Source organism: Centropristis striata, chromosome 8 (genome assembly GCF_030273125.1).
Source record: "Centropristis striata isolate RG_2023a ecotype Rhode Island chromosome 8, C.striata_1.0, whole genome shotgun sequence".
Classification (NCBI taxonomy): domain Eukaryota; kingdom Metazoa; phylum Chordata; class Actinopteri; order Perciformes; family Serranidae; genus Centropristis; species Centropristis striata.
The window spans coordinates 37,572,996-37,843,985 of record NC_081524.1 but is presented as its reverse complement, the minus strand read 5'-3'; the positions used below and the strand labels follow the sequence as shown (position 1 = coordinate 37,843,985).

General features: G+C 38.2%; 16 protein-coding genes across 34 annotated transcripts; 3 read left to right on the top strand and 13 right to left on the bottom strand.

Annotated features, from left to right (window-relative positions):
* Window positions 1-16,007: 16,007 nt before the first annotated feature.
* oprd1b (opioid receptor, delta 1b) lies at window positions 16,008-23,725 on the bottom strand. The gene is made up of 3 exons (XM_059338400.1): window positions 23,417-23,725; window positions 18,553-18,908; window positions 16,008-17,086 (listed from the first exon to the last, which is right to left on the bottom strand). The coding sequence occupies exons 1-3, from the start codon at window positions 23,656-23,658 to the stop codon at window positions 16,557-16,559; spliced, it is 1,128 nt and encodes a 375-aa protein (XP_059194383.1). The 5' UTR covers window positions 23,659-23,725; the 3' UTR covers window positions 16,008-16,556.
* Window positions 23,726-55,845: 32,120 nt separating this feature from the next.
* tcea3 (transcription elongation factor A (SII), 3) lies at window positions 55,846-70,292 on the bottom strand. 5 transcript variants are annotated; one of them, XM_059338380.1, is made up of 17 exons: window positions 70,069-70,292; window positions 69,247-69,309; window positions 68,479-68,584; window positions 68,281-68,371; window positions 64,708-65,235; window positions 62,889-62,954; window positions 62,231-62,290; window positions 61,951-62,022; window positions 61,763-61,831; window positions 61,602-61,664; window positions 61,443-61,517; window positions 60,223-60,383; window positions 60,048-60,103; window positions 58,694-58,849; window positions 58,463-58,609; window positions 56,352-56,423; window positions 55,846-56,264 (listed from the first exon to the last, which is right to left on the bottom strand). In XM_059338380.1, the coding sequence occupies exons 1-17, from the start codon at window positions 70,135-70,137 to the stop codon at window positions 56,256-56,258; spliced, it is 1,863 nt and encodes a 620-aa protein (XP_059194363.1). In that variant the 5' UTR covers window positions 70,138-70,292; the 3' UTR covers window positions 55,846-56,255. The 5 variants fall into 5 exon arrangements, with proteins under 5 accessions (XP_059194363.1, XP_059194364.1, XP_059194365.1 ...); XM_059338381.1 differs by lacking the exon at window positions 70,069-70,292 and adding an exon at window positions 69,683-70,048; XM_059338382.1 differs by lacking the exons at window positions 62,231-62,290; window positions 62,889-62,954.
* A 21,856-nt stretch (window positions 70,293-92,148) lies between these two features.
* Window positions 92,149-97,131, bottom strand: tent5ba (terminal nucleotidyltransferase 5ba). Its single transcript, XM_059338399.1, has 2 exons — window positions 96,594-97,131; window positions 92,149-93,467 (listed from the first exon to the last, which is right to left on the bottom strand). The coding sequence occupies exons 1-2, from the start codon at window positions 96,747-96,749 to the stop codon at window positions 92,439-92,441; spliced, it is 1,185 nt and encodes a 394-aa protein (XP_059194382.1). The 5' UTR covers window positions 96,750-97,131; the 3' UTR covers window positions 92,149-92,438.
* A 20,237-nt stretch (window positions 97,132-117,368) lies between these two features.
* zdhhc18a (zinc finger DHHC-type palmitoyltransferase 18a) lies at window positions 117,369-129,546 on the bottom strand. Its single transcript, XM_059338390.1, has 9 exons — window positions 128,930-129,546; window positions 127,912-128,072; window positions 127,490-127,639; window positions 125,897-126,034; window positions 125,741-125,792; window positions 123,997-124,099; window positions 123,780-123,892; window positions 122,987-123,092; window positions 117,369-119,555 (listed from the first exon to the last, which is right to left on the bottom strand). The coding sequence occupies exons 1-9, from the start codon at window positions 129,163-129,165 to the stop codon at window positions 119,214-119,216; spliced, it is 1,401 nt and encodes a 466-aa protein (XP_059194373.1). The 5' UTR covers window positions 129,166-129,546; the 3' UTR covers window positions 117,369-119,213.
* Window positions 129,547-133,402: 3,856 nt separating this feature from the next.
* Window positions 133,403-136,410, bottom strand: pigv (phosphatidylinositol glycan anchor biosynthesis, class V). The gene is made up of 3 exons (XM_059338387.1): window positions 136,038-136,410; window positions 134,642-135,808; window positions 133,403-134,292 (listed from the first exon to the last, which is right to left on the bottom strand). The coding sequence occupies exons 1-3, from the start codon at window positions 136,104-136,106 to the stop codon at window positions 134,005-134,007; spliced, it is 1,524 nt and encodes a 507-aa protein (XP_059194370.1). The 5' UTR covers window positions 136,107-136,410; the 3' UTR covers window positions 133,403-134,004.
* Window positions 136,411-137,641: 1,231 nt separating this feature from the next.
* On the bottom strand, window positions 137,642-159,467 carry arid1aa (AT-rich interaction domain 1Aa). 4 transcript variants are annotated; one of them, XM_059338365.1, is made up of 20 exons: window positions 158,197-159,467; window positions 154,167-154,385; window positions 151,550-152,164; window positions 151,329-151,424; window positions 150,311-150,551; window positions 148,444-148,533; window positions 148,191-148,361; window positions 147,267-147,600; window positions 146,606-146,751; window positions 146,366-146,451; window positions 146,005-146,214; window positions 145,712-145,916; window positions 145,425-145,578; window positions 144,850-145,019; window positions 144,539-144,728; window positions 143,390-143,515; window positions 142,834-142,930; window positions 141,460-142,312; window positions 140,893-141,023; window positions 137,642-140,800 (listed from the first exon to the last, which is right to left on the bottom strand). In XM_059338365.1, the coding sequence occupies exons 1-20, from the start codon at window positions 159,121-159,123 to the stop codon at window positions 138,932-138,934; spliced, it is 6,930 nt and encodes a 2,309-aa protein (XP_059194348.1). In that variant the 5' UTR covers window positions 159,124-159,467; the 3' UTR covers window positions 137,642-138,931. The 4 variants fall into 4 exon arrangements, with proteins under 4 accessions (XP_059194348.1, XP_059194349.1, XP_059194350.1 ...); XM_059338366.1 differs by having other exon boundaries at window positions 144,850-145,016; XM_059338367.1 differs by having other exon boundaries at window positions 144,850-145,013.
* Window positions 159,468-162,102: 2,635 nt separating this feature from the next.
* gpn2 (GPN-loop GTPase 2) lies at window positions 162,103-169,316 on the bottom strand. Of its 2 annotated transcripts, XM_059338401.1 has the most exons (6): window positions 169,210-169,316; window positions 168,418-168,948; window positions 166,961-167,117; window positions 165,617-165,777; window positions 162,782-162,912; window positions 162,103-162,580 (listed from the first exon to the last, which is right to left on the bottom strand). In XM_059338401.1, exons 2-6 carry the CDS (start codon window positions 168,835-168,837, stop codon window positions 162,508-162,510), a joined length of 942 nt encoding a protein of 313 aa, XP_059194384.1. In that variant the 5' UTR covers window positions 168,838-168,948; window positions 169,210-169,316; the 3' UTR covers window positions 162,103-162,507. The 2 variants fall into 2 exon arrangements, with proteins under 2 accessions (XP_059194384.1, XP_059194385.1); XM_059338402.1 differs by lacking the exon at window positions 169,210-169,316 and having other exon boundaries at window positions 168,418-169,128.
* A 399-nt stretch (window positions 169,317-169,715) lies between these two features.
* gpatch3 (G patch domain containing 3) lies at window positions 169,716-175,515 on the bottom strand. Its single transcript, XM_059338388.1, has 7 exons — window positions 175,114-175,515; window positions 173,029-173,471; window positions 171,835-172,009; window positions 171,074-171,133; window positions 170,842-170,963; window positions 170,153-170,280; window positions 169,716-170,033 (listed from the first exon to the last, which is right to left on the bottom strand). The coding sequence occupies exons 1-7, from the start codon at window positions 175,505-175,507 to the stop codon at window positions 169,850-169,852; spliced, it is 1,506 nt and encodes a 501-aa protein (XP_059194371.1). The 5' UTR covers window positions 175,508-175,515; the 3' UTR covers window positions 169,716-169,849.
* Window positions 175,516-183,703: 8,188 nt separating this feature from the next.
* On the top strand, window positions 183,704-185,483 carry nr0b2a (nuclear receptor subfamily 0, group B, member 2a). Its single transcript, XM_059338404.1, has 2 exons — window positions 183,704-184,317; window positions 184,434-185,483. The coding sequence occupies exons 1-2, from the start codon at window positions 183,783-183,785 to the stop codon at window positions 184,673-184,675; spliced, it is 777 nt and encodes a 258-aa protein (XP_059194387.1). The 5' UTR covers window positions 183,704-183,782; the 3' UTR covers window positions 184,676-185,483.
* A 3,019-nt stretch (window positions 185,484-188,502) lies between these two features.
* Window positions 188,503-195,217, bottom strand: kdf1a (keratinocyte differentiation factor 1a). 2 transcript variants are annotated; one of them, XM_059338398.1, is made up of 4 exons: window positions 194,904-195,217; window positions 193,511-194,574; window positions 193,043-193,117; window positions 188,503-189,210 (listed from the first exon to the last, which is right to left on the bottom strand). In XM_059338398.1, exons 2-4 carry the CDS (start codon window positions 194,553-194,555, stop codon window positions 189,203-189,205), a joined length of 1,128 nt encoding a protein of 375 aa, XP_059194381.1. In that variant the 5' UTR covers window positions 194,556-194,574; window positions 194,904-195,217; the 3' UTR covers window positions 188,503-189,202. The 2 variants fall into 2 exon arrangements, with proteins under 2 accessions (XP_059194381.1, XP_059194380.1); XM_059338397.1 differs by having other exon boundaries at window positions 188,503-189,181.
* Window positions 195,218-197,454: 2,237 nt separating this feature from the next.
* LOC131975671 (trophoblast glycoprotein-like) lies at window positions 197,455-201,971 on the bottom strand. Its single transcript, XM_059338395.1, has 2 exons — window positions 200,794-201,971; window positions 197,455-200,618 (listed from the first exon to the last, which is right to left on the bottom strand). The coding sequence occupies exons 1-2, from the start codon at window positions 201,054-201,056 to the stop codon at window positions 199,649-199,651; spliced, it is 1,233 nt and encodes a 410-aa protein (XP_059194378.1). The 5' UTR covers window positions 201,057-201,971; the 3' UTR covers window positions 197,455-199,648.
* A 1,753-nt stretch (window positions 201,972-203,724) lies between these two features.
* On the bottom strand, window positions 203,725-210,176 carry LOC131975681 (transmembrane protein 222-like). Its single transcript, XM_059338407.1, has 6 exons — window positions 209,988-210,176; window positions 209,672-209,756; window positions 208,834-208,865; window positions 208,633-208,729; window positions 208,414-208,544; window positions 203,725-204,248 (listed from the first exon to the last, which is right to left on the bottom strand). The coding sequence occupies exons 1-6, from the start codon at window positions 210,122-210,124 to the stop codon at window positions 204,164-204,166; spliced, it is 567 nt and encodes a 188-aa protein (XP_059194390.1). The 5' UTR covers window positions 210,125-210,176; the 3' UTR covers window positions 203,725-204,163.
* A 3,383-nt stretch (window positions 210,177-213,559) lies between these two features.
* On the bottom strand, window positions 213,560-225,911 carry wdtc1 (WD and tetratricopeptide repeats 1). 6 transcript variants are annotated; one of them, XM_059338376.1, is made up of 16 exons: window positions 225,868-225,911; window positions 224,585-224,718; window positions 224,181-224,264; window positions 224,010-224,056; window positions 223,300-223,411; window positions 222,575-222,762; window positions 221,416-221,598; window positions 221,171-221,289; window positions 220,952-221,067; window positions 220,776-220,851; window positions 219,854-219,950; window positions 219,575-219,745; window positions 219,048-219,283; window positions 218,084-218,252; window positions 216,925-217,117; window positions 213,560-215,150 (listed from the first exon to the last, which is right to left on the bottom strand). In XM_059338376.1, the coding sequence occupies exons 2-16, from the start codon at window positions 224,630-224,632 to the stop codon at window positions 214,953-214,955; spliced, it is 2,037 nt and encodes a 678-aa protein (XP_059194359.1). In that variant the 5' UTR covers window positions 224,633-224,718; window positions 225,868-225,911; the 3' UTR covers window positions 213,560-214,952. The 6 variants fall into 6 exon arrangements, with proteins under 6 accessions (XP_059194359.1, XP_059194358.1, XP_059194357.1 ...); XM_059338375.1 differs by having other exon boundaries at window positions 225,766-225,887; XM_059338374.1 differs by lacking the exon at window positions 225,868-225,911 and adding an exon at window positions 225,678-225,794.
* A 3,078-nt stretch (window positions 225,912-228,989) lies between these two features.
* cep85 (centrosomal protein 85) lies at window positions 228,990-245,205 on the top strand. Of its 3 annotated transcripts, none has more exons than XM_059338371.1 (14): window positions 228,990-229,333; window positions 230,293-230,353; window positions 230,457-230,588; window positions 233,948-234,738; window positions 236,356-236,486; window positions 237,198-237,315; window positions 237,447-237,632; window positions 239,540-239,692; window positions 239,780-239,934; window positions 240,033-240,150; window positions 241,702-241,752; window positions 241,849-241,956; window positions 242,081-242,324; window positions 243,278-245,205. In XM_059338371.1, exons 2-14 carry the CDS (start codon window positions 230,314-230,316, stop codon window positions 243,439-243,441), a joined length of 2,391 nt encoding a protein of 796 aa, XP_059194354.1. In that variant the 5' UTR covers window positions 228,990-229,333; window positions 230,293-230,313; the 3' UTR covers window positions 243,442-245,205. The 3 variants fall into 3 exon arrangements, with proteins under 3 accessions (XP_059194354.1, XP_059194353.1, XP_059194356.1); XM_059338370.1 differs by lacking the exon at window positions 228,990-229,333 and adding an exon at window positions 229,485-229,546 and having other exon boundaries at window positions 230,294-230,353; XM_059338373.1 differs by lacking the exons at window positions 228,990-229,333; window positions 230,293-230,353; window positions 230,457-230,588 and adding an exon at window positions 232,988-233,256.
* A 598-nt stretch (window positions 245,206-245,803) lies between these two features.
* ubxn11 (UBX domain protein 11) lies at window positions 245,804-254,139 on the bottom strand. Its single transcript, XM_059338389.1, has 14 exons — window positions 253,858-254,139; window positions 253,728-253,768; window positions 252,723-252,833; window positions 252,405-252,505; window positions 251,549-251,600; window positions 250,836-250,915; window positions 250,659-250,764; window positions 250,355-250,572; window positions 249,771-249,848; window positions 248,674-248,797; window positions 248,483-248,586; window positions 248,279-248,352; window positions 246,314-246,463; window positions 245,804-246,225 (listed from the first exon to the last, which is right to left on the bottom strand). The coding sequence occupies exons 1-14, from the start codon at window positions 253,926-253,928 to the stop codon at window positions 246,072-246,074; spliced, it is 1,464 nt and encodes a 487-aa protein (XP_059194372.1). The 5' UTR covers window positions 253,929-254,139; the 3' UTR covers window positions 245,804-246,071.
* fez2a (fasciculation and elongation protein zeta 2a) lies at window positions 253,791-267,458 on the top strand. Of its 3 annotated transcripts, none has more exons than XM_059338392.1 (9): window positions 253,791-253,918; window positions 254,829-255,342; window positions 258,013-258,121; window positions 258,289-258,405; window positions 260,221-260,353; window positions 261,088-261,353; window positions 262,179-262,259; window positions 262,431-262,506; window positions 263,388-264,442. In XM_059338392.1, exons 2-9 carry the CDS (start codon window positions 255,011-255,013, stop codon window positions 263,543-263,545), a joined length of 1,272 nt encoding a protein of 423 aa, XP_059194375.1. In that variant the 5' UTR covers window positions 253,791-253,918; window positions 254,829-255,010; the 3' UTR covers window positions 263,546-264,442. The 3 variants fall into 3 exon arrangements, with proteins under 3 accessions (XP_059194375.1, XP_059194376.1, XP_059194374.1); XM_059338393.1 differs by lacking the exon at window positions 253,791-253,918 and adding an exon at window positions 266,976-267,458 and having other exon boundaries at window positions 254,707-255,342; window positions 263,388-263,453; XM_059338391.1 differs by lacking the exon at window positions 253,791-253,918 and having other exon boundaries at window positions 254,707-255,342.
* The last annotated feature ends 3,532 nt before the right edge of the window (window positions 267,459-270,990 follow it).

Genomic DNA, 270,990 nt, shown 5'->3' with positions numbered 1-270,990 from the left:
TGCATAACTTAGTTGTAACAATGGGTATTTGCTATTATTTACTGTTGCCTCTCTATCATCTCCAACATGTGGCCATTCTCCTCTGACCTCAGGCATCAACAAGGCATTTTGGCCCAGCAAACTGCTGCTCACTGGATATTTTCCCTTTTTCAGTAGATCAGCACTTTGTGAAATGCTCAAACAACGCTTTGAACTTTAGCAGGTTTGTTTTGAACATGTTTTCTACATGCCTTAATGCAGTGAGTTGCTGCCATGTGATTGGCTCATTGGATATTTGCGTTAACAAGCAGTTGAAGCAGTGCTTCTACTAAAGTGGCCAGTGGGTGTATATCTTGATGAAGCAAAAAATTCTGTGAAAAATCAATCAAGAAAACAAAACATACATATATACAATAAATAAGATGGGAACATCATGTGTAAAGTGAATCTGACAAATGAATTAACATCAAATTGATGCAAAAATCATTCTTAAATCCAATAATGCCAGGAAGTAGTAAATATGGTTATATCACCCAACCCATAATTTTATTTATTTATTTTATTTTATTTGCACAGTTAGAATTACATAAAATGACAAAGATAACATATAATGTAAAGTGCAGGGGGAGGCAGAAAACCCAGATGGGCTTATTTAAAGCCTCCACCTAAAATTTCATAGTTATTAGAAAGTAATAAACTGATAATAGAAAAAACAAATGTATAACATCAACAAGTTATAGTGACGATAACAAAAACAATTAAAAACAAAAATGAACATGTTAAAAAAGTGTATTTGTGTGTGAATTATAATTTTAAAACAGCAGTTAAATGAGCTTTTAGACATCTTTTGAAGCATTTTACAGAGATGGAGTCCTTTGCCAGATGGGAAAAGGTATTCCACAATTTGGTCCTCCTAAATTGAACAATAAATTTGTCAAGTTAATTGTACTTGTGTATACCATCACTGCAGGAATGGAAAAACTGATGGCCTGATGGTAATGTCTTGGAAATAAAACACTTTTAATTGAGTTCTGCTGCACCCTGACAGTAGTGGTGATTATTCACATCAGGACATCAGGTCTGCAGACACTATTTTATAAGCGCTGTGTGTGTGTGTTGGGAGCTAAGAGAAAGATGCCTTTCTAGCATATTGACACAGCTGCCCAGCAGTTGCACTCGTGTTGCTTTATGTCTACTATGTATGCAGACAACGCATTCCATACACATGGAGTCATGAATGTAAATCAGAACACTTAAGGATGCAAATGATGGTACAAGTACATACATCAAAGCTACACGCTTTTGTGTTTTATCAGGGGTGAAACGCACGCGGTCCTTGCTCGTCTCATCTTTCTTTCATCTGACCAAAAAGGACCGATGATGAAGTATAAGGGCTGTGAAAAGCCCTCGTGGCAGAAAGCTTCTCAAAAAGCTTTGAAATGCTAAAGTATCTTTCACAAGCAGTTAATTGATCAGAGTGAACCTCTTCCCTTGTTTGTCGTGCGTTGCTGTTTGTCAGGAATACATTTGAAGGTTCTCCGCTCATCAGTAACGGCTGAACACTGACTGAGTCTTTTAAAAGCAAGCGGGATGATTGTTCTTAACTGCTGCTTCAGTGCTTTTTTTTTTTTTTTCATTATTTTTGTTTAGTGGAAAACACCTGAAATGGTTCAGGCAATTAACCCTTTGATGCACAACATATGGACAACACTTCTAATGCACAACATGGGTCAGAAATGACTCATTCATCCAAATTTGATTTAAAATTAGATGACCTAATACTATAATAATAGTAATTTGTTTCAAATAGTTACTTTCCACACTCATATATTTAACATGTTTATGTATCATTTTGTCACACATACAGTGTATCTGGAAGGTATTCACAGCACGTCACTTTTTCCACATTTTTTTATGTTTCAGCCTTATTCCAAAATTGATTAAATTCATTTTTCCTTAAAATTATACACACAATACCCCCATAATGAAATTTTTGACCCATGTTGTGCATTAGAAGCGTAGTGATACAAAAAGGGTTTTTATTCAAAAAGTAAGAAATGGAAAAACAAAAAATTAGGATGTATGATGATCAAAAACAAGTTCATTGAGGAAAACCTGGAATACTGAATGATGAAATTAATTTATTGCAAAAATATAGAAAATTAAAACCTCAGTCGGGTCACTTTAGACCCATGTTGTGCATCAAAGGGTTAAAAGATGCAATTTCCTTCACCACAATTTTGCATATAATTTGCACTCTGCACATTCCTCACTTAATTTGCACTAAGTTGTATATTGTATATTGTTAAATGTCTTTTTCTTAGATTGTTATTTTTTATTTTTATCTTAAATTTTGCGTGAAATTTGTGAGGTCGGCTGTAACAAAGAAATTTCCCAACTCTGGGATTAATAAAGTCAATCTAATCTAATCTAACCACACCTGACATGAAGGTACACAACATGCTAAATTGATAAGAATTATCTTTTTCTACTATGATAAATATAACCTGTTGTGGCAATAACATTTTTGTCCTGAAATGATGTTTTTTTTCCCCAGTAAGATACAGTGTCAACACCAAGTAGAGCAAAATATTCATATTATTATGCACATTATTTGTTGCAAATGTTGACACTGATGAAGTGACCTTTAAACATGTAGCCATTATTTTCTGTCACCCGCTGCTGTTCTGCATTATAAGCTGTGATTAGTTCATTTAATTGAGTTAATCATGTCATTACCTTGAAATAACATGATGTTTTCCTGGGATAATGAGATAAAGCAGCGTTTTTTTTTTTTTATTATTCACTCAAATGAAGAATGAAGTATGAAAGCAGAAAACAAATGCAGAAATAGGGCTTCTGTAGATCTACACACACTGAATTCTTAAAAAAAAAAAGGCAAGCCATATATAAAAAGTGCAGCTTTAAAGGAACACGCCACCGTTTTTTCATATTAAAACATGTTATTCGGTCAAGTAAGACGAGTTGATACAGACCTCTTGCGTCTCAATGCGTGCACTCAATCGCCCTGGCGCGCGGCACCACTTGGCTAGCACTTAGCTTAGCCCAGTTCATTCATTAGGATCCAAACAGATGGACAGTTAGAAGCGACCAAACTCCTCCACGTTTTCCCTATTTAAATACAGCTACACGAGTAGTTAAACGACCAAGTATGGCGACAAAAAAAAGAAAAATCTTCTCCCCTCAGGAGTGATGATATTACTGCGCCGAGTCGAAGTGCTCCCAAGTGCTATTCCGCCATACATTATAGTTCTCCTTTTTATCCGCTTAGAAAAGCGCCACGTTTTATTTTGTGTCGCCATACTTGGTCGTTTAACTACTCGTGTAGCTGTATTTAAATAGGGAAAACGTGGAGGAGTTTGGTCACTTCTAACTGTCCATCTGTTTGGATCCTAATGAATGAACTGGGCTAAGCTAAGTGCTAGCCAAGTGGCGCCGCGCGCCAGGGCGATTGAGTGCACGCATTGAGACGCAAGAGGTCTGTATCAACTCGTCTTACTTGACCGAATAACATGTTTTAATATGAAAAAACGGTGGAGTGTTCCTTTAAGCTGTGATGTTACAAAAGGCTTTTAAAAGCTTCCGTCTTTGACACCTGTTAACAGCTTTCCACATGCAGCAGCATTGAAAGTGTGATAATGCCCCTGAAACCCATAAACCTTCTCTTGCTCCCCCAGCACAAAGAGGAACATTCAAACAGGAATTCAGCAATGACATCCTGTGATTAATTCCTTTCGCTCACAGAAAGTAGAACAGGATTCTTCATAATACACGGGCTGTAATCTTCCTCTCGTTAAACTAATCACAGAGGAGACCGAGGAGTCTCAGGCACCTGCATCGCCACACATTCACCCTAATAATGAAAGGAGCCACATTAGTCACAGCGCTCCACTCTGAGCGGTACGAGAGGCTTTCATAAGCTCTCGTTTGGTAACGGTGTGTGTGTGTGTGTGTGCTTCACACAGCACATCTGTACCATTCTGCATGATGCATTCATGATCAGCCGCATCATGTTATTAAAATTACAATCTCACATTTTGCATCACTTAGCTCTGCCTTGATTGGGATGTGGCGGCCCTTCAGTCACCCTGCTGCTTTCTTAATTAACTTGTCATTTCAAATGTATTGAGTGCTGTTTCTCAAGTAGTCTTAATTAACAAACCCAAAGTTTTCTGATTATTTGAATGATTTGGAGAGATGGTTCTTCTCAGGGTTGTTTTCATCAAGTGGTCCATCATAGGGGGGGTTACTGAATGTGGCGCAGCGGGGACCTGTGGTCCAAATCAGAGCCTGAAGTTCCTTCTCTTTCTCAAACACACACACACACACTCACACACACACACACACACAGACACATTGGATAAAACTCCTTTAAATGCATGTGTGTTCATGGGGAGTTAAGATGTAGAAAGATAAAGTAGGGTTGATAGAAAGCAAACTCAACATGCTGCCCACAACACACTTAACCCTTAATAGGGCACTCATTGAAATACTTGCAAATTTGGCCCGCAGTATAATTATATTTGGCCCAGAAAGGCGATACCAAATTATTATACAGCGCAAATAATACTACAAATTCCAGAATGCTCTGCTGGTGTTTTGGCTTGAACACAGTAGATCAGTGTGGAGCAAACTGAGCAACAATTAAAGTTGTCTTTATGCACTTTTTCTTGCTAGTCCAAGGCTTGAATGGCTGCACATTCATTGAAGGATATTATTATTTGTCATTTTGTTTATTATTGTTATTTTATTCTCACATTTATTTTTAGCCTGTGGAAAAAGATTACTGTTAAATTTAAATTAAAAGAAGGCCGCATATAAAATAAAGGGACATACGATTTTTATTTAAATTTTATTTAAGAAATGAATGCGTTTGATGTGTTTGTTTGTTTTATTTGATATTCGATTTTGAATGTTTGCAATATTTAGTTATATCAAGCTTTGCTTGTTCCATTTCGTTTGAACTTGTTTAGGTCAATTTTTTCAATAAATATCAATGTTGGCCCGCGACTTTGTCCAAGTTTTAAATTTTGGCCCACTGTGTATTTGAGTTTGACACCCCTGCCCTAGAGAATATTGGAGGATATTTCATACGGCCAGAATGTGGACTGTGGAATGTGTAGAAAAACATACGGACCTGGGGGAGGGGGGTAATATTTTGAGAAATAAATTCACAAGATCAAAGTGGCAAATCTACAAGAGAAAAATGTGCAGATTTATGAGATTTAAAGTGGTGAATCTGCGAGAAAAAAGAGTTGAGTTAATCTACACATGTATAAAATGATATAAAATCTCAAACTTTCTCAGATGCTCACAATTTAGGGTCTTGTCCTTCTCAAGTTGTGTTTTTGCCTTGTAAATTTGCTACATTTATGAAATATTCATCTGTTGCCATGGCAGGGTAGATGTTGTGACTTCTAACACTTTACATTAAGAAAACATTGATTTCTGTGAGCGTGTGCACAGGAAACCAAATGGGGTATTATTAGTAAATGAGTAGCTCTCTTGTTGTTAAGCGGCTGGTACTCCATCGCCTGCAGGCCACATTTGTAATTACTGGAGATTGCTTTGACAGATTGGAGCCGTCGTCCAGTGGCTGAGGGCTTCTTAGAGCTTCACAGCGGAGGACAAACAGCTGTGCAGAGGATTGTAAAACAGGCCGATCTCTTAATGTGACGCTTGGTTATATCTGCGTTACATTGACCAGGTGACAACAAGTATCAGATTCCATCAATAATGATCACTATAATGGGATGTGACTCATTCTATTGTCATTCATTTAATGTCTGTGCTTAACCCTTTATCAGGCAAAGAACTATAACCTCCCCAGTTGATTACTTACATTAACTATTACATGATTTATGTGTTTAATAAATCCCTGGGTCCAAAAAAGTTGGGATGCTGTGTTTATATTTACTATTTATAAGTTTTCCCAGTTTGAGCATTCAATGTTTTATGTTTGTACTATATTTAATTGAATGTAGGGTGCAACAGATTTGCAAATCATTGCATTTTGTTTTTATGACATTTTTTGCAACATTTTTTGGAATCAGCGTTGAATGCAAATGAGGCATTATGTAATGCTGACTTTTGATAAATCTGGGAGAAATCTACAGACGCAAATAGACAAATGCAGTAAAATAAACACCTAAATGTGTATTCTCAATGCTTTTTCCACTAGTCTAAAGGGGGACGTGTTATGGAAACAAAATAGCCCAAAATCTCAAGTTGGCAAGTGCATGAAAACACAATGTTTCTGCCTGTCGTGTCTCGCCTTAACCCTTTATCAGGCAAAGAACTATGTTTGGTAACTTCAGGTAATATTTTGAGAAAAAAGTTGCAAATTTACTAGATTAAAGTGGCAAATCTACAAGAAAAAAAGTCACAGATTTATGAGATTTAAAGTGGCAAATCTGCGTGAGAAAAAAAGCAGATTTACGAGAAAAAAATTGGGAAAAAAGCAACTTCATTCTCCCAGATTCACCACTTTAAATCTCATAAATCTATGCTTTTTTTTTCATAGATTTACCACTTTAATCTCGTAAACTTTTTTCTCAAAATCTTACTTTCGTATGTTTTTTTTTTTAACACATTCTAGTAGTATGTAATATCCTCCAATATTCGCTAGGGTTAAAATTTGGAATTTGCAAGTATTTCAATGAGTGTCCTATTAAGGGTTAAAGTGGTGAATATTTTTTGACGGATTCAAATTTTTGGAAATATGTTTCTCTAATCAGTTCATATTTTTTACATTTGGTGAGGAAGTGTAGCTCTGTCTCAGATCATCTCTCTCTCTCTCTCTCTCTCTCTCTCTCTCTCTCTCTCTCTCTCTCTCTCAAACGTTCAATTTTAGCAACTTGAATTAATCGAGCACAGACCCCAGGCGGTGCCAGGTGTCACAGCAGACTGATGATCAGCAGTACTGCTAGGTCTGGCAAGCAACAAGTTGCTAATCCAGCAGGGAGTCTAGGCGGTCTGGGTTTAACACTAGACCCCTGGCTGCTGGTGCTGTCTGAATTTACTTTGCTAATCCAGCAAACAAAAGTCCATGTCCTCACCCAGTCTCATTCTGTGAGAAACACTGCACATGCATTTATTCGCTAAATGTGTTTCCTTTGCACCTTGTTGCATTTTACACCATTTAAAAAAAAAAACGTGTAATATCTAAGGTGCAGTGAAGAGAGATGGTGCTGTGAGCCTTTGCTCTTCCTTGTCCTCAGTTTAAATTGCTATGGAAGCATTTTGCCAAGCAGCCTGTAAAAATGATGTCAATGAGGTGTTTTTTTCTGGTAACGAATTAATTCAAACATATCACTGAAGAGTAAAATCAGCCTTTTGTTTTGCTGTGTTTTTTACACCCCTGTCTTACCTGTGGAAATGAGTCTCTGTCCATGGTGCTGAAATATGTAGATTGTATGGAAAATAGCCAAAAATTTGCTGGAGTAAAAAAGCTAACGTTAAGGAACAAACTACAGTCACATGATATCATTACCAGTATGCTGAAGAGCAGCTATTCTCAACCTTGGGGTTGGGACCCCAATTGGGGTCGCGAGATGATTTCTGGGGGTCACCAAATCATTTTGGAAGTCAGCTCTGTCTCCACTGTGTTCACAAGTGTTCATGTGTTAATGTGTTTTAGTCTTTTTGGTCACTCAATGTCTTTTTTTGGTCATTTTGTGTCTTTTTTTTAAAATCATTTTGTGTCTTTTTTTGGCCATTTTGTTTCCTATTTTTTGTAATTTTGTGTCTTTTCTGGTCATTTTGTTTCCTTTTTTTGGTCATTTTGTTTCTTTTTTGGGTGATCTGAACTGTGCGTGTGCGATCGTGTTCAGTGAGCGGGGGTCGTGGACAACATGCATATAAAATTGGGGGTCGGGACTCAAAAAGGTTGAGAACTACTGCTGAAGAGGACTATAATGTCTATGACAACTTAGTTGTCTAGTCTCATTTAGCCACGTTTTAGCAACCACCATTCAAAAGTGAGGTGTTTATGACATATCTTATGTAATAAAAGAAAATATGGCAGATTCTTAAGCTCGTGTGAACCACAGAACTTATTTCAGACGTCTTTTAAAATCCCATTCACTTTAATAGAAGGGTACTAGATGCATGCAAGAGCTCTATAGGCTTAATATAATGAAAGGTGTTTTCTCTAAGTCACACATGAGTTTGAGAGAGAGCTATATGTCTGCCCAAATCATTTGATCCAGTCCCTCTGACTCTCAGCTGGCAGATGGCACCCAGTTTGAATCCCTGTCTCTGCTCCTCAGCGGGGAATACCAGAGTAGTTGTGAAAGACCCAGTGAAACTGCTTCAAAGCTTTTTGCACTTCTGGCATTTCGTAAACACCTCAGGCAACCAGGAGGTCTGATTATCTGTGTTGCAGCAGGCGTCTGTCACATAAAGCAGCAGGGCCAAATTGCCAAATCCATTACCAGAATCTCTGCATAATCATCAGCTCAACAGCTAATCCCTTCTGGGTGTTTCCTTCTTTCAGTTTTGCCTTATATGGTTTTGACTCACGACTGACAGGGTGCAAACTATCATGCTGTGCCGTGTGAAAGGTCTCACTTACATGATGTAAGTGTCCGGCTAAATGTCTGTGAAGTTAAAAGACTTTCATAGCTGCAATATTGTGTCATAATGGAGCTTGAGTCATGCTTTTCATCCAAGCGACCAGACAGGATAATTGCGATCCATCAGGTCAAGCAATAAATCCGAGGAGCGAGACATTTACTTCTTTCAATTACTGTAGATCTCAGCACAGAGTCTCCTGCACAGACGATAAGCAGCTACAAGTACCATCCAGATGAAACGGAAAACAAACTGCTGGATGCTGTGAGCTGTTGATGCTAACAAGAGAATTGTAGAATGAACAAACAGAGCTGCTCTGACAGATTTTCCTTCTGTTCCTGTTCCACCTGTTCATTTATTGGAGTGCAACCATTAGTTAAGGTCACTAGATGAGAGCATTTAATTATCTGCATGCACTGTAAAAAAAATCTGTTTAATTTACGGTAAAATACCGGCAGCTGTAGTTGCCAGAACTTCACCGTAAAAAATACAGTGAGCGTATGTAAATGTAAATATCAGCAAAAACTGTAATTTTTTACTGATTAATCCCATTACTTTTAGGGTAATTGTGTCATCATGGCATTTCTCCATAAATTGTACATGAAAATGTTATATTTACTGCAAAACTATGTGTTTTCTACAGTTTATGACAGTAGAATTCAAAGTTTTATGCTATTCTTTGATTTACGGTAATTAAAAGTGTCTACTACGGTGATATACAATGTTTAATTTTACAACCTGATGCAATTTGACAGTGTTTTACTGTCATTTCTACAAATGTTTTTTACTGTGTGTCACAGATCTACAGTATCTCTGTACATGTTTGATAGCAAACTTGTTGCATCTGCTTTCAAATAGCTTCTGTAGAGGCAAAGATCACAGTTACACTTGAATTTTCAAGCATAACAGTAAGTGCTGTCGATCTGCACTTTAAAAAATTATCTGTTTAATTTACAGTAAAATACTGGCAGCTTTGGTTGCCAGAAGTTCACCGTAAAAATACACTTAGTGGGTTTTTTCTCCGCTAAATTTAAATGTAAATATCAGCAAAAACTGTAATTTAGAGTGAATATTCACGTTTGTTTTTTTAGGGTAATTGTGTCATTCATTCACACATCATGGTATTTCTCCATTAACTTTACATGAAAATGTTATATTTTTACAGCAAAACTGTGTGTTTCCTACAGTTTATGACAGTAAAAGTAAGTTTTGTGCTATTCTTTGATTTACGGCAGGGGTCTCTAACTCAAATTACAAAAAAAAAGACACAAAATTACCAAAAAAAGACACAGAATTACCAAAAAAGACACATAATTATTAAAAAAAGACACAAAATGATTTAAAAAGACACACAATTATTGAAAAAGGACACACAATTATTTTAAAAAGACACAAAATTACCAATAAATGACACAAAATTACCAAAAAAAGTAATTAATGGGACCTTCCATACACAACACGGTAAAGTGACATTGATATAAAACTCACATCAAAGAGTTTGAGACCCCTGATTTACGGTAATTAAAAGTATCTATAATGGTGATATACAATTTTTAATTTTACGCCCTATTTCTGATGTAATTTGACATTGTTTTACTGTAATTTCGACAAACATTTTTTACAGTGTGCTTTGTTGAATAAAACATGTTAAAAAAGGTTATTGTGTAGTCAAGCAAGAAGAGCCAGCTCATAGCGTTTGATTCAATAATTCATTTTGTTGCTGTTTCATTTGTCTTTTATACAGTGAACATATAGGCTGCCATTTATATTTCATAGGGAACATACTGTATGCTCTGTAGGACAAATCTTCAGCGTTTCTGTCTGTCTGCTCTCCTGCTGTGAGCTCTGTGATGTCTTGTAAAGGAGCTTCTGAGATATCGAGGCTCTACGTCCCTCATTCCAATCATTTGAGTGATTTCTTCACAATATCCACAAGAGTCTGAAAGACAAATCAGAGCGACTGATGTTTTCTAATCAGTTTCTATTCTCCGAGACATCATCAGTCTTTCAGCAGAGAATGATTTCAGCCCTTTAATGTGTGCAAGAAATGAAAATAAAAGACCAGTTGAACATAGAATCAATGGACCATGATGCAAAAATAGCACAGAATTTGATGTTTTCAACACACCGTCTACTGGTGTGTGTCATTTAGGTGTTAGGTGTATCTTAGTAATGTTATTGGTCTAGACGGATTTCAGAATAAAGGCCTTCTATAAGAAGTGAGGAGCATTTATGGGTACAAGTCGGGAACTGGCCTACCTTACATATTTCAAGGGTGCTGAGTTCCCAAGTGAAATTTTTAATTTTTGACCTTCTAATTTGTATATCAAATGGCCACCAAATTGCCCGTCTTGCACAGTCATTGGACCATTTTTTTTTTGTAAGTAGACAATCAAGATGAGGAAATTAAGTTTCTGGATCTATAGTCTAGGGTCAGAGCAAGGATATAGTGGAGGCTCAGTGTCTTTTTTATGTATATATATATATATATATGCAAAATACCAACTGGAACATTTAAAAGTGATTGATTGAATATTTATGTCGGTCTTAAAAAATGACACAAATAATGCTTAATTTCACCTTAAAAGTTGGTATTTTGCATATATATAAATATACATAAAAAAGACACTGAGCCTCCACTATATCCTTGCTCTGACTCTAGACTATAGATCTAGAAACTTAATTTCCTCATCTTTGATTGCCTACTCACCAAAAAACTTGGGGAAAATGGTCCAACAACTGAGCAAGATGGGCAATTTGGTGGCCATTTTGATATGCAAATGAGAAGGTCAAAAACTCAAAATTTCGCTTGGGAACCATTTTTTTGGGGGATTCAGCACCCTTGAAATAAGTAAAGTAGGCCAGTTCCTGACTTGTACCCATAAATGCTCCTCACTTTCACTTTTTGGACAATTCTGTCTAGACTATATCGCTCGACCGTGACTATTTGCGCTCAACTTGCACTCCAGTACAGTCAAGAGTTCACAATCCATATTCAGTGAGAATCTCAATTATTTTACAAAGATAGTATAGTGGTTTAATTTTTTCCTCCAAGGTGAGTTTACAAAAACTGTGGGGAAAAAACAGTCGTATGAATATGTGTCATTCAGGACTTTGGGCCTGTGTCACTTTAACCCTTAATAGGACACTCATTGAAATACTTGCAAATTCCAAATTTCAACCCTAGAGAATATTGGAGGATATTACATACTGCCAGAATATGTAAAAAAAAAAAAAAAAAAAAACATACGGAGGAGGGTAATATTTTGAGAAAAAAGTTGCTTTTTTCGCTTTTTTCTTGTAAATCTGCAACTTTTTTCATGCAGATTTGTCACTTAAAATCTCTTAAATCTACATCTTTTTTCTTGTAGATTTGCCACTTTAATCTAGTAAATTTGCAACTTTTTTCTCGAAATATTATTTTATTTATTACTCATTTATTACTCATTTTAGATATCCGCTGAAGTTACCAAATTTAGTTCTTCGCCTGATAAAGGGTTAACAGAATTTAAAAGAACAAAGCTGGTGATATTCCTAATTGTCTGCAAAAAGTGTGAAAAGACATAAAACAACAATGAATGTATCTAAATAGCCAGAGATATCTTTTTCATCTGTCCCATAGAACTGCTGAATAAAGGAGACTTAGATTTTAGTGAGAATTTGCAGACAGATGCTTTGTTTTTGTTGTTGTTGGGTTTTTTTTTTTCAATTTTTGAGTAATTGATGTACAAATGTTCAATTTGGGAATTAACTATTCCTTTTAAACACATAAATGAGCCACTCTAATGCACTGGGTGACATGTTTTTTAATTAGAAACATAGATACTATAGTTAACTGCTCCTTTAAATTCTCATTAGTCCCTATGGAAAACACTGCCTACTCCTGTTCGAGCACGGTTTCCTTAAAAAACTATAGCTGTCTTTAAAAAATAACGATGCCATTTTGTTTGTTTTTAAATTAAAATATATTCACACATATTTATTTTTAAAGATTGGCATCTTCTGGAGGAATCAGTGGTCATGCTGTAGAAGTCATTAAGTATTTAAGTCAGACTATTTTTGGTCTTTTCAAATAATTTAAAAATATATAATATCACCAGCCTTATTCTTAAACTAATATATTGTAAAGATAACTAATTATCTTAATCATCTGGAGGCCAGAAACCACCAGTATCATCCCTGACTTATTTCAAACTGTGCTTTCGTTTACACACACTCTTTGGATGTGTGGTACTGGACCCTTCTGACCACCAGGGGTCAAAGGTCAAAGGTCACCCGGGACACTAATCCATCGTTGATTGTACAAACAAATCACACGCCCGACTCCCATGAGGCCTCACTGGCATTTACAAAGAGTATAAATGTCAACAACATCGGTAATAACAACCACAGTAAACAAAACATTGAATTAAAACTGAGGGATATTCACAACAATATTTCAAAATAAAAGCACTTACAAGCTACAACTTATGCTATTCCATATGACAGTTGTATAAATGTTTTCCTAAAGCAGTTATTATTACAACTATTCAATAAGGTACTTCAAATATTATATCTGCTGAAACAAAAAATGTGAAAACATTGAAAGATCAAGCACTTTTGTCAAGAAAATAATTCACTTTTAGCAAGAAGAACATAACGCTGAATAAGGCATTATGGTACAGATTTTCAACCAGCTGAACATATTGTCGACCACACTGCAGAAAACATTTACAAATGGCTTTCTAACAGTGATGGTGATAAAACAAAGTTAAGAACAATAATAGTTATTTCTGAAGATTTCAAATGCTTCACTTAACATTTAGAGCACTTTGTGTAAATACATAGTATTATAATAACATTTGATTTTACTAATTGGTTACAAATTAAGCTTAATGGTACAACAGCTTGACAGCACTTTGAAACAAAAGAAATCACATTATCACTTAATATGCTGTTACAGAATAATATCTTTACATTTCATAAATAGATGCCTTTATAAATAAAACTGCTTTGCTGCAATGGTAGGATTTATTTGACTTCTGTGCAAAAAATATCTTCTTCTCCCTGCTTTAATCTACTCTAGCCTGTGCCCAAAGATCATCAGTGGAAACGTGTCCATTAGCTGTAATATGTGTAGGAGGCTTCTTGTTTCTTGCTAATGCATTCGATCCGATTCAGACTTGCCGCCATGCCAGTTTGAGGTCATTCAGTCACAACTATGAGTCCAAATAGCAGTTCTCCTTCAGCTCCTCAGTTTACTGTCAGCTGAATCTTTTTTGGTTGTGCAAAAAAAAAAAAAAGAAAGAAGAAAAAAGCAGAGCAGCCTAAGTGCTGGAGGAGTGGAAACAATGAGTCAACACTGAAGTTCATGGTGAAAATACGCTGGAAGCATCAGTCGTCTCTAATCACGAAGGCCAAATTTTAGGTTATTAAAGGTGTCTTTCATCATGTATCAGATGTGAAAAATGTCATTTTGTGTGTGGCGTTGTAATTATTTCTCTGCTAACCTTCACAACAACTAGCACGAAATTGGATACATCCTCTAATTTAAATATTACAGAGCCAAGTCCCAGCTAAACATTCACATTATTGGATTCTCATTAGCTCGAATGAGTCTCAGTGACAATACGATTACCAGTCTGGATATACAGTGCATTCATTGCACTGGCTCTGTCCTCATATGGATGTGAAACTAAACACTCTGAGTCCTGAATTACAGTCAATTCCTCTTTAAAGCCACTATAAAAGCAAATTTCCCCCCAAAAAATGAGTTATGATGTGTCAAGCAAAAGGAGTAACTCATCAATATCATCTGATTTTTGCAGCTAAAGAGCCAGATTTTCCCCTCAGGAGTTGGTGGAGACCAAAATAGTTAAAAGACGAGTGGATATTTACCTTATATTTAAACATACATTTAAAAATGATGTAAAATGAATGATAATGTTGCTCTATAACTGCTGATTGTGTAAATAGGAAAGTTTTTGGGAACGCTTTATATTAAGGTCCTTGTAATAACCATTAATTAGCAAGTAATAAGGCCCTTGTAAGTCCTTACAAGATGCTTATTAACATTATTGTGTGTTTATAAGCTTATATAAGTGTTAATAACGGCATTACAAACACCCATGACCCACCCATTATGTCTTTGCCATGCCTTTATTAATCTTATTTTGTTTGCTTATTGATATTAAAATATACTTTATTGCTCATCTATTATAAGTTAACTATAAGTTAACTATGCTTTTTGCAACTACCGGATCTAAAGCGAGAACAATGCCTTATTACTTGTTAATTAATGGTTATTAAGGACCTTATTATAAAGCGTTACCAAGGTTTTTTTTATAATAATTTAAAAGGTGATTATTTGTTTACAGTCATTTCCGGCCATAATATGAGGTTGTATTCAAAGCTGTCACTTCAATGAATTATCTTTTCTATCTGTTAGCCCCGTTGCGGCTCTTCTGTGTGGAGTCTGCATGTTCTGCAGGGTCAGCAGGGTCCTCCAGTTTCCTCCCACGGTCCAAAGACATGCAGCTTAGGTTTAATTGGTGACTCTAAATTGCCTGTAGGTGTCAATGAGAGCTTTAATTGTTGTCTGTGTCTATGTGCATGTGCTGTGATAGTCCAGGGCGTGCCCCGCCTCTCGTTCATATAAGCAGTGAAGATAAATGTAGTGTGACCCACAGACATCAGCAGACTGTATCTTCCTTGTTCACTCTCTGCCAGTCCTTTACTGAACTCATCATGACTTTCCAATGCTGCAGGGGATTTTCTGATTCACTCTGGTCTTCATCAAGTGAAAAACATGATCTATTGGGTTGATGTCTCATGGCTGACGAGGCCAATCACACTCCAGCTGTACAAAGACTCCTTTTAGTGGCGTCTTCTGTGTTTTAGGATCTACATCCGGCCTGACAATCTGATCACTGTGTGACTCTGCATGTGCACTAACCTATCCTAACCCATGTGAGTTCTACATTGTATTAAGGTGTATTAAGGCCAGAACAAACAGACTCAAGAACAGCTTCTTTCCCAAGGCCATAATCACCCTTAACTGCAGTATGAACTGATCTTCCCTCTAGTGCAATACCTCCAAACAAGTGCAATATCTCACATGTATATGGACCATATTTATTTTTCACTGCTGCAATTCAAAGTGTGCACCTTATGTCTGTTTGTATATTATTTGTATATTATTATTATTATTTCTGAGACATTGTCTCTCGCACTGACTTGGTGGTGTTTATTAATCTCATTGTACCCAGGTACAGTGACAATAAAAGTGATTCTGATTCTGTTCACCTAATATGGATGTGGGAACCAACAAACACTCTTGACGCTTAGAGTGAGCACTTTAGCCTCCTCTTGTTTAACTGTGCAGAGCCAAAACAATGAAAAACACATCACTGTTGAAACACTTTCTAACTGCAATGTGTGTGCTTTATATTGAGTTTGGTCATATGGATGCACTATGCATGTGCTTTATAGAGACTACCAAGGGTGCACATTTGTATCCACTGATCCAGGCACACGCAGGTTTGACAATCTGTGATAACTGTGTCTCACAAACCTATTGGGACTTAGGAGTTTCATCATATAAGACCAATAACTTACATAAATGACAGGTCATTAACCTACATCATGGGCAGTCTGTGGCCTAGAGCTTAGGAATCGGGCTTGCAACTGGAGAGTCGCTGTTTCGAATCCCGGTACTGACAGGTCTAGGACTGAAGTGCCCTTGAGCAAGGCACCTAACCCCCCTGCACAGCTTCCCAGGCGCAGTAATGTGTTGCCCACTGCTCCTTGCATGGTGTGTTCACTTGTGTGAAAAAGGATGGGTTAAATGCAGAGGTTGAATTTCCCCATTGTGGGATTAATAAAGTAATCTTCTTCTTCTTCTTCTTCTATCTTGGGACTCAGACTCCTGTGGTGGAGAACTGTGTGACCTCAGTCTGGAGGTCCTCCTGAACTGTTCTTCCCTCCCATTGGTCCATGCCTAGTCATGCTGGTGGTTGCTGTATGGTTGCAGGAGCACAAACAGACACGGGCTCCCTCGTGCTGTTTCGGGCTCTGGAGAAGCTGTTCTGGTCGAGGCGGGAGCGATACGGCAGGCAGAAATCCCTGAAGCACCTTTTGAAGTTTTCATCCAAGAAGGCGTAGAGCAAGGGGTTGAGGCTGCTGTTGGTGTAGCCCAGAGCAATGCACAGGTGCCAGCAGGCTATCACCAGGAGGTTCTTGCGGTCCACTACCACCATGGTTTTGACAATAATGAAGATGTGGATGGGAGTCCAGCAAATGATGAAGGCCGCCACGACCACCAGGACCATACGGGTGATCCGCCGCATGTTCCTGTCCTTCTCCTTGGAGCCGGAGAGCAGCCGGACACTCTTGAGCCGCAGGATCATCAGACCGTAGCAGACGGTGATGACCAGGACGGGAACCACGAAGGCAAAGATGAACACGCAGATTTTCATCACTGTGTCCCAGTACCAGTCAGGGTGGGGGAACCTGAGCTCACAGGAAGTGATTCCTGAGGAGTGAAAACAATTATACGTTTAATAGAAGGCCATGTGGAGACACTAATTCAAGTTAATAACAGCTCAAACGTTCTATTTTACGGTTTAATTACTCCCTGAACTCAACACTTGCCCCCAAAGCTGATAAAAAGCTGCTAAATTAAGTTTTCACACAGTAATGGTTATTTTAGGCATTTTATTCGGTAACACTTTACAATAACCATCATTTATAGATGGTAAATAGACCATTTATAAATGGTAAACAGATAGTCTACACTGTAAAAAAAGTTTGTAGAAATTACAGTAAAACACTGTCAAATTGCATCAGAAATAGGGCGTAAAACTAAAAATTGTGTATCACCGTAGTAGACACTTTTAATTACTGTAATTCAAAGAATAGCACAAAACTTTAAATTCTACTGTCATAAACTGTAGAAAAACACAGTTTTGCTGTAAAAATATAAACATTTCATGTAAAATAAATGGAGAAATACCACGATGACACAATTATCCTAAAAGTAATGGGATTATTCAGTATAAATTACAGTTTTTGCTGATATTTACATTTACATACGCTCACTGTATTTTTTACGGTGATGTTCTGGCAACCACAGCTGCCGGTATTTTACCGTAAATTTAACAGATTTTTTTTTTTTTACAGTGTATTAATGTTTAATCATCATTTATAAACCATATATAGGCCATTTAGAACGGTGAATAGAAAATGTAATAATGTTGAACTATAATTTATAAATGCCAAATAGATTACTTTACCATAAACAAACATAATTATTAGTTTATGAATAGCTTTACACACATTATAACATTTTTAACACCATATTAAGTATGTAAATGATTTCAAAATTATTCTTATACCTTTAAGAAATTGCTTCATAACTAACTTCATAAATGACAAATAGATGGTATATTAATGTAAGTTTATAGTTACTTTACCATTAAGAAACCAATAAATCATAATTAATAGTTTATCAATAGTTTTAGTTACACTCATTTTAATATTTTTAACACCATATTAAGTATGTAAATGATTTCAAAATTATTCTTATACCTTTAAGAAATCGCTTGAAACCATTTAAAGATTAAATATGTAAACAGATAGTTTATTAATGTTTAATCAGCATTTATAAACTGTATATAGACCATTTAGAATGTTAAATACATAATTTATTAATGTTTAACTAACTTCATAAATGACAAATAGATGGTATATTAATGTAAGTTTATAGTTACTTTACCATTAAGAAACCAATAAATCATAATTAATAGTTTATCAATAGTTTTAGTTACACTCATTTTAATATTTTTAACACCATATTAAGTATGTTAATGATTCATATACCTTTAAGAAATTGGTTGAAAACATTTAAAGATTAAATATGTATAGAATTTTGTAAATGGTTAATAATTACCTTAAATATAAATAAATACCTTTTATTCTTAAATAATAAAAATCTGATACCTTTATCCGTCACCTTGGTAACGGCCATGATCATAACAGGGACTCCGACAGCAGAGGAGAGGAACCAGATGCAGACGTTGATGAGTTTGGCTTTGGCGGGCGTGCGGAAGTCCAGGGCTCTCACGGGGTGGCAGACGGCGATGTAGCGGTCCACGCTCATCATGGTGAGCGTGAAGATGCTGGTGAACATGTTGTAATAGTCGATGGCGATGACCACTTTACACAACACCTCCCCGAAGGGCCACGTGCTCATCAGGTACTTGGCGCTCTGGAAGGGGAGCGTGCTGGTGGCGAGGGCGTCGGCCAGAGCCAGGTTGAAGATGTAGATGTTGGTGGCGGTCTTCATCTTGGTGTACCTGGTTGGTTGGAAGAAAATCAAGGGGCACTTTTTTTAACCTGGTCTCACAGAAATCCGTGAAATAGCCACGGATTTCGCTTAACTCAAAATCCGTGGAATAGCCACGGAATCGCTCAAATTTCCGTGAAACTGACACGGATTTCGCTACAATGCAAGTTAATGACAGTCATATCCCGTGGCTATTGGTTTGTTCCAAGTCACGTGACTTTCAAGGTCCCGGCGGTCAGAACAAAAAACATGGCGGACAGTTCTCTCATTTTTAGTGAAAAATCAATATTTTGACTTAATTTCTGCATAAAAATGGATTTTGATCACATTTCTAGCGAGAAATATATGTTTTATTTTCTAAATATTCACTCAGTGAATGTACATAATCACTTTGTATGTTGGAATAGCCACGGGATATGACTGTCATTAACTTGCATTGTAGCGAAATCCGTGTCAGTTTCACGGAAATTTGAGCGTTTTCGTGGCTATTCCACGGATTTATGCCCAACTAGCCAGTTGGTAAATGGCTAATTGTTTTTAAGTGCTTAAATGGTCTGGCACCGTCTTATTTATCAGAGCTTTTAAAACCCCACAGTACTTCCAGAGCACTTAGGTCGTCTAACCCAGCTTTTCTCAACCTTGAGGTCGGGACCCCAATTGGGGTCACGAGATGATTTCTGGGGGTCGCCAAATCATTTTGGAAGTCAGCTCTGTCTCCACTGTGTTAAAGTGTTCATGTGTTAATGTGTTTTAGTCTTTTTGGTCATTTCATGTCTTTTTTTGGTCATTTCGGGGTTTTTTTTTGGTCATTTTGTGTCTTTTCTTGGTCATTTTGTGTCTTTTTTTGTCATTTTGTTTCCTTTTTTGGTCATTTTGTGTCTTTTGTTTGTCATTTTGTGTCTTTTTTTGTAATTTTGTTTCATTTTTTGGTCATTTTGTGTCTTTTGTTTGTTTTTTAGTCATTTTGTCTTATTTTGTGTCTTTTTTGGACATCTTGTGTCTTTTTTTGTCATTTTGTGTCTTTTTTTTAGTCATTTTGTCTTTTTTTGGTCATTTTGTTTCGTTTCTGTGTCATTTTGTGTCTTTTTGGTCATTTTGTTTCCTTTTTTTGGTCATTTTGTGTCTTTTCAGTCATTTTGTGTCTTTTTGTGGTAATTTTGTTTGTTTTTTGGGTGATCTGAACTGTGCGCGTGAGATTCTGTTCAGTGAGCGGGGGTCGCGGACAACATGCATGTTAAATTGGGGGTCGCGACTCAAAGAGGTTGAGAACTACTGCTCTAACCAGCTGCTCCTGGTCGTACCGCGGTCCAGACTCTGGACTCGTGGGGACAGAGCCTTCTCTGTGGTGGCCCCAAAGCTGTGGAACATCCGACCTCTCCAGGTCAGAGCTGCAGTCTGTTGAGCACTTTAAAACATTATTAAAAACCTATTTATTCTCCTTGGCGTTCAGTCCCAGCTAGGCAAGAATCCTTGGCTTTCTTTTTTACTTTTTTACCCTTTTATTTGTCTTTTTTATCTCTAACTCTGTTTTGGATTGAGCTTTAATTACTATTTTATTTTATTGTTTTACTGTTTTCAGTATTTTATTGTTTTCATTGTTTTTATTTATACCTATTTGTGTATGATTTATTCTATTTTAATAACTGTACAGCACTTTGGTCAACTGAGGTAGTTTTTAAATGAGCTCTATAAATAAACTTTGACTTGACTTGACTTGACTAATAACTTCATATGTTTTTATCCCACTGTAACCAGCAGCAGTACCCCAGAGGGTAGAGGGATCATGGTGAGCTAATTCTTGTCTAATGGTCTTGTCCAGTCTGATAAACTGTAAATTCATCAACACAGTCATTGACATGCAACACTTTCAGTAGTAAATTTGTTTTTTTGGTCCTGGCAATAGCCCTACTTCCCTAATATTAGGGCAAAAATTGCATGGTTAGTTAAAAAAAAGGAAAATAAACCCAATTAATTGCCAGAACAAAGGTAGTTATGTAGCTGATGTAACTGCCAGATGGCCTGATGTGTGGGAGCCTAAATATGTTGGTGACATAAAGCGTGACAGGTGGAAGTCACTTTAAAAGGCATTGTTTACTTTTGGTTTTGCCCAGGGGAAATGGACACCAGTCTCCTGGGTGAAGTCTTTGTTTGTTGACACATGCACCAGCTCCTCCTGCCCCCCCTTAATGCAGCTATTCTCAACCTTGGGGTCGGGACCCCAATTGGGGTCGCGAGATGATTTCTGGGGGTCGCCAAATCATTTGTTTTAGTCTTTTTGGTCACTTAATGTCTTTTTTTGTTCATTTTGTGTCTTTTTAGGTCATTTTGTGTCTTTTTTAAAATCATTTTGTGGTCAATTTGTGTCTTTTTTGGTAATTTGGTTTCCTTTTTTTGGTCATTTTGTGTCTTTTTTGATCATTCTGTGGTCAATTTGTGTCTTTTTTGGTAATTTGGTTTCCTTTTTTTGGTCATTTTGTGTCTTTTTTGATCATTTTGTGGTCAATTTGTGTCTTTTTTGGTCATTTTGTTTACTTTTTTTGGTCATTTTGTGTAGTCGTTTTTGGTCACTTAATGTCTTTTTTGGTCATTTGGTGTCTTTTTTGGTCATTTTGTGTCTTTTTTTGGTCATTTTGTGTCTTTTCTGGTGATTTTGTGTCTTTTTTTGGGTCATTTTGTGTCTTTTTAGGTCATTTTGTGTCTTTTTTGATCATTTTGTTTACTTTTTTTGGTCAGTTTGTTTCTTTTTTGGGTGATCTGAACTGTGCGTGTGAGATTGTGTTCAGTGAGCGGGGGTGACGGACAACATGCATGTTAAATTGGGGGTCGCGACTCAAAAAGGTTGAGAACTACTGCCTTAATGGACCTTGTCATTCTTTATAGTGCTATTACACTCCGTAGCATCACTTTAGCTTTGGCGTCCTTCACTGCAGACTACAAACATAATCATGAGTCATATTAAGCTGCTGCACAAACAACCCATAGGGAAATGTTTTGGGGGAGGAGTTTGAATTTAGAATATTTTTGATAGCCTTAAATAAAGATGCAGAGTGTCTTTGATCCATGATTTCCATTAAACGCTTCAAGGCTAGAAACCTTTTTCTTGTTTGATCTCATCCATTTCCTCTTTCAAACCAGTTCTCCCCCTCGAATTGCATCAAACTAATAAAGCAGCTTTGTTGATGCATGATGTTTTTATGGCACTACACTAAATGCATAACTGCCAAAGTGTCTGTAAGCATCCATTAAACAGCACTTCTACAGAATGTAATGCGTCGATTCCTGCTAAAAAGAATCCTCCAGAACTCCTCCCTGATTTCAGATTCAAGTATTTTATATTGTTTTACCAGTGACCAGTCCTGTCTGAAGGCCAGCTGAGCAGTTTTTTTCACTGTTAAAAGATGGATTCCTCCTCATGAGTCCATGATATGACAGCGGTTTTAATTAAATTGCAGCAACAAGCTCTACAAGGAGGGGGGAAGACAAAAGGATGTGTTGCCTTTTATCTTAACCCCCCACGTAAAGCGATTGATTACACTGGCCTCACTCTGAATGTAATTGCCTCACCAGGGAGTGAGTGGGCACACTGTCTTTTTTATTCTCTTGCGTTTGATTATTCTGAAATTGCAGAAGTACAGAAAATCATATTTCAGTTGACAATGGAGGTCCAACCACCACATCATTGCTTTCTCATTTAAACTGCATTAGTCCAACAACAAATCAACATGACATGATTCCTCAGTCTTCAATGCATCAATTCACACAGTCCTCATTGCTTCTGGTGTGCAGGTGAGGGTTCAACATGCTGCTTATTGTCCCATGCAAATTAATCATCTCAGTTTGCAACATAATTCCTGACAGGAGTAATTGGTGCAATGAAGTAATTTCAACGTTAAACTGTTGATCACAAATCCCTCCCTCTCCCCCCTCTCTTGTGTAGGAGGCTGTGTGTGTGTGTGTGTGTGTGTGTGTGTGTGTGTGTGTGTGTGTGTACGGGTGTGTTCAAGTGGGGTTCTCAGACACACTAAAACTGTGGGCATTTACAAAGAAGGATCATCATAAATGTAATATAGCAGGTTTTTAGACTTATTACATTGGTCATTTAAATTCACCCCTGATTTAAAATGCATATATTTATAATTTCCATAATGTCTTATGCAGTTATGCTTTTGTGTGTCTCCCATTTCACTGATTAGACAGCAGCAAACTATAGTTGGAAATATTCAGTTATTCACAAATAACTTATTTTTTTCTCTTCATTTTCAAGGTTTTGCTTTTGTTTGGATTTTTTTTTTTGCTCTTACTAAATGCAAAAACTGATACCTCCTTTTTTATTTATTTTCATGGAATTATTATTTATTGAGAAGCCAGGGATTATGAGCTCAACTTGGTGCGATGTCTTTCTTTCTGTCTTTCTTTCTTTCTTTCGTTCTTTCTTTCTTTCTTTCTTCTCCTTTTATTTTGGATAAGGTATCAAAAAAAAATCATAAATCATGATTTTCTCATATTGCTATTTCTTACCTGACCACCCCGTACATTACAAGCACGTTCCCCAGCAGTCCCACCACACAGATGAGAGAGTAGAGCGCCGTGATACAAACAGCGATGATGAGGCTGGTAGTGTCCCTGGCTGCAGCCCTGCTGCTCGCGCTGCTGTTTGAAGGCACGCGCAGCGGATCTTCAGTAAACGTAACATTGAAAGGAGTAAAAGAGACCGAGTCGTTAAAATCACCAAAAGCGTAAAAGGAGGGAGGAAGAGACATTTCTAAAAACAGTTCAGATGAGATCTTAGCGCGTGGAGAAAAAAAGATTTCCAAAGCAGGTGCACAGGAGCGCACGAGGACTGGACGGCAAATTAGTAATGAGGCGCCCAAAGCAGGGCAGCTCTCTCTCTCTCTCTCTCTCTCTCTCTCTCTCTCTCTCTCTCTCTCTCTCTCTCTCTCTCTCTCTCTCTCCGTCTGCGCGCTCCCTTTTGGCACACTGGCGCACAAAAGCAAGATATGTTTTCCTTCCGCTGCCCAAAGGGCTGCCATTTGTCAAAGTGCTTTAATTAGCTCCAGCGTATAATAATAATGCCTCATTACATCCAGTTTTTATGCGCCTTATTGGCTCTTATCCAAAATAACAGTCTGTCGTTCAACCTGCCACCCAGCAGCTCATCTAACCATGTCAGTCAAAGTGGATCTGAACATCTCTCATTGTTTCTGCTCAATTAGACACGTGTCTTTATTGAGCCATCCTTCTTATAGCTGCCTGCAGACAACACCGAGGTACTCCTTCTCCCACTCTCCACGGCCTGTGGCCTCCTTTATGGGAGCTCCATTAGAGCGGACTCTCAGCACCTCCATGAAATTGCCTTACTAAACCACAGGAGTGATGCAATTACCTGTCAGTATCAAGGTTGATTAAATATTTAAGATGGTTTTTGATTTCAGCCTATAGCAGCGAGTCAAGAATGTGAATTTTGAGTGAATCCTACAAATTGTTGTGTTAGTCTTCACGCAGTGGCGGTTCTACACAGGGGCCCACAGGGGCCACTGCCACTGTGAAGAAGCCCTTGGCCCCTGCTGTGGCCCCTGTGTCAAATTAATAATAAAATGATCAATTTGAAACGATGAATGATGGAACAATTCTTACCTATTTTTTGTTCAATTGTGCACAAAAGGAACCAAAAATGTGTACATTATGTAGTTAAATAAAAGCAATAAAAGCTTGTGTATATTTTAAAAAAGATCATTCTGACTGTACTGCACTTTCAAAACCAAAAAAGTAATTGTGCACAAAGATGAAAAATATCATTGCCGTACAAAAATAACTGTTATTGTCGGTAAGTCTCATTGTTTCAATCAATGTATTTGTATCTTCCAAATATACTTAAATGAGATTTTTAAATAAGCTAAAATAAAGGTTTTGAATGCTTAAATATCATCTTTGCAGTTTTTAGATGTGCCCCTCTGATAAAACACTGGCCCCTCCTTGGCCCCCACAGTAAAACTGGTCTAGAACCGCCACTGTCTTTACGGTCCCTGTCTGCGTAATTGCGTTGGTATCAATTACATGTGTATGAGCAAACAGACTGGTGCAGGCACACAAACATGCAGGGCCATTCATTTGAGAACTCTGTGTTTGCCATGGGTCAATAGTTCACAAATGCTGCTCATGTTTAGCTAAATAAAAAATAAAGAGCATCTTTCTCTTTCCTGAACGAAAGTTTCTCTGTCACTTTGTAAAAACAGAAGCTTGTAATCAATGTTTATATGCAGTAGGGGCCATAGCTTGACCTGTTCTGACACCATCTTACATAAAACTTTAATTACACAAATGTTTGACTTTTAATGCCGAGCAGGTGTGTCTTTTTAAACCTTCATCAAAGCGCTCGTTTATCCGTAGCTGCCTTTTGTTTGCAGCCCATTACTGAGAACATCAGAAACCATCAAGAACATGCAGCTGCGTGCGACCGTGTGTGTCTGCCTAATATCGGTTCATGCGAGCATTTCTCAGGGGTAATTGTTTGTTTGAACGCAGACGGATCACAATCCTCCCGTGGCTGTGGCTGTGTGGAAGTCTTTATATACTCTGCAAAGTGACCTTTACAAAATCCGCCTTGGAGCACCCACCATCAGGGGGACAGGCAGAAGAATCGGGCCAGCCCGCTGAACAAAAGCTCTGGAGCCTCCCACTTTGCTGCTTCTTCTAAAGATAGATCATCCGTGTCTTCCTAAGATGAAGAGCAGTAATTAAAATGATCTGGCTCATTGTGGGAGTTCAATAAGCTCATTTGTCTTCCATTTATGAGGGATGATTGTTTGCAGCTTCAGTGTAGACTTTTGTACGCAATGTATTTCATGGAGCTGGTGCTCACTGTGTAATGTATTCATGTATACATGTGATCATTTGGATGGGGAGGAGTGTTGGTTTCACTTTAAAAAATCTTCAAAAGTCTGATTTCCTTCTGATTTCTCCAGATTGAATCAGACAAAGACAGAAAAAAAAGCAAAAGAGTGACAAAAACATCAGCTTTCATGTGAATGTTGTTATAAAAGAGCTTTTCTGATCTGATGTAAATGCTGCTTGAGGGCGAGTGCCTCTTACTGAGTGAGTGTGAGATAAGAGGAGGGGAGGGAGGCTGTGGGGGTGGAGAGGTCACAGGGGTTATCAAACAGACACCTCCCCTCACATGTGTTTCATTGAATCCAGCCCAGGACTCCCTAAGGCCGCGATCAGACTGCCAGCCAAAATCCGATTTTTAGCCCATCCAGATTGGAACTGGATGGCTCTTTTGAAGTCTGAACAGTCACAAATCACATGAAATCCGATTTTTGCAAACCGGATCGAAACCACTTTGGGAGGTAGTTTCAGATCACATTTGGACAGATGCGTCTCAGTCTGAACCTCCAAACACTCAGATCAGTTTTGACTGTCCGTGACGTCACTCTATGCGGCACGCGTAGCGCCGGCAGCGCGGAGACGAGGTGTCCACCGGCAGCCGCGCCCGACTCATGCGGCCCGACGGGGGCGTCCTTCCGCCCGGTTTCTCCCCTGGTGCGTCTGAGATGTTCTGCACCTCTACTGGACAGTGATAAGGCCAATATACTGAGGTGACCTGCCTCCATCATGTTTGTTGTTTTAGTTCTTGTCGCCGTCGCAATTATATGACGTCTGACGCCGTTACGACATCAGACGCTCTGACGCCGTTACTATAGCAACCTGTCAGATCAGTCAATAATGTGGCCCAGTCTGAACAGAGCAATATCCGATTTGGTGCAATAGCCACGGATTTGCTTAACTCAAAATCCGTTTAATAGCCACAGAATCACTCAAATTTCCGTGAAACTGACACGGATTTCGCTACAATGCAAGTTAATGACAGTCATATCCCGTGGCTATTCCATGGATATTTGTTCCTATTGGTTTGTTCCAAGTCACGTGACTTTCAAGGTTCCGGCGGTCAGAATAAAAAACATGGCGGACAATTCTCTCATTTTTAGTGAAAAAATCAATATTTTGACTTAGTTTCTGCATAAAAATGGATTTTGATCACATTTCTAGCGAGAAATATATGTTTTATTTCCTAAATATTCACTCAGTGAATGTACATAATCACTTTGTATGTTGGAATAGCCACGGGATATGACTGTCATTAACTTGCATTGTAGCCAAATCCGTGTCAGTTTCACGGAAATTTGAGTGATTCCGTGGCTATTCCACGGATTCCTGTGAGACCATGTTGGTTAGACGGCAGTTCAGGAAGTAAATTCACTAAAGTTTAATTTCAGTTAGAGCTGCGTGGGCGACAGCACCTGCTCGTGCTGCAGGAGCCGTGGTAACATGCAGGGTTAGATTAGAGGGGCCCCTAATGAAGAGGGCTAAAAATACTGTCATGTATGAGTGCAGGGTGGGTGCTCAATTAAATAGCAGCTGAGCATATATGATAAACCATATCTTTCTCCGTACACAGTTTTGAGTTGAATGGTAAAAGACAGAGAAATGGGTCTGGACGTACAGTGTGACACCATACAAATGCTTCTGCTTCTGCTGCTTTTGTGGTGTTTATGTTCTCCCCTGAGGGACAATCACTCTTGATTCATTTGCACAGGCACTATGATTACTCGCATAACTCATCAGCCCAATGGAAACCTTGGGAAGCATTACGCTGCCTCCCCAAACCCATCACATTCATGGCAGGGAAAACAGAGTGCAGATCATTTAAAGTGGGTTTCATGTTGGGTTTATGCATTAGGACGGAGTCATGATGACGCACGTTTTATTTATAAATGACTGATTCCGTCTTGTTGAATCATTTTAATACACTTATTATCTTTTATTGATTTAGTTGTGTTATACTTTTACTTATTATACGTTTTAGATTTTATATAAGATGATGTTATACACACACACACACACACACATATATATATAACAATCAATCAATCAGACTTTATTTGTATAGCACTTTTCATACAAGACAGATGCAACACAAAGCGCTTTACATAAAAAAGAAAGGAGAAAAAAATGATAATAAAAAGATAACGAAACATAGAAACAAACACCCTCCACCCATCCCCAATAATAAATAAAGTAAAAAATTAAAAAATTAAAAGATATATAATAATAATATTAATAATAATAATAATAATAATAATAATAATAATCATAATCGTAATCATAATCATAATAATAAATAAAAAGTAAAAGTCAATAATGACCATTATATATATATATATATATATATATATATATATATATATAATTTTAAAAAGCTAGAATAAAAAGCTAGATAAAAAAGATAAAACAATAAATAAATAATTAAGAACTACAGCATGATAAAATATATATATAGAAATAGACTATTAATAGTAGCAAATAAATAAATAAATAAATAAATAAAAGAGAAGATGTAATAACACTAAGATGCATGGGCAGAAAAATCTCTAAAAATGGTAAAAGCCAAGTTAAAAAGATAAGTCTTCAGTTTGCTCTTTAAAATATGAATACCTATATATATATATATATATATAATATTATATAGGTATATATGAGAGGATGTTTATATCTCGTGCAGAAGCAGAAGTGTGTCTGCTATGAGCTGGTATACTTCTTAACTTCTAAAAGGTCAAAGAAAAAAAGGAATACAAACTGTATTATATCTTGACATTTTATTTCTCCACGTTGCTGATAATATTCGTTGCATGTAGTATTAAATGGGAGAGGAGCTACAAGAAAATACACATACTGAGGCTTTGGTAACGCTTTCAAGTTACCTGTTTGTTCTGCAGCTGTCAGAGCTGAAGCACAGACGAGCAGTCTGAGCTTCAGCTGCCTGTCACATCACATCGCTATCTCACAATCACACACAGAGCCACATATAGAGCACCAGCCTGACCTGTTAACCCTATATGTGAGAAGTGGTGTTATCTTATTCATCTTGGATAGGCAGGGGCTATTATTACTTCCTAGAAACACCCTAAAATCTGAGCAATTTATATGTGAACATGTCATTTTGCCATAAATTCACAGCAGCAATGAGACATTTTTGATCGATAGCTGCTTGAGAGCGATCTTTTTCTGTTATTGATTTGAACACAGTGCAGAAAAAGAGCAAATAAGTGTCACTGTGACACCAAGAGGCCATACAATTATCTGACCACCTGAACACATCTTTCATCCTCCAGGGACAGGATACATCTGTATTATTTACAGGTTGCATTCTTCATGAACGAACAAGAAGAATGTCTTTGTGTGATCAATATTTCCTGTCGGTTTGACTGAACAAGCAGCAAAATAAAGCAGAGGAAAAGAGAAAGAGTCTGTAGGAGCAGCCTCTCTGCCCTTGTGTAGCCAGCAACCTGATTCATTTGGACTCTGTGATAAAGTAAAAATGATGTTTAATCTAATGACTCTGAAAGTCTTTGTGGCAGTGTGTGTCAACATAGCTCAGCTGTTAATCACTGTGGTGACACAAGAGCCCAAGAACTGCTGGTGCTGCACTGCAAAAAAAGAAAAGTTGGGTGAACTCAAAATTTCAAGGCAACAAACTTTGGTAAAATTTTAAGTTGGGCAATTAAACTAAATATTTTAAGTTTTGTTTTTGAGTTTGCTCAACTCTGAATTCAGATTTTTGTCAACTCAACTGTAAATTGTACTAACTTATAATTTTACATTGTAATAACTTTTAATTCTTACTTCTGCTAACTTCTGCAATGTGCTGAATTGGAACGATTGTAACGCCGCTATGAAATGTCAGCTAATGTTGCGACCAAAATTTTGAGTTAGCATTGATACGCTAATGGCTACTCTTGTAGCTGTAACAAGCAGCGCCGCTAGCATCAGTTAGCCGCTAGCGTCAGTTAGCCGCTAGCGTCAGCTAATGACCGAATTTCAACGCTTTCCCGCATTTCACAACAAAGAAATAAGAGTTATCAGAACTATTGTCCCTTGTTGTGAACCCCAACTTAAAGATATAAGTAACAACAACTCACAAACTTGTTTTTGAGCAGACAACTGGCTTCCTTTGTTGTGCTAACTTACATTAATGCCTTAAATGTCAGTAATTTATATTTCCAAGTTTTACCAACTTAAATCACTGTTTTAGGCCAAAAAATACAAGTTGGCTTTTTTGCAGTGTGTGGTATTACAGAATGAAGTTGAGGTCCAGAGCAAAATAAGGCTCTGCAAATCTGTTTCACGCCCAAAATATTTACTCTCTCATCGTAGTAAAACACATCAAAACAGAATCATTTGAAGCATCTTCAAGCTAAAAAAAAAAAGAGGCATGCAGCATGTTTACATCATGGGCATTAATATTAGACACACGATGGTTGCGATAATGAGATGTTTACAGCTAGGTTTTTAGGATTTAGAGCAAAATTATTTTCCAGAGGGTGAGTTAAAAAAACAAGCATCAAGAGAATTGTTAATCTTGTTGTTTATATGCAAACATATATACACACGTATTATTCTTGTGTACAAAAAACAAATTTCTTGACACTTATTTTGATTCTGATACAGCAGGAATTTGATTCCAGTTGCTGATCCAAAGTCACATATGTGGCACAAATCATGGTTTGGGTTAAATATTAAAAAAACACTTGTTTTTTGTATTTAGCTAGAGGTTTTTTATTTTTCCCTAACAAATTGCTACCAGTAAATGTTATCTATGAGGCAAGTGTGTTGTGTTATTCCAAATTAGTTGCATGTTTTTCTCAAATAAAATGTATTCACTCACTGCAATGATCTCCATACAGTCCCTTGCATACTTCTCCTTCTCCTCTTTTGTAATTCTATGGGAAGAGAGTGTAACATTTTAAATTGGCAACTAGGAAAATAGAGTACTTAGGCTTTTATGAGTCTGTAAACCTCTTTTTGTCAGCACAACTGGGCAATCATTTGGAGGAAATTGGAAGATTGTTATATTTTTTTAATGCAGCAGCATCCTCAGAGAGGATGGGCTTCTTGTGTTCTCTTTCTTTATGATTGCACATAACAGTTAATGGAATAAATCAAAAATTATACATTTGAAATATTAAATTTATTTGGAGTTGGTTGAATGGTTTATAAGTAATTAATTAGTCACGCTAATAGTTTATCACTTCAAACAATACTCCTCTGATTGCAAAATTACTGATGCTTGCCAAATCCATTTAGTGTTTTTTTCTCAACATCATTAGCGGATCATTCCTCATGTTAACTGTGAAGACTTTTCTCTGATTGCACTGCTAATATTTTCAAGCATTCCACCTCCTCAAGCATGATAGCTGTGATTGACAGATATTTACTCTTTAGCTGCTAAATAGAAACCCTGCAACCCTCTCTCAACATGTTTTCATCTGTTTTTGTTTTTTCCTCTTTCACAGCGGCATTCGGCAATAACGAGCAGAGGTTTAGCTGACAATTAGTTATGCAACAGTGATTTGTCTGGGTCCGGGGCTTGATTTGTTTTCTGATTTCCGCCCGTTGGAGGCAGCCAGCACAGTTCAGATACGAGCAGACAGAGACAGCGTGCACTAATTGAAAATGTTTGTAGCTGCACCACACATTGTGTCAGTCACTGAATAAACACAGAGCTCTGTAGGAAAACAGAGTGCCTTTGGATGCAATTCTGAGGAAGGACTAATGCGCCTGATTCATTGTTTCTTTTCAAGTAGGAATGATGTCATGTAATAATGGCTGAATTATGGCATTAAGACAAGGAATACAAGGGTTAGAGACAGTTTACAGCCCTCAGTGAGTGGCATCTACTTTTTTTGAACAACATTTCTAGAGCTTCTGCTGCGGCAGTTCTTCTTTTGAAAGAGCAGTTAGTCATCGTCGTCATCCACTGGGAGTTCTGAGCGTCTGTCCTTGACCCAAACAAAGCCAATTCATGTCTCATCATACTGTATGCTTTCCATTTCTAGCAAGGGTGCCAGTTATAAATTAGAACGCTGCTGTAAGAGGAGTTGCTGTGCAGAGTGGTGAAGCCAATATTCATTTTCTAAATGCTTGTTGTATTGATTTAAATTATGTTTGGGGGGGTGAAAATGTGGTGTAAATTTACCACCCCTCTGAGTGAGAGGAGTGGATTAAAAACCAAGTCGAAGTTCATTTTAGTTTTCTTTATTATCAATCAATCAGAACACTGCCGAAATACAGCGGAGACAGAACTTTGACAATTTGAGGCTGCTGAAAAAAGGTGTCGCGAATCCAATGAAGCCCTCAGTTCGTCTGACTCTCTGTCTGTAAGTAAGATCATTTAATTCAAATGTTACAGCCCATGCATGTGCACGTTTTTTCGGACATGAGCACGCTGCTAAGCCGACTTTTTAACCTTAAAAGGATACAACTTATACCTGTTTATATTCAAGTTCCAATGCCTTTACTTTCTGACAATTCCCAGATATTAATGGTCATTAAACTGGTTGGAACCAGTTTCTACCTGAAGACTCTGGCTGCTCTAAACAAAGGTTCATACTGAGGCCTTTTAACACAGCAGAACTTTTAGTATTAGAGTAATTAAAATTATTGTTGTCTTTTTGTGCAAGAGGTTGAAACTCAGACTGACTGAAGCACGAGCACGACTTTTCCTTTTATGACTGTTCTGGTTTGAACTGGTTGTCTAATTGGTCGGTTGTCTAGACCCTAAATCAATTTGCTAAGTCCCGCCCCCCCATATATAACTGTTAGGCCTGGCTTCCCCCTCCTCATGTCAGTATTGTCACTGATGTCAGTGAGATATATATCCCAAAGGAAATAATAGCACATTTCTGTAATAATAACACATAATAATAGATGTGAAATATCAGAAGTAAATAGACAGAAAGGACTTGATTGAGGAGTTAAGGAAATAGATAGATAGATAGATAGATAGATAGATAGATAGATAGATAGATAGATAGATAGATAGATAGATAGATAGATAGATAGATAGATAGATAGATAGATAGATAGATAGATAGATAGATAGAACTTTATTGTCTGTCACGAGTGACAGAAATTCGTTTTTGACAGGTTCATATAAAAAACACTAAGAAACAAACATTAAAAACAAAAATGTGCACAATCATGCTAAAAAAGAGGAGGAGGGGCTGTTAAAAGCAGCAGAGTGTTCATTTTTTATTGTTCAGGGTGGTTATTGCAGAGGGGATGAAGGATTTTTTGTAGATGTTTTGTGCAGATAAATACAGAAAGACAGAGAAAATAGGAATAATTCTCTTATAAGAGCTTTCCTCTGCATGTTTTTCCTGAATTAAAGGATTGTACAGCACGGTTGTCCTCAACACGCCAGCCTCACACACACACACACACACACACACACACACACGTGACAGTTTCATCTGATGCAGCAACTGCCCTATTATTGTTTCTGTCACTGCACAATATTCTTCAGGGTCACCGGATACCTACACTAATTCACAGTGAAGGTGTAATATATGTGGGTGGGTGTCAGAAAGGTGTGAAATGAGACGGAAGAGAGTACAACGCAGAGAGGATAGAAGCTGCTGATTCTCAAACACATGCATGCACACACACAGAGACACACACTCATAAAAATGTACAAACGCTGTTATTACCTAAACAGACAGTTTTAAAAAAATGCTACTCGAGGGGGAAAGGCTTATGTAACAGTGACAAGAGGCACAGATCACATCGAATTATACACATGACTGTTGAGTGGCAGATGATCATCAGCGCTCCCTGTGAAACCTGTTAAAGAGGGAAAATGGATTTGACTTTCATTACAGAAAATTTTAAAAAAACCTGCTGCAAGTGCACCAACTTTTCAAACCTTTTTATTTCTAAAGTGTGGAGAAATCCATTAAGATACAAGCTGAGTTCAAGGTCTACAGGTCTGCAGAGAATTCTGTACATGTAGGTTACTGAGAGTCCACAGCAACAAATCAGTGTGATAACACAATCCACGAGCTACTGCACTTAGAGGAGAGTGAAATATGGGGATAAAGGCAGCAAAGGAAAAATACATTGTCAATAAAATCGACTGGGCCAACTGACTAACGAAAAGATGAACTGAATGACTTACAGGATGAGAAAAACCTGAGAGAAGAAAAAGAACAAAAAGGTGCAAAAAAGATATGAAAAACAGCACTTTTTGAGTGCAGATGTTTAAAGAAGATTGAGAGACAAGCATTAACAGTGGCTGGGAAACAGAGAATAAAAGGTGTGAGTTAGAGGACCTCAATGATTAGTGACAAAAAAAAAATAAGTTGGTAAAATGTGGTTGTCAAGGAAACAGCCTCCTAATCTCCATACAAGTCCTCCCTGAAAGAGCAGAGAGGACCACTCCTGTAATTCTGCCTCCTGCCATCCTGTAGGAGGTGAGCTGCCCTCACTGTGACACCTGCTGGACAGTGACACACACTGACATGTTCACATTACAGCAAAGGACCCCGCATGAGGATTATAACTGCAGCTTAGCCCAAACCCACCTGAGCCTTCTCAACCAAATGATGAAATAAAATAAAAAGTAGCCCAGAAGGACACTTTGCTTTTAAAACAAGGTAATTAAATGGGAACAGGGAGCGAGGCTGCTTTTGGGGGATGACGTCAGTCTGCTGATAGAAGTGTGAGTGTGAATGGATAGACTTACAGGAAGAGGGCCAAAACAAACAGATATCTAAAAGCATTTGTTCCCTCAGCTGTTGGCTTCCTAAACCAGTAGTTCCCAACCTTTTTGAGTCGCGACCCCCAATTTAACATGCATGTTGTCCGCGACCCCCGCTCACTGAACGGAATCTCACACGCACAGTTCAGATCTCCCAAAAAGACACAAAATGACCAAAAAAAAGGAAACAAAATGACCCAAAAAGACACAAATTGACCACAAAATGATCAAAAAAGCCACAAAATGACCAAAAAAAGACACAAAATGACCAAAAAAAGAAAACAAAATGACCCAAAAAGACACAAATTGACCACAAAATGATCAAAAAAGCCACAAAATGAACAAAAAAGACACAAAATGACAAGAAAAGACACAAAATGACCAAAAAAAGACACAAAATGACCCAAAAAGACACAAATTGACCACAAAATGATCAAAAAAGCCACAAAATGACCAAAAAAGACACAAAATTACTAGAAAAGACAAAATGACCAAAAAAAAGACACAAAATGACCCAAAAAAGAAACAAAATGACCAAAAAAGACACAAATTGACCACAAAATGATCAAAAAAGCCACAAAATGACCAAAAAAGACACAAAATTACTAGAAAAGACAAAATGACCAAAAAAAAGACACAAAATGACCCAAAAAAGAAACAAAATGACCAAAAAAGACACAAATTGACCACAAAATGATAAAAAAAAAGACACAAAAAAGAAACAAAATGACCAAAAAAAGGAAACAAAATGACCCAAAAAGACACAAATTGACCACAAAATGATCAAAAAAAGACACAAAATGACCAAAAAAAGACATTAAGTGACCAAAAAGACTAAAACACATTAACACATGAACACTTCAACACAGTGGAGACAGAGCTGACTTCCAAAATGATTTGGCGACCCCCAGAAATCATCTCGTGACCCCAATTGGGGTCCCGACCCCAAGGTTGAGAATAGCTGTCCTAAACAAACTAGGGTAGTAGCTTTGTCTTTCTTAAGCAATGTAAATGATTATATTCCATGATGTCTCCCATGTGCTTTTATGCTTTAATGTTTTTATGTTCTGTGTTTTGTATTTATTATGATTATTTGTTTGTTGTGTGACATTTTTAACTACTGAATGAAGAACAAATTGCCCCTCGGGGACAATAAAGATTTATAAAGAAAGAATAGACTGTTAACCTTAAATTCTAGTTGAGTTAAAAAGCTATTTAATTCCCTTCAGTGATTATTGTTTGCAGGCTTTACTGCAGGTTTCACGTAAAATAAAAAAAGATTACAATAAGATGTATTTTTCACATTCCCTGCAATTTTAAATAATTACCTGCTCTGTGAAATGAGTGACATTTCAGCTATGTATAATAGCAAATGACATGCTGCTTTGTTCCCACCTGCAAATTAACAAGACAGTTTGGCTGAAGGGAAGTAGAAGCTTTTGCAACTAGAGGAGCCTAATTGGGCATGTTTTCATCAAGTGTTTAACTAATGGTGTAGTCTTTATGAATGGTAAGTCACTCATTTACCAATGCTATAATGTATAATACAATATGATGAAAACTTTTGGAACCATAAATAAATCAAATCAAAATCAAAATGACTTTAATTCATTCAGTTAGTCTGGTAACTCTGTTAGAATGAGACAGTCTGATGGCTGTAGAAGTGAAGGCTCATAGGTTTTACTTTATAATATGTCATCAGCAAAAAAAAAAGTGAATAATCTTAAATTGTACGATTTCATAAACAATTAAAAAAATTTTCCAAATACAGTTCTGTTGAAAGTTAATATATTTTGATCACATATCCTCCAGAACAGAAACTTGGTGGTCGAATAGAGCATTGGAGGGCCTTATGATGCGTTAAAGAGCTAGCTAAAAAAGCTAAAGCAACCTGGAAACGTAAACATTATTAGTCACATATTATTACTGATATATCATGCTTTAGTTACCAATATTAACCATAAAAAGATAGTTAAGAAGATATTGCTCTCATGTTTGTACAGTAGACATGAAGCAACAGCAGCTGGTTAGCTTCATAGCTGCACAAAATCTGGAAACAGGAAGAAGCAGCTAGCATGACTCTGTCTGCCTACCAGCACATCAACAGTGCACTCATATACATAATATATTTATTAACTTAAGAGTTAACCCTTTATCAGGCGAAGAACTATATTTGGTAACTTCAGTGGATATCAAAATGGGGTTGAGAAAAAAGTTGCACATTTACTAGATTAAAGTGGCAAATCTGTGCAAAAAAGTCGCAGATTTACGAGAGATTTAAAGTGGCAAATCTGCAGGAAAAGTCGCAGATTTACGAGATTTAAAATGGCAAATCTACAAGAAAAAAGGTTGCAGATTTAACAGATTTAAAGTGGTGAATCTGCGAGAAAAAAGCACTTCTTTCTCTTAAATCTGCAACTTTTTTTCTTGTAGATCTGCCACTTTAATCTTGTAAATTTGCAACTTTTTTCTCTAAATGTTTTTATTTTTTATTTTGGATATCCGCTGAAGTTACCAAATACGGTTCTTCGCCTGATAAAGGGTTAAAAGACGGTTATGTGAGAGGCAGTTTTACATGTTGCCATTAAACTGTTTCAGCTGTTTCAAGCTTTTGTACTAGGCTAAACTTATGTCTAAACTTTTACAGCAAATGAGCATATTTTCCAAACCATCAAGCTATTACTTGGCTGCCTTATTAGAAATTGTTACCAATAAGCGCTGGATTGAAAGACAGTGTTATTTTACTGTTTCAGTCTTGAGGGAAATGGTTTGACTAACATAAACTGACTTTAGTAAAATCACTATACACTGTAAAAAATAATCTGTTTAATTTACGGAAAATTACCGGCAGCTGTGGTTACTAGAACTTCACCGTAAAAAATACAGTGAGTGGATTTTCTATTCTCAATTTAAATGTAAATATCAGATACATATCAAATAATTAATTGTAATTGTGTCATTCATTCCCACATCATGGTATTTCTCCATAAATTTTGCATGAAAATGTTATATTTTTACAGCGAAACTGTGTGTTTCTTCAAGTTTATGACAGAAAAAAGTAAAAGTTCTGTGCTATTCCTTGATTTACGGTAATTAAAAGTGTCTAATACAGTGATATACAATTTTTAATTTTACGCCCTATTTCTGATGTATTTGACAGAATTTTACTGTTATTTCTACAAACATTTTTTACAGTGTATTGATTATGAAGTGACTACAGTGTCTGTTTTATAGTCTAATTTGTAAGTAAAACAGAAGATGGTGGAGCATCGATAATGACAAGGGGCTGAGCTGACAGGGTGTCACTTCCTCTCCTCTGTGTATGTGCTAACACAAGTCCCAGGTGTAACAAAGAGAAGATAGATCGGAACAGGAGTCACCACTCGCCCTGACAGAAACCGAGCTAATGAGCTGAATTGGAGTCAGTGACCTTAACCAGTCAGGAGGGCTCTTGAAGGTGAGGTCGAGAAAGCAGTGGAGAAGAAAAAGATAAAGTAGGAGACGGAGCGGGTGGAATTAATGCTGCGTTCGATTGCACTCGGAACTCGGAAAGATCCAAGTTGGAAATTCCGACTTCTGAGGTAAATGCGTTTCATTGGTCAACCTCGGAAAACATGGCCGGCCACAGCAAATTTTTGCTGTGTTTGTTTGGATGTTTATTGTGTGTGATTGTGTTATTGATGTGATTACACCTTATAGTCAGGCGGCTTAGCTAAATAAAGGGGACACGCTGGACAAAAGCACCAAATTTTTTCCACATGCTCTCTATCACCATAGGTTTCAATTTTTGGTAGGAGCCATTTCATCAAGATGGCCGATCCGAGATGGCACCCATATAAAGTCTATGAGAACCAATACATCTTCCAAGCCACACAGAAGGTCAATCTTGGTGTCAAAATCTACATTTTCTGGGTCCAGGAATCATTTAAAGCTGTTGAGAATATCACTAGATGATTATTTGATCAAATAGAAATGTTAATTTTCACCCAGACTGGTAGGCAACTTGCTTCAAGTGCTGCAGCAAGGAATCCTGAGCTGAAAATGTTTGGAATCTAATAATTATGTAAATACATGGCCAAAATTAACATATCTATTTGATCATCTAGTGATATTCTCAATAGCTTAAAATTATTCTTTGACCCAGAAAATGTATATTTTGACACAAAGATTGTCCTTCTAAGTGGCTTAGAAGATATACTGGTTCTCATAGATTTTATATGGCTGCCATCTCCGATCTGTAATCTTGATGAAGTGGCTCCTACCAAAAATTGAAACCTATAGTGATAGAGAGCATGTGGAAAAAATGTGGTGCTTTTGTCCGACGTGTCCCCTTTCTTCCCAAATCTGGTCCTAAGCCGCCTGACTATTATAGACTAATGTAGTTTAAATATGGGAAAAACTATAATATTTTTTTTACTTTTAATGTGCTTTTTCATCCCTACTACTCTCACACAAACTCTTTAATTGGGACAGAATGGGAGTGCAAACACCACTACAAAGTAATCCTACACTTTTAGTAACACAAATTATAAATTAAACGACACATAACAGACTAAATGTTGAAGATAAAATGACTGTTTACCTCTCATGATGTGTGGCGCCATTTTGCTGTGACGTCTTCCACATATTTCCGACCTACTCGGGCTGCTTGGATCCTTCCCCAATTTCCGAGTCAGAATCCCGAGTTCAAGGGCCGTTTTATTGCACTTTTCCGACTCGGAGATCGGATCTTTCCGAGTTCCGAGTGCAATCGAACGCAGCATTAAAGCCTGTGTATTACAAATGAAATATATTTCTTGTTGGGAGTAAATGCCATTCAGACTTCACTGTTCGTGCAGAACCTTCAGCTCCTCTGTGTTTAGGATTGTCACTGCATGATTGCATTCAAGCTTTTGACATTTTCGACAGTCTAAAGGCCAAGGTGCCATTCAACCATGGCGCCGTGACAACGTCTCCTTTATAAGACTGACCGGGCGATAACTTGACGCTGTATCACTTGTCTCTGTGCCCATGCACTCACTCAGGTAGAGAACTGACAGGTGCTGCTGCACAGGTTTAGCTGAAGCCCCATTTTATTTTTTTTATTTAACCTTTATTTAACCAGGGAATATCCTATTGAGATTAAGAACCTCTTTTTCAAGGGAGCCCTGGCCAAGAGGCAGCAAACACAGAATACAGTTACATGTTTACATAACATACAGACCTTAAACACGTCATGAGAAACAACGCTGCAAAAAAAGCCAACTTGTGTTTTTTGGCCTAAAACAGTGATTTAAGTTGGTAAAACTTTAGGGAAATAATGTAAATTAGCAGAACAAAGGAAGCCAGTTGTCTGCTCAAAAACAAGTTTGTGAGTTGTTGTTACTTATATCTTTAAGTTGGGGTTCAAAACAAGGGACAATAGTTCTGCTAACTCTTATTCATTTGTTGTGAAATACGGGAAATCGGTGAAATTCGGGCATTAGCGAAAGCTAACGACTAACTGATGCTAGCGGCTAACTGATGCTAGCGGCTAACTGACGCTAGTGGCGCTGCTTGTTACAGCTACAAGAGTAGCCATTAGCGTATCAATGCTAACTCAAAATTGTGGTCGCAACATTAGCTGACATTTCATAGCGGCGTTACAATCATGCTAATTCAGCACATTGCAGAAGTAAGGATTAAAAGTTATTACAATGTAAAATTATAAGTTAGGACAACTTACAATTGAGTTGACAAACTCAAAAACAAAACTTAAAATATTTAGTTTAATTGTCCAACTTAAAATGTTATCGAAGTTTGTTGCCTTGAAATTTTGAATTCACCCTACTTTTCTTTTTTTGCAGTGAAGTGCATGTTATGGAATTGGCCTCAATAACTCTTAGTTTGGATTTAAAAGTGCTCAAAGAAATAAATTCAGTTAATTTCCATTCTTTCTGCATATTCCAGCATAAGGTGCAGAGTAAACAAATGCCCTTTTACCCAACTCCGTACGAGCAGAAGGGACAGAAAGCAACAATTGATCTTGTGAACGAAGAGAATAAGATCCTGCATTTCTCACAGTAATTAAGCTGCAAATGTACGAAGGCAGCAGTCCCAATATTGCCTTATAAATGAAAGTATACCAATGACATTTTGTCTCATTTTGTCTTAAGCGCTTGGCACCAAACCAACAGTAGCCCACATCAATAATTAAACCGCTTTTTAAGGTCACTTTGTGAACAATAGTTCTGGTTCAAGAGTCATTCTGTCTCTCAATTAGTGGGCCTGTTAGTTTAAGACTGAAACACTTGAAGCAGGAGGGGTTATTAGATTTAATGATGTCTGATGCAGGAAGCGATTCCCAGGATGGAGTGACATATAGCTGAGTTAAACTCTGAGGGGATTATGAGATCGACTTTCTGCAAATCTAGGATTGACAGACCCCACCCCCACCCCCCAGACGCTAAACACAAGATGAAATTTTGATGATGAGTGTAGAGAAACTGGGTTGTTGCAGCATCAAGCAGTCACAAGATAGAAAGAAGAGAAACAGAACATTCATATTTTATCCCAACAATGTCAACAGCATAATGCGGAAAGGAAATTAATCATTTCTGCACTGTAGAACAAGAGCAGTAACTGTCCGTTGTCATCGGTAAATACATGTACATTATGTCCCTATTATTAAGTTCAGAGAAGGCCACCATTGTAGCAACACAATGATAGAAGTTGTTGAATGAGCCACTCTGAAGCCCGATTTAAAAGCCAGCAATAGAGCGGCTAATTGCAATCTAAGCTTCCTGTTTTCCTTCGAACACTAATGTTAGAGGCGAAGCGTTCAATGGAAGAAGGCCGGCTGCAAACCAAAGCCCTCATTAGATCCTCTTTGACAGACAGAGTGTTGTTAGCCACAAATCACACTGCAGTGAGATAAGTCTGCCAAGAAAACAGAGGTGAGGATGAACACTGCAGCTGTCTCTTGTCATCCTAACTATGTTTTCTCTCCACTGTGCCAGACAATAAGAGAGGACAGTGAGAGACAGGGTCTTCACAGGTGCCACTAGGAATGGACCTGGAAATGGAACGCAGCTTTGTTGGCTCAATACAGGCAAGACGATCATCTGATCGCTACACTGTAAAAAATGTCTGTAGATTTTACGGTGAAAAACTGCTAAACCGTGACAGTAAAAGACCGTAAAATGATAAATGGGTTAATTCAGTTTTAGTAACAATGAAACTTCGTAAATGTACACTACTGGTCAAAAGTTTTAGAACACACCAACTTTTCCAGAATTTAATTGGAAATTATGCAGTTTAATGTCTCAGTGTACTCTGAAATTAATGCACATTTGCAACATTTAAAATTCTTTATTGAGCATGATAGTGTTTTGAAAGTAAAAAAAAGATTCAAAATCACATTTTATGTTGGACTAAAGGACAAAAAAAAGACACAAAATGACCAAAAAAAGACACCAACAGACACGAAATGACTTAAAAAAGACACAAAATGACCAAAAAAAGACACAAAATGACAAGAAAGACACCAACAGACACGAAATGACTTAAAAAAGACACAAAATGACCAAAAAAAGATACAAAAAGACACAAAATGACTTAAAAAAGACACAAAATTACCAAAAAAGACACAAAAAGACACAAAATGACTTAAAAAAAGACACAAAATTACCAAAAAAGACACAAAATGACTACAAAAGACATGAAAAGAATTCAAAAATGGACAAAATAGCCCAAGACTCCATAGAGTTAAGTTGTTAACCCATTTCTTGTTCCCTGAAAAGGGCCTACTTGTATAATTCTGAAATGTACATTATTTTTCAGTTTTGGTTCAGCTTACCTTTTTTTATTTACCTCTGGCAGTTCACCACTTACCTTTGTACCCTTTCAAGCTGTTCATTTGACTTGAACTGCTTGAATTTCAATAAAAAACTGGAAAATTGGGGTGTTCTAAAACTTTTGACCGTTTTTTTTTTTTACATAAAAAAAGTACTGTAAAATACACTGGCACCATGTTTGTCGTGCAAAACATATACTGTAATATATATACAAGCCGTCATTTTTGCATTTATTTTTTGTAAAAAATACTTTTTTTCACTGTTAAATGTACTAAACACCATATCTCCAACAGAAATATACTGTAATATTTAATGGTAAAATCTGGCATTTATAAAGTATTTCTTGTCAGTTATATGGCAGAGCAGCATTTCTTTTGATGGAAAGCTTAAATATGGACTAAAATGGCAATCTTAAACGGGAAATCAACAGTGCTAATACAATTTTACCGTAATATTACAAAAAGTTGCACCGTATTAATTACGGTAAAGTTCTGGCAACCACAGCTGCCGTTTTTTTACCGTAAAAACAACAGGTTTGTTTTAACAGTGTACTGCTTCTGCAAAGAGGTTTTTTTTTTTAACTCTGTTGGCCTCCACTTTAAACCGGTGACGATGTCTTCACGTCATTAGAAACCAGATTACATTTAGAAATCTTTTTGCCTTCAGGGGCCGATGAAAAACAGGACAAGCAAGGACTTCCCAAGGTTTCTGATAAACGTGACTTGTGTAGACTGAGAAAGACATTTGTTGATTGATGTCCCGAGCTTCTGAAGAAACCCATTACTATGCCAGACACATACACCTACAGGCATATTTAATTGATCTTATTATGGATCTTATTTTCACCGGTGACAGCATCTCCAACGGCCTTCAAGTCGTCAATGCCGCTAGCATGACAAATTCAAAGGTTGTTGCAGCTAATTTGTACGAGAGCAGGATAAAAGCAGTAAAAACACAAAGGAACAGAACGTTGTAACTTATGAATAACCTGTCCTGAGGTATAGCAGCAAGTTTTGTGGAGATGTTCCTGAAACAAAGCAGCACCGCTACCTACTTTCACAAACTTTTTAATAATGGAAACTTCAGCTTTTCAATGACATTGCATCTTTGCTTCTGCTCCAGTGAAGACAGTAGCTTTGAACGCTGCTGTCTCAGTTTTCAACCTCTCAAGGCGAGAAGGCTCATTGAATAATTTCCAGTAGATGATGAGAGGGGAGCAACATTTCCATGAGAAAGGCTTCAGCCTCATTACACATGATAATGGTGTTGATAAGGACGATGAAATGGACATGACATTTTGGGCTTCATTCAGGAGCATTTGCATCTTTTGCATAAAGGTTGTTTTTATTTGTTGGACTGATTTTGGTTTTGAATCAAACAGCTGAACCAAACAGTGTTCCTTTCATATTTAATAGTTAGTTCACAGAGCCACTAGCTTGGTTATGGACTTTTATTTCCTTGGCTTTCTTACCCTTTTATTTGTCTTTTGTATCTCTAACTCTGTTTTAGATTGAGTTTTTATTACTATTTTATTCTATTTTATTCTATTGTTTTTACTGTTTTTAGTATTTTATTCTTTTTATTGTTTTTATTTATACCCAGTTGTGTATGATTTATTCTATTTTGATAACTGTACAGCACTTTGGTCAACTGAGGTTGTTTTTAAATGTGCTCTATAAATAAACTTTGACTTGACTTGACTTGACTTATTTTTATTTTTCAACTTCATGTTCTTTAACTCTTCATGTCAAGTTTTTCTTGTTATAAATCTGGCATAAACAATATGTTTTTTAGAAGACTATTTCATTGTTGAAAGTTGCATTAGGGCTTAGAACATTCTGATATGAGTACATGATGAGCATTCATGCAATTGTGTCTCATAGATTGTTGCAGCAATTTTTGGGTTAAGACTATTTGTTATGCATATTTGGTGCTAAATGAAATCATTTTTTCCTCCTTCAAAATACCACATTCAGACACCGAGATTTCGAGAGACACCATAGAAAACTCCATGCCATGATTTGGAATAAATAACTTGACATTTTGGATATTTCTGAAAGAATTGCATTTTTCTGCAATAACATGGTGAGCACTGCTAAGAAAGTCCTTTATTGTCAACATACTGGGGTAAGTCATACATTATAGTTTGCGGTTGTAACATTTCAGGGGTCTGTGATTATCCGAGAGTTCACAGCAGGTAATTTTATGCTTCAAAAAATGCTCTCGCTTCAATGAAATGGCTACTATGGGGACTAACTTCATAACACATGAAAAACATTCGGCTCTTTAAATCCAGAAAAGTCTCAGCTTCCCACTGATGCCCAACTTATGTAGTTCAAAGACTGTTTAGGGACCCCGCAATGCAGAAATATTACAATAACCCATTCTAAGAATAGATGTTTTATGCCCAAAACTGTATAAGATTACCATAAAGTGGGCAATCTGTAAAGTGGAGACTCGTGGACTACAGCAGTAGTTCTCAACCTTTTTGAGTCGCGACCCCCAATTTAATATGCATGTTGTCCACGACCCCCGCTCACTGAACAGAATCTCACACGCACAGTTCAGATCACCCAAAAAAGAAACAAAATGACCAAAAAAAGGAAACAAAATGACCAAAAAATACACAAAATGACCAGAAAAGACACAAAATGACCAAAAAAGACGCAAAATTACCAAAAAAAGACACAAAATGACCCAAAAAAGAAACAAAATTACCAAAAAGACAGAAAATGACAAAAAAAGACAGAAAATGACAAATAAAGGAAACAAAATGACCAAAAAAAACACAAATTGACCACAAAATTATCAAAAAAATACACAAAATGACTAAAAAACACACAAATTGACCACAAAGTTATCAAAAAAAGACACAAAATAACTAAAAAAGACACAAAATGATCAAAAAAAGACACAATAAAGACACAAAATGACAAAATAACACACAAAATGACCAAAAAAAGACATTAAGTGACCAAAAAGACTAAAACACTTTAAAACAGTGGAGACAGAGCTGACTTCCAAAATGATTTGGCGACCCCCAAAAATCATCTCCCGACCCCAAGGTTGAGAACAGCTGGACTACAGAACCCATTTTCCTCCTGATATCTTAAGGTCAGACGTCAAGGGACAATGTGATTTTTCCCTTTCCAAACTTTTGCCTAATTGTTTCATGTTATTTAGACCTCTGGCCAAAAAGCTAGTGGTTAGCTATGGTTGGTACCAATGGCTTCATTAGGTCTTCTAGTAGCAAATGATACCAGGAATAAAAGCTAATACCACATAAATTCATTAAACCACTAATCTACAGACTGTGTTGTCCAGCATAAAACAGCCTGAAACAATCATCAGATGCTATTGATTTCTTGGTGAGTTTTATGTTTTAAAGCCGTCTGGAGGATGCTTCACTTCTTAATGTGTTGTTTTGTGATAGTGTCTGAGTGTTTCTCAGTTTTAAGTCTTCACATATTTCTGTTTAAGCTCTGCAGTTTGCACATTTCTATCTGGCACGACTACAGACAGTGTGCCTGAAGGCTTGGATCTTTTTGATAAGGTGGAAATGAGTTTTTCCCACATCCTACCTGCACAGTAAAGCAATCAGATAGATAACTAATGTGTCTTGTAAGCTGCAACGATATCTGATTTTAACATGAGTGTCTCTGTGGGCTCAGTGTTTAAAACTACCAATATAAAGCAGAATATTCGCTGCCTTGATGCCATGATGGCATTGACAATTATTTAGCAGGACTTAGAACTGAAATTTTATTGGAGCCTATTATGTAAGGCTGCCTTAAAATAAAAGCCAACTCAGGTGACGACCAGAAAAAACCTTGAAAAACCAAACGGAGTCCTGCTGCTTGTCCTCAAAAGCTCCCCAGCAGACCACTGTGCTCCTGTCTGGTCCAGGTCACTTCACCCAGCATTACGCAACCATGCATATTATATCTGGTACTGTTTGCAAGCCACTCCCCTGGCTCCCTTTTCTGACAAACACGACTTGCTCCAACATCTGACAAGCTGCAGGTCTTTAAAGCTTGTTTCAAAACAGATTTCCCTGCTGGTTGGTCCAAAATGTTCAAAAATGACTGTGAGTGTGAGGATATATCAAACAGGTGTCCTGTGACGTTCAAAAGTAAATTCTCAACAGATCAGCCACATTTCCTGTTTTATAACTACTAAAGATTTCCTTCTACAGGATTATTTACCCTCTGCGCGCAGCAGATCAAAAGGATATTGCATGGCTTTGCCTTCCTTAAATGAATAAATTCAAAGCAAAGAAACAGGTGTATATCCAGGACGGGCATACTCCTTCACAGTCTGACAGCTCTTGACATCAAGTGCATTTCATCCCATCACTCTTGAGTAAAAGCTGTGAAACGGCACGCGTCTTTGAGAGTGAAACAGAAGACTGAGGAAGAGGCATTCGTCTCCGCAGGAGTCCAGAGTTATAGATCATCCATTCCCTCTCTTCCTCGCTGCAATTTCTTCGCATTTTAAAAAGTCTCAACTGTGACGCTTTCATCAGACCCAGCAGCGGTAAAGGTGAACATTTAACATTTCACGCCCACTCACAAGGTTACTGAGGGATCTCAAAACATTAAGCATGAAAATTATTGAAACCCTCCAATTCTAACGCCTCAAAGAAAATACTGATTGAGACTGATGAAATATATTCCTCTTTATTTCAAAGATAAGAGCACTTTGTTTTTAAAAGAGCAAAGCGGAGATTGCAAGTGAGGAAATGCCATTTATTTTTAACATTAAAGAGGTCTGGCCTGCTTTGTGAATAAGCCATTTTAACAGAAATATAAGCCGATGCAGTGATGGAGCTCTTTAAAGTTACATTTTGGAGCTTTTCGGAGGAAGAGACAGGTTGAAAAACAGCAGGTTGCTGGGGTGCAGGGATGGCACAAATTCAAAGGGTGAAGACAGTTTAGATGCTTTAGAGGCAGCAGATGTTCCAAATTGAAAAGTTTCGTGGGGAGATGAAATTTCCTTGTAGCAGGTTGGCATGACACTGCTTTTAAGATAGGCCCTGCAGTGCAGTCCATCCAAACACTAAGGGAATTTTTTAAGTGGCACAATAACGTCCAGTGTCAATGCACAGATGCAATTAGATGCAAATTCACAGCGGGCAATGTGAATGATGGGGATATGCAAAATTTGCAAAGAAAAAAAATATTGCTATTATCTGTGGTCACCAAAAGCTCGACCATAGTACCTCATATTTGTACAGAGACGTAAAAGGAAATTGCCTGACACCTGCTAGCGGAATCCCAGGACTGACAGGTCAAGAGATGAGATCCCCTTGAGCAAGGCACCTGTACTATGGCTAACACCAGACTAATCACAAATGAGATTAGTCTGGAAACCAGCCGTTCATTTCTCCGTAGAGGAGGTGTGGTTTACGATCCTCCGGAGCCGTTTATTGGGCGCTTAGAATGTCTATCATAGCGTCTGTAGGTAGCTCTTAGCCAATCAGATCAGTTATACCAGATGACGTAGTAGAGCAACAGAAATGGATGTTTGTTGTGTGTGTGTCTGTGAGAGAGTGTTGCTTGCTGCATTGCTTCTCCATTTCTCGCTTTCTGCAAGATTATTTATTTTCACGCTTTATTCCCCCTCATGTCATTCAGCCACACACATCCACTGATTTTATGGGCAATAAACAAGCTGCTGGGGGTCTCTGGGGGCTCCGCTGTCCCCCGGCTCGTAGCCAGATCACCGGCGTTACGGTAGCGGGGCTAATAGCGGGGCTAGTAGCGGGGCTAGCAGCGTCGCTAGTAGCGGGGCTAGCAGCGGCGCTAGTAGCGGGGTTAGCAGCGGCGCTAGTAGCGGGGCTAGTAGCGGCGCTAATTGGTAGATTAGACTTTTCCCAATCCTGTCGGAAGCAAGGCTAAAACATCCTTTTTCATGGTGAAACAGGAGTGTAAAGTCAAACGTTCTTCTTTTAAAAACAACTGTCGCTCTAAACTATTTAAAACACCATCTACAGCTAAAGAGAGTTTCGCGTCTGCTGCAGCCATGTTGGATCTGTAAGAAAACTACAAAACTACAAGCTTCCGTCTACCAAGTAGTACGCGTCATCATCTCTCTGTCTCTCCCCCGTTCTGTGATTGGATCCTAAAACAGGGCTATGAAACGGCCCTGGTTTCCAGACTGCCTGGAGGTTTGACTGCTCACTGTTTGGGTGTGTGTGTGTGAGCAAAAAAAATAAATAAATCATACTTTTAATAATTCATTGGTTTTACTTTACTATGAACCAAGTTAGCACAGCCATGTGGGTTTTTTTTTTATCTCCACCATCCCCCAATCCCCTTTTCCATCAACAACTCCATTTGTCTGCATATGAGGAAATTCCAGTAGAAGAAGAAGAAGATTACTTTATTAATCCCACAATGGGGAAATTCAACCTCTGCATTTAACCCATCCTTTTTTTTTACACACAAGTGAACACACCATGCAAGGAGCAGTGGGCAGCACATTACTGCGTAGTAGACTAAACAAGTAGATTGCACGGTGTGGATCGGCCTATATAGGTGCATTGTACTTGACAGCTTTAGTTACTTGTTAGATGTTGTTGTTGTTGTTGTTGTTGTTAGATTTAACATGAAAAACATGATAAATTTAAAGTGATTAGACATTTGTTTTTAAATTATACCTCATAACAGTATATTAAGTAGTTAAAATGAGCCCTGTCTTTACAAAATGAAAATACTGCTTACATAAATGCACCCGTTAAATAGGAGGAAAATGCTGCACCATTGAGTTTCGACCAGATTAAGATTTCCTTTATTAGTCCCACAACAGGGAAGTTTCAAGAGTTACAGCAGCAAAGTGGATAGCAGAAAAACAATAAATAGTAAACAGCATTATAAACTAGAAATATAAGCAAATAAACAATAAAAAAAAATATAATAAAGTATTAACAATTAAAAATAGAAACAAGTAGAAATATAAAAAGTATTAACAATTAAAACAAAAATAAAATAAAATAAAACTTTAGGAACATTACATACAAACACAACATACAAAATACAAACGTATGGGTTTAATCAACTTGATCTAAGGAGGAATCTGCTAAATGATCTTCTATAGAATGTATTTGTCAAATCATATTTTTAATGCTTTACAATGCTGAATTGTACATGCTTTTAATCTCCAGACTTATTATGTTATGTCGGGGACACTGCACGCCTTCCAAGTCTCATTTATTTCCATTCATAGAGTCTGCATGCAGCAGCAATGGGAGGCTGAGAGGTTACTGACTTACCATAACACTGCGGAGCAACATTATAGACAAAGAAGACTTTTAAAAGTCAACAATGCAATCACATTTCAAGATTACACACAGTATTAGCTTTGTTAGCCACATAATTACAAGAGGAATGAATAATTCAAAGAGTAAAACTGTGAATTTTAAGCTTTTTAAAACAGGGTAGACCATATAATAGCAGCTTTTAACCTGCCATTAACACACTGCTGAGTGCTGTGGTAATGTCATGTAAAAACTCCAGCAATGCCTGTTTTCATCTGACAAAAAATGTAATTATGTTCTGCTGTGTAGTGAAATGAATTCAACCTGACTGACATTCACTTTAACTCCTGAGGTCTGGTTGTTTTGAAGCAGACAGAGTTATGTGATTGGACGGCCTGAATGTGGCTGTCAGTGATGGATTGGTACACGTGTTCTCAAGAGAGAAAATGTAACATCTATACTGAGTGTACATCACAGTGTGCCTTTGATTTATTTGACATGTCATGTTATGCCACACATGTACTGTACAGATTTATAGGTCTGTCAGAGAAAAAGACACCAACATGTCAATGTCCCAGTCCTGATGACAATATAACACATCTTTTGGAAATCCAACACATAAACTTGAAGTATGGTGTCAAAATGAAATACAGTGGAGTTTCTGGAGCATCCGAACATTTCAGTAAAAGATCTTATCATGATTTTACTTTATAATAAAATAAAAATGATCACAGTATATTTTCGCTTCATTTATGATTGAGTCAAACTTCATCTTCAACTCAAAATGCCAAAATCTAATGGAAATGAACGGCTTTGGCAAAGAAACAAAATCAATAGACCGTCTGCAGTGTGGGGACTATTTTAATGCAGGCTTCACAGATATGCAGACTTGTTTGTTTTTCCTATAACTGGTTGGATAAATTAAAGGTCGATGTCTTCAAAATGTCATTTCTCATTCTGGTGCCCCCGTCAGATTGGTTCGCCCCCGAGCCAACATCGTTGGCATAAAGTAGACACGTGTGTTGTGTATCACCACTGCTGAAAAAGCTAGAAAGGCTATATAAAAATAAGGCTAGAAATCAAAATAATAAAAAAAGAAACATGAGCAAAACAAGTGGCAACCTACAGGTCTGAAAAGTGAATCCAAGTGGGTAAAACCTGCACACTTCTTAATGGCCAGCGGGGGGCGACTGCACTAGTTGCAAAAAGAAAGTTGTGTATAAATCTATGAGAAAATTACCCTACTGCTCATACCCCAATTTATTTAGCTCAGTAAACATTTTCTAAAAAGTTTATGGCCACTAGTAATCCAGGGTTTGTTTTGTGGAAACAGCGTACAGTCCTTGTAGGTATGACCGTGTCTCTACAGACGTTGATGTAATTAGTAAAGCAATCAACCTGTCTGTCAATGTCCAAACTGTTCTCCTCTGTTTCCAGCAACGCATTCCGGACCGTACACTCAAAGCAGTCCTTTAGAGCAGTGACTCTCAACCTTTTTGAGTGGCGACCCCCAATTTAACATGCATGTTGTCTGCGACCCCCCCTCACTGAACAGAATTTCACACGCACAGTTCAGATCAAAAAAAGACACAAAATGACCCAAAAAATACATAAAATTAAGCGAAAAAGGACTCAAATTGACCAAAAAATGACCACAAAAATACACCAATTGACCAAAAAAGACACAAAATGATTTTAAAAAAAAGACACAAAATGACCAAAAAAAGACACAAAATTACACTTTAACACAGTGGAGACAGAGCTGACTTCCAAAATGATTTGGCGACCCCCAGAAATCATCTCGCGACCCCAATTAGGGTCTGGACCCCGAGGTTGAGAATAGCTGCTTTAGAGCCTCAGTAGCCTCTGGTGTCCATTTCCTGACTGTGAGTTTAGTTGTCGGCTGCCTCCACACACAGGGTTTGTAACAAGTCTCCAGGGCCCAGTATTTCAAAAGTGATCAGATAGTTTTATCCTGGTCGGATTGGATTAAATCTACATCTGATCTGAAAACTGGGTATTTCAAGACGGATCCAGATAATCCTGATCCTGAAGATCAGGATTCCGCTTCGGTAATCGAATCCTTCCTTGAATCCAGATAAAAGGCTGGATTTGGGTATTTCAAAACTTAAGGCAGATATCTGGACCAACTTGATACCAAAATTCCAGGATCACTCTGATCCCACCAGGTGGATTTCACTTAGATTGACAAAGTCTCAGCTCCACTTCTCCTAGATATTTTTTACTCAAGATGTACATTGCACTTAATCAAGTATTAGTGTTTTACTTTTAATAATTAAAGTAGCCTAATTGAAAGAAATTTCAAGCATAGTAAAATTTTCGACCCCACTTTCTGAAACTGAAGTCTGCTGTGTTGCCGATGATGTAACGCTAATAAACTCCGAACAGGTTGGTGTTAGTTTAAAGCGTTAAGGTATGATGTACGCCCGATTAGTTCCTTTATAAATTAAACCATAGACTAAAATTCATCAACAAAGCAGCTATTGCAGCTTAACACACAAGTCAATGAAGCCGAGTTAGCTACCGTTAGCACGGCCGCGTCTCAATTAGAGATCGCTGCGGCCTGGTTTTAATCAGGTGACATTCAAGAAGTTGGCTTGCATGATATGTTGGTTGCCGTTTGTATGGTCTTAAAACCGCTACACATTAGACAACGGTAAACATACACTTTGGACGTGAAAGTCGTGCTCCCTGCTCCTTTCGTCAGGTAGTCCCATCTGTTTCCATCCGGAGGCGGAGACATGACAAGATCTGGAAATCCATATCCGCCCAGATCGGCGTCACAGTCTGCCCTGCCAATGTTTTGAAATACTCAGATAAAGTCAGCAGGATCACCTTGATCCATGACTGAGAAAAGGAGGATTTCGTTATCCGGATTATCCTGATCCTGATCCTACACGTTTTGAAATACTGGGCCAAGAAAAACTAAGTTGTGATCTGATCTTCCAATTGGGGGCAAGGCAGTAGCTCTATACGCTTCTTGGACATTAGCATACAGCAGATCAAGGGTTTTATTTTCTCTGGTGGGACAAACTGTGTAAATCCAGTCAGGTGAGAGGAAAGGGAAAGATGATTGAAGTCTCCTGATATTATCAAGAATGCTTCTGGGTGTTTAGTCTGTATCCTAGCAACGAGGTCATGTAGAACTTCACATGGAACTTCAGCATTATTGTATTGTAAGTATTGTTATGATATGACTGAACTCCCTTGGTACATAATATGGTCTCATACTAACTGCCAATAATTCATTGCCTGGACAGCACATCTTCTCTTTGACAGTAACATGTGCAGGACTGCACCATCTCTGGTTGACAAATAAAGCCCCCACCTTTCTTCTTGCCACTAGCTTTAGCATCTCTGTCTGATCTTATGAGAGTGAAGCCAGGTAGATCCACATTGGAGTCTGAATTGTTTTGATTGAACCACATTTCAGTAAAACACAAGAGACTACACTCACAGTATACTTTCTGAGTCTTCACCAGTAAGAAAAAAGAGAAGAGAAAAAAGCAACTTTTTTCTCCCAGATTTGCCACTTTAATCTCGTAAACTTTTTTCTCAAAATATTATTTTCATATGTTTATTTTTTACACATTCTGGCAGTGTAATATCCTCCAATATTCTCTAGGGTTGAAATTTGGAAATTGCAAGTATTTCAATGAGTGCCCTATTAAGGGTTAAAGTGGTGAATCTGGGAGAAAAAAGTAGCTTTTTTCACACTTTTTTCTTGTAAATCTGCGACTTTTTTCGCGCAGATTTGCCACTTTAAATCTCTTAAATCTGCGACTTTTTTTCTAGTAAATTTGCAACTTTTTTCTCGAAATATTACCTGAAGTTACCAAATATTACCTGAAGTTACCAAATATTACCTGAAGTTACCAAATATAGTTTCCTGATAAAGGGTTAATAAGGATAGCCACTCCTCTTGCATTTGTGCTAAAGTTTGAAAGACATGAGATGCCCATGAAGGATATAATACTTTAGCGGCAGTTTTTTTAATATGTGTTTCTTGGAGGAAACATATATCAGCTTTGAGTGTACGTATATGCATACATCTTTTTAATAGGCTATTCATCCTCCTTACATTCCAGCTGATTAGAGTAACTCCACCATCACTGTGCTTACTAGGCCCTCTTAACACAATAATCTACAATGTAAAATAACTTATTACATGACCATGGCAAAGAGGATTGTGCAATAAACTTAAAAGAAAAAAGATGTGCTGAAACAAAGAGAACCCTAAACTGAACATGTGAACGCAAACCTACCAGCGGTGTTTCTGCTGTTCATTTTGAAATAAGGATGCACCATGCTAACCAAGCTAACTAGCCAGCTATTGTAGCATTAGCTCATAACTTTGCATCCATCTCCCTGACTCCACCCTCTCTTCCAAATATGGTCATTTCTGGTTCTAAAAAAAGATGTTCTAAAAGATGGCTGACTCAAGGATCTCAAGGATAAAACATTGTATTTGTATGTCCTTAAAAACTATTTTTAATTTGCAATTATTTAAGAGCATAGTAATTAAAGGACAGCTTTTATCTTCTCACAAACTGTTGGGGACACAGAGCAGAGCAGCTGCTACTAAGTGAAAAATATGGCGAATTATGTTGCAGAATCCATTTAGAGATTTATATATACTTGCTTGTGTGATCATTTTCAAGTTGATATCCCAGGTAAACGAGTGAATTTAGCTTCATGGGTTTTATTTTTTATACTTGTGTTTATGTGAAGCTGTTCAGTTGAATTGCAGGTTCGTGATTTCAGGAGTAAAGAGAGATGATGATTATAACACCAATGCACCGGTGTGGAATAACACAGTCAGCGCTGATGCTTTTTGAGCGCTGCGTGCTCGACAGAGGCATATAATGGTGGAAATGATGCAGAAGGAGTAAATTAATGTGGTTTCAACTCACAGGAAACCAGATGGTGGATACTCAGCCACAGGGCGGCCAGGAAGCTTTCTTTTCTACAGACCATATTTCTCACATTACCACCACAGTTTATATTTATTTACTGAATGTACTGGAGAAGTCCAATTTCTTCAGAAACACAGAAGTGATGAGTTCATTCATCATTTGCACTCTGCTTCAGGAGCAAATTTCACACAAGTCTATCAAATTCAGTAAGGTTTAGGAAAATGGTTTATCTTGTTGAATGGCTTTAATATTGTCACGTTTGTCTTCAGCAGTACTTCCCGCAGGCTTTACCAGCCAGCTGGACCAGCACTAACAAGCAAGAGATAATTCATATGGTACTCAACCTGAAGGGAGAAAAATTCAATTGGAAGTGGTGCTGCCTGTGTTTGGAGCTATGATGAATTATTGCCATCTACTGTATGTTTTCAGTGCTGCAACAGAACATTTTTTACATTTTTGATGCACCAGTTTCATAAGAAAAAGAAAAAACATCTTTCTTGCTCCGACAATTTTTATAAAACTTGGAATCCCATTCTTTCCCTAATTGAGTCTATTTCATCGTTAGATGATTAACATAGATGGTTCTAATTAAGATAAATTGATATAGCTTTTAAATGGCCAGTAATTGTTTTTAGCATACTGATTTGGTGGTCAAACTCTAGGCACAACATATACAAATTGTTATAGCTATTTTTTGTTTGTTTTTTCCAAGCATTCTGTATATCTCCTCTAAATGTCCCTTTTTATTTTATTTATTTATTTAGTATTATTATTATTTGTTTGGTTTTATGTGTATGTATATGTATATGTATGCATGTATGTATATATGTATATTTTTATTTTTCGTTTTTTATTATTGTTTATTTGGCTACTGTTCACCCCTCCTGTTTTTCTTTGAGGGGGAGAGAGTTGTATTTTCTCATTATCATTACTATTTATTGTTTTTTGCTTATTTTATGTGAATGTAACTCTCTGGTTCGGGGGGTGGGGGATTGTTCTAAAAGGGGGAAAAATGGGTGAATTGTACCTTTTCTGATTGAATATGTATTATGTCCTGACAACCCAATAAAGATATATATGAAAAAAAATCTTTCTTTTAATGAATATTTTTTTTAAAGTGCAACAAATGACAACTTTTTTCATAATTAATAACGTGTCAATTTTATGTTTGTCCTCCTTGAAATATTTTATACTTTTAAATGCTCAATTTGTATTTCTTTCTTCAGTTCATTCAGTCCCTATGAGATTGACATTATTTTTGAAAACTAGACACTGAAAATGTAAATAACTGTAATAAACCTCCGTTATGATACCCAAATAAAACAAAATAATGTACACAGTGACTGAGTAAGACTCATTGTCAGTTTTTTTTTTATTAAATGTGAGTTTGAAAAGCCAGAATACTGATTATTTATGCAGTTTTAATTGGATTATTAGTTATATACAAAGTGAAAAGCTGTAGTATGATGTATCATATTGACTGGTCTTTCCATCAGGACAGCACCATGATCAGTATCAACGTGTTTACAGTCATCAAACTAACATTTCATGCTCAGTCTTTAATTCCACATAAAGCAAACCCTGATTATTAGCACATGCTTACAAATCGCAAAAAAATTCAAGTAAAAATCGTAAAAACACGTATCTGTTTAAATCACTAGCTGCAATAATTTATAAACTCCCTCCCCTCCCATTATAGAAAATGATGCAGTTCAATATGCTCAGAATCAAATGTAGTTTCATCTGGAAGGCATCAGCAGAACTGAAATTTAGAAGAAGAAAAAAATGATTTTTTTATAATGATGAGCACAAAACATGTATTACTGAAACAAAGATCAGGAAAACTTACCTTCCAGCGGTTACCACACTCATTACACAGAACAAATGTGGTCATTGGCTCATCAGCACTGCGTGTCTGCACCTAAAACACACACGTAGGAGGTTTTGTTAGCTATAAACAATACATACATTACAGTACGAAGGAGGATGTGGAGATCTCAATTAATCTGAAACATAATCACTTACTCCTAATTGCTTAATGTAGGAGTATTACTCCACTCGTAATGGAATAAAGCCTGAACATTACAGACAGCCATTTCTCTGATGGATTATACCACATAATTCATAAAAACAGCTTTTTTTGTTTGTTTGTTTTGCTTTTGCCCACAAACAAGCAATAATTACTGTATCCATTGACTTCTCACTAATAACTCACAACACATTAATACAAAATATCACCATGGAAAAACCTCTCCTATTATAACCCACTCTCCCTGTGAATAAAGCCAGAGAATCACACTGATTTACAACAGAAATCCAGAATACACACTCATTTATTTCATACAGTGAAAGGTGTGAACTACAGGGGAGTAATGGGGGAGCGTGGCTCCTTTGATGAAAACATGATTTGTGAAATTTTGGGGGGCCTCTTACATATTGAAAGTGCGCTATTTTTACCATGCACTTCCATTTGTCTGTATCTTCATCACAATGGATCATGCAAAAAATTAAGTAATTATTGTTGTATGACTCATGCAAGAGGGTGAGTCATCCCTAATTCACTTTAATGGAGATACAGCATGCATAATATTTTTGAGGAATGGATCCTTGTAGGCAGCCTGTTGTTCTCCGTTTTTGATTTAATGCTCATGCTGTTTTTTCTATTTGACCTATTTGCGTCTTATTTGTGATGATACACTATTGTTAATCAGTCTGCAGAGGATCCTGTGTCCTGCTTTCTCTGTCTGCATTGTATCATTGTATATTACCCAAGTGCCTTTTTTTAGATGCCCACATAGTAAATAACACATGATAAAGTGTCCTCTATCTTAAAATCAAGCAGGCACAATTTACCAGACAGGCTGGAAAACCTTCTGCACATTGGTGCCCGACAACATGCAATAGAATAGAATAGAATAGAATAGAATATATCTTTATTGTCTGTTCAACAGAGCAGAAATTTGTCTTTCGACACGGCTATAAAAATTCATGCAAAACACACAACAATTACATGAAGTGAGATAAAACAACACTTCAGTAAAAACACAACATCAATAAAAAGAATGATGTGGGGTACAGTGTTACCGGCCACTATTTAGTATAGCGACTGCAGATGGTAGAAATGACTTTTTATAAATGTTTTTATGGGCCAGTGGGGTTCTGTATCTTCTGCCTGATGGCAGCAGAGAGGAGGAGTGATGCAACTGGTGCCCTATTTTTATTTTTTTGGCCCCAGGCCCTCAAACAGTCTGCCAGTGTACTGTAATGTTTGGTTTTGATATATATATTTGAGGTGCTGACATAAAGCAAGCAGGCCTACATGAGCTGTGAATGTTTTGTTTTTTTAAAAAGGGAGATCCCACTAAAGCCAAAAAAAAGTCCCTGTAGGTTTGTGTTCCCTTGTGTATTCATGTCTGCATATTCATGCACTGCAAAAAAAGAAAAGTTGGGTGAACTCAAAATTTCAAGGCAACAAACTTCGATAAAATTTTAAGTCGGACAATTGAACTAAATATTTTAAGTTTTGTTTTTGAGTTTGCTCAAGTCTGAATTTCTCTGGCACGATTGTAAAGCCGCTATAAATGTTAGCTAATGTTGTGACCACAATTTTGAGTTAGCATTGATACGCTAATGGCTACTCTTGTAGCTGTAACAAGCAGCGCCGCTAGCATCAGTTAGCCGCTAGCATCAGTTAGCCACTAGCTTTCGCTAATGACCAAATTTCACAACAAAGAAATAAGAGTTAGCAGAACTATTGTCCCTTGTTGTGAACCCCAACTTAAAGATATAAGTAACAACAACTCACCAACTTGTTTTTGAGCAGACAACTGGCTTCCTTTGTTGTACATAATAGCCCTAAATATCAATAATTTATATATTTCCAAGTTTTACCAAATTAAATCACTGTTTTAGGCCAAAAAATACAAGTTGGCTTTTTTGCAGTGTGGACAGTGTGTTTACCTGGTTGTAGGTGCAGTTCCTCTTCTTGCACTTGCCGCACTGCAGCAGGTCAGTGCTGGTGCCGCCAGTTTTGGCCATTTGATGCTCCCTGATGGCCTCCTGGGTGAGAACGTTCCTCAGCTGCTTCAGCTCGTCGCTGGCCATCTCCTAAAGACAGAGACATGACAAAATGGAACAAAGGGGACATAAAAAGAAACCTGAGCATCAGTGTGCAGCTGCAGTGATTTGTACCTCAGCAGACATGCTGGCGATGCGGCCCAGGTCGATGCTTCCTGCGAGGACGTTTCTGCGAAGCCCAGGGTTCTTCGGGTCCTTCAGGTTGCTGATGCGGCTCCGGACTCTGTTTTTATATTTCATATCTGTGGCCTTTATCTCCTGGTAGATATGTGGAACCGTACAGTCAAGGTAGAGATGCTCACAGTAATAATGCCAAATGGGATCTTTTGCAGAAGGATCATCACTGAGTGAACTACATATTATCATAAATTGCTAAAAAAGGGCGTCCCGGTGGCTCACACCGGTAGAGCGCTAACCATGTATGCCGTGTGCTGCGGCGGAGCCGGGTTCGAATCTGGCCTGAGCTCCCTTTGCCGCATGTCTTCCCCTCTATCACCCCCTTTCTATCTCTCACTATCAATAAAGCAACAAAATGCCAAAAAAATAATCTTTAAAAAATAAAAAAATAAATTGCTAAAAAAAAAATTAATACTTTATTGCAAGGCTTCTTACTTTCACAAACATAATCAGTCATTTTGTTTTCTTAACAATATTGTACCTTGCATTTTTTCCCCCTTTTTTTTCAAGGTATATATTCACAAAGTAAATAACAAAACATAGGGTAAACAGACAAACATATATACAAGGCAAACTGGTATTCCCCAAATGAGGATCTCCAAGAAAAGGAATAAACAACAAACTAACGACACACACACAAAAGAAATACTAAGATATACTAAAATAGACTAATGAGAAAATAAGGGGTGGTGCATGTATGCATGTTCATGAATCTGTGTGAGTGTGTATGCATGTGAGTGTTAGTGTTGGGGAGGGGACCATTTAGTTCATCTCCTTAATAAAATATTTCCACTGTTTTTACCAGCCTTTCTTTACAGTATAACTTATTCCAAATATGTATTTGTTCCCTATTTCTAAAAGTTAGTCTTTCCATTTCCTCTAAACTTTGTTCTGCTCTTAATTTTGGTGTATTTGATTGTTTCCATGCTGTTTAAATAAATACCTAACCAATGTTGTACCTACAAAGGCTCTTTAAACTCAAAAATGTTCTTTAGTATTTCCTTAACTCCTTCCCAGTATGTTGTTAATACTGGACATGTGAAAAGCATATGCATATAACTAGCCCCCTGTTCTCCGCATCTTCGGCAACATCCCTTGTCTAATCCGGGGAAGCATTTCTTGAGATTCTTAGGTGTAAAAAAAAAATCTCATGCACACTTTCCATGAAAGCTCCCTCCAATATTTTGATTGTGAGATTCTGAAGTTTTCACCTCATGCTCTTCTCCACTCTTATGTTGTTATGTTGATTTTTAAATCTTCTTCCCACTAAATTGCTAAATTGAAGGATATGATGTTCGATCTCTGCAGCCATGATGTCACAGTTAGTTCCAAAATCCTTGTAGTCATCTGTGGAGAGCAGAAAAACAAATTAACTATAATGACATTTATGTTGCTTATGTAACATAGTGCACCCAACCAGTCTGTTGTTATTGTATTTTACTTTCACAGCATATTAAGAGACTCACTGTCTGTGCGCAGGGCAGCTGCCAGCATCTCAATGCATTTGTCTCTGACGGTCTCTCCGGTAGCGAGGTGAGGGGGCAGCGGACCCCCGGGAGAGCTGAAGCCGGGTGACATGGGGCTGGTCGGGGTGGTGGGAGTTTTAGGGGCATCGGTTTTGCCCTTCCTGCAGAAAAGGACACATCAAAGCACAACAGAGCAGAGTGTGTGAAGTGTCACATCTGGTGTGTTTGGCCTGATGTGAATGGAAACTGAGCTCTGGCCCTGGGGTTGGAACCAGTATTTTTTGCTTAATTTTTGCATTAATTTGAATTTGTTAGACCTCATTAAGAAAACTAACACTGAAGCCCTATCCACATGTCAACTTCATTCCATTTATCATGTATTTGTGTCCAATTGGGGCAAATGGAACACACTGATGTATTATTACCTTATGAAGATTTTTAAGCAAAGGATTACTGATTTACACATCAAGTTAGTTCATTAAGGCCTCGGGGCAATCGCACCGAGCACTGGTCCCATACAGCAATAGCTGTAGGGACCAGAAAAACTGCCCAAAATTTTGCATTGAAATGAATGGGACGGCTGAGAAAAAATGAGCGAAAAAGAACAATAATTGGAGATTTTTAAACGTCTACTTCTCCGGCATAATTTCACCTAGAGACTCCATTTAAACTTTAAACAGTAGACACAAGTCTTGTGTATCGGTGTATTAATCCACGTTTCGATAGGTCATATAGTTTTTTATCAATCCCTGTGCAATGACCATGATCATTTTTGGAGAAATTCTGAGATTATAATGGGTGTGTATTGCACGGAATGTTCGTGTCACAGTGTGTGACATCATCGCCAGAGTGTAGAGGGAGAGAAGAAACTGTCAAAAAATAAATTTGAAAACTGCGCTCCAGGCCGCAAATTCCACTCTACAGAAATAATTTATACATAGAAACGTAGGAAAATATGTCTTCTCACTCACAATCCTCTGGTAAAGCTGTCAGAGTTAATTTTCTAGTTTAGATTTGTGCTTTTGGTGAGTTTTTCATCCTAAAACATCTGGTTGCTGCTGGAAGCAAGGCTAATTAATGAGCACCATGAGACTAAAGCAAAAAGTTGATGATTGATCCTCTGTACTTCAGCTAGATTGGACATAAAAATAATCTTGAGTATCATCAGCATACATTGTAAACCTGAACCAACAATGACTTGAATATTATTCATAAGTTACCTTTCCATGCTGTCGGTAGAGGGCTTCCTCTGTGGAGGTCCAGGCTGAGAAGTCTTGGAGCCATGAGACTCTCTTCTATAATATAAAGTCAACCGCATCAGCTTCATGCTTCTATTGAAACAAACCTGTGACACTTTAATAAATAAAATAAATATTTACCTTTCATCTGTTAGCTTCTTTGCTGGTGGTGAGCTGCTTTTCTTTGAATCAATGGATTCCCGTCTTTAATGAGTAACAAGACACTTTCAGTGAATCTGCTTTTATTGTTTATTTCATATTCAATTTCCAAGAATATGTGACATTTAAAGTAGCAGCCCTACCTGTCAGGCTTGGAGTCAGTTGATTGACGTTTCACAGGCTGGGCAGGCTTCGAGTCGCAGGAGTCCTTCCTGAAAGAAAAGAAAAAGAGCTGTGACCCTGACCCCAATAAAATGCACACTTGGGATTGTTTCGGACATAAAGCATGAAGCAATGTACAGTAGAATATAATTTTCCTGCTCCTGCACACCTGTGCTTTTCCTTTTTGACATCCAAACTGGGCTTTTTGGGAGGTGGGGGTTTTGAGTCAGATGAATCTTTCCTGACAAAAGGAAATATTTGTTTGATTCTAATACAAATCCACTGGCAGACATTCAAAGTACAAACAGCAAGCTCCTCATGCATGAAAACTGATTGAAGAAGCTCAGGTCAAAAGAAAATTTCCTGTGGGTCGTGTTAGATAGGACTTATATAACGTATGGTTATGTATCACAGCTTCACAAGCATTTTCACTCTCATGACTGGCCAACCTTTCTCTCTTGGCTTCATCTGAGTGTTTTTTATGCACTTTGCTTTCTGATGACTCTTTCCTGCAAAAAGAAAACAGTTTCAAAATATCGGGTTCTGGTCACTTTTTACAGTGAGTTACTTTACACCAGCTTTAAACAATGACGTGATTGATTTCCTTACAAATCAGGATATTTAAGCAATGAGAGGAGAATGAAGCATAATGCTTTATCTGACAAAGTTTATGCTTTTAAATCCTGTGTTAAATAATGTTCAATAAAAATTTAGATTCAAATCTTATCTGGATCTCACACAGTCCCAAACACTGTTATTCGGTATGCCAATTATGGCCACGTAAAAAGAAAAAACCTCTCATTTCCTTGAATTGACAGTTATACTTGTTTGAACTATTTCCACTTAAAATCTGCTCTTTAATGTTATAAACAGCTTATAATCACATGAATTCAGTTTGAGCTTAAAATCTGGTGTGGCGCCACATTGTGTGATCAGCAGAACTTCAAACTTTTATAAAGAAAAAAGGTTATCGTTAACAGCTCTACACACTTGTATGTATTATATTATGTCACAATGAAAACCAGAGACTACAGTCTGAGGTTACTGATCCTCCAGAGACAACAGCAAAGTCATTGTTCAAGGCAGAATAACTCCCAGAGCCCAGACCTGTCTTTCTTCACATGATCTGACGTCTTCTTCTGTGGTGCAGGTTTAGAGTCTGATGACTCCTTCCTGCGGTGGCAAACGACACAAGGATTCAATGCAGATCATTTTATTTTGAAAAAATCCTCTCAAGACACTCCAAGACAGTGACTACAGTAGTGTGCAGTAATGATCCAGACCTCTCCTTTTTCCCATCCAGTGAGGGACGCTTCAGTGGAGGAGGTGGGGGGTGGAGGTGAAGAGGAAGAGGAGGAAGAGGAGCGTTGGGGTCGGGAGGCTCTTTTCTAAATGAAAGAACACCTTTGAGCTGATCTGATGAGAGTGGATATTTTCAGCTAATATGAATTTAATGTGGTGCAGAGGGCATGCAGACCCTGACCTGAGTGGAGGAGGATGAAGGTGAAAAGGAAGAGGAGCAATTGGAGCATTTGGGTCCGGTGGAAATTTCCTGATGTGAAAATCAACATTTGTTTTCCACAGTTACCATTAAATTCTCACACTAAACTCACTCAAACATGCACAGAAGCACGCCTGACCTCTCTTTCTTTACTTCCAGTGATGGTCGCCTAGCCGGCGGAGAGGCGGGCTGAGGAGCGTGAGGACGAGGATGTCGGGAGGAAGAGTCTTTACCGTCCTTCCTGAACAAACGTCACAACAGTACAGATAAGAGCGCTGCAACTCAAGAGTCCCTGACGCTGTTAAATCCTTGTTTTAAAGACACACCTGACTGACTCATCACAGCATGCACCATGCACAGCAGGCTTCCTGTTAGGCCATGGGTCTGTTGTTTTAAGAGTGGGAACAAATGTCAGTGCATATGAGTGACTCAGAATAGTTAAGTCATGCAGTAACACTTGAACGCGTCATGCTCTTCAGCTCAGGAGACATTACAGTCCTGACCTGTCTTTTTTCAGGTCAACAGAGGGGCGTTTGATGGGCAGAGGAGGCCGAGGAGGCCGAGCAGGTCGAGGAGGAGACGGGAAGCGGGTTGGATACAGCACGCTGCTGTCTAACACTCCTCTCCTGAAATAAACAATTCAATCTGAGGCCCCGTTCACACGAGGACGGTCTGAACAGAAGACGCAAAAGTGGCGTCGCGTCTTCACTTTTTATTCCGCGTTTAGACGAGCGTTTTCGGGAGGAAATCTGCTGCATACGGTCACGCAAAAGTGTGTGAAATTGGATTGTATGCAGCCAGGCGGCATCACTTAAAGCCATAAGAGCATCTTTGGGCATGCAGAAGTTTTCACGCCACAAATTTTCATCAGCTACTCCTTCCACAAAGTTCTCCACCATCACTAGATCTCCCAGGTCTCGTTCACAGCCGCCTGGCTCGCCTTTGAATTGAATTGCTGCATCCAAAATGTGATGGAGGTAATTACAGATCCTTCTCTGTTCACTAATACTATCTGTACATATCCTGTACATTTGGTGGAAAGACTCCTGTAAGTTTATTAGAGCTGCCAGAGCAGCTTGAAGGTCCGACGCATGGAAATAATCCCACGTTTGTTTATTTCCTGTACTGGAGCATGTATGTGACGTAAACACATACGTGACGTGAGCAGATCAGATCAGAGTTTTGTGTCTTGTCAGTGTAGACGACACGCTACGGCGGAGCGTATTTAACTTTTCCACTTTGGAAGGTGGTTTCAAATTTTTGCGTCTTTAAGCCCCAAAACGCCGTCACCGTCTAAACGAAAGGCACTTCCGATAAAATATTTTTCACCCGCGAGCGTCCTCGTGTGAACGGGGCCTCAAGCTCTGATGTTTCTTTGATGTTTCTGATGTGTAATAATCAGTTTCTGAGCCACCTCTGCCTCACCTTTCAAATATTGGTTTGTGAACATCAGCAGGTTTCTCTCTCTGGGGTTCAGGTTTCTCTCGATGCGGCGAGTACATCGGCCTCTCGTGTCTGCTTTCTTCTCTGTGTTTGTCCTTCTTCATGTCATCATAGCTGTGCTTCTTTAGCTCCTCTGGCTGTTTTTCCTTTTCAACTTCGTCAGTGTGTCTCATCTTCTTTGGTTCCCATGGCGCTCTTTCCTTCCGTGGTTCTGGCTTGTGTTTGTCACTCTGCAGGTCTTCTTCATGCTTCTGTTTCTTGTTATCAATTTCCACTTGGACGTCCTCTGCATGTGTTTGTTTTTTCAGTTCTTGTGAATGCTTGTCTTTTCTGATTTCTTGGGGATGTTTCTCATTTTGGGGCTCTTCCAGGTGCTTTTCATCCATGGGGTCGTCTGCGTGGATCTTTTTGTTTTTGTGTTCGTCATAATGTTTTTCTTTTTTGTTTCTATCGGGGTGTTTTTTGTCAGGATCTGAGTCGTGTTTGGGGTTGACATCCAGTCTCCTGTGACTAACAGAAACAAAGGAAGTATGATCTTTACCTCAGTTCAAGAGCCTGAAAACATTTACCAGTTTCACTTACAGCAGGTTTGTTGTAATGCAATTTAGGCTCCATTCAGCCCATTTGATAAACTGGTCGGCTCTTGGTCTCATAAAATGTATCTTCCATTATCTTTAATGGATATGGAAAAAAACCAGCAAACAGCAGGCAACTGGGGCTGAAATACTGGGTTATTGACCAGGAACATGTAATTCTGGACCTCCACTCACCCCCCTCCCCTACAGTAATACATCCAGTCTGAATGGGGCATTAACAAAGGAATTCATTGCTTCGGATAAAAACTTTATGTGAAAAGAAATTGAAGGTCATTATGCCTTTCATAGCCTTTTTATAACTCTCTCTGCTCTGTGTCTCAGAGGGGGGCTGCACTTGCAAAAACAAGACTACCTTGAAAAATAACCAAATTAAAACCTCAGTAACAGAATCGTCCATCATTACGTCTGAGCAGACTTTAAAGGAACACTATGCAGAAACTGTTTGTCAACACAAACACACATAGAGTACCACGCGTCATTCTCTGAAGACCACGTCCACCGGGGGGGAAACAATCCATCTCCCTCCATTAACTTTGTATTGAAAGAAGGAGCCTCCTTGACAATGTCGTCCACTAGCCAAAAAATGAAAACGGTCAAGAGCTGCTGTGTGGTGAAATGCATTACCAACGAGTTAAAGAACCCAGAACTACATTTTTTTTAAACTGACGAACCAGAAAACTGAAGTTTTAAGAGGACACAATGGATATTATAATGGATATTAGCAAACATTAGATAGTTAGCTAAGAGCAAACTTGTAGCAAGTTAGAGTGCGAAAATAATCATTTTATTTGTTTAAATTAGGGCCAGGACTTTAACGCGTTAATTAAGATTAATTAATTACAAAAATTACAAAAATTAATGCATTAAAAAAATTGACGCATTTTAATCGCACGTATTTTTGCACAGCGGAACGTTTCTCACTGGATGAGTTTCAGGAGGACCGATTATACTGGAGCACCAACTAGCATTGATGAGTTCAGACAACAACAAACCACAGTGAACATGAAGGAAGAAGCTGATGAGACCTTTGGTTGGCCCCGTGGATGATGGGACATTTAGTTACTAAAAACCAACGGATGGAAGCGTCCATAAGAGCATGGTTGTGTTGCTAGGCAACAAGGAATTTGCATATCACACATAGCACGTCGAGCCTCAAGTATCACCTCAATGCTAAACATATAGCAGCTAGCGGCTAAATATGCTATTGCTACACTTGAAAAATTGCACTGGTCTGTTGGACTTAAACAAAAATAAACAATATTTTTGTTGCTTAAGCTTATGTATTCAGTCATTATTCAATGGTATACTAAAAACCCATGTGAAAAAAACTACTTCTTACTGTTTATATGCGATTAAAATGTGATTAATTAATTACAAAGCCTCTAATTAATTAGATTTTTTTTTTTATCGAGTCCCGGCCCTAGTTTAAATCTAATAGTTCTAGCTAGAAACGGACATTTTGTTAGTGTTTCAGCCCATGGTTGTCTAAAAGTTACCATTAAAGTGTCAGTTTGCACAGTTTTCCCTGTTGTACCTGCTGATGTCCCACATCTGTATACGTCTGTGTCATCTTCCGTCCTCTGAAGAGTTTTTTTCAGGTTGGAAGTTTATTAAAACTTAGTTCTGGGTTCTTTAACACAGCAGTTTTGAACATTTTTCTGTCTTTTCCTAGCAGACAAATTGACATGGAGGCTCCAAGGAGGATGGTTTGTTTTCCCTCCTGATGGGGGCGGGGCTTAAATGTGCTCCGTCTCTACTCAAACTTGGCCCTTCCTGTTCAAATTTGCTTGTGTTTTAGAACGAGCTTAGTGCACTTAGCGTTTCACCTCATTATATTTGTGCTAGAAAATACTTTTATTTACAAAAGAGGGGGCCTGCAGAACCACTGTCCTAACCTGAGCAGACTAATACCAATGAAAGCACATGCACACTACACACTCATAACTCACTTTGCTGTCAAAACACACAAACTCATTGAAAATCTTACATAAAACAGCACTTGTGGATTCTTTTAAATTCTAATCATAAAACAGTGTCCTTGTGCTGAATTTGAATGACGTAAATTCACCTACAGCTGTTATCGGGTAGAAAACTGTTGTGATTTAAAAGCTTCCTTGGCAAAGAAACAAACAAATTATTCACATACTAATTTCCTCCTGGATAGGCGGCTGCAGTGCAACACCTGACACTTCCCTTCAGCTTTTAATTTCTTGAGTGGTTTTGCAGAGAGCTGCTGGGTTCGATATTTATATACACATGCAGTAGTTGAAAAAACTGGTATATTACACAAACATGTAGAAATACTGTATGTTTATGTTCATTTTTAGCTTAACCCATAAGAACCCAGAGCCAGTTATCCTTAAAGGAAAGTTATGGGGGATATACCACCATTTCTGATGTGTTTTCAAAAACACTATCCCTAAATGTCAAAGATCTGTGATGTGACATAAACATTACATTGGGCGCTTATAGTATTTATGTTTATAATATTTATGTTTATAATATTTAGTATTTTAAAATTTAAAAAAACTAGACACAAATGTGCCTTTTTCTCTGCATCTCCACAACATCTATCAAAATTGTGACATTATTAGTTCTGTTTAACAACAAATTATTTTTTCGATTTGTTTTTAAGTAGCATAATAATAATAAATCGATAATAAATAAATACAAATAGCCATGTGTCTTTTTGCTTATCAAAATTGTGACTTTAATTTGTTCAGGAAATATGGTCAAAACAAGTTAAATGCAATACAGGACACCCTATTAATGGATTAGAATTGTTAAATGGGTTTAAACTTAGCCTAGTAACAAAAAATAGAAGATTTAATGTGTTTGTTACACGGGTGTCACCATGGGTTCTTATGGGTTAAACTAAAACCGGACTCTGTTTGCTTCATTTCGTCTCTGCTTTTGTGTTACATGTCATGTTTCTGTGCAGCAGCTGTGCAGTACTGACCTGCTCTGAGTCTCAGAGGGGGGGCTGTTTGGAGACACTGCTGGTTTGCTGGAGTCCAAACCGTTCTTCATTTCTGAAGCTTTCTCAGAGTCTGTGTGAGTGTTTGAAGGAGGGGATCATATCAGCAACTCATGCAACTCATTGATGTAATTATTGCACAAACAACTATTAGAACTGCTCAGTTAATCAAGCAAATACCCAGAAGTCTTTTCCAGTCTTTAATGAGGACTTTTGCCAAGGCAATGACTTCCTCGTCTGTGCAGTGCTTCCTGATACCGTTCACAGACATGCCGATCCTCGTTTCCTAAAAACAAACATACATAAATGCGCATTGTGAGCTTAAATAATCATGCTGTGTTCTTGTAATGTTGCTTTAAGACTGAGATTTAATTAAGGGAACATATTCAGATTCAGATTTGACTTTATTAATCCCACAGTGGGGAAATTTCTTTGTTACAGCTGCAAAGTTACACACAATTTTTAAGATAAAGATAAAAAATAAACAATCTAAGAAAAGACATTTAACAAAATACAAAATATGCAATAATAATAATAATATACTATATACAATTTAGTGCAAATTAAGTGGAGAAATGTGCAGAGTGCAGATTATATGCAAAAATGTTCAGGTTGTGTTGGTGTTGTACAGTCTTATGGCAGCTGAAATTGTGCTTATTTTCAAGTTTATACTTGTATTTTGGGTTTCTATGACCACAAGTTTACATGCTTTTTGTTGATGTTTACATTTTTCTCTTTGAATTTACCTGTATTCACCCTCTGTCTGAAATTCTCCACATAAGTTTCTGAATACAGTATTTATATAGCACTTAATCTTACTTTATAATTAAAAAAATGACTTGGAAATCTCACTTTTTACAATATGGGACCTTCATTTGGTTAAAAAGCAATGAGATAGTAAAATGGTACTTCAACATAACATATAATGGACAATATACTGGAGCATACTTGGAGAAGTTTGAGTGTCATATTGAAACTTTTCAGTTCCCTCAGCAGGTCCATGGCGCCCTCCTGCACACATAAAAACAGTCAACAGTCATTTAGAGTTTTAACCTACAAATCTGGAATGGGTTCATTTACAATGTAAGAAGCAGATCGGATCGAATGCCGATGTGAACATTTTAAAAAGAAACCACAAACCGATAAGGAAGCAGAAACACTTTCACTTCTGTATTTTTGTGAAAGTGTTCATCAGCATTTTAGACATATACACACATTTCTAGAATATATCAGGATATGCGTTACATGTTAATAGCTTTAATAAATGGTTTAACAGTGGTTGCATGACTTCTACATTGTCGTTTACAGTCAATAACTGTGCAAGAGCGCCATTATACAACGTCCTGCTGGCAGCGCGTCACAACACACCCACAGAGACACGCACAGGCGCGCGCGACCTTGTCCACAGGCAGCGTTGTTTACTTTCTGTTGCGTGACTCACTGTACAGCACGAAAACCAGCAAAAACAATGCAAAAAAAAGTTGCGTTAAGTTAAGGAAACTAATCCCACACAGCGCTGCACACTCTGAGAGCTGACCGTCCCGCGAGCCAAATGTGTGCAAACCCGCCAACACCTGTCGATCATTTGTTACAGTGCACGCGGGCTCGTGTTACAAATGTGCACACTCTACAAACACACCGAGTCATTAGAAATCAAAGTTAGCGTAAATCAGCAAGAAATCACAATGAGAAGAGACATTCGCGGGCCTTCTGCACAGCACGAGGTGGCAGGACAGCGCGCCACCTGCGGGTGTCAAAATATGGTCTCACCGTGTTATTTCGAGACACCATCTTGTCCAGTTTTTTTGCAATCCGAATGAGATCTTCCTCTCGCGTCATCGCTGCATTTACTCGACTGAAGGCGAGGCAATAGGGTTGATTAGATACTTATTTTTTTAAAACCGTGAAATTAGGTCAGGGGGGAGAAAAAAAAGTTTGGGTCCTCTGCAGATCTGACTTTACGCACGGCGCACGCTCCATTCAGTCCAGAGGCGTGTCCTGCTGCAGGATCCCAGCTGACCTGCTGCACGACATATGACAACAACTAAATATAGACAGTGAAGTGGACACATGGCACAACACAAATATCTCATTTTTCAAGTTGTTAAAAGGTCTCTCGAATAGTCACTCTTTTAATACTTCCTCTTTTTATACTGTTAAAGCTGCATCCGTGATCTGAGATCTTACATGCTCTGTATTCTTATCTGTAGTCTGTAGTCTTATCTGTGCTTTGGTTGCTCCATCACCTGTTATTTGCACAGCAGTGCCAGCTGTTGCCATGCCTAAGTTCAGCCTGACACTGGATCACACTTTACTACTTGCTTGTTACTTTACCCACAACTCCAGCACTAGGCAACAAACATGTATTATGCATGTTAAAGCCACTGGAGTTTGTACTCTCCAGATATGTAGTGAGCATCCAGAATTGCTACTTTCATTAATAAAAGAATAAAAGTTTTCCTGTTGAAACTTGTTGAAATTTGTTTATACGTGTTTGCCACCAGAGGGTACTGTTATTCAAGTCTACAAGTCTCAACATAGCAGCAAAATTGATGAGATCCTTTTGTAAGAATTTCCTGTTGAACTAAAAACACTGACCTTCTTTACTGCATGAAAATATGATACATTTTGCAACACAGCTTTTCTGGACTCATAATAAGATTATATCAGCTTTTTTCTGTGTTCTTTTTCTTGTTTGCAGAAACATAAACATTAATTGGCCACTTCATTAGGTACAGTGTGATGCAATCTAGCACAACAGCTCTGCATGAATTCTACTTTTCCAAAGCTTGTTTTCTTTGTTTCTGTTGGCACTGTCAGAAAGGAAATAATTATATTATTATTAATTTATGTTTATTATTGAGGCCATAGTGCTGCTGGCGCTGTTGTTCTTGAGTGCATTATTTTTCACAGGTGTTTCTAATATTCTGACCTTCTCTTGTATGTAAATGGGGTATAATGTAGTCCAGTTGAACACAATTGCAAACATCAACCTCATTAATTAAAAAAGTAGTTAGATTTAGTTCTTGTAAAGGAAAGATTTATGACAAGGCATGTGCACATCTCATAGAAAATAAAAATAAAACAATTAAGATCAAATAGCATAAGATCGGTATGAAATAAGATAATCAAAGTTAAAATGCAGTGTAAGAAATTAATAATAAAAGGCAGCAGCTAAAAGAAAAGTGTTTATGAGTTGCAGCAGACCTGCAGTTTTCTGTGAGTCTGATCCACATATATGGCATTATATTTTTCTAGTGTCATATATATCTTCATTCTGTTAGAGATACCATTGAATCCAATAATTGTTTACTATATGCAGTGCATTTCTATTGATTTATTCTTAATGCATAAAAAGAGGCTTAACCCTTTATCAGGCAAAGAACTATATTTGGTAACTTCAGGTAATATTTTTAAAGAAAATAGTTGCAAATTTACTAGATTAAAGTGGCAAATCTGTGCAAAAAAAATTGCAGATTTACGAGAAAAAGGTGGGAAAAAAGCAACTTATTTTTTTTCTTACCTTTACCAACTTTTTAAATATTACCTGAAGTTACTAAATATAGTTCTTTGCCTGATAAAGGGTTAAAGGGGCTGAGTGGTAGTGGGAGTAGAGAGGGGTTTGAGTGTTAAGTAAAATAAACATGCTTTTTAAGACATTTCTAAAATAAATAAATAAATAAAGATTGTGCAAGTGTACCTAGTGGCCAGTGAGTGAATTGCAACAGTATGACTGTTGACACTGTGAGGGGGGTTTTTTAAAAACTGCAGAGACACCCAGCATTTGAAGTGACACTAAATCATCCTAATATTAGACTGGAATGATATTATTTAAAATGACTTGACCCTGTAATTGCACGAGTCTGTGCTGCTCACAGTCTTCCTTTGAGTCTTGTGGTGTACACAGTGAGTTAGCTGAGGTCAGTTAAACAAACATTCACAGAATTAAATTACTTGAGATTACTCGAGCAAGTGCTTTCTACAAGGTCCTTTGTATCCTTGTAAAAATGTGTTTATATATCATCTCTGACAACTTCTTGGAAGCAATCACTTACAGCCTGTTTTCATAGCAAATCTCTTCCAGGGGAAACACGCTCCCAGCACCGAGAGGCATGAAGGCCTACTCCCACAGTCTACTGGGAACGGAGGCCCGCTACACTTCAGATCTTAGAGACGTCCCTGCTGCTGGATGTCTCCACAGTTGTGGGAAGCGAGGACAAGCAAGTCGTGACAGTTTGTTTTTGAAGTAAGATCAAATATCAGCGGGATGAAGGTTTTTTGCGGTTTTAATTGGTTTGGATTTCTCTGTCTAGAAACGTACTCAGAGTTTATACGGACAGTTTATGTAGACAGCAATGCTCCCTAACATAATTGTATATCATTACAGAACAGTATTGGCTGGAAAATTTAAACGTCTGCCCTAAAGGTAAAGTGTGTAACAGTGGGCTCAAATTTAAAACCCCAAAATATGCACGTCCCATTAATCTGAGAGCAAACGGTGACGCTCGTTTGTAGTGCAGGGATTTGAAGATAGCTGTGTTAATGACGGCAGGTGAAAGTACAGTCTGAAAGCTTGTCTTGAGCAAAGAGTATTATCTCTTTACAACGCTCTTACACAACAGGCTGAATGTGTGACCCCGTCCGCCTGCCTCCGCCTGGAGACGGCAGAGTGTCTGGCAGGTGGATGTTGGTGCTGGGCCAACTGCAGAAGTGGGACAGCTTCCCGTGAGGTAAGAGAGGATGAAGGTCAAGAGGAAGAACCAGTGATCAAGATCAACATCCTCTAAACTCTGGATACTAAACCCTTTTGGCTTGGGGCTGGAACCAAGAAGCAGAGGGTGAAGAAAAAGAGCTGCTCCCCCTCCTGCAACCTCCGACCTCTTTCCCAGACAAAATAAATTGTCTTAACTCTTCAATCTTAAGAAAAGTACTTTTTCTACCTTGTTCCCAAACCATCAAATTCAGCTGATACACAAAATATTATAAAACTTTAAACCTGCAAAAGAGCAGGAGAAATAAGCTGCAATTTCACTTTTCTCTTTTAGCTCTGTTTAGGAGCGACATGACCCCAAAATAAACAGATTTTAAACGGAACAAAAGAATGCCAGAATAACTACAAAATGATATCTGATTTTGAATTGAAGTTTTTCAAAGAATTCAGGCTTTGTCAGACCTGTGCACAAGATGATAAGCAAACAAGTTTTAAAATGTTCTTTTTCTGAATGGAGTTGGGATTGATCAGAGCTTCTACCTTATCAAGGGAAAGGTACATATAGAAAACCACAAAGATGAACCTGGTCTCACAGAAATCCGTGAAATAGCCACGGATTTCGCTTAACTCAAAATCCGTGGAATAGCCACGGAATCGCTCAAATTTCCATGAAACTGACACGGATTTCGCTACAATGCAAGTTAAAGACAGTCATATCCCATGGCCATCCCTTGGATATTTGTTCCTATTGGTTTGTTCCAAGTCACGTGACTTTCAAGGTTCCGGCGGTCAGAACAAAAAACATGGCGGACAGTTCTCTCATTTTTAGTGAAAAAAATAATATTTTGACTTTGTTTCTGCATAAAAATGGATTTTGATCACATTTCTAGCGAGAAATATATGTTTTATTTTCTAAATATTCACTCAGTGAATGTACATAATCACTTTGTGGTGAAGATCTCGGCAGAAAAATATGACTGTCATTAACTTGCATTGTAGCGAAATCCGTGTCAGTTTCACGGAAATTTGAGCGATTCCGTGGCTATTCCATGGATTTTGAGTTAAGCGAAATCCGTGGCTATTTCACGGATTTCTGTGAGACCATGTTGATAAAGATTGTTTGGTATAGGAAAAGGTCCCAGGTGTTTTGTGCAACCGGCGGATCTCCCTTCTCCTTGAAAGACTGTTGGCTCTGCGTGGTTACATAACTGCATCTGTGTGCATTCCCATACGCTGCACTGAAGTACCCTGAGCCTCTGCTGCTGGGTTTGAGAGTCTATCATTAGCCTCTGGGGTCTGACCACATCAAGTCATATCTTGTCTTTGCTTGTGAGTGTGTCGGAAAGTTAAAGGCCTACTGTGTCGGTCGAGCAGACAGACAGACAGACAGACAGACAGACAGACAGACAGAGGGAACATCCACCAGTCTTCTTTCCTCTCTGCACCTTGCCCAGCGCTGGTGTCTCTGCCAGTCACAGACCAGAGACGCCAGGCCTGGGCAATTATGGCAATTTTTGGATGACATCAGACCAGAAAATGAATGATTTCATTTAGCTGTCAATTTTTTTCTGGATCTGGTGCAGGACGCAGAACCTGTAATAGAGCATGTCAAAACAGAGTGGGAGAACTGTTTAGACATTCACATCTGCAGTTTGCTGGAAGGTAATCCCAGCCTGGTGGGGTTGGTTCGTCTGCTAATAATGACCACTGTTTGGTGCTGGCACTCACAAAAAGTAGGCTGAATCTCCCGGAGAGGTTGGACCACCCAAAGACTTTAAGGACATCCTTGTGTCTTCAGCTGTCTCCAAGTCTTTATTTACTGCCACACACACACACACCGATCCTACCATATCCAAAACTGTTTTGGTGGTGCCACTATTTTAGGCTACCTTTGACCAAAATAACCGGTGGTGCCACCGTTAGACACAATCCAACCAAAATAACTAAATGACTAACCAAACTGAATCTGAATTACGCCCTGAGAAAGAGATGTTTAACCTCATTCCTGACTAAAAAAAGCACATTTACTGTAAGTCACCTGAACGGCAGATTATGAAGAAAATGATTCACCTCATTGCTGTGCAATGAATAGCACAAAGATGCATTTAAAAGCAGGAAAAAGCTGGAAGGGGATATGTAAAATATGTACTATAACTTATCCACAACCGTCAATTACACATTGGCACACTGGACAGACACTGAGTCATTTGTATAGTGTGTCTGCAAAAAGATCCTGTGGTTCTTCCCAAGGCTGCGATTTGATCTCTGAGCTCTCTTCGTTTGTGCTTGAGCTTGGGCTTTATGCTGACAAACAAGTGCATAACCCCTTTGGCTTGAGACTGAAAGGGAGAGAAAATCCTTCAAAATAAAGAACCAAATGAGTCTGTTGTAAAAGGGAGAGCAGCTTGAAAGAACATTGCAAATTTCAAGCCAGAGAAATGATCAAAACTGTAAATAAGAATCAATGATTGCACCCATTGTGATATAATCTCGCTGTGTACAAACATGCACAAAGCCTTTATCAAGCTGCGCTTATTGATAACGAACAGCTCCTACACCAACAACACGGATAGTGTTAGTGTGTAAATCCCCTCTTACTCTCATTTCCGTTTCAACTGCCCCAGTAATCTAATTAGAGCTCCGCAGATCAAAACCTGCAGCATCTACCTTTCCTCTCTGTATTAGCAGCTTTTGTTTGGCTTTCTGTTGGAACTGGCATCTGCAGAGGATAGATGTTTAGAAACAGGAACTACAGTTATTTAAGAGAAGCAGGAATTGGAGTTGCCCAGTTGCAGACATTGTGCAAAAACATCTAAATCCACAGATGTTACACATTTGGAAATAAACTTAGTTTGTTAGAAATGTGTGATCCTGAATACCAGAGAGCTCTGAAATTTGAGTCACCATCCATATGCTTCTTTGCAATTTAAAGACAACAACATAGCCAGAAACTGTAAAATGCACAAAAACCAAATGGAAAATTTGACCTCAGGGTAACAAGAGTGAAAATATTTATAGAAACTCTTCCTGGCATACACAGACGCACTTTACAGGTTTTAAACATCCATAAAGCAACATTGTTACATATGATCTATGAAAGGATATAGCTTACTAACTGATCTGTGTTACTAGACAATAAAAAAGTTATTCCACTGCTGTCAGGACCGCAACACTTCCTCTGAAATGTCATGTTATCTACAGTGGGAGTCAGTTAACACAGCTGTGATGTCTCATCTCTTGTTCATCAACTCTATCTGTGCCTAACAATAACAATTCATGTGGCTTTAATGACTTATTAAGTTCAGTTTACTGATCACGAGGATCAACACTCAAAGCAGATGTCTTCTGATGCTCTGGGGGAGCTTTGTCATGTTTGAGTCAGTAGTCCATGTGATGTTATCAGGGTCAGCTGTAAAAGGCGTTCACACTGCAAAAAAGCCAACTTATATTTTTTGCCTAAAAAAGTGATTTAAGTTAGTAAAACTTGGAAATATAAATTATTGACATTTAGGGCAATAATGTAAGTTAGCACAACAAAGGAAGCCAGTTCTCTGCTCAAAAACAAGTTTGTGAGTTGTTGTTGTTACTTATATCTTTAAGTTGGGGTTCACAACAAGGGACAATAGTTCTGCTAACTCTTATTTCTTTGTTGTGAAATTCGGTCATTAGCGAAAGCTGGCGGCTAACTGATGCTAGCGGCTAACTGATGCTAGAGGCTAACTGATGCTAGCTGCTAACTGATGCTAGCCGCGCTGCTTGTTACAGCTACAAGAGTAGCCATTAGCGTATCAATGCTAACTCAAAATTGTGGTCGCAACATTAGCTAACATTTCATATCGGTGTTACAATCGTGTCAATTCAGCACATTGCAGAAGATAGCAGAAGTAAGGATTAAAAATACAATGTAAAATTGTAAGTTAGTACAACTTAAAGTTGAGTTGACAAAAATCTGAATTCAGAGTTGAAAACAAAACTTAAAATATTTAGTTTAATTGTCCAACTTAAAATTTTATCGAAGTTTGTTGCCTTGAAATTTTGAGGTTACCCAACTTTTCTTTTTTTGCAGTGCACCAGGTAAGGAGTATCTATCAAAAAGGATGATGAAGGATTACCTCAATTCAATGATGAATAAAAAAGCTTCCTGCCTTTATAGCTATGGGCTTTGGCCAAGATAAGAAATATCATGGTATATTGTCTCCACTTTGTCCATTTAATGCACATTTAATGCACATTTAATGCACATTTCTTCCCCTGACTGGATCCATGTGGGAGGAACTGAAAACAGTTAAATCAGGCACAACACAAAAATAAACATCCAAAAGAAAGAAAATCAGCTTATGGGAACAAAAAAAACAAAAAAAAAGAAGCATGAGGGGCTATCCAAACATCTTTCTGCAGTGTTCGTTTCAAGTTTGTGGAGGATTTATTACTACCACATGAGACTGCAACAGTCCAAAGGAAACGGGGAATTCTGTCCAAGGGCTGCAGAGGAAAAAAAAAACCTCCTGATGGATTTGGAGGTCACCCCAAGGTCAACACACACAGACTTGTTAATGCGTGGGTGATGTCATGACCAAGAGCTTTCAAATGATGATGTCAGGATATGTACTGTGCATGTGTGTGTGTGTGAGTTAGGGAGAGTAAATGCATGCTGTGGGTGTGTTTCGCGTGTCTCGTAGGGGAGGTGGGAAAAGGATGATGTGTGTATTTGTTTCTGGTTCAGTTCACTGACAGCACACAGATACTCTCTGTCTATGTGGGGTCCAGGAAGTGAAAAGGTCTCAGAGCAGAGGAGGTGTCTCAGCTGAGGACTGGACGCCTTAATTCATCTGCTCCGACTTCCTGCCACACTGCAAAAAAAAGAAAAGTTGGGTGAACTCAAAATTTCAAGGCACCAAACTTCGATAAAATTTTAAGTTGGACAATTAAACTAAATATTTTAAGTTTTGTTTTTGAGTTTGCTCACCTCTGAATTCAGATTTTTGTCAACTCAACTGTAAGTTGTACTAATTTATACTTTCACATTGTAATAACTTTTAATCCGTACTTCTGCTAACTTCTGCAATGTGCTGAATTGGCACGATTGTAACGCCGCTATGAAATGTCAGCTAATGTTGGGACCACAATTTTGAGTTAGCATTGATACGCTAATGGCTACTCTTGTAGCTGTAACAAGCAGCGCTGCTAGCATCAGTAAGCCGCTAGCTTTCGCTAATGACCGAATTTCACCGCTTTCCTGCATTTCACAACAAAGAAATAAGAGTTAGCAGAACTATTGTCCCTTTTTGTGAACCCCAACTTAAAGATATAAGTAACAACAACTCACCAACTGGCTTCCTTTGTTGTGCTAACTTACATCATTGCCCTAAATGTCAATAATTTATAGTACCAAGTTTTACCACCATAAATCACTGTTTTAGGCCAAAAAACACAGGCTTTTTTGCAGTGCAGCAGATCACATGACAACAATGTAAGGCTGTATGTAGCCAATGTTCTGCTGTAAATTCTATTTATCTAATTTAATTTTATCTTTGACTGCTGATTAGTAGCTTGCAGTCTGTAAGAGAGGATACAAAACCTGAATTATAAAAATAAAAAAAACCAGACCTCCAAGATGTCTGTCCTCAGCAGGGGATAGACTAGCAGAAAGGAAGATTATGAAGATGAGGAAAGGCCATGTTATCCAATCAAACCATTAATCTATCTGTGCTCACAGAGCTGGGGAAATCAGGTTATTGTGTTACATCACTTGGGTGAGTGCCAAAGGTTACAGTTGGCTAGACAGAGTTTAATTTACTTTAATAATCCTTTGTGTAAATGTAGAAGAAGTACTTTAGAGTAAAAGTACTCTCTTTAGCCACAATAAGTAGTCTAAGGGGGAGCCAGCTTCCCTGTTATATTACGCATGGACCCCTACTTGACCCCCGAACCAGATCTCAGCTGACATAACTGTCATTTTCCAGCTAGAGTGAAGATATCAGTGGCGGTTTTACACAGGGGCCTCCAGGGGCCACTGCCCCTGTGAAGAAGACCTTGGCCCCTGCTGTGGCCCCTGTGTCAAATTAATAATAAAATGATCAATTTATAACAATGAACAATGGAGCAATTCTAACCTTTTTGTTGTTCAAACAAAATCTCATTGTACACAAAAGGAACCCAGAATGTGAAAATTGCATAATAGTAATACTCCAAAACTCTATGGAGTCTTATAGGGCTATTTGGTCCATTTTTTAATCGTTTTCATGACTTTGTAAGTCATTTTGTGTCTTTTTTGGTCATTTGTGTCTTTTTTGTGTATTTTTTTGTATTTTTTTTTGTCTGTTGTTGTGTCTTTTTTAGTTATTTTGTGTCTTCTTTTTTTGGTCATTTTGTGTCTTTTTTGTCATTTTTATGTCTTCTGTGTTTTTCTTTTTGGTTATTCTGTCTTCTCATTTTGTGTCTTTTTTGATCATTTTGTGTCTTTTTTTGTCATTAGTGTCATTTATGTGTCTTTTTTGGTCATTTTGTGTCTTTTTTTAGTCATTTTGTATCTTTTTTTGTCATTTTTGTGTCTTCTGTGGGGGTTTTTTTTGTGATTCTGTCTTCTCATTTTGTGTCTTTTTTGGTCATTTTGTGTCTTTTTCAAGACATTCAAAGATTTTGAATGCTTAAATATCATCTTTGCCATTTTTTCATGTGCTAATATGCCCCTCTGATTAAACACTGGCCCCTCCTTGGCCCCCACAGTAAAATTGGTCTAGAACCGCCACTGGAAGATATTGATATTATATGAAACTAGACAACCTAATGCACCCATTGGTACCAACCATGTCATGCTAGTTCGCCGGAAAAAATAAGGCTTCACAGTTAAGTATATTTGGTGACGACAAAACAGGCTTGGCCATTTTCACAGGGCTCCCGTGACCTTTGACCTCAACATATCTGAATGAAAAAGGGGTTTCGGTGAGTATTGACAAGTCTCCCCTTTAAATGCATATCCACTTTGTGTGAATCCCATGCAGTATTTTGAAAAAAAAAAACATTTTGTTTTTCTAATGCAGTGTAAATGTGAATATTTGTATTAAATAGGCCACTGGAGGCATATTAAGAAAATAAATGGGGACCTAGGATGGAGCCTTGGGCAACACCACAGGAGACAGTAGCAGGTAGATGCTATTAAAGAGATCACATGTCTCTTTGGAACAGCTGTAACAACTTCATGCTTAGTTTGTTTTTGTTTTTAAATTAAAATCAGGTCATCTATTAGTGAAAATACTGCAGAAGAAGAGCTGAGTGTAAACAGGCTGACTAGGCTGGAGCACACTGAAACCTCAAGTCCTCTGTGTTTTCACTGTAAAATGTCCAAATCTGATTATTTTATCCTCGGGGAAAGTAGAGGCTCATATCCGACACACGTGGACCGAGCTGGCCGCTCCAAATCCACACGTTCTGCTGCTACGCTTCCGAGCGGACAGGACAAAACCAGTGGCTGGAAAATATAAAAATATAGAGCCCAAAGCATACAAGCGACAGACCAAAGTCAACACATGATGCTGAGATTTGAAATATGTAATTGTGTATTAATAAGAAAATACCGTCTCAGCTGGGAATTTAAAATAATAGTTTATCATAGGTTACTCGGCCTATCACATTAAGGAAAATACTCCTTTTTATTACTTTTCCTGGGGTCATCCTGCCTTCGCCACGTCTATTAACAATAAACTTCAACCTTTTGGTAGACAGACAAAATAATATCATGAGAAAAGGAAACGTCTCAGTTTTATATCTAACCATAAAGACTGACTGACAGTACAAGAATTAAAATTATCAACAGATCTACAGCTGGAACACCCCATGGTTATTATGTGATCATAATTCACTCCCTCTGACTGTTTAACAAGCGTGGTTTAATGCTTGGAAATGCATTTGAGTAATTAATAGGAAAATCCATTGTGTTCTTGCTCGGAACCAGAAAGGTTTTTTATCTTGAGAGTTATTATTGTGTGCCATCTGAGATATATTTCCCAAGGTTAAACATTTGGTTTAGTTCAATTATCTTATTATTTCATTTTAAATTCAATTCAAGTGAATTATGTGATTCTTGAAATGCACCTGGAATCAATTCTTCGCTTGACGTTCACTGCCAGTTATGAAATTTATGGCCTGTAGTGAACATGGATGGATTTTTATACACTATTTAAAGATACGCTGCGAAATTCCCACACAAAAGATAGTCTGTCAGCAGTGTTTTCAATAAAATTTTAAAATCTGTTGGCATGGAGGGAATTTTGTTACAGCGCGCTGACATTTTGTTTACAGTTCAGATCTGAAATAGAGGGGAAACATGGAAGGGAAAGGTTTCGTTAAGGCTGCCATGATCTTTTGACAGTTCCCTGATAGCTGATGTTGGGGACATGGTTTGGCGCACAGCGCGTATGTTTCAGAAGTGAAATGTACACTGGCAAAACGAATCCCTGATTTATGTGTTTTGATGAGGCTTCATTTTCCATCTGATCTCTGCTGCAGACAGAGAAGAATTGCAGTTTGACAGAAGTTGTTGGTTTTCAGTGGGGAAATTGCCATCCTCAAAAGTTCTCCAATGACCTTGGAGCAACATCAAGACGTGGAGCGTTTAATGATTTAGCTCAGATTAATATCAACACAAAGCCATGGAGTTATTATATCCAGATTGAGCTGATGTGCTCAGCGAGTTGGTAGCCAATAACCCCAGTCACTCGCAGCGGGAGGAGGATTGTGGGGGGTTGAGCAGCCAGCCGACGGCGGCGGTGGCGGCTGGGTGAGGAGCAGCTCACAGACATGTGGAAAGCTTGAAACAGTGACTTTTACTGAGTAAACAAACCGACTGTACTGACTAATTCCTAAAAGAAGTCTAGTACTGGTTGCTAATGAAGATGATCTAGTTTAGACGTGCGCCCAGTGCGCTCCGAACATATAAAAAACAGAAAGTGCAATAATGTTTACAAAATATCTCGCTGATTTATTTTTCCCGTCATACAGCGGCAATGACTTTAACTCAAAATATACACATGTAACGAAAACAACAAACTGAATTATTCCTTATATCAAAGACCAAAATACTAATACATACTAGGCACAAACTGGCCATAAACTGGGCATAAACTGGGCACAAACTGGGCACAAACTGGGCATAAACTGGGCATAAACTGGGCACAAACTGGGCACAAACTGGGCACAAACTGGGCATAAACTGGGCACAAACTGGGCACAAACTGGGCATAAATTGGGCATAAACTGGGCACAAACTGGGCACAAACTGGGCACAAACTGGGCATAAACTGGCCATAAACTGGGCATAAACTGGGCACAAACTGGGCACAAACTGGCCATAAACTGGCCATAAACTGGGCACAAACTGGGCATAAACTGGGCACAAACTGGGCACACGTCTAAACTAGATCATCTTTATTAGCAACCAGTACTAGACTTCTTTTAGGAATTAGTCAGTACAATTAGGTCGAAAACTGTTTGCTTCCCAAATCAGCAACACCGGTGTCTGGGTTTCTCCAGGTTAAATGGCCCAACCCAGCTGACCCGAGGTCAGCTGAGCCACACAGCAAGCACAGCTCCCCCCAGTGGCATGGAGCCAAATTGAAATAAACATGACATGAAATACAAAAATGAATATGGCTCATACACCGACATCAGATCGGACACAAGTCCTCACGCATGAGTCACCTCCATCACCCGTCTCTTGAAAACCCCACGTGGAGATCTTCAACAATCCTCACTTCAGAAGTGTTGATGAAGAGCACAACCAAGCCCCTCTCTCTCTCAACATTACACTTCCTGTCCTGCTGCAGGAATGCAGACAGTGCTAAGGGCCTCGGTGGTGATGGGATCCACATGACGTCCAACTGGTGAGAAAGGATCAAGAGGAGGACTTCACATGGCAACCATAACTCTGGAAAGCTGCTCACTGCAGTCATTGTTTTTCAAGTCACATATCTTAAGTCTTTGCAATCAAGTCCCAAAGACTTATGTGGTTGACACTTCACCTGGAATTGCCTTCTGTTGCACTATTGTTTTGTTTGTTTTATCTTTAGATATATATATAATGAGGCTGTGATCTGTTGTATGTATGTGTGTTGGAATGTATTGTTTTTTTATGTATTTTATACACCTAGACTGCAAACAAATTCCCCAAGTTGGGACAAATAAACTATACTTGAAGTCCCAGATTTCAACAGAAGAAACCCAAGTCCTGAAAGTTTAGTTTCAAGTCCTAAAAAACCTAAAAAAAAAATAAAAAAAAACTTTTCCACATTTTTTTTATGTTTCAGCCTTATTCCAAAATTTTTCCTTAAAATTATACACACAATACCCCATAATGAAATTTTTGACCCATGTTGTGCATTAGAAGCATAGTGATACAAAAAGGGTTTTTATTCAAAAACAAGTTTATTTAGGAAAACCTGGAATACTGAATGATGAAATTCATTTATTGCAAAGATATAGAAAATAAAAACTCAGTCGGGTCACTTTAGACCCATGTTGTGCATCAAAGGGTTAAAAGGTGAATGAAAATTTGTATTAAATTGTTCTCTGTGCTTCAACTGGATTGGGAACAACTGCTCACGGACCTTCTAGTGTGATTGTTTTTGTCAGAAAAAAACAACTTTAAATCTCCACTGGATGACTGCATGGTCCTTACAGGATCATATGGCATGGTTGAAATGTGGAGTTTAAACATATTTGTCTGTGTGGGTGTATGATGGTAAAATCACAGGCAATAGTTTGATCTTTGTTACAGAGTGGAGGGTGTTGAGCTGTTTTGTTCTCATAAAATCTATTTTATTGTGCAAAGAGGCGGATGTTATTTTTTGCCTTCGAATCTTTTTCATCCCAGCAGACAGAACTTTTTTTCATTTATAGAAGCAGACGTGTGCAGAATTTATGAACATGTTTTGGTGGATAAATTTTAGGAGTGAGAAAAGGCCATCTGGTACTTCAATAATAACAATTAAATGCACTTGCAAACACTGAAGATTATAAGATCGCAGACAGTAAGTTGACAGTTGCACCTCAGACATTACAGTGTTTGGACGGGGACAGAGTGGAGGGCCGGGCCGGGCCGGGCACTGCCCCCCTCAGTGGGTAAACTCTACACACTGCAGCCATTCAGTTGGCGAGGCTCACTGGATAAAGTTAGGATTGTTTGTCAGCGGGCTGTAATGCCAGGAATGCTCAGTGCTGGCTCCCCCTGTGTGTGTGTGTGTGTGTGTGTGTGTGTGTGTGTGTGTGTGTGTGAGTGTCTCTCACACTTTATTTTGCCTCTCCAGCAGCAGTTTGGATATGCGGTAACACCCCCACGCTCCCTGAACTCTGAAGTAAAATAACAGATACAATTTCTCTCCTGCAGGCTATTTTGGTACCCCGACACACACACACACACACACACACACACACGAACGCACACCAACATATCTCAAAATCATTATGACTATTAACAGGTAACTAGACAGACAATAAAAGCCATTGGCAACAACTGGCATAAAGCAATATGTCAGCCAAACCCTGAAAAGACAAAAATAAATAAAAAGAAAGGTACTCATGTCCCACACACACACACACACACAAACACCCGTCCACCACCTCAAATTACCCCCCACCTTCACCTCCCCAGTAGAGACCGTCCTGTCTATACTCTGCACTGGCATTTTCTAGCATGTTCCATCCGGCCATCATGACTCACTTTGACATCATGACATCACTCTCTAAATGAGCAGACACATGGATGTGAACACACACACACACACACACACACACACACTGATCTGGTGATTCACAGCTTGAGTCGCAGCAGTGTCCAGCTGCATCTGCGTCTCTCCAAGTCTGCTGTTTAATAGAAATGAATGATGTTTCATCTTAAAATCTTTATGCAACCAATTTATTTCACATTCACATTCCAGCTAGTCAAGCATAAAGTTAAGAAGTTGCTATTAATGGATTTATGTGTGGTTAATATGTAAAGCTTGGTCAGTAATCGTTAATTATTCTAAAGCAAATGAAACAGGCTTGTGTGGGTTGCCAGGTGAACATAAATTTAAAGCAACAGGTCCACATTTTGAGAAATTTGCTTATTAGTTTTTTGTTTTTTTGTTGTATAAGTATAAGCTACATTGTATTACTCCAGATGGTGGTAGAGCAAATTCTCAATAGTTAACTTACTTTTTCATAGTTTCAAATATAATAATGAATCATATTTTAGAAACGGATCATACATTTTCTATGTAGAGTTTTCAAGCCTTTGTACAGCCATGGTCCATCCACACAGGTGCTTTCACTTACAATATATTGCCTAATCGACTTTATATTTACGACCTGATATTACTTAATAGTCCTCTTCTCAGAACAAATCGTGTTGTACGTGTCGGGCAGGTCAACTTGCCCTGTTTCTTTTTGTTATTATTTAATATCATCAATCTTCACCTCCACCCAAATTCCGCCTGATTAGAGTTCTAATCAGCCAGAGTGATTGTAAACAAAGTAACTCAGGCTGTCAAATCTTGTTGTGAAGTGTAAAGTGCAATGAATTGTATTGCAGTAGAAGAACAAAGATACATAAAAGGTACCTCAAAATAATACTAAATGTACTTTAAATCCCACCCCTGGTTCATGCATATACACAGTATACAGGCTATATAGGGTTTTTTTTTTTTTAACCAACCCAGGGCTTCAATGCACTGAATGACCTCTTACTCAATGGAAGAAAGCTTTGGAGTATCAAGGCCAAAAACCATTTATTACTTTGTTGCTGTCCAGATTTTCATGTCTTCATTACTATCCAGGGAAAACCTTGCGTTTCCAGGTTTGCATGTTTTATGTCTTTTTTAGGCCACTTTTTATATTTTATATTTTCAGGTTTCTGTGAAATAAAAAAAAACCTGTCTCACCATTTATGTTCCAAATTCATTTAAACAAAAAAAGCCTGAAAGTTACATTTTAGAGATATGGTTTTCACCTGGCATTCTTATTTATAGCACTGTTATTCATGACTGCGGACGTTGGTTTCCTCTTTATAATACAGCAGGAGATAGCTTTGCCACAGTTGTTTGGGCTCCTTTCCCTCATGAAGAACTTGCGGACATGTCTCAGTGCTGTACCCCGGCAACACAGCAACACACAGACCAGGACACACACTCGTCTCCTCCAGCTGAAGCTGCAATGTCAGCTTGCTCCAATCATTTAGTTCAGCCTAGACATGTGTTTCCCCTTTGCACCCTCAGGATGATGTCACATCCACAGAGTCATGTGCTCCCCAAAGACAGCTTAATTTAAAACATCTCTGTTTCCTAACTTAGGTCAGTGAGTGATCCAGATTGAGTCTTAAAAGTTTGTCTCACATCAGGGGAGACAATATACTGTAGAGAGAAAGTATGCACCAAACAGAGGTGCAAAGAAAGAAGCTCCCCGTGGATAATGGGTAAGTGGGACATTATAATCGCTCCCTTGGGTGAATAAACCCTTTTTCAAGAGAGGTAATAGCACAGATACCGGGCCAGGGTGAGTTTGATTTGTGTTGTGGCATGAAATTGTGAAATCTCTGTCATTACTGCGTCTCTGTCCTGTCATCACCCTCCTTTCACACAGACGTGTGCACAGAACCTCAGCCCACACACACACTCTCCAAATTAGAGCCCAAATTAAATGTCTGAGAAATCTTACACTATCATCCCTGGGATAAAATTCCTACCTGTCTTCTAGACATGGTAGTTGATAGAAAATCATTTTAATCAACTGTATCAGTTCAAGTACTACTAGTAGTTCTTATGTATAAAGTAATTTGCCTTCCTGCATCTTTACCTAACTTTTTTAATAGTTACTTTGAATTTAATTCTCATTATCATGCACATATTACAAGAAGAAAGAATGATTTACATATTCCTTTCTGTAGGACCTCTGTTGCCAAATTCTCATTTGTTTATCAAGGTGCAGTGCTGTGGAATGACATAAAACATCTAACAGAATCATGTTCCTCTTTAAATACTTTTAAGACCAAGCTCAAAAAATCCCTATAGATGTTCTACACCTTTGTATTTGTTTTGTTTAAATTTTGTTTGTATTTTTTTTTTTTTTAATAAAGTATAGTTACTTATAGGTTTAAGAGGGAGGGTCGCATATAAACCCTTTGGGCTTTTTGATCTTTCCTGCATTTTCTTTTACTGTTTCTTGTACTGTTATTTCCTAACGATTGTATGTTTTTTAAGTGCAAACAACAATAAATACATTTTTTTTAAATAGTTGTTTTTCTGTTGCAATTGAGTGCAAAATTTCTTTAATTATACTCATATTTTTTTATTTTAAGTAAAGTGTTGCAGCTTGCAGTAATAGGGAAGCTGTCTTGCATGTCTGATATACCAAACCTAAGAATTAAAACTGCCTAAAGTATTGTTTCAGCTCAACTCATGTGCAAACATTTGAAGAGAGCTAAGAGAACATACACTGTAAAAAAAAAATCTGTTTAATTTACGGTAAAATACCGGCAGCTGTGGTTGCCAGAACATCACCGTAAAAAACACAGTGAGCGTATGTAAATGTAAGTATCAGCAAAAGCTGTAATTTATACTGGATAATCCCATTACTTTTTGGATAATTGTTTTATCATGGTATTTCTCCATAAATTTGACATGAAAATTTTATATTTTTACAGTAAAACTGTGTGTTTTTACAGTTTATGACAGTAGAATTGAAAGTTTTATGCTATTCTTTGATTTACAGTAATTAAAACTATCTACTACGGTGATGTACAATGTTTAATTTTACGACCTATTTCTAATGCAATTTGACAGTGTTTTACTGTCATTTCTACAAACATTTTTTACAGTGTACCTGAGATGCTAAATGCTCACGGCTGCTAGAAAAACAGACAAAAGGAACAACTAATAGACGACAACCACAACACCAGGATGTTAGATTCAAAACGTAGGCCAGAAACCAGAAAGAAATCATTCCCAGTATGTTTGCTCCTCAACTGTACAATTCAGTTCAAAACATTTCAGTGTTCTCCAAATATGTTTATCCTTTGTTGAAGCAACATGCTGTTATTCCATGTAGTGGAAGAAAGCATGCATAATCATATTCAGGGATGAAGACAATGAATAACAGGTAATAGACAATCATCACTGTAAGTTTCCATAAACTATAAGTCTATGAGGAGGCAGGTAAATAGGAAAATCCCATTAGGAAACATACTGTCCTTTAGATAATTTGCAACAAATGGAGCAGCATATAGAGGACGTGACTCACCAACTAGCCTCAAAGAGTTATAAATATAGAAGAAGACGGCATCATCTCCACGAGGGCAACTGCTCTGTTGCAATTATAAGAGATTTAATGGTATTAACATTTTGGTACATAGCTTCATGCCTTAACCCTTTATCAGACAAAGAACTAAATTTGGTAACTTCAGGTAATATTTCGAGAAAAAAGTTGCAAATTTACTAGATAAAAGTGGCAAATCTACAAGAAAAAAAGTAGCAGATTTACGAGAAAAAAAGTGGGAAAAAGCAACTTTTCTCTCCCAGATTCACCACTTTAAGTGTCATAAATCTACGCATTTTTTTCTCGGAGATTTGCCACTTTAACCCTTAATAGGACACTTATTGAAATACTTGCAAATTCCAAATTTCAACCCTAGAGAATATTGGAGGATATTACATATTGTCAGAATGTGTAAAAAAAAAAAACATATGAAAATAATATTTTGAGAAAAAAGTTTACGAGATTAAAGTGGCAAATCTACGAGAAAAAAATGCATAGATTTATGAGATTTAAAGTGGTGAATCTGGGAGAAAAAAGTTCTTCTTGTAAATCTGCAACTTTTTTTCTTGTAGATTTGCCACTTTAATCTAGTAAATTCGCAACTTTTTTCTCGAAATATTACCTGAAGTTACCAAATATAGTTCTTTGCCTGATAAAGGGTTAACTGTAACCCTAAGCTCCAACCATATTTTAATCAGATACTGAAAAAATGTATCTGCACATTGAAAATATTTCTTTCTCTATCATATTGTGCATTTTTTATATGGCTATGTCTGTCTATTTCTATTTTAGGTCTGTGGTGCCATGATGTCATCTGTATAGTGACCTGATTGGTCCATTTCTGTCATCCAAAACACAGACTCTCCTATTGTCCAATACAGTGTGTAATAATAAAAACCTGATGAAGGTCTCTGTACCAAAATGTTGCTCCCATTTAATCACGTATGTGTATAGTAGATTAAAAAAAGTTGCTTCAACCTGTAGCAGGAAACAAGCTGTCCAAGTGGTCTGCCAAGGTGCTCCAGAAGCTTCAGGTTCCCTGTGTGTCAGGTGGTCTTGGTCATTTAATTAAAGGGGTGCTCCACTGGTTTAGTATTGCACTTTCATGAAGTTGGGGAGTCACAAGAGTCTTATTAAGAGAGCAGTGATGAATCTCACTCCTGCCCTCAGTTTGTAACACAGGCTTTTTGTTAAGAATCTCTCGTCTCAAAGGCCAAGCCGAGATAAATAGAACGGCACTCGGAGAGCGCAGACCTCCACCAAGACCAATGGAGCATTCATATGCTCCTTGGATGGGCACGTTTCCCAAGTTGGGAGGTTGTTCTTTCGTGTCTCAGTGTGTAACTAACATGGATGCTACAAAGAAGATTGTAAATATTTCTTTCTTTTATTGTTATTAGTTTTTCTTTTCTTTTAAAATGAATAATAGAACTATAATAATTTATTGTAATTATTGCTTTCCTTATCTTGTTATCTTTTTTTCTGATGCTTGCTTTGCAGTGGCGGTTCTACACAGGGGCCTCCAGGGGCCACTGCCCCTGTGAAGAAGCCCTTGGCCCCTGCTGTGGCCCCTGTGTAAAATTAATGATAAAATGATTTATAACGATGAACGACGGAACAATTCTTACCTATTTTTTGTTCAAACAATATCTCATTGTACACAAAAGGAACCCAGAATGTGAACATTGTATAATAGTTTAATTGTGCAATAAAAGCTAAATATAAAGATAATTCTCACTGTACTGCACTTTCAAAATAAAAAAAGTGATTGTGCAAAAAAAAAGACAAATGTCATTGTCGTACAAAAATAACTGTTAATGTTGGTGAGTCTCATTGCTTCAATCAATGTAGTTCTTCCAAATATGAGACTTTTAGCTAAAATAAAGGTTTTGAATGCTTAAATATCATTTTTGTACGATTTTTAATGTGCCCCTCTGATTAAACACTGGCCCCTCCTTGGCCCCCACAGTAAAATTGGTCTAGAACCGCCACTGTTGCTTTGGCAATATATACATTGTTACGTCACGCCAATAAAGCCAATTGAATTGAAAGCCAATTGAATTGAATTGAATTGAAGAAGATGAGTTGTACTTTATTGTTCAGAGCATTCAAACAAGACGTAGGTGCCCCATGATTCAGATCTATTCTAAAATTGAGTGGGTTCTTCCTTTGCCCGTGCTACAACTTTCCACCAAGTTGCATTAAAATCGGGCAAGTAGTTTTTCTTTAATTCTGTAGGCAAACCAAACTGAAAGCATAATCTAACCTTGGTAGAGGTAATAAATTATCTCAGACTTTGGAAGGCTGCTTAAGAGCCACGCAAGACATTACTTACAAAAGTAAGTTTCACTTTTAGTAAGCCCAGTAGCAGCTAGCTACCTGATCTTTGTGTGTACAATTGGTGGATTGTCCCTTTAATCACAAATCTAATTGCAATTTGCACCAATGCAACACAACCAAAACTAAGGATGTTATTAGCTGAAGTTGTAGAAGAATTTAATGTCAAGATGTAGTTTTTTATTGTTGTTTTATATTGTGCTCACATCATGCATATTGCTAATGAAGCTGTTTTTAATCATATTATCATAAACTAACAAAACATAAGAACTATTCTAGAATATAGACATATAGACGTTGCATCGAGGGCAGTAGATGGGCGGTCGGGATAATCTAGCCATGTGTGCAAGATATCAAAACACAAAGGTATGGATGTAATATTAGAAATATTGACAGTACTCCATTACTTTATACTGGCTCCAGTGCTGACTGTTCCCAGTAACTCTGTATTTAATAGATTTATACAGAAGATAAGGTGCTGTAGATATAGGCTTCAATAACACCACCTTTCTAATGCAGTCTTTCAACACCAGACTTTAAAGATCTAGCTCAATGTGCAGAAGGAATGAAGGGGTGTGACTCACATATGGCAAAATAAACTATTTTTGTTCTCATTTTGCACTGTGGAAGTAAATGTTGGCCTGAATGTGAGTACCAAGTGTGTGAAGATCCGAGGTCTGCAAATCTTTGAGCTTTTTCATTTCGACCATATCGGTCTTCAAACAAACTTTACCATTTTAGCTACGCCTGTAAAGATTTTTTATTTTTGACTCAGACAAAATGACATGGATATGGAATCAGTCAAGCAAACAGGGCTGGGTTTCCAGTGGTAGCATGGGTGGGAGAACAGGCCAGTCTTTGTTGAAAAGCTTTAGTATCAGAGAGGAGAGAGAAGCCATTGTGCTTTAGAAAAGCCTCCTTATGGTTCATGTCCTCAGATTGTAATGGATCCTCAGCCCCAGTTTAACAAATGCAGCTCACTCCAGCCGAGCTTATCAAGTATAGGATAAACTACCTCCGATCCATCCCACGCATCCAGAGCAGGACTGGACAAAAGCGTGAGTCAAAGCGGTTCCTAGCTTCAATGAAAAGCTGCTGTTTATGAAGGCCATGTGAGAATATACAAGTTGACTGTGTGAATGGTGAAGCAGCTCAGATAATGACCAGTTTAAACTAACTACAGCCCTTAGAACCAAAGATTAAAATGTCAACAATCATTATAGGCCAAGGTTAAAATAAAATAACCACGACAATACAAAAAAGAAATGTAGTCTTTCCTTTTTTTTAATTTCACAAAAATGAATGCTTCTGTTCCTGAAAAGAGAGACAGAGTAATCTAGAAAACACTGAATGCTCACTTTACAGATGTTTTTTTTTTTTTTGATAGAACATTTCATGGTTCATTTTAGGCACTTGGAATCATAACAACATTCCCTTTCTGAACAACAAATACATCTTTGGTCCAGTATGTAATTTTAAAAAATAAAGCCAGAGTATGAAAATAACACCAGCTTCAATGGTTGCTTCCTCAAAAATGTATTTTTGACATATATAAAGCTTCATAAAGACTTTAATACTTAAACAAAATATTGTCGCTACATCTCAGAAATGACCAGCAATCTTACAGATGTTTTGCAAGAGAATACAAGTGAGAAAAATTAATGTGTCGGCTCAATCAGATGTACAGCAGTACAGGATTGTTTTAGTCACATTTGGCAAAAATAACGAGTTGCTTTTTTTTTGTATTTTCAGTCCACTTCCACTAAAGAGCGGTGGAGACGTGTCCACTTCTGCTCTCCTTACAGCCAGTTCAGCTACAGGGCAGCCACGTCTGATATGAGTTACTGCACGGAGAAATCTGCGGCGGCTGCACATGTGCAATATAGTAATTACTGAAGTTGATGTCCTGCACGTATGGAGCCGGCTGGTAGTAACACGTGACATTTGTTACAGTGGGGATGGCGTTCTGCTCAGCTAGCACCTTCAGAGCCAGCATGGAGATGAGGCTGAGCGTCTGGCGCCGCTCGTGGCCCATCAGACACACGGTGCTCTCGTTCACCACTTGGTGCAGAGTCATCAGGCACTCGTACCGTTTGTGCTCCATCCCGGCGAAGTGGTTTTGCAGGTAGGCCTCCAGTTTCCTCTGCTGTTCGCATATGTCAGAGAAGTCAATGAAGAAGCGCGAGCACATGTAGCGCTGCATGTGCTTCATGTCCGATTCCGACGAGGGCGTGAACCCTCGCACCAGCAGGTGGCAGTACTTCAACAAGCCGCCGCCTCTGATTTCCTCCGGGCTGCGTGTAGCTATGGTCCTCTGACACAGGTGGTCCATGGCCTCCTTGAAGTCCCCGTACACGCTCTCCCCGACCACAGTGGGGTGAAAGCTCTCAGACATGGGCGTCTCCGAGCAGCGGTCAAATAAGAGCAGAGAGTCGAGGCAGATCTGGAAGGAGTCCACGCTGAATTCAAACTGCCGCCGTAAAGAGTCCACAAATTTTAGCTCCACATTCTTGCCCGTGTTGTTGGACAGCGAGATGAGGCTCCAGCGGTCCGTGTCATTACAGACTTTGACCAGTTTCTGTACGTAGGCCTCTTTGAGGGTCAGTGCCGTGATGCGTTCCTTGGAGACCCCGGCTGGCAAGAAGTCAAACAGGCAGTCCAGCACGACGTCCTTCACCAGACGGAAGGCCTGATCATCTTTCAGCGACACGCCAAAGATCAAGTCTAGGTCCTTATAGCCCAGTCCAGTGTCCTGGTGGAGCACATGGCTGGCAGCTGAGCCGTTCAGCCTCACGTCTTTCACACACACACCCCTCTCCTCCAGCCTCGCCCGCACCACCTGGACAGGGACAAGACAGAAACACAGCATGCTGTTAATAATTTATACAGCTTCTCTTTTAAGAAAATGAGAGTCGAACAATGGGGGGAAAAGCTCCTGCAGCTGCAGATATTGTGAACGAAATGCATCTAAAAAGACCCTTGAAATATGTCCAAATATGCTCCACATGAGCCTAGTGGAAATCAATAGCTTGTGAAGGCAAAATCAATACTACTGTTCACAAAGGTCCATTTCATCACCATCAGCCTCAGTCTGAATGAAACCTGAAGAGTCTAAACAAAAAGCAGCTGGTGAGTCTTTGCTCCAGGTTCATCTCCCACTGGGTCAGATTGTCTTATCTTATCACAAACACAGCGATAAGATTTACAATCCTGAATGGCAACCGAGGCAGAGTGAACTCCAGCGTGCAGGACCAGCAGTGTCCACCAAAAGAAAAAGTAAAAAAAAAGCAAAGCTCAACGCTTTAGGCTCAACGTCACAAACTAAGGTCATTAAGGGTCAGCAGCTTTTCCCTTCCTCTGTCCCAGTGACCTGGAAGATGTTTAAACTGTCTCGCCCCAGTGCGGCCACATTGGAAGAGGATGATCAACAGCTGGACAGGGAGTGCCAACATCGCTGCTAGTGAGCACAAGAGGGAAATACGTCTAAAATAAGACATCAAACGAAGATTCAGCTCAACTGCCTGGAGGGAAATGACAATCTGTTTGTGCAATAAAAACGTATTGTTCTCACAACATTTGGAAGCGATCAAAGTGGAAACCTAGATCTGTATGATATGACATCAACTAGCTGCAGCCTCCTTGTTGCATCTGGCAAGCTATTAGAGAAGTTTGTCATATTTATACAGTGTATGCACATCTGATGCATGTAGCAGACTGTAACAAAAACAAACTAAAGGGGCACTTGTAGAGGATAGACTTCCACCAAGGCCTTTTGCAATGTTAATGAAAGTGATTTCAACCCAAATTCTAATGGGGTCTTCCTTGGTCCGTGCTAAAACTTTCCCCCAAGTTTCATAAAAATTGAGCTGGCAGATTTTCCAGAAAACTGTTGACAAACAAACAAAGCAAACCAACAATATCTCCTCCTTTGTGGAGAGAATAAATGCCTGACAGACTGGACATCCAAGCTTGGACTACAGAAGCAGTTTCAGTGAGAAACTAATAATTACAAACTGTTAAACCTGCAGCACAATTGACTTGTTCCACACTTGCACACAATCCTAAATCTCCCTACTGGCACTGACCTGTCAGATTAGTGTCTGTTAACTCTCTCCCATGGTGATCAGATAACAAGCCGGCTCTATTTATACACACTGGGTCAGGCTACGGACAAACAAACATTTGAAGGCAAGTCAACCACTCAGCACAGGAGCGTGTGAAGGAACAAAATCATAATTGTGTAACCTGGCAGTAATAGAGTTGTAACCATTCGGCCATAAAGTGGTGCCAGGTGGGTTCAAATTCCAATCAGACGCAATAATATTGTGTGTGCTCCTGTGGTCTGCCTGATATGTCAGAGCCAAAATCAGAGTCAGGCCTGCACTTGACACCTTTCTTCCCTCTGGCCTCTATCTACAGGTACTAATACATACTGGACTACATTTAAGTGGTTAAGCCCCACCTGTCTTGTCTGTGGAAGCACAGCTCTGCTAGCTTTACAGATCTGCATCCGTCTCTTCTTCTTAAGAGAAAATACATTTCTAAAAAGGTTAGAAATTGCAAGGAGTATGGTGTACAGGGTGTCTCATAAGCTGTGGTTTAGTTAAGAGTTGTTATCTAGAGTTACAGCCCTGGAACTCCCTGGACTCTAGAGCTTCATGATGCTGCAGTGGATGTAAGCAGCCTTTTTATCACTCCAAACCTGCACAAGTACAAAGGTCCAAACTCCCAGTCATGCCTCCTGTGATGCATAATGTCATCAAATTGAGGCTTTGTTTTAGGTTAGCGCGGCAGTTGAAGTTTGATCAATGTGCAGCCAACCACTAAAGGCGTCTTTATGGCAGATGGCAGATTTAAGCTGAATAAAATTACATAGGGTTTCCACAAATCCAAGGGAAACAGAGTCCCCACATTTGAGGCTCAAACCTGCATTTAAACCTCCTGCACACTCAATGAAGCATTCATCTTTCCACAACCACAAGCATGAAGCTCTGGGCTTCACAGGCGTGTTGAGCTCATCTTGAATATGTCAATGTGTAAATGAAATGGAGAAAGAGAAAAAAAAACAGATTCTACAACACATTACCGGACTTGCTGTTTAGGGAATCTGCTATATGTTCATTGTGAAATTCTATCATGGCATTTAACTTGCACTTTAATACATTGCCAACTATCTAGAGACACCGCAGGAGAAGTGAAATGTGATCCAGCCACAATGTAGAAGTGGCTGGAAATGTGGAGGTACACTGGCACGTGTCTGTTTTATACATTTTCAGGCAAACCAAAGAAGTTGTAACAGACTTGTATTCCTCACTGCGTTTCTCCCAGTTTGGTTTTTGACAAATCAGGATGATTTTTCCCCTGTTGTATGTAATAAAATGCATAACTGTTTAATTTTAACACATACAGAGTCCAAGAGTCGTTGTTTACCTGCAGATACTTGTGTTACAATAATCACTGTAGGAACACAAAGCAGCCCTGGGAGAAATTAGAAGGAGTCAAAAAATGACTTTGCCCAAAAACGGGAAGCAGACCAGGCAAAATGATGATGTAATGGGTCATGGAAATACAATTGAGTGAGGAAGGAGACAAAAAAACCTTCATATGTTATATGCTGGGGTTGTCAGTAGATTTCATATTGGGGGTCTGAGACCACGAGGGGCCCTAGAGAGGTTTCCAAAGTAGTTACAGACAACAAAGTACAAAATTAAATTAGTTATCAGTGATAATATATCAGAGTGACTATTTGCTCCACAAGTTTCCCTACCGAACCAACTGAAGAATAGTCAGTAATATTTAATTTTATATGTATGCATAGCTATAAATGGATTATTCTGACTTAGAATAAAATAAAAATAAATAGGCTGAATAAATAAAAGTGGAGCCCCATGGTTAAAGTTCAATCTGCAGTTAATAAACACGTTGGAATAGAAAAGTGAGGATGTAAATATGTATAGGTTAGTACCTGGACAATCTGCCGTGGCTGCACGGACAGAGTGGGGAAGTTTCCTCGGCCGTGGATGGGGACAGCCTCCCCCAGGATCGAGTCCAAGCGCTGCACCTGATCCCAAGACAACACACAGAACCGCCGACTCTGATCCGACGCATCACCGCAAGACATGGCGATGGTAATTGAAAAAAAAAAAAAAAAAAAAAAAAGACTGAAACAAATCAACAGAATGTGAATCCCTGTCAGCTGAGCTCTTCCGTCTTCAACACAAGTGAGATAGTCCCGTGGATGTGAGGAGGTCCGGTTAGTGACGCTATAAGGTGGAGAGTAGAAAAAGTTAGTGGAGTCAGAAGTGGTGGAGGTGCTGCTGGGACCTGCCGTGTCTCCCGGTGTGTGCTGCTACAATCCGGTCAGTCTGCAAAGAAGCGATTCATCAGAGGGTTTAAAGCCTCCTCATTAGCATGCGGCCTGTGATTGGCTGCTGTGTTTGGTCATTGATTATGGACGCCCTGTCTGCAGAGAACACCCTTCATGTGACGCACTTGACAGCCTCCTCCCCTGCGCTCTGCTCATGGTGCACCCTGCATGCTGACAGGGTTTTCCCTCAAACCAGCCCTTGCATCCAGGGATGTTTTTGATTCAAAGCTGCACAATACTACATTTTAAAAGGCGCGTTTGTTTATCTACATGCAATTTGGTCATATATGTGTCAGATCATTGAAAATGATGGATCAGTTTGCAGCTGTGCAAACACAACTTAAACTTTCCCTCCTACAGTATGATGCATTTCTTTATTTGCCCAGGGACTGTTTAAAGAGCATGCAGGATGTTTTTCCAGTAACACCCTGGTTTACAATCACACACTCCATGATCATACACCCCTATAGAAACACCATAAGGCGGAGTTAAGGCTCTCGCTTTACAGTAACAAGCCAAGTTTGTTAACCTCCAGCTCAGTGTTTCACAACCTTCTTGGTTTGTGACACCTTAAAAACAAACAGCTGTGACCAGTGTTTGTTTTTTTATTCTGTTTAACTAGAATACTTTACCTGTACAGAATCAATTAACAAGTAATTCCTGAGTATGCTTTTTCCTACGTGTCCTATCTTATTTGTTGAGTCAACTAACTTTTCTTTCCATTTTTTATTTTATTCTCTGCCCTTTATACAACGCCATAATAAACATCAGAGCATAATATGGGGCCTTTCCCTTAACAGCCCCTATCTATACTGCCTTTGTGAAGGACTTAGTCAAACAAATTGTAAACCCCATGCCTTTTTATGCTGATTATTAATCATTGTCACAGACTTAACATAAACTACATTTACACACTGAACAGTCTGAAGGGCACAGGGAAACGCAATACAAACAAATGGGTTCTTGTTTCTTCATCAGCTTGATTATCAATATCATTAAATAATATCAATAATAACAATATCACTAAATAAATCTTTAAATGTGCAATCTGTAAGTCATGGCCAGAATGTTAAACAATGAAGTAACACTATTACCACAATGTGAAGAAGTGTCATTTTTGACATAATGTCCAAGTTATGTTTTGTGTTGCAGAGATATCCACTGAAATTAGCTCTTTTAGCCCATCTCTGTCTTGTAATACCACTGTTAGGCTACTTTTTTCTCCATTATAATTAGATTTACCTACTACATTATTCATGTGGTATAAAAAAATGATGTTGGAACATCAATATTTATTTCTTAATTACTTGCAACAGGGGAAAAGTAGGTAAATTATATTTAGCTAACGTTATTTCGCCACCTATTAGCAAAACTGAAGTCCCTCCAGTTTGGTTTCTACCTTTATTTTGAAGTTCTTGCAAATGTTACACCGCTATTTTGGATGGTATAGTATTTAAATATGGTAACAGACATGTTAAAAAGGTTGGGGTTTTTTTTGTCTTACCTTAATTTAGACAAACTATGTTGAATGAATGTTGGCATTGTTGGAAAAACACCTGTATCATGTTCACTATAAAACAGGCCTAGTGAAAAATAAATCACTTATTGCAATGCATGTGATTTTATAGCTTCGCTGTTATGTTTTTGATTTAAAAGAACTCACGTGCAGCCTCTTACAGCAGCCGACTTATCTGATACATAAAACAGACTCCATAAAACTTTCTGGAAAATCATCGTCTATTCCACTGAGATCCAGAAGCTGATTGTCATATTTGAACTATGATAGCAGGCTATTAAACCTTTAAAATGTTGATTGCTGATCACACATTTTTATAGTTCCTTATCGTTTTTATTAGATGGCCGTGTTTAAAGTGGACTGGCCTTACCTTTGAGTTGTTTGTTTATTCGGCCAATGGAAAATTAAAAGCAACAACCTCACGAACAATCATTCATTCAATTCGCTTATGATTGTGTGGGGCTTTGTGAAAAGGCTCCGATAACCTGTGATGCCCTTTTAGCTTTCCATTTGCGGTTTCAGATACCTCTATGCCACCGCTTTCCATTGTGCCTCCTTATCTCCGATGCTGAGTAGTTTTTTATTTGTTTTCGTGCAGATACAGAGACATTTCTCCGGTTTGAACGGAACATATGTCAGCTTTTTATGCCTAACACTGAATGTAATGCTCCATCTGATGCATAAATAATAGTTTTAGTGAGTTTGGGTCAAGTTAAATAATGCACTCATGTTACATTGCTTCATTTAGCTGCTAGTCAGTGTCTTTTCTGCATCAATAATTACAAGAATGGACTGTGGTCAACTGTCCTTATATCTCATCCTGTCCAGCATGCTGTTTATTATGTGTTAAATGCACTAAAAAGCCCTCTAATGAAGGACCTGACACAATGGCAGACATTACTCACAATAGCAGACATGACTCTTTCAGAGGTGAGAAGAAGATTATCCAAGGATGTAATTTGCCAGTGAACAATACAAGTGAAAACATTAGTAATTTCCTTTTTCAAAATGATCTAAATATGTCATCATTCATAAAACCCCTAACAACACATGCATGTCTACACCACATGTTAGTGCACCTGTAAAATGTTTACAAGAGAGTAAAGTTCATTTCATGATTGATCTGTGCAGGGGTTTTAGTGATGCAGCCATAAAAACACAGACACACACTCTTACAGGCATCATCTCCCCTGAACATATGCGTGTGTGTGTGTGTGTGTGTGTGTGTGTATTTAGTTCACACTGTTGCCCACAACACACAGCTGGAGGTTGACAGTGTCTCACAAGCCCTGCGAGAGGTCGGGGTTGTGGGTGTACACTGTAAAAACAAACCTGTTGTTTTTACGGTAAAAAAACGGCAGCTGTGGTTGCCAGAACTTTACCGTAATAAATACAGTGCAACTTTTTGGAATATTACGGTAAAATTGTATTACCACTGTTGATTTCCCGTTTAAGATGCCATTTTAGTCCATATTTTAGCGTAAAAATACAAAGTTTTTCCATCAAAAGAAACGCTGCTCTGCCATATAATTGACAAGAAATACTTTATAAATGCCAGATTTTACCATTAAATATCACAGTATATTTCTGTTGGAGATATGGTGTTTAGTACATTTAACAGTGAAAAAAGGTATTTTTTACAAAAAATCAATGCAAAAATGACGGCTTGTATATATATTACAGTATATTTTTGCACGACAAACATAGTGCCAGTGTATTTTACAGTGGAGTACTGTATTTAAAAAAAAAATGTAATACTAAATACTGTTTTGGCTGATATATACATTTACGATGTTTCATTGTTACTGAAACTGAATTAACCCATTTATCATTTTACGGTCTTTTACTGTCATGGTTTAGCAGTTTTTCACCCTAAAATCTACAGACATTTTTTACAGTGTACCGTGGATGTCGTCTTCACGGAAGATCACTTCAAATCCTGTGATGTCAACATAATCCTGTTTCCCTGGCAACAGCATCCATGGTTGTCGGGCAGCTGGACAGAGGCGTCTCCAGCTGAGGGTCCTGCCAGGTGCCGGTGTGAGACATCTGCGTCATCCAACTATAAATAACTCCTCCATGTGGCAGCTGTGCATCCTGTGAGCAGAACCAGCATTCACCTGAATGTGAAACACTTGGGAGCAAGAGAACAATGACGGGAGAGAAATGTCAGGCCACATGACATTCTCAGGTTCCCTCACAGCTTGATGTCAGAGAGAGTCAGTCCGACGTGAAATTAATTCATTCATGCAGTGGAACAAAAACAGTTAACAAGAACAAACAGTGGTGGAAGAAGTATTCAGATCCTTGACTTAACCTCCTGTGACCCTGTGTCCTCATATGTGGACATTTCATTTTAGGTTTTCTGGACCTTATGCTTAATTATAACAAGTTGTCCTCAGTAGTACACACTCTTGAAAAAGCACAATACATCAATCAGTGTAAAAATCAGATCTTGGTTAAGTCAATCAGCAGCTTATCCCCAGACGAAAGTGGATCAGGTACAAAATCTGATCTCATTTTATGGTTAAAACTTGTTTGTTTGTGCTTAATAATGTTTGTAGTATGTGGCAGCCCTATTTAGCATCTATGGACACATTGCCAGCTTCTATGGTGGACAGGTTGTAGTTTTTGCATTCTCTTTGTTGTCAGAGCTTACTCTTGTCTTCCTTGCCTCTCGACCGTTTTTTATTTTATTCTATTATTTTTATTATTTTTGTTGTTATTATTTTATTTTATTTTATTTATTTATTTATAAATTAATTTTATATCATTAATATTTTAATATTTTAATTTTATTTATTTTATTTTATTTATTTATTTATTTATTTATTTATTTTTAAATTAATTTTATATCATTAATATTTTCATTTTTTTAATTTTATTTATCTATTTATTTTTTCTCTCTCGCTTTTCAGTTTGTGGGTGGGTTGGGGAAGGGGTTTGGAGTTGTGTGTTTGTGTTTTCATGTATATCTTGTTGAATTGAAAACTGAAAAATAAAATATTCTGAAAAAAAAAAATAATAATGTTTGTAGTTTGACTAGTTTTAGCAATAGCAACAAGCTACGACACTGCTAATCAGGAAGTACTCATTTGAGAACGAATAGACTTTAACCATCGTTCTTCCAAAGAGAGTGTGTAAACGTAAGGAAATAAAACGTTTTATAGACTGGTGAATTAATTGTGTTATACAGTAAAATTAACCCATTATTTTTTTTCAAAAACTACTTCCTTTTCAAAGACAATGCTTAGTTTTTGTGCTTATCAGGTCTTACAAATCTAAAATATCTAGGAGAAACTAACTATACCAAACAAAAGCTCGGGTCTCAGGAGGTTAAGTAAAAGTACTAATACCACACTGCAAATCTACTCCACTTCATGTAGAAGTCACAAAGCGAAAAAAAAAAATATCAGCATCAAAACTTACTTAAAAGTATCAAAAGTAAAAAGTACTTGCACAATGGCCCTACTCAGATTTTTTAAATATTTTGTAAATATATTATTCGATTATTTGCATTGATGCATTCATAAAAGAAGGATTTTAATTTTCTCAAGGTAGTGCTCATTTTAACTACTAAATACACTGTTATCAGGTTTAATTAAAAATGTCTACTCATTTTAAGTTGATTGTGTTTTTCATGTAAAATCTCGACCTGAAAAGTAACTAAAGCTGCCACTTAAAAAGTAAAAAGTACAATATTTAACAACCCTAGTCGATAGATCTTCCAAAATGGGTTTTACTGCTTTGTGTTTAAGTCCTTCTCCACCTTTTTATTTATTCACGTCAGTGCTACTGGATCCTCTGTTTATCCCCGAGTCGACATCCTGCTGGAGCCATGACAACTCAGACTGTGAGTCTAGTAGGTGCGGTGAGATAGGCCGTATTTAAACACACCTTCAACAAATGATGCATTAGACAGGCGTACGTTCCAGTTCTTTCCATGCTCAAACATTAGGCAACAATCAAGTAGTCTTAACCCATAAGAACCCAGACCCAGTTATCCTTAAAGGAAAGTTAAAGGGGATATACCACCATTTCTGATGTGTTTTCAAAAACACTATCCCTAAATGTCAAAGATCTGTGATGTGACATAAAAATTACATTGGGCGCTTATAGTATTTACACTACTGGTCAAAAGTTTTAGAACACACCCACTTTTCCAGAATTTATTTGAAAATGATGCAGTTTAATGTCTCAGTGTACTCTGAAATGAATGCACATTTGCAACATTTAAAATTCTTTATTGAGCATGATAGTGTTTTGAAAGTAAAAAAAAGATTAAAAATCACATTTTATGTTAGACTAAAGGACTAAAAAAAGACACAAAATGACCAAAAAAAGACACAAAATGACAAAAAAAGACACAAAATGACTTACAAAGACATGAAAAGAATTAAAAAATGGACAAAATAGCCCAAGACTCCATAGAGTTAAGTTGTTAACCCATTTCTTGTTCCCTGAAAAATGGCCTATTTTGAAATGTAAATTATTTTCCAGTTTTGGTTAACCTTACCTTTTTTTATTTACCTCTGGCAGTTCACCACTTACCTTCGTACCCTTTCAAGCTGTTCATTGGACTTGAACTGCTTGAATTTCAATAAAAAACTGGAAAAATTGGGGTGTTCTAAAACTTTTGACTGGTAGTGTATGTTTATAATATTTATGTTTATAATATTTCGTATTTTAAAATTTTAAAAAACTAGACACAAATTTGCCTTTTTCTCTGCATCTCCACAACATCTATCAATATTGTGACATTATTAGTTCTGTTTAACAACAAATTATTTTTTAGATTTGTTTTTAAGTAGCATAATAATAATAAATCGATAATAAATAAATACAAATAGCCATGTGTCTTTTTGCTTATCAAAATTGTGACTTTAATTTGTTCAGGAAATATGGTCAAGAAACAAGTTAAATGCAATACAGGACACCCTGTTAACAGATTAGAATTGTTAAATGGGTTTAAACTTAGCCTAGTAACAAAAAATAGAAGATTTAACGTGTTTCTTACATCATGGGTTCTTATTGGTTAAGTACATAATATTAAAGTCTTTCCATGAAAGTGTGTTGAATACTTTTTCCTCTGTTTTTGTGCTCAAACTATATATTTTCTTGTTGTCAAATATCTCTATCTGTCATTGCCTCACGGGGAGCGACAGGAAGAGGAACAATGCAGGGGAATAGTGTTTGCAGGGACGTAATTGGACGTCACAGCGTGTTGTAAAAGCTTGGCTGAAAATCGATGTCGCCAAACAACGAGCGGCGAAGTGTCACAATGATCAATTGTGAGAAGACAGATAGTGATAACAGGATGAGTTGTGAAGCTCTTTTCTTACTGGTCTGTCAGGAGCCACTACAATCTAAGTGAATTATTTCCCCACAAGAAGACTTCCCTCATCTGTCTCTGAGGACATGTTATACTAGAAGACCAAGTGTTTGCTATTATTAGAGTGTGCACCATGTGTGACAGTATTGCCATAGCTAAAATAGTGATGCAGCTGCTGCTATTACATTGCATGGTTGACATTACACTGCAGGTTTCATTTCTAAAACTTGGATTCTGGTGAATAAATAAAAGTCTCATTCTATCAGAGTTACATTGCCATGGCAGCTGATAACCTGTCTTTATACAACCAGGTTGAGTTGACCAGTTAGGCTGGACCCTGCAGGCCTATACCTGCGATAAGAGAGTTTCAGTTTACTTTTCCGGATTGCTCCAGATGACAAATCTATGGGACAGTGGAGAGTGGTTGCGCAAGCAGCTGCGCTTCTGACGTCAGACTCCCTCCGCATGCTTGCTTGATTGATTACCTGAGTACTGCTGGAGAAAAAAACACACACACACACCAAAACACACTAAAACTTCAAGTGGCATATATCAGCTACATGTCACCTGTCTTCACCTGCAAACTGAAGTGGAAAAAACACAGTTGTGAAAAAAGCAATCATGCTCTTGATGTTGATTTGTTATAATCTTTTTTTTAGACTGAAATCAACCAATAACACATGTTGCCTTATTGTTGCCTGAACCTGATTTTAGATGAGTGATTTGTCATTATACAGTGTTCATTTTATGTAACTTTATACTTCTACCCCACTACATTTTAAAGGCAACTCTAGTTACTTTTCAGGTCAAGATTTAATATCAAAAAACTTTTTATTTATTTAAAAAAATTAAAATGATTTCGTATTTCTATAAATGCAACCACATAAAGTATATTAGGTAGTGAAAATAACCCCTACGTTGACAACAGTAAAATGCTGCCTACATGAATGCATCAATAATAATAATACAATAATATATTTAGAATATAATTATCAATCTGAGTGGGGCCATTCCACACAAGTACAAGTACTTTTACTTTTGATACTTTAAGTACATTTTGATGACTTTTGTACTTTTACTTAATTAAGTTGTGAATGCAGGACTAATTGTGGCTTATCAACACCTACAGCTGCCATCACTAAAAGATAAGCCTGTTGTGTTGTTTTGATGTTATGATAAAATGTTATGTTGTATGTTGTATGTGATGTTGTATTTTTTCTTAATTGTATCGTAAGTGTTTGTATATGTATTTTGTATATTGTAAGTGTTTTTTTTGTTTGGTTGGTTTTTTTTGGTTTGTTTGTTTGTTTGGTTTTTTGTTTGTTTGTTTGTTTTTTGTTTCATAATTCTCTGCTTTTTTACATCATGGCCAGGGGACTACAAATGAAAACTAGCCTTCTGGCTCACTCTGGCTTTTTAAATCATGTACAATCATGTGTTTTATGAAATTGCACTGTCCCCTTTTAAATAAACTAAAAATAATAAAGGACTTGTGAAGGAAATTTGGTACTTCCTGTCATGGTGGTACAAAAGGTAGGCGGTGACCTACTTGATACTCAAGACACAAGGCCTTGTGGGGAACTGTGAACTTAACTCTGATAACACCATGAGAGAGGAGAACGTGTTGATAAGTTGTGTCTGTCCTGATGCGTTGTATAGGGCAGGAACATAGGGCCACATTGAGACTTGTTGAAGAATCAATGCTGAGAAATACAACAGATATAAGTCGAGCGGTGTACGGGGCTTAGTTGTACTGTGAAAGAGCCATTCGGGATTGTGTGGTGTATGGAACATGAATGTGCTAATAAAACTTGCTGAACAGAGTATTGGGTGCTTTGTGTTTGGCCAGCTCACCCAACAACTTAGTGCAATCCACAAAATTGCCACAACAGACTTGTAGTGGAGTAATTTCATAATACTTTTACTTAAGTATGGGATCTGAATACTTTTCCCACAACTGGCTAAACCAAGCAGCAACCTCCAGGGCTAAAAAATGGTAAAATGGTAAATTGACCTGTACTTATATAGCGCTTTTCTAGTCGCTTTACGACCACTCAACTGGTGGCAGAGGCTACCCTAAACGGTGCCACCTGCCACCATTGGGAATTCATTCACACACTGATGAACACAACATCGGGAGCAATTTGGGGTTCAGTATCTTGCTGCGACGGTCAGGGATCGAACTACCAATGCTTCAGTTGGGGGGCAACCCACTCTACCAACTGAGCCACAGCCGCCCCCCCCAAAAAAAAAAGTGACGAAAACTGCAATTCCTCAAATAGCCACTTGAGGCTGGCTCCAAATGCGAGTCAGTCCGCATAGACTCCTGCACTTATTGTAAGTCGCTTTGGACAAAAGCGTCTGCTAAATGACATGTAATGTAATGTAATGTAATTTAAATGCCCTCTATCTCTAAAGCTAACTTCCCCTCTTATCACAACTGTACAGGGGTCAATTTATATATATATATATATATATATATATATATATATATATATATATATATATATTTATTTATGCATAATTTAAAATGTAATATTTTCATTTAATGCTGCAATAAATAGCAGTTATGAGTTGAATATTTATGTTTTGTGTTGGGACTGGACCTGACAAGACTTGACCAAGACAAAATGACTTGGGACTTCGGACCAAATGAATTGAGTCTCATGGCTGAATGGTAGAAACCAAAAGCTAAAAGTAATGACTAAACAATTATAACTGCTTACATAAGCAGCTGAGATGTTACCTAAATGTACTGACTAAACCGTTCAAATAATTAGCCAATAGACTAGTAATGGACAAACAGTTAGCTAAAAGTAATGGATAAATGGCTGAAGCAAGCAGTGAAAGCACAATTACTGATCAACCACTGTATGAATAAAAAAATAACACTTTAATATGATGAACAGTGTTATAAATTTGGAAGATAGGCTCCATTATGAATTGATGATACATGAGGTCATCTGGGAGTACCTCAGATCACAAAGATTAGGAACCACTGGTTTAGGAAATGATCCAATCTTGATCCAATGAGTCATTTTCGTAATGGTTTAATAATGAGTTCTGTTTTCTTATCTTTTTACTGATTCATTGACACTGAGAACTCCTGCATTAGTTTCTTCAGGCTCTTAGGGTCCATAGTTGTGCCATAGCAGTGGCAGTATCTTTGGATAAGAGAGGTCGGTGCATAGTTGAAATGCTCTGAAGCTCAACGGTCAAATATAGTGTCAGACTATGTATTACGTAAGGCTCGGCTCACTTTACTCTCTGAATGGGTGGAAAGGGGGAAAAAAGGTTTGAGGCTGGAATGTCAGATACATTATAGAAAGAGAAGGAATGTAAGTCAAACAGTGGCTGAGTGTTTAGACTCATAGATCTATAAAAGGTAGACAACAAGGAAAGATAAGAAATTCCTGTAGAGGGTGCAAAAAAAAAAACATTTATTCCCCCAATAAACTGGGAGAGTCATGCAAACATTTCCCCCTGCATCGAAACTGAATATAGTTTCTCATTTATTTTGCTCAAACTCTCAGCTAAGCACCAAGGTTATAATAGTTTTGGATTTTTCATTAGTTTTAGTTTTAATTTCGTTGTGAATTTTTGTTTTCAAATTCAGTTAGTTTTTAGAGTGGGTTTTCTAGTTTTAGTTTAGTTTTTATTTTTTGAAAATGCTTAGTTTTAGTTTAGTTTTTATTAGTTTTAGTTTTTTTGTAATGGGCTATATGTTGGGTGCCAGATTCAAAGAGGTCATAATACATTTTGCCTTTGTTTCCTTTGGTTTATCCATCTCAGCCCCAATAAGGTTATTAACTCTTACAGTTCTGGGTGTTTTGAATTTTGTTTCGAGTGTCGACATCCCAGTCTCAGTAAACATATTTACCATGTTTTGCATGTTCAAATAGAAACACTGAATTATGAATGAAAAAACGAAAACTAAGGACATTTTCACTATAGTTTTAGTTAGTTTTAGTTAGTTTTGTAACCACGCGATACAGTTTCAGCTAGTTATCGTTTTTTTAAAAACTCTAGCTTTTATTTTTATTTCAGTTAACTAAAATCTTTTTTCAATTCTAGTTTTCGTTAACTATAATAACCTTGCTAAGCACATGGATATATAACATGTGACTTACTCCTGCTTATAGAGGAGCACATGTAGAAGAGAGGAAGGTATGGCCGGGGTAATAAAACACTCTCACCTCCTTCTGTATGTCTGGGACGTTCCTAACTTGGATAAGCTCCCTTAACTGGAGCTTAAATCATGTTGTGCAATGGCCCACACCCACTCCAATAGGACGTTTAGGGTCTCTGTTGCATATTATAATGTCAAATACTACAGAAAAAGAAAATAAATCCGAGTTTGCTTCACTTCCCAGCTTTGGTGTCGGTAGATGAATGGTTCCCTGTCGGTTCTCCCTGCTATTATTCTTCTCTGATCAAATGCTACCAACTACACTACAGGGACGCAGAAACAAGCTGACAGCTGCCGACAATGTGCAGATACCGCTGAGTCAACAAAATGTAACCATAAAAGCTTATAAAATAAACATGTTCTGTAATTTTCTCAACACATGTGCCCGGTGTGGACACTGCATATTAAAAGAGACCAAAGAAGAGAACTGGCTCTTTCCCCTCTCTGGAGCATTTACCAGAAGTGAGAGGGAACCCCTATTTAGCAGCAGCAAGCTCTGATTTCATTCCCAGAAATCCAGCTTCTCGCCCCCCCATCCAGTAGCTGAGAGAATAACTCAGCTTGAGGGGCGATAAAGAGTGTAACACGTCGGGGAGTGATTGTGTTGATTGAAAGGACACCTTCGGGGGTTACGCACAGCGGAGATATGGAGCAGCTCGCTCAGAGACGGTGTCTGTTAAGGTCATGATCATACCAGCGCAGCTTGACTCCTGTAACTAATACTGCTCTGAAAACATCCCAGTCAGTCAGTCAGTCAGGATACAACCTCTGTCCAGATGAGCCACCAATAAAAACTGTTAGCAGCACGGTTCTCAGATCATGCTCCAGATTTCTAAAATCCTCCTCCTGGAAGGATTAAGGGATCAGTCAAAAGTCAAAAATCATGCAGCAGGTCAGCGAGAGCCAGCTGGATGTTCCATGAGCTACACAAAATTTGATGATATCAAAAGAACATAGTATACTTATTAGATTAATACAGATTTGCGGGCATTTCCAAATCCATGACAGGTGTTTGTGAATGTCGATAACAAAACAAGCTGTTGAACAAAAACAAACCTGGCTTGTTTTCCATGGTTTTGAAAGATTCACGCAAGGTTTTCTGTTGCAGGGTTGAGATTTATGTAGTGCTGTAACTGAAAGCAGGCACAAGGCCGGCATGTTGCACACATGGCTCAAAGCTGCTGAAATACATACTGTAGAGCTGTTGGCAGCAGCACACTGCAAAAAAAAAAGAAAAGCTGGGTGAACTTAAAATTTCAAGACAACAAACTTCGATAACATTTTAAGTTGGACAATTAAACTAAATATTTTAAGTTCTGTTTTTGAGTTTGCTCAACTCTGAATTCAGATTTTTGTCAACTCAACTGCAAGTTGTACCAACTTATAATTTTACATTGTAATAACTTTTAATCCTTACTTCTGCTAACTTCTGCAATGTGCTGAATTGGCACGATTGTAACGCCGCTATGAAATGTCAGCTAATGTTGCGACCACAATTTTGAGTTAGCATTGATATGCTAATGGCTACTCTTGTAGCTGTAACAAGCAGCGCCGCTAGCATCAGTTAGCCGCTAGCATCAGTGAGCCGCTAGCATCAGTTAGCCGCTAGCATCAGTTAGCCGCTAGCTTTCGCTAATGACCGAATTTCACCGCTGTCCCGCATTTCACAACAAAGAAATAAGAGTTAGCAGAACTATTGTCCCTTGTTTTGAACCCCAACTTAAAGATATAAGTAACAACAACTCACCAACTTGTTTTTGAGCAAACAACTGGCTTCCTTTGTTGTGCTAACTTACATTATTGCTCTAAATGTCAGTAATTTATATTTCCAAGTTTTACCAACTTAAATCACTGTTTTAGGCCAAAAAATACAAGTTGGCTTTTTTGCAATGCAGGGGCCCAAGAGGCCACTTACACCACACAGTCTCAAACGTTTTGGTGTAAAAACCTTGTGTTTTACAATAGAACACGTCACTCTCTGTGCCTTTACCTTTCTCCCCTTTACATAACTTCCTTTTGAGTAACATACGTAACCATGATAAGCATACAGAGCATTTAACCCGTTCTGTGCTGAGGCCTCTGCTTTAAGTCAAACATGCTGGGAATATGTCTGGTCATGCCCTTTCAGTGACTCAGCATCCACTTTATCTATCAGTCCGTCACCTTGCACCACCTGTTTTTCCCTCTCACTTTTATTGCCTTTGCTTTATAAACCTGGGCTGTGACCAAGTACACGAAGTTCAGGGGCCTTTATAGGTTATTGCACAACCATCATCTGAATGTGTATGTATTTTTTTATTTATGCTGCCAAAAGTAAGTTTGTAAAGCACTTTGAGTTGCATTTTTATGTATGAAAAGCGCTATATAAATAAAGTTTGAGTTTGATTTGAAAATAAAAATTAAATAAACTCAGTGACAGCCATTTTATTTACACGATGAAGAAAAAATGTAGATAGAAATATTAAAATTAAAATAATAAATAAAAACTACTTCAAAAATATTTTTTTTTAAATATAAAATTAAAGAAGTAAAGAAAAAGTAAATAAATATGGAAAGGTACATTTAAAAAACAAATACAAACAGAAATTCATTTTTGTCTAATTTTATTAATTATTATTTTTTATTAATTACATTTATTTTTAATATTATTATTTGCTGCATTTAATGGTATATTACTATGCCATTGTATTATCAATATATATAGGAATCACTATTGAAATCTAGTCTTTTTTTGGCAACTTCTGTCCTCCATATTTATTTCTACAGAATGGCTTTAAAGATAGTTAAAGATCCATAAACTAATATGAGACATAATGATATTAAAGCTAGAGCTGGAAGAGATAATCATATAATTTACTTCAGTAAATGTAGCCAAGCTCAATTTTAAATTTTATATTTGGGTGGTTTAATTTACTCTATATCAGTACACTGTATCGAATGTGCTTAATGTAGGTTTTTAAAATCATCATCTGCAAAGAAACTACTATACAAACTAGGAAACTAAATTTCCATCAAAAGGTATTTAAAGTTTTATTCTCACTTTCTACTCACTGTTGTATTATCTGTTTTTTTCCTGTACAATCCTAAGAAGCCCTTATGTAAATTTACTAAATAGCATGCATTTCCATTATCAAAAGGATTTAACTTTGCTAAATTGTATTCCTATGCCGTCAGAAATGCAGAGGTTGAATTTCCCTTTGTGGGATTAATAAAGTAATCTTCTTCTTCTTCTATGATACTGTCATGACGTGAGTGTGAGTGATAATTGTTCACTGATGTTGACCTGGTTTATGTTACATAGAAATGTGCATATTGATGCATTTCTCTGTCAGAAAAACACATTTTCCTTTCATGTCCTACAGGGGAAACAACAGATCATTAAAGCATTTATTTTCAAAGAAGCTATGAGTTATCTGCTGGCAGTTGAGCCTTAATATTCTTTATTTTAAAACATCCGCCAGCAACCAAAGAATTTTTCAGCAGACTGATTGAAGCCTTATCAAATGCTGCGCATGATAATGTCTGCTGTGATAAGGTCTGACCCAGTGGAGCTCTGCTACTAATCCAGCTCCATGGCACATATTCATGTTTCCATGGGGAGATCTTTCCACCTCACCACACAGCCGCTGTTTTTCCACTGCAAGAACAGGGAATATCTTTTTACTTATCCACTTATCTAATCTGCACGCTGAAAAAAGACCTCAAACAAAACGTTGCAGATATGGTATCTTTAAAAAGTGGAAATTGTTTTTATGATTATTTGGGAGATATGAGGTCATAATCAAGATCAAGACTTTTATGTATAATGTTAGAATAATTTGAATATTATACGTTGTTGAAAATGAAATGTTACTGTCTTCCTCTCTTTTTTCTCTTTGTGATTTTTCTACAACAGTCATCACAGGTCACTATGCATGCGTAATTCACTAAACCTTAAATGTTAAACTGAGAACTCGGACGTCTCCAGCTCTTCCTTTCCCCATCAAAGACTGCGCAGAATAATTGGTGAGGTATTTTCCTATTGGTGTCAGATTATTCAATTTTCAAGGTTTACTCGTGCAATTTTTCTAACAATAACAGCAATAATAGTTGCACACAATGATCCAACTGACTGTCACAACCTAATATAACCTGTGTGCACTGTAACCGTGCACTGACTCCTCTCTAATCTTTCAATATTGGATCAGTCAACAAACCTAATACACAAACAAACCAATGAATTAGTTTGAAACACTGAGCGGATCTATTATGAGCTTTATGTGCTAAAAGGCTTTCGGAGCTTTTTAGGTGTTCATACATACGCTGCTGTAAGTCTCCTGTGTTACACCCAGAGACATCCCTGGAAAAGCAGTACACAAACATATCATTAAGTACCGGCCAAACTCCACACATTGGTGTTGCCAAGGACATTCAATGAGGAAATAATATCAATAACTAATCTTGAAACATTCACAAAAAACGTGTGTGTTGAAGTGTTGGCTTAAAGCAAACCAGAGCTGTACCCATTCTTAAAGTCTTATAGTCTAAGTAGTTATTTTGGATTGGGTTGTAATGTTTTTCTCTTTATCCTTTGTATTATTATTGTATATATTTGTTTGAGTAGTTACCTTGGATTGGTATGTAAGATGTTTTTTTCTTTTCTCTTTCTTCCTTTTCTCTCTTCTTTCTTTCTTTTCTCCTTATTGTTGTATAGATTTATGATGATTTTAAACTCTAAGCTATATTTAACCAGGGTTTATTATTTATTTATTTATTCTCAGGGTAAATGTTGTAATTGTTCATAATTTTATTCTATTTTGTAGATGGGGTAATTGTATATTGGATTTTTATAGTATTGTGATTCTGTATGTAGTTGTAAAAGCCCAACTAGCGACAGGAGTTGAAAATTAGCTGAAGCTATATCTCTGTATGCAGCACATCAGATGCATGTCCTGTATCTATGCTAACTGCATTGTCAAATTAAATAAAATTAATTAAATCTTTATTGCATGAGGATGCATGAGTTGCAAACAGTGGAGTGCTTGGCTTGTTAGGAGGTCAAATATTTTATTTTCGTTTATGCAAGAACAGCAGGCTGTTTGGTTGTGTTACAATTCAAAATCCAGGATTGAGAAATTTTAACCACCATGTGCTGGTTGCTCATAGGACTCACTTGTTTCATGTTTCACTGGCAGTGGCAACAAACTGTGCCTGCTGGCAGCTGCAGCCTGCTGGCAGCCTGTTGGTTCTGCTCAGGACAGGGTTAATTATATCCAGCTTCACTGCACAGCACAGAGACGCACTTTTAGCTCTCGAAATCACAGCAGCAAGTGATGTTGACAGCAGCCCTGACTGTGAGTCACCTGCTTTGTTCACAGAGGTGCTTCACTTCTGCTCCGGTCAGTCGGAGCGGCGAGCGATGAGGAAAAGACTTGTGAGAGTGTGACACACGGCTGCACACATGACAGCAGGGCCAAACATGGCTCGCTGAAGAGGAACCAGCAAAATGAATCACAGAGGGGATGATTGCCGTCGGTGAATTTGTAGTGGATTATTTCTTGGAAGAGCTGGAATTTATTAGTTTTAAGTGAAAGAGCCAGCTTTCCCGGCTTTTCAGTTATTACTCTGTGTGGCTCATGAGTTTCAAGAACAGAGAAGGAATCAGCAGAGCCGGCCCCAAGCCTTCATGGGGCCCTAAGCAAAATTCAATTTTGGGCCCCCTTTATTTTATTCTGAATAAATCACCATGCTCTGCAGTGTGCAAACAACAAATCTCAAACTATAACTAGTAGCCGGATGCAAAAACATATTGCTAGCACTGCGCGTACTAGCAAACAATGTGACATTTTAATTAATATTTGCTATAAACCGTTAGCAAAAACTTTATTTTGAAGCTCAAAGAAAAAGCAGAAATATATAGGTTAGTTCGCTTATGCCTTGGGCCGGCTCTGGGAATCAGACAAGCAAAAGTGTCACATTAGATAATTCAAGTTTCAGTTTCAAGTCTTGATACTAACCACTTACCTACTGAAAGGAGTGGAAGCTTAGCTCTCATTCAAACAATCCACTTATGTTAAAGACAATCCACTTATGGTAAAGACCTTTTTGATTAAAATGCATCCTCTTATTCATGGCTGGATTACTGACTGGGCTCAGGCACAGGGGCCCCACTGGCCTTCACCTACAAAATGTTACTCAAAGTGACTGGTACCAACCAGAAAGAAATGCAAAATGACCACTAAGAGACACAAGATCACTAACAAAATGAGTACAAGGAGAGAAAGAATGATCCCCAAAGACACAAAATGACTAGAGAGACAAAAAAAGACAACAACAAAAAATGACAACTGAGACACAAAAGGACTAAAATAGACACTAAATGACTGCGACAGACATAAAAGGAAGACAAAAAGATGCAAACAACCACAAAGAGACAATGGACAAGAAAAAAAACACAAATTATAACAAAGACACAAATTACTTTTAAGAAAAAGACTAAATAACTACAAAGAGCTGTAAAGACCACACAGAGACACAAAGCCACTACAAATGTCTGTAAAACAACGAGGAAGAGAAACAAATGATTTTTAAAAAAAATGGCACAAAACTTTGGTAGTTTTGTGCCATTTTGACACAAGAACAAAGACACAAAATGACTGCAGAGATACATAAAAAGAACACAGAGAGACAATTGACAAGAAAAAAAAACACAAATTATAACAAAGACACAAATTACTTTTAAGAAAAAGACTAAATAACTCCAAAGACCACACAGAGACACAAAGCCACTACAAATATCTGCAAAACAACCAGGAAGAGACACAAATTATAACAAAATGGTACAAAACTTTGGTAGTTTTGTGCCATTTTGACACAAGTACAAAGACACAAAATACAAAGAACACAGAGAGACGATTGACAAGAAAAATAAAACATGAAATTACCAAAAGAAGACACAAAACCACTGCAAAGAGATGTTAAACAACAACCCACATTTTCCCATAATGTGCATTATGCTCTTATTCTGAAATCCAGCAGTCCAGCAGGCCTCTCACCCTTGCTGGCTGGGTGGCCATGTCTGTCTCTGTGCCACACCAGTTGGGGTTAAAGAGCATGACACACTCCAGGGAGCGAATAATCACCTGCAGCCAGCGAAGGATTCAAGTAATCCAAATGTCAAAACTGCTGACAAATAAAGCCACGACACACTGATGAGCTGGTACCTTGGCTGGTGTTAACTTAAATTCGACTTCAGCTTGTTCTTCTTCTGCAAACAGTTTTTAGTTTTAGTGTTGTAGGCCATGGAGGGCTGTGGTCAAAATGCAACACAGCTGCTGAGGCAGAAAAGTCTGTCCATCTGTTTCATGTTAGCTTAAGATATACAGGTTGCTATACAGTCTTTTGAAGTCAAATGATGTAATGGTAACATACAAATCTTAAGAAATCCATTAAGGATATCATATTGCATGATAAATAAGTTGTTCTGTAACCATGACATCCTTTGTCTTCTACGTTTTTCTAAAAACACTATTGTTATAAAGTAAAAAACTCACTGGGAAGTATACTGAAATTGCCTCCAAACCAAATAAAGTTATTTTTCTTGCATTTCTGAGATAACACATTGTACATTGAAAGGTAGATAACAGCGTACAGGAGACACCAGCTGCCACATGCAGACAACACCAGGAAAAAAGAGATTCTGAAGGACCTTAAAGCAACATTCTCACTTTTCGGCACACAGAAGTGACAGCTGAGTGCAGGCAGGCTGCAGCCTCAGCTGCCACGGTCCATCCGCTGTGATCACCGGCCTTCAGGCTATTTTTCTCCAGTTTTCAATTCCAATAATTACAGGCAGAGCGGCTTCTTAAAAAGTATAACCCTGGGCACAGAATAAACATCTTGTCGCCAGCAATGCCAAGGAAACAATTCACCACACGATGATGATATTCTGTTTTGTGTGGCTGTTTAAAAAAAGAAAATCTCAAAACCACAGATGAAAAGACTTAATCTTATTAGTTGGGATCTCTTGGGCAGATCTCTTTTTGCAGACTTTAAATTCTGCCTTTTGGTGAATAATACACTGTCAATACCAGATTTGGCACGCCATCACTGGACTGTCTCACAAACAAATTCACATATTCTCCTCTCCTCCAGGTCAGTCAGCTGTTGTCCACACTGCAGACCACTTTCATTGCTGGATGTTTGCCTGTCTGAACACATGTGGTCAACATGCATCTCTTCATTGTTTCCATGAGCGTGCTGTCACAACGGGTGAACCCAAATATCGATGATTTACTCACTCTAATGAAGCTATTCTCAACCTTGGGGTCGGGACCCCAGTTGGGGTCGAGATGATTTCTGGGGGTCGCCAAATCATTTTGGAAGTCAGCTCTGTCTCCACTGTGTTAAAGTGTGCATGTGTTTTAGTCTTTTTGGTAATTTTGTGTCTTTTTTGGTAATTTTATGTCTTTTTTTGGTAATTTTGTTTCCTTTTTTTGGTCATTTTGTGTCTTTTTTTTGTCATTTTGTGTCTTTTTATAGTCATTTTGTGTCTTTTTTTTTATTATTTTGTAGTCAATTTGTGTCTATTTTTTAATCATTTTGTAGTCAATTTGTGTCTTTTTTGGTAATTTTATGTCTTTTTTTGGTAATTTTGTTTCCTTTCTTTGGTCAATTTGTGTCTTTTTTTGTCATTTTGTATCTTTTTTTAGTCATTTTATGTCTTTTTATAGTCATTTTGTGTCTTTTTTTTATTATTTTGTAGTCAATTTGTGTCTTTTTTGGTAATTTTGTGTCTTTTTTTATCATTTTGTGGTCAATTTGTGCCTTTTTGGTCATTTTGTGTCTTTTTTGGTAATTTTGTGTCTTTTTTTGGTCATTTTATGTATTTTTTAAATAATTTTGTGGTCAATTTGTGCCTTTTTTAATCATCTTTTGGTAATTTTGTGTCTTTTTTTGGTCATTTTGTTTCTTTTTTTGGTCATTTTGTGTCTTTTTTGGTCATTTGTGTCTTTTATTGGTCATTTTGTGTCTTTTTTGGTCAATTTGTGTCTTTTTTTGGTCATTTTGTTTCTATTGGGTGATCTGAACTGTGCGTGTGAGATTGTGTTCAGTGAGCGGGGGTCGCGGACAACATGCATGTTAAATTGGGGGTCGCGACTCAAAAAGGTTGAGAACTACTGCTCTAATGTACCACATTGTAGTTTTAAATTGGTTTGTTTAAACCTATTTTAGCTTAATTAAAGTAAACACAGGGCTCTGCTATGCAATTACTGAGGCGTTGCATGGTTGCCTCTGTATACTTTGTATTGTGGAAATAAATACAAAAAAAAAAAAAAAGAAAAAAAAACGCCCAAATCAACAAAAGTGATCATTTTTATTGACCAAATGTTACAGCTCCACTGTTACATCCTACAAAATACAAACAAGTTTGTTCATACAAGCACTGCTTGTAATTGTCTACACAACCTATGGGTCTTGATGCAGACACTGATAAATGAATGACCCACTGACTATGGCAACACGGATCTTCACAAACTCACAACCTATGTACAGCTTCAACGCTCAGTTACAAAAAAATAAATAAAACATCAAAAGGCCTTTTTTTTCTAATGGTTACTAAGTTGACTGGGCTGCAATTCATATCCTATGCTGCCCTCTAGAGGCACAACCTCACTCTGATATTTACTGTTACTGTACTTCACCATCACAGATACGTTTTAATGCCGTAAGAGGAGGAAAAGGTCACAAACTTAGCCATGAAGTCATCAACATTCCTCAAACATTACTCTGCTTGACCCAGTCCATACGGTGAGTCTGTGCTGTTACACTGAAAACAGGCAACATACAGTACAGGCCAAAAGTTTGGACACACACCTTCTCATTCAATGCGTTTTCTTTATTTTCATGACTATTTACATTGTAGATTATCACTGAAGGCATCAAAACTATGAATGAACACATATGGAATTATGTACTTAACAAAAAAGTGTGAAATAACTGAAAACATGTCTTGTATTTTAGATTCCTCAAAGTAACCACCCTTTGCTTACTAGAATATAAGACGTTTTCAGTTATTTCACACTTTTTTGTTAAGTACATAATTCCACATGTGTTCATTAATAGTTTTGATGAATCTACAATGTAAATAGTCATGAAAATAAAGGAAACGCATTGAATGAGAAGGTGTGTCCAAAGTTTTGGCCTGTACTGTACAGTCGAAGTGCCCCGAGGCAAAGAAAAACAGATGCTGGCTCGTACTGAAAGCATCCCAGTAGATCACATTATTAGAAACAGTTTTCCAGAGACAAATACTGCAACCCGAGCCCTGGTGGGCAGCAGCAAATTTGATTTGGATTTAAATTAAATACATTGTTTTGACATCCAACAAATGTACGGACAGTATAAAAATGTGGAGGAACCATTTCATAAATAGTATCCAGTCATACATGAAAAACATCTAAACAATTTAATTCAGTTTTGCTTGATTTAAATATTTCAATGATAGCCACCTCACAAAAGGAAATTTACCATTTAGCCTATCGGATATATAACACATGCAAGAATTATTACAAAGTACAGCAAAGACCTTGATATGCAAACATTAAGATGTAAATAAAAACTGCACCGTGAGCTCCCTCTTGAAACTCTGATTGCTCATTCGTCTGAATACTGCGACTCCACCTGATGACTCTGTGATGATGTCATTCTAGATAACAGGAAATGATGGGACATGACATAAGGCCAACTTTTGAGTTGATAATCCTGAAACAGCTCACTAAATCTAAACTTTTGTTCCTGTACTTCTTGCATCCACACTCATACTAGTATTCCCATATTTAAAGCTGACCTGTTTGCATAATATATTAGCAAGAACTGAAACACTGCGGCTGTGACGTATGGCTTGAGGTTCTGTGGAAGGTGTGGAGGCATGTTCTGGGTAATAAAAAGGTGTTAAAAAAATATCTTTATATTGTGCTTCCAAGTATTACTAAGATTTACCTTCATCCTGAAGGACACATATCATTTCAGAACATAGACTACCTCCAGGTAATGCTTCATCAGCTCATCAGAATGACACCAAACTGCAACAAACAACACGATCACCACTGTGAAAAGGTTCCTTCGTCGCCAAAAATATTGTTAAACAGTAGATTTCAGTGTATATGGCTCCCATTGTTCTCTTGTGGTTACTTGGTGGAGTCAGGGTAGCGGGATGAAGCCCATGTCTGGTGCATCACCAAGAATCAAGGTGTTGCGGCTCAGCGACGGGGAGGGAGAAGCCAGGCGGAAGGCCGGGTTGATGGAGTGCAGAGAGTCTCTTCTTTTGCTGCTTCGGCTGAACGGAGGACAAGGAACGACCACGGGCTGGCGGGCGCGCTGCGGGGAGCAGCCGGCGGAGGGTGAAGGCTCCGTGGAAGGTGCTGGCGTGCTGGAGGTGTCCAGGCCCAGAGGGGAGGTCTTTGGGGCGCCAGGGGGGCACAGGTCATGGAGGTCAAAGGAGTGGACCACCCTCTCCAGCACGTCCTTGGTGCTCTGAGTGCACTGTGGGGGAGGAAAAAGATAGACGTCACAAAAATGATCCTCATCATTAGTTTGCGTTATGAGAGGCGGAGCAAAAACGGCAAAAACAGCACAAACAAGTATAAAAGATTCTGCAGTGTTATTTAAAATGATTAATTTAGAAGTCGTCAAGCACAGTGGAAGCGGTTATAGCACTGATGGAAGCGAGATTCAAATGGAGGAAGCATGGAAGAAGTGAGAAGTGAAGAAGTGAGTTAAGATGCAATGCAACACAAGTAATGATTGAACTATGTTTGGAGAAGCTGCTTCTTCCTTCTGGCTCTGATAAAAGGAGAAAGGGAGTTTATGCAGACGAGTATTTGCTTGCTTGCGCCACAATGCATGCACAGTAACAACCCAGACACGAGAAAAAAAACCTCTCTCTGCAGAGAGGACAAGAGGAAGTTCCTTTAGCCTCAAACACAAGCTCCATCCCATACTGAGTGAGCAAGCGAATGTTAATGAGAGGAGAATGAATGGTAGTGAAGCATGCACATTCACCAGTGAGGCAGTGCACCCATCTACACCAATCACAAGATCTGCCTCAACTGCGTTTATGCAAAAAAATATCTAAGAAAACTGGTAAGATGACAGTGATTTCGAACCTAAACACAAACTATGTTATGGAGAAAGAGAGAGTGAATGGCAGGTGAAGAGATACTGTGATTGGTTTAATGTTCAACCCTACTCTTACCATCAACCGTCTACATGCAGCAGTGCCCTTCAGGCTGTGCAGGACAAAGCAAAATCCTGACAGTTCTCCTCCTAGCAGGATGGAATGGATACAGTACAACACTGAGTGTCAGAGCTTTCATCTCGCAATGAAGTTACAGGTATATGAAACAAATGTTCATCATATATAAACCCATATGTTCCCCAACTTATACCAAGTGACACACAAAGAATAACCTCAGGAAATGTTCAAACATCTTAAAGGAACACTCCACCGTTTTTTCATATTAAAACATGTTATTCGGTCAAGTAAGACGAGTTGATACAGACCTCTTGCGTCTCAATGCGTGCACTCAATCGCCCTGGCGCGCGGCGCCACTTGGCTAGCACTTAGCTTAGCCCAGTTCATTCATTAGGCAGTAATATCATCACTCCTGACAAATCTTCTCCCCTCAGGAGTGATGATATTACTGCGCCGAGTCGAAGTGCTCCCAAGTGCTATTCCGCCATACATTATAGTTATCCTTTTTATCCGCTTAGAAAAGCGCCACGTTTTATTTTGTGTCGCCATACTTGGTCGTTTAACTACTCGTGTAGCTGTATTTAAATAGGGAAAACGTGGAGGAGTTTGGTCGCTTCTAACTGTCCATCTGTTTGGATCCTAATGAATGAACTGGGCTAAGCTAAGTGCTAGCCAAGTGGCGCCGCGCGCCAGGGCGATTGAGTGCACGCATTGAGACGCAAGAGGTCTGTATCAACTCGTCTTACTTGACCGAATAACATGTTTTAATATGAAAAAACGGTGGAGTGTTCCTTTAAAACTGCGTGAGTCAAAGTAAATTCAAAAAGACAAAAATCTTAAAATACAAAAACAATGTTTATTTAACACAAAATAAAAAGATGTACGTAAATATAGAGGAAGTTAGTAAGGATTTAAGAAAATAAAGCTAATAATATAAAAGACATTTGATAGGCTGACCATATTGAATGATAAATGTTTTCAAGACATGACGAAATGATCTGTGGTAAAGTGCTGTTAAATCAAATACAAAAAATCCAATGAGCCAAAAACATTTGCATGTTCAACGAAAAAGCAGTAATTAAGTCCTTTTTTTTGTGCATACACCATCACCAAAACATACAGGCCAACCCAGTGGTACAGTAACAAGGAGGTAGATACAGCAAAATGTTGAACTGAAAGTGTAAGCAAACACAAATACAAGTCACATATCGAAAAGGTGCAACAACGAATCCATTTACTGACGCACAAAGTCACTATAATATATCTGCAGCAGTCTGTACGGAAACCCTGAGAGGAAGTGAGAAAAATTATTCTGGTGATCAACTTTCTGATCTAAATCATTTCCTCTCCTGCTCATGATTTAAGAACAGATGGAAAAAAACAGATTTGCAAGGACAATTAGTTATAAAAACAATTTATCAGGATTATTTATATAAACGTTTATTTTTGTAATACTCTATTTGACCACAAGAGGCTGAAGTGCATCATTACCCCATGTTCTATATTGTTGCATAACATAGTAACACATTATGGGCCATTGTCAGCCCAGCAACCTGTGATTGCCGACATATTCAAGCAGGCGTGTGTGAAAAAAAAAGGACAAAAAATTGTCCCAGATCACAACAGTACTGCCTCTCAGGGCTTCTGACAGTCTGTCAGGGTGACTCAGCAACCCAACAAAAGGTTAAATTTCTGGCTGTAAAAGCCCACTTTCTTGCATTTTTAACTGCTCAATGATGCCAAACAGTTACAGCTGGTTTCCGAGACACAATGTTCTTAAGATCAAACAAATGACACAGCAGAATGAGCTCAGTATGCTGCATGGAGATTTCTCGGTAACACTTTACTTGAAGGTATCGTCATAATAGTGATATGATACTGTCATAACTGTGACATGACACAGTCATGAACGTGTCATAAACATTATGTCAATGTCATAAACGTTTATGACTGCTGTCATTAAGTGTCATTCGGTTTTTGTCATGACAAGTTGACATTCTTTGGGTTGTCTTGATTATGACAACTTCACATTAATCAATGTGACATTACCAGAAAATGTCTTAGTCATGGCAACTTGACATAAACACAAAAATAGATGCATATTTTGTTTATGTCAAGTTGCCATGAGAAATTTTCTGGTAATGTCACTTTGAGTAATTTCAAGTTGTCATAATAAGGACATCCCAAACAAATTTAATGTCAAGTTGTCATGACAAAAACCCAATGACACTTAATGACAGCAGTCATAAACGTTTATGACACTGACATAATGTTTGTGACACCTTCATGACTGTGTCATGTCACAGTTATGACAGTATCATGTCACTATTATGACGATACCTTCAAGTAAAGTGTTACTGATTTCTCTTTACTAGCTAGCTTAATCATTCCTACTGCGGATATTTGGCTTTCTATTGTGCATCAGTTCTGAGCCCTCGTGATGTTCTTTCAGTCTAGTGAGACTATCAAATAGGCCATTCACAATTAAAAACCCCATGCTCTGCTGTCTGTTTTCATAAGCAATACGTGTAAAATGAACAACTTTCACATTGAAGATTCAAAGTACTTCATGTGGGCAGCTCTACTTGAGGGACTGGAGCTGGAAGTCTGCAGGATGACGGAGTGGACACACAGAGTGGAGAAGGCACACAGGGCAGTCTAACTACAACACAGGAGCTATTATATGGGACAGGAGGGACCACAAGCTGGTTCATCCTACCATGTGTGCATCATTCTTGGCCGTGAAGGGAGGCAGATCTGTCTCAGAGGCCGAAGCAGCAGGGATCGCCTCGTCAAGAGGCAGGAAACCTCTTCTGTCGATCAGACTGGAGGACAGAGGACGCCGTCAGGACACTTTGACATGAACTGTGCATGTCTTTGTTACTGCTGCTATCAACATCATGAAGATTTTCACCTTCACTACTGGTCAAAAGTTTTAGAACACACCAACTTTTCCAGAATTTAATTGAAAATGATGCAGTTTAATGTCTCAGTGTACTCTGAAATTAATGCACATTTGCAACATTTAAAATTCTTGATTGAGCATGATAGTGTTTTGAAAGTAAAAAAAAAAAATCACATTTTATGTTGGACTAAAGGACTAAAAAAAAGTCACAAAATGACCAAAAAAAAGACACAAAATGACAAAAAAAGTCACCAAAAACACACAAAATGACAAAAAAAAAGACATGAAAAGAATTAAAAAATGGACAAAATAGCCCAAGACTCCATAGAGTTAAGTTTTTAACCCATTTCTTGTTCCCTGAAAAAAGGCATACTTGTAGAATTCTGAAATGTACATTATTTTTCAGTTTTGGTTAAGCTTACCTTTTTTTATTTACCTCTGGCAGTTCACCACTTACCTTTGTACCCTTTCAAGCTGTTCATTTGACTTGAACTGCTTGAATTTCAATAAAAAACTGGAAAAATTGGGGTGTTCTAAAACTTTTGACCGGTAGTGTATGTGTGAGTTACAAAGCCCCAGGTTAAGGACTGGGGACATCTTCACTTACCTTGGGGGCATGGGGCCACATAACGTCACACAGCAGTTGGTTATAATACTGTTATAACTGTACGGGTTCTCAGATTCCTCTGTACACCTTTTACTTGACCAGGAGCCCTTTATCTGCACGGGGAACACATAAAGTCAGCCGTCAGTCAGTCTGTGGATTAAGTCTATTTAATGATCTGATGAACTGAAGTGTATTCTGTAGGAGCACGAGCACTTACATCTTCATTTGTTGTGAGGTTGGAGGCTACTAAATATGTATGGAAGCCTGAGAGGCCCAGAATAGACCAGATGGAGAAGAAACAAATCACCAACTCCACCACAGTGCACAAGGAAGAGTTAAGGCATGATAACGTCACTATTACCAATGAACCAATCAACATCATACAACATCTAGGACAGATACTTCAGCTATGTTATTGTTATGGTATTGACATCAACCTGCCAAAAGGACTAAAGATGGAAATTAGCTGTTGGCTATAATCTTGCATATTTACATGTATATGTTCATTAATATGTATTGTCCCTGTTTTAAATAAATAAACTCAAAGCTATCTTTGGTGTCAACGACATGACTTATTAAAATAAACAGTTATTTAATTACAACCCTGATTTACAAAAGAGGGGTTTTGGAAAACAGGATATGGTGTTTACATGCTAAAACACGTAAACAGAGAGAGAGAGAGAGAGACAGACAGACAGACAGACAGACAGACAGACAGACAGACAGACAGACAGACAGACAGACAGACAGACAGACAGTGACATTGCTTACAACATTGGTTGTTTTGTTTTTATATTTTTATGTTTTGTTTTTATTTTTTATTTTCTTCTCTTTTTTTGCTGGGACAGTTAGATTGTATAAATTATATGTTGATTGTAATTCAATGATTGTAAATATTGCTTTCTTTTATTGTTATTAGTTTTTCTTTTCATTTAAAATGAATAACAGAATTATAATAATTTATTGTAAATATTGCTTTCCTTATCTTGTTATCTTTTTTTCTGATGCCTGCTTTGGCAATATACACATTGTTACGTCATGCCAATAAAGCCAATTGAATTGAATTGAATTGAATTGACATTGGATGAGCTCAGAGCAGACAAGAAGTTAGCAGTTGTCAAGTAGCATTATTATCAGTAAATGTATATTATATATTATATATATATTATATTGGCATTATTATCAGTAAATGTAGTGTTTAATATTTTCTTTGCTCTAGAATGCAGTAATCAGTAATATGATTATTATCTTATTATGTATACAGTGATATGAATAACCTAACTTCTTTGTGCTCATGTAAACACTATATCCTGAATATGATCATAACCGAGATAAGTCACATAAATCGGTTACTCATATGCATATAAAGACTCATTGTTGCAACTTTAAATATTGTATCTTTCTTATCTAACTTCCAGGCAGTTTGTTTTGAGATATTAAATCCATCACAGTGGATACATTGTTGCAAGTTATATATATTTCCGGCTAAAATGGCCATTGTGGCCTTTAAATCCTAATAGCCACAGAAGAGCCACAGAAGCTAAAAAAAACATCTTATCACATCATCTGCTCTGTTAGATAACTAGTAAGGAAATAAACTATGTATACTTTCTGAATTCAGAAAGACACACTCACACAGACAGCAACAAGATAGCATCATAATAATAATAATAACCAATCAGATCACTCTGTAGTCATACAGTTTATATTTATCAGGCCACTAACATCATCTCACGAGAACATGAGGCAGCAAACCTTATCTGCCTGAAAGCAGCTCTTAGCTGGATGCTAACTCTCTGATCCTATTAAGCATGGGCTTAGGCTGAGGAGCAGCGGGAAATGCCTTGTCAACAGTGTGACTCGTGGAATTTCCTGACACAATAGAACAACACATTTACAAAGATCTCATCTATCTAATCAACAGCATAATTATGTGAAAATGTGGTATATATAAAGGATATCTGGCAGGGCTCTCTTGAATGGCTTGAACAAGGCTTTTACCTTGTTGAGAACCTGGAGAGAATAAAGCACAACAGTAATCTTAAAGTGGTTCTTGATAACATGACAGGAACGTTAGAAAACGACTGAGTATTTTAATGCATTGTGGAAATACTTACGCAGGGTAATGTGGGTGACGACACAGCCAAATATGAATGATGTCAGAAAAGACAAAGAGATGATGAAGCTGTAGAAAAAGCGGTAATTGCGTTTGCCCACACAGTTCCCCACCCACGGGCAGTGGTGGTCAAATCGTTCTGAGGGGGGAAAACAGAATAAATAGAGATTGGTAGCATGTTTATAGTAGCTGTAAAGTTTAATAGTAGTAAGGCTTCATACCTAACACATTCTGCATTTAATTATTATAAAACACAATCACTCCTTAAACAAGACCGATACCTATTACAACTTTTATTGGCTAGTAGCAAAAAGGCAATAACCAGGAAATGGCTAAGCAAGGAGTGTCCAACAATTTCAGACTGGATAGGAATAGTTGAGCAAATCTATAATATGGAAATGTTAACATTTTCCCTGAGATGCAGTACTGAAAAAGGGGACCAATACTGGAAGAAATGGAGGGACTACATATATGAGAGGTGATTACATATTCTGTGTGGCAAAATCTTTTTATTTTATATTATTGTATTATTGTCCTCTGGGTCAGGAGTGTTTCTCCCCGAGTATAATTATGTATATATAAATTCCATTTCCGCTTGTTATGGGGTTCTTTTTTATTTTATTTTTTGTACTGGTGACCTAGAACAAAACCTGCCATTGTATTTTGCTGTATTTATGGATGACCCTGTCTGATGTACCTGTTCTGTGTGTATAATTATATGTTTGTGCTTTTTTTCACTGAAAAATCAATAAACAGAAAGTTAAAAAAAAAAAACACAATCACTCCTATCCTGGAATTGATGTGCCTTTTTTTTTCATAACTCATAAATGTATTATTTTTCTGTTCCAGTTATTTGTAACATAAGCCCACTATTCCATGTGTGTGGTGATCCATTGCCAGGTGCAGTTTCATAAAAAGAAAATAGTTCCCACATGAAACTGCTCACAAAAAGGGATGTGGATTACCTTGTAACCAGGTCATGATTTCTGGAAAGAGCTGTTGAGTTGTTAAAATGGTTTGATTTTTGTATGTGCCATCTAGTTCTATTATATTAGAAAGAAGTCAGACATATCTACGGCCGATATCTCCAACACCTAAAAACTCACACCAAAACGGTGACAGATTGACAGATAGCACTATGGGTGATTTCCGGTAGAACTGTCCCTTTAAAAGCAAATATAAAGAGTAAGTATATGAGTATAGCAACCACTAACAATACATATGGACTTGAAAAATGTGAACCTATTCTTTAAATGGATAGACCTTTCAGGCTGGCAAAAGGGGCTCCATGAAGTTCCAGGCTGCTCTGCCTTCCCAAATGATGATCTATTGCTTTTGAGGCATTATTATCTTTATGTCCAAGGGAATAATATCGTTTTATATTTGTATCTCTCTGATTTTGTTACATTACAGCATCACACATTCAAGACACAGAAAAGTGGATTGACGTAGGAAAGTGCGCTGCTTGAAACAAACTAATGGAAATCTGTCAGCCAGGTTTGTATGGTATGTTCCTCTTGGCAGTGATATTAAGTTGTTAAGTTTAATTAGTGCAGTTAAAAAAAAAAGTGGTAACTTCCTACCACATCCTTACCCACACAGTTGTCACACAGGCTGCAGTGGGAGGTCCGAGGAGGGCGGAACATTTTACAAGTGAAGCAGTATTTGAGCTTTACCACCTGCTGGTTGATGAGGATCTCCTTAGTTCGCGGAGGGGGGCGATACGTGGAAGATCCTGAGGTATCTTAAAATAGAGAAGTACAAGGGGAGACACTCTCTGAGACTTTCACATTTGAAGTTGACCCTATAAACACTCACAAGACATAATAAGGAATACATAAACACAAATACAGCTACGTCTGGCTCTTGTGCTCTTCAACCATGATGGAGAGTAAGCTGCTTAGGTCTTGGTAGGGAGTTCAACAACAAACACGTCCCTCTGAGATTCCCCATATGGCAAAGCTCTTTTACCCCATCTGTCCCGCAGCGGGTATGCAATACCAGGGTGTGCCTTACCTATCTGCTTCTCTATGTCTGCTGCTTCATCTGGGGTGGCCCTGGGTAAAATGCCTGGGTCTGTAAAGCTGGTTCTCAGCAGGGAGATGACCACGAACACAAAAAGCACCCCACCAATCACAGGTATAAAGACGGTCAGATGCTTCACCAGGAATGGGCAACTGTAATAGAAATAGATGAGTTTGTGCCAGTATACCCAGATCGAAAACACCCTTTAATCCCCAAGTGTACTGTCACGAAACACTGTATGATGCAAGAAATGAAGCATACATTTGCAACTTCCACATGCACATTAGAAACCGTCATACTGTTGAAATAATCGCCCAAGTCATTTTTTTGTCAAATTAGTTTTTTTGCCTAAATCATCTCCTCATGACGTCGGCCACCTATGGTAAAATCACCTACATCCTCAGTTGATCAAATCATGTGATTTTACCCCTTTAAGATAATGGCCTATGTCAAGTGTGTGACTTAAGGGGATTTATTATGCCTAAGTCAAAATAAAATGTGACTAAGGCATTTTTTTGAACATGCCTTTGTGACTTCAGCAAGATATGGTAACACTTTATTTTGAAAGTGTCTACATAAGAGTGACATGAGCGTGTCATAAACATAACATGGGATGTGTCATGAACATTAATGACACTTTGAAGTAACATTAATGCTCATGATACTTGTCATGTCATGTTTCTGACAGGCTTGAGTGACTCTCATGTAGACACCTTCAAAATAAAGTGTTACCATATCTTGCTTAAGGCATGTTCAAAAAATTGCATTTATTTCTCTTAAGTTACACAATTTACAGTGTTATTACTATGCCAATAACCATCTTTTGTTACATCCTTTGAGTAAAATTATCAATAAATGTCAAATGTTACACTTTTGGTGAAGTTTTTTGTGTTTCCTGCCATACCTATGAGTTAGGCGATTATTTTAACAAGGTGACGAAATGACATTTCCTGTTGCGTTCAGGGCTCACTGAAAATAAACATACAAAAGGACACTTCTAGTTACTCACTCGAATGCAAAGAAAAGGCCACACGTGACAACAATAAGGCCCAGTGTCAGAGGAAGGACACCGCTTTGTCTAGCCAGGATGATCCGACCATCGCAGAAAAACCTGTTCTTCCCTGGAAACACTTCCCATTTCCTCCTCGACCGCTGCACTCTCCTCTCGGTGTGGCTCTGTGTGGACGAAGGCGACACCGACAGCGCCCGCGGGTCGATCTGCTGGTACTCGCAGTTCTTCATCATGTAAACAGTACCGACACGGTCCGGAGGTAGCTGAAGGCACACAGAAAGCTCTCCTTTCTCACCGCGTTTTCTCGAGAGAATGAACCCTCAAGATTTAGTCATTGTACGTAGAAACTCTGCCTGTTCGGTTAGCGTTCCACCTGAAAGCTAACGCTAGCTAGCTAGCTAGCAAACCAATAAAGGCATTCTTCTCCGTAGCAGAGTTTCACGAGCTGAATCAACTTCCGGGTTGACTCAGGGTTAACTACCATCTTTGGTTGTTAATGTAAAGCCATTCGTGAATATCAGTACTCATTTGGTTATAATAAGTCGCCTTTATCAAAAACTACAACAGCATCAAACGGGCTTCAGCTCAAGCTTTGCGGCAGTTCACGTTTCCTTTTTTTTTCCTCTTACCGTCAGCCAATGTACGTCACGAGGTGGATGTTGACGTAAGCACGCAGGACTTACGCTGACTTGTAACAGCATAACACGTGAGGTGTGCACGATAATGATTGGTACTGTAGATCAGTGGCTGCAGGGTGATTATCTGTGTGGATTGACACATTATTTATACAGTCTATGACAGGCACAGCCAGCTCTAGGCGCTTTATCACATGGATTAACTCAAGCCCGTATAGAAAACATAAGCTAATTCATTGCAAACCAGTAAAACAACATAATATCCAATGGCGGTTCTAGACCAGTTTTACTGTGGGGGCCAAGCAGGGGCCAGTGTTTAATCAGCGGGGCACATTAAAAAACAGCAAAGATTATATTTAAGCATTCAAACCCTTTATTTTAGCTTATTTAAAAATCTCATTTAAGTATATTTGGAAGATACAAATACATAGATTGAAACAATGAGACTTAGCAACAATAATAACTATTTTTGTGCGACAATGACATTTCTCATTTATGTGCACAATTACTTTTTTTATTTTGAAAGTGCAGTATAGTGAGAATGATCTTTTTTATACATATATATACACAAGCTTTTATTGCACAATTAAACTATTATGCAATGTACACATGCTGGGTTCCTTTTGTGTACAATGAGATATTGTTTGAACAAAAAATAGATACAATTTTTTCCGTCGTTCATCGTTATAAATTGATCATTTTATTATTAATTTGACACAGGGGCCACAGCAGGGGCCACAGCAGGGGCCAAGGGCTTCTTCACAGGGGCAGTGGCCCCTGGAGGCCCCTGTGAAGAACCGCCACTGATAATATCGTCACCCTGTTAAAACTATTTTTAATTTTTTTTTTCAAGTTTTGCAGGAAACACAAAAAACTTCACCAAAAGTGTAACATATGAAATGTATTGATCATTTCACTCAAAAAGGATGTAACAAAAGGATGGCTATTGGCATAATAATAACACTGTATGTAAATTATGTAACTTCAGAGAAATAAATGACTTAGGCAAAATATTTGAACATGCCTTTGTGACTTAAGCGAGATATGGTAACACTTTATTTTGAAGGTGTCTACATAAGAGTCACTCAAGCCTGTCAGAAACATGACATGACAAGTATCATGAGCATTAATGTCACTTCAAAGTGTCATTAATGTTCATGACGCATCCCATGTCATGTTTATGACACGCTCATGTCACTCTTATGTAAACACCTTCAAAATAAAGTGTTACCATATCTTGCTCACAAAGGCATGTTCAAAAAATTGCCTAAGTCACATTTTATTTTGACTTAGGCATAATAAATCCACTTAGGTCACACACTTGACATAGGCCATTATCTTAAAGGGGTAAAATCACATGATCTGATCAACTGAGGATGTAGGTGATTTTACCATAGGTGGCCGGCGTCATGAGGAGATGATTTAGGCAAAAAAACACAATTTTGACAAAAAATGACTTAGACTATCATTTTAACAATGTGATGATATGTAACCTCTGGGCTGTAATTACAATTTGGTAGGGGCCAAAAAATAGAAAGAGCACCAGCTGCATGTGGTAGGGCACTAGTGCGTAGACAGTCTACAGAAGTCATCATTGTCATGAGGTCTATTCAGGATCGCCTATGGGATTTTTGCATTGGATTTTGGATCATTGCAGAAAACAAGCTCTGTGGCAAACACATGTTTCTGATGCTTATGCATTTTGTTCAGCAGGATAATCTTCACACATGAACACCACTTTTTTCACGTATGAAGTGTTGTATAGCTGACAGAAGTATAAAGCTGATAAAGCAAACTACTCCACTGTTGCATGACTTGAACGTCACTACTGTTATGCTTCTCCGACAAAAATTTGCTAATGTACACTACTGGTCAAAAGTTTTAGAACACACCAACTTTTCCTGAATTGAATTAAAAATGATGCAGTTTAATGTCTCAGTGTACTCTGAAATTAATGCACATTTGCAACATTTAAAATTCTTTATTGAGCATGATAGTGTTTTGAAAGTACAAAAAAAGATTCAAAATCACATTTTATGTTGGACTAAAGGACTAAAAAAGACACAAAAAGACAAAGAAAAGACACAAGAAGACAAAAAAAGACACCAAAAGACACAAATTACAAAAAAAAAGACACAAAATGACTTACAAAGACATGAAAATAATTCAAAAATTGACAAAATAGCCCAAGACTCCATAGAGTTAAGTTGTTAACCCACTTCTTGTTCCCTGAAAAAAGGCCTACTTGTATAATTCTGAAATGTACATTATTTTTTAGTTTTGGTTAACCTTACCTTTTTTTATTTACCTCTGGCAGTTCACCACTTACCTTTGTACCCTTTCAAGCTGTTCATTTGACTTGAACTGCTTGAATTTCAATAAAAAACTGGAAAAATTGGGGTGTTCTAAAACTTTTGACCGGTAGTGTATTTTATGTCATACAACAAAACACGAAGATCTCTTAAGCTTGTGTTAACCACAGACCCTATTTCAAGCATCCTAACTACAAACCCATTTAAAATCCTCATTGAGTTTGAGAAGACAGACCCCAGCGTGCTAAAACACTAACTTACTTCTGGGTTTAAGAACTCATTCCTGTGGTGTCCTATATATCACTGCATTTCTCAATTTTAAGGCCACCTTACAGTGCATTTTGTTTGCTTCACTAGAAGGGCTCCCTAGAGAAGTGATTCTCAAAGTGGGGTGGGCTTAGTTAAGATCTTATCAACAAACCTGTACCTTAAAAACATCTACAAATATGTTTAACCCTTTGATGCACAACATGGGTCAAAAATGACCCGCATTCTTTTCCCATTTTATTTATTGCTTGCTGTGTTTTTCTGTGCTCTATCTTTTGATATCAACTTATTTTATGATTGAATATTGTAAATATTTTTTACATATCTTGTTTTTGATAACAACAGATCATTATTTTCATTTTGCTTCTCATAATTTATGGAGAAAAAAAGTTTATGTATTATTACACAGCTAACTACTTGGCTAAGTAGCTTGCTAAGCTAACTACTTAGCCAAGAAGTTAGCTAAGTAGTTAGCTTAGCAAGCTACTTAGCTAAATACTTAGCCAAGAAGTTAGCTTAACAAGCTACTGAGCTAAAAAATGGATATGGCTCATTTTTCACCCATGTTGTGTATTAGAAGACTAGTGACAGAAAAAGGGATTTAATTCAAAAATGTATAAAGGAAAACATAAAAATTAGGATGTATGATGATCAAAAACAAACTAATTGAGGAAAACCTGGAATACTGAATGATTAATTATTGCAAAGATATAGAACATAAAAACTGTCGGGTCACTTTAGATCCATGTTGTGCATCAAAGGGTTAATATATGTCTGATAGCCTACATTTCTCACCTTTTTCGTAACATATAATTAAGACTTTAGAAACTGATGAACTTGATGATTATTATTACTGAATAATACATTTGATTATGACATTTACTAGTAAAATTAAGAGGAGACCCTTGCCCTTGTTACCATGTTGAGTACTTTTTCAAAAATTGTTGTGCAAGAAACTTATGAGTGGATAAGGGTTAGATTTGTTCCATCTGTTTAATTTTTGTTTGTCATAGGAAAGAATATGAAATGTTCTGGGTTTTGAGGATTGGATTAAGTAGTACACTTAATTGTTTCAAGACTAACAGCAACCTCTAGTGGTTTTAAAAACATGTCTACAAGCATCAGGTGATACTTAAGACTTGGACGCGTGTGTAGAGTAAAATAAAGGAAACCATGATGGAAGAGAAACATTGTTTTCATACATACACATAGGTTGTTAAGATTTATCACATTTAGTTCAATAATAAACTCAAGGGTGAACTTGCCAATGCAACTTTGGCAGCCAATGTTTAATGTTCCAACAAAACACAATAGCAGTTTTACATTAATGCCTCAAGAAAAAGGAATGATCTTAATTGAGGATCGTTTTACAGCAACAAAACCTTGTTTTTTTTCATTCACATCCCAAAATCCCAAAACATGCAGTGCAATATTAAATTAAAGAGTAAATAAAAATGTTTTGCTTCAGCAAAACTTTAGCAAGAAAAGTTTTTTTTCCCCAAGTACAACCCTAATCTTCCCAATATTTACAACTAAACAGCATTCAATAAAGTTTCAAAAGTATTGTACATTTGAGTTTGTTCTCAAACTGTTCCAAACACATTTAATGGAGATGTTCAAATCAAATTAGTTGGCTATTGCATAAAAAATGTACTATGTAAGTTATATGGAGGACTGGGCAAAAAATAATTATAAATTATTTAATCTATTATTTAACAATTACTGAAGTAATAGCAAAAATGCAATATGGATGATGTACTGCAAAAACAGCTGTGTGTCCTTGATGATTTAAAATAAACATATATTGCCCAGTCCTTCGTAGAAATACTGCCTTTAAAGCTCAGTAAATAGTCTTAAGTCATGTCCATGGCAAGGAGTTACAGTGTAGAGCCAGGCCCAGCACCCAGTAAGACAGGAAGTATCCCAGAATGCTCTGCGTGGTAGGAGAACAGGTTTTAAAGTGTGGCAGCAGTGCAATGATGGGGTTTTGAGGTGTGTGCTTGCATCCATTTCTGGAATGGCTCTGTAGCTGTACATTGGGGTTTGAGGTCTTCCTGCGATGGAGAAGTGGTTCATTGAGGAGGAGCAGGTGAGCACTTATCCAGAAGGGCACAGGAGACGAGGAGGCCATGAATCTGGTTAGAACCTAGAAATGTAAATTCAAAAAATGGGAATGAGTAAACGTCAACAGTTGTTCATCACACCCAGACCCATTAAAATGTCCCACAAAAAGGTGATTATAGGTGTCAGTGTGGTGGTATGTGGTTGTGTTTGTTTGATGTTGTTGTTTTTTGTTTGTTTGTTTGTTTGTTTTTGAGTTTTTTTCAACTCATTTACTGTAAAAAAAAGGAAAGAAAATAACTTAGGGAGTGAATTCCTGGCCTTGATGGCTCCCTGATTGAATGAAGGTATTCCTCCCTGTCTGTAATATTTGTTTGATAAATTTCAATAAAAAGTTCATTACAAAAAAAAAGGTGATTATATCATTTACTTACCTGCACATGCATACACAATGTTCCAAACACCAGAAGGACTGTTGAATGGACAACGTAAACAAACACTCTGGGGTTGAACATCCCCGGTATCGGTTTGTCAAGTCCTTTATTTGCACCCGTCTCCCAAAGTCCAAGTCTCAGGCACAGTTCTGGATTAGCTTGAAAATATGCATAAGCTGCCATTATGCCGAGGGTGGCCATCGGTAGAGCCAGAATGAAGTTTGGCATCTGCTTCAGCTCAAAGTAGCGAAGGAAGCCCACATCCCAGTAAACATCCTGGATGTGAGAATAAAGCAGGGGGAGAGGTCTCATGCACCAGAGGGGCGGTGGACCATTTTCATCTGGAACACGGTAGCCCCGTAGTTCAGCCAGCGACAGGAGAGCAGGAGGGATCCGCTCCAAGGAGACAGATGGTGTGCAAAACGTCCTATACCCATAGTACTGGAACGCACAGAAGGGGAGGGCAATAATTGCAGTTCCCAAGAGGGAGGTGAGCAGGAGACGGATGACAGCCCAGATGTATCGGAAGACTTTGCTGTGGCCTTTTGTTGTTGTGCGATATACACGAATCTGGGAAATAGCGTGCAGTGATGGAAGATACAGCAGAAATCCTATGTTAACAAGTCCGTTAGATCGCGCTGCAGTGGCTATGCTGAGAGCCAGGCAGGCCCTGAAGGTGAATCCTTTCTCCAGGAGGAACAGACCACCGAATGTGAGTGCAGCAAACAGGCTCTCTGAGTATCCAGCAGTCATGAAAACATTGGCAGGTGTGATGCAGTAGAGCAGGCTGGAGAGCAGAGCGAGACGCCTGTCCTGGAGAACCAGCCTGCTGAGAGCATACAAGGCGACCACACTCAACAGGAAGAGGGCAGTGTTCCCCAGAGCCACAGCCACCAGCAGACGCCCCCGCACGCTCAGCCAGCTGCTCAGGGGCCACAGCAGCGTCTCCGCCAGCCCTCGGAGGACCACGGGGAAGAGCGGGAAGAAAGCAAAGTTGTGCTCAAAGAGGTATCCTCTCTCAGCTATGAAAAGGAAGTGCTCGGCATCCCAGTGAGAGAGGCCACCCAATAGCCACTCCACTGCAGAGTCCAAGTACAGAGGCTCCTCTGTCCGTGGGGGCTTGAACGCATCAGCATCATGGTCAGGGATGATAGCATTGAAGACAGCCTGAGGAGAAATATTTAACTCTATTAAAACAAATACTGCATGGACAGTTTTGCTGTACAGTAAAATAAAACACACAGGTGTATAGTATTCCCCTGAGAACCAGCAAATAAGCTAAAACACAGAAACACAACTGCCAAGGTGACTTAAACATCAGGGGAAATGGGACATAATAGCAGATGAGAAAGCTAGACTAGCATATTTACAGATTCATAACATGATTTAAGCTTACCTGCAAAAACAGCGACAGCCCCCTGGTAACTGTGGCAAACTCCAGAACTGCTCTGACATCCATAGTCATTGATGTGACGGAGAAAATCTGTAAAAGCCGGTTCTGACAGGCCTGAGCATTGTCCCTGCTACGACACAGACACTGCTGGGTTCCTCATATTGTCTATAAAACATAGCGAGCTCGGGGGAAAACCCTCTCGATGAATGAGATACGGTAAGTTTCGCGTCATCATTTGTTTGACAAATATAAGAGAGGGCAGACACTCGTTTTATTAGACAGCTAGCCTTCGTCAAACAGCGTTTGTTTTCGCTCAGGTGCAATCTTTGTCCTCACATCCTCATCCTGCAGCAATTTCGAATGGCCCTTTTCACTTCCGGTGCGTCTCAACTTATTTCAAAATAAAAAAGTCCAGAGGAAGAGAAACGGAAACCCCCAGCGTAGTTTTCGCTACATCTACAGAAAAATAATTGTATTATTATTGTTAGTGTCGCAAAATATGATCTATATTACTATATACTTTTCTGTTATTGATTTAAGTTGTATAACATTGGATGAGCGTCGATATGATACATTGTAGCGTCGTGTCTCATGTCTTTTGGTCACCTGACAGACGAAAATATATTTTTTTTCTGTCCAGCAGGCGGCGCTCCACACTGTCTTACTGCCTGGTTCTTTCAAGTGGCCTAAGTATGTTATTCCCCATTCAAAACATGAGAACATTGTGTTTCCCTGTCTTTTTGGTCTCACAATTTGGCTTGGTTTTAATGTGAATACTTCCACATGTATTTTTTGGTGCTCATTAATGTGTGCTTATTTTGTCATTATTTCTCTCATGTATGATGTATATTCAAACAGACATGGTGTGGTACGCCTTGTCCGTTTGGCCCCTGATGGAGGTATAAACTGAGTGAAGCATACTGCTGTTTAGATGAATACACTTTTATACTATTCTTGTTTTGTGTCTTGTTTATCTCGTGTAGCACAGGGACGACAACTGCATTTTGTTGTGCAAACCTGTGTCGTACACAATGTCAATTGATTATGTAAATGACAGAAAAAGAATCACCAACCATTTGGATAATTAACTGTTAAGTCACTTTTCAGGCAAAAATGGCAGAATGCTGTTCAGTCCTTCAGATATAGAGACTTAATGCTTTTCTCCACTATCTTTTTTAACCGAATACCTTTGGGTACTGGACTGACAAAACAAGAAATTAAAAAAACCTCACCTTGGACCTTGAGAGACTTAGATTATTCATTATTCATCATTTAGTTACATTTTATAGACCTGTAGTCCATAAAAAAATAGTTGCAGCCCGAATGTGCCTCCTTCAGGTGTTGTTATGTAGCCTGTTATTGTTAGTAAAACAGCCCAGTAGTTTTTTTTCCACGTATGTGAAACAGTAAACAGTTCTAATGCTAATGCAAACATTTCTGTCAAGCATTGAATCCACCATTTAACACCATGTTTCCAGCATTCCCTGAGCATTGAGCTAAAGAAGCATGCATCTTAGAAATTATTTTTGAACCCAATTTTGTGTGAATTCACAGATTAGTTTGCGAGTTCACTATTCCAGAAGAACGAAACCATCAAACAGCTTACGAAGATTTAATGTACATTTATTCTTACCACGTGGAACATATAGTATAAAGATTTCATACTGAATAAATGATATTCATTGAGCCAAAAAAGGGAAAGGGAGGAATTTACATGTTGTCTTAGCTACATAGTCTGAAATACAAATATGCAGAATTCATGACTGAAGAAAAATTGTCAAATGTGTACTTCATCTAGTTTATTTTTGTTGTACCAGGAGATAACAGGTTTGAGCCGTGTCTGCCGTACTACGGAGCTGTGGAGAGACCAGAGGTGTGGGTCTAAACAGCGGGGGGACTGGAGGTCACGGACCAAACTCACATGTCAGCCTCAATCCCTCACCAATAACAAGTGTGAGAATAGTGACACAGACAGAGACAGACACAGAGAAAGGAAGTGTAATGTACAACATTATATATACACCACAGCAAAGCTGTATTTGAAGTTGAAAACCAGTCCTAAGAGGTGATTTCTTTTCATAAGGGTATTCATACAATCAAGGGATAAGAGGAGGTAAGGGTGTTGTAGGTTCTTGATACTTTGGGGAAGAAAGCCATTTTCTGTTTAACACCAAACTAAAATGACCTCAAAACTCTAGAAGAGCTGCATCTTCTGCTTCTGTGTGAAACGTGTTACAGAATGCTTACACTCAAGAGCAGTACGGTACAGAAAATGTCCTACAATCTACTGCACACTGCACAGGCCTCCCCGGTGAAGATATCTATTGACAGCACTTAGTCTACTGTCGGGCTGACTGGTGAGAATCCAACTACAGCAACTAGAACCAGTAGGCCACTTGTCAGTCTGCTTCACCTCTGAACGTCAACCAGTTACAGACTCATTGTGCCCTCGAGGGGAGAGCTAGGGCACACTGTGTCTCCCAAACTCACTGTAAACGAGACAGCAACTTTGGTTACAGTTTTTGTTTTTCAGCTATTTATTTATTTATTCATTTATTTATCTTTATTAAAAAGTACTTTTTCCCCCCAAGTGCAGAACAGTCTCCCAACCGTGGTGCTCTGCTCTGTGTCATCCAGTTGGCATTCATGTTGCAAGTAGTGTCACTTTGTGGGCTTCTCTCTGGTTTATAATCCACCACAGCTCTGTGATTAACCCTCCTCGAGCAAGGACGGCCTGGGGAGGGCTCAGAGAATGGAGTCTGAAGGATTTTCATAAATTAAAGACAGTCACTTGAACTTTCCTTGCCCTGTTACACACACAAGCCAGGTTTTCCAGGGAAGAGGTGATTTGGGGGATAAAAACCCCCAAAAAGTGGAGCCACGGCTCCCTACAGCTGTCATGACTGGCCAATCAAAAAGAGTACATCACAGATAACATGAGAAACCAGCGAGTTCATTAAGGGAGACACTGAAAGGTCGAGGAGCCGGGACTCTTGTAGTGTGAACTCTGAGTGGTTCTCCTCCACCTTGGCTAAGGCGTGCAGAGCCCGGGCAGCTCGCCGCATCATGTCCGGGCTTGTGGGCTCGAAGTGCATCCCCTGTAGGTGTAGTAGAGAGCTCTGGCTCTGCTGGAGCTGTGTGGCGGCCAGACTATCCTCCAGGAAGCCTAACAAGTTGCCCACACTGCCTTTCTGGACCGCGATGGCTCGGGCCGCCACCGTATCGCCCTGCGCCAGGTTGGCCAGCAGGACCACGGCCATCTCCCTGCAGACCGCCACCTTCCTGTCTCCGATTAGCCGCACCAGGTTCCCGTATAGCTTCTCCAACCGACTGAATGGCGGAGTGGCCAAGATGAGGTCCACATTGTTGTCTTGGATGCTTAGCTTGCTTAGCGTCTCCAGGACCAGTCTCTGAGGTGACAAAGCACTGTGGGGGCCTAAGGTGGGGAAGGGGTCCTGGGCCTCTGCTGACGGGCAGACGGCCCAGTGGAGGAGACCGTCCAACAGGGGCAAGCAGATGCTCTCGGGGTAGATGGAGAGGTCCAGTTGGCCTGAGATGTTCGCCAAAGTGACCAGTGTGTTCTCCCTCAGGAGCTCCAAGCAGTCCCACCACCACTCGTCCCTTTGGCCCATACCCTCGTCTGAGTCCTCGTCCTTCTCGTAGGTGAGCGGGGCTTGCTTGCGCTCGGGGTGCCGGTGGTGGAGCAGGATCAGGCGTCCCAGTAGCAGCAGCAGCCCCGGATGTTTGGACATCTCGTGGTCATTTCCTGGCACGAAGGAGAGACTGCGGATGATGTTGGAGACACAAACGCAGCGGCGGGCTAAAGAATCCTGCCAGTTAGCCAGCGCGATGAGCGGCCCCTCGTCTTTACTGTGAGGCTCGTCCTCCAGGATGGTGCCGTTCTGCTTCGCCTTCTGAGTGAAAATGTCGGATAAAGGAATAGGTCTATAATTCTCCTGGAGACTTTTTGAAAGGTTCTCAATCGTCTTTGTCTCAGGATCTGTTTTCCTTTCGTCTTCACTGCTGGACTTCTCGGAGACTGCTGCTTTTTCTGAGGAAGACGTCTCTTTTGGCCTTTCTTCTTCATCCTGATTCTTTTTCTTTTCTTCCTCGGTTGGCAAAATATTTTCCAGTATTATATCTTCTGGGACTCGTCGTTTCAGCAAATTTGAGGGCACGGATATTCTTTCTCGTGGTTCCAAGAAGTCTTTGCGTGGTTCAAAGTGAGTCTGGATGTGTTCTGTGGAGTCTCCCCCTCCAGCGCTCCAATGGACTAACCCACTGTCAAACTCCTGCAGTTTGCCATGATTATTGGACTGGCCGGCCGCAAATGGGTCTTTCTTTCGTACCACCTTTAAGGGAAACTTGTCAAACTTGCTGGCCTGTTTGGGTCTCTCTTGGGCAGGTAAAGATTGGGACGAGCCTGTCTGCTCAGACGAAGAACCCTTGCTCTTCCTCTCCTCGTCTTCTGTCTTCTCATCTCGACCCCGAGACTCAGAGCACTGCTCTTGCACTTCCTCCTCTTTGACCCGAGCCGGCCCCTCCGTTTCCTGTTCCTCCTCTTCTTCGTCATCTTCCTCCTCTTGTTCCATGTCCTCGGCTCGCGGCTCCTCTTCTTCTGTGCTGTCCCAGTCTCCTTTCAAGGCATCAGGATCAAGTAGCGTCCTCTGGCCGGGGTCTCCCACCTCGTACTCCCGAAGAATGCCAAAGATTTCGATGAGGCAGCGTCTGAAATACTCAACCACCAATTCTAAAAGGCCAGGCAACTGAAAAAAAGAGCAAGATATGGAAAATATTAGACATGATCCCTACGCATAGCGTTGTAAACCATCGAGAAGGACTCAATGTTAAGTCTCACCGTGTTCAGATCAAAGGTGGAAATACTGTTGTCATCGTATAGGAGGATGTTGATGGTATCTAAGGCCCACGTGCTCTCAGCCAATAAACCAGACTTTAATGACATCATGACTCTCCAGGCCTCCGGGGTTCCTGAGAAGTCAAAGACAAAAAAAAAAAAATTAGTACGGCACAAACATCCACTTAGAATAAATTAAACGGCATTAGGCAGTGCCATCAATAATAAACAGGGTTCATACAGCTTTAAACGGGTAAAATTCAAGCATTTTAAGGTACCTACATTTCCATATTGTCAAAGCTTTATCATTACATCTAAATTGGTACTATAAAAGCAAATGCAAAAGTTAAAGTTTATACCCAAAGCAATCAATTTAGCCTGATACTTTGTTTATTTTACATATTCATTAAATAATCATGATACAATCTTAGTAAGTATTGATACAATACTTCATTCAAACAAATTCCTAACCTTGAAAATGTAACAGTTAAATTAACCAGTTTCCAAACTTTAAAAACTTTCTACGAACCCTGAATAGAGAACTTCAACATTCATAATCAATAGTCATACCGATATCTTTCATGGTGAGTCTCCGACGTGGTTTCAGGACAGGATGGGAAGCTTCTATAGAGCCCGGGGGAAAAGGCATGTCTCTCCTTATTAGAGGCGACTGCACCGGAGGGGGCACTATGTGAGACGCAGGCACTGGAGGACCAGCCTTCTGCATCTTCATGACTCCGTGCATGTAGGGAGATTTACTGGGCGATGTCCTGCTATCCATGGGGCGGGGCATGGAGGCCGGGCTGGACACCTGTGGAATGTGGTTCTGCACACCCTGAAGGGGCTGGTAGTTCGCCTGTACTGAACGAGGCATGGGTTGGCCGGGCCCTGCTGGACCGTACGGAGGCTGCCGCGGGCCCATCTGACCCCCCCATTGGCCGTCGTGATTCATGCGCTGCTCTGATGTCATCAACTCCTCCGAGCGGTTCATGCCGGGGTACCCGGGTCCTTGGGGCGGGCCCCCGGGGCCACCTGGCCGGCTCGGATAGTTTTGATAGTTTATATCTCGCGGCCCCTGCCACATACCGCCCTGAGGACCCTCGGGGCCCGACTGCATCATCTGAGGGGGCATGTTGGGCTGAGCGTTGGGCCCTGCCGCTCCCTGCATTCGTTCACGACCAAAAGGAAAGGGAAACTGATTGCCTGGGCCGGGCGGACGGCGATCAGCGCCGGGGTAGGGCCCGCTGCCGCTGTACTGATTGTACGACTCCTGCTGTCCTGAAGAGGGTGCAGAGGCTCCTCCTTGCTGTGGCTGCTGCTGTGGCTGCTGCGGTGGTTGTTGTCCACCATGGAAGGGCCCGCTGTACTCCGTCTCATGACGCTTTGATGGAGGATAACCTCCTTCTCCAGGACGCTTGTAACTCTACAAATCAAGAAGTACACAGAGACAATTATTTCACAAATGTAAAAGAACACATGGGTGAAGAAGTGGATAACTCGTCTTTGTGGACAATGCAGATTCCGGTCTTGTCAGATTCATATTGCTTTTCTAGATATGTGTTTTAATTCACACCAATTACTAACGATAGTCAATTGTATATAGATTACCATTTTCTTTAACAGGAGGAGCATACCTGTTCCAAGTGTTATGTTTTGTTTGTTTTTATTTTTCTGTCTATGTAAATGCAGCTATTTGAAAATATGGAAGTTGAATGATGATACATGAATGTAAAAGCTGTATGTCAAAGTGTTATAAACTGAAAATAAAATAAAAATATTGTGGGAAAAAAAAAAAAAAAAAAAGAACACATGGGTTCATAACGGTTTCCTGCCAAATACAAAGCTAAATCTAATGTATGATAAAAGCTCAGCCAAAGAGAGAAAGAGAGGCCGATGCAGTGTATTGAGCAGAGTGAGAGTGTGTAGTGCGGATAGATAATTGACCTGTTGTTGTTGTGGGTACATTCCAGGCTGCTGATTTGGGTAGGAGCCTGTAGGGGGCGTTCCCTGTCCAGGATACTGATTACCATAGGAATCATGCCTGCAAACATTGTGCCTTGTTAGTTTGATCATGAAAATATTATGCATCTCTAACTCACTGAATGAAGTCATGGCTCACTGCTACACATGTACAGTTAGACACACAGTCAACATTAGATTAGAGAGTGGTTTACAGTGAGGAAAAATAAGCTAGGGTTTCTTTTTGTTTATAGTTTCACACTCAATTACATTTGACTAAATCTTCATTACATTTGTCTCAGTTATATCAATAGGATTCATTATCATCATCAATTTATACTACTATTAAAAATAAAGGCAAACTTTAAATACTCAATATAAATACCCAACTCTTTGTTGGCATGCAACAAGCCATAACCAAAGCGCTCTGTAGATGAACTAAGAATTGGAGTAAATATTTTATCCATGAAGGATGAACATTGTCCATCGACAGTAGCTGTAAATCCAAGAAGCTTGGCAGATAAGTGCTATGTGAAGTTACCGTGGCTGCTGTGGTGGGAAGCGATTTGGCGAATACATCCCCGTGTCGGCGTTGGCAGGCATCATAGGGTTTGGCTGAGGAGCACCGGATCCCATGTTGCCCTCTGGGCCCATTCCTTGCTCCGATCTGGAAAAACCAGAACAAAACAAATGGTATGTTTCCCATATTTTGCTGCACACAGATGTACAAATTATACTAGAGGTCATAAAAGAAACAATAGGATAAACAAAGGTTGTGATATAAATATTTTAGTTGGAATTCAAGATAAGCTACTAGCGGAAATTAATTTTTCCAATTGAACTTTTTATGCATATAAGACTGCATTAAAAAAATCTAGATGATGCAACAAGGAAAATTGTGTCAGGAGACAGTGAGGTGAAGAAGTCACAGGCTAACACAATGAACCATCCCTCAAGCTAACGAATCCTGAAGGACAGAGAAGATAAATCTCTTGGTCAATGCAATTGTTTGTAAAACTATTTTCTGATAACGACCGGGTTTATTCATTCATCTGTCACCAGTTTATTTATTTCATTTTTAACTGTACTCATTTCAATCTTCATATAGTCTTGTCCCTGATCTTGTATGTACTTTAATTGATGTTGAATGTGGTGTATGAGAATTGTGGTTGATTGTTCTTATTGTATCGTGGTGCTGCCTTCTTGGCCAGGTCATTCTTGAAAAAGATTTTAATCTCAATGAATTTTCTCGATTAAATAAAGGATATTGACTAACGAGGCAATCAAAGAATAACAAAAAAAGGACAGTTAAAATAGAGAAATACATATATCTTGCTAGGAAAACTCAGAGGAACAATAGGGTGGTTAGTATTTCTTAAACAATATAGAGTAAAATGTAATCAACATGACATGTACCACTAATGGCAACTTGTTTCAGATGTGTTCGACTGAATTTGAATATTGCGTTTGGTTCTGGTTTCTATAACAAAACCGTGTTCATCATCAACTCACAGCACAGTTAAATATTGAAGAAGCGGTTTCCGTAGCCATTGTATTAAACTGAATTTAACTTAGATACCTTTCCCAATCTGCATAGGGACTTTGAGGTGAGACTGATCTTAAAAATAGCTGCTAGTTATAATCAGCAGTGTTCGATGACCTTGAAAATCTTCCCTTCAATGATTCTTACCTCCTGTCGTAGCCTGGTCCGTAGGGATACTGCTGTCTGGGCCCCATTGGCATGGTGCCCATGGCCCCAGGCGGTCCTCTGTTGAATGGAGGCTGCTGCTGTGGCTGCTGCTGTTGTGGAGGTTGCTGCTGCTGCTGGTCACCCACCCCGCTGTTAGGACCCTGGTTAGCAGGCAGAAAGTGCTCCCCAACTGGAAATGCATTCAGAATTAAAGCCCATTAAGAACTGATTAACTGAACGGGAGATTAAGGAAGTACTTTCGTTTTTAGGAAAACAAGATCCATTCAAGCTTTTCTACTCAGTGTGCCCACCTTTCCGCATGTTACCAAAGGGGTCTTTGTTGGGTTCGTAGGGGCCCATGCGGCCTTGCATGTCTGGTGTGTTCATGCCAGGCTGATAGGCAGAGTTGGGCGTCATGTTCTTCCTGGGGAAAGCAGGGTCACTTCCGTCAGAGAAGGGGTCCTGAAGGTTAACGCTGCTCCTAGAGAGAAGCAGGGGTGAGGGCGAGGGAAAGGAAGAAGGAGATAAAAGGAAGAGAGAGCAACAGAGGGGGAAGGGTAGAAAGGAATTAGTTTATCCGATACAAATGTCTTTTAAAAGAGAAGAAGAAGAAGATTACTTTATTAATCCCACAATGGGGAAATTCAACCTCTGCATTTAACCCATCCTTTTTTACACACAAGTGAACACACCATGCAAGGAGCAGTGGGCAGCACATTACTGCGCCCGGGGAGCTGTGCAGGGGGGGGGTTAGGTGCCTTGCTCAAGGGCACTTCAGTCCTAGACCTGGGGAGATGGGGAATCGAACCAGCGACTCTCCAGTTACAAGCCCAATTCCTAACCCAAAAGTTCAAATCAAATGGCAAGAGTTTTTTTAACTAGTCACCTGGACCCTGGTGGCATGGGGGGCATCTGGGTATGAGGAGTGGAGGCTGGGGTCGGAGGTTTTAGGTCGCCCCCCTCAGCCATGGAACTGCTGGTGGACTGGGGTGTCTGAGGACCCTGCAGAGAGCCTGACCCAGCTGTGGAGCAGAGGGACGCTTCAGTTGGAAATAAGAGAGGAGCAGATAGACACGATGCTTTAATGACACAGCAAGTTATGCATGTTTAAAGTGCATCGTGAATTGGAAAACTGCAGTGAAACACTGTTCAAAAGTTGAGCAGGACTCTAACCTGGAGAGGGTGGCTGGACCTTAGCAGCTTGGTTCTTTTTGTTGTCGGTAAAAATCTCAGGAGGAGGGTCTTCACCACGCTCGATCTTACACTCAAAGGCATACAGACACTGGATGTACTGTTTCTTCAAAGAGCTGGCAGCACTGCTGGATGTTCCCACGTTCAGGGAAGTGGCCAGATCACGCCATTTCTTATTCTTATTCACCTGGGAGACACAAAAAAAGAAATATTTAGAATGGAGATTACAGCAAATGAACTCTGGATTTACTGAGGTTCATGAATGTTGTATTAACCTGCGCCATGCTTCCGATCTCTTTGACCGACATGTACAGTCGGAAGAGGTCGAGGGGTTTTCGGCCTACAGCGGGCAGGTTGGTCATGCCCATGGCTTTCTCTTCAATGAAGGCCAAATAACGATCCACCCACATCTTCCTGTCCGGCTCTGGTCCCAACTCATACAGGAGGGTTATCTTCTCATTGGTTGTGGTGGAAGAGTTGGACTTCTGTAAAGTGCAAGAGGAAAATATACAAATAAATAAAACGGTGTTCAACTACAGATGCAACAAAAGAAAAGACATTTTAAGATAGTCAGACTTGAAAAGATTTTAAAAAAAAATGCTGTTTCTGTTACAATATGTGGTATAGACAGGTTACCTTGGTTTTGGTTTCTGGCTTGGGTGTTACAGGCCCATCGACTTTGTTATTCATCTTGTTGTTTACCTCTGGACTGGGCACCATACCTAGACACAAAATATGATACTCTTTCAACAAGTTTCACAAAAAACAGGACAGTAGTTTTTCTGTAATTCTGCTTACAAACAAACAAACCAGAACAAAAAAAACCTCCTTGGTGGAGGTAATAAAGATAGTTGCAGTGGTCTCTTTACAACTTACCACTTGAATTATTGGCCATGTTTGGCCCCATAGGATAAGGTGATCCACATTGTGTGTTCATCATTCCAGGCATGTTGTTCATTGGTGGGCCATAGGGGGGGCCGGAGCCCATCATGCCTGGAGACATGTTGGGGTAACCAGGCATCCTGGAGGGAGGAGGAAATAAACGAGACATATTGTATTTAATAAAAGTGACTAAAAAAAGGCACGTTTTTCATATTTAAGCTAATCAGAAGTCTTGTGTGGTATACAGTACAGTCCAAAAGTTTGGACACACCCATCTCATTCAATGTGTTTTTCTTTATTTTCATGACTATTTACATTGTAGATTCTCACTGAAGGCATCGAAACTATGAATAAACACATATGGAATTATGTACTTAACAAAAAAAGTGTGAAATAACTGAAAACATGTCTTATATTCTAGTAAGCAAAGGGTGGTTACTTTGAGGAATCTAAAATACAAGACAAGACATGTTTTCAGTTATTTCACACTTTTTTGTTAAGTACATAATTCCACATGTGTTCATTAATAGTTTTGATGAATTTACAATGTCAAAAGTCATGAAAATAAAGGAAAAACATTGAATGAGAAGGTGTGTCCAAACTTTTGGCCTGTACTGTATAAAGGTGGACAGGTGAGGACCTGTCATAAACCAACCTGTTGTGCATGGAGTTGGTGGCTGGGTGCTGCATGGCTGCAGGGTCCTGCGGCTTCCTGTTCATGCCTGGAGGAGGACACATTCCTGAGCCTACCTGGGGTGGCATGTTGCCCATGTTGGGGGGCATGTTTGGACCCATGTTTGGGCCCATATTTGGACCCATATTGGGGCCGTATGGACGTGCCCCCATCTGATTAGGAGGCATCCTTCCTGGGGGCATGCCAGCATATGGTGGTCCACCACCCTGTCCTGCCATGGAGTTCATTGGGCCCATGCCAGGCCCGGTGTAGTTAGCATTGGGCATGTTGCCATAGCCAGGTTGCCGGGGATAACCTAAAGGACGACATTATAACAAAGATACTCAGAAAGAGTATTCATTGGCTGTAACTGTATACTGTTCTAGAAAAGAAAATAACTGCGACACTCAGAAGTTTATTGGTGTTCAATATTAAAATTGGATTGTCAAAACTATGACAGAGTCTTCTCCTAAAGAGCTGTGTGAGGCAGACTTTTTCCCCACAGTGTGCTAGCAGAGAGAGCTATGCAGCCTGAGCAACAAGCCTTCGTCACAGTCTCAGCTCTACTGACAGGAGGCTCTGCTACGTCAGCTGACTCTCTGCTTCACAGCTATAAATAGCTGCAACAGAGTCAGAGGGAGGGACCAACGGTTGCATGGTATTCCTATGAGGCAGGAGAGATATCTTCCATAGGTTTGTCTAATGGGAAGTGCACATGAGGAAACTTCACAAATAAGTAGTCGATTAAGTGAAAACCTTTAGAAATTAAGACCGGAGCCATAAGAATTCCACCTTTAGAAGCCATTTCACAATTACTTTTCACAACACACAGCAGAGAAGAATTTCAAAACTAAACCAAGCTCTTTTTCCAAGTAAAACCAAGAGAAAGCGTTTAAAAGTGCACACCTTGGGGGCCATATTGTCCTCCCTGCTGTCCATAACCACTCATGGAGTTGTTCTGCTGATATGGGCCAATCCCAGGATGCATCTGTGCCCCTGAGGACGGGCGCGGTGACAGTGCAGAAGCCGACTGAGGGGAGCCATAAGGGGGCATCTGAGGGTTTCTCTGCATAAACCCTGAAAAGACAGTGCTCAGACTCAGACGCTACGGCAAACACGTTAATCTCTATGAAGACTTTGTGTTTAGACTGCAGTTTACCTCTGTCCTGGGCCATCGGAGACTGGCTCATCGCAGGGTGCAGACTTCCATCTGACTGCACACTTGACGGCCTTGGAGGCATCTGGGTCCCTAAACAAACATAATTAAGTTACATTAGTGTGACCTTAAGCAAGTGCAATGTACTGTAAATACTAAGGTTATAATGTAACTCATTCCAAATTAAGAACAAAAGCTGATTTATATTTTCCTTCTATTCCAAGCAATTACCAAAGCAAAAAAACAGAATATTTTCTGCTGGAAAATATGTATCCAATCAGTTCTGTGTCAGGTTATGTAGTATTTCTCTATTCTCAAGATGTATTTGGCTGAAAAAATGCTTTTTAAAAAATTGTAAGAAAAAAAACTGTCACATTTTCAACCCTTTGCAACATACCACTTGAGGAATTCAACAACATTCTAACAAGGACTCCAGGGCAAGTAGCACAAACATGATACTGGTAAGTGATTCATCAGTCTTTTGTCAAAAAATCCATGTTGTCAACCTCCCATCAGACGCCAAGTTGATAGAGGAAACCAAATATATGGAGGAACCTTTTAAAAAATGAGTGACCTTCTCTGAAAAATAGTGAGTTAGTATTTTTTGTGAAAGTGTCATATTATTTTTAAGATAGCTCATTTTAAGAAGGTTTACTTTAATCACTTACAGGGAAAAAAGTTTTCATCTTAAGTTCTCAATTATTGGAAAGAATTGGCTTTCATACATTAGAGCTTGAATGAAGTTTTAAAGAAAGAAGATGAACAGTGGTGGAACTATGTTATTCCAACTTTGAAGATACTAAAAGGGGGATTTTAAATTTGGAAATTATTATATTATAATTCCTTATAATAAAGTTTTCGGTAACGCTTTATAATAAGGTCCTTAATAACCATTAATTAACAAGTAATAAGGCATTGTTCTTGCTTTAGATCCGGTAGTTGCAAAAAGCATAGTTAACTTATAATACATGAGCAATAAAGTATATTTTAATATCAATACAGCAAACAAAATAAGATTAATAAAGGCATGGCAAAGACATAATGGTAGGGTCATGGGTGTTTGTAATGCCATTATTAACACTTATATAAGCTTATAAAGACACAATAATGTTAATAAGCATCTTGTAAGGACTTACAAGGGCCTTATTACTTGTTAATTAATGGTTATTACAAGGAACTTAATATATAGTTCCCAAGTTTTGTTCTAGAAAGTGTTCTCCAAGAAAATTCATGACTTAAAGATAGTATTTAGTTTCATCTCTTTCTTTTAAAGCAAACACTATATACAGGGTTCATACACTTTTTTAGCAATGGTTTTCTATAACCTTTCAATTAATTTTCAAGAAAAAAAAAAATTAATTAATGCATTTCAGTCGGACCACTGTAGTCGGTGCCTCTAAATCAAACCACCGACACATTTGATACACCCTGCTATGTTTTAATTGCAACTTGAATTCTTCTTAACACATATTTACATGGATTGAAATAAAAAAAAAAATCTTCTGACTGAAATTTTATTTGCGCTCCAGCCAAGTGTTTGAAACATGTTCCAGGTTACTTGACACCTGCTTAAGAAATACTAATGCATAAGAATTCGGCAGGCCTATTTTACACATTCTAAATATTATCCAGCAATATTTCAATGACTTTTCCAAAACCTTACGGAGGATTTTATTTTCCAATAACTTTTCAAGGACCTAGAAATTGCATTTTCAATTTCCATAACATTTCCAGGTTTTTCATGACCGTACGAACCCTGTATATAAGTTGTCATGATGTAAAGCACAAGTGGTTTGGTGTCTCTATAACAACTGTTAGGACTCTGCTATTGATCATATGTCCCATTAGAGTGTGTGAGGGATCAGCCCACCTGGCATGTTGGCAGGTGACAGCGGTCCTGTGCGTGGCGTGCTGGCGCTGGCGGGAGAGCCAGCTGGCGAAGGTGACGGCCCTCGGATGCCTGGCAGGTGGGGAGACGTGTGAGGGGAGAAGGGCGACTGGGCCTGGTTACTCTGCTCGCCCTGGCTGCTCGACACACCCGATGTGCTCACACCGGGACTCAGGGCGCCCTCTGCACCAGTCGGCAGGTCATCGATGGACCCTGACAGGTCCTGAAAGCACACACAAAAAAACAGGGAGAGTCAACAAACGTGGTAAAACACAGAAAAGGGAAAAATGACTTAATTAATGTGACAACTTCAGAGGGTTTAGCTCTTGTGCGTTTAACCCCGACTGTTTTTTTTTTTTTTTTACGGATGGATCCAAACTTTTTACGGTAATGAAATGTGTGTTTAATTCACCGGCTGTAGTATTAGCATGTTGCAATTCCTTGTCTGTTTTTTTTAGATCCGAGTGGCACACATACAAATACTACACACATGGACCCAGAGGCCTTTGTCCTTATTTATCTTTTTCAAAGAAGAAAAAAAAAAAAAAAAAAAGGAGTGCGCATTAGTGCCAGAGGTTGTCATGGTTACCGAGGTTTGTAGGATGCGAGCTGAGTCAGCATGTAGCAGCAGCCTTGCCATGTGATTTCAATACAAAAACAAGCAGCGCTCTCATATTCAGCTCAGATTTACCCATTTACACAGCACCTTTTCCACACAGCTGTCGCTCAATAACCACTTATGTGCAACCGCACACAAAGTCTAAAACCATCAACCAGCCACAACAAGCAAAATTAAAGCTTTTAAAACATTAATACCTGGCATTTTAAGGGGAATTTTTAATTTAATGAGCCTCATTTTGTCATATATTTGATAAGTAGCCAAATGTCTTGTGAAATAAAAAACTCCAAGACAGAATAGAAACTAGCCCTCTTTACACTAGGGTGAAAACAGTGTGAAAAGGCTTTTTATGTTCCAGCAGTGACATAACAAGCAACTGACCGGAAGGCTGGAGGGGCGGCCTTGACTGTCCTCTGGGCCAGATTTAGGCTGAGTGGATGGAGGGGCGTTGGACTGAAATGAGTCCTGGGATACCTCCTAAAAGACACCAGAACACATGCTCAAGTCTCCTGCCAGAGTTACAGCAGGAAAGCATGCATGTGAACCCACACGGAGAAAGATAATTAAGCATGATGAATATGATCCCAGACTGAGGGGAGTACCTGCTGTTGTGGAGGAGGAAAGCGCTGATAAGGTGACTGTTGTGCTTGCTGCTGCTGCTGCTGCTGCTGAGGGTTCTGTGGGTACGCTGCAGGCTGGCCCTGTGGGTGTTGGCTGTGTCCCGGTGGCTGCTGTGGAGGCTGAGACTGTGCCTGCTGTTGCTGCGAGGGGGGCTGCTGGGGCCCCTGTGTGGATCCTGGGTAGTTGGACTGGCCCTGTGATCCAGGGGGTTCCTGGGAACTTGGCTGCTGAGAGGCCTGACTGGGGGGACCTTGCTGCTGAGCGTAGAGAGACTGGCCGGATTGTGGGGCCGAGGTCTGGGAGTACGGGGGTTGAGACTGTGGAGGCCCCTGGGACGGGCCTGGCAGTTGCCCCTGGGACTGTGGGGGCATGTGGGGCTGCTGATAGGGTTGTCCTCCCTGGGTGTGTGGACCAGAAGTGGGCGGAGGGTGGGTTTGCCCCGGGTAAGGTGTCTGGCCACCGGCTTGTCCTGGTGGGGGCTGGGAGTAGGGGGTTTGTTGCTGGCTTGGGTGAGGAGCCTGGCCTGCCTGGCCGTAATATGGTGCCTGGCCCTGGGAGCCATAGCCTCCTGGTCCCTGCTGTCCATAAGATCCCATCTACACCGAGCACACAAACACATAAGACTTCAAACAACTGAAATGCACAATCACTGATTAACCCATTGAGGCCTAAAACGCCTGTAAAACCTCTGGGCGATTTTAAACTAAGCATTTTCAAAAAATAAAAACAAAACTAAAACTAGCAAACTCACTCTAAAAACTAACTGAAACTAACTGAATTTGAAAACAAAAATTCACAACGAAATTAAAACTAAAACTAATGAAAAATCCAAAACTATTATAACCTTGTTCATACCTTGACATTATATAAACATATTTACAACAGCAAACATTCATACACCCATACTGGTGATATGGACTATATGTAGACAGATAAAGTGCAAATGCAGGTTTAGAGGATTAACCCATTGAGGCCTAAAACGCCTGGAAAACCTCTGGGCGATTTTAAAATAAGCCCCTAAAACCTGAAGTTTTTTCTGGAAATTCAACAGAAGTGTCAACGCTTCTACTAAATAATAGATTTTTCAGCCTCTGTAGCAGATAGAAATTAAATTCAAAAAGTATTTGAGAGCTTATACAAATACTACAAAACGACGTATCCGCTTTCCAGGCTTCAATGGGTTAAATAAAGAAACTAAGGACTTATTTCCAGCAAAACAATCTCCAAACATGAAACACTTCAAAATCAAATATAAAAAGCATGTCTTCACACGATATAGGGATGAAAACGGGTGTGTAAAATGACAGTAGGTGGTTATTGTTGATGTTTTATTTTTTAAATGTGTTACTATTTTTTCTTTTTTGTGTGCTATTGTTGTTTGTTTGTTCATTGTTGTCTCATTATGACTACATGGGTGTATGTGTACTTATGTGTTTGTAAGTTAATAACAAGTTATGTGTGTTAATAATGGTAATAATGAGTTTATAAACTACATTACTATGTTATACATACACTACCGGTCAAAAGTTTTAGAACACCACAATTTTTCCATTTTTTATTGAAATTCAAGCAGTTCAAGTCAAATGAACAGCTTGAAAGGGTACAAAGGTAAGTGGTGAACTGCCAGAGGTAAATAAAAAAAGGTAAGCTTAACCAAAACTAAAAATAATGTACATTTCAGAATTATACAAGTAGGTCTTTTTCAGGGAACAAGAAATGGGTTAACAACTTAACTCTATGGAGTCTTGGGCTATTTTGTCCATTTTTTAATTATTTTCATGTCTTTTTTTAGTCCTTTAGTTCAACATAAAATGTGATTTTGAATCTTTTTTTCACTTTCAAAACACTATCATGCTCAATAAAGAATTTTAAATGTTGCAAATGTGCATTCATTTCAGAGTACACTGAGACATTAAACTGCATCATTTTCAATTAAATTCTGGAAAAGTTGGTGTGTTCTAAAACTTTTGACCAGTAGTGTACATATATATAAATATTATTGTTATATAACTGAATATAGTAAATTAACATAGGGAGAAGGGATTTAATAAGCTTCGGCTTCTTCCCACTCCTTTTGAACACAAAGTCTTGTTGTTTCATTTTGTGTTGTTGTCTTGTATTTATTGTTGCTCGTTTGTTTTTAAATGTTCATCTTTTATTTCGTGTTCAAATAAAATTCTCAATCAATCAATTTCCAAATAAGACAAATCATGTGATGATGTTACCATGTCCAAAATCAAATGCCTTAAAGAGAACAGTTATTTATCGTGCTATCAGTTATTGGAATAATTGCCCACTGAATATACGTGAACTGAATCGTAAAGTATCTTTTAATTATTACTTGAGAATGCACTATTTAAATTTGTGAGTAGTGAATTAACATATTTACTGTATGAAAGTGAGAATTAATGTAATAGATATGAATGTAATAACTTATTCGGAATGATTTCTGATGATGTATATAATAATGTCTACAATGTTTAATTGTTAAGTGATTTTTGTTTTGTCTTGTGGACCCCAGGAAGACTAGCTCCTCCCACTTTTGGTGACAGCTAATGGGGATCTTTTTAACAATAAACAATAAACAATGTGTAATACCTGTGGACCGTATGGCATGCTACCCATGCCTCCAGGGGTACGTCCTTGTATTGCCACTGGAAACCGCTGAGGACCTGGAGGGCCATAACCCTGGCCAGGGTACGCTGGCCCCTGTTGTGGCCCTGCGGGTGGCCCCTGCTGCGAAGGCTGACTGTATGGACTGCCTGCTCCGTATGGTTGAGCTCTCATTTTCCCCATTGGGTCCATAGGACCGGGTGGCTGGACAAAACATGAAACATCAAGTTAGGAACCAAACAGCAGAGGAGAAATCTTGTAACTGGTGTCAGAAAATACTGATAGACTATACAGTACAGGCCAAAAGTTTGGACATACCTTCTCATTCAATGTGTTTTTCTTTATTTTCATGACTATTTACATTGACTACATTGACTATTGGCATGTGCTAGTTAAATTGTTTTACCAGTGAAAACCTACTACAGCTGTATATACCAAGATCTTAAAATTAGCTTCTTTGTGAGTTTGAAAAATTACCTCATTGATAACTCTTTCTTTTTAACCCCTACACAACTGTCAAATATGGGCACAAATACATCAAAAAATACTCATTAAATGTTTAGAAAGTAAAATAAAAATGCTTGTATGAGAAAATGTATCTAATTAAAATACAAAAATACATTATACAGTACAGGCCAAAAGTTTGGACACATCTTCTCATTCAATGTATTTTTCTTTATTTTCATGACTATTTACATTGTAGATTCTCACTGAAGGCATCAAAACTATGAATGAACACATATGGAATTATGTACTTAACAAAAAAAGTGTGAAATAACTGAAAACATGTCTTGTATTTTAGATTCCTCAAAGTAACCACCCTTTGCTTACTAGAATATAAGACATGTTTTCAGTTATTTCACACTTTTTTGTTACATAGTACATAATTCCACATGTGTTCATTAATAGTTTTGATGAATCTACAATGTCAATAGTCATGAAAATAAAGGAAACGCATTGAATGAGAAGGTGTGTCCAAACTTTTGGCCTGTACTGTATCTGTATCGTTATATTTTGTGGCGGTGATCAATTTTTAATTAATAGTTTATATCCAAAGATTTGCAGCGAGCAAGAGCGTTGCAGAAAAAGTAGTGCTTTGATACTGGATGGAACAGGGACATAATTGCACATCTCACCATTCTGATTGCATAAAAAACTTAACTTATTTTTAAATCGAATACTATGTATATGGCAATGTGCTCTTTATAATAGGAGTTTCCCTAAATTGGATTAAAAAATTGCAATAATCACCTTGCTTATAGTTTATTTGTACGTCGCTTTGGATAAAAGCATCTGCTAAATGACATTGCAGATTGTAGATATTTCAATGAATTGAGTCATAACACTATAGTATAATGATAGAACTCATATTGCCAGATTCTCACCAATGTAAAGCCCTACAGCTGGTAGATGTGCCTCACTTTCCAGCCAAACAAACAATGTAAAGAACTAATTCATTAATAAATTTATACATGTACTTAGGAGACAATAGGTCCAAATAAAACACTGCCAAATTAAGCTTGTTTAGTGAATATTTGCTGGTAAAATTTCTCTCATAGCCATTTAGCCAGTGGACAAAAAAGTTAAGTTCTCACCCTTCATGCAGCCCTCCTCATTCTTATACAGCTTCACTATGTCAATACAGGGTGTTCATAAAATACTTGGCTGCAGTGTGCAACTTTCACAGAACTATAAGTGTCAAAACAAACTTCAATGAATGTGGAATTTGTGCTTTTTTTCACCTTATTTCCCACGGTCATTACCCTGATTTCACCACTTTGCCATAGTTTCGGAAGTCAACAGAGCTATATATATCTACTTTCGAATGGAGGGCAGTCTGCCCAATCTTAAACATATCCCAGCTGTGCTCCTGTTTTGAGCCTGGTCCAAGAAGCTTTTTTTCCCCCCAGAGAAGGCAGTTTGGCTCTGGATGAATGACACCAGAAATGAACGAAGTACTTTCACAACTGCAGGAGAGAGTGAAAAATGCACAAGAGCATGCCCTGTCTATAACTCCACAGTTAGTCTCTCTCAGGTAAAAACTAGTTGATACTAAATCATCAAGGCCATCAATATAGTGCTGCGCCATGCTAGGGCCTTACAGCGAACACCCAATTATTCCCTCACCTCCACCAAAATTATATGGCTCTCAAAGGTTGGGATTTTTAAAATTATTCCAACAAAAGAACATCTACTCGAAACTGAAAGTACCCCCTTACATTACATCAGGTGTATTCCCACATGTGCACTTTGGCGAGAAGAGCATCCTCAGCTTAACAGCCCTTTACAAATAGTATGCAAAAGGCCTTACTTGACATTTTGCAGATCCAAGATAATGAGGGGAAATAAATAAGAGCAGCACATGGCTAATCTGCATAAGACAGAGAGGAAACTCCCTTGGCCAGTGAGAGATGGTGGACTGCCTTCTGATTGGCTTGAGGGGGGGGTTGGGGGGAAATTCTTTGCAGTCACACAGTCAAACTTGCCAGACACAGTAGCAACACACACACACACACACACACACACACACACACACATATCCTCACAGGCAGAGGTCAGATTTGCCTTTTGCTACTGTGTAACAAGTTATAATTTGAAACAAAGCTGTCTAACTGCCGATAATTTGTTTATCTTTGGAACATCAAAGATAACAAGGTGGTATGTAAATCCATTATAAGAATGTGATAGAATATGATACTTATAATATACCCGGTGCTGTTTTAAGCCATTATGTTGTAAACATTTAATGACTAGTAATGCTGTTATTTGGTTAATATTTGGACTTGAAACACATAACATAGACACTAGCCATCATATACAATGATGCAGAGTTCAAATGGCATATGAGATCATCCATCAAGCTACAAAAGGAACGTGATGGGACTGATTCTGTTATGGCAAAAATGCTACAACAAACTGCTAATAACTTGTTGTTCCCCTCATAATGAGGGACGTGTTTGTCAAAAGATAAAGTTAAAACCAAATGGCCACGTCCCAAATGCTCCAACACTAGTCGTTCTGCTGAAAGTAGTAGAAAGAGTGGAGCAGAGGAGAAAAGTGAAAGAGCAATACCTCTGGTGACCCTGTGATGAATTAATACTGTGTGTTCTTATCAGCAACTGTTGCCTTGCATCACATGTAATTAGAAATGGCCATGAGCAGCGGATGAGGAGCCAATCAGATTTCAGCTAGCATGTCAACCAAAGACCAACTATCTCCTGGCTTTGACAGCAGGATTTTACCTCCACAATTCAAATCCCAGTGCAAACTGCAAATCTGCAGGCTGCAGTCACTCACTCTAATGACTGAGCTGACTGTTTACAGGCAACATGCATGGGAAGCCCTGCAGCTTTTCAGGCACAGGGATACTAATTTGATGAATATGATCAATACTTAATAATTAAAACCCTTTCCTAGACATCTTACATGATATTTAAGTGATTTAAACTGGACCTGGACGAGCCATTTAACTCAGTGAGAGGCTGATTCGGCATGCAACACATTCCTTCCGTCGTAGCCACAAAATTATAGCTTAGCGAGCAGGAAAACAATATAAATGTGACCGTATAAGCAGCTATCGCAAACTAATGTGTGTGAACACGTCATCCTTTATACCACCGTGTAGCACAAACACATTAATAACAGAATGCATTGTAAAATCAAAGCGTAGAGAAGCTATTGGATAAAAAAAACGGAGCCGTGGCTCTTGGCTGAGTCTTTTCGCCCCTTTTCAAAGTCTGCGGCCTTGTTCCCTCCTCACCGTCCTTACATCTACTCAATAACTTATATCTCCTTCACGTGACACTCTTATGTCGCTACATACCTTTATGGATACATTTAAAGCAATAATTATTTAACAGGTTTGGTGTAAAGGGAAAAAAACACACACGAGAGGCAGCCATTTTAGAGTCTTTGCGAACTAGTAGCAGACAATGGCTGGCCTGCTGGGCTGAGAAGCAGCCAGGAGGAGGAAGGAGAAACATCACACCTTGCTCCTCTAATAACGTCACTTTACCTGGTTTCTAACTAGCGGCTGCCCGGCGCTTCCCGGGCTCATAGGCGACGGGTGATGGCTTCTTTGTTGCCAACCCGGATTGCTGCCTGCATACAGAGCGCTGCTGCTCATGTCTGCTGCTCCCTTACTGGCTGCTTCCTGGCTGCTGTAGTCACTAGACGGGTAGTTTGGATATCCCCGCGTGGAGCTCGGGGAGGTGAGGAGCTTGTTGAGTGTCGGCGTGGACGTGGGCTGCGGGTTTCCAATGTTATATCTCTGGTTACTGTAAGATCCAGCCATGGCCGCGGGTCCTCCCGCTGCTGCTGCTGGGGGCTTCCCGGTCCCTGGCTGCCCCCCAGCTGTCGGCGCCTGGCTGCTGCGAGGGGAGCTCATGGCGTACGGCTGGCCCGGGTAGGGAGTCCTGTTCGGGAACGGGTTGTAATTGTTGCTAAACTGGTGGTTTGCAAAGCCATGCTCGTGTGCATTAGGTTGATACGGGTCCATCATGGTGCTCGACTGCACGACCGGACCCGCAGCAGCTGCCATGCCAGGGCTTTGTTGTCCGCCATGTTGATGAAAAGGGGCCCGGCCGTAGCTGTGGCTGTATCCGTATGAAGGTGGAGGGAACGAGGTGCCGTGGTGGTGCACCAAGCCGGGGTGGTTGTTTCCCTCCGGTCCAACAGAGTCATTCTGGTTATTATTGTTAGCCCTGGGCGGGTTCCCATTCCCGTTCTTCATCTCCGGTTCCCCTCCTCCTCCTGCATTTCCACCGTCGGCCCCGTCCTGCAGATCCCCCCGGCCCGGCGATCCGCTGTCCAAGCCCGGCTGCTTTTTGTCTGACTGCTTCTCCCCCGGTACCGACTCCTCCTTGGGGTCTCGATCCGGCTTTTTGAGTTCGGAAGGCGGGCTAGTGTTAAGAGTGGCGGCGCTGGCGACCTGAGCGGCCATGATATACCCCCCCACCTCTCTCTCCCTCTCCTCTCGGCGAGTCAGTCACAATCAAAAGCTAGCATTGAATATAAATAATTGTTTATAACCATTTATCCTTGAGCCGATTCATTCCCACCCCTTATACCGGACCGAATCCGGCTGCCATCCCGGTTCCGGTTCCGTTAACGGGTTAGAAATAGGATGGAAGCTCCATACAATGCGTAAAAAAAGCGACAGAAATTGTTGTGGGAGTTGTGTTAGTGAGCCCGGGTAGAGGCAGGGAGCAGACCCAACCAACACGAGGCTCCGCTACATACAGCCATTTTACTGAGCCGCACGGATGGCTGCAAAACATGCACTGGATCCGCTCCAAAGCGGACTGGACTTTTTTCTTTTTTTTCCTTACAACCACATTGTCTCCCCCCCATTGGTGGAATATTTTCTCGACATGAAGAGAGCCTAGTGTTCACACAACTCAACAATGTTGTGTTACCAACATATATGAACTATAAACCAACCGCTAGAAAGCCTATGCATTATATAAAATAAAATAAAAACATTCATAGGCCTATGCATGGCCAATTTCATGAGTAATCCGTGCATGTGGGGGGGACTAATTAATTCATGAAATTTAAAAAATAATAATTTTAATGTGCACGTATGTTTGCGCACATGCAGACAACATAGGTGCACGTGTAAAGAGCTGTGCTTGCTGCAAATACTGCAAATGAGGAGTGAATTAAATGAGTTCATTCGGCCTGGTTTGCACACAGTTCTAATTCTTACTTGGGAGAAAAAGAAGAAGAAAAGAGTGGTTATAGTCAAATCTATTCATGTATTCAGTTCAGAGTTCTGCCTTTGTACACTGTTGTTTTTAGTTAATTCCCACCAGTGTTTCTGAGTGGTATTTAGGCAAGCAAAGGCAACACACACAGGTTTTTCCAGAGTAGAAGGAGGAAGCCTTGCAGCAAATGAGACTACCAATGCACATTCCCTCTTATTCCCTCCCCTGCCTGCCTGCCTGCCTGCCTGCTCTGCTCTCCTCTACCACCCCCTCTCCTCTCCTCTCTGTCTGTCTCTCACTCCAGCAGAAACACTCCTCTGCTGAGTGTGGGGGGATGGGTGCACAAGCTCCAGCTCTCTCTCTCTCTCTCTCTCTCTCTCACCCTACTAACATTGAACTACGCCGTGCAGGGAAAGGGGGAAAAACAGACCTTATCTACCAGACAGAGGATGCATGAACAGTTTCAAAGTCTCCCAACAATTAGAAAAATAGAGCATTTGTCCCCCTCCTCTCCTCAGTCAAATGAAGCAGACATTTTTGGCATCCACAAAACGCACAGGGTGTGTGCACAGCATTGAGCAGGGGTGGTAATGAGAAGTGTGTGTGTGTGTGTGTGTGTGTGTGTGTGTGTGTGTCGCGCGCTAGGCTTCGGGAGTTTTTATTTGAAAGAATTGAATGCAAATGTGTGCTGAGGTTTATGAGGCGTTTAATAGTTCGATTGGGCATTGATTAAAATTCAGATTTCGGGTGTAAGTAGGACGAGGTTGCCTTTCGGTTTCTCTCTCACTCTCGACACACACACACACACACACACACACACAGAGAGAGAGAGAGAGAAACTGTCTCTCTCACTCTCTCTCTCACAAACATGCACACGTACACGCACACAACCTCTAGGGGGCTTATGGGGGGGGGGCAGGAAGTACCAGTGAGAAGGCATACTTGATCACATGTACAAACATCGGAACACAATTTAACATTCTGCCTGACACACCCCCCTAATGCACAGAGAGCAGAGAGCTTTGCAGGCACATATAATTCCACAGCCACATCATACCACACAGGGTTAATGTGATTTCCCACATCACTGCGAGCTGGCAAAGTGGATCACGCTTTATTTTAGATGGACTACAAATATGCACGAGAAAACCATGCACGCACACGAAGCTCCATGTTTAAAATATGTATACGAGGGGTGTCTAGACTAGAGTTTTAATGTTGGGGTGGGGGTACATTTATAATGCGGGTGTTGGGTTTTAAACTGGGTTTCACAGTAGAGAAAGAGTACAACAGCAACAGTGGGAAAGGAGTCTCCTCCAAGTTAGAAAGAGAGTTTTAGTTGCTTTTAGAAAGACAGAGGGTCTTCCATCCCAGAGACCAGACACAGGGCCAGTTGTGCAGAAACAGATTTAATGTAGCTTCCTCTCCCCGCCTGACTTAATTTTTCTGCTCTGGCTGCTGGGAAAAGTTGGAGCAGACTTTGGTGGATCTGGGAGGCGGATTTGCAAGCTCATGTGCCATCTGCTGGACAAAAGATGGGCCTCGCATACAAGGACTTGCTCTTGGCCAAAGTCATTACTACTTGTTTTAGATTCGCCTTGTCTTTGTTAAAATTCTCCTCATGGATATTTTGCAGGTATTTTGTTAATAAGTATCACATCATTTCTTATGATGTATTAGATTCCACCCAGTATGTTGCACACTACTGATTTGTGCTGAACAGAAAGCTCTGTGAATGCATAATTCTGTCATAATAAAACATTGCAGTGTCATAGTGTATACTATACATAGTATTAGAAATCAAATTGGTTGATCCTTAGCTAGATTAGTATCTAACCTACTGATAAAGACCATTACAATTGGTTCTATAAACATAAAATATGTAGTGGTTATGTTATTTACCACTCCTGTGTATGCACATAAATTGTACTTGCATCTATGAGGTACTGCGGATTGTCAGGTTCCATTATATTCCACTGCATATCAAGGGAAATACACTGTTCTCCTTCTTTCTACTCACAAATATATGCATATGGCAGTAGGGTATGCATGAGGAAAGTCCTCTGTATAATCTTAACGATTCTTCAGAGCAGACCAATTTTTTAGTGACTTAATTTATGCACCAATAATCTAAAATAAGCATAAAGAAATGTAAAAAATAAATCTCTTATGGTCAGTTAATTTCCACAGAAAATGCACACACAATGTATATATTATTTGCAGCCACTTTATTGTTTTATAATAAACATGACCATATTACCAGTGATAAAGAGTATTCTAAAAAAACATCTAACAAAACAAAACATAAATGAGGCCTTTACATTTTTTACATTTTAAGAAAATGTATTGGGATTTATTGAAGATTTCCTTGTGAAAAATACAACTGGATAACCTGGAGAAGAGCTCTTCATTTACCCCCCTTCAGTCGTCCTCATTGTGGTTTTTAGGAGGTGTGGTGCAATCTTGAAGCATCTACAGCACCCAAATTTAGTTCCTATCTCTCCACTGCTTTTGTAGAGAGGCTCAGAATTCAGGCCAAGTGAGATGGATGTTGCCAAGACTCCCCTGCTTTACTGATGCTAAAAACCAGTTTTGTCCTTTTATTTGGGCTTTTCAATTTACAGATCCATCATTTCCTCCTCCACAGTCTTTCCACCAGTTTCAACATACCGCTCCTGCACTCCGAGAGTACTGGAATACTGTTAAGGAAAACATAAAAAAACTGTCACATTTTAAAATGTATATTGTAAGATAAAGGGTACTTTCTGCATAATCCATTCAAAGTCTTTATAAATGTACTAGTATTCAGTCTTTCACTTCATGTAAATCTAAACGTTTGATTTTAAACCAGATGAGTCACAGTGAGTCACCATAGCGATTAGGAAAGGATACGAGTCGAACTGGAAGTCTGCCCCCACAGCAGCTGACATCATGGCTTGCAGATTCCTCTCCTCCAGGTCTCCAAAGCAGTAGCCATTGGCTTTGTCCACTGCTCGTAAGACCTGAATCATGCTTCCTTTGTCCTGGAGGCAGAAAAGAGAATCAGTGGGTTTTTCCCTGTAGAATTTCAGTCGAACTACCCAATGGAAAAAGATTTGCTGAAAACTCACTGAAACCCTGATCATGTGCCATTTAAAGGTTATAAAAGTCTGTGGTAGATTTGGCGTGTTTCACATGACCTCGTTCTTTAAGAAACCCCAATTCTGACCAGGCAGATCTACTGTATGACCAGCATACAGACAGACAGACAGACAGACCTGCCCCTTGAAAAGATTTTGAAACCCTCCTGGAAATCAAGATTGTATCAAGGTTGAGTTAATCTACACATGTATAAAAAGCTACAAAATCCCAAATTTTCTCAGATGCTCACAATTTAGGGTCTTGTCCTTGTTTTTGCCTTGTAAATTTGCTTTGCCGTTACCCACTTAACTAGGGCACTAATTGAAATACTTGCAAATTCCAAACTTCAATCCTAGAGAATATTGGAGGACATTACATACTGCCAGAATGTGCAAAAGAAACCATACGAAAATAATATTTTGAGATAAAGTTTACGAGATTAAAGTGGCAAATCTACGAGAAAAAAATGCGCAGATTCATGAGATTTAAAGTGGTGAATATGAGAGAAAAAATTGCTTTTTTACCACTTTTTTTCTCGTAAATCTGCAACTTTTTTCGCACAGATTTGCCCCTTTAAATCTCTTAAATCTGCCACTTTTTTATTGTAGATTTGCCACTTTAATCTAGTAAATTTGCAACTTTTTTCTCGAAATATTACCTGAAGTTACCAAATATAGTTCTTTGCCTGACAAAGGGTTAAAGTCGGTAGAAAACATAGAAATGCTGTTGCTGGTAATTGCTCTATCTTGACTCTTCTGGATCCCAGTGCAGCCTTTCACACCGTCAATCACATGACTCTATGTGCTCTATCAATGAAAGAAACTTGAAACTTGAAAAGCTCTTAGGCTGCGTTTTCACCTGGATGGAAACGAGTGCCAACCTGCCATTTGTATATATTACCAGTCCCATATGCAGTAATGGCATAGCAGTCTAGACTCCCATATCTGGGAACACAGGATCATATCAGTCTCCATGAAGAAATAATACCAGGGAATGAATACCATGTGCAGGCAGCCCACCCTCTCAACAGTCTAATCCATTTGTAGAAAATTGATCCACTGCATCCAATTTCAAATGCTAAAAATGATTTATGATTTACCTGTTGAAACGATAAAATATGTCAGGAGAGATTTTTAGAAATCCTTGGGAGGGAGCCATTCTGGCATAGGTTAACACTGGAGTTTAACAGGCCACTTCTACTCAGTATGGATGTTCTTCACAACCCATTTACAAAACTATAACATATTGATTCTAATTATGATGTCTGCTCAAGATCTCTCAGAGGTCTTGCATCATTCCACAGAAAATAACATGATTAGACACATAATTTAATTAATAAGAGGTGTCAATTTTACTTTCAGTCAAAACATGAAATAACTCTTAATAGGTAAAAATGCATTGCTCATAAATAAATTAAAAAAACTTCACCTGTCAGTCAGATATTCTGTGCCACACAGATAATTAGCCTTCAAGGCTTCAGTTCTGTATTTTATATAGCTGGTCAGGCTGCATTATGTTTGGGAGTTTTGGATTAAGCTGGATCAAAGCAGACTTAATACCTATTTTAAAAAAGTAAGCTATGTGTGCAGTGGAGTGAAATATACAGCAACTGTGTTTAACTTCCCTGTAGCAACAAAGCAACAACACTCAATGTCTGGTAAACAATGTCTTTCTTTTTCGGCGTTACAAAATGACTGCAGAGCATGCTGAGCTGTTTAAGAAACTGTTACGGTATAGATAATAACTAGCTCTAACTTATTTGTATTAGTTATATTGATTCAGGGGGCTACACCATGGTGTAGTGATTAGCACTCTTGCCTCACAGCAAGAGGATCCTTCTAGAAAAAAGTTGCAAATTTACTAGATTAAAGTGGCAAATACAAGAAAAAAAGTTGCAGATTTAAGAGATTTAAAGTGGCATATCTGCGCGAAAAAAGTCGCAGATTTACGAGAAAAAAAGTGGGGGAAAAAGCAACTTTTTTCTACCAGATTCACCACTTTAACCCTTAATAGGGCACTCATTGAAATACTTGCAAATTCCAAATTTCAACCCTAGAGAGTATTGGAGGATATTACATACTGCCAGAATGTGTAAAAAAAAAACATACGAAAATAATATTTTGAGAAAAAAGTTTATGAGATTAAAGTGGCAAATCTATGAGAAAAAAATGTGCAGATTTATGAGATTTAAAGTGGTGAATCTGGGAGAAAAAAGTTGCTTTTTTCCCTCTTTTTTCTCATTAATCTTCTACTTTTTTCTTGTAGATTTGCCACTTTAATCTAGTAAATTTGCAACTTTTTTCTCAAAATATTACCTGACTCTATTATTACCAAATATAGTTCTTTGCCTGATAAAGGGTTAACATGCAGAAGGTTGATGACAGCAAAGTACAACTGACCTCTATAGGATATTAATCCTTCTCCAGTGATTCTCCATTTTTAACTGAAATTTTATTTCAGTGGAATTATAGCTGCTTATATATTATTATTATTATAAGGTCCTATTGGTGACCATGTACCAGCAGCACCATAAAATATATTGAGCCTGAGTGTCAATTTTTTAAATGTACACCAAGAAATAATTTTAAAAACAGAAAACTGTGATACCTGGACATTGAGAGGCACAAAAGAGACGAGGCTGTAATCTTGTATGACCTCTGCTAACTTTTCATTGAGATGGTGGAATTTTTTAAAGAAGGGGTCTGCAGCCAGGTGATCCAGCAGATAGGTCAGGTCCATGACCTCGGTGTAGAAGTCCAGGTTGAACGCTGCAGAAGAACATAGACAGGGAATATGTTACCATGGTGATTAATTAAATGACAAGTAAAATACAAACATGAATCAATTACTGGTTTATTCCTGAGAATTACACGTAAAATTCTCTTTTCTTCATTTGTAATATTTATTGAGTGTGACATTTTTCATCCAACATTTTTTTTCAAGGTGAAATTTTTTTTTAATTTTTTTTTTTTTTTAATTAATTCTTCTTTTTTCGAAGCAAAAAAAAAATAAACAACATAGACTACAACAGCGTAGGCTAGATGCATATACATATTCATACACATACTCACATAGACACCATTAAACATATGTACATAAACATATAAACATTTACACACATACAGTATATAAAGCCTTATACATATACATGCATCTGCCCCGTCTAAGTAATAAGATAGAAATAAGAACCAGTTAACATAATATTCAATATATATTTCCTTATATCATTTTGGTTCGAAAAAAAAGGGAGTAGGCTGAAGTATAAAACAAGGTTATAATAGTTTTGTTTTTTTCATTAGTTTTAGTTTTAATTTCGTTGTCAATTTTTGTTTTCAATTTTAGTTAGTTTTAATTAGTTTTTAGAGTGTGTTTGCTAGTTTTAATTAGTTTTTATTTTTTGGATATGCTTAGTTTTAGTTTAGTTTTTATTAGTTTTAGTGTTAGTTTTAGTTTTTTTGTAATGGGGTATTTGTTGGGTGCGAGATTCAAAATAAGGTCACAATAAATGTTTCCTTTATTTCCTTTGTCTGATCCATCTCAGCCCCAATAAGTTTATTAAGTCATAAAACCAGATAGATGAAATAGATTTCATATCAACCAAAATGGTTTATGTATGAAAAAAGTTGACAAAGACGAAAACGAAGGACATTTCCACTATAATTTTAGTTAGTTTTGTAACCACACAATACAGTTTCAGTTAGTCATCGTTTTTCAAAAAACTCTCGTTTTTATTTATATTTCAGTTAACGAAAATGTTTTTCAATTCTAGTTTTCGTTATTTTGTTAGTTTTCGTTAACTATAATAACCTTGGTATAAAATACTTATCTAGGCCTCTCCCCTGATACTCAACACTTCAAAAATAAGAAATTGTATCTCTATATATAGCCACTTAATGTCAAAATGGGGTGAGTACCTGTTGTGCACCAGGATGAAGTATTCGATTTGCTTACCTAGCTTTCCATACTGCTCAATCAAGTCCATTTTGGAGAGGATGTTGACATGTGGAAGAGCTACATGCAGCATGGTGGACAGGGACGTACACAGCACAGAGATGAACTTGGCCGGGTCAGCACAGTAATGGGAGTCCACCAGGTGCACTGCTGTCAGCTGAAACAGCAACAAAGCTTGGGAGATAAGACCTCTGATCTGCATTATGTTAATGTTGTACAAACAAGACATAAAACACAAACTTGAAGTTCAGTGTACACAGTGGTGGAAAGTAACTAAGTACATTTACTCAAGTACAATTTTGAGGTACTTGTACTTTACTTGAGTGTTTCTATTTTCTGTAAATGTATACTTCTACTCCACTACATTTTGAGGCAAATATTGTACTTTTTACTCCACTACATTTAGCTGACAGCTTTAGTTACTTTTCAGGTCAAGATTCAACATAAAACATATGATCAATTTAAGGTGATTAGACTTTTTTTATTTTATCAAATCTTATAACAGTATATTAAGTACTTAAATGAGCCATATCTTTACAAAATTATAACCCTGCTTACATAAAATCATCAATACAAATAATGTAATAATATATTTAGAATATATAAAACAATCTGAGTGGGTCCATTCAGCATAACAAGTACTTTTACTTTTGATACTTTAAGTACATTTTGATGCTGATACTTTTGTACTTTTACTTAAGTAAGTTTTGAATGCAGGACTTTTACTTGTAGTGGAGTAATTTCATAGTGTTGTATTAGTACTTTTTACTTAAGTATGGGATCTGAATACTTCTTCCACCACTGAGTGTACATAACATCATTCCCATCCCTGAACGTTCAACCCTCCTGTCGTCCTTCCGGGTCAAATTGACCCAATCTGTTTTGACTATTCCTTCTTTCCTCCCTCCTCCTGCCTTCCTCTCTTCTTTCCTCCTTCCTTCCTTCTTTCCTCCCTCCTCTATCATCCTTCCTTCTTTCCTTCCCTCGCCCCTCCTTTCTTTCTTTCCTTCCTTCCTTTCCTCTCTCCTTCCCTTCTTTTCTTTCCTCCTTCCGCTATCTCCTTTCCTTTTTCTCTTCTTTCCTTCCTCCTGATTTCCTCTCCTTTCCTCCTTCCTTCCTTCTTTCATCCCTCCCGCCTCCATCCCTTCCTCTATCCTCCTTCCTTCTTCCCTTCCCTCCTTTCTTTCCTTCCTCCCTCCTTTCTGCCCTCTTTCCTTCCTGCCTCCCTCCTTTTCTCCCTCCTTCCTTCTTTATTTTTTCCTTCCTTTCTTCTCCTCCTCCCCTTTCTTTCCTCCATCCTCCTTCCTTTCTCTCTCCTTTCCATTCTTTCTCCTTTTCCTCCTCTCTTCTTTCCTTCCTCCATCCTTCTTTCTTTCCTCCATCCTTTTTTACTTCCCTTTGCGTCCTTCCCTCTTCTTCCTTCCTTGACCCGAGGACAACAAGAACAAGAAGCTCACCCTGAAGTTCCACTTAGCCAGCTGTGCGACTATATTCTTGACTGAGCTCTGGTGGGTGTAGAGCTCCACTTGTCCAGGACAATCAAACAAGAAATAACAGTCGCTGTGTTGTTTCAGCTTCTTCTCTAACCAGTCCAGATTTGCTTCAACATAGTCCATACAGTAGAGGAGCCCCCCATTGGGCCCAAGCTTCAAGCTATCCATGACGTCATCCAGAGTGACCAGCTCTGAGATATCTACCGCACAGGGGTAGGGGAGTCCTTCATTGGCAGGGTCCATGTTCACCACGACCACCTTGCGTCCCAGGTGGGTGAGGAACTCCTGCATTCCTTGGCAGTAAGTGGTTTTTCCTGAGCCTGGGGGTCCAATGACCACCTGGCCGAAGCGCAGGGGGGGCATTGCTCCTGGCTGGCTGGACATGGTCTCAGTGGGACCGGGGACCGGAGAGCTAGGATCGCCTCAGATGGGACCAGGATCTTAGAGGGACCACATGTGACGTCCTATGCAGGGTACCAGCATCCAGGTGGTTACCTGGCAGGGTCACATCAGTCAGTATCAGATATTATTGGCATGTAAAGTTCAGCCTTTCTGAGATTTTATGCTAAAGCTAAAGCTAAAGTTCAATATTCAGGCAGGCGTAGAAATGTATAAACAACAATACATTCAACTAAATATAACTTCCTAACTGTGACTTGTGACCTGAGAAGTCTAACTACTGTAAGCTACATATTCTGTTACAGCACTTTGGACTTTTATTAGTGAATGTAATAATAAGTACTGGTGCATATTTACCGTCTGCCGCTTTTATGTTTGCATGCTTACGACGGTTGCTAGCTAACTAGCTAAGCTACGCTAAAGCACATCCGGGTTACGTAACTGTCAAAATAAAAGTCTCATTTGGAAAGAGGCGCTTCCTCTGTTGAGTCAGATCATTACTCTAAAATGTAGTTACTGGGTTAATTTTGTAAGTAGTAATGTAATATATTGAATGCAAAAAATACATAAATTATACTAATCAAAAAATACATTTTTTTAAAGATATAGCAATAATGTAATCAAGTAAGCATTGACAATACAACAGTGATCTACTTGCACATTTTCCAAATATAATCTTGGTTGATTATTTACAATTGCATGTAATCCGTTACTATCCAACCCTGCTTTTACGATAGTACTTAATTTACTATTTCATCTTAATATTATTCAATAATAAAATCCTATTTGTTCCATTCAAATGTAGCATTAAGAAAACAAACAAACACACAGGAAGAAGTCTTTGTGTGACAGTGAGTCAGCAATTGAAGATTTTATTATTTAATCATATACAGAAACAGTACAAATAGTATGAAAGGTTCAAAAATGTTTTAATAACACTGTCAGAAAAATAAATAAGCAAAAATTCTGTATAATAATAGAAATAATTTGATTAAAGTCATCGTCGTGGTCCAATGATGCCACCTGGCTGCCAGCCTCTGTACTTCATACTGGTGTTTGGTTGCCGCCTCAGCAAGGTGTCGCCTCCATCGATGTCTTTGGGTTTGTCATACACTGTAGTTATATGAAAATCTGTCCTGGCCTTTTTAAAAGGATGTAAGAGCAATTTCTCTCCATGATACCTGCAAAAAAGAAACACAGGAGCATCAGAAGTGTACTATAAACAGTCAGTATCCACTCACTGGAACATCCAAAACAATCTGTCATATTTTGTTGATTAAGTTTTGGTGTTCATACTCACCCAAAGCCTCTTTTACAATTGGGATTTTGGCCTTCACCCTCAAGGGCGTCAGGAATCCCAGCTTGACTGTGTCCCAACCCTTCACCGTCCTTCCAGCCCTGCTTTTCCATCAAACGACGACCAAAGCCCTAAAAAGAAAAAACATTAGAAAATTGCTTATATATATATATATATATATTCCCTAGAAAAGATCGAGTGACCTAACTCCTGGCGACACTTACACCAAGGACCAAAAGTACTTGTTACACATACTTTTGATGACTGCTAGAAAAATGGTGACAATAAAATGGAGGAATACACAGCCACCTACAGTGGCCCAGTGGAAACAGAAGTTGAGGGAGGTGTATGGAATGGAGGCTTTAACTGCTCAGTTACAATTACGGTCAGATATCTTTAAGAGGAGGTGGCTACCTATTGCAAGGTATTTCTCTAGCTGAAGGGATCTCACACTATGCTGTACTGTCCTGACTGTCCATTATTCTTTCATTTATTTATTTAATTATACTGTATTCATTATTATTCAGCTTGCTGTAACCCAGTATGTCTTCTGTCTTTGTTTAGTTTTTTCGCACTGCCATGTCTACTCTGTGCTGTTGTCAAGGAATGTTTTGTACCATGTTCTTTCTTGTTGAATAAAAATAAAGTTCAAAAAAGAAAAGATTGAGTGAAATTTGAGGCCACCTCCTTACCTTAGTGAACTTCTCAAAGCTGCCAATAGACTGACTGTGTCCAGATCTATCTTCAAGACCCTCTCTCATTCTTTTTTCATACCGCATTCGGACATAGTCTCGGGCATCCATGTCACCTCCATCTGAGAGGAAGAGTTGGTTAAAGAAAAAATGATATTGCAAAGATAATAATTCTCTTTGGTTATCCTTGTCAATCAATGTAATAAAAAGATGTGAAACAAACTTCAAATACCTTTATCATAGTAAACACTCATGTCAACATCCCAGTCGTCTGCCGTTTGTTCATCAAAATCTAAAAAAAAACAACATATATATATATGAGAGGAGAAAACTATGTTAAAAATATTTCATTAAGCAAATACACTTCATTTATAGTGGTGATTAAAAAAACATAAGTGTTTTGAATGGATTTACATAAAAAATAAATTATGCACACATCAAAATGTATTTTTAATATCTATTATTGTAATCATAGAGTGAAATTAAGTTGCCTTATTTAACAATGCATAACAATTGTGTTGTCTGATTTCAACTAAACTTTAACATCGGCTAGAAATTATGTTCAGTTTGCCTCCCTATAAACATACTTGCCAATTTGGTTAAAATCAATAAGACAACTTGTGATTCTTTGGTTATAGATAGATAGATAGAGAGATAGAGAGATAGATAGATAGATAGATAGATAGATAGATAGATAGATAGAGAGACAGACAGACAGACAGACAGACAGACAGACAGACAGACAGACAGACAGACAGACAGACAGATAGATATATAGATAGATAGATAGATTACTTCATTCATCCCCGAAGGGAAATTCGGTTTTCACAGCAGTACGGTATTCAAGTACAATAAAATACAATACAATAAAATACTGACATATTACATAACATTACACATTACATATTAATATATACTTCAAGAGGTGTATATGAAGACCCTCCTCTGTTAAGTATGGAAAACTGTATGATTAATGTGTTTGATGTTTCATACCTCCTTCTTCTTCCTGCCAGTACTGAGCATCAGTGTAGAAGACGAGGCCTGAGCCTCCTTTCTCCCACTTCAACTCAATCTCCTCCTCGAAGAGCCTCTCCTTGCTCCGCTCCTGGCTCGTCACATCCTCATGCAAAGCCTCATGACGCTCCCACTCCTCACAGCGGTCATCGTCCTACAACAGACAATGTAAAAAAAAACTGTCAATCACAGCGAATGACTATCAAAACCAGTGCATTTCACACCTAGTATTGATCCCATTTGCAATCGATGCAGGCAAATGCCAGCCACCCTCTCACATATGTTCTGGCTTTGTTCAAAACTAGACAATTTCTGGCAGTCAATATTTAAAACTTTTTCAGATGTTTTACAAGTACCGGTAGAACCTTCTGCCATTACTGCCATATTTGGAATAACTCCTCAAGATACTCACCTCAACCGCCAGGCAAAGAATATGATAGCTTTTGCATCTCTCCTAGCTAGGCGATTAATACTTTTTAGACCCACGGTGTAAGAAGGAACCCTTCCGCAGGTCAGTCATTCCAGCTGCCATAAGACTGTACAACACCTGCACAATCTGAACATTTTTGCATATAATCTGCACTCTGCACATTCTCCACTTAATTTGCACTAAATTGTATATAGTATATTATTATTATTTTGTATATTTTGTATATTGTTAAATGTCTTTTCTTAGATTGTTTTTTATCTTATCTTAATATTGTGTGATTTTCTGCGGCTGTAACAAAGAAATTTCCCCGCTGTGGGATAAATAAAGTCAAATCTATCTAATCTAGGTGGAAGTAGAAACTTTCTCCAACCTTTAAGATGTGGATCAATGATCTTCTACACCACTTGGTATTAGAAAAGATTCGTTATTCTACAAGAGGATGTATTCAAAAATGTTATATTTGGAAACCCTTTTTGAATTATATAGAGAAATTAGATGTCACTAATATTGGTGCTCTATATGACTGATCCTGTATTCTGTATAATCTGTAATCCATAAGGATGGGGCTCTGTTGCAGCGAGGGGGGAGGTGATGTTTATGTTTATATTGTATTTGTATTATTACCGATCATCTATATTTCTGAATGTATATACTTTGTACACTATGCATAAACCTCAATAAAAAAGACTTGGAATAAAAACCAGTGCATTTATATTTTACATACTGAATGGATTTCAACCTACATCATCTGCATCAGACTGTTCATCCTCCTGTTCTTCTTCCTGTGGCTCATCAATCTCTGTTGTCTCTGTGTGATCAGTTAGCGGTTTCTGTCCTGAAAAAGTGCCCGGTCCTGCTATTTCATGTCCAGCAGCTGTTAATATCGTCTCTTCTGTGGCTGGAAGTGTCGTAGTGTTCCAGTACTGGAAAGGTACATTGCCATAACGACGGTTTGAGCTGGTTTTGGGGAAAGTGAGGCCCAACTTCCGTATGAGTCGCGGAGGTAGTCTGCAGGACTGGATGAGCTGTAGGAACACTTTAACTGGAGTGCCCACGTTCCCATTCTGCATCAGAGCTGGGGGATTGAGCTCGGACAAACTTTTGAGGTCGGCCTCTGTAAACTGCTCTGTTAAGGACACTCTGTGCCGCCGCTCCAACTTTGATTTGTAGGGGAATGATCCATCATCTGAAAGTATAAAAAAACAATTAGATGTTAAAAAAAAAAACCAAACCCTACTGTATGTATTTATATTACATTTATATACACTACTGGTCAAAAGTTTTAGAACACACCAACTTTTCCAGAATTTAATTGAAAATGATGCAGTTTAATGACTCAGTGTACTCTGAAATTATTGCACATTTGCAACATTTAAAATTCTTTATTGAGCATGATAGTGTTTTGAAAGTAATAAAAAGATTCAAAATCACATTTTATGTTGGACTAAAGGACTAAAAAAAGACACAAAATGACCAAAAAAAGACACAAAATGACAAAAAAAGACACCTAAAGACACAAAATGACTAAAAAAAGACACAAAATGACCAAAAAAAGACACAAAATGACTTACAAAGACATGAAAATAATTCAAAAATGGACAAAATAGCCCAAGACTCCATGGAGTTAAGTTGTTAACCCATTTCTTGTTCCCTGAAAAAGGCCTACCATACTTGTATAATTCTGAAATGTACATTATTTTTCAGTTTTGGTTAACCTTACCTTTTTTCATTTACCTCTGGCAGTTCACCACTTACCTTTGTACCCTTTCAAGCTGTTCATTTGATTTGAACTGCTTGAATTTCAATAAAAAACTGGAAAAATTGGGGTGTTCTAAAACTTTTGACCGGTAGTGTACATTACATTACATATGCACTATACTGCCTTTTGTACTTGTGGTTAGATGCTAAACATCATTTCGTTGTTCAAGTACCTGTACTCTGTACAAGGACAATAAAGTTGAATCTAATCTAAAAATTTTAAAAAAGCAACAACACTTCATGTTACAATTTAAAAACAAATACAATACATTTCCAGTACTTAGCATCAGTAAGTAATAATTCTCTCTCTCTGCACCTCACTGGTAGGAAGTTTTGGCTTAACATGTGTGCATTGATTAATTTGTTTCCTGAATGAAAATGACATAACTTGACTCTAACAATTGATCTAATCCTCTTTAAAGTATCAAGCGTTTGGTAATCAGAAAATCGGCGGTGTACCCCTTTAATATGGCACAACTGAAATTTGCCAAACCAGGACAATAGACGGGGTGATGTCTTGGTCCCACTATGCCTGTTAGGTCGACTTACAGCAGGTTAAAAGTAGTCTCATAAATGTCTCCAAGGTTCATACACTTTTTGAGTGGTCAAATTCAAGCACTTTTTAAGGACTTTCAAGGTCCATTTCCAGTACCTTACAACGGTTGTAAGTTGCATGTTTTAGATGAGTACTTACATGCTAAAACCTAATCTCAATATTCAATTTATTATTTTTTTCATTAAACATTTGATTATCCATAGTCAGATTGCAAGATTTTTTTTGAACATGCCTTTGTGACTTAAGGAAGATATGGTAACACTTTATTGTGAAGGTGTCTACATATGAGTGACATGAGCGTGTCATAAACATGACATGGGATATGTCATTATTATTTTCATTAAACATTTGATTATCCATAGTCAGATTGCAAGAGAAATACAGTAAGAATTTCACGCATTTTCAAGCACTTTATCCTAAATCAAAGCACTTTTCAAACCTTGAAAATACAACATTAAAATGTAAGCCTTTTCAAGTATTTCAAGCATCCGTATGAACCCTGTGACTCACTAACCTTTGTCATGTGAAACCTTTACTCTTTTAATAACACATCGTCTGGCCAGCCAGTTGCCCTTGGAGTTGATCCAGTGATTCCCCGCATACATCCTGATGAATCTGTCGGCATCTTTAGCATGAACCGAGACGATACAACAGCAGGACCTGGCCGCCTGCTTCTTCTCGGAGCTCTGGTCCGGCTCCTGGTGGCTCTCTTGGCCGTCGCCACACTCGGTGTTTTCGGACCGCTCGGTCTCCCTGAGGAGCTCCGGTCGGTGCCGGTAGTGAAAACAATGAAAACCGCCACTTTCTATGAACTGACTGAAGTAATTTCTCAGGTCTGCGGAGTGAAAGGCAACAGGAATGTTGCTAACTGCCAAATACACAAGAGCTACAGCTTCAGCGTCCGCCATGATTGTTTTTTTTTCTGGACAGCAAACGTCATCAGAACGACTTTCAGAAGTGACGTCATTTCCGCTTGGGGAAAATTTCATAATCATAAAAATAAAATCGGCCAAAAGCCCATATCGTCACACTTAAAATAATAAAAAAAAGTATTTTTGGTCAAAAAAATTTTTTTTGCCTAAATCATCTCCTCATAGCCACCTATGGTAAAATCGCCTACATCCTCAGTAGATAGATAGATAGATAGATAGATAGATAGATAGATAGATAGATAGATAGATAGATAGATAGATAGATAGACAGATAGATAGATAGATAGACTTTATTTATCCCAAGCTGGGAAATTACAGCGTAGCAGCAGCATTACACACAGAGACAATGACAACACAATTAAATAAAAAGAAGAACAACCTAGGCATACTTCAAGCAATAAAATATAAAAATACAATAAAATACAATAAAAAAATAAAGTGTCTAAAGAAGAGTATGTAAATGTTGGTCAGATCATGTGATTTTACCCCTTTAAGATAATGGCCTATGTCAAGTGTGTGACTTAAGCGGATTTATTATGCCTAAATCAAAATAAAATGTGACTTAGGCAATTTAAGCAAGATATGGTAACACTTTATTTTGAAGGTGTCTACATATGAGTGACATGAGCATGTCATAAACATGACATGGGATGTGTCATGAACATTAATGACACTTTGAAGTAACATTAATGCTCATGATACTTGTCATGTCATGTTTCTGACAGGCTTGTGTGACTCTTATGTAGACACCTTCAAAATAAAGTTACCATATCTTGCTTAAGTCACAAAGGCATGTTCAAAACATTTCCTAAGTATTTTATTTCTCTTAAGTTACATCATTTACACACAGTGTTATTACTATGCCAATAGCCATCCTTTGTTACATCCTTTTTGGCTGAAATGATCAATAAATGTCACATGTTACACTATTGGTGAAGTTTTTTGTGTTTCCTGCAAAACTTGAAAAAATGAGTTAGGCGATTATTTTAACAGGGTGACGATATTTTAAGTTGTTTTCGTTCGAATTGAACGTAATAATCAATTCAATTCAGACTTTATATCCCACGTCAGTGCTGTCAGTTCCAACCGACACTCTCTGACAGGGAAAATTGAAAAAAAAAAACATTTTGAAAAAAACATCTGTACAAGGAAATGATAGAACAAAGAGAAAAAAAAGTATTTTAAGAAAAAGATTAAAATCTTCACATCACTACATTTTTAACCTCTTTCAGGCAGACAATCTAGAAATGCATTCAGTCAGAGTTCATTAACCCTGAGGCTAACTTTTCCTCTGGCCTTCACCTCAGCTTTTATCATTTTGTTTTGATAGTAATAGGCAGTAAAACTAGAACGGGTGTCTGGACCCTGACATCACTTTACACATATTACACATTTAGTGAGCATTAGTCACAACCACTCTGACTTCTGGAAGCTGCTTATCCTTTAGAGTTGTAATATACACTACCGGTCAAAAGTTTTAGAAAACCCCAATTTTTCCAGTTTTTTATTGAAATTCAAGCAGTTCAAGTCAAATGAACAGCTTGAAAGGGTACAAAGGTAAGTGGTGAACTGCCAGAGGTAAATAAAAAAAGGTAAGGTTAACCAAAACTGAAAAATAATGTACATTTCAGAATTATACAAGTAGGCCTTTTTCAGGGAACAAGAAATGCGTTAACAACTTAACTCTATGGAGTCTTGGGCTATTTTGTCCATTTTTGAATTATTTTCATGACTTTGTAAGTCTTTTTGTGTCTTTTTTGGTCATTTTGTGTCTTTTTTTGTCACTTTGTGTCTTTTTTGGGTCATTTTGTGTCTTTTTTTAGTCTTTTAGTCCAACATAAAATGTGATTTTGAATATTTTTTTTACTTTCAAAACACTATCATGCTCAATAAAGAATTTTAAATGTTGCAAATGTGCATTAATTTCAGAGTACACTGAGAAATTAAACTGCATCATTTTCAATTAAATTCTGGAAAAGTTGGTGTGTTCTAAAACTTTTGACCAGTAGTGTATATCAATTACATTTGAAAAGAAATATGACACTAACTAGACTTTACATGATAAACAAGTGAGTCCGGAGCTTGATCTTACTTTTAGGGGCATAATCTTATGACAAAAAGTGCCCCAAAAATACAGAAAGAGTAACAGTTTTGAACAAATACAGTACATCATAGAGGCGAGAGCCCTGCTGTGTACTCAGAGTCTCACAAATAGATGCACCAAATATCTGTCAGTACAAGAAGATAAAATAAAAATAAATAATCGTGAGCCTGAAAAAGAAGACATACCAGAAATTCTATGACTGAGGATTGATCATCGCACTGGAGTTTTTGTCCTTTTGTCCTTTCATAAAATGAAGATAAAACTTCACAATCTTACTGTGGGACACAGAATTATTAACATTATTATGTTAATAATATAAAATACCTTTTTATTATGTTATTATTAACATAATAAAAAGGTATTATACTGTAGAAAACAATGCATTCTGGGCAATATCTGTATATCTGCCGTTTCCCATATATATATATATATATATGTGTGTGTGTGTGTGTGTGTGTGTGTGTATATATATATATATATATATATATATATATATATATATTTTTTTTTTTTTTTATTTTTTTTTTTTTTTTATTATTATTATTTTATTATTTTCTAAGTCTCTTCTTGTCCAAAATAAAATCATATATTATATATATATATATTTTTTTTTATTTTTTTTTTTTTATTATTATTATTTTATTATTTTCTAAGTCTCTTCTTGTTCACATTTTTAATGGCTGTATTTTACTTAACTAACTCATTCAGTATATGGTTTATTAAGATTACTGAGGTTACAGTGAAGACAGCACTTAATTCATAGTAATTGGCTTTCAGACAGTAATATGCTCTATTTACCAAAAATGACTGCATTGTATACTGCAACAATATTGCAATTAGCTTCAGCACTATACTGTGTTTAAGTTTACCGTAAAAATCAATGAAATGCAGGATCGTACTATAATTCAGTGTGTGGTTTTATCACAGTAACATACTGTAAAGTAAATAGCAGTAGAGGAACTGTAAAATTAACAGTAAAATACTGGCAACCCTGCTGCCAGTATTTTACTGTTAATTTACAAAACAATTGTTAACAGTGTAACTGTCAACTTTGGGCTGATAACATGTGAACAGAGTCAGGCAAATGAACCTGTGCTGTATTAGCAGTAGGTCAAGGTCAAGTGTCATCACGCACTCACTGAGAGTTCACTGACCTGGGGAAACCTAAACCAAAGAAAAAGCAAAGTCAATATCTGGGTGAAAAACTTTTCAGTAGATATGTTGGCACAGTTGTACAGTACAGGCCAAAAGTTTGGACACACCTTCTCATTCAATACATTTCCTTTATTTTCATGACTATTGACATTGTAGATTCATCAAAACTATTAATGAACACATGTGGAATTATGTACTTAACAAAAAAAGTGTGAAATAACTGAAAACATGTCTTATATTCTAGTAAGCAAAGGGTGGTTACTTTGAGGAATCTAAAATACAAGACATGTTTTCAGTTATTTCACACTTTTTTGTTAAGTACATAATTCCATATGTGTTCATTCATAGTTTTGATGCCTTCAGTGAGAATCTACAATGTAAATAGTCATGAAAATAAAGAAAACGCATTGAATGAGAAGGTGTGTCCAAACTTTTGGCCTGTACTGTATCTAATCTTATTTTTTGTTATGTTTCTTAACTCGATATCGCCATACACTCAAGTGTCTTTGTACATTTTTAGAGTTTGTTTGTATTTCAATAAAATATATTTTTTAAATAATGAAAGTTTGGACATTCTTTAGGAGCCAGCCATTACATCATGCTTCATCAGACTGTTTCTTGTATACTTGATCTCATGTTCTACTTTTAGAATGAAGGCCATTCTACTTTTACTGTCTTGGTGGAGATAAGCGTCCGTCCTCCGTGTCCGTCTCTGCCTGCTCCTAACCTCTATAAACACAAACCTTATCACAGTCATTTACAACTGTCAGCCTGCTTCACGGAGCCCGGGGGCTCTCTGAGTGCATTACAGGTCACTTTACTGAAAGAATCACATTCTCCAAGATAACGTAATGTGTGTTATCATGCATCCAAAGCTGAGGTCCATTATGATTTGGACATGTCACGTCTCATATGAATAATCACTCGAGTTTATCATAATGAGATCACTCCAGGAAAGAAAATGAGGCGATGAAACCTGTTCTGGAGATTTCTTTTGAAGGGATGAGTAAAGACACTGATGAAGTAAAACAAACATTCGGTGACTGGCGCTGCCAGTTGTGTCTGGCTTGTAATCTCTTTATTGCAGTCATTCGTTTTATGAGCTGACCTTGACTTCACTGCTCTGTGGTTCACATCTTCCTCGAGAACTGATGCTTGCAGGCTTGTGCAGCAGCAGATGTCCCCACAATGGTAAAAGGAGCATAATATGTTGTATACTGTGTCACTAAACAATGTGATACTTTAAGTTTAAGTATCATGGTGCGAAATAACAAAACCAAAGGAGCCTGTTTTGGAAAATGAGAGGATTCTTTATTTGTGACAACAATAAAGTAATTAGCTTATCAGTTCCAAGCCTCTGTGCCAGGCACGGGGAAGATAACAAATTAGGATAAAATCATTTAAATGACGTGTGGAACATTGTACCGCCTTTTACAAACGCCATAAACTGGAATTCCCTAAATTATCTTGGCCTACTTGAATTGTTTCAGAATAAAAACAGCTCTATCTATCTAACAGTATGACTGCAAGAAATCTAATAATAATAAAAAACGGAGGATCTGCCAGCAGAAAATGCATCTAAAACATCAGGTTTTTATAACTAAACTGACAACTTTCAGTGCTATCAATTCATCTGACCATCAGCCAGCCAGCCAGCATGTGGCTGGAACTACCACAGAAGTGGTTTTGAGTACTTTTTGAATACTTTTCCAGGTTTTAATATGTCTGTCTGTGGACAGATTTTGTCATAGAGATAGTAAGATGCAGTCATGAAACTTTACAGGTGTGTAGTTGAGATCAGATTGAAGGTCGCGTCCGAAGCATAGACCGTTGTGGTCCGAGAAAGAGTGCCAGTAGTAGGGGGGCCGTGAGTAGGGTTGCACTCCTGCCTGATTTAGCATCTCCACTCAGTGGTGGACCCATGCCTCCATGGTTGAAAAAGCGCGCTAAAGTGCCCTCTAGAGCAGCTATTCTCAATCTTGTGGGTCCCCAATTGGGGTCGCGAGATGATTTCTGGGGGTCGTCAAATCATTTTGGAAGTCAGCTCTGTCTCCACTGTGTTAAAGTGTTCATGTGTTAATGTGTTTTTGGTCACTTAATGTATTTTTTTGGGGGGGTCATTTTGTGTCTTTTTTGGTCATTTTGTGTCTTTTCTGGTCATTTTGTGTCTTTTTTGGTCATTTTGTTTCCTTTTTTAGGTCATTTTGTTTCTTTTTTGGGTAATCTGAACTGTGCGTGTGAGATTGTGTTCAGTGAGCGGGGGTCGCGGACAACATGCATGTTAAATTGGGGGTCGCGACTCAAAAAGGTTGAGAACTACTGTTCTAGAGTGGTGAAAATGAGAGAAAGTGCCTCATTGGCTGCCCTTTACACGCGCAAAAAATGATTGGGTGCCCTCTAGGGTGCCCCTTCATACAATAAATTATAATGATGTGCCCTCTAGTGCAAGAAAATTCGATAACGTGCCTTATTGAGAGCCCTTCTAGTGCCCTTTTTCCTGTTTGGTGCCTCCGTGGTTGAAAAAGCGCGCGAAAGTGCCCTCTAGAGTGGTGAAAATGAGAGAAAGTGCCTTATTGGCTGCCCTTTACACATGAAAAAATGTATTGATTGCCCTCTAGGGTGCCCCTTTATACAATAAATTATGATGATGTGCCCTCTAGAGATTCTATAATACAGTATCACCCAACTGTGAATAATGTTACGTGAGGTGTTTGCTCTCATTTAGCTCTCAAAGTGCACAAAATAGATGCATGTTACTTAAAAATGTAATGTAAATGTAAAAACTTTTAATTGTCAGTACCATATTATTATTTAATTTGATCTGGATCTCCTTATAACTTAATGCTAATATTTCATCATACATGATGCATCATAGCTTTTTGCTGCTGGTGGGGCTCCATGTTGTGCAGAATGTGCCCTTTTTATTTTTTCGCCCCTGCCCTTCTTACAGTCTGAGTCCACCACTGTCTCCGCTGGTGTGATCCCACCGACAACTTGTCTCTAGTTTCTGTATTATTTTCTTTGTAACAGAATGCATGCATATCACTGCTCACAACAAGGTCTGTCTATTACCTTGAATAACCGAGTCATGACTTTTCATCGCTGTTGAGCTTTTCAAATGTATTTTTGGTGTTTTGAGCAGCACAAGTAAAGCAACATTTAGTTACATTATGTTCGTCTCTACGGTCGATATCTCCAACACTCAGCAACTCAAACAAAACAATCCAAAGTGATAAATAGCACTACAGGTAAGAAGGATTTATTGATATATAATATGTATATTCACTTTGGGGTGACCCTTTAAAAATATGATTTCTTCTTGGTTTCTGGTGTTTGGGGGGGCTGATGCCTTCAGCAGTACACTGTAAAAAATGTTTGTAGAAATTACAGTAAAACACTGTCAAATTGCATCAGAAACAGGTCGTAAAATTAAACATTGTACATCACCGTAGTAGATACTTTTAATTACTGTAAATCAAAGAATAGTATAAAACTTTAAATTCTACCGCCATAAATTGTAGAAAACACACAGTTTTGCTCTAAAAATATAAAATTTTCATGTAAAGTTAATGGAGAAATACCATAATGACACAATTATCCTAAAAATAATGGGATTATTCTGTATAAATTACAGTTTTTGCTGATATTTACATTTACATACGCTCACTGTATTTTTTACGGTGAAGTTCTGGCAACCACAGCTGCCGGTATTTTACTGTAAATTAAACAGATTTTTTTTTACAGTGTACAACAAACTGTATATTTACAAAAAATAAAAGTATATGAGTTTGAACAGAAATAATTCTTTAATTGACTATATGTTTCTAGACAAAGTCCCAACCTTTTTGGAATTGGGGTTGTAAATGAAAAATTCTTGCTACTGATACACAGTTGCCCATAAAGTTGTGAAAAAAATATTTTCACAATCCTCTGTTAATTGTAATTTTATTTTCATTGTGATATGTTTGGAAAAGTTTGATTAATGAAGTTTTGAGAAGATAAACTTTTTAACTGTCAAGAATGAATCACATTGTCACAATCATTTCATGGAAAGAGGTTAAAAAAATATTTTAATCCAACTTTATGGCAGGTAAGCCATGTTGATGTTGTTGTTTTTTTTGTGTGTATTTATTTTTATTGTTTTCATAACAGAAAAATATATACAAATTATGTATACAAATTAGAGATAAATGGTGGAGCTACACAGAACAATACATGTTTTGTTTTATTTTGACAGAGTTTTTGACATTAGACAAACAAAACAAGGGTATAACATAAATGGCACAGCAACAGAATAACACTAATTCAGTTTTTCGACATTAAATCAAGAAAGGTTGCCATATTTTAAAAAAGATATCCTCTTTAGTAGATATGATGTACCTGATTTTCTCCAAGTGTAATACATTTCTCAGCTCTCTCAACCACATTTCAAATGTAGGAGCCTGATGTTGTTTTTGAATCAGTTTTATATCACCAATTAAAACTAAATTAGGTCTTAAAAATTCCTGTCCTGTCCCAGGATTTGGAATTTGTGTAAAAAAAACCTGCTTTACCTCATGAGGACATAACTTACAGGTCAATGCCCCGCTCTGCTCTGGCTTCCTTCCAGCTCTTCAGGTGTGAGCTGGCAGGGTGCAGGGACAGAGCAGGGCTGATTACCTCTGCAGTCCTTGGTAGCTTGGTACTGCCTGGGTTAATGACACCAGCTCCGAGATAAGGCCCAGCCCTCTTGTTATCCAGGCGTTACTCCACCACCTCCTTTTCATTGAGAAAAGCTTATCGGTTTCCCAGGGTTATTCCATCAGTCACCTGGCAGAGCACATGGTTGTTTTTCACAGAGAGTGTATTGACAAGGCAAGGTCCACTTAGCAGGGTGGGTTGGCCTTATAAATACGGTGACAGTGGAGGAAGTTGCAGCAGTTCTCACCAGCTCTTGCATCCTGTGAGGGGTCTCTTCCATTTCAACTCCACACATCTCTGCAGCCTATAACGATGGATAACGGGTGTCATTGTGCAGCCAACTGCGACAGGCTTTCCAATCCTATCCTCTACAACATCCTGAGCCAAATGGATAACAGCGAAGCGAGTCAAAACTGCTTTAACTACAACTCAATAGCTCATAGATGCAACTGTGAGCTGCGACGGACAGTGTGCTTGAAAAGGCCGTCTGAGATCTGCAAAGAAGCGTCAGCAGTCCTGGTGAAAACGGTTCATTTCATGAAGAGCTTACCCGCTTTTAACCAGATGCCACCAAACGACCAGTTCTCACTTCTCAAAAGCTGCTGGGCGCCGCTCTTCATCTTGGGTCTGGCCCAGGAGCAGGTGGACTTTGAGGTGACGGACACACGTGCTGACAGCATGCTGAAAAAGATCCTCCTAAACCGCCAGGAGAGCCCTGAGATGGAGAGGGAGCAGCCCACCATGGCCGGGGTTAGCAAACTCAAGTCCTGCCTCAAAAAGTTTTGGAGTTTGGATTTGAGTCCAAAGGAGTACGCATACCTCAAAGGGACAACGATATTTAATCCAGGTATGTATTCATCTGGTGTTATAAAAGTAAAAGATGTTATCAGGAGTAGAAACACTGCAAAAACTGCACTATACATGTATGTAAAAGTATTTAATTTCTTGTATTTACTTCAACAGATGTCCCAGATTTAAAGGCAGCTCTGTTTGTCGAAGGGTTGCAGCAGGAGGCTCAGCACGCCCTCAGTGAGGTGGTCCAGCTCCTTCATCCAGGGGACCAGGAGCGGTTTGCTCGAATCCTCCTCACAGCCTCCATGTTGCAGAGCATCACACCCAGTCTCATTATTGAACTATTCTTCCGGCCCGTGATAGGCCAGGCGGATCTGCTGGAGCTGCTGGTCGACATGCTCTTCTGCAGATAGAAGAGGACAGGCCGACGGTCCAAACAAGGCTGAATCTGGTGTTTTTAACTGTGGTGATGCAGAACTTTGTATGACCAACCCAGGCAACATGGTCTCACAGAAATCCGTGAAATAGCCACGGAATCGCTCAAATTTCCGTGAAACTGACACGGATTTCGCTACAATGCAAGTTAATGACAGTCATATCCCGTGGCTATTCCAACATACAAAGTGATTATGTACATTCACTGAGTGAAGATTTAGAAAATAAAACATATATTTCTCGCTAGAAATGTGATCAAAATCCATTTTTATGCAGAAACTAAGTCAAAATATTGATTTTTCACTAAAAATGAGAGAACTGTCCGCCATGTTTTTTGTTCTGACCGCTGGGACCTTGAAAGTCACGTGACTTGGAACAAACCAATAGCCACGGGATATGACTGTCATTAACTTGCATTGTAGCGAAATCCGTGTCAGTTTCACGGAAATTTTAGCGATTCCGTGGCTATTCCACGGATTTTGAGTTAAGTGAAATCCGTGGCTATTTCACAGATGTCTGTGAGACCAGGTTGACCCAGGCATGTTTCCTCATGAAATGAAGGACAATGGAGAGAAAAAAAGATGATGAATTACTTATATTTACATTGAAGCTCAGGTCACTTTAGTCCAGTCTGAAACTTGTATCCACTGAAGTGGAAAGATTTGACTTTCCACACAAAGACAGACTGAATCCACTGTTAATATACTGTATCTTATGTTGAAGATCTGCTTCAATGTTGTAAATAAGTCTGCATTTTCAGAACACGACAAATAAATATATTTTTGTACATGAACATAATAGTGAAGTTCTGGCTCTATCTTTTATAAACCCAGTGTTTGTTCTATGCAGCAGGGGTTGCACGTGATAAAGAGACTCTGTTCTGAACATCTTCATCATTTGGCAGGTCCATCGTTACTGACATGTTGTGCAGCCAAGTATTGCTCAAGTGTTTTTATTTTCAACTCCTGTCAAGATGCCAAGGTTTCTAAAGATAGCAACGTGTCAGAGTGAATTCTCTGGGATTGTGGGGAAAATTCTGCAAGTGTTATCTCTAAAAACATACAAAAAATTGCATTATTGCTTTTTTTTGCTTCAACAACAAAACCTCTTTCAGACTAATGAAAAGAAAACATCCAAAATACACATTAAGGTGTTATGTGAGTTCACTTTGTCTATTTATTTCTGCACATTGCTCCAAAAGTTAGCATTAGATGCCTCATTCGCATATTTATATTTAAACATTTCACAAAACTTTAACACAAAAGTAATTTTCTGAATGTAAGTAATCTTCTAGAGGGGTTTCATAGTAATGTGTGAGTTTAGCATATTTGCTCTATTCACCCTATTACCAAAAAAGACACAAAATGACTAAAAAAAGACACAAAATTACCAAAAAAAGGAAACAAAATTACCAAAAAAGACACAAATTGACCAGAAAATGATCGAAAAAAGACACAAAATGACAAAAAAAAAAAAGACATTAAGTGACCAAAAACACTAAAACACATTAACACATGAACCCTTTAACACCCTGTCTTGTAAAGTGTAATTTACAACACATATTATTCTTAAAATGACTCTTTTTGTCAGACTTCAGTAGCACTTACATAAACCAAACGTCCCACTTTAATTCCTAGATATATTGTGAAGGTTTATTTTACAGGGGGTTGTTCATCTATCATTCATAACCTGATTCATAAAACATTTTATTCCTAAAAACTGGCTGTTGATAGTATTTTCTGATTTATGGAGTGATAAAAAGAGCAATCCAAAACCCCCCTTGTAAAACCACTGACTGTAATATATCAACAAAATGAAACAAGAATTTTGAACCTCACTTTATCTAATGTTAAGATTTCTATTGGGGAAAATTATGCAAATTAGCACATATTAAATTTAAAGACATTTAAAAATAATATTTCAGAAAACTTGTAGTACAAAAAAAATGTTTTACTGTAAGTATTCAACTGGGGAAGTGTCATGGTGATACCTATTAGTTACATTTTTTACTTTTTTCAGTTGTGCCTTGCCTTGAGGTGAACACTTGGTTTCAACCCTGCAGCTAATCAACCTGTCTGTCATATTTCGTTTGCACAAAATTCATATAAAGAAACCACATCTGATTCATGCACACTGTGTTCTCCTACTTGTTTTACCGGATTGTGTTGAAACCAAAGTCAACTGTCAGTGGTGAGTATTTTTCTCTCTAGACTTCATCGTCATGTTAAAGTTAAAGTACTTTACACCAAAGTAGAAAGACTGAAGAATATGGTTAGGACAGAAAACCCTGACATTTCTATTAAATGGTGAAGCAGTAAAAGTATGTACTTTGTCTCCCTCTCATGGAATATGGAGGAACATGTTTACTGGAGGGAATTATAATCACAGAAGCATTGCAAAATTAACTTTAACTGAGTCCTGACATTTTTGTTACAGAAACATTTACCAAAATAAAAGCCCTACACGAACCAACTATCACATTTTTCAAGTCTAACTATCTAAATGCCTAATCAAATATCCTAAAAAGGATATTTGTAATTTCCCAGCTTGGGATAAATAAAGTATATCTATCTATCTATCTATCTATCTATCTATCTGTAAACAATCTGCAGGCTAGATTTGATACAGAACAAGCCTTCTTCACTCGTCCTCGCTGACGGTATGCCTGTTGTGAAACTGTGAGCTTTTGGCATGACACCTCATACAGGTAAAACAGGAATGTGCTGGCGGGGGCAGAGAGCCAGAGGAAACGGGGTTACACAGGGCAACTGCAACACACCACAAACACTAAATGCTCAACACTTGCCACTGAAGAATTCAGAGTAATTGCTCATTCATAGTTGACTGGGATTTGTTTAGTAGATTTTGTTTTTCTTCAAAAAAAGGGGAAACACTTTTCCCCAACTTCAGATCAAATCACATTGTTTTAAGAAGGTTTTTGAATCCCTTCATGCTAGATCAGCTTTCTAACTACTACACATTTTTTTCCTTTAGTGCTCATTATTTGCACTTTGTTTGCACTTTTGTTTTTTTCTGCGACAACAGAACTGTCTTTAACCCATTGAGGCCTGAAAAACCACTGGGCAATTTTAAAATAAGCCTCTAATTTTCTGGAAATTCTGGAAAAAAAAGTGTCAACTCTTCTACTAAATAATAGATTTTTCAGCCTCTGTAGCAGATAGCAATGAAATTCAAAAAGTATTTGAGAGCTTATACAAATACTACAAAACGACGTATCCGCTTTCCAGGCTTCAATGGGTTAAAGAGGAAAACCACTTTTAAGACGGCAGTATATCTTCAAATGTCCAATATTTAGTAGATATTTTTTAATTTAATGAGAGCCAAAGTTCAGGATAAGGTCCAGATTTTGTGCACTGCTTCTTCCCTTTGCAGTAAATGACAAAGACAAACCTCAGGATTTTATTTCCTTTTTGTCAGAACCAGCCGAACAAGTTCTTTCTTTTGCTCAGGGCGGAAAAAGCCTGCCTGATACAACACGGTGACCTCGGGGAGATGAGCTTGACAACAATAATCCAAAGAGATAAAGAGGAAAAGTAGGCTAAAGAGACAGCCAGCGCTAGAAAACCTAGTGAAGGAAAGACTTGTTTATATACAAAAGAAGATCACTTCAAGCGTGCATGAATGGATTATTTTGGCTTGTGTGAAGACAAATTAGATGACACAAAGTTCTGCAAACATCCAGCAGCAAGTCTCATTTTCTAAGCTAAGCTAAAATGAGAAATAGATTTCTTAAACAATACCTAATACCACATTTCTCAAGTGAATCGACATGAAAAGGCATAAACAAGCATTGAGATTTTTATTTTGTTAAAAACACGACTCATCTGTGAATAAAAAATTGACCAAATGCCACAAATGGTTTAAAACCCCAGAGAGTAACATTGGCATACACATATGTACATCAAATATGGCTTAGCAATGCAGTTTTCAGGTCAAAACCTGCTTTCAAAGAGTCTAAATGGCAGGAATAAGCCCATGCATACATACATTCATACAGTGCATGCACAATGGCTTGCATAAACAATCACAGACAAGAATGAGGACGGTTATGTTCTACTATCAGTCTATATCCTCTGGCCTGACTGCTAACATTGCAGGGAGTGTAGTCATGTTTCTGAAAAAAACTTTAAACACTGCATATACAAATAAAAAAATAATTGTTCCCTCAGTACGAGACATAAAAGGCACATGAATTTAATTGACACTCCGACAGCAAACATGAGCCAGACCACTAAAAGCAGAAGTACCACCGCCCAGGGTAAAAGGTGCTCCACTCAGTAACAGCAACCACAACAACAAAAAAAGATAGCACAAGGATAACATTGTCCATCTAGTTGGCTACATCACTTGTCAGTACAGAGACGTTTGTGTCGCTCTTCAGAGGAGGAGAAGAGGAGCGCCTGAAGAGTCTGTTTCCGTGCCGTGGTAGGCCGAGTACGCTGTGGCGGTGCTGGAGGAGTAGGCTGTGAGAGAAGGAGCTTTATTTAATGCGCTGAAAACAAAGAAAAAACATTGGAATAAAAGAAAAAGCAACACAGTAGACGTAACTAGGGATGGGACCATATACAATGTTGTTGTGGGTCACAAAAAGTTGTTTGTAGTAAAATCCCATTATTGAGATAATTGTGAATATCGTCATGTGAAGGGTCCTCACTGTCTCATTTTAAATCTCTTCTTAAAACCGTTGGCTTTTAACACCACGTAGAGTGTTGATTTTATGATTTGTTTTCATTTGTATACAGTACAGGCCAAAAGTTTGGACACACCTTCTCATTCAATGCGTTTCCTTTATTTTCATGACTATTGACATTGTAAATTCATCAAAACTATTAATGAACACATGTGGAATTATGTACTTAACAAAAAAGTGTGAAATAACTGAAAACATGTCTTATATTCTAGTAAGCAAAGGGTGGTTACTTTGAGGAATCTACAATACAAGACATGTTTTCAGTTATTTCACACTTTTTTTGTTAAGTACATAATTCCATATGCGTTTATTCATAGTTTTGATGCCTTCAGTGAGAATCTACAATGTAAATAGTCATGAAAATAAAGAAAAACGCATTGAATGAGATGGGTGTGTCCAAACTTTTGGTCTGTACTGTACATGCATATTTTATTTTGTGCAGGCAGTACATTTTACATTTTATTTTATTTATTTTTATCCCATTTTTAATTCATTTTATCTTATTGCATTTTACTGTTCTATTGTTTACTTCATCTCTTTGTATTGTGTTATCTATTTATTGTTTGTGCAGCACTTTGGAAACCTTGTGTTTGCTAAAATTGTGCTATACACTGTAAAAAAAGACGAACAATAGCTACTCGATAAAATTGAGGCAACAGATTGCACGCAGTTTTATTTATTAAATCTAACTACGTTACAAGTCGAGTTAATAACAACTTAACAGGAAGTGCCTGTCAATTAAAAACGGACTGATTCTATTGTGTTGGATTCATTCAAAATTCTCTTGATTTAGAATTACAGACACATAAAGATTATAATTAATGTGATCAAAATAAGTAGATTCTATCTCAAACATTTTTATATTAAAGTTACTTAAACAACTGCCTCAAAATCAAGGACGCATTTATATTTAATACATTTTATCAAATATATTAAGTAAAATTAAATGACTACAGAATAATTTATTACAGTGTACAAATAAAGTGGATTGGATTGGTTGCAACCGGATGAGATTTGCACGGAACAAAATCAATCTCAGAAAATATCACAGTTCCACCGTAAACGGTATTAAACAATTATTATCATCAGTTACAAGGAATGAACAAGAGGGTTTTTTTGGTTGAACAAACACTATAATAATTCTTACTGGAAATATGCGTAAAAAAGCCTCCTTTTTGCAAATAGCATAACTGTCAATTTTCATAATGCTGCAACTTGAATCACTGAGTGACTTGAAACTGCTGAGAACATCAGTGGTGGAATATAACAAAGTACATTTACTTAAGTGTAATTTTGAGGTTTTCCTTACTAGAGTATTTCCATATATGTTACTCTATATTCAGCTTTTGTTACTTCTCAGGTCATGAATTTGCATGAAAATCACGATCAATTGAAAATAAGTTGGCATTTTTATAAACTAAACCACAAAACAGTATATTAAGTAGTTAACATAAGCCCTACCTTGACATTAAATGCTGCTTACTTAAATGCATGAAAAATAATTACCCAATTATATATTTGGAATATATAAAAACAGAGTGAGTGAGTCCATTCTGCATAATGTGTAATTTTACTTACTCTAGGTACATTTTGATGCTGATACTTTTTTTTACGTTTTGAATCCAGGACTTTTACTTGTAGTGGAGTCATTTCACAGTGTGGTATTAGCACTTTTACTTTAGTGAGGGATCTAAATACAGTTCTATACTGATTTCCTATAATGTTTTAAATTAATTGACTCACACAATGTTCTTTAACCCTTTATCAGGCGAAGAACCGTATTTGGTAACTTCAGCGGATATCCAAAATAAAAATATTTCAAGAAAAAAATTGCAAATTTACTAGATTAAAGTGGCAAATCTACAAGAAAAATAGTCGCAGATTTACGAGATTTAAATTTGCCACTTTAAATCTCTTAAATCTGCAACTTTTTTCTTGTAGACTTGCCACTTTAATCTAGTAAATTTGCAACTTTTTTCTTGATATCCACTGAAGTTACCAAATATGGTATGGTATGGTAAATGATTTACCTTATTTAAGATTGTTTGATTGCTTTTCACAAAAAAAGGATGTTCCCTAAACTAAAAAATTATGCCTGTCCTATTTGTGATGCAATTAAAATATTTGTTTCTTAACAAAATGTAAGGTAAAGAGCACTTTTTTTTATGATTATCTGGGTAATATCGTTAATTGCAATTATTTTGGTCAGGATAATCATAACATGAAATGTCCATACTGCTCCACACCTAGAAGTTACATTTAAAAGAACACTCCACCGTTTTTTCATATTAAAACATGTTATTCGGTCAAGTAAGACGAGTTGATACAGACCTCTTGCGTCTCAATGCGTGCACTCAATCGCCCTGGCGTGCGGCGCCACTTGGCTAGCACTTAGCTTAGCCCAGTTCATTCATTAGGATCCAAACAGATGGACAGTTAGAAGAGACCGAACTCCTCCACGTTTTCCCTATTTAAATACAGCTACACGAGTAGTTAAACGACCAAGTATGGCGACACAAAATAAAACGTGGCGCTTTTCGAAGCGGATAAAAAGGATAACTATAATGTATGGCGGAATAGCACTTGGGAGCACTTCGACTCGGCGCAGTAATATCATCACTCCTGAGGGGAGAAGATTTTTCAGGAGACTCGTGTAGCTGTATTTAAATAGGGAAAACGTGGAGGAGTTTGGTCGCTTCTAACTGTCCATCTGTTTGGATCCTAATGAATGAACGGGGCTAAGCTAAGTGCTAGCCAAGTGGCGCCACACGCCAGGGCGATTGAGTGCACGCATTGAGACGCAAGAGGTCTGTATCAACTCGTCTTACTTGACCGAATAACATGTTTTAATATGAAAAAACGGTGGAGTGTTCCTTTAATATGAGGCACAAAAGTTGAATCTGGGACGGTGACACATTCCCAGGCCACGGTGTGAAAATTGTGGAAACACAATGTGATGTAGCTTCATTCATCACATGTAACAGGAAACCCCAACCCTTTTAACCACCTCTTCACAGAACAACAACAAAAAAAGAGAGGCTGCTGCACGGTAATCCATCTGTAACCCAAGTGGTTCACTAAAATTACATAATAAAGCATGGGACATTATGTGGCATATATTTAATGCGACTCGATCTGCTGCTGAGGCAGGTGGTGTAGCATGACCGCTGAGCTGCAGGGGAGAATGAGGCAGATTGATAGGTGGGTGTAAGGTGGCAGATGAGGGGAGGAGGAAGCTAATGAGCGAGGGATTGTAATGTGCAGAGAAAGGAGCAGGAATGCGGGGCTTTCACTGGTTAAAGAGTGGCATGTCACTGGAAAGTAGAGAGGAGGTGAGAAAATGCCTGCAGCTGCAGCAGGTACAATGGATTGCAAAGACCTGAGCCCCACACACTGATTCACCAGGGTAGTAATTATACCTCAGTGACCGGGATGAATAAAGACACTATCTCAATTAGCAAGATGCATACAACTAATAATAAAATGTGCTATATTTTTAGCCACTAATCACTAAGTACACTCTGGTGCTGGCTGACTGATTCTGGATCTTATCCAGCTCATAATTCCTTATTTATATCAACCCAAAGAGAATGTATCTGTTCACCAGTTGTGGAAAATTTCCACATGTACTCACTTCTCCCGCTGTAATGTCTCATTTTCCTCGCCAGCTCGTCTGATGGCGTCTGGTCTGACACTTTCACCTCTGGAACTGTAGCAGGGGACAAAAAGGATAAAATGAGCACCAGCAGACAAGGAGACATTAATGCACTCTCATCCTAGGATTAATCTGGTCATCTATAGGCTTTTGTGCAATACAAGACAGTGTGTACCTGTATCAACTTGCCTAAGATTAACCAATTATTATTAGGTCACTGCCTGTAAAATACCTGGTGCATTAGGGCTTAAAAACTACAAGCCAAACAAAAGCAGCGTTCCAACAGACACTATGAGTCATTCAGGAGACGGATCAGATGATCGGTATATTTGGTATGCTGCAGCCAGATGGTGGTGAAAAAAGTTGTCATGTGGGATCTGATAAATAATTATACAGCAGAAATCATTAATGGTAATTGCTCTGAGAAATGTTGCATGGCATTCTTACAGTCACTGCTCATGAAAGTGTTCATGGTCTCGTTGCCGCTGTCGGGGAGCGTCCCGTCGCTCCTCCCGTTGGGACGCTGTCCCGTCGACTGATGGCTCTTGTTCCTCTTGCCCTTCCGCGTGCTGATGCGGATGACCCCGTGCACCAGCTTGCACTCGGCCTCCTGCTCCTCCAGGTTGTAGTCCTGAGCGATGCTGTAGATGAGCTCGCTGATCTCGTTGGTCTTGCGGGAGAACGAGGAGTCGGAGGTGCACTTGGCCAGCTGGTCGATCTGGTGCAGGGCATAGAGCTCCAGCAGCTTCTTGGTGATGAGAGAGTCAATGTCTGTGCCCGTGTCGCTCAGGTCGTCCAAGTCGTAGTCCTCGCGGGATAACAGGCTGGTGTTGCTGACGGGACGCTGGCTTTCCCCTTTGCCAGGTGTACGGGTTCGTTTAGAGGGGGCCACCTGATACCGGACTGTCTGACCTGCGATGCGCACATCTGGGTAGCGGAAACTGTCACTCATGGGCAATTTTGAAGGTTTAGCCGGCTTGCTGGACTCCAAAGGGACGCCACAGGTGGGGTTGGTCAGAGCCATGCCGTTAGGAGGGTGAGGCTCGCTGCCGGCTTTAGGGGGATGGTCTGTGGAGCTCTCGTTAACAGGCAGGCACGGCTCTCTGCTGCCATAAAATCCACAGGTCAGTACACAGCAGATAAGAGCCTTACAGCCACTCCAGCCCATGGAGGCACAGGAGCCACAGGCATGTCTGCTGGTGGGCGTGTTGTCTGCCGACCCGGGAATAAATCCGATAGTCTCCGAGCCCCGACCCGTGCCGTTTCGCGGGTGGCCTCTGCTGCGCCCATACTTGTTCTCTTGTGAATACCGGGAGTGGTCAGTGTGGTGCTCGTGTAGATGCTCCCCATGAGGGTCCTTGTAGGAGTCCTGGCTGCTGTCCCTGGAGATAGTCCGGCCCGGTCGGTGCTTCTCCGCTCTGGAGCCGGAGGTGTGGTGTTTGTGGTGGTGGTGGCGGGACGTCTGGGGAGCCCCTGTGCTGTGGCCAGGCATGGCTCAGAATACCTGGGACCTGGTGTAGGGGAGAGATAATAAACCAGATGTAAAGCTCCCCTTCTGTTGCCACACAGGTTTGCAGCATTAAACGCACCATGACACATTCAGGTAAGCTGCACTTTAGAGGTATGTTGTAAACACTTAGCTGCCAGTAAAGAAACCTTCCCGGAACTTCTGAGAATGTAAATAAAACTGAGAGCATTGATTGCTGGCCTGATAATCATTTGGCCCATTTCGCTGCGCTCTTAAAGTTTGTTTGGCCTACAAACGTGCAAGAAAACAGCTCTGAGCAAAACTCATTCAACATTTAAGCGTTTTAATTTAACTTACAAAACGTCCACTTACCGCATAAGAGGAAACACTTGTCGGCTTTTATCCCAGATAACTTGTTCGGCGAGCAAACCGCGGAAGTCTGACACAGAAAACTTCTGCTAGCGCCTCAAACAGAGAAAGAAAGACGGATTTCCACCGCCCACAGAATTCCAGGTGACTTTGCTTCCACGAAACAACAAACTTTGCAGACCTAAAGTGGGCTTCCTCGACCGAAAAACGCGACTCCACTTATTCGTGTCGACTCCTTTTGGGGGTAAAACTAAGTGTTGTGTTGCCGTGAGTCTCCCAATGTTTGGCTATTACCTGCGGCTACAGCTAATCCCAGATCCTACACCCACCCACAGGTGAGCCGTGACGTCACGCGAGGCGGATATAAACCCACAGAAGGGAGGAAAGAGGAGGGAAAAAATAATAAAAGACAACAAAAAGAGGACCAGTGAATAAAAAAAAGAAAGGAAAAAATGAAAATGATCGCAAATCTGATCAAAAAGTAAAACTTAGTCAGATTTGGTCCCATGTGATGCAACATAACAACTGATGATGAAACTTTGCATCCACTAACTTGCTTGCTTTTATGTGTATCCTTTTTAGAAATCTTGGATTAGCCTGGATTGAATATATATTTATTTCAATTTAATTTCCTACAGCACTTAACTTAACATGCATTATGTCAATTAGATAGATAGATAGATAGATAGATAGATAGATAGATAGATAGATATACTTTATTTATCCCAAGCTGGGAAATTACAGTGTAGCAGCAGCATTACACACAGAGACAATAACAACACAATTAAATAAGAACAACCTAGGCATACTTCAAGCTATAAAATATAAAAATACAATAAAAATACAATAAAAAATAAAGTGTCTAAAGAAGGAGTATGTAGTAGTAGAACTCCAGTGCAGAATAAATATGAATATACAGTATAAAATGTTTGGTGCTCTGAAACAAATAAAGTGCAATGAACAGTCACAATTGTGGTTTATAATGTTTTTAGCTTGTTGTATTTTTAGCTACAGGTTTAGTGTGGCAGGTGTACCTTTCTCTCATTTGTGGTATGGATTTTTTTTTTGTATTGTTACTGTTGCAGATCAAACTTCCTTCAGGATAATAAAGTGAAAGTTGAAGTTGAAATTCTGCACCTTTATATGTGCACACACATGCTGTGACACATGGCCGAAATCTCTCCCAATATATGTCATTTCAATACTTGATAACTATTTTTATCAGGATATAGCATGTTTTCTGGTAATTCAAATAATCTCTATAAACACACAGCAAAGCCTATTTTTGTTGACATGCATGCTCACAAATACAGAGTAGCCAGATTAGAACGATAGTTTGACTTTGTAACAATGTACACTAGGGTATTCTCATTTATAGAGTGAGTGAACATTTGACTTCTAAGTGGACCTTTACCAAGGTTATTATAGTTAACAAAAACTAACGACATAACGAAAACTAGAATTGAAAAAACATTTTCGTTAACTGAAATAAAAATCAAAACTAGATTTTAAAAAAAAACTATAACTAACTAAAACTGTATTTTGTGGTTACAAAACTAACTAAAACTGACTAAAATTATAGTGAAAATGTCCTTAGTTTTCGTTTTTGTCAACTTTTTTCATTCATAATTCAGTGTTTCTATTTGAACATGCAACACATGGTGAATATGTTTACTGAGACTGGGATGTTTACACTTCAACCAAAATACAAAACACCCAGAACTGTAAGAGTTAATAACCTTATTGGGGCTGAGATGGATAAACCAAAGGAAATAAAGGAAACATTTATTATGGCCTCTTTGAATCGCGCACCCAACAAATACCCCATTACAAAAAAACTAAAACTAATAAAAACTAAACTAAAACTAAGCATTTTCAAAAACTAAAAACTAAACTAAAACTAGAAAACTCACTCTAAAAACTAACTAAAACTAACTGAATTTGCAAACAAAAATTCACAACAAAATTAAAACTAAAACTAATGAAAAATCCAAAACTATTACAACCTTGACCTTTACATATTATTCTCCACCATTATTATGCAGGGCGAACCCTATCCCGAGCTGTATTGTATTCTGGGTATGGAAGCTTAAAGGTTGGGCCAGGTAGAGTCCAGTTTTTTACTCACATTGAAGCGAGTGTTAATTTAAAGTGTGATGTAAAACAAGGACGCAATCTTCAAATAATAATGCCTCAAAATATTTCGCATTAGATTTTCTAAGAAATATATGATTTCAGCCTGATTCCATTGAAAGATAATAAATTATCATATTGAATTATGGCTCAGCCGTACTGTGAACACACACAAACACAGTCAGTCTGATGTGCACACAGAGGTGCACAGCTGCAGAGCCAGCAGGTGTTTTCCAAGTGGTATCTTTCATTCTGCCCTATTTTTCCCACTATGGAAACACTTAATCACCCCCTCTTTGAACTGAAATAGTAGGGCCAACTCACCTAGAGAAAAATATCAGTCTGTGTAGCGTGGTGTCTTGGGGTTTCACCGCAGTCACACAACAGAAACAGGTGCACAACAAAATTAAATACATGAAAAGTTTATTTTTATTTATAATTAAGGTCAATACACGTTTCATACAGTAGAATTGAAATCTATTGATTTGCAAACTATAATACTGGTCACGTGATGAATTCTGGCACAATAAAGATACATAGTTAATTCAATAAAATTATTCAATTAAATATTAATCTAATAAAGACCAGTGGTGCAGTGGAGGGTATTCTGGAAATACCCACCTCTTCTTCTGGCATTTTACAGTTTATCCTCCTATCAGCCAAAGAGCCACTGGAAGATATAGGAGCGTCTATCCACTTCCTCCTTAGTAACCTACCTAGATACCTAGTCATTCACCTACCACATTACCTACCACTACACCACGAATAAAGACGTGTTACAGGATTAACTGTCTCAGTGTCTATAGATTACAGTTTCTTAGGTCAATATACATGTTTCATGCCATTGAGCTACCATCTATGCCATTTATCTTTCTGGCAGTCCTCTGCAGTATGCTAAGATATTAAAAGTCATTATACCAACACTGAAAAGCAAAGAAACCACAGTTGACAAAAACTGAGATATAACCTGTGTATAACGTTTGTATAAAATGTATGATAAACACACAATATAAGGTCAGTTTACAGATAGAAACACAAAAGGCACTTTGATGGTGAGATTTATAAGAGATAACTGCAGGATGTACAGGAAGATCAACAACAGAAACTGTAAATCTACGAGCAGTGGCGATTCTAGACCGGTTTTATTGTGGGGGCCAAGGAGGGGCCAGTGTTTAATCAGAGGGGCACATTAAAAATCGTCAAAAATGATATTTAAGCATTCAAAACCTTTTTTTTAGCTAAAAGTCTCATATTTGGAACTACATTGATTGAAGCAATGAGAGTTACCAACATTAACAGTTATTTTTATACGACAATGGCATTTCTCATTTTTATGCACAATTACTTTTTTTTATTTTGAAAGTGCAGTACAGTGAGAATGATCTTTATATTTAGCTTTTATTGCGCAATTAAACTATTATACAATGTTCACATTCTGGGTTCCTTTTGTGTACAATGAGATATTGTTTGAACAAAAAATAGGTAAGAACTGTTCTGTCGTTCATTGTTATAAATTGATCATTTTATTATTAATTTGACACAGGGGCCACAGCAGGGGCCAAGGGCTTCTTCACAGGGGCAGTGGCCCCTGGAGGCCCCTGTGTAGAACCGCCACTGTCTACGAGGGGTGTTACGATTCAATTACACTTCTAAGATCACAGGTCAATTAATTTCTTTAATTTAACGTTGTATTTTCAGCACTGACAGCCATGCCATTATTAGACTATCAAGGCTTTAATCGTTCACTGGTTTTATGATTCTTTGCCAAGATACATGTGTGATACAACTGGCATAACATACCACTCTGAAGCCATATGGTCAAAATTTATTTTTTAACAATCCTGCTTTTGATTTTTTTAATTGAAAATTGATGCAACATAACAACTGATGATGAAACTTTGCATCCACTAACTTGCTTTCTTTTATGTGTATCCTTTTTAGATATCTTGGATTAGCCTGGATTGAATATGTATTTATTTCAATTTAATTTCCTACAGCTCTGTACAGCACTTAACTTAACATGCATTATGTCAATTGCTGTTTATAATGTTTTTAGCTTGTTTTTTTTAGCTCCAGGTTTAGTGTGGCAGGTGTACCTTGCTCTCATTTGTGGTGTGGATTTTTTTTTGTATTGTTACTGTTGCAGATCAAACTTCCTTCAGGATCATAAAGTGAAAGTTGAAGTTGAAATTCTGCACCTTTATATGTTCGCACACATGCTGTGACACAGGGCCAAAATCTCTCCCCAATATATGTCATTTCAATATTAAAATTAAAAGCTGGTTCTGATCAATTTTCAATTTAGAAAATTTAAATTGTGATACCCCTAAAATCTACCAGCATTAACCCATTGAAGCCTGGAAAGCGGATATGTCGTTTTGTAGTATTTGTATAAGCTCTCAAATACTTTTTGAATTTCATTTCTATCTGCTACAGAGGCTGAAAAATCTTTTATTTAGTCGAAGCGTTGACACTTCTGTTGAATTTCCAGAAAAACTTCAGGTTTTAGGGGCTTATTTTAAAATCACCCAGAGGTTTTACAGGCGTTTCAGGCGTCAATGGGTTAACTATTCACTTCCACATGTTTTATCAATGACTCTAGCATCATCAGAAGATCATAGGTTCACAGGTAGGGAGGTGGTCAGATGTTTGACCTGTGTGTCGGTGGGAAGCTGGACAGTACACGAGTCACTTGGCAGCTGCTGAGGCCGAGCTAGATGCCCCCGGGCCCTGCTGCCCCCGTTATCTGCAGAGATGTGCCCCAGCCGAGGGTCCGAGTCGATCTCATATCTGTAGTGATACCCCTCCATGATGTCCTGGCATGCATCTCTCGTTTCAATGATCCACTTCTTCATACCTTTGCGATTCAGGTAGAGCACAAAGAGAAAGACCATGCCCACAAACCCCAGCACCAGCCCGAGGAACACGTAGGACGTCTGCAGGCTGAGGTCTGCCCCCTCTGCTTCAACCGGAACAACACATCCAATAGCTTGGACACCTAACCCTCGCAGCCGGGTGTCATTTAATCCTCCTGGCGAGGAACACTTCACAGCCTCCACATCAACCTGAGCTCTTGATTCATTCAGCCAGGCCACAAAACGACTGATCTCACAGGAGCAGGTGTAAGGGTTGTCGCCGAGGAGGATCCGGATGTTCCCGAGCTTCTCCAGCTCTTGCAGAGCGTCAGCCCTGAATGTGGTGAAGGCGTTGTGGGAAAGGTCGAGCACCTCCAGATGGTTCATACCGGAGAAGGTTCCGCTGTAGACCACCATCAGGGAGTTGTTGGAGAGGAAGAGCTGCTGCAGGTTGGGAAGGTGGGAGAACATCCCGGGGGGCAGCAGGGCCAGGTGGTTCCCAGAGAGGTCGAGGCGGAGGAGACCCCTGAGGCCGCCCCAGCGTAGCGCCGTGGTCAGGTCCGTCAGGGCGGAGAAGTTATACAGCGAGCGGCTCAGGTTGAGCTCCTGAAGGGGGCTGCCGGGGATGCTGAGGGCCTCGGGGTGAATGAGGGCCAGCTGGTTCTCACTCAGGTCCAGGAAGCGCAGGTTGAGGAGGGAAGAGAAACTGTGGGACGCCATCTCTGTAACCCTGTGGAGATAACATCTGTCCTTAAGACATTTAATATTACTTTCAAGCTTAGACGAATAAAAAAAAACACATTCAGAGAATTAAGAATTGTTTATTTCTTAGATACACATCAAGAAAGTTAGTCATATTATTCAAATATGGCGAATGAAACAAACATTCAACATGACATTCTCACCTATTATTGCTTAAAAGGATGTTGGTGACATTCTCCAGCTCTGTAAACGAATCAGGTCCAATGTGGTGAATATTATTCCCTGTGATGATGACAGTCTTTGCATATCCTGGAATACTTTGTGGCACCGTGAGCAGATCCTTAGAAACACATTTCACTGTGCGAGTGACATCAAAACACTCGCAGCCCAAAGGACACTCCAAGCACTGGAACGGTGCACAGAGAAGGATTCCCAAAAACAACCGGACTGCAAAAACACACTTCATCTCTAAATGAGGATCAATTACAAATAAAGATAGATAAAAAATGACAGCAGAAAAGTCAAAGTCAAAATGTAAACACAGCTTTTGTTCTCACAAACTAATGAAATGCTGCAGAGGCGGCAAAGAGTGCTCCAGCATCACCCCTCCTCATCTGCTCCACTGTGGGAATAAAGGTTGATGGTAGTTCATATCACGCAGAATCTACTGGATGGAAAAGGTACGTGGTTCCCTTAAAGGTACAGAGGACGATTAGGGCATCCACAGCCTGTGACCTACAACAGGCTGCCAGGGGAGACTTAAAAGGCAGCACATCCAAAATCCAGATACACAAACAGAAATACCAAACTGATAAAGATATACAATAATAAATTATACAATGAGTAGCATAAAAAAACCAATAGAATAAATAACATGTCATGTAGTATTGCTCATAATTAGAGTTACAGTCACATTACAGCATGTGGAGGAAAAAATAGAAAGCATTCAAATAATACACTCATGTTAAAGAAAACACTAGTGGTAGACAAATTAATCGGTTGCCTGATTTATCTGGAAAATTAATGGAGATAATTTGCATCAATGGAGACAAGGGAGATTATCAAACTTGTTTATGTTAGCTTAATAATGTTGCAGAAACAAGGAGCTGCTATCTGCTGATGAATTCTGTTGTTAAATGCACTAAAACATTTTTTCAAATATCAAGTTTTTTATGACCTGTGGATATTTGTTTAGTTTATACATGTTAATTATTTTAAATGCACCGTTAGAAAGAGTGCAGATCTACTGAAGCAAATAGAGACAACACAGACAATAGTGTTACATTTTTTTTTTTAAAGTTTGTCAATTTTGTGTCTCATTTGTTACTAATAAAGTTGTATTTTATCAAATGTAAAAAAAGAAGAAGAAAGAAAGTCATGGAAAAAAAATATTAGACCAATGTTTTCTTCAATTTCTTCATTTTAATGCCTGGTAGAAACTAAGGGTACATTTGTTTGGACAAATATAATGATAACAAAAATTCTTGATTCTTTATAATAACCAAAATCATGAAAACCAATGAAAATGGCTAGATCTCAGCTCTTAAATTAGAGTTATTTTTGTTGTTATCATTATATTTGTCCAAACAAATGTACCTTTAGTTGTACCAGGCATTAAATGAACAGGAAAGCAGAAGGAGAAAACAAGCGTGGTCTAATAATTTTTTCCATGACTGTATATATCGGCCCTCAGCAGCCCTGTTCTGTGCATTTTTTTAAAAATCCTATCAGTCAACCACTAGGAAACACTGAACACATTTGTCTTTATATATCAGAGAAGATTGAAGGAAGGAGGACATTTACAGCACAACACCACTATTTTTCACATGTGGGTCCTACATCATTCTATCTTTGGTAGAGACTCATATCTCTTAGACAAATAATTGATGAATACTTTCAGCATTAAGATTTCGTGATCCATTTTGGAGCGATTCATCACCGAAATGTACATTAGCTAGTCCGGAAACACATTCATCACTGCCATCTCTTGGAAAAAGAACATCTCTGCATTGGAGCAAAGTGTTGCTCCACTGTGGTGTAATACTCCAACAGGCTAAACACAAACACAGAACCCACTGAGTGAAAAACAGTAATGGGGAATTTTTAAGATACCGTACTTTACTAAATCATAAATAAAAAACAAAATAATAATTGTTAAAAGGTATAGTTTTGACTCTCCCTTTAAAACATGATATTCATTTCAAAACTACACACAAAGCAAAAACATAATCACATTCCTAGACTAGATCACTAACACACAATGAAGTCCTCCATTTGGAATATTTAAACCAGGGGTCCCCGTACTACGGCCCGCGGGCCACTTCCGGCCCGCCAAAGCAATTGGAGTGGCCCACTTAACTATCCCAAACAATCCCTCTAAACATGGCCTGTTTTTTCAAAATTGCATTTTTTATATATTTATTTATAAAATATCCACATGTAATGATTAAGGTAGGTGTTCTAATTAAAACTGACCTTAGTTGTTAATTATTTACAGTAGTAGCTCATTTTCACCCCCTCACACAATGGTATATTCTGATAGTTTTCGCGGGCAAGGCGAGCTAACGGAAGAGAGTCGGTCAACAAAATGTGGAAACGGAAAATAGATTCTGAATGCAGAATCTATTTTCACCTGTACCTGTTACAAAATCACATCACCTCATTGTTAACTGGCATCAGCTTGTGTTTTTATTTTCTACAAAATAAAAGGAATATCTGTGGTACTTAAAATCAACATGTGAAGACTTTTTATTACTTTTTTGCAAACCAACAGGTGGTGCCAAGGCCAACAAATGATCGTTATATTTACACAATAACACTGGTGGTCACTTTGGCCCATATCATTTCCTGTTATAGACCAGCTATTCTCAACGTTGGGGTCCCGACCCCAATTAGGGTCGCAAGATGATTTCTGGGGGTCCCCAAATCATTTTGGAAGTCAGCTCTGTCTCCACTGTGTTTTAGTCTTTTTGGTCATTTTGTGTCTTTTTTGGTAATTTTGTGGGTTTTTTTAGTCATTTTGTGTCTTTTTTTTGTCATTTTGTGTCTTTTGTGGTCTTTTTGTGTCTTTTTTTGGTAATTTTGTGTCTTTTTTTGGTAATTTAGTGTCTTTTTTTGGTAATTTAGTGTCTTTTTTGGTAATTTTGTGTCTTTTTTTGATCATCTTGTGTCTTTTTTTTTAATTTTGTGGTCAATTTGTGTCTTTTTTGGTCATTTTGTGTCTTTTTTTGTGTCATTTCGTCTCTTTTTTTGTCATTTTGTGTCTTTTTTTGGTTATTTTGTGATCTGAACTGTGCGTGTGAGATTCTGTTCAGTGAACGGGGGTCGCGGACAACATGAATATTAAATTGGGGGTCGCGACTCAAAAAGGTTGAGAACTACTGTTATAGACTGACCCCGGCCCCCCATCACAGGAAGAAAAGCTGATGTGGCCCCCACCGAAAAAAAAAGTTTGGGGACCCCTGATTTAAACAAACAAATATCCCATCAAAACACATCACCGTCATTCATGTCGAGAGCCAATAACAGTGCATGAAGTATAACCAGAGTCTATGGCTGCTCGGCTCCGCTACACTACAGGTTGAACGTCAGGATGAACGTGCCGAGGACTCCGCAGAGCATGAAGAAGGGTAGCCAGGTCTTGAGGAACGCTGCCCAGCTGAAGGATACAGAGAGGGTAATGTGTGTTAGTAATCATTAACACCTGGGTATGGAGTGTGTGGCAGACAGTGTGTATTTTGGACGGCCAAGGGCATGCGAGGTGTGTGTTGCCCCAGGAGACACACCAAGGTTATAATAGTTTTGGATTTTTCATTAGTTTTAGTTTTAATTTCGTTGTGAATTTTTGTTTTCAAATTCAGTTCAGTTTTTAGAGTGAGTTTTCTAGTTTTAGTTTATTTTTTATTTTTTGAAAATGCTTAGTTTTAGTTTAGTTTTTATTAGTTTTAGTGTTAGTTTTAGTTTTTTTTGTAATGGGCTATGTGTTGGGTGCCAGATTCAAAGAGGTCATAATAAATTTCGCCATTATTTCCTTTGGTTTTATCCATCTCAGCCCCAATAAGGTTATTAACTCTGACATTTCTGGGTGTTTTGAATTTTGTTTGTTTAGACATCCCAGTCTCAGTAAACATATTTACTGTGTGTTGCATGTTCAAATAGAAACACTGAATTATGAATGAAAAAACGAAAACTAAGGACATTTTCACTATAATTTTAGTTAGTTTTAGTTAGTTTTGTAACCACAAAATACAGTTTCAGTTAGTTATCGTTTTTTTAAAAACTCTAGTTTTTATTTTTATTTCAGTTAAAGGAACACTCCACCGTTTTTTCATATTAAAACATGTTATTCGGTCAAGTAAGACGAGTTGATACAGACCTCTTGCGTCTCAATGCGTGCACTCAATCGCCCTGGCGCGCGGCGCCACTTGGCTAGCACTTAGCTTAGCCCAGTTCATTCATTAGGATCCAAACAGATGGACAGTTAGAAGCGACCAAACTCCTCCACGTTTTCCCTATTTAAATACAGCTACACGAGTAGTTAAACGACCAAGTATGGCGACACAAAATGAAACGTGGCGCTTTTCTAAGCGGATAAAAAGGAGAACTATAATGTATGGCGGAATAGCACTTGGGAGCACTTCGACTCGGCGCAGTAATATCATCACTCCTGACGGAAGTGAGAGGGAGCGGAAGTGATGATATTATATATCATCGGGATAGGGAAAACGTGGAGGAGTTTGGTCGCTTCTAACTGTCCATCTGTTTGGATCCTAATGAATGAACTGGGCTAAGCTAAGTGCTAGCCAAGTGGCGCCGCGCGCCAGGGCGATTGAGTGCACGCATTGAGACGCAAGAGGTCTGTATCAACTCGTCTTACTTACCCGAATAACATGTTTTAATATGAAAAAACGGTGGAGTGTTCCTTTAACGAAAATCTTTTTTCAATTCTAGTTTTCGTTATTTCGTTAACTATAATAACCTTGGTACAGACCGCTCCTCTCTCCCCCTGAATGCCCCCCAGCCTGCGTCCTACTGTCCTCTCCACCCAGCCGGTGCAGGGAGCCCCACCGGAGAGGTGACCTTCAGTGATGACACGGAGGGGAGCGCTCCGCTGTCAGTGATGAATTGCACGACTCCCCTTCTGTTTAAACGACTCCTGTGCCGTGGGAGTGTATGTGCAGAAGCAGCACAAACTGTGACGTCTCTATGTGGGTCGGCGGAGAATAATGAGGGGGGTCCTCTGAGCCATATGTCTCTTATTGCTCAGTAGCGTCCAGCAGCAGAGCAATTTAAAAAGGCTGTGTACGTGTTGGTGATGAAGGTGCTTCAGGTGTGTTTGGCCCAGTACGGTTAGCACATTTATTTCTCCTCTGTTAACTCTTTATACTGCTTCCTCTCCGTATATACACAACACCTACTGCGTGACTGTCTGTCTATCCGGGTATAGGAATCCTGCCTGTGACGCTATATTTTCCCTGTTTCCCATAACACAAATGTTTTTAAGTTCTTTGTAGCATATATTAAATGTACAGATTAAGGTATTAATAGTAGTAGTAGTAGTAGTAGTAGTAGTAGTAGTAGTAGTAGTAGGCTAGATAAACAGAAGATATAGATTCGGCTCAGGAAGGAAATGGAGGACTAGAAACACCACACAGAGACCAGAATTGAGTTGCAAAAAGGGTACCATATATTAGAAACTCAAATAAATATAACAGAAAATTACTGTAACAATAACTTACAGAAAATATATAATTGTATTTAAATAAAATAAATAACTCAACTATTTAAGTTGGATAAAGATAATTCACAGAAATTATATAATTGTATTATCCAAATTGGGGTATCAAGAGAGGATATCTGTTTTAGCAGTTTAAGATCATTTCTCATTTAATTCCTAATTTGACCAAATCCATGTGATGTCACAAGCAGCACTAACAAAATCTATAAAGACTGTTTAATATCGACATATTTCTTACTGTAACTAGATCACAGAGTGGATAAACCATTAGGGTTTCAGTCCCAGGCTGCTTCAAGTGTCCTTGACCAAGACATTCAACCGTAAATGTGTCTGCAAAATGATTTAAATGTAATTACGATATAATGGGAGCTAAATCTGATCAATGTAAATGGTGAATTTCCACCTGGATCCAATTTTCCCATGTTTATGCTCCATTTTTGAGAGAGATTGCTGCAATTTCTGGGTTTTTTGCAGTTTGCATTGCATATCAATTGCATTGCAATTTTGCAGTGTCAATGTAACATTATGTGCACTAAAATGTTTGTTTTAACCACAGATTGTTAATATAAGTGTCTGACAACGTTATGGAACAATGTGGACAAGGAGAGAGAGGCAGGAACGAAGGAGCTGCAGCAAGGCTGCAATGATCGGGAGACTGGTGGTGTTCCTGTGGGTGTTGGGGCCACTAACTGTCCACAGGGGAAGAATCCATATGTTAGAGACCAGCTGAGCTGGTTGTTTATGCACCATTCATGTTCCAGGGTTGTTGTTTTTTGGTCTCTTTCTTTGGGTTATGTTTTATTCATGTTCTTGGTCTCACCACATACCCTGGAGTGTGGATAAGTAGGGTTAATTGCCACTTTCACCTGTGTGCAGGTCAGGTAGAGCAGAGAAGCTGAATGCAGTTTAGTTGGTGTAGCTGTTGCCATTCATTTGGAGGAAAGTTTGCACCCTTGGCAGGCGAAGCGAGGTATGTGGCATTGAAACAATAGTGGCATGTGATTTGTTTGGTTCCATATGTTATGTTATGTTATATTCATACATTGTTATATATTTGTTTAGTTTAATATATTATGTGTGATATTGGAGTTTTATGGTTGACTGTGGGTAGAGTGTGGGTTTTAAAGAAAACATAAACTATCTAATGAAGTAAAATGTGTGAACTTTTAATATGTGAAAATATTGATATTTTGTTATGTGTTTTAGTTTCACGGTGCTCTGCGATGGAATACAATTTTGTACCAGTTGAACTCTACGCTGTCTCATTGATGCCAAGGGCTGGAACACCATATGATGTGAGGAGTGCGACGGGTTGCTGCCTGATATTCTCCTTGAGGGAGACTTGGACACAATAACAAACAAGCGAAAGGTAAAGAAAGTGGTTCTGTTCTTCTTGTCCATTCCATATTGTTGTCAGACACTTATAACAACAATCTGAGCCTGTCAGTGACGAAAACAAGCAACTTTTAGTGAACCTAACCTTAGATTGACACAACATAATTTCCCTCGACCCCTGTTTTAGTTGGTGCAAGGACACTGGGAAACCATGTTTAAAAATACTGAAGTTCCCCTTAGTTCAGTGGTGTCAAACTCAAATACACAATGGGCCAAAATTTTAAACTTGAATAAAATCGCGGGCCAACATTGAACAAATCAACCTTTTAATAGATACCAAACATGGTTTGCTTTCACATTAAATATGGAACCAGCAACGCTTATAAACATACAATATATAACTAAATAGTGCAGACATGCAAAATCAAATTTCAAATAAAAAACAAATCAGTGTCATTAATTTACAATAATAATATAATAATTTGGTATTGCCTCGCAATAAAAATAAAATAAAATTACACTGCGGCCAAATTTGGCCCGCGGGCCAGAGTTTGACACCCCTGCCTTAGATAAAATTATATGTTTAAATACTCCTTAATCCCAATATCAGGCCTGAGCAGAGAGACATATTAAACAATCAATCTAAAGTGTATTAACCTATGAACGAGATTCTAATCTGGACGTGTGGCTGATTTTATACGTTCTTCAAGGTAAAAAAAAAAAAAAGGCAGAATGAGTTTTAAACACTCACCTAACATGTTTCCCACGAAGAAGAGACAGCACACACAGGTTCACCATGTTCCATGATGTGCTGTTGTCATATCGCATTAGGTTGAGTGCCATAGCAACGTGGGAATGGCAGTTATCTAAGCACAGGTTGTGCTTCAACCAAACAGGAAAAAAATAATGTATTACTATATAATTAATTATGTGAGAATATCTATATCAAAAATCCTAAATGTCATCTTACCGGCCTACATTTGTATTCCTCAGATGCATCAAGCACTGCTTTGTCCCATGTAGCAGCACCACTGCCACACACTTTGTCCACGTCAAGCTTCCAATATCTGCAATAATAGTGAACAACCAGTGTGTTAAATTAAATGTGTAATAACGGGTTAAAATACTATAAAAAATATATGTAATATAATATTTTGATTAATACGCTTACTTTGTTGGTCTACCAAAGCCCATGTTGTCCTCCTGGAGAGAAAACACAATAATGTAATGAGTCATGAAATTGAATTTTCTTGAAAATTTTGCTTGCAATTGTGGAATTCAGTTCTGCTTGCAACTCCCTGTCATTAATGACAGCACTATTATATTATCTGTCTCACTGGACTGAAGTAATACACTGAAGAATACTGATACCTGAGGTGAAACTAGCTTTTGCATGATATATATATATATATATATATATATATATATATATTTTTTTTTTTTTATTGTATTCATGCATATTTTATTTTGTGCGGGCAGTACATTTTACATTTTATTTTATTTATTTTTATCCCATTTTTAATTTATTTTATCTTATTGCATCTTACTGATCTATTGTTTACTACATCTCTTTGTATTGTGTTATGTATTTATTGTTTTGCAGTGTTATGTATTTATTGTTTGTGCAGCACTTTGGAAACCTTGTGATTGCTAAAATTGTGCTATATAAATAAAGGGGATTGGATTGGATTGGATAGATGCATACAATTTTAAATGGCTTAAATAAAATCTCTGTTGCCCTGAAAGTAAACAGGTATTTAAAAAGAAAGTGAAATTTTATTTTATAAAAGCTGTACATTTTTAAATGTTGTTCTTACCTTTCCTTTTCTTACCCTTTTTAGGTTTATTGTGATTGACCTTACCTATAAATGTTTGATAAATTGAGAATATGTTTTTTTCTGTATATTCTGTGCTGTTCCTGTGGACCCCAGGAAGACTAGCTGGTTACTAAGGTACCAGCTAATGGGGATCCTTAATAAATAAAAAAATAAACAAAAATAATTACTCACCGAGACAAAGTATGATCCTGCAAAATCTCGTATTATTCCAGAAGAGGTGCATATACCCATGTGACCAATGAAGGGGAACACCCACCTGCAGGAGGCACCCAGCACACAATAATACATTGATATATTGATAATGTTGCAGAATAAATACAATAAAGTGCATTTTAATGCTTTTGCTTACTAAAGGAGTTAAATAACATGAGATTGAAGCAGCGGCTAACATAAACTTGCTTCCTTTAATCTGATGTTAGCATAATAACAACGTGCTGTAACATTAACACATGCTAAGCTAGCGAAGGCTAATGTGTTAGCTTCTTACGATAAAATAGGAATAGGCGTCCAGACAATGCAGTACGGGTAGCGGCTGTTTTTTCTGTCGCTTTTCATGAAATCTCCCTGGTAGTTCATCATAATGTCGGTTTCGTCCACCTCCGCCATCACTGCTTGGATTGACATGAGATGACAGTGACGCACAGCCGGCGCCAGGCGGCATGCAAGCGGAAGCTGTGGAAAACCGAACTTATCGTCGGTCATTGAACGCAACACCGTTCATTTTTGCGTCAACTGCGGAGTTTGTTTAACGTAATTTAATCCGGTTATTAAGTACTGAGGAATTCCATTCGTTTCTACCAAAACAACAGCAACACTGCTTTGTATTAATTTTCTTTTGTAGATTGTATTTCTTTTTAAGCATTTCTAAGTATTTATTTTAGGATTATTTCTAAAGACATGTCCAAGAACAATAGATATGGAATGCTACTTTAATGAATGGATGTAGCTTGTCTTATTTTACACAGTGGTGGAATGTAACTAAGTACATTTACTCAAGTACTGTACTTAAGTACAATTTTGAGGTACTTGTGCTTTACTTGAGTACTACATTTTGAGCCAAATATTGTACTTTTTACTCCACTACATTTAGCTGACAGCTTTAGTTACTTTTCAGGTTGAGATACTAACATTAAAAAAATGCAATCAATTTAAAATGATCACACATGTTTATAAATTAAACCAGATAAAGTATATTAAGCTGTTAAAACTAGATTGTTTTAACAGCTTAAATACATCAATAATAATAAAATAATATATTTGGAATATATATATATATATATATATATATATATATATATATATATATATATATATATATTCCAAATATATTATTTTATTATTATTGATGTATTTATGTAAGCAGCTTTTTACTCTTGTCCAGGTAGGTCTGAGTGGGTCCATTCTGCATAACGAGTACTTTTACTTTTGATACTTTAAGTACATTTTGTTGTTGATACTTTTGTACTTTTACTTCAGTAAGTTTTGAATGCAGGACTTTTACTTGTAGTGGAGTAATTTCACAGTGTTGTATTGGTACTTTTACTCAAGTAGCAGATCTGAATACTTCTTCCAACATTGATTTTACAATATGAATGGCTACTTTATAATGCTGATTGTGCTCATGTGTCATCTTTAGGCAGATTTGAAGCACATCCCAGACCATGAAAAAATTATATTATCACTAAGCGTTTAAATACAGATTTTTTTAAATGTTAACACTTTAAAACAGTGGTATTGTGTAAACAAAGTGGCATTTAAAGTGTGGTTAAATTGCTGAACATGAATAAATATTTGGTAGCTATCATTAGGACTGGTTTTGGTTAAAATATTTAACTCAGTGAAAGTGGAAAATAGTTGTAACATATAAATCTTATGTATAAAGACTTATTTTAAATGTAATTCTCAGATTCACTCTTATTCAACGCGTCAATCTTTAGATCTTCATCCTCCAAGATTTCTGACATGCAGAGGTCAATTTCTTGTTCAATTTAGGGACCAAATTATGGAATATCTTTTCCCATCTGGCAAAGGACTCCATCTCTGTAAAATGCTTCAAAAGATGTCTAAAAGTTAATTTAACTGCTGTTTTGAAATTCTAGTTCACACACAAACATACTTTTTTAACATGTTCATTTTTGTTTTTAATTGTTTTTGTTATTATCATTATAGCTTGTTGATGTTATACATTTGTTTTTTCTATTATCAGTTTATTACTTTCTAATGGAATTTTAGGTGGAGGCTTTAAATAAGCCCATCTGGGTTTTCTGCCTCTCCCTGCACTTTACATATATATGTTATATATATGTTATCTTTGTCATTTTATGTAATTCTAACTGTGCAAATAAAATAAAACCTAAAAAAAAACAACCTAATCTACACTTGTTTTTCCCCCAGACATTTTTGTACTCTTGTAAAAAAAATTTAAAAGGAATGCTCAGGGGTTAAAGAAACATTTTTCCATCTACAAATAGCTTGTTTTTCAGCCTTGGAGCCTTTATGTTGTTTCAGCCCTATTCGGCACACAAACCAACAGGCTCAGCCAGCCATGAGCTTTATCACTGTAACCTCCATTACTCTGTGAGCTGGGTCACCTCATTACAGTACAGTATATGGGGCAGGAAATGCTCCTCCAACTACTCATGCATGTGATGTACTGTCCTCATATTTGTTACCCAATAGTCAGCAAAAACAGGGAGTAGAGCAGACACTGATGAATGAGCAGGAGTTCATACCTTAGCCTCACCTACACTATATCTTCCCAGCCTAGTTAGTGATGTGTCAGTATGCTGTTGTGTAACTGTTGCAGTAAAAGGACAAACAATTCACCAGCGTAGAACAAAAATAAAGAGAATACCAGTGGTGGAAGAAGTATTCAGGTCCTTTACTTAAGTAAAAGTACTACTACCACACTGTGAAATTACTCCACTACAAGTAAAAGTCCTGCATTCAAAACTCACTGAAGTAAAAGTACAAAAGTATCAGCATCGAAATGTACTTAAAGTATCAAAAGTAAAAGTACTCGTTATTCAGAATGAAGCACTCAGATTCTTTTATATGTTCTAAACATATTACTAAATTATTTGCACTGATGCATTTAAGTAAGTAGCATTTTACTGTTGTTCAGGTAGGGCAAATTTTAACTATTTAATATACTTTTATGTGGTTTAATTTATAAACATGCAAATTCACTTTAAATTGATCATGTTTTTATGTTAAATCTTGCCCTGAAAAGTAACTAAAGCTGTCAGCTAAATGTAGTGGAGTAAAAAGTACAATATTTGCCTCTAAAATGTAGTGGAGTAGAAGTATAAAGTTACATATGTGGAAATACTCAAGTAAAGTACAAGTACCACAAAATTTTACTTAAGTACAGTACTTGAGTAAATGTACTTAGTTACATTTCACCACTGGAGAATACACCACATAAAGCAAAAATGGGAATTAGAATTAAATGTTATAATTGACGACTCTACGTGGGTGGACATATGTACAGGTTGTCATAGGGGAATTAGCAGCCAACTGTGGAAAGAATTCGACTGGAAAGTGAAGATCAGATATTTTAATACTCCCTTTATCATTTCTTCATATGTGAAAAATCCCAATGTAGCATTATGTTGGCGAAATTGTGGAAATATTGGAGACACCAAACACATTTTTTGGGATTGTCCTTTAATACGAGGATTTTGGGACAATATTAAAAAGGAAATAGATATTATATTGAAAGTAAACGTGGTTCCAGAACCTCTGGTGTTTTTGTTGGGAGCCATACCCAATAATTATCAATACTTCTGACATTTTATTTCTTTGATTGTCTAAATATTCAACCATTTCTTTTTATTTATTTACAAGATTAACACTAACTTTATAATTATGTTATGTCAGAACTACTTATTTCTGTATTTATTGTAATGTCTTAACACTTTTCTCTTGTATGATGCTCAGGATGTTTATTGTGATGTCTCTTCAAATTCTGTCAGGAAATGTTATGTAAAATTATTTAAATGGTTAAATAAAAAGTTCAAAAAATAAATAAATAAATAAATAAAGAGAATACAGACAAGGTGTTCAATAATTTTAATTCTTACTTTGTTTGCAACAAAGGCTGTTATAAGATTTCTCAAAGAAAAACAGAGTAGCCTACCTCAAATTAATGAACAAAGTAAAACACATGGAAGCCTAGTGTTGCATGTTGTTGAGGACCCTTTACTGAACATTTAGCCTTTCTGGGGGCAAAGAGGAGTCAATGAGCTGTTCTCTGAGCAACAGGTGGGATGGCTCTGTGTCCTTTTTGTGCACAACTATGGTCAGAGAAGCCTCATGCAAGCAGGATTGAACACCTGACTGCAGCAGAGGACTATTGCTAGAGCCACGCAGCTAGTAGGCAGAAACCCCATCGCCACCAAATATTTATCACCCAGTTGCCGAACACCAAAAACTAGCATCTGTCTCCCACTTTACCCCAACAGAAGTTTTACACTGACATTTCATGCCAAACGATATTTGCAATCAATGGGATTTGATTTATAACAAAAACTGTATTAGAAAGCTTTTTTTGTTTGTTTTTTTTTACAAATGTTTCTCTGTTGATATCATGTCAACAATATTTTGTAGTAAAACCTCTTAACTAAAAAGGAGCACAGTATGCCAAAATGATGAAAACAGACATTAATCCTTGGCCATTCAAACGACAACCTTTTGGCAGAAGAAACCACTTGTTTTTTCTGACAGTTATTAAACTAAACAATGCTTATAAATACATTTCATTGGAGCAACAATACAACTTTCACAACTCGGAGAGTGACAAATAATCCTAGGCTTCCTGTGATCAAAAACACCAACTGAAAAATATGACCAAGTCTAACTCAGAATTAATGACTTGAGTGTGCAGCCTTTCTGAGATGAGCGGGCACTAAGACTCTGAGCTCAAACTGTAGAGCAGACAGGAGTTGCGACAAAGCACTGTCTTCTTCTAGTCTGCCATCCGATCCTCCATGGAGGACGCTGCGACTATGTGGCCACACTGACCTGAAAATAGGTCGCTCAAACGCAGGCTTCTCCTTCTACGTATCATGTGTCTCTCCAACATAAACCTGAGGAGGGATAAGTGCTGAACTCCTCATTCTTCTTCTTCGAGAAACTGGGGAGTGACGTGGAAGGTGCTCTCTTCAAAGGTGTCTCCCCTGCCACCACTGGATGGAGGGAGAGGCTGAGGTTGGTGCTTTGAAGGGGGTGAGATGGTTGTCGTCCCCACCCTCCATGAATTCCTCTCCCCAAAGTGGTCTCCACCGGTCCTCTCTGTGGACAGGGGAGGGTCGATGCATAGTGCAGAGATGTGACATGACATTCACTCAATGTTTCTGTCAGATTGGAGGGGGAAATTAAGATTCAAACAGGAGCTGGGAGAGCGCTTTGCTTCCTACGTCCATTCTCTAGAATGGGCCGACATGTTTGTTTAGCTTGGCCGACACTGTACTTGTCCCTCTGAGCTGTCTTCGTCGTCTGAGCCGTCGGGGCCGACGCCACGCAGGCCCGTGATGCGGTAGCCCATGTTGAGCAGCATTACCTCCAGCGGGTCAGCATTCATGCGCCGCTGGTTTGCCTGAGCAGCACTCTCCATGTCCTCCACCACCCGCCCGTTCTCAGTCTCAGTCTGTGTTGGGACAAAGTAGAGGGGACTAAAGTGAGACAGAAGCAGCTGGTAATGCAAATAGAATAGAATAGAACTTTATTGTCATTGTACAATTTTGTTTGGAGCAGTCCTCCTCCAGTTGCACAGTTCAAAATATTGATATTTACACTACTGGTCAAAAGTTTTAGAACACACCAACTTTTCCAGAATTTAATTGAAAATGATGCAGTTTAATGTCTCAGTGTACTCTGAAATTAATGCACATTTGCAACATTTAAAATTTTTTATTGAGCATGATAGTGTTTTGAAAGTAAAAAAAAGATTCAAAATCACATTTTATGTTGGACTAAAGGACTAAAAAAAGACACAAAATTACAAAAAAGACACCTAAAGACACAAAATGACTAAAAAAAAGACACAAAATGACTAAAAAAAGACACAAAATTACCAAAAAAGACACAAAATGACAAAAAAAGACACCTAAAGACACAAAATGACAACAAAAAGACACAAAATTACTTACAAAGACATGAAAATAATTCAAAAATGGACAAAATAGCCCAAGACTCCATAGAGTTAAGTTGTTAACCCATTTCTTGTTCCCTGAAAAAGGCCTACTTGTATAATTCTGAAATGTACATTATCTTTCAGTTTTGGTTAAGCTTACCTTTTTTTATTTACCTCTGGCAGTTCACCACTTACCTTTGTACCCTTTCAAGCTGTTCATTTGACTTGAACTGCTTGAATTTCAATAAAAAACTGGAAAAATTGGGGTGTTCTAAAACTTTTGACCGATAGTGTATATCAATATAGAAAAATACTTAAAACAAAACACAACATTATCAACGGTGTCAGCAATATATGTATAAATAAAATATATATCCAAGTAACAATGTTTTAAAAAGTCCAAGTCTTTAAGTGCAATAGTGCAATCATGTGTGTATGAGATGAGATGGGGAGTATCAGGTTGTTTAAATGAGTGCTGGGTTATATGACTTAGAAATAATAACTTGATATATTTAGGATATTCAGTGTTATACAATAAAAACACCACCTTGACTCCATCAAGAAACATGTTCATGTCAGTTTAACCATTACTAAATACTAATACTAGGGAACAAAGCTCCTACACTACCGGTCAAAAGTTTTAGAACACCCCAATTTTTCCAGTTTTTTATTGAAAATCAAGCAGTTCAAGTCAAATCAACAGCTTGAAAGGGTACAAAGGTAAGTGGTGAACGCCAGAGGTAAATAAAAAAAGGTAAAATATAACGTACATTTCAGAATTATACAAGTAGGCCTTTTTTCAGGGAACAAGAAATGGGTTAACAACTTAACTCTATGGAGTCTTGGGCTATTTTGTCCATTTTTGAATTTTTTTCATGTCTTTGTAAGTCATTTTGTGTCTTTTTTTGGTCATTTTGTGTCTTTTGGTGTCTTTTTTGTCATTTTGTGTCTTTTTTTGGTCATTTTGTGTCTTTTTTTAGTCCTTTAGTCCAACATAAAATGTGATTTTGAATCTTTTTTTTACTTTCAAAACACTATCATGCTCAATAAAGAATTTTAAATGTTGCAAATGTGCATTAATTTCAGAGTACACTGAGACATTAAACTGCATCATTTTCAATTAAATTCTGGAAAACTTGGTGTGTTCTAAAACTTTTGACCAGTAGTGTATATGGCATTTTTAAAAAGCTTGAATTTTGGCATTCCACATCATAGTGTCCTGATATTCTGAGGTGGTCTGCTATCATATACAACTAAAATATATACACCACACGTTTTAGCTGTTTACCTCTGGTCTGGGGTTCCATAATCGCACCACAGGGTCAATACCACTAGTAGCCAGAAAGCAGTAGCTGGGATGGGGCTGCAGGCAGTTGACTATGGACTCATCCCCCTGCAGGATCCTCACCAGGTTAGTCGTCTCCTTTTCCCAGATAAAGAAGGAGCCGTCGTCTGAGCCGCTGACTATGTACTGGCCTTTGCTGTAGAGAAAATCAAACCACTCAGACCTGCCTGACGAGCCATATTCTTGGCACATGTTGCATTTCCTTGTAATCACAAAATTGTGCAACTTCTTTCAAAAACACAAGACCATGCAGGGGTGTAACCAGGGCATTCTGGTAAATAACTAAATAGAAACTGAGCTTTATGTTACATTATGTGTCCTGTATTACATTATGTAATGTAAAATAAATGTGATTTTAAAGTGGCTATTTAAATGTTTTTCCCATTCACCAGTAGATACAGTACCCAGAGCCTACATTTATGATTCAAAGATACTTTTCTTCCTGTTTATACCTCGAGGAGGTTCGATTTTCTTCGTCTAATTCTCATGATAGGTTTAAAAAGATCTGGGGCCCTTTTATTGAATACATTAGAAAAGATAGACCTCAAACTGGTACCTGGACGCACTGCTTTCTTATTTTTATTTTATTAAGTATTTTTTTTTTAAATTATATTATATTGTATATAAATATATGTTATATATATTATATATTTTTTCTTGATATGTATCCGGGTTATGAGACTTTGCTGTTCCCCTCTGGCTCGGGCTTCCTGGACTCAATCTCTGGCCCTTTTCATATGAGCGGACAATTGGGGGCATTTTGTTGGACCGACATGTTTTTGTGCACATTTTCTTTTTACATTAATGAGTAAGTGGTGGCTGGCTGTCTGTTGCTTTTGTTTTGTTCTATCTGTTTGTTTACTTTTATTTTATTTAATTTTTTTCTCTGTTGGGTTTTTTCTATGTTTCTTGTACTGTATGTGTCTGTATATATATATATGTGCCAAAACTTTGCATAAATAAAATTTACAAAAAAAAAAGGAGATACTTTTCACTTAATTTTTGCACAACTGATTTTGTAGATTTATTGTTCTGTCTTGAGCTACAGACCTGGTGATTGTCCCCCTATTGAGGCCTTGGCATACTGAGTGTGAGATCTGACCTTCCAAAGAAGTTGGCCTCTTTGATATCAGTGGTGGTGTTGCAGTGACCGCAGTATCTGTGCTTGTAGTCAAAGCTGCGCTCCCTCAGCACCAGCTCGTCTTCAGGGATCGACTCCTTCCGACTGAATGAGTGGAATCGAATAGAGCTGTTGGCCTTCTTATCCTCTGCTGGTTAAAGCAAATATACTTATTACCACATTGTCAAATACATTTACAAACAAACAAAGACTGGCTGTTACTCTGGAAATGCAGAACTATGTACACTACCGGTCAAAAGTTTTAGAACACCCCAATTTTTCCAGTTTTTTATTGAAATTCAAGCAGTTCAAGTCAAATGAACAGCTTGAAAGGGTACAAAGGTAAGTGGTGAACTGACAGAGGTAAATAAAAAAAGGTAAGGTTAACCAAAACTAAAAAATAATGTACATTTCAGAATTATACAAGTAGGCCTTTTTTCAGGGAACAAGAAATGGGTTAACAACTTAACTCTATGGAGTCTTGGGCTATTTTGTCCATTTTTGAATTCTTTTCATGTCTTTTTTTGTCATTTTGTGTCTTTTTTTGTCATTTTGTGTCTTTTTTTAGTCATTTTGTGTCTTTTTTGGTCATTTTGTGTCTTTTTTTTGGTCATTTTGTGTCCTTTTTTTAGTCCTTTAGTCCAACATAAAATGTGATTTTGAATCTTTTTTTTACTTTCAAAACACTATCATGCTCAATAAAGAATTTTAAATGTTGCAAATGTGCATTAATTTCAGAGTACACTGAGACATTAAACTGCATCATTTTCAATTAAATTCTGGAAAAGTTGGTGTGTTCTAAAACTTTTGACCAGTAGTGTACATAGAAAAGATACACACATACGACACAGCCGTTTACTTACAATATCAGCTTGAAAAATATGAGGTTGTATGAAATCTCTGTGTCAATCTGCAAATCATCAAGTAAGAGGTCCCTCTTTTCTACCTGTTTCTGTCTTGGTGAAGAGTGCAGCTTTGATGTCTTTATCCAAAGAATCACAGGCACTACTGTGCGCCTGCTCTGGAAACTTTCCTTTGAAATCATCTAGACACTCCAGAGCTTCAGGCACATACTTCAGCTCAAACAGACACCGGGCCAGCCTGAAATGAGCCTTCAGATGACCAGGGTTAAGAGTCAGAGCCTTCAGGCAGTCCCTGAGGGCATCATAATGATCTCCATCCCTGTGGATCACACATGGAAACAAACATTTGATAACTGCTTTTATAGTGTTCATTGAAGAGGATCATCTCAGTCAAGTCAAGTCAAGCACATTTAAAAACAACCTCAGTTGACCAAAGTGCTGTACAGTTATTAAAATAGAATAAATCATACACAAATAGGTATAAATAAAAACAATAAAATACTAAAAACAGTAAAACAATAAAATAAAATAGTAATAAAAGCTCAATCCAAAAGACAAATAAAAGGGTAAAAAATTCAAAAAGTCAGTGCAGGGATACAGTGAGGCTTACCACTTGCGTTTCATGTATGCTGCTGCCCGGTTCCCATACAGCATGGCGTTGCAGCTGGCCTGATGAATGCCTAGACTGTACAGCTGGATGGCCTGTGTCCACTGCTGCCGTGCAAATGCATCATTAGCTTGTTGCTTTATCGTCTCCAAGTGAGCAGGGAGGTCAGTAGAACTACATCAAAGAGAGGAGAGGAAACTCAAGTGTGTTCATGCCCAAACCTCTAAACGCACCCACCCTATTTAGAAAAAAAACTACCACTGATGAGGTGAGAGGACAAACCTAGATTGCATCTTGCTTCCTGCAAATCGAATATGGCTGTTTGGCAAGACAATTCCATTGGAGACGCCATTGGTTGTCTTTCCGTTCTGTACATCTCCTAAAACAAGCAAATTATCAACAAAACACTCATACTTCCTTAAAAAAATCCAGACTAACCCTTTAACATATGGAACATATGGCACAGGTCTCAAGACTCAAGACGCACTAATATTGCCAATATGCACACTCGTCTGTCCTGGTTCTCAGTTGAAGTTAAACTCCATTATAGTCTTCTCACATTTTTTAGAAATGTACTATTTAATCAGACACCTGAATACTTCTTCAACCAATTGCAAAGCACAAGAAACAGACACAACCATTACACCATGAGTGCCAGCTCAGGTCATTTAATACCGCCAACACCAAGAACAAACATATTCAAACGCACAGTTATCTATCGTTCAATAATGTCATGGAACTCTTTGCCTCCTCACATCTCTAGCACGCAAAACAAATTGTCATTCAAAAAATTACTTAAGACGCACTTGATGCCGCCCACCAAATGAATGATTACTAATATGTTGCGATTTATTTTGTTTTCTTATTTTTTTATTTTCCTCTGCTATATCTGTAGCCGGATGATTCTTCCTTTTAAATGTTCTCTAATGAAATGATAAATTATAAGTGTATACAGCTGATATGGACACTGTAGACATCTGAATTAATGATTTTTGCAGTATAACATTTGTTATGAATGTAGAATTTTTAACAGTATTGCATGCATGTATTAATTGAGTTTGTTATTGTTTTTCTTGTATGTACTGTTTTTGTTTATGTTGTTTGTATGTCATTTTCTATGTCTTTTTAGGGACCCCAGGAAGACTAGCAGTCGCCAAGGCGTCAGCTAATGGGGATCCATTCAATAAACAATAAACAGACGTACCTGTTGATGACTGGCACTTTTTTGGAAGCAGGAAGGTGTATGGCCTCTGTTTAAATGTCAAGTCAAATAGATACACCTAGGAGCAGCATAAGAAAAAAACAAACAAAGCTAATGATTAAACACTGAAACAATAATAACTCCTCTTTCCATTTTTTGATTGTTCTAAGAAGCATTACCTGTTCACCACCCATGTTAACTAGTAGCTCAGTGCCATCAGGACTGAAGGTGACATAGGTGGCCACCAGGACCCTCAGGCGATTATTGTAGTCTGGGAGTTTCACAGGCAGATGTCCTGGGGCATTCAAACAAATGGCAACAAATGTTATTCAACCACACCCTTCACAATCACATAATTAGAAAACAAATGTACCCATTAAAATATGTGATACCAGTACCAGTAAATTCGATATTATATGCACCTGCAACATAATATTGCCCAGCTCCGTCTGGGATGGGCTTCTGCCTTTCACAGAATGTGTGCACAGCTGCTGATGTGCTCTGACTCATAGATTTCCTGTGAATGAAAACAAAACGTGTTGTTGTTGTTGTATGTGAAAACCCGGAATAGGCAATGTAGCATAGTTGAGTGGTTGTTCAACAAGTATTGTTTCCACACAATGACTTCAGAAACTAAACCAACCTATAGTTGTTAATCATCCTGATGTCATAAAGGCGAACAAAAGGCCCGTTAGCTCCCACTGCCAGGTAGTTGTTGTCCCGTGGGTTGACAGCGAGACACTTGGCCTCCACCAGCTGACCACAGAACTCCGTCAGGTCAATCAGCACCTCCGATCGCTTGCTGCTCTCCCTTAAGTCATACTGTCTGTAGTGGACAAGGAGAAAGTTACCAGACTGTTGGTAGCAACTAGTGGTGTCAACAATAATCGATTCTGCGATGCATCGCAATGCGGGGCATGCACGATTCAGCATCGATGCAGCAAAGTGCCATAATCGATGATGTTTATTTCCTGTCCTCCAGTGGAAAGTTGTGGGGGACAGGGTGGGAATTTCACACTCTGGTCTTGATGCCCTGTGAAAAAATGTTCAATTTACGGCCAAGGTGGCCTTTGCGCCCCTGTCAAAGTTCCAGTAAACACAACACTAACCCGACCCACTCCCCGTCCTTCAGACATGCGCATCAACACATGGCTCATTTGAATATTCAAATGAGCCATGTGTTGATGAGCAGCACAGGTAAGCTAGCGGGACAAGCTGTTTTGATATGTTGTGACTGAAGTATGTGGTAGTATTTGACAGAACTTAACATTTACGTTTTTATAGAAAGTACTATTGATAGGTAATTACCATTGTATTTGCCTATTTAAAGTCGACTCGTTAACATTAAATTTTTGCGTCATGAAAACTAGCATAGCTAGCTAGGTGGGATAGCGCTAACGTCTTCCCTACCTCAGGAACAAGGGCTCGATATTTAGCTGATGTAAATTTCACCTCAGCAGGTTCCTTTTTTATGGCAGCAGGAGGCATTTCTCTTTCCTTACTTTTAGATGAACTCAGGCAGGAGATTCATTTTGCCATCTTTTCAAAATATAGCCAATAAAATCTTTTGTTATTAGGCCTATCTGACTGCTTGTATTGCCTCATGACTGGCAAAAAATGTCCCTTGTTGTGTGCAGTATAATTGTGATGCATCGTAGAATCGAATTGAATCGAATCGTTACCTGGTGAATCGTAATCGAATCGAATTGTGAGGGCAGTGCCAATGCACACCCCTAGTAGCAACATTTGGCATGAGATATCTTTTGACTTTATTAAACAAAACAAAGTGATTCTATTCTAACCTGATGATGCCGTCCTCCGCAGCGCTCCAGAAGGTGTTGGGCCACATGGGTGCTGTGGCGATGCGTTTGACTCTGTTGGTGTGATCAGAAAACATATGGATGGTTTCCTTCACCGTCAGGTCATGCACATGGACCTTTGTGTCAGCTGCACCTGTTACCAAAATTCTGTCCCCAGAGTGTGGGAGGAACTACGGACACACAGAAAACAGAAAAATTAATAAGTACATGCTATTCTCATTACTATGCTATGGATCATAGTCTGGGTAATGGCTTTAAATGCCACCTCCATATTTTTTTTACACTATAACATTTCCCCCTGTAAGTATTTGACCTAATCAAACTTTCAGTCATGAAGTGGTGGTATAGTGGAATGCTCCTGTGGCGATTTTGTGTGGAAACTGGAAACATAGTCGACGTGTTCAAAGATGGTTTTCAATCAAACAGGCCTGTCATTAAATGGCCAACAGTGCCACCTAATGTACAGAAGTGATCTTGTAACATAGAAAGCATTTGTTAATGGCTGAGGAATGATGAGGTGAGGAAAAGCAAAGTGTCTTACCAGCAGAACATATTTGTGTATAATACATAACATCCAGAGTTTTACTTTTTAATCACATTTGGACGAGATTATCAATATGTATGTAAATGCAGCCACTGTAAATTATTTCAGCCCACTTTCCCACCCGCAATGCAATGCACATCTTCCAATTAGTCCTCCTCCTTACCTTCACAGAGAATATATTTGCTGCATGACCTGTGTGCATAGTTGTAAGTTTCTTGTGTCGGAACGGATCCCAGATGATGGCATGTTGATCATCTGAGCCCGAGGCCAGTAAACTGGAAAAAAAAAGAATCATCAGGACAAGTCAGGCAACATTTATTTAGGTTCTTTATTAATTATGCTATGTAAATCTTACACTATGACTTGGGTTGAGATATGCAATAAGCTATAGACATACAAGTTATGTATTAGGTCTAATAGACCAGGAACTGTAATGAGCTGAATCCACTGCAGGCGGCTTTTTCTTGCCAAAATCTTTTATCCTAATATATATCAGGATATAAAACATGTATAAAACATAAACATGTTTTCTAGTGTGCATACTAATAAATATACAGTCTACATGAAATAATCGCATGGCACAGCCTCTATTTTGTATACTTCCTACTCCATATTAGCAAAACAGCACTATTTATATTAGTATAACAGCAACTGGGTTTTTTTAATCACGAAAAAAATATATCGAAAAATATATACAATAGACATTTTTTTATATTGTATTGACGATATATATATCGTCATGTTGCAAAGCCCCAACTGCGTGCATAATATACCCAAAAATAAGACTATAGTTAAATGGTGATTTAAAGCAGCCAATGATCCCAGGTTAGAGATTATGACATATGTACATAAGGTGACATTAATAAAACTTACTCTCCCCGTTCATTCCATTCCAAACAGTTCACACAGCCAGTATGGCCCTGTTGAGACAAACAGTAGAAACTGTAGCAAGATATAATTCCCATAAATATTTCCTCCATCTCGTTCTCTTTTGACTTTGAGCTTTTTCCCTTTGCATGCACACACACAATTACTGTCACTGACCTGAAGCTCAGCCTCCAGTCCAAGTCTTTTGATGAACGGGTCAGTCACATGATAAAACCTTTGGAAGCCTGATGCTCTCTTGTCCTGAAGATATGAATCAAAATCTCCATCAGACTTTTGTACATAACGAAGGATCACAACAATATGTAAACAATCCTTTCAGGTTAGCCCCACCAAGATCCTTTCAATTTATGAGAAACAAATCACCAATTTGTTGATAGATTGAGCTCAAAGGATGCACATTTGTTTAAATCTCCATCAGACTTTTGTACATAACAAAGGATCACAACAATATGTAAACAATCCTTTCAGGTTAGCCCCACCAAGATCCTTTCAATTTATGAGAAACAAATCACCAGTTTGTTGACAGATTAAGCTCAAAGGATGCACATTTGTTTACTCACTCTGATCTGCCGGTGCAGGATATCTCTAGTGATGTTGACAGTAGTCATGGCCTCACCACAAAATATAAATTAGGGCTGGAGGTTCCAGGGGTCAGAGCATAGATGGCATTTACTCTGTTTTCCTCTAGAATATGCTGTAAAGACAGTGAAAACATTAGGATATTGAAAATAACACAGGAATAACACTTGTCACAAGGCACTGATTTAAGGGTTGTTTAACCCTATAAAGCCTGAACCATTAAATAATTGCCAGAAAATTCAATTTTTGTAAAAACTGAGTGCTTATTAACCTGCTGACGAATTTTAAGAAATAAATAAATTGCATATATGAATTCTAATTTGTATCATATTTGATACATCAGGTCTTTTTGTGCATTTTGTTGCTCACAAAGTTTGTTTTTCTCGAACTAACAAAAACATATAAACCCTAACATTTTTAACCTATTAAGACTTTGACTTTTCCTTTTTCCTCAATCATGCAAAATACATATTTTTTCCATATAACACAACATCATACATCAGCTGATATGAAGTTTTTTAATGCAGCAATGACTGATCCATTCGTGGAACCTGCATATCATTTTTGCTACATCTGGTATTTTTGTGCAATTTGTTGCTCAGTTTGTTTATCTTCAACACATGTATACATCAGGTTTTTGATGATGTAGAGGTCTCAAAAATAACTGTATCTAATATGATACACTTGGCTTTATAGGGTTAATGCCATCTGTAGAGCAAAGATAAGGACAAGGTGGCATGCATTTTCAATAATTCACTCATAACGGGCTGTTGAAAGACAGCTGTAACAAAAACACATCATATAATGTTAGCTGGTCTGCAGACTTTGCTCACTCCAGCACCAAACACAGTGCTCCGTCAACTAAAACCAACAAGGCGAGTTCATTAGTTAGCTAACTAGCAAATGTTAGCTATGCATGTCTAGCATAAATATAATCAGCTGACTGTTTCGCAAAACACCGACACTTATTTAACCACAACACTGTTAGCCTGCCTGAATAGCAACCAGCTATGCATCGGGCCTTTAAGAGACCTGTCGTTCACCAAGTAGCTCCCGTTAGCCTGTTTGCGTTACCTTGCTAGCTAAACAAAACGTCCACTTCATGTAACGGGGATATTTGCAACGCTTCAATTGTAATTCACGACTGCTAAAGAAATCTCACCGCTTTCCTTGAACTAAAAAGGCTCCTGTCAAGAAATGTCCATTTAATAAACGTGATAAATTACACTCTATGTGAGTTTGTTGACAGGATTCTCGCTAATACCTTCTCTGACATGAACACAACCCTCCTCCTCCCACTGTGCGTCTCCTATGTGCGTATCACGCAACTTTGTTCTGCCAGCTAAAACAGAGAAACCATTTCCGGTCCGTTTTTATTTCACAATAAAAGCATTTATTATCGACAAATCGTCACCCTGTTAAATTAATCGCCTCACTCATTTTTTCAAGTTTTGCAGGAAACACATAAAACATTAGATAGATAGATAGATAGATAGATAGATAGATAGATAGATAGATAGATAGATAGATAGATAGATAGATAGATAGATAGATAGATAGATAGATAGATAGATAGATAGATAGATAGATAGATAGATAGATAGATAGATAGATAGATAGATAGATAGATAGATAGATAGATAGATAGATAGATAGATAGATAGATAGATAGATAGATAGATAGATTACTTTATTCATCCCCGAAGGGAAATTCGGTTGTCACAGCAGTCCGGTATTCAAGTACAATAAAATACAATAGAATAAAATACTGAGGTAGCATAAATAAAAACAACAGTAGAAAAAAAAAAAACACAGAACAGAACAAGAACAAGGACACTTAAGAAGTTAAGAAAAGAACATCATCAGTTGGTAGGATGGTTGGCAAGATGATGGTAATAATTAAACTGGTGATATGATGGCAACAATGCTATAGTGACTAGACGGTATATAATAATAATAATAGTACAGTATATAATATATATATATATAATATAATAAAATATGTAATAGTAGATAATAAACAATATAAAAGTAAAATGAAAAAATATAAATAGAGTAATTACAAGTAAAGTAATATAATATATAATAATAAAAATAATAATAATAATAATAATAATAATAAATAAGGCCTGTAAGGCCGGTATAATAATAATAGTAGTATATTACAGTATATAGTAATAATAGTAATAATGGCAGCAACAGTATATATAATAATAATAATAGTAATAATATTAATAACATAGCAAAGTGTCGTGCATAGATTTAGTGCAAAGGTTTAGTGCATCTCATAGATAGATAGATAGATAGATAGATAGATAGAAAGATAGATAGATAGATAGATAGATAGATAGATAGATAGATAGATAGATAGATAGATAGATAGATAGATAGATAGATAGATAGACTTTATTTATCCCAAGCTGGGAAATTACAGTGTAGCAGCAGCATTACACACATAGACAATGACAATTAAATAAAAAGAACAACCTAGGCATACTTCAAGCAATAAAATATAAAAATACAATAAAAATACAATAAAATATAAAGTGTCTAAAGAAGGAGTATGTATTAAGGAGTAGAATAGAATTCCAGTGCAGCAAACTTCACCAAAAGTGTAACATATGACATTTATTGATCATTTGACTCAAAAAGGATGTAACGAAGGATGCCTATTGGCACAGTAATACCACTGTGTGTAAATTATGTAACTTAAGAGAAATAAATGACTTAGGCAATTTTTTGAACATGACTTTGTGACTTAAGCAAGATATGGTAACATTTTATTTTGAAGGTGTCTACATAAGAGTCACACAAGCCTGTCAGAAACATGACATGACAAGTATCATGAGCATTAATGTTACTTCAAAGTGTCATTAATGTTCATGACACATATCATTTCATGTTTATGACACTCTCATGTCACTATTGTTATACTGTGGATTTTTTCTTCCTCTTCTGGACACAATTCCGTTCTGACGAGATATCCTGCACCGGCAGATCAGAATGAGCAAACAAATGTGCATCCTTTGAGCTCAATCTATCAACAAACTGGTGATTTGTTTCTCATAAATTGAAAGGATCTTGGTGGGGCTAACCTGAAAGGATTGTTTACATTTTGCAGTGATCCTTTGTTATGTACAACAGTCTGATGGAGACTTCTGAAACGTTTCTCTTTCCACACTCCTCCTGGCCACAATTTACACTGTACACATTGTTTTTTCCAAATTTCTAGACAAACTTGTTATGTCTCTCACTATGTGCTCAAAAAATCATCTGAGAGACATATGGAATTTAAATGGGCAGCCTCCAAGTGTAATACAAAGATTTTCTGAGAGAAGCAGAACGGAGCCCTGTTTTAAAATTGCACGTCTGTAAAATATTTACTGTAGAAACACCAAAATCATATCAAAATCGTCAAGAAGTCCTTGTGACGCTCACGGTCTGGGTCAGTGGCGGTCCTAGACTAATTTTACTGTGGGGGCCAAGGAGGGGCCAGTGTTTAATCAGAGGGGCACATTAGCACATAAAAAAAATGGCAAAGATGATATTCAAGCATTCAAAATCTTTATTTTAGCTTATTTAAACATCTCATTTAAGCATATTTGGAAAATACAAATACATTGATTTAAATAATGAGACTCAATGTTCACATTCTGGGTTCCTTTTGTGTACAATGAGATATTGTTTGAACAAAAAAATGTTAGAATTGTTCCATTATCCATCGTTATAAATAATTGATCTATTTATTATTAATTTGACACAGGGGCCACAGTGGCCCCTGAAGGCCCCTGTGTAGAACCGCCACTGGTCTGGGTTTTTTTCTGATAGGAGCTACCGTTTGGTCAGAATAAGCCCAAATGTGAGACGAGCACAGAGGAGGAAAAAACTCTTTTCCTCAATGTTTCTGTGGGTCTCTGCTTGGGTTGCCTCTATCGTCATTGACAACTACCTGAAGTTGCCGTGGTAACCTCTGAGCCTCAGGCCAGAGCCACAGTTAACCTACTGCTGACCCCTGACCCCATACAAAAATATTAAGTAGTATTAAACATATATACATAAAAATACAGTAAACATATATTAAAAAATATATAAATATATAAAAAATATAATAAACATATATTAAGTTGTATTAAACACAACAATGCACACACACACACACACACACACACACAGAGATGTGTGCTCCTTGTATATAATATAGTATCATAATATTACTAGTATTATTATGTTTGAAATATCAAACATAATAAAAATATCACACCGGCAGTAACCCCCGTGGCCCTTTCACAATTTCCCCAGAGGAAATGTTCTAGTTTTCTAGGTTATTCTAGCCCACTCAATGCATCTTTGTTAGGGTTCGTTCGTTTTGTTTCACTGTAGTGGTTTTTGGTCATATGACAGAGTGAACCTAGTCACTTCTTTTGTTGCATTAGCAGCAATATTTCAAATAGACTGGTGTGGAAACTGCTCCCATAGTCTTTGGGCTGTTGCTGTAGTTTGCAACTGTAACTTCTGTGAACGCATATACATTGCATGCAGAAAATCGAAAAAAAACGGTTTCATCAACGGGCGGCGCTGTAACACTAAACAAGCGGCCATTGTGTGTTTGATGGCTCGTCTCTGCTCAGTCTCAGAGCAGCAGCAGCAGCAGCGGATGGTTCAGATTCGGCTCCGGTTTCCAGCCTCGGACCGAGATTTGTTACCGCATACTGTGTTTATGTGAAACAAAAAGGTAAAGTTACATTTTATTAGCGCCTATAGCTTAGCTTAGCTTAGCTTCACTTATGTGAGCACACAAGCTGAGAGAGATTTGTACCGTTAATGTAAACTCAAGAAGCTAACAAACGGCTAGCTGCTAGCTAGCTAGCTTGTTAGACGGAAACGGATTTGTCATGGATTAGCTAAAATGGTTAACGGTGCAGAGCATCGCAGTACAATCAAATGTGACATAATGGCGATTAAATCACCACAAATATTATCTAGGCAGCTCTGGACGTCGTATCTAGTTAGTACAACATTTTATGAATTCAATGTAGCCATTTGTCACGTTTATAGCTGGTAGCTTTCTTTGGCAGTCATTTCCTTTATGAATTAGCTTGATAATAGGATTAGTTTGTAGCAACCAGGCTGCCTCTTTGACTCTTTGTGGCTATCTGTGATCGCTTTGTTTTCTTGCCACCCATAATGTACAACTCCCTGTACTCTCCTTGGGATATAAATGTTTGTGTAACACATTATGTAACGCTAAGACATGTGCTCATGTTGTTATTTTTGTTGCTACCCAGAACAGTCTGTGGAGGTTGTTGAGGGACATTTGAATTTGATAGGTGAGGAAATCAGTCAATGGCTAACAGCTGCTTAGTCCTTGCCTATGGACATTCAGTTCATGAGATACAGTATGCAAGAAAGGGGCTTTTGTTCAAAGGACATCTCAGTCTCTTGTTCATCACAAAGCCCTAGTTACCAGCCTCTGCCTTGGCTTTCACAGTTAATTAAATCTAAGAATAGGTTATAAGATATTTCCTGAAGTGACTGAGAACCTTAAGTAACCTACAATCAGATAACCAGAGTATTAAGCCAGTGATAACTTTGGTAATTTTGGTTTTCTGTGCTTTAAAAATAAAGAACCTCAAAATAAGTTTTCACTCATCTGTACTTTTTTTAATCTTCTTTTCCCTCATCTTAATCAGGTGACATCTTTTTGCATGGAATGACAACTTCACACAGATATATTGAATCCAAACCAGCGGGTAAGTTGACACTCTGCCGTCAAAATGAATATTTTGTTGTCAGTTCTGCATGTGTTGACGTTCCTCTCTGTTTCCATTGTCTTGTTTCACAAATATACATTAGCTCGGTTTGCTGACATGGAGTGGCAGACACCAGCTGTGTCAGAAAAGTTCCAAAGCCGATTTGGCCGCCGGCCTGGAACATCGGACAGCGGGGACACTGGTCTTGGCACCTCAGCATCTGACAGCACAGAAGGTGATCACTCTTGCTTGTTCTTCCTGTAGCGTGTATTGTGCAACATTGTTTTCATGATGGAGCTTCAGTTTGCACTCTTTACAGCCAGTGTGGGTGTTTCTTGTCAACTGCATATGTGCACTTCAACGGATATCTGTGGTCAACAACATAGTTGTTCTTCATTTACCTCTCTACATTTAATTGTATGCCAGCTCAAAAGTTGAGAGCAGTCATATAATGTAGAATGTATTGATAAGTCACTTTTTTGTGCAGAGGCTGAAAAGTCTTTACGTTTGTGTTGGTGTTTCTTAGGCTATTTATAGAGTGAGAGAAATGTTCATGATCCTCTGTGGGTGCTTGGGAGATTTGCAGAGGTAGATTAAAGTCCCAGCCAAAAATGCTCCAAGGCTCTGCTGCACCACTCTGGTGTTGTGGTTAATTGGGAGGATGGGGTGTTGGGATGCCAGGACTGGACAGCTCAATGGAAACTGGACCTTGCCTATGGTGTAAAATGTCACATTAGTCAACAAGTTTTTGTTATACATGTAGTTTTATTATGTTTTAAATGGGAATATCCCACTGGGCAAAATGTGAAATATCACTGGAGTTTGGGCGAGAGTGGAAAAAAAAACACACATTATCAGATAGGCTCCATGTAGTGGCTGGTCAGCTGGGGTGGATGGTTCCTAGTGCAACAGGAAACACTATAAACATATAGACTGAAAAAACACCAGAAGTGTTTCAACTGAAGGGTTTGAACTTCACAAAGCTAGTATTCATGGCAGGGCTGCCAGTTGGAAACTATTCATAACAGCTACAAACAGGTCAACTGTTTCCTTACTCCAAGTTACATCTATGTGTGTTGGCTTCCCTCAGGTAGTCCTGAAGATATATTCAACACATTTCTTGTCAAACATTGTAGTGGATCTGAAAGTAATCAGTCGGAACAGGAAGATATATGTGTCAATTTTCTAATAATTAGTATTGTTAATCAAACTTGTGCATAAATTGATTTGTGTTTTTAGTGCTTCAGTCAACACTATGGTGAATTAACCCTCTGCACCCAAGTAGTTTCAGGGTGTTTTTTGCTATAAAAGTCCTCCACCTCCACCTTTGGAAACAGCACAGCCATGGCTAGAGGTTATATATTATTTAGATTTTTACAAACTATCTGGTCCTCTCCTCTCTGCCCTGTGTAAACAGCCTGCAGTTAAGTCATCTAGACCTAGAAATTTTTGTCATGTGGAGCCTACGCTAAATCAGTCATGCATAGCGTCCTGTTTGCACGGAGTAGCTCAGAATTAAATGGCTTTTACATGATCGAGTCAGTGCAGTTTATTTTTGGTATACTACATATCACAATTTTAAAAGATCTCTGCACAGCTTCAGTCACCCGATGTAAACATCAGTAAACCTGAAAGGGAAGGTGTAGAGAACAGGTAGTAATGTTAGTTCTTGCCCATCTTGTACATGCAAATAACTGAATATGCTTAAAATAAAGGTGTTCAGTGTTAAAGCCCTGAGCATATTGCTAATTAATCTTGTTAGATAACATTCCTAGCAGGATTGAAGCTGCATTTAAACAAATTGTGGCCCTGCTCCTTTTTAGATTCTTAATGTTCAGCAGTTGTTTTTCAAATCCTTTTATATGTTTATGTGGAATTTGAGCTTTGTAAAAAAGAGGGACAAAAAGAATATAACTGCTTCTTACAGACCTCGCTTGCTTAGTTACAGCCGTTGAGCATGCTACTGGTGCTTGCACAGCTTTGTCCTGGCACTTAAACCGACAGCCGCGCCTAGCAACATGACAATTAGCCCCACATTTAGCCACAATAATGACCTCTTGTAGATAATACCATGTGGCACACTTGTGGAGTCAGGGGCACCATAAAACTCTGCAGATTACCACAGAAATAAATAAATAGGAAAGTAATTAGTATAATTTAAGCTTCTTAATGTTCACATCATTTTATTTTACACTCACATGTCATTTTCAGTATGTTATAGACTGTTCAGTAGCAGTAATGTCTGTTCAGCAAACACTGAGCAAATGTTCTTACAGAGAAGTTTCGACTTGTTCTAGCTGGTCATGAATCTGTGGAGCCCGGAGGCTTCTTTTTATATGTGAAGTTTTACCTCTACTGAAAACTTAATGTTGTTTCCATAACATTCTTGCCTACTTAGTAATTATTATTTTCCTCTGTTATTGTCAAAAGTTTCTAGTTTAATCAAGTTGTGGTTTTGACAGGGCAGGAAAAACGTATCCGATTCAGTCTTTGACTTTGGATTTACGTGTGTGTGATGTTACAGAGGGAGGAGGCAAGGTGCTTAAATAAGCGGCACCCACAGATCACTCTGTAACATGAGAGGTGGGCTATAAATACCCCTAACCTTTCCTGTGTATGCCTGTTTGTGTGTGTTTGCTCAGAGCTTGGTACAGGCTGCTTTTTGCTGTTCGAGGACAATATGTTTTTGGGCACAGGGCCGGCCCACCGCGCCGCTGTCAGTCTGGGTTTCAAAGGTTGATTGTTGACTGACCAGAAATGCAGAGGACAAACTTTTGCTTGGACTTAAAGCGTTCTGCAGCTGAGCTCGCCTCAGTTCAGCTGTAGAAAACATGCCACAGCTAATAACATGTTTGTTGCGTTCGAGCGAATACCAGGTTTCTAGACTTCAACAGGTCTCTCAGGTTTGTAATGCTGTTGAAATCAGAGTTATGTAACACTGAATTGTGTTGAGGCTTGTGGAGATGTCTGTAGGTTGGTAGTCGTGATCCTAGCTGTGTTCCTGTTGTTCTTTCTAAGCATAATGTGATTTCTGAGGTTTCCAAATGAAGACCGTTTGCAATTTTGTGCATGCTTAGAGCAGTGGGTGTGTACTCTTAAGTCTGAGGGTAGTTTTTCTTTCTATGATGTTGGGAATAATTACAAGTGTTCATGCTATTTACTGTTAAATGGACCCTTGAGTAAACAGTTCTATTGTAACAGTGGATTATAGTAGTGGAGTATAGTTGTGTACATCTGTGGCATGACAACTAACGTAAGCTTTATCAATGCTGCACAGCAACATATGTTTTAGTTAATCATGTAATGCAGAGCTTTTATTCTGTGCATGGTTTAGTCTATTATAAGCCTATTCCCTGGGTTGAGTCAGTCAGAGCCAGTTAATTCTTTCAGTGGTGACACCTCATCATCAAAGTAGGCCACCCATAAACCCTGCTGCATCTACTTTACATCACTGACTGAAAATAGAGGAAATGGCCTGCAGTAATGCTCCAGATATTCAGCACTGATTTAACAAGGTTTATCTGTATATTAAATAGTGAGAGGATAACACGTAATATCATTTGGAATGACTCTTTCTTCTTTTTATCTTTAAAGATTTCTGCAGTTCCAGCAGCAGCCCTCCTTTCCAGCCCATTCGCAGTCAGATACCCATACCCACTGCACATGTCATGCCATCCACGGCCGGAGCCCCGGCCTCGAAGCCCCAGTCATATGTCCAGGAGGACTCCCTGTCCTCCGAGGGTCACAGGTCTTCCTCTGGCTCCAGAACCCCAAGTGGCTCCACATCGAAGTCTTCCTCCCTCTCCAAATCAGCGTCTTCGCCCAATCTCGATGCTCAGCCCGGCGTGGGTGGCGATCACGTGGGGCCGAAGCCAGACTGCCTGAGCCGCTACCGCAGCCTGGTCAATGGGCTGGACCACTCGCTTTTCCCCTCAGACCACACGCGGATGGATGAGGGCCAGAGGTTTGACACTCCTGCTGTGGAGCCTACGCTAAATCAGTCAGCCCTGTTGGGGGGGTTATGCCCTGATGTCAGACTCCGATTACAGGCGACCGGGATTAGAGACACCCCAGACTGTGTGTCTGAGGCCTACAGAGGAGGCATGGAGCACAGCTATAAAGTTTTGCCTGAAGCAAGGCCCGGGGTTCCCGGCGCAGCAGAAACCTCTAATCAGAGGGGCAGTCAGCCCGGTGTGGCCGGATCCGCTGGAGTTTATGCGAACCCTCTCAGCCTGCAGACACAGGCTCTTCTGAGGGAGCATGCAGGTTCCAAGGTTTATGAGCCATTGCGGCAGGACAGATGTGGTGAACTGTCCAGCTGGCAGCAACAACAGCAACATAAGCAGCAACTGGAGAGTTTGCGTCTGCAAGTAGAACAAATGCAGGTAAGCATTTATCGTAGATATAAAGTTATACAGAGTTAGAGGGAAAGAAATGCATGTGACACACTTCAGTGTTTTTTAAAATCTGTTTAAATGTGTTGTTTCTCTTGTGAGATCACAGTATTCTCTATAGTTTCTCTATGTACCTAATACCTCTGATGGGAAGCAAAACAAACATGTTTTTCTCTGAAGAAAACGTAACGTAAAGGTTGTTTGAGTAGACATGTGGGGCAGTCGGCTGTTTGTGGACATTGAAATCTTGCCAGCGATGTAGTTCCAGACACATATATAGGTCAACATTGGAAAAATAACGTTCTACTAAACAAAGCCTGAAGCCATACAGACGGCTTGTCCTATTTTATAGCAGGATTTGTCAAGTCAATGAGCAAAATCAAATCACAAGAACATCAGAGGACTTCTGGTGTCGGGGTTATAAAATAGTTTTATTACATGTTTGATTCAGCACTATGCTTGATCAACTCCACACAGCTTGTTGCAGCTTCCGTTTTGCAATCTGTAAAAGGCTGTTGAAATCGTAAAATGTTTTTTCACAACAGCTCTTTACCGTTTCAGCACTTTTTTTCAGTTTTTTGCCCTCATGGCAGATGCTGATACTGTGGAGTGACTTCCTCCTGCTCTGTGCTGACACATTCAGACACTTAATCACTTTAATACATTTTGAAATACTGAGCAGGGCAGAATATTCTAACGCAAATTAGATTGGGTGTTTTTACTGTATGAAAAAAATGTTTAACTTCTTGCAATTTTTCGTCATGGTAATTATTTAAACTTTGGTCCTCATGCTGCAACTTCCTCTTAAATGTATCTTACATCCTCTCCTAATTTTTTGTTAAGAGAAAAAATAAAATAAATCAACTCCAGTCTAAAGGGTTTGAATCTTCCAAATCTGCTCTTACCCAGGTGTGCTGGATAATTATAATTATTTTTTCAGCTTAAACATAAGAATCTAATTTATAAATATAATCGTATAAATATATCTTATATGATATTCATGTTTTTTTATCTTCCTCAAGTTTGAAAATGTGTTTCTTTGCGTTAGACAAACAATTTGGGGACAGTTAAAAGAAGATTAAATTTTCAAATAAGTAGTTACTGCCTGATGCGAATTGTCTCATAAACAAAAGGATTGGCTGTTAAAGCTTTGAGGGAAGCATTCATTCATTCATTCATTCATTAAGATGCTGAATGCTTTTTTCAGGGTACCAGAATACAGCAACATTTGGCAGCGCTTTCAGTGTGTGTTGGAAGAAACACTTTAAATAGTCTCTGAGGTAGAATTACATTCTATTTTAAAGATAGCTCTGCGCTGCTTGATCAAGTTTTATTTCTCTTTTGTGATCGCCGTTTGAAATCGACCTCTTTATTGACAAAGTATCTGAGTGTTGTGGTGTCATGCCAAGCAAAGCCAGCAGCAATTCCTGAGCTGTAAGCATTATGTTTTGTGGCTATTTTTAGAGTTGTGTACTGTGTGAACTATACGCTTTCTATACTGTGCCGAGGTGAATATTTTTTTTAATTGTACATTTGTTAATCTTGCTGCAGGTTTTCTCAACAGCATGTACCTTTAACCATCACATGGTGTTTGTCTTTTTGTCCCAGCTTATGAGTGCAGGAGTGGGTCAGTATCCATCTATGTACTCGACGCCCGTCCATTCAGAGTCTGGCAAGTGGGACGCGCTGGTCAAAGCCAGCGAGAGTCTGCTGAAGGAGAAGGAACTTATCATTGAGAGGCAAGTACTTCTGATCATGTTAGTGCTCCTGTGGGGACATTCAGTGGTAATTAAGTTAATACTTGACTTAATACGTGTGTTGAAAGTATTTAATAGTAAAATATGCATGTTTATCCCCTGACACTATGCCTTGCTTTTAACCCTTTATCAGGCAAAGAACTATATTTGGTAACTTCAGGTAATATTTCGAGAAAAAAGTTGCAAATTTACTAGATTAAAGTGGCAAAAAGTGGGGAAAAAGCAGCTTTTTCTTCGAGATTCACCACTTTAACCCTTAATAGGGCACTCATTGAAATACCTGCAAATTCCAAATTTCAACCCTAGAGAATATTGGAGGATATTACATACTGCCAGAATGTGTAAAAAAAAAAACATATTTGAAAATAATATTTGAGAGAAAACTTTGCGAGATTAAAGTGGTAAATCTACAAGAAAAAAATGTGCAGATTTATGAGATTTAAAGTGGTGAATCTGGGAGAAAAAAGTTGCTTTCCCCCCCCACTTTTTTCTCTTAAATCTGCGACTTTTTTTCTCTCGTAGATTTGCCACTTTAATCTAGTAAATTTGCAACTTTTTTCCTCGAAATATTACCTGAAGTTACCAAATATAGTTCTTTGCCTGATAAAGGGTTAACAGATTGGTTTTCCACAATGTAGCTGACTTTGTTTATTTTTCTTGTGTTGATGATGGTTGGATCTGGTTGTGATGCAGACAAAAGCAGCACATGACCCAGTTGGAGCAGCGTTTGAGAGAAAGCGAGCTGCAAGTCCATGGAGCCCTTCTGGGTCGAGGAGCTTCCTATGGCGACATGTGTATGCTGAGGCTACAGGTTAGTGGAAACATGCAACAGCTCCCAGGAAAAAACACTAAGAACCTTGTGTCATATTGTCATCATCCTTACAAACCATTTACCCTCAAGGACCTGCATTGAAACTTTAGCATCACATGGTGTCTTCACAGGAGGCTCAGAGGGAGAATGCGTTCCTGAGGGCACAGTTTAGTGAGCGCACTGACTGCGTTGCCTTGGAGAAAGCGGAGGCAGAGCGCAGACTGGGGGCAGTTGAGTTAGAGACGCGCCGACTAACTGACAGCCTGAAGGAGACCTGCGAGAGACACTCGGAGGAGATGAAGAAACAGGAAGAGAGGGTATGTTCCTGCCTAACACATCTTCTTATAGTGCCGTGAGCAAGTGAAACAGAAAGTAACAAGACCAAATGGCACTGAGATTCAGGGTTACCACCAGAAGAGTTGTAAGGACCAGCACCCAGACACAGGAACTTGGCTTGAGTCTTGTAGGATTTATTCACTGACAGGTCACCCAAAGGGTGCACTAAAAAAAAACAACCAGACACACAACCTAACAACTGAGCTATTTCTTAAAGGACTTTGCTACATCTATAACACACCAAAAATATCTAGATTATAAAGAAGAACTACATCAAGGCAAGGCAAGTTTATTTATATAGCACAATTCGGACACAGGGACATTCAAAGTGCTTTACAGGGGCAAGATTAAAATACATAAAATACATTAGAAGACATTTAAAAGCGAATAAAAAAAATAAATAAAAAAAAGTGAATGAATAAAACATTTAAGAGTGAATGAATAAAAAATTACAGGTTAAAATGGAAACAGAAAAGTCTTCAGACTTGATTTAAAAGAGCTGAGAGTTGCAGCAGACCTCAAGTTCTCTGGGAGTTTGTTCCAGAGATTTGGTGCATAAAAACTAAACGCTGCTTCTCCTTGTTTAGTCCTAAGGAGGAGGAAAAATAAGTATTTTTTGGGGGGGGGTGAGCTGTTTAATCCCTGAGGGGGGTGAGCTTACTCTGGACTGGTAGAAACCTTGGAGAAGTTTAAATGATATCTGTGTTTACAAACCCTCCTCTTTAAGTGGCATATATTAGTTGAGAATGGCATTTAAATCTCTGTACTTTGTTCATTTTAGTAATGAAGAGAACCTGTTAAAATTCTGTCAAATCTCCTGCCACAACAGCTACAAACAGCTGATATTATAGGGCATGGAAACAAAACACTGCAGCAGAAACCTGTCACTCCCCACAGGAGCTGAGATGCTAATTATAAAGTCACTATTAAGCTCAGTACATAAATAGATCCCTCATGTTGTGTATAACGCCTGGCGTAACAAGTTCAGTCACTCATTTAAAGGAAGGTGCCAGAGCAGCTTCCCTGTGGCTGTTTGTAGGAACAGTTTGTCACATGTTCTCTTCTTGACTTTTGAATGGGTTAAATCAATCAATCAATCAAATTTTTACTCAAGACTCAGGGTCCATAGGAGACAGATATTAAAAACAGGAACAATACAAATAAATAAATAACACAGCTGACAAAAATATGAAAGAAACCAAAAAATACAAAAAGATGATCTTCAGACCCACCAAAATAAACTGTTACGCCAGTGTCTCCAATATACTGAGGAGAGGTGGGTGGAGCTAACCTGAGGATTAGTAAGAGCAACGATCACACTATTTTCGGACAGTACAAGGCGACTCATAAATTTATACATCAGATTACGTAAAAGCGCTTCACAAGTGGGCACACCCAGGCTAACAAATAGCTGGCTTGCACTGTGCCATCTTGGCATATTTAACAGTAATCGCAAAGCATCATTATAAGCCACCTTCAGTTTGTGCATGCTCTTCACCTTGTAGTTGCACCACAAATGTGCAGTATACATGGGTGTGCAAAATGCTTTGAACAGTGTAACTTTGACTTTGTAAGAGCACTGATGGAATTTACGAATCAAAGTATTAGCCTGTGCATATAACTTGCATCGTTGTCTAAAAATATTGTGATCATCAGTGAGATCCTCTGTAACAACATGACCAAGATATTTAATCTCACTGCTCACGTTCAATGTGTTGTCACACAGTGTAAACTTGGGAAAAACTGACTTCCTGTCATCCTTGCTACGCACAATCATGATGGCACTCTTCTTGGCATTATACTGAATATCAAAATCAACACCAAACTCCTGTTGCATCTTGACTTTTGAGTTTGTTCTCCTACTTAACCCATTTGCCCATCTCTGCAGATCCGCAGTCGGGACAAGCACATCAACAACCTGAAGAAGAAGTGTCAGAAGGAGGCAGAGTTGAAGAGAGAGAACCAGCAGCGCATTGAGACTCTGGAGCGCTATCTAGCTGACCTGCCCACCTTGGAGGACTACCAGAGCCAGAACAAGCAGGTCAGGACAGTTCTGCTTAATTTTCATCTAATCGTACTGGGCCTGTTTGGGTCAGTTATTAAACTTAGACATATGTGTTTGTGTCAGCTTGTGGAAGCTGAACAACAGGCGGCTCAGCTACAAGACAAAGTACGAGAACTGGAGGTCTGTCTGGAGACGACACGCTCACAACTACGGGAAAAAGACACGCAGCTGGAAGAGCAAAGTCGCAGGGAGAGAGACCTTCTCACCACCATTACTGAGTATGTTCACACTGAAAACAATGTACCCTCTTCTCAGTCAGCATGTTAATTCAAACACTAATAACTCTGCATGATGCTTTTATTTTTGTCTCCATTAGTATGCAGCAGCGGGTGCAGCAGGGCCTCGAGGATGGAGCCAGGCTGCCGTCCCTGGATGTGGAGAAGCTCAGAGGAGAGAACAACGCTTTACGAGAGGAGCAGCAGAGACTCAAAAAGGTCTGTTGATATTGGTCTGTTTGGTAAAGGAGGGTCGGTACAACCAATTATTAGTATTGAGGGAAGCATTGAACATTATAAGACAGATAAATTCTGAAGTAACTTTGATTTTGATGAAATTCTGAAACTGCTAATTGTTTTATTTATTTATTTATTTTTGTTCTATGTCCTTCCTGGTACCTAATATGATGACCCACAGAAATTAATAAAATAAAATTCTAAAAAATAAAAAAAAAAGAGTACTCCTTAGACTGCTTTTATTCAGGAAGTACAGTGGGTGTACAAGGAAACTTGTACCTAAGGCAAAACATTATTACTAAGAGCTTTATTTATACATCAGCTAAACCTCAGATGTTGAGCTTGAACATGTTGTTTACTAGTTAATCCCCACGACCTGTTCTTATATCGCCTTCACCATAAACTGTAACAAAAATGGGCAACAGGATGGCTCATGGGCCACATAAGTTTGCTTTAGTTTTAAAAGTTATTTGATGCAATAAAACAAGGATGTGATGTCGTCAAGCTGCTGACTCACGATGAGTCAGACGGGTGGGATTCAATATTGTGGCTTCTACGCCAGTAACTGGACAGCAACAGTCAATTGTGCAAACCTTTGTATTGCAACCCCCAAATACCAGCAGAGCAGGAGAATTGGTTTAAATGGATCCAAAATGAAACTACATGAACTGTATGCCGTATCATTGTAGTTGTACGGTTTGTATGTTTGACCCCAAATAACTTCCGCTTCAGGAAGTGGATCCAGCTTAGTGTGTTAGAGGAAGTGTGTAGGTGCACTGCAGTTTGCACTGTAGAGAAGTATTAATTTCACTGTATTATGTTTCTGCATATTGTGGTTAGGAATTGTGGAAGCAAACTGTCCAACTGTAAATCGTTTTAAGTGATATTTGATGTCTGTTGAAGCTGTTAATGTCTTCTCTGTAATGTCATCATGCTTTGGTAACACTTTACAATAACCATCATTTATAAATGGTAAACAGTTTATAAACAGATCATTTATAAACCATATATAGGCCATTTAGAATGGTAAATATATCATTTATTAATGTTTAACTAACTACATCATTTATAAATGACAAATGGATGGTATATTAATGTAAGTTTATAGTTACTTTACCATTAACAAACAATGTAATTAATAGTTCATTAATAGTTTTAGTGGCTCTCATTTTAACATTTTAAACACCATTTTAGGTATGTTAATGATTTTGAAATTATTCATATACCTTTAAGAAATTGGTTGAAAACATTTAAAGATTAAATTTGTATAGCACTTTGAAAATGGTTAATAATTGGTTTATAAACCATCTATAAACATTACTTAGTTGGTTATTGTAAAGTGTTACCCATGCTTTTTGTACTGCTGAAAAGCAAACCCTTCTGGTTGTAAAAACACACACAATTTCCACAAAGCTTAGATAACCACCTCCCAGTGGGAGGGAAACAGGATGTAATTTGATAGAAAAAAAACGAAATGAGTAGGAGTTCACGGTTGCATTATGCTGTTTTAAAGCTCAGTTCTTCTCTTTGCAGGTCATTGAGAAGCAGCACAGAATGATGGAACAGCTTGGCTCCCAGATTCAGGTATTTATCTCTTCACAATGAGTCTAAAAGATTTATGTGGTTACCTTTCAGTTAAGTCTCTTAACATTTGTGGTTATTAATTGTTTATCTCTGCAGGCTTTGGAGGAGCAGATATCTCAGGAAGAGAGCAGCTCTCAGGCTCTCAGAGAAGATGTGTTGGCCAAAGAGCAGAATGTGTTAGAGCTCCACACAGCCATGAAGGAGGTGAGATATTTAAAAAAAAAAAAAAAAAAAAAGGTCCTGTATCTTAGCAGGGCAAGCAGAGGACCTGTGTGTTCTGAATAGACTTTTACACTGGATAATGTTGAACCTGACTGCTGTGTTTCAGCTGTCGGCCCAGAACCAGGAACTGATGGAGCAGAATCTGACCCTGAAGGAGCAAATGAGTGATCCGGATCAGAGAAGCACCAACCAGGCCTCCTCCGCCCTGCAGCCAGCTGGGGCTCGTCTCACTCAGAGGCTTCATCTAGAGATCGCCTCCTGCCTCAGCGACCTGCGCTCCCTGTGCAGCATTCTGACCCAGAGAGCTCAGGGACAAGACCCCAACCTCTCCCTGCTGCTGGGGCTCACATGTAAGTACTACTAAAACCTTCTTCTTTGAGGCCCCGTTTACACGAGGACGCTTGCGGGTAAAAACGACAAAATATTTTATCGGAAGTGCCTTTCGTTAAGTTGAATCCTCTCCTCCGTAGCGTGTCGTCTACACTGAAAAGATGCAAAACTCTGCTCACGTCACGTATGTGTTTACGTCACAGCCATGCTCCAGTACAGGAAAATAAACAAACATGTCAGATTATTTCCATGCGTCGGACCTTCAAGCTGCTCTGGCAGCTCTAATAAACTAAATAAAAGTCTTTCCACCAAATGTACAGGATATGTACAGATAGAGGTAATTACAGATCCTTCCCTGTTCACTAATACTATCACATTTTTGATGCACCGATTCGTCGGAGGCGAGCCAGACGGCTTTGGACCTGGGAGATCTAGTGATGGTGGAGAACTTTGTGGAAGGAGTAGCTGATGAAAATACGTGGTGTGAAAACTTCCTCATGCCCAATTATGCTCTTATGGCTTTAAGTGATGCCGCCTGGCTGCATACAATCCAATTCCACACACTTTTGCGTCACCGTATGCAGCAGATTTCCTCCCTAGAATGCTCGTCTAAACGAGGAATAAAAAGTGAAGACGCGACGCCACTTTTGCGTCTTCTGTTCAGACCGTCATCATGTAAACGTAGCCTTAATGTAGTAAATAGTCTCTGGAAATGGTTAGTGTTGTGAGATATGGGAAAAGAGACTGAGCTCTCAGTGTGTTACCTACAGTAGCCCCCAGTTTGGAGAAGCAGGCAGAAGGACTGACACACGTTTTGCTGCTGTCAACAAACATTACTTAGCTTCTGTGCCAGTAGCCCAACCTCTTTCTCCAAACTGGGGGGACGTGCCAACCAGTATACATTGTAGAAATAAATCCAAACTATAACTTTAAAGTGGGGGGATTTGTTCTGAGTTCTGTTTTGTGTTTCCAGCGCCCCAACCAGTGGCACAGCAGGACGAGGACTGGATGAGTCCAGAGGTGCTGCAGAAGAAGCTGGTTGAAGCTCAACAGCTCCGCCGGGACGTCGAGGAGCTACGCAATGTTATACTGGACCGGTACGCACAGGACATGGGAGAAAACTGCATCACCCAGTAACCTTCACAACCTGACGATGGAGGAAACTTGCGAAAGCCCCATTTCACCTCTGAAGCATCTAAATCGAGCTTCAGGACTAGTTACTGAATGTCAGAAAGAGGACTGGATTTTAATTTTCTTAAAATGAGGACAGAGGAAAGCCCAAATGGTTTAGCTTCTGCTTCTCTGGACTGACTGTAAGTCGATTCTCAAGCCTGCCTGTAGCTCAAAACCCTCCCTTCCCCCCCGGTGAGTTCATCTATTTCAGTCCAAGGGCTAACGGAAAAAAACTTACCTCTAATACTTGATCCTTAAGCATTGTGCGTGTGTTTTTGTTTTTTTTATTAATGATGACATGAAAACTGTCAATTTACCAAACAGTCTTATACTTTTTGTTCCACTTTAGTGGATAACTATTTGTGTAGAAGTCCCACAAATATAATTTATTTAAATCTTAATTTCCCTCTCGAGGGGAATTCTCCAAGATGTGGTTGACAATCAACTGAAACTATTTTAACCTTGTAACTGAATTCACAAGCAAATGTTACTAACATGCCATTATTTAAAATGGTGAACACTGTAACATGAGACTCTGCTGTGAGGTATAGGACTTGATACTGAAGGGTTTTAATACCAAATCAGCTTCTCACACCAACAGGCCTACAACAAGTTTTATTACCAAAGAAACTCTGGTGGAAGCAGTCTGTGAATGTTTGTGAACGCTTCTCTTGGCTGCAGGCCTCGTTCTGAATGAACACCGACATGTGCCTTTCTGTCACGTTTGCAACCACAATGCTAATTCATTTTTAGACCAACCACAAAGGGCTGTTTGCAGCTGACTCTTCCAATATGACCTTTCTCTCAGCGTATCAACCAGTGGGATAGTCAATACATTCCCTGACTCTGAATGTAGAGGATAACTTTGGGGTCGCCTCAGCTCGTGGAGGCCCCCGACACTGTTTTTTGTTTCCTGGTAGATAAATGAAGTGAAACGCTTCAGTCTGGGTGATCTTTGTAGAATCTGCTTTATGTAGATGAGTAACGTCAGTTTACTGTACATTTCAGGTTGATAATGACTGACTCGCATTTGACAGAGTGGTTAACTGATAAAATGTATGACTGAGAAACAGTATTAATCTTCAGTATTATTTATTGTTTGCATTGACAACTCAGTGTGAAAGCCTCCTAATGTGTTGCTGTAATAATGTGCTGATGTGTTTGAGCAAACTTGTGTAAAGGTCCCATGAAGTGGCTTTAAGATTGTAATTTTCTCCGATGGTTTGACGTGTGTCATGTTACATAATTGTTGGGGCTGATGGGACATGATGAGGGTCCTTCACCTTCTTCATGTGAAAGAGGAAGCATGTTTTAATCCCATGTGATGATGATGATGGGAGGGGCTGGCTGGATCACCCCGAAATCACCAATCACATGTACTGGAGGATGGATTTTATATTTGCCCCGAGTGCAGGATAAGCCATTTTTTAAATAGAAACTTGACACTTTACAGGAAGAGAAAGGGATTTTAATAAAAATATATGCAACAATGACTTTTTTTTGTCAAAAAATATACAGAACAACACACCCAGGTGCACACAAGCCATTTTTTCATTTCATGGGACCTTTTTAAAAACTTGAGTAGCACAAGATTTACCTTTGGAACATCAGGCTCCGCATGCCTTAACATCTCAAATGTTTTTGCAAAAGGGAAAAAGATGTTTATATTTTCATACTTTTGTCCTTGTTTGTATTTGCATATTTTAGAATTAAAGATTTTCAACATTCCGTTTTGTTTGTTTTATCCAAAAAAAGCTGATATTGATGTTTTCTTATAAAATATAAAAGTGTTTCCACTATCTGTTACCTCCATTCAGTCACAGTGGACTACCAACGGTGCTTTCAGAGGCACAGCACTCCCTCTCCTCATGTTATGTAACAGAAATGATCCCAGGCAGGAGGCAGAGTCGTGGTGTTGTGCATGCTGGTTCACTGTCAACACTCATGACTTACTGTGAAATTAAATAGAATAGAATAAATGTGCTTTCCAGTGGCGGTTCTAGACCAGTTTTACTGTGGGGGCCAAGCAGGGGCCAGTGTTTAATCAGAGAGGCACATTAAAAAACGGCAAAGATGATATTTAAGTATTCAAACCCTTTATTTTAGCTTATTTAAAAAATCTCATTTAAGTTTATTTGGAAGATACAAATACATTGATTGAGACAATGAGACTTACCAACAATAATAACTATTTTTGTATGCCAATGACATTTCAAATTTTTTCTTTACAATTACTTTTTTTTATTTTGAAAGTGCAGTGCAGTACAGTGAGAATGATCTTTTTTTATATATATTTACATAAGCTTTTATTGCACAATTAAACTATTATACATTGTACACATGCTGGGTTCCTTTTGTGTACAATGAGATATTGTTTGAACAAAAAATAGGTAAGAATTGTTCCGTCGTTCGTTATAAATTGATCATTTTATTATTAATTTGACACAGGAGCCACAGCAGGGGCCAAAGGCTTCTTCACAGGGGCAGTGGCCCCTGGAGGCCCCTGTGTAGAACCGCCACTGGTGCTTTCAATACTAGGACAAGTGAAATGTCTGCTGGGAAGTAGGCTGATGCATAATAACCTTTCTATTTGTTTACTTTACTTTATCAGTCTGTGAATGGGGGCTTTTTCGCAGTAGCAGAGCAGCGTTAGTGGCGAGGCCACATGATAAGAGCGTCTGGCTGTCATCGTCGAAGCAGCACGGTGGGAACGCACTGATGATGTCATAACCGGGGAGACCACCCCCCCTGTGATCAAAGAAATACAAGCAGTCAGTGTTGCATGTTGTAAAGATAAAAAAACATTTTTTATCAGTGCAGGAGGACTTTGTCTCACCTGTGTTTGTCGAGATGCTCCCGCAGCTGCCCGACTGTTTCTGAGAAGCACATTTTCAGGATGTAAGTATGATTTCCGTCTTCTGACTTCACCTTGAGTGTGATGACATCACAGGCGGACGGCGGACGGTCAGAGTTGGAAGTCTGTAGTCTACAGATGGTAAACAACCAGTGTAAAAATAATTACATGGAGGGTAATCAGGCTGCATTGTGGGACATGTATTTTTTAGTTATAAACCTCACATACTTTGATATTTGTAGCTGTAAATTAAGAAGTGCTGAGGCAGAAATGGAAAGGCCGAGACAGTTATTCATGTAACTCGTACTCAATAGAAAACTACAATCTATAAATCAAAATAAATGGGTTAAACATAAAAAGCTGACTGTCTTGATAGGATGCTTTATGTGCTGTTTTTAAAAAACATTTTTTATCAAAGCACATTATTGCAAGTCAGACAATTTATCATGTAAAAATTAAGAGAAACTTTTTCAAAACCATTACTTAGAATGTTGGAATGTTGTTTTTAATGAAATTTTTTACCAGTAAAAAGAAGCAAAAATAAGACTTAAACTTGTGATGAAGTAGATGAGTTTTTTTTACGAGATAGCTATATTATCAATACTATTGAAAATATGAGATGTCATTATACTGACTGACAGATTCCTTTAGGAGGTCACAGGTCCCTGTCACAAGCTAACCAGTGCTGACGCTCCATGGTGACCTGCCCTATTTTCCAGACCAGTGCATAAAATAATCTCCACGATCTTGACTATCAGCTGCTGCGGCCAAATAACCATTTCATTCCGCCTTTACATCATATAGTGTGTTCTTGGATCTAGTAATCCCTTTATCCCCATAAAGTCTGTGTATATTTGAGAGATGGCAGATATCTACCGCCAATATCTCCAACATGAGGGAACTCACTCCAATGTTTAAAAAATAGGTCACTGCAAAAAAGCCAACTTGTATTTTTTTTTGCCTAAAACAGTGATTTAAGTTGGTAAAACTTGGAAATATAAATGATTGACATTTAGGGCAATAATGTAAGTTAGCACAACAAAGGAAGCCAGTTGTCTGCTCAAAAACAAGTTGGTGAGTTGTTGTTACTTATATCTTTAAGTTGGGTTCACAACAAGGGACAATAGTTCTGATAACTCTTATTTGTCTGTTGTGAAATGCGGGAAAGTGGTGAAATTCATTAGCAAAAGCTAGCGGCTAACTGATGCTAGCGGCTAACTGCCTCGGCTACCGACCTCCTAAAGAAATCTCTGTCAGTCAGTATAATGACATCTCATATTTTCAATAGTATTGATAATATAGCTATCTCATAAAAAAAAAAATAAAAAAAAAAATCATCTACTTCATCACAAGTTTAAGTCTTATTTTTTCTTCTTTTTACTGGTAAAAATTGGCTTTCATTAAAAACAACATTCCAACATTCTAAGTAATGATTTTGAAAAAGTTTCTCTTAATTTTGATATGATAAATTGTCTGACTTGCGGAAGTGTGCTTTGATAAAAAGAATCCTATCAAGAAAGTCAGCTTTTTATGTTTAACCAATTTATTTTGATTTATAGATTGTAGTTTTCTATGGAGTACGAGTTACATCAATGCTAACTCAAAATTGTGGTCGCAACATTAGCTGACATTTCATAGCGCCGTTACAATCGTGCCAATTCAGCACATTGCAGAAGTTAGCAGAAGTAAGGATTAAAAGTTATTACAATGTAAAATTATAAGTTGGTACAATTTACAGTTGAGTTGAGAAAAATCTGAATTCAGAGTTGAGCAAACTCAAAAACAAAACTCAAAATATTTAATTTAATTGTCCAACTTAAAATATATCGAAGTTTGTTGCCTTGAAATTTTGAGTTCACCCAACTTTTCTTTTCTTTTGCCGTGTATTACTGTAAGGAAGAGGACAAATAAGTATTTTGATTCTGGGCTCTCGTGTCCCTTTAATACCTCTTTTTCATTGCTTGCAGTGCCGGCGTGTCTATGAGGATCACAGAATTGCTGCTCCGGGCATCAGATGATCCCTAGTGAAAATATTTGTTAGATAATGGGCATACTGAGGTGAGCACAAGCCTAAACAGGCGAGATAGTGTTATAATGTGATCATCTGCTAATCACAAGAGTAGACAGGAACAAAGACTGCTTGCTGCTCACCTGCAGGGCCGCCCTCACTGAGTCCCTGATATCAATCACACGTCCAGCCTTTACTACCACATTCGGTAGCCTGTTCAGGAACTGATCCGTGCTCGGCTTCTTGCCTGTGGCCAGAAGAAAACATGAGAATTATTAGAAGGAAGACTCCCCCTCAGGTCTGACTTTTATCAAATGATATTTGAACAGCACACCAGGCAACTGAGAGCTGACGGCATTTGATGATTCATCTTTCTCCTCACGAACAGCCTGTCCTTCGCCAGGAAACTTATTCCACGGCAGCCTCGAGATAAAATCCTCATCTCGCCTGTCATGGACCTGCACAAAAAATATAATAAGAAGCAAAAAAACGTACCTCTAATTCTTGATCCTTAAGCATTGTGCGTGTTTTTTTTTAGATGGATAGATAGATAGATAGATAGATACATAGATAGATACATAGATAGATAGATAGATAGATAGATAGATAGATAGATAGATAGATAGATAGATAGATAGATCAAGTTTTCCAGTTTTTTATTGAAATTCAAGCAGTTCAAGTCAAATGAACAGCTTGAAAGGGTACAAAGGTAAGTGGTGAACTGCCAGAGGTAAATAAAAAAAGGTAAGCTTAACCAAAACTGAAAAATAATGTACATTTCAGAATTATACAAGTAGGCCTTTTTTCAGGGAACAAGAAATGGGTTAACAACTTAACTCTATGGAGTCTTGGGCTATTTTGTCCATTTTTCAATTCTTTTCATGTCTTTGTAAGTCATTTTGTGTCTTTTTTTTGTCATTTTGGGTCTTTTTTTTTGTCATTTTGGGTCTTTTGGTGTCTTTTTTGTCATTTTGTGTCTGTTTTTGGTCATTTTGTGTCTTTTTTTAGTCCTTTAGTCCGACATAAAATGTGATTTTGAATCTTTTTTTTTACTTTCAAAACACTATCATGCTCAATAAAGAATTTTAAATGTTGCAAATGTGCATTCATTTCAGAGTACACTGAGACATTAAACTGCATTCTTAATTTCCCTCTTGAGGGGAATTCTCCAAGATGTGGTTGACAATCAACTGAAAATATTTTAACCTGTAACTGAATTCACAAGCAAATGTTACTAACATGCCATTATTTAACATGGTGAACACTGTAACATGAGACACTGCTGTGAGGTAGAAGACTTGATACTGAAGGGTTTTAATACCAAATCAGCTTCTCACACCAACAGGCCTACAACAAGTTTTGAGATAAGATTGATAAGAAGCACAGAAGTTGCACACATGCACATTTGCTCCAACACAAATAGACACAAACCTCAAAAGGCACACCATCTGGAAATCTTTCTTGAAGCTCAGATGGAAAATACCCGACCATCAGATCTTGCATGCAGCGCTGCAAAGAAAGAAGAGTTGAACCACCAAAGACTCCAGGTGAAAGCATTCAATTATTTTCATTAACCCTCCTGTTATGTTGCGGGTCAAATTGACCCATTTCCAAGTGAAAAAATCGAAAAAAAAAAGAAAAAAATTAAATAGTTAAAAGTATTTATTTAATTTTTTTTAATCAATCTAATGTAAATACCATTGTATTTGATATGTAGGTCTTTCCAATGCACATACAAAAAAGTTTTAACATGCATTTTATTTTATGAAAAACAAGTGAATTATCCTCACTGAACCTGATCTGTGAGAGGTAAAGAACACCATTGCACTAAATATTGATTTAAATGGTTAGAAATTGAGTTAATCATGAAATATAAACAATGTTTATCGGGATTTTTTAGTTTCTGACACTTTTGGATAATGAAATATGCCCCTGGTCAAACTGACCCACAAACTTTATTGATATTCCTGAGAAACGAACATAACAGGAGGGTTAATTCATTTCAGTGAGCTGACCTGGGTGCTTTGCTCTTGATAGGAGCGGAAGGGACCGTCAAACATGACGATGCCGTTTCTGTACAGACTCAGCTGAATCGGATCCTTTTTTGCCAGCCGTGCACCTTTGGCTGTCGATTGTATGAAACACTCTCCATCCCCCGCCAGGATGTTCAGCTCCTCGATCCTCTGCAGCACCAAGTCAAAGTTTATGTGGAACCTCCTGACCACAGATTCATCTTGCAAAGGAAAGATACCCAACATGTTTTTGAATTATTCTAGGTAGAAGATAAGATAGTAATATTGCTCTATGTTTAGGAGCTACCTGGCTGCCAGAGGCCTCTCTCTGAGCTACGTGGCTGCTCACTTTCAGCCGAGTCACGGCTCTCTTCATCTCCCACCCAGATCATACCATAGTCATTCAGAAAGCTCTGCAAATTCAGCAGAATTCAGTAAGGTGTAATCACAATATTATTATTTTTATTTTTAGAAATTAACTTACTTCCATTTCCAAAATTTGGTTCTGCAGCTTTTGGCACCTTCCTTCAAGATCGTCTCTGTCACTCAGATCATGGTTACTCTCTGAATCCACAAAAAGGTGGCGAAATGTAACCAAAATCAGAAGCTTTTATTTTGAAATTCATAAATCAAACACAGATCTGTACACTGTAACAGATTGCTGTAAGAAAACAGCCAAATTGTGACAGTAACATACTGTTTTCCATTAAAAAGGTATTTTACTGTGGAAAACAATGCATTCTGGGCAATATTTGTAGGTATCTTGCCATTTTTAATTGGCAGGCACTTCCTGTTAAGTTGTTATTAATTCAACTTGTAATGTAGTTAGATTTAATTAATAATGTTGCATGCAATCTGTTGCCTCAGTTTTATTAAGTAGCTATTATTTATCTTCTTTTTTTTTTACAGTGCTTAATTCATAGTAATTGGCTCTATTTAGAAAAAAATGACTGCATTGTATACTGCAACAATATTGCAACTAGCTTCAGCACTATACTGTGTTTTAGTCTACTGTAAAAATCAATGAAATGCAGGATTTTACTTTAATTCAGTATGTGGTTTTATCACAGTAGCATAGTGTAAAGTAGATAACAGTAAGGGAACTTAACAGTAATATTAACAGTAGAATGCTGGCAACCCTGCTGCCAGTATTTTACTGTTAATTTACAAGACAATTGTTTACAGTGTAGAAGTTACCGGATTCTTTCAGAAGCCTCTGCTTTTCCTCCAACACTTTAATCTTTTTATCCTTTGCAAAGAAAAGTAAGAGTTAGATATTTTTGAAGGATGTGTTTAACACAGGGTTGTATCCAACCAATCCTCACATAAAGAACAAACACTAAATATGTGCTTAATGCAAGCAAAACCCATGATATCTCTCTTAATATCTCTCACCTCTAAAAGCATGAACAGGCCTAGTATTGACCAATCGCTTAACCTTTATCAGGCAAAGAACCATATTTGGTAACTTGATCGGACATCTATAACAGGTCAAGCTTTCCTTTATTGTCATTGTATTAAAAAAGTATACTACTAAATTTATGCGTGCTTCTCATATATAAGGTGCTTTAAAAAAGACATTCAGACATTACGCATATGTAATAAGTAGTCTAAAAAGATAATAAATAGTTTAAAGGTAAAAGATTAAGTGGTGAAGGATGCAAATGATGTGTTATTGTCTATTTAGGGTTGCTGTGAGAAAGAGACTATAATAAATATTATCATAATAATCACTCAATTGACCTTGATTTGCAATATAAAAATGAAACATTTTGCAAAAAGTCTTGTAATATCCACCAATAACACTTCAGGGTTGACATTTTCAATTTCCAGGAGTGCCCTATAAAGGGTTAAGGAACTTAATAAGGCATCTTGCATCTTACATATACGCTCAAGATACTTTTAAAAAGGTTTGTGGATCAATAGTGGTGCAATACTGGTTAATTAGAGGGAACTCTGGGTAATTTGTTCTGCTCTGTATACATGCAGGGTAGTGGTGAGAGATATCTGACGGACTTTGTGTTGTAATCTAATGTGAGTTGTGCGCTTTCACCTTGTGTTCAATCTCCTGTGCTTGGCTCTTCACCTTTTTCTCCAGCAGGCAGACCCGCTGCATCATGGCTGACATGAGCTCAAAGTCGCTTGGTGGAGCACCTGAATATAAGGGTAAGAAAAAGCATCCTTTGCACTCTTAAAAATATATATTTTTTGATACAATAAGATAACAAATTCAAATTCAATCAATCAACACTTTATTTCGGACACAGGGGCGGTCCATATAACAATAAAATAAAATAAAACACAATTCTTTCACATTGAATAAAAGAAGATACACTCAGCTTTGGAATAAAAAACTTTGCAGTACTTCTACCTTTCTTTGATGGAGCTTTTGACTTTGAAGTGGAGGCATCATTGGCTGGAGTGTGAGAGGTCTGGGTGGGATTAGAGGATTCATCTGTGTCAGCCAATGCATCCTGAAATTCTGAGGATAAAAACACAAAACAAAACTGAAATATGTAAAAAGTCCCAAAAATAGTCAAAGTAAGATAGATAGATAGATAGATAGATAGATAGATAGATAGATAGATAGATAGATAGATAGATAGATAGATAGATAGATAGATTACTTTATTCATCCCCGAAGGGAAATTCGGTTGTCACAGCAGTCCGGTATTTAAGTACGATAAAATACAATAGAATAAAATACTGAGGCAGCATAAATAAAAACAACAATAGAAAAAAAAACACAGAATAGAACAAGGACACTTAAGAAGTAAGCACTTAAGAAATAATTGTAATAAAGTACAGTATATAATATATAATATAATATGTAATAATAAATAGTAACAATATAAAATAAAATAATTATAAATAAAATAATATGATATATAATATATAAATATATAATAATAGTAATAGTAATAATAATAATAAATAAGGCCGGTATAATAATAATAATAATAGTAGTATATTACAGTATATAGTGATAATAATAATAATAGTAATGTCAGCAACAGTATATATAATAATTAATAATAATAATAATAATAATAATAATAATAATAATAATAATAATAATAATAGTAATAATATTAATAACATAGCAAAGTGTCGTGCGTAGATTTAGTGCATTTCTGTAATGTTGATTCTGTAATATAAGTATAACAGTCACATTTGTCTACATTTAGAATTTTTACTTATGATAATTTACATGCATTTTCCTGAATATTCTTGCATGTGTGCAGCACTTGTAATAGAGTATTTGTGTGTGTGATATGAGGCTTTAGGGTCCCTCCCCACCACTGGTGGGCGCTGTTTCACTGACCTAGTCACTGCACTGTTCTATGTTTTGCATAAGATTTGAATAGAAACCTACCTTTTAACATATTCCTCCTGAAAGGCACTTTTTGTCTGCCGCTGCAGGTCAAAGACACAGAGACACACAAAGACAAATTAATATTTTCTCTATATGACCTCTTTATAGTTTGACACGAAAGATAACATACCATTGGTCTTTCAGAGGGCCCTGCAGTGGAGTGCGCCTCGTTTTCTTCAGCATCGACAAAGGTGAGCTCATTTTACCTGAGACACCAAACTCCTTAAGAGTTAATATTCCAGACTGACTCGACTGAAGGCCTCTTCACGTAGGGGGTTCTTGTGTTTGTTTGGAGTCCGTTGTCATTGGCAACGTACAGCGTGCAGCTGATACAGTAGAATGAGGTAATGCATGTAGTTCATGTCTCATCCACAGGGGGCGCTGTCACAATGTTCAATTCAAGTCAAAGGGGCTTTAGATAGATAGATAGATAGATAGATAGATAGATAGATAGATAGATAGATAGATAGATAGATAGATAGATAGACTTTATTTATCCCAAGCTGGGAAATTACAGTGTAGCAGCAGCATTACACACAGAGACAATAACAACACAATTAAGTAAAAAGAACAACCTAGGCATACTTCAAGCAATAGAATATAAAAATACAATAAAAATACAATAAAATATAAAGTGTCTAAAGAAGGAGTAGAATAGAATTCCAGTGTAGAATAAATATGAATATACAGTATAAAAATGTTGGTGCTATGAAACAAATAAGGTGCAATGAACAGTGTGCATAAAAAACACATAAAGTGCATAGACAGTATGTAATGAACCAGGTTATTATTTGTCTAAAGTCTAAAGTTATTATTCATATACAGTCTATGTTCTAAAGTAGCCTACACAGGGTTGTGTGGCAGTGCAACACTGTAATCAAAATCACAAATAAAATGGGTTAAATTGAACTTTTCCCACATTGATTTCAACCTTTTTAAAATGAATGTATTTCTTTTGTGTGGCTTTTGACTTTTTTTGTTGCCTGAAACAAGCCAAACTAAACTAAACCTACAAGAAATATCGTTTTATGGGATTAAATGATGAGGCAGTGTTTTTTTTATGCTTTGAATAGATGATATTGACATCAGACTGTCATTAAGTGTCTGTCTCTGAGCCCTCCTGGTCCTCTGGTCGGGCTGCTTGCAGCCACTAGTGGGCCGGTGCGGTGCAGCCATCCTGTCCGGCTCAGCCTGGCTCTGGGAGGGAAGAGAGAGGATGCTGAGGCCTGTCAGTCCCACCACACATCCACTACTAACCCGGGGCTACTAGGCTGGTCCGGGCTATGGCTGCACCTATCGCACATTTCGACGAAGACTGGCCGATCCTGGGTGATCTGAGCATGGTGTCCGACCGGAGGCTGCTGCAGAAAGGCCGTGTGTCCGCCGCCGCTGCGGGGGAAACACTACCGCAGCTCCTCCTGCAGAATGAGGATATCCCGGAGCTGAACGACTGCAGCTTCTCCCCGGGGGACACCGGAGTTTTCCGGTCCATGGAGGACCTGGTGAACGATTTTGACGAAAAGTTATCCGCGTGTTTCCACAATTTTAACGCCAAGACGGACCGCATCGCTCCAGTGAGGGAGATCACCGAGGACGCGCTGCTGGAGAAAGACGAGTGAGTGTTGTTTCCGGCCTGTCCGCAGGCTACTATGTTTTTAATTATATGTGCATTATAACGCTTTAACTCACTGCTGCAGGCTGCATTAAAAAAATCATACAAAGGAATGTTATCTGCATTGTCACATTTCCCTTCAGAAATCTAGAATATGTCTATTTAGACATGGTCTATTAATGTGATGAGGCTATTAGTGACAAACTGCCACCATCTTTAATGGAGCCATCAAAGCTCAGGACATAAGTCTGTTTACCACTGTTATAACATGGTAATAACACACCGGGAACATCTATAGGCTACATTGTTGCACATTAAAGCAAACAGAAACAAGTGCGCTGATATCGGCATGTTATCGGTATCTGTCCCGAAATGGCTTTTAAAATCAGATATTTGCCGATATGAGTGAACTGACGAGTCATATCTCTTATACAGCCGATCTGATCGATATTGGAGTATGGCTCGTGCATTATCCAAATCACAGGAGGCACAATATTATTTTTTTAAATGTGTCAAAATCTTGTGAATTAAGTTTTGTGGTGATGTCCCAGCATCCAAATCTTATTCTAAAGACTTAATAATACATCTTTGTGTGCATATCTATGGGGCAAAAATGAATGAATCATTTTGCAACTGCAATTACAGTCAAAATAATTGCAATTACATATTTTTCTTCTAAATCCTGAAGCCCTAATTGGCACTTGTGATCTCTTTCCCAGTATCACATTAATTGTAGGCCCATTTTTGTGATTGTTTTATATTGTATCATATCTTCATGAATATTGTTTTCATCAGATATTCTATATGATTCATATTTTGACCTGAAATGGTCAGTTAATTAGAAAATAATTAACAATTTTGATTATCTATTCATCATTTCTGTCATTTATCAGAAAATATATATAATTGGGAAATTTAAATATAATGGTATTGTTTTAAACCTTAATTTTAGCATCATGTTTAGTGGACAAACTGCAGAATCAAAAAACGAAACATTGTCACTGGTACCAAAACATGTTCAATGCAGATTTCGGCTTCAGTGATGCCCTCAAATGATATCATCTATGGCTTTTTTTTTATCTTGATAAGCTCTGTTGAGGATTATACTTCAACCTCTGCATCAAAACTGTTTAATCTGATTGTGACATTGGTGGGTGAAAATATTTTGTGTCTTTGTATATACAGTCACTCCCAGTGCACAAATGTAGGTTTGTTTTTCTTAAATTGTTGTTTTTACAGAATTACTACAGTGCTGCAGTGATTAAATTAACAAAAAAGAGTATTTCTTTTAATGAATGGTGAAGAAAGCAAATATATCCTGACTTTATGTCCCTATATGGGTCAAACTATACAATCAGTAGATGCTACATTTCCCTTAATGCACTAACACCTTTTGTTACTCTTGCTCTGCCTGGTAAATGCCTTCGTCTTTGAAACTCGCTGGCTTTCTGTTCTAAATTTGGAGCCTCCAAACTCAGGCGGAGATAAACACAATGACATCATTAAGGCTCTTAAATTAGGTCTGAGCGTTATCACACTTAAGAAAAGCTCTCTTTGTATAGCACAATTCAACACAAGGTAATTCAAAGTGCTTTACATACACATTAAAACAGCAAGACACGATTGAAAACAGTAAAAACAGTCAATTAAAACAGGGAAATATAAATAAAAATATAAATAAGATAAAATAAGATACAGCAGGATAAGAAAAAAGATAAAATAATAAAAAGCACAAGTCAAACATTGCGTAGTTAAAAAGTAAGGGCAGTAGAGTAGAGCAGATAAGTGTTAAAGTTAAGAGTACGCTGCAGTAAACCAGCTATTCTCAACCTTGGGGTCGGGACCCCAATTGGGGTCGCGAGATGATTTCTGGGGGTCAGCAAATCATTTTGGAAGTCAGCTCTGTCTCCACTGTGTTAAAGTGATCATGTGTTAATGTGTTTTAGTCTTTTTGGTCACTTAATGTCTTTTTTTGGTAATTTTCTGTGTTTTTTGGTAATTTGTGTGTTTTTTTGATCATTTTGTGGTCAATTTGTGTCTTTTTTGGTCCTTTTGTGTCTTTTTTTATCATTTTGTGTCTTTTTTGGTCATTTTGTTTCCTTTCTTTGGTCATTTTGTGTCTTTTTTTAGTCATTTCGTGTGTTTATTTGGTGATTTTGTTTCTTTTTTGGGTAATTTTGTGTCTTTTTTGGTAATTGTGTGTCTTTTTGGTCATTCTGTGTGTTTTTTGGTCATTTGTGTCTTTTTTTGTGTCTTTTTTTGATCATTTTGTGGTCAATTTGTGTCTTTTTTGGTCCTTTTGTGTCTTTTTTTGATCATTTTTGTGGTCAATTTGTGTCTTTTTTGGTCATTTTGTTTCCTTTCTTTGGTCATTTTGTGTCTTTTTTTAGTCATTTTGTGTCTTTATTTGGTCATTTTGTTTCCTTTTTTTGGTCATTTTGTTTCTTTTTTGGTTGATCTGAACTGTGCGTGTGAGATTCTGCATTCATGTAACATGCATGTTAAATTGGGGGTCGCGACTCAAAAAGGTTGAGAACTACTGCAGTAAACAATAGTGTTTTTGTCCTGATTTAAAGGAGCAGAAGACTTTAGACACCTGTTTATACAGACTAAGTAGTCCACTAAGCTTTAATTTATTTTGGACGATTTATTTGGTTATTTCTCCCTCCAAAGAATCTGGAAGGCATTGACCAGTAACTACGGCCATGTGATGCCGGTGGACTGGAACCAGTCTCTTACTCGCTCCCACCACATCCCCACATTCAACCTGGAGGAGAAACCCGTGAGTGACTCAACCCCTCCCATCCCAACGCTGTCCCATTTTCCCTTCAACCCCCCTCCCTCCCACCCCAAATCTCTTTTCTGTTCATCTCACAAATCTCAAATATTTATTGTGCCAGGGTTTATCGCCTTGATTAAATTCCCTCCCCCTGCTCTGCTCCTGGCTAGAGAAAGACTGATGTCACTGCGGAGCTGTCGGACGATGAGGAGCTGAGGGAGCAGCTGGACATGCACTCCATCATCGTCTCCTGCCTCGCCGAGGAGCCCCTCTTCACCGCAGAGCAGGTTAGTAACATGCAAACATCAGTGGTGGAAAGTAACTAAGTACATTTACTCAAGTACTGTACTTAAGTATTTCCATTTTATGTTACTTTTTACTTCTACTTCATTTCATTTTTAGGCAACTATTGTACTTTTTACTCCACTACATTTAGCTGCCATCTTTAGTTACTTTAGTTACTTTTCAGGTCGAGATTTAACATAAAACATAATAGATTTAAAATTTGTACTAATTAAACCACACAAAAGTATATTAAGTAGTTAAAATGAGCCCTATGTTGACAACAGTAAATTCAAAGCTAACATAAATGCATCAAAAATAATAATACAATAATATATTTGGACAATCTGAGTGAATCCATTATGCATTGCGAATACTTTTACTTTTGATACTTTAAGTACATTTTGATGCTGATACTTCTGTACTTTTACTTAAGTAAGTTTTGAATGCAGGACTTTTACTTGTAGTGGAGTAATTTCACAGTGTGGTATTAGTACTTTTACTTGAGTAAGGGATCTGAATACTTCTTCCACCACTGGCAAACATCTTCCTCCTCACTGCAAAAAAAGAAAAGTTGGGTGAACTCAAAATTTCAAGGCAACAAACTTCGATAAAATTTTAAGTTGGACAATTAAACTAAATATTTTAAGATTTGTTTTTGAGTTTGCTTAACTCTGAATTCTGTCAACTCAACTGTAAGTTGCACTAACTTATAATTTACATCGTAATAACTTGTCAGCTAATATTGCGACCACAATTTTGAGTTAGCATTGATACGCTAATGGCTACTCTTGTAGCTGTAACAAGCAGCGCCGCTAGCATCAGTTAGCCGCCAGCATCAGTTAGCCGCCAGCATCAGTTAGCCGCTAGCATCAGTTAGCCGCTAGCATCAGTTAGCCGCCAGCATCAGTTAGCCACTAGCATCAGTTAGCCTCTAGCATCAGTTAGCCGCTAGCATCAGTTAGCCGCCAGCATCAGTTAGCCGCCAGCATCAGTTAGCCGCCAGCATCAGTTAGCCGCTAGCATCAGTTAGCCTCTAGCATCAGTTAGCCGCTACAATCAGTTAGCCTCTAGCATCAGTTAGCCGCTAGCATCAGTTAGCCGCAAGCGTCAGTTAGCCGCCAGCGTCAGTTAGCCGCTAGCATCAGTTAGCCTCTAGCATCAGTTAGCCGCTAGCATCAGTTAGCCGCTAGCGGCAGTTAGGCGCCAGCATCAGTTAGCCGCTAGCATCAGTTAGCCGCTAGCATCAGTTCGCCGTTAGTTTTCCCTAATGACCGAATTTCACCGCTTTCCTTCATTTCACAACAAAGAAATAAGAGTTAGCAGAACTATTGTCCCTTGTTGTGAACCCCAACTTAAAGATATAAGTAACAACAACTCACCAACTTGTTTTTGAGCAGACAACTGGCTTCCTTTGTTGTGCTAACTTACATTATTGCCCTAAATGTCAATAATTTATATTTCCAAGTTTTACCAACTTAGAATAGAATAGGTCTTTTTGTCATTGTCACATGTACAACGAAATTCAAAGTGCTCTCCAGTAAGTGCAACATTTATGAGTCTCTAAAAATATAAATATAAAAGGAAAAAAGTATGTACAATTCAAAATACCCACTGTTCAAATCACTGTTTTACGCCAAAAAATACAAGTTGGCTTTCTTGCAGTGCTGTTTATCTCATGCCAGATGCAGCCACAGTGTGGAGCCTATGAATGCAGAGCAACAGCTTTAATCCCTCTGTGTTTCCGCTAGATTTTATAACGGATGTGTGCGGGGTTATTGTGAGCACGGCCTCTGATGTGTGCATGCTGCTCTGTGCAGGTTATCGAGGAGATAGAGGAGATGATGCAGGACTCTCCTGACATGGAGGCAGGGCATAATCCGTCTCAGTCGGACCTCTCGATGCTCTCTCTGGATGTCCAGAGGACCACCAGGAGCCCAAGCTTCGAGTTGAGTAAGTGTCAGGCCTGTGGGTCAAAAAAAATAATCATAATGTTGCAGTCTTTTTGCAGCGTGATACGTTATCTTGTCATTTGTGAATGACACAGCGGTTCAACAACAGCTCGGTATCAAGGTTATAATAGTTTTGGATTTTTCATTAGTTTTAGTTTTAATTTCGTTGTGAATTTTTGTTTTCAAATTCAGTTAGTTTTAGTTAGTTTTTAGAGTGAGTTTTCTAGTTTTAGTTTAGTTTTTATTTTTTGAAAATGCTTAGTTTTAGTTTAGTTTTTATTAGTTTTAGTGTTAGTTTTAGTTTTTTTGTAATGGGCTATTTGTTGGTGCCAGATTCAAAGAGGTCATAATAAATGTTTCCTTTATTTCCTTTGGTTTATCATCTCAGCCCCAATAAGGTTATTAACTCTTGCAGTTCTGGGTGTTTTGAATTTTGGTTCTAGTGTAAACATCCCAGTCTCAGTAAACATATTCACCATGTGTTGCATGTTCCAATAGAAACACTGAATTATGAATGAAAAAAGTTGACAAAAACTAAGGACATTTTCACTATAATTTTAGTTAGTTTTAGTTAGTTTTGTAACCACACAATACAGTTTCAGTTAGTTATTGTTTTTTTTAAAAACTCTAGTTTTTATTTTTATTTCAGTTAACGAAAATGTTTTTTCAATTCTAGTTTTCGTTAGTTTTCGTTAACTATAATAACCTTGGTTGGTATGTGTGTCTGTGACCCAGAGGTGAGGACCCTGAGCGTTGCAGAGCTGAATGAGCGTCTGGAGGAGATGGAGGCGAACATCAGGAGGTTCTCAGAGGAGCTGGTGACACAGCTGGCGCTCAGGGACGAGCTGGACTTTGAAAAAGAGGTGAAGAACAGCTTCATCTCAGCGCTCATCGACGTACAGAACCGGCAGAAGGAGCACCGGGAGCTGCTGAAGAAGAAGAAGAAGCTTAAAGGTGGAGCCGGGACGTCGCAGGGCCACGCGGAGAAAACGGTTGGATCAGTGAGTGCTTTATTCTTTAACCCATTGAGGCCTAAAACGCCTGTAAAACCTCTGGGCGATTTTAAAATCAGCCCCTAAAACCTGAAGTTTTTCTGGAAATTCAACAGAAGTGTCAACGCTTCTACTAAATAATTGATTTTTCAGCCTCTGTAGCAGATAGTATATAGACAGATAGATAGATAGATAGATAGATAGATAGATAGATAGATAGTAATAGAGCTGATTTTTTAATATGTCTCTCTGCTCAGGCCTGATATTGGGATCATTTTACATTGGGTAGGAGTATTTAAACACCATATCATTTTATCTAAGGGGAACTTCAGTATTTTTAAACATGGTTTCCCAGTGTCCTTGCACCAACTAAAACAGGGTTCAAGGGCAATTATGTTGTGTCAATCTAAGGTTAGGTTCACTAAAAGTTGCTTGTTTTCGTCACTGACAGGCTCAGATTGTTGTTATAAGTGTCTGACAATAATATGGAATGGAAATTCTGGAAATTCAACAGAAGTGTCAACGCTTCTACTAAATAATAGATTTTTCAGCCTCTGTAACAGATAGAAATTAAATTCAAAAAGTATTTGAGAGCTTATACAAATACTACAAAACAATGTATCCGCTTTCCAGGCTTCAATGGGTTAAACTCTGTTTTAGTAAACATCACAAGCCGGATCTCTGATGATCTTATAGTATCTCAAGATATTTATTTTCCACTGATTGCTTGCATTTCTTGCTGTTTTCCTACTGTATTTTCCCAAAATCTTTTCCCATCTTCATCAGCCCTCTCTTATTTCTTATGTTTCTCCGCTTTACTTCCTTCCTCCTCAGCGCTTCAGCGTGGAGGGACTCTCCTCCGTCATTCAGAACAGCTTCCGGCAAACTTTTGGCAGCGGGTGCAGTGAAAGACAGGTTACTTTGTATTTCTCTCTCAGCTTCTGAACTTTATCTTCCTGTTTTCTGCACTAAAAAAACCCCTTCCATAGGAAATTCACAGTCCACAGTAACATCCAATCTACAAACTTCTCTGCTCTCATCTCAGCTGTCTCTCTCTCTCTGTCTCTGTTTTATGATGGAATACAGTATTTGACAACAGTCATCCCATATGAGAAGAAGGGACACCCTCCATCACTTGAGGACCTCCAGATCCTGACTAAGAGTGAGTTTCTTCCTCTGTACCAGCAGTGTTAACCCTTTATCAGGCAAAGAACTATATTTGGTAACTTCAGGTAATATTTCGAGAAAAAAGTTGCAAATTTACTAGATTAAAGTGGCAAATCTACGAGAAAAAAAGTAGCAAATTTAAGAGATTTAAAGCGGCAAATCTGCGCGAAAAAAGTTGCAGATTTACGAGAAAAAAGTCGGAAAAAAGCAACTTTTTTCTCCCAGATTCACCACTTTATCCACTTTAATAGGGCACTCATTGAAATACTTGCAAATTCCAAATTTCAACCCAAGAGAATATTGGAGGATATTACATACAGCCAGAATGTGTAAAAAAAAACATACGAAAATAATATTTTGAGAAAAAAGTTGACGAGATTAAAGTGCCAAATCTACGAGAAAAAGCAACTTTTTTCTCCCAGATTCACCACTTTAAATCTCATAAATCTGCACATTTTTTTCTCGTAGATTTGCCACTTTAATCTCGTAAACTTTTTTCTCAAAATATTATTTCCGTATGTTTTTTTTACACATTCTGGCTGTATGTAATATCCAATATTCTCTAGGGATGAAATTTGCAAGTATTTCAATGAGTACCCTATTAAGGGTTAAAGTGGTGAATCTGGGTGAAAAAAGTTGCTTTTTTCCCACTTTTTTCTTGTAAATCTGCAACTTTTTTCGCGCAGATTTGCCACTTTAAATCTCTTAAATCTGCGACTTTTTTTCTTGTAGATTTGCCACTTTAATCTAGTAAATTTGCAACTTTTTTCTCAAAATATTACCTGACTCTTACTACCAAATATAGTTCTTTGCCTGATAAAGGGTTAACTTTAGTGGCTGTGATTGATCCATTCACTCCTCTGTTTGTGCTTTCAGTCCTACAAGCTATGAGAGACGACAGTGACAAGGTGCCCAGTCTCTTAACAGACTATATTCTCAAAGGTGAGCTTTTCTCTTTTCTTGTTTGCAGAGTGATATATTGGCAGTGTGTCTGCACTGTAAATGATGTTTCACTGGAACCAGTGGATCAATGACTGATCCATTTTGACCGGTGCTCGTGATGTGAAGTCAGAAGGGGACATGCTATGCTCATTTTCAGATTCATAAAACATGAATAAACATCATAAAACTTTAATATTAACCACCTTATTTTTTTTATACTGCCCATGTCTGCTGCAGCTCTATTTAACCTCTTCCTGAGACGCTCTATTGTGTCTCTTTCAAAAACCGCCAGTCTGCTCTGATTGGTCAGCTGTTCTTATGTTATGTTTTATAGCAAATAAAAAAGGAAGGGACAATATGTTGCATTTTATGTCACTGGTGCCAAGTGTGTAGTTTTCTACATGTATCTAATTGTAAATTGATAAAATTACCTTTAAACATACTTGATATAAGTAATCCAGTATTGTAAACGTCATTATAATTAGTTGTGCAGTTGCTGTTGCTTGGTATTGCAGTTGAGAGCAGGTACTCGCTTGGAAACAGTTCAGCTTGATGCTGATATATGAGGAATTGACAGATGCCAGAAAGTATCGCTTTTATATGTTGTGCCATGGGAAAAAAACAGAAAAAACAACAAGGAGATATTCATAGTGTCTTGAAAGCATTATATAAATCTGGTATTTAAAAGTCTGTCAGCACTCTGAAGTCTCAAATGTCCCAGTGCTCAATAAGTACTTGAGGACATGAACCAGAAGAGCTCTGAGAACAGTTCCTGGATGTAACTAGGGGCGCCGATTTCCTTAATTTTGCGGGATCGGTGATCGGCCAATTCCTTTATGTCAAACCGATCTTATCTACCTAGATAATAACCCCCCACCGGCAAAGCAGTGCTCCCAATGTTGCTAAATTCAGCAACTTTTCAGACCCCCTTAGCAACTATTTTTCAAGAAAGCGACTGGAGACAAATCCAGCGACTCCTTCTTACTATTCTTAACGAGCCGATAACGAGGCCGGCTTGTTAAGAAGAGCCGACTCTAGCTTTTTTAATGATTTAATGACTGTTCGAATATTCGAAAATCGATGCCCTCCCTAGTTGTATGTATGTTGTACTATAACGAAACCAAAAACTCAGGACACTTTATTTATGGTTGCAGTTCTTTTGTTAGTTTGTCCTGTAAATTTATTTTAAGTTCAATATTTTATTAACTACCTCAGACATTGTGATTTCCTTTATTTGTTAAAGGAAAATACTGCTGTGTTATTGTTTTCCAATAAAATAAGATTCAAACATTGAAGGTTCAGCTGTGAGTTATAAAAAATCGGTATCGGTCAAAATCAGAATCGGCAGGTCAGGCTTTTTAAAAAAATCGCTGATCGGCCAGAAAATTGCAATCGGTGCAGCCCTACATGTAACTGGATCACACTGCAGCAGTAAATGCAATCTTAGCTTAAAAATGTCCATGTCAGGCAAGTTTAAACTGCACACTGTTGATAACCTTTAAGAAACAGAAAAACAGGCATTAGTCTTGAAAGCAAATCACCAACCATCTTCAAGAAAATAAAAAAACAAAAAAAAGTGGAAAATGAGTTGTTCCTTTGCATCCTTCGCATACTGATCAGGCAGTTTTTCAAGTTTGGGCAAAGTTGTGGTCAAAAAGAAGACAGAACTTGACAGTACTGACATCAGCTGGAGTCAACAGTTATTAATGTTAAAAACTGAAAGAAATATGCCCTCTTATCTTTTATCACTTTTATCCTTTCACGCACGTTTTCATCCTTTCATGTTGTCTTTCTCTGCTCCTCATGATCTAACGTATCGCTGCCTCACCAGCTCTGGTGTGAGCGATGGACGGTGTGAGAGGTTTGTTCCACATGTCATGGTCATTGTTGTGGTTGTCACTGCTCACATTGGGAGAGCGCCCCCTCTCTACCACTGAACGTAGTGCAGTCTGACCCCGGTGTTCTCCTCTTCACTCTACACCTCCTCTAGTGACCGCCTGCATGGTTGATCACTCACTGCCACACACATTCAGTTCTATTTACCCTCAAGTTACCTTTTAGGACACAGTTGAGTGATAGTTAGGCTGCTAAGACCAGTGGTGGAAAGTAACTAAGTGCATTTACTCAAGTACTGTACTTAACCCTCCTGTTGTCCTCGGGTCAAGGAAGGAAGAAGAGGGAAGGACGCAAAGGGAAGTAAAAAAGGATGGAGGAAAGAAGGAAGGAAAGAAAGAAGGATGGAGGAAGGAAAGAAGAGAGGAGGAAAAGGAGAAAGAATGGAAAGGAGAGAGAAAGGAAGGAGGATGGAGGAAAGAAAGGGGAGGAGGAGAAGAAAGGAAGGAAAAAATTAAGAAGGAAGGAGGGAGAAAAGGAGGGAGGCAGGAAGGAAAGAGGGCAGAAAGGAGGGAGGAAGGAAGGAAAGAGGGCAGAAAGGAAGGAGGAAGGAAAGAAAGGAGGGAAGGAAAGGGGGGGCGAGGGAAGGGAAGAAGGAAGGAGGATAGAGGAAGGGATGGAGGCGGGAGGGATGAAAGAAGGAAGGAAGGAGGAAAGGAGAGGAAATCAGGAGGAAGGAAAGAAGAGAGAAAGGAAAGGAGATAGCGGAAGGAAGAAAGAAAAGAAGGGAAGGAGAGAGGAAAGGAAGGAAGGAAAGAAAGAAAGGAGGGCGAGGGAAGGAAAGAAGGAAGGAGGATAGAGGAGGGAGGAAAGAAGGAAGGAAGGAGGAAAGAAGAGAGGAAGGCAGGAGGAGGGAGGAAAGAAGGAATAGTCAAAACAGATTGGGTCAATTTGACCCGGAAGGACGACAGGAGGGTTAAGTACAATTTTGAGGTACTTGTACTTTACTTGAGTGTTTATATTTTCTCTAAATGTATACTTCTACTCCACTACATTTTGCGGCAAATATTGTACTTTTTACGCCACTACATTTAGCTGACAGCTTTAGTTACTTTTCAGGTCGAGATTCAACATAAAACATATGATCAATTTAAGGTGATTAGACTTTTTTTATTTTATCAAATCTTATAACAGTATATTAAGTACTTAAATGAGCCATATCTTTACAAAATTATAACCCTGCTTACATAAAATCATCAATACAAATAATCTAATAATATATTTAGAATATATAAAACAATCTGAGTGGGTCCATTCTGCATAACGAGTACTTTTACTTTTGATACTTTAAGTACACTTTGATGCTGATACTTTTGTACTTTTACTTAAGTAAGTTTTGAATGCAGGACTTTTACTTGTAGTGGAGTAATTCCATTGTGTTGTATTAGTACTTTTACTTAAGTACGGGATCTGAATACTTTTTCCACCACTGGCTAAGACTGCAAGTATTTATCCTCACCCACCCTACTTCAGAGATAAGTTTGTCAGCAGCGCTAACTCGTGCTAAAATTTTTAATTTTCCTTTTGTTTTTCCTCTTAATCTCCTAATTTGTACTGATCCCCTCATCCTGAAGCTTCATCCCTGTTCACTCACAGCTCTGCTAATATTTATTTCTACTGTTATTACAGTGCTTTGCCCGACGTAGGCCAGGGGGACGGTGTCCAACAATCTGCACAGGCTTCACAAAGTTTCTGAAGATGAAGAGGACTGGTAATTTTTGCAGACATGAAGCACACTTAATTTATTCTTGCATGTTTTTTTGTTTTTTTTACCTCAAGATGTGACTTTTTTGTGTGTTCTTTTCTTCATTTATTTGTATTTAATTATGTGAGCATTGTGATTTTGCAAACCTTGTGTGCTCCTGTAGATTTTTAACTTCTTTCAGTGTTTTTTAAGTTTCCTGCACTATGAAAGAGTATCTTAAAAATGACAAATGATATAAGAAAAATACCCAGATAGATATATATGTCTGCACTGAGCCCTGCTTGTTGGTTACAAGAGCAGAGCTACGATGCAAAGGGCTTTGTATTTATATGAAGTGCTGAACGATCCACTGAGCAGCGAACAAAAGCACGTCGAAGTTGCAGTAATAATAATAAAAACAAGTGTTAAAAAAGGTTACAGCATTACAGCAGCACATGAGACAGATCAGACAGGTACAGGATACAGATACATAGAACATAATGTCATAATAACAAATTGATGAGTTAGTTAGCTTAAAGGAACACTCCACCGTTTTTTCATATTAAAACATGTTATTTGGTCAAGTAAGACGAGTTGATACAGACCTCTTGCGTCTCAATGCGTGCACTCAATCGCCCTGGCGCGCGGCGCCACTTGGCTAGCACTTAGCTTAGCCCAGTTCATTCATTAGGATCCAAACAGATGGACAGTTAGAAGCGACCAAACTCCTCCACGTTTTCCCTATTTAAATACAGCTACACGAGTAGTTAAACGACCAAGTATGGCGACTCAAAATAAAACGTGGCGCTTTTCTAAGCGGATAAAAAGGAGAACTATAATGTATGGCGGAATAGCACTTGGGAGCACTTCGACTCGGCGCAGTAATATCATCACTCCTGAGGGGAGAAGATTTTTCAGGAGTGATGATATTACTGCCTAATGAATGAACTGGGCTATGCTAAGTGCTAGCCAAGTGGCGCCGCGCGCCAGGGCGATTGAGTGCACGCATTGAGACGCAAGAGGTCTGTATCAACTCGTCTTACTTGACCGAATAACATGTTTTAATATGAAAAAACGGTGGAGTGTTCCTTTAAACCAGTGTGCATAAACATAATATAAAACCATCATATGATTCAACACATGTAGCAGCAGACTAAGTGCGTTATCTGCTTCCACCTCAGCAGAACACGACATCTATTATTATTATTATTATTATTATTATTGTTATTCTGATGAAGATAAAGTGTGATGGTGATGTAGTCTGGACTGAAATTAACTAACTAACTATGCATTTGAATGAACACTGAATTGTGACCCATGCACTGTCTGTACTTTGGACGCTGGCTGAACTCTGAATCAGAGACGCAGCGTCGACGTGCCTGCTGCGCACACGGCAGCTTGTTATTCTGTATGTATTCTGGACAAACTGCCTTTGCCTTTGCCTCAACTTTTGTACATTATAAATGACTTATTTTCGATGAATGTCAAATTGCTGGACTACTTACAGAACCTGCTTCATTTGTTAAGTTATTTTGTAAATATATTGTTTTAAATATATTGTTAAAAAGCACACCCTCTTTGTCCCAGTGTCTTTTTAAAAAAATTTAATTTCATAATGGACAAACAATAAACACAATAATGAAGAGGCAAAGCCTTGTAACAGAAATATTAGTAACATGTAAGGCAAAATAATTTTATTTTGAACATGTAAAAGTCAACAAAAACACTAAAAATAAGATAAAATAAAAGTGAAATTAAAAGAAATGTACGAGAGAAAAAAAAGAGGAGAAAAAAATGAAAACAGGTTAAACTTGTTCATGCAACAGCTCAGTTGTTCATTTCTCTTAATTTAAAAATATTAAATTAAATCCTACATGTTCAAAAGGGAATAGGAAGTTCCTTCCCCTTCTCCTCTGCTTATTATATTATTATTAATACTATTACTGATATTATTATAATTTATGGACTATCTTTATATATATATATTTTGTATTTAAATATCTTTACATATACATAATTTCTTATTTATTCATATTCATATACATACATACACTACAATACCCAAATTAACCATACATATTTGTGATCATCATCCTAAATCTGAAAAACAAAAACATGCAAATTATATAAAGTGCAAATTAAGGACTAAAGTAAGTTAATTTAACCCTTTAATGTTCTGTTTGACTGTTTACTAGTATAGTGCAGTTTGAGTCACTATATCTTATTGATGTTATGCAAAAAAAAAAGTCCACTAGATGTCGCTGTGTCTTTAAATAGTTTGACTTCTCAGTTGCCTCCTTACAGGAAGTTGGTAACAATAAAAGTCTCTCCAGACCAAAGACTGTATAAAATAGCTCCAGACAGACATGAGGGCTTTTAGGGGCGGAGTTTTTAAAGGTAGGCGTATTGTTTTGACATGAGTTTCATAAATCTCACTGAACACAATATAGCAATAATTTTCAGTTTTATTTGGCCTTTTATGGTAAAAGGTAGTGTAGTGAAGCAATGACAAAGTAATTAAAAAATGAGAGCTGATTCATTTTAGTATACCTGCTTAAATAATTTCACAAGTATGATTTATTTTACTACCTAAAAACAGTTGCATTTTCTTAAAGTGATAAATAAAAAACGTAGAAATACTTACACAGCATCATAGATTTAAAGTTATTATCTCATATATGTTTTGAAAAGATTAATTGTCACCATTTATGTACTGTAATGGTAAGTATCTAGAATAAATATGTGTAAATGTAACTCCTGTGTAACATCAGCTTGTGGCAATGACCCTTGAAAAGCCTGGAGCTTTTTTTTCTTCTTTCATTTTTTGGTTTAAAAAAAAAAGAAAAGTCAAGTCAAACTTTATTTATAAAGCACATTTAAAACAACCGGGGTTGACCAAAGTGCTGTACAGATATCACAGTTGCAGGAAATACGGTAAAAACTAAAATACTATAATACATAAACACAGTGCAACAATAGAATAAAATAAATAAAAATATAATAAAATAAATTAAAAATTTAAATAAAATTTTTGTTTTTGCAAGACGTCCACTTAAACTTGATTAAAAAGAAAATATTCCCCATTTTTCTTAGCAAGAACATTAAATTGGTGAAAAACAAACCAAAAAAAACAACAAACTAAGCCCTAATTTATGGATAAATTAAAACCTAAATTTTAAAATAGCAATAAAATGTAATAGAGTGTAAAGTCAAATGTATTTAGGTCTGATGACCCTTTATAAATATTAAGCAGAATAAGGAAGGGACTTCATAATCAAGCTGTATTTAAGTATAATAAGGTAAAACATTTATTATTATTATTATTTTTTATAATTAAAGTATTTATTTAATTTTTAATTTTTCACCATATAATACAAACACTTACAAACAGCCGAGACAGACACCAAAAACAGACAGAAAAAAAACAAAAAAAACACCCCAGGCAGTCAACCCAAAACGAGGACAACAACATATGCTTACTGTGACAAGTCCTTAATGTATCGATCGAAATAATCCCATACTAAATGGAAATTCCCCTTAACATTGTTTTTCCTGGCAATCATATATTCAAAAGATGCAGTCTCTGTCATCAGTCAACATTTATTATTATTCAGTTTTTATAAAAAGTAATTAGTAAGCCATATTAAGGCTATCATGAGACTGTTTGCTCTTATTTTGAAGGGCTCTTCAGTGCATAACTTTAATGTGTTATTTGACTGTGAGGAGTGTATTCAGAGAGAGAACTGTTGGATCACAGAGCATTTAAAGAGACATTCTCTCTGACGGCAGAGTTCACTGAAACTCTCTGGGGAAGACTAGTCGTACACAAAAGAGCTGAAATGTAAATACATATTAAAAACAGTATTCTTCATTATATAAGTCTCTGCCACGTGTCAGCTGCACTCTGTCCAGCTCACTGAGGAGATCCAGATGTGGTGCTGTGGGAGAAACCCCCAAAAC

Coding starts and splice junctions, on each gene's coding strand:
- zdhhc18a (XM_059338390.1), bottom strand. CDS start 129,165: ATGATGAAGAACTGCGAGTACCAGCAGATCGACCCGCGGGCGCTGTCG. Junction 128,073..128,929: donor GGCCTTTTCTTTGCATTCGA/GTGAGTAACTAG, acceptor TTTCTATTACAG/TTGCCCATTCCTGGTGAAGC. Junction 124,100..125,740: donor ATTCAAGAGAGCCCTGCCAG/ATATCCTTTATA, acceptor TTCCTTGTGCAC/TGTGGTGGAGTTGGTGATTT.
- cep85 (XM_059338370.1), top strand. CDS start 229,510: ATGGTTAACGGTGCAGAGCATCGCAGTACAATCAAAT. Junction 237,316..237,446: donor TGTGTATGCTGAGGCTACAG/GTTAGTGGAAAC, acceptor GTGTCTTCACAG/GAGGCTCAGAGGGAGAATGC. Junction 239,693..239,779: donor ACCAGAGCCAGAACAAGCAG/GTCAGGACAGTT, acceptor TGTTTGTGTCAG/CTTGTGGAAGCTGAACAACA.
- LOC131975681 (XM_059338407.1), bottom strand. CDS start 210,124: ATGTCAATCCAAGCAGTGATGGCGGAGGTGGACGAAACCGACATTATG. Junction 208,866..209,671: donor CAGGATCATACTTTGTCTCG/GTGAGTAATTAT, acceptor TTTTCTCTCCAG/GAGGACAACATGGGCTTTGG. Junction 204,249..208,413: donor CTTCGTGGGAAACATGTTAG/GTGAGTGTTTAA, acceptor TGTATCCTTCAG/CTGGGCAGCGTTCCTCAAGA.
- gpn2 (XM_059338401.1), bottom strand. CDS start 168,837: ATGTCCAGCCAGCCAGGAGCAATGCCCCCCCTGCGCTTCGGCCAGGTG. Junction 162,913..165,616: donor TTGTGCCTCTCAATGTCCAG/GTATCACAGTTT, acceptor TTCTGCCTCCAG/GACAAAGGAAGCATGATTCA. Junction 162,581..162,781: donor GCAGACTTCCAGTTCGACTC/GTATCCTTTCCT, acceptor ACAGTATTCCAG/TACTCTCGGAGTGCAGGAGC.
- pigv (XM_059338387.1), bottom strand. CDS start 136,106: ATGACTATGGATGTCAGAGCAGTTCTGGAGTTTGCCACAGTTACCAGG. Junction 135,809..136,037: donor GGCTGTCGCTGTTTTTGCAG/GTAAGCTTAAAT, acceptor ATTTCTCCTCAG/GCTGTCTTCAATGCTATCAT. Junction 134,293..134,641: donor CATTGTGTATGCATGTGCAG/GTAAGTAAATGA, acceptor TTACATTTCTAG/GTTCTAACCAGATTCATGGC.
- fez2a (XM_059338392.1), top strand. CDS start 255,011: ATGGCTGCACCTATCGCACATTTCGACGAAGACTGGCCGATCCTGGGT. Junction 255,343..258,012: donor GCGCTGCTGGAGAAAGACGA/GTGAGTGTTGTT, acceptor CTCCCTCCAAAG/AATCTGGAAGGCATTGACCA. Junction 260,354..261,087: donor GAGCCCAAGCTTCGAGTTGA/GTAAGTGTCAGG, acceptor TCTGTGACCCAG/AGGTGAGGACCCTGAGCGTT.
- tent5ba (XM_059338399.1), bottom strand. CDS start 96,749: ATGTCTTGCGGTGATGCGTCGGATCAGAGTCGGCGGTTCTGTGTGTTG. Junction 93,468..96,593: donor AGCCACGGCAGATTGTCCAG/GTACTAACCTAT, acceptor GTCCCTGTCCAG/GTGGTGCGGGCGAGGCTGGA.
- LOC131975671 (XM_059338395.1), bottom strand. CDS start 201,056: ATGAAGTGTGTTTTTGCAGTCCGGTTGTTTTTGGGAATCCTTCTCTGT. Junction 200,619..200,793: donor ATCCTTTTAAGCAATAATAG/GTGAGAATGTCA, acceptor TTATCTCCACAG/GGTTACAGAGATGGCGTCCC.
- ubxn11 (XM_059338389.1), bottom strand. CDS start 253,928: ATGAGCTCACCTTTGTCGATGCTGAAGAAAACGAGGCGCACTCCACTG. Junction 253,769..253,857: donor GGCCCTCTGAAAGACCAATG/GTATGTTATCTT, acceptor TTTGACCTGCAG/CGGCAGACAAAAAGTGCCTT. Junction 248,353..248,482: donor CAGTGAGGGCGGCCCTGCAG/GTGAGCAGCAAG, acceptor TATTTTCACTAG/GGATCATCTGATGCCCGGAG.
- oprd1b (XM_059338400.1), bottom strand. CDS start 23,658: ATGTCTCTTCCTCCCTCCTTTTACGCTTTTGGTGATTTTAACGACTCG. Junction 18,909..23,416: donor GTAATGTACGGGGTGGTCAG/GTAAGAAATAGC, acceptor CCAACCAACCAG/GTACACCAAGATGAAGACCG. Junction 17,087..18,552: donor TACCAAGGTGACGGATAAAG/GTATCAGATTTT, acceptor TTCACTCCTCAG/GAATCACTTCCTGTGAGCTC.
- tcea3 (XM_059338380.1), bottom strand. CDS start 70,137: ATGACGCGAGAGGAAGATCTCATTCGGATTGCAAAAAAACTGGACAAG. Junction 65,236..68,280: donor CCCTCTGAGACTCAGAGCAG/GTCAGTACTGCA, acceptor TGTTTCTGTTAG/TCACAGGAGACTGGATGTCA. Junction 58,610..58,693: donor TCGCCAGCATGTCTGCTGAG/GTACAAATCACT, acceptor CTCTGTCTTTAG/GAGATGGCCAGCGACGAGCT.
- nr0b2a (XM_059338404.1), top strand. CDS start 183,783: ATGGATAACGGGTGTCATTGTGCAGCCAACTGCGACAGGCTTTCCAAT. Junction 184,318..184,433: donor GACAACGATATTTAATCCAG/GTATGTATTCAT, acceptor TTACTTCAACAG/ATGTCCCAGATTTAAAGGCA.
- wdtc1 (XM_059338376.1), bottom strand. CDS start 224,632: ATGACTACTGTCAACATCACTAGAGATATCCTGCACCGGCAGATCAGA. Junction 219,951..220,775: donor AAAGTGCCAGTCATCAACAG/GTACGTCTGTTT, acceptor TGCTTGTTTTAG/GAGATGTACAGAACGGAAAG. Junction 215,151..216,924: donor TATGGAACCCCAGACCAGAG/GTAAACAGCTAA, acceptor GTCCCAACACAG/ACTGAGACTGAGAACGGGCG.
- gpatch3 (XM_059338388.1), bottom strand. CDS start 175,507: ATGGCGGACGCTGAAGCTGTAGCTCTTGTGTATTTGGCAGTTAGCAAC. Junction 172,010..173,028: donor AACAGTCTGATGCAGATGAT/GTAGGTTGAAAT, acceptor TGTCTGTTGTAG/GACGATGACCGCTGTGAGGA. Junction 171,134..171,834: donor CTGGCAGGAAGAAGAAGGAG/GTATGAAACATC, acceptor GTTTTTTTTTAG/ATTTTGATGAACAAACGGCA.
- arid1aa (XM_059338365.1), bottom strand. CDS start 159,123: ATGGCCGCTCAGGTCGCCAGCGCCGCCACTCTTAACACTAGCCCGCCT. Junction 150,552..151,328: donor GCCGCCCCTCCAGCCTTCCG/GTCAGTTGCTTG, acceptor GTGTGCTTTCAG/GACCTGTCAGGGTCCATCGA. Junction 145,917..146,004: donor AGATCGGAAGCATGGCGCAG/GTTAATACAACA, acceptor TGTGTCTCCCAG/GTGAATAAGAATAAGAAATG.
- kdf1a (XM_059338397.1), bottom strand. CDS start 194,555: ATGCCTGGCCACAGCACAGGGGCTCCCCAGACGTCCCGCCACCACCAC. Junction 193,118..193,510: donor CACTTTCATGAGCAGTGACT/GTAAGAATGCCA, acceptor CCCCTGCTACAG/TTCCAGAGGTGAAAGTGTCA. Junction 189,182..193,042: donor GAGACATTACAGCGGGAGAA/GTGAGTACATGT, acceptor CTTCTCTCACAG/CCTACTCCTCCAGCACCGCC.